Source organism: Panthera tigris, chromosome E2 (assembly GCF_018350195.1).
Source record: "Panthera tigris isolate Pti1 chromosome E2, P.tigris_Pti1_mat1.1, whole genome shotgun sequence".
NCBI lineage: Eukaryota > Metazoa > Chordata > Mammalia > Carnivora > Felidae > Panthera > Panthera tigris.
Window position 1 is genome coordinate 5,939,513 of NC_056674.1, and position 278,764 is coordinate 6,218,276.

A 278,764-nucleotide genomic window follows, 5' to 3' on the forward strand; every position below is an offset into this window, starting at 1 on the left:
TCAAATGACATTCTGAGACTAAAACGTCCTAAAGTTTATACTAAAAAGAATACTATAGAAAGATGTCATCTCTCCCTACAGATGGTACCATGGACAATAAACAGCCAAAACCCTGAAGAAAAATAAAGAATTATAATGAGCCAAGAAATTTGTGTCTCCCATTCATGAATGAGTCACTGTTAGGAAATTAATATACTTCATATTTTTGAAGAGAAATCAGAAATCTTACTCATAGTTACAAAAACATTATTTGGAAGAATACAACATCTAAGGATGTTAAGTCAAAACACTTGAAATTAGGAATTTCTTTCGGATCTTTCCCAACTTGGCAAAACAAAATCTTCTTGTTCATAGGGAAGTGCTAGAGATACTCCACTAAGGCCAGAAAACGACACTAAAAAAAGTACATGATCACCTGTTGTATTCATTTCTCACTGTGTTGGAGGTTAGCCAGGGCAATGTAAAATGGCATAGAAATTAGAAACAAAGACATAGAAGTATGTTTTTCAGATGATAAAAGTTTGTCTGGAAACACAAAGGAACTGTTAGAAAATCTACAACAAAAAATAATTCCATAAGCTAACAAGACAGGATACTGACATTCAAAAACAGTAACGTCTTTTTGCATAGGGTTTTTTTTTTTTAATTTTTAAATGTTTATTTATTTTTGAGAGAGAGACAGAGTGTGAGAGGGGGAGCGGCAGAAAGAGAGGGAGACAGAGAATCCAAAGCAGACTATAGGCTCCGAGCTGTCAGCACAGAGCCCAACATAGGCCTCGAACTGACCAACCGCGAGAGCACGACCTGAGCCAAAGTTGGACGCCCACCCGACTGAGCCACCCAGGTGCCCCAATAGGGTAGTATTTTTAAGATTTCATTTTCAGAAATCTCTACACCTAACATGGGGCTCAGGTCATGATCTTGAGGTCAAGAGTGGTAGGCTCCACCAACTGAGTCACCCAGGTACCCCTGTACATAGGATATGTTTGTACAGTAGCCTATGTACAACAAATAATCGTTTATGACTTACAGTAGGAGGGTCATGCAGTTACAAAATTGTAACATAAAATGAAATAGGGGCACATGTGGTGCTCAGTCGGTTAAGCATCCAACTCTTGATTTCAGCTCAGGTTGTGATCCCAGGGTCAAGGGATTTAGCCTTGTGCCTTGTTCTGTGCTGAGCCTGGAGCCTGATGGGATTCTCTCTCTCCCTCCCTCTGCCCTTCTCCCTCACTCTTTGTGTAAAACTAACAAACAAATAACTTTAAAATCATAAAATGATATACTCTAACCAGGAATGAATCTAACAAAAATTTGTAAAGCCTATAGGGAAAAAAAAAACATTCCTGAAATATATGAAGGTAGAAATGAATGTAAATTACATCACGTTCCTGGGTAGAAAAACTCAATATTATAAAAAGGTCAATTCTCCTTTAGCTAATTTATTAATTTAATTTGATCCTGATAAGAGATACCATCAGTTTTTCAAACTAGCAATGTTGCCGCAAAAATCTCAGAGAATAGTAAGAATAGCCACAAAAAGCTCTAAAAAAAAAAAAAAAAAAAAAAAAAAGGAAAACCCAACCCAAAATGACTACAGTTATCCTTCTGAGATGTTTATTTTTGAACAAACTATTAGATCAGTGAAGGTAAAAAGTCAAAAGTATGCCAAAGTGCATAAGAAAAGTTAATAACCAGCAAAAACTAAAGTGGGGATAACATCATAAACACTTGGTATTTGGGGAATGGGAATTCCTTTCAATAAATGGACTTATTCTTCACATCCTACAGCGAGACAAAGGTCAAACAAAGAGAAGTCTATATGGTAAATAATAATTAAAATGGTTAAATTCCTTCCTAAGACCTGCTTCTCAAGCACCTGACTGTAGCCAACCTCTGGCTCATCATCTTTAAAGAAGTCATTCAGCGATAGCTTTGTGTGTGAAACGTCCTCATTGAGTTTTTATGCTAACTTGTTTTTTTAATGCTTTTATTCATTTTGGAGAGAGATGCGAATGGGGGAAGGGCAGAGAAAGAGGAGGAGACACAAATTCGAAAGCAGGGTTCAGGCTCTGAGCTGTCAGCACAGTGCCTGACATGGGGCTGGAACTCACAAACTTCGAGATCGTGACCGGGAGAGAAGTCAGATGCTCAACCCATGGAGCCACCCTGGTGCCCCATATGCAAACTTGTTTTGTATGTTCACAGTGGCCAGTGATGTATCCATTGGCATCACCTGCTTCTTGAGTGTCTTCAGGACATCAAGATTGGCCCCAGGAACTCCAAGATGATAGAACTTAAAATAAAAGCTCTGCATGCATCTCTAACAACCAGCTGCTTGATCCTAAGTGTGATGGTAAATACCACTTTGTCTCTTCCTGGGACTGACTAGGAACAGTGAAAACATCACAAAGAACTTTGACTGGAGGGGCGCCTGGGTGGCTCAGTCAGTTAAGCCTCCGACTTCAGCCCAGGTCATGATCTCAGTTCATGAGTTCGAGCCCCGCGTCAGGCTCTGTGCTGACAGCTTCAGATTCTGTCACTCCCTCTCTCTCTCTCTCTCTGCCCCTCCCCAGCTCATGCTCGCACCCTGTGTCTGTCAAAAATAAATAAACTTAAAAAAAATAATTAAAAAAAGTTTTTAAAGAAGTTTGGGGATTCTGAATAACAGTATCTCACAATCACCACTTGCCCTACTTTTAGCCTTCCCTCCTGTCGATATTGGGATTCATGATCTGAACCAGGAACTGCATAATTTTCAAGCTCTTAAGATATAAGCAGTGGGTCCAGCACATTCAGAGGAACAACATATCCAGATTTTTTCCGGAGGTGAGGTCTACCCAAGGCATCCTTGTCTTGGTGAACACCTTTGTATCGTGTTAGGCTCTCTCTTCCACCTTTTCATGTCATTTGGCTCTTTCTAAAAACCTCAGTTGGTGGGTGCTGAATCCCTGTGCTCTAATCACTCCATTTTTTTTTTTAATAATCAGCCCTTTTGTTCTCTGGAGCCCTGACCTTATTGTGTCCAGGGTCGTCTCTGCATGCTACAGAAGGAATACTCAACCCTCTAAAATGACAAGATACCTATAAATTATTGTAAACTGCTGAACAATGTGTAGTCATGTGTTCATTCACTCCTTGCAGAGATTTAAGCACTGGAGGGGGCAGTCACATAATAGGATGCGAAAAGCAAATCCAGCCATCACCTCCTTCAGAATTTCCACAGGAAACAGAAGAGGAGCTACTAACTTGCATATTTCCTGTTAAAAATTATTAAGAGTGGATATGATGCTACTGAAAATGTGAAAAACTAGTTTTACAATTTGCTTGTATTATTCACATAAAGAACAGACATCCTTATCACATGTCTCTGGAAATATTTCAAAACCAGTATTTCATCAGTACTAGGAAAAGTTAAATATCTCTGAAAGAGTACACTTTTAGGAAGCTTCATTATCTGCACTGGGCACCAAGCATTCAGAAACAGAAAACGAAAAGATCAGTTGAAATATCTAATATTCGGGGTGCCTGGGTGACTCAGCTGGCTAAGCCTCAGACTCTTGGTTGTGGCTCAGGATCTCAGGTTTTGTGATATCCAGCCCAGAGTTGGGGGGGGGGGGGGCGGCGACAGAGGGCTCCGCTCAGAGCCTCCTTGGGATTGTAGATCTAGCTCTCTGCTTCTCCCCGCTTGCACTCCCTCCTGTGCTTTCTCTCAAGATAAATACATTTTTAAGAATCTAATTTTCAAGGAAAAAATAGCCTTCCAAATAACTGAGAAGAAAGATTATTAAAAATGCAATTGCAATGATATTTAGCAATAAGGGCTTAAGCAAATACATGTGCCATCTGGTAGGTCTCAAAGGCGTTTGGATTTATACTTCCTCTCGAGAGGTGTGGATTCGAATATCAAATTTAAAAACAGAGATTAAATTAATGAACTCCCATAGAGGCAGAAATGTTTGTTCCTTTAAAGGAACATGCCAGCCTTCATCCCCCACCGCCCAGGGCCCAGAGGGGAAGGTCAGGGAACACAGTCCAGCTAATTAGAAGTGACAATTCAGGGAAAAGCTTTGATGGGAGCTAATACCAAACTGCACATTCCCCAGAGAAGAGTTTTCGCATTTAGCGTCCATCACCGACACTGACCACCCCGGCTTTTGCTTCATTAAAGAAGGAGCTGCCACGTCCGGGTCTCAATCGTCCCATGAGGACCCCCGACCCCAGGTTCCCGCACTGCTCCGCCTGCCGCTGGACGCGCGTCTCCACTGCTCGCTACAGAAGTTTCCCCGAGCACCGGGCTCAGCTTGTCAAATACCGCCGCTCCCAACACAAGCGGCCTACCGTTCCCTGAGGTTGTACCCAGCCTGGCTCCAAAGTACACCAGCGGGTCTGGAAGGGATCCAAAAGCAGAACCAGAAAACGCCAGACAGGAAGGACAAACAGACTGGCCGACGTTACGAGATTGGCAAACGGGGTAGCACCCTGCGCGCCCAGGCCCCGCCCCCAACCAACACGTCCTTTACCTGCCTTGGCACCGCCTCGCCACGAACGCGCCTGCGCGATTTTCTGCAGCCCCGGAAGCTGATCCCGCAGAGCAACGTGCGCTCTCGGGTGAGTGAGTCTCCGTTTTTCTGGTTCACACCAGCGGTCGCGCTCTTTAGTGCCCGCCTCCACCCCAGGTTTCGGGGTCGGCTGGTAAGGTAAAGTTCTTGAACCGTCTCCTCCCTCTCCCCTCTTGCGGCGTGGCTGTAAGAAGTTCCGAGTTCTTTCGCTCGGGGCGGGTCCCGGGGGTCTGCCGTCGTTTCCGGCGTAAATCGCTCCGAGGCGGATTCGGGCCCAGCGTTTCTGCCCGTGGTCCTGCAGATCCCGATATCCCTGCCGGTTACGTTCCTGCTCAGAACCTTTCTGTGATTCCCGAGTCTCCCCCCGACCCCATCCCCCAACTGTGTCGGGCCCAGTCGTCACTAGTGAGGTGGATGCAGGCCGTTCGCCCCGCCACAGGGAGGGCAAAGAGGGGACACACACGGCGGGGAAAGACGCAGAAATCTGCGGAGTTAGAGGGTCATCAGAAGGTGTGGGGAGAAAGAACGGCGGGGATTGAAACAGAGGCTGCAGCACAGTGGGGTCACACGGTTGGAGGAGGAATAGCGAGGGAGGGAAACGGAAATGGACCAAAGGACAGAAGAAAAACAAGGACACAGAGAGACTTACACAGAGAACAAAGCACATGGTGGTCTCAGACAAAGCACGGGACCCAAGCCCTGGTGAGTACTGAATTGATTGGGTATGGGATGTTACGTCGTGACGTACTGATTTGTGGCCCTATGACCTCATTCATCTAAAATTTGGTGAATTGCTCCAGTTATGCAGGAGAGATTGCGAGTTGGGACACCTGGTGTTTGAGGCATCTGCCCTTTCTAAGTATTGCATCGGAAGATAATGCCATTTGCAACCCCTCCTCATCTAGAGGGCAGAGGCCTAGCTCAGTCAGTCAATGAGGGAAGACTTTCTGTAACCACATGGTGCTTTTTACAGTGGCCATTATTAACAGTACTGTTTCTCTCCCCCTTTTTTATGGCTCATGGCATTCTTTTGTAAATTTGATGTATCCTCTTTATCTTTAATATCATAATCCATTGGATAGCTTTTTAATTTCCAGATTATTTTACCTCTTAATTTTATCGTTCAGATTATGAGTTTTACATGCTTTCTACTCTATCATATATTCGAAGTATTCTTGGATGTCTGGCAAATAACTTTATAGTATTTCATTACACATCCGTTAAGGATGTTGATAATCTTTTAACACTACCTTAAACCTACTTTAGTGTGCTAATTTAATATTCAACAGCTCTCTTCTTCCCTTAAGTCAGTTTTTAAATTACCGAGCAGTGAGCTGATATCTCCAAATAAGTAGATGATACCCCCAAGGCCCCTTTATCTTTTCTGTAAAGAAGTTGATGGGTGGGCTGGATTGATGTGGAACTTTGTTCCAACACTGCCCATCCTTTCATGATTGCTCAGAGCTCAACCCTACAGGTGACCGTTTTTCATGTTTTCCAGGACTAGTAACTATTTGTAATGTCATACAGTTTTTCTGGGAAAGAGGAATTAAATGCTTGACTTTGATTAAACCCATAAAAGAGAAGCTTCTCTTGTTTATGAGTATGAAAGGTAATCTGGAATTAGGACAAGCCCTTTCTACTTCAACCTGTCCAGGCCACCATTTCAGAATTTACTTACATCCAGTTCTGCTCACTCAACTCAGACTTCTTTCTTTTTTCACAAACAAGTTGGATTTATTTTAGGAATAAAAGAATGGTTTAACATTTCAAAGGCAATAATGGAATCCATTACATTAACAGAAAAGAAGACTATATGATCATCAGAATAGAGGCAGAAAAACATCTTTGATAAAATTCAACACTTATTCATGTGTGAAAAAATCTTGGAAAACTAGGAATTGAAGGAAAGTTTCTTAATTAGATAAAGGGTTTTAAAACATTCCCAACACAAGGCATGTTAATAGTGAAATATTGGAACCTTTCCCTCTGAGATGACAAATGAGACCTGGTTGTCTGTGTTACCGTTTCTAATCACACTTGAACTGGGTGTTTTAGAAGATAAACTAAGAAAGAAAAACAGATCAGGGTGCCTGGGTGTCTCTGTCAGTTAAGTGTCAGACTCTTCAGTTTGGGCTCAGGTTGTGATCCCACAGTTTTCTGAGTTGGAGCCCCACATCAGGCTCTGTGACAACAGTGCTGGACCTGCTTGGGATTCTCTCTCTCTCCCCCTCTCTCTCTGCCCCTCCCTCGCTCGTGCCATCTCCATCTCTCTCAAAATAAATAAACTTAAAAACAATTAAGAAAGAGAACCGGATCTTACAAAGATTGAAAAGGAAGAAATAAGTGTTTCATTACTTACAGATGACATGGCTGTGTGTGTGGAAATTCTAAAAGTATTTGCAGAAAAAACTTACGAGAATTAATAAATAAGTTTAGCAAGTTTAACAGATAGAAGGTCACCAATAGGATATATTTAGGAAAGGAGGTATTATGAGCAATTGCTTTACACAATTAGGGAGGTTGTGAAGTTCCTCAATTTGCCATCTGCAGGCTGGAGATCCAGGAGAGCCAGTGGTCAGTCAGTCTGAAGGCCTGCGAATGAGGATCCAGGCCAGCAGGAGAAGATTGATACCCCAGCTCAAGCAGTTAGGTAAGAAGGGCTCAATTCTTCTTTGCCTTTTTTTTTTTAATTTCATTTTTTTAAATTTACATCCAAATTAGTTAGCATATAGTGGCAACAATGATTTCAGGAGTACATTCCTTAGTGCCCCTTACCCTTTTAGCCCATCCCCCCTCCCACAATGCCTCCAGTAACCTCAGTTTGTTCTCCATACTTATGAGTCTCTTATGTTTTGTCCCCCTCCCTGTTTTTATATTATTTTTGTTTGCCTTCCCTTATGTTCATCTGTTCTGTCTCTTAAAGTCCTCATATGAGTGAAGTCATATGATTTTTGTCTTTTTCTGACTAATTTCACTTAGCATAATACCCTCCACTTCCATCCACATAGTTGCAGATGGCAAGATTTCATTCTTTTTGATTGCCGAGTGATACTCCATTGTATATATATATATGTATACCACATCTTCTTTATCTATTCATCCATCAATGGACATTTGGGCTCTTTCCATACTTGGCTATTGTTGATAGTGCTGCTGTAAACATGGGGGTGCATGTGTCCCTTTGAAACAGCACACCTGTATCCCGTGCATAAATGCCTAGTAATGCAATTGTTGGGTCATAGGGTAGTTCTATTTTTAATTTTTTGAAGAACCTCCATACTGTTTTCCAGAATGGCTGCACCAGCTTGCATTGCCACCAACAATGCAAAAGAGATCCTCTTTGTCCGCATCCTCACCAATATCTGTTGTTGCCTGAGTTGTTAATGTTAGCCATTCTGACAGGTGTAAGGTGGTATCTCATGGTGGGTTTGATTTGTATTTCCCTGATGATGAGCATTTTTTCATGTGTCGGTTGGCCATCTGGATGTCTTCCTTGGAGAAGTGTCTATTCATGTCTTTTGCCCATTTCTTCACTGGATTATTTGTTTTTTGAGTGTGGAGTTTAATAAGTTCTTTATAGATTTTGGATACTAACCCTTTATCTGATATGTCGTTTGCAAATATCTTCTCCCATTCTGTCAGTTGCCTTTTAGTTTTGCTGATTGTTACCTTCGCTGTGCAGAAGCTTTTAATTTTGATGAGGTCCCAACAGTTCATTTATGTTTTTGTTTCTCTTGCCTCCAGAGACGGGTTGAGTAAGAAGTTGCTGTGGCCAAGATCAAAGTGGTTTTTGCCTGCTTTCTTCCCAAGGATTTTGATGGCTTCCTGTCTTACATTGAGGTCTTTCGTCCATTTTGAGTTTCTTTTTGTGTATGGTGTAAGAAAGTGGTCCAGGTTCATTCTTCTGCATGTCGTTGTCCAGTTTTCCCAGCACCATTTGCTGAAGAGACTGTCTTTATTCCATTGGATATTCTTTCCTGCTTTTGTCAAAGATTAGTTCGTCATACATTTGTGGGTCCATTTCTGGGTTCTCTGTTCTGTTCCATTGATCTGAGTGTCTGTTCTTGTGCCAGTATCATACTGTCGTGATGATTACAGCTTTGTAGTATAGCTTGAAGTCTGGGATTGTGATGCCTCCTACTTTGGTTTTCTTTTTCAAGATTGCTTTGGTTATTCGGGGTCTTTTCTGGTTCCATTCAAATTTTAGGATTATTTGTTCTACCTCTGCGAAGAATGCTGGTGTTATTTTGGTAGGGATTGTATTGAATATGTAGATTCCTTTGGTTAGTATCAACATTTTAACAATATTTGTTTTTCCTGTCCAGGAGCATGGAATCTTTTTCCATTTTTTTGTGTCTTCTTCAATTCTTTCATCAGCTTTCTGTAGTTTTCAGTGTATACGTTTTTCATCTCTTTGGTTGGATTTATTCCTAGGTATTTTATGGGTTTTGGTGCAATTGTAAATGGGATTGATTCCTTGATTTCTTTCTGTTGCTTCATTGTTGGTGAATAGGAATGCAACCGATTTCTGTGCATTGATTTTATATCCTGCAACTTTGCTGAATTCATGAATCAGTTCTAGCAGTTTTTTAGTGGAATCTTTAGGGTTTTCCATATAGAGTGTCATGTCATCTGCAAAGAGTGAAAGTTTGACCTCCTCCTGGCTGATTTGGATGCCTTTTATTTCTTTGTGTTGTCTGATTGCAGAGGCTAAGACTTCCAGTACTATGTTGAATAACAGTGGCGAGAGTGGACATCCCTGTCTTGTTCCTGACCTTTGGGGGAAAGCTCTCAGTTTTTCCCCATTGAGGATGATATTAGCGTTGGGTCATTCATATATGGCTTTTATGATCTTGAGGTATGATCCTTCTATCCCTACTTTCTTGAGGGTTTTTATCAAGAAAGGATGCTGTATTTTGTTGAATGCTTTCTCTGCACCTGTTGAGAGAATCATATGGTTCTTGTCCTTTCTTTTATTGATGTGATGAATCACGTTAATTGTTTTGCAGATATTGAACCAGCCCTGCCTCCCAGGTATAAATCCCACTTGGTCGTGGTGAATAATTTTTTTAATGTATTGTTGGATCCGGTTGGCTACTATCTTGTTGAGAATTTCTGCATCCATGTTCATCAGGGAAATTGGTCTGTAGTTCTCCTTTTTAGTGGGGTCTCCGTCTGGTTTTGGAATCAAGGTAATGGTGGCTTCGTAGAATGAGTTCGAAAGTTTTCCTTCCACTTCTATTTTTGGAACAGCTTCAAGAGAATAGGTGTTAACTCTTCCTTAAATGTTTGGTAGAATTCCCCTGGAAAGCCATCTGGCCCTGGACTCTTGTTTTTTGGGAGATTTTTGATGACTAATTCAATTTGCTTACTGGTTATGGGTCTGTTCAAATTTTCTATTTCTTCCTGTTTCAGGTTTGGTAGTGTATATGTTTCTAGGAATGTGTCCATTTCTTCCACATTGCCCATTTTATGGCATATGGCATATGGCTTCTGATTTCATTGATCTGTTCTACTGGTTTTTTTGGTTTTGATAGCATTAATTTCTGCTCCAGTCTTTATTATTTCCTGTCTTATGCTGGTTTTGGGTTTTATTTGCTGATCTTTTTCTAGCTCTTTAAGGCATAAGGTTAGGTTGTGTATCTGAGATCTTTTTTCCTTCTTCAGGAAGGCCTGGATTGCTATATACTTTCCTCTTATGACCTCCTTTGCTGCGTCCCAGAGGGTTTGGGTTGTGGTGTTATCATTTTCATTGGCTTCCATATACTTTGTAATTTCCTCTTTAACTTCTTGGTTAGCCCTTTCATTCTTTAGTAGGATGTTCTTCAGTCTTCAGGTATTTGTTACGTTTCCAAATTTTTTCTTGTGGTTGATTTTGAGTTTCATAGCGTTGTGGTCTGAAAATATGCACAGTATGATCTCAATCTTTTTGTACTTGCTGAAGGCTGATTTGTGTCCCATTATGTGGTCTATTCTGGAGAACGTTCCATGTGCACTGGAGAAGAATGTATATTCTGCTGCTTTAGGATGAAATGTTCTGAATATATCTGTTCAGTCCATCTGGTCCAGTGTGTCATTCAAAGCCATTGTTTCCTTGTTGACTTTTAGATCAGATAATCTGTCCAGTGCTGTGACTCGGGGGCCTTTTTGATTTGTTCAGGCTCTCCACAGATTGGATGATACCAATTCACCCTGTGGGTGTGTTTGTTTTTGGCAGCTTTCTGGGAGAGGGTGTGCAGTTATAATTGGAGTTCACAATGTGACCAGTTCCAAAAATATTGAAAACCACTAAGAGGCAGGAGCATAGCCTCAGAGACAGGGACATGCCTCTGTCAGCTCCACCCTCTCTGTTTATCCTGGCTAAATCTTAAACATTTGATTGTGTCAGCCTTTGACATTAAACCCTCTTACAGGCTTCCCATCACTATCAGGACAAAGATCTAAACTTCTCAGTATTGCTACCAGGGAACTCTGGAGCTGGGATGGCCCTTAAGGGCTGGTCCATATTGATGGAATGTACTGGCTTCTGTGTACTGCATCAACCATTCCTTGGATGCTGGCTGCCTAGGGAGGAGCCAAGATCTTGAAAGAGGCTATTCCGTTTGGCCAAGTGCCAGGCAGACAAGATAATGCAGTTGCAGTGGAGTGTAAATTTGAGCAGTAGGGGAGGCCTTCGTGAAGAAGTGGGTAAAAAATGCACTTGTTGGCCACCACATAGGACATTATTGTCCCTGCATCCTCCTGTTGCAGTGGGCAGGAAAGGACTTTTTCCAACAGTAAGTTTCTCTCCTTATGTATATTGTGGCAGAGGAAGGGGTTATGTTGATTCTAAACGTTAAACAACATACCTTTTGTCACACAGTATAACCTTACCTGAGAAAGAAGACTAGAAGAAGAGGGAAAAAAGAAGGAATGGCTCTTTTCCAGGTAAAATTCTTTTTTTCGTTGATTGTTCCTTTTCCTAATGTGTCACACTTTGGACTTGTTAATCTTCTCTGTCTCCAAGATGTCCTGCCTAAATTGTTTACTCACACCCAGAGCCTTCTCCCAGTCTCCTCTCCTCTCCGTGCAGATTCCATCTCACTGTGACCCAGTGACGTGGAACTTGGGAAGATGCTCCTTTTAGGTGGTCATCCTGTGAAGGATTTTCTTCACAGTCAAGAACTAGAGATGGGAAGTAGGCTCTGTGGTGTCTGTGAGGTTGGGCAGTAAGAATTCTTCAGAGGTCCCTTCTGAGTGCCCTTTCAGGTCATATAAACCAGGATTAAAGAGATTACCTATGTAAGTAATGTATTAATGTACACAAGTACATGATAAACCCTGGAAAATACGTTTGACGGAAGTTTGTTTCGTCTGTTTTTACAAACACCTTTTGATGGTAAAGATGGGTCATTGTGCTTCTGACTGCGCAATATTAATACTTTGGAATAGAATGGGAAGTTCAAAGTAGAAATAAGAAATATAGAGGGTGTTTTATTAACATAATTAGTTTTCAACTGTAGAATCAACCTGCTGCTCTAACAGTGTCACAGCGTATGAGTCTGGAGTTCTGTCTTGTCCAACGAGAGACAGACGCAGAATGGAACATGAGAGAGGCTAATGTCCAGGAGGAGACAAGATCCCCGAACAGGGGATCTCTGTATTTATTGAGCTCACAAGATATTACACACATGGTAAATGTGATGGAAACAAGATCTTACAGACGTGAATGTGTAGAAAACAATCAGTAATCATTGTGTGTGTAAGAAGCAAAGGGTTTGGGTCAGGAGGTGGAGTTTGTCATCAAAGTACATTAGTATATTGACGTCAGATGGAATGTAATTTCCTGCAGGTGATGTAGTAAGTTACTCCTGATCCCATTACAGTATTTCCCTAGCTAACCTCAGGAAGTGTTCTTTAAATTATTTATAGCACATCCATCACATAAAGACCATGGTGTTCTTTTAGGAACTCTTACATGCTGCACATCTTTTAGATAAAACTGTTTATAATTTAGCCAGACATAGGAGCAGAACTTTGTATCATCGGAGAGGCTGGTGCTTAATTGTCATTTTGCAAATTATTGTTAAATCTTATTATTATTTTTGTACTAACCCACTCTAGTATATATTTTTCTGGTTCAGTTCCACGCAGTGATGCAATTTAGAAACTAAGAAGTAAAATGTCGCCTTCCGTGTCATATCTTTCAGCATCACTGATTGTCTTCATCAGGAACCTGTTTTTTTAGTGCAAATCTTCTAAAAAATCATTTAAATATTGTAATGTGATATTAGAATATATTCTTCAATAAATGTTTAATCATATTTTATTCTGCAAATTGAAATATTTACATACCATATAAATGGAAGTTGTTTTCATCTTAGTAAACATGGAGATAACTGCTATTTTAGATCCTCATTGGCGCATTCTCTAAATGAAGATACTTGGGTCCTTTAAGGAATGTTTTAAAGAATGCCATGATGGCTCTTTCTGAGTAGGCTGACCTCACTACAGACATCTAAGGATATCTTAAGATTGTACATCTGTTAAGGAAGATTAGCAGGTTAATGATGGTCTTTCTGAGGAGGCAGAGACATTCCACTTATTAAATAAAGATTTTAAATCAACTGTCTTGAACATCCTCAGCTAAAGGAAAACATGGAAGAGAACTGAGAAGTAGGAGAACAATGTTTCAACAGATAGAAAATGTCATTAAAGACAAAGAAATAACAGTACAGGGATGGAATAGAAATTCTGGAGTTAAGGGGCGCCTGGGTGGCTCGTCGGTTGAGCGTCCAGCTTCGGCTCAGGTCATGATCTCACAGTCTGGTCCATGGGTTTGAGCCCAGCATCGGGCTCTGTGCTGACCAGTCAGAGCCTGGAGCCTCTTTCGGATTCTGTGTCTCCCTCTCTCTCTGACCCTCCCCCGTTCATGCTCTGTCTCTGTCTCAAAAATAAATAAATGTTAAAAAAAAAAAAAAATTCTGGAGTTAAGAAAGTATGAACACCCAAATTGAAAACCACTAGAGGGTTCATCAGCAGATGGTCAAAAAGAATAAGAATCCGTAAACCTAAACATAGATTAATTGAAATTATCAAATGTGAGGAGAAGAAAGGGGAAAAAAGCTGAATAAAAGGGAAGAAAGGAAGAAGAATGGCCAGAGACCAAGAAACCTTTGGGACATTATAACGAATACTGATACAAACGTCATAGGGGTTCTAGAAGGAAAGGCAGAAAGAATATTTGAAGAAAGAAGAGCTGAAAACCTCCCATGTTTATCAAATACAACCTACACATCCAAAAAAAAACGCAGTGAACTTGAACTAGGTCAAATGCGTGGAGATCTCTGGCAGTCACATAATCATTCAACTTTTATAAGACAAAAAGAGAATGTGGAACGTAGCAAGATGGAAACTTCTCAGGTACCGGGATTCTGAATAAGTTTAACAGCGTGTTTCTCATTAGAAACTGTGGAGGCCAGGAAGCATTCTCATGACATAAAGTTTGAAAGATTAAAACAAAATCTACCAGAAATTCATTATCAGGCAAACTGTACTTCAAAATTGATAGTGAAATTAAGAGACTCCTAAGTGAACAAAGGCTGAGGGAGTTCACACTTACAGACTTAACTTACATCAAATGCCAAATGGGTTCTTCAGGCTGAAATGGGTGGAAATTAGTGGTACCTCGAAGCCATAGGAACAAATAAAGAACACTAGTAAAGATAACTACATAAGTGAATATAAAAGCCAGTATTAATTTATTTTTGTTTTCTAACTCAGTTTTTCCTGTGTGTCTTAAAAGACAAATGTGTAGGGGTGCCTGGGTGGCTCTGTCGGTTAAGCATCCGACTTCGGCTCAGGTCATAATCTCGCAGTTTGTGTGTTCGACCCCTGTGTTGGGCTCTGTGCTGACAGCTCAGAGCCTGGAGCCTGCTTCGGATTCTGCGTCTCCCTCTCCGCCCCTCCCCTGCTCATGCTCTGTCTCTCTCTGTCTCAAAAATAAATAAAAACATTAAAAAATTTTAGAAAAAAGACAAATGTGTAAAACAATAATAAAAATCTGCTCTTGAGTGTATGAAACATCTGTTCATATCTTTTATGAAGAAGTAGTTTTTGACAAGAAGATAAAGGTTGTATAACAGGCTTGTTAGTATGCTATTAAAGCTAAGTTAGTATCAACTGAAATTCAAATATTAGTAACCTAATATGTAAAAACTGCAATCCCCAGGATAACCGCTCAGAAAATTACTGGGAAATATACAGAAAAATCAATACAAAGGCAGTCAAAATAGTATGCACACACAAATACAGACATCCAATGAAGGGAGGAATTACGAAAGAAAATAGTAGACATACAAGCAGCAGATGTTAGAAGTAATTCTTAACCAGTAGTAACTTGAAATGTGCATAAATTCAACTCTTCAATAAAACACAAAGGAATTGTATAAAATGATTCCACTCTGTGTTTACAATGGCTCACATTTTTTTTTAAGTTTTTATTTATTTATTTTGAGAGAGAGAGTGAGTGAGGGAGGGAGGGGCAGAGAGAGAGAGAGAGAGAGAGAGAGAGAGAGGGAGAGAGAGAATCTCAACCAGGCTCCACACTATCACCGCAGAGCCTGATGCAGGGTTCAAACTCATAAACTGTGACATCATGACCTTAGCTGAAATCCAGAGTCAGACACTGCATCCAACAAAAACTCAAACATTAGGAGTGGAAAGGAACTTGCTCAGTGTGAAAAAGGTCATTATGAAAATTCCGTGGCTAACAACACACTCAGTGGTGAACAACTGGAAACTTCCCCCTCTTACCAACAACAAAACAGGTGTGCCCCATTTTGCCACCACAAATCAACACTCTACTGGAGGTTCTAACCAGAGAAAATACAGAGGAAAAATAAAATGTGTCAAAATTGGGAAAGAAAGCAAACTAGCTTTATTCATAGCATACATGATCTTATATTTAGAAATAAAGAATCCTCAAACTTAGAGACAGTGTATTGATGGAAGTTACAAAATACAATGCCAACACTCAAAATTCAGTTGCATTTCCATGCAGTTACAACCAATGGAAAGTAAGTAAACAGTTTCATTTACAAGAGCAAGAAAACAAATGGAGATAGATTTAACCATTAGAATGGAAGATTTATACACAGTGAAAACCAAAAAGTTACTGAGGAAGATTAAAGAAAACCTAAATAAATGTCAAGATATCCTGTGTTTGTGGATTGGAAGACCATAAAGTGGGAGTCCTCTCCAGAGTGATACAAAGAGTAATGCAGTCCTCAGCAAAATCACAACAGCGTGTTTTACACAAATGGGAATCCTGATTCTAAAACTCATATTGAATTGGTAAGGATGCCAAATAACCAAAATAAATGTGAGAAAGTACAAAATTGGAGTGCCTACAATTCCCAACATAAATCTCACTACAGTCACTTGGAGTAATCAAAACTGTAATTTCATCAGAGGCTAGAAATGTAGATCAAAGTGATAGAACTGAGCATCCACAAATAAACCCATACATCTGCAATCCATTCCTTTTTCACAAGTGTGCCAAAAACAGACAGTAGGAAAACAATAGTCTCTTAAATGGTACTGGCACAACTAGATATCTGTGTGAGAATGAAATTGAAACTACCTTGTACCATATAAGGAAATCAATTCAGAATTAATCAAAGACTAAATGTAAGAGCTAAAACTATAAAAGTCTTAAGTGAAAAGATAGGGTTGAGTCTTTATGACCTTAGGGTTGGCACTGGATTTTTATCCATGACCCCAAAAGCAAAAGAGGAAAAGACAAAGAAAATAAATTGGTCATCATCAGAATTAATCATGTCTGTGCACTGAAGGACATTATCACATAAGTGAAACAATCTACCAAATTGGAGGAAATAATCTGCCAATCACATATCTATGAAGGGTCTAGTAACATAAAGGAAGAACTTGTACAACTCAACAACCAAAATACAAAGAACCCAACTTAAAAAATGGTCAAAAGATTTTAATAGACATTTCTCCATAGAAGGTACACAAATGAAACCAGCACATGAAGAGATGTTCCATGAAAGTAGTCAATTAGTAAGATGCAAAATTAAAACCACAATGAGGTATCCTTTCACACCCACTAGGATGACTATTGTAAAACAACAACAACTACAAAAATAAAGATGTAGAGAAATTCGAATCATGACACGTTGCTGTGAAAACATAGCTGCTGTGAAAGAGCTTGTGGAAGATTCTGAAAAAAATTAAACCATGTGACCTCGTAATTCCACAGCTAGGTACAAACGAAAAGAATTGAAAACAGGTATCCAAACACTTAACTTGTACTAGAAAGTTCATAGCAACTTATTAACATCAGCAAAGGTAATAACAAAATACCCATCAGTAGTTGAGTGAAAATGGTCTAGTCCTGCAATGGAATACTCTGCAAACAGAAGAAAGGAAATGGACCACTGATGCTATTATATCATGGATGAACCCCAAACGATTCTATGTAAGAGCAGGCAGATGCCAAAGGTCACTTTTTTGATACCTTTCCTTTACATGAAAAGATCCAAAATTGGCAAATCCATAGAGACAAAGCACTAGTGGTTGCCAGGGACTGGGGACTAGGAAGTACCTGCTTAATGGGTAAAGGATTTCCTTTGGGGATGAGACGTGATGTTTGTGCAACATTGTGAATGCACTAAATGTCACTGAATGGTACTTTAAAATGGCTAATTTTATGTTATCTGCCCTTCAAATTATCTTACATGGGTAAAAGAACACTCACTCCAGCCAAGTATAATTTTGCTTCTCTCATTTGTGTCAAAATAAGAACAGTTTCCGTGTTCACTTGGTGAAGTGTGTTTTCATTTCAGGGACGGCTGACATTCGGGGATGTGGCCATAGAATTCTCTCAGGAGGAGTGGGAGTGCCTGGACCCCGCTCAGAGGGCCTTGTACAGGGACGTGATGTTGGAGAACTACAGGAACCTGGTCTCCCTGGGTGAGGATAACTTCCCTCCAGAAGTCGGTAGTCAATTTTACGTGACTTTGAAGTTTCTTGAGAGGCCCTGACTTGATCATAGGAGTTTCACATCCCTATTCTTGAAAGGACTGATTGCAGCCGTTTTGATTGAGAGTGGAAAGGCTTCATAATGTGGCAAATGGACTCTAACTTCCCTTTGCTTCAGAAGTTCTGCATTCCTGCTTGTTTAGGTGGTTGCAGAACTTAGCAGTCAGAGAAGCTAAAGGGAGGGAACTGGTGATGAGTGTTCTATGTAAGTGAAGAATCACTGAATTCTCTCCTGAAACCAGTACTACACTCTGCTAACTAACTAGAATCTAAGTAAAAATCTCAGAGTCTGGGGAATAGGACCTAAAACCCTTAAATTCTTAGCAAAGTCCAGTTTCTCTGACCTCTTTAAAGACAAGGCGTAGAGAGAATAACGTTATTTAAAATTGGGGGGGAAAGGAAACATTATGGTGAATTTATTTAAATCTCTGATTCTGTGGTCTTACCCTTGTGCTTTTTATTCAGTGGTTCTTAGAAAAGAACCAGATCTCTGCATACTTAAAATACTCCTTAAGCATTCAAGTAGTCAGTTGATTTTCACCCACATATAATGAATGTCCTTTTTTCTTTTCTTTGCTGAACAAAGTGCTGGGCATGTGTTCTGGAAGAGTAAAGCAGATCATGTTCCGTTTTTCTTTTAACTGGAAATCTCTTCCTGAGCTGAATATCATCCCCATCACCTGTTTCCAGAGAAAAGAGCCCTGGACTGTGGAAAGTGAAGTGAATATAGGGGAACATTCAGGGAATGTATGGGGATGTGAGCACAAGTCAGAGCTCAGATGAGCAGAGAGTAAGCCGCTCCAGTAAATATTGTTTGGGAACAATTTGTGGGAAAATACAAGTTTATTCTTAGGAACTGTCAGAGGAAATCCTTCCCCACCCATACACACTTCTCATTCTGGTATTCAAATGAGTAAGTCACATGTGTAGAAGTTTAAACTCCCACTGATAGGACCTACAACTGATAGCACCTGGCCCCTCTGACCATACTGGTGCCTTGGTTTGAGGAGGACTGAGCTGAGGCCTCTGTAGTGCAGACCCCAGGACCTATTCACTTTCCGTTTCCATTTTGTATCCCTGGGAGAACTTCTCAGGAGACAAACAAAACCTAGTATCTGTCTAATAAAGTAGAGCTAAAGTTTATCCCTTTCTTTCCTGGGCCATCCTGGCTTCTTGAGGTTGGATGCTTGTGCATTAATTAGGAAGAAGTCATGATTTGGATAATTCCAAAAAGTGAAAATCCAAAATTAGATATAGTGTAAGTACAGCACAGCTTACTGATATCTCTAGCGAGCTTCTCTGTGGGAAGAACTTGTATCTTTCCATAGATGTGTATTGTATTCCTGGTATACAGAAAGTACCATATTGATATTTTGGGGGGCTTGGTTTTGTTTTGTTTTCTTTTTACTGTTTTAGGAACTCAAGCGGCAGCAGCAATTTTTGTTTTGTTTTTAAGTAAACTCTGCACCCATCGTGGAGTTTGAACTCACAACCCCAGGATCAAGGGTTGCATGCTCTACTCACTGAGCCAGCCAGGCATCCCTCATTTTTTTTTTAAACATTTTAATCACCTTCACCCTTTTCTGCCACCGTCCCCTCAATACCTGCCTCTAATAACCACCACTATGTTCTCTGTATCTAAGAGGGGTTGTTTTGTTTTTTTAAGATTCCACACATAAGAGAAATCATAATGTATTGGTCTTTGACTCATTCCTCTTAACATAATGTCCTCAAGGGTCCATCCATGTTGTCACAAATGGCAAGATTCTGTTCTTTTTTATGGCTGGATCATACTGTGTTATATATACACAACTTTACCCATTCACCCATCAGTGGACACTTAGATTGTGTCTGTATCTCAGCTACTGTAAATGATGCTGCAGTGAACATCAGAACGCTTCTATCTTTTCAAGTTAGTAGTTTTGTTTTCTTCAGATACATACTCAGAGGTAAAATTGGTGGATCACACGGTAGTTCTCTTGGCTACACCAATTTTGGCTCCACTAACAGTGCACAAATTCTCCACCCCATCAGCAATACTTGTTATTTCTGGTCTTTTTGAGAACTGCCATTCCAATAGGTGTCAGGTGATATTGTGGTTTTGGTTTGCATTTTGCTGATGATGAATGGACGTTAAGTCTCTTTTCACGGTCCTTTAGGCCATCTCTACGTCTTCGAAAATATCTATTCAGATCTTCTGCCCATTTCTCTAGTTGGATTATTTGAGCGATTTTTGTCTATGTTTTGGATTATTAGGCCCTTATCAGATACTTAATTTGCTAATATTTTCTCCTATTTACTAAGGATGCCTTTTCATTTTGTTGAAAAAGTGTTTCCTTTGCTGTGCAGACACTTTTTAGTTTGATGTAGTCCCACTTACTTCTGCATTTGTTGTTTTTTATTTTGCTGTCAGCAGTCAAAAACAACAACAAGAAAAAAAAAAGCACATCATTCCCTAGACCTCTATCAAGGAACTCATTACCCCCTATCTTATAGTAATTTTTTGGTTTCAGGTCTTAGATTTAAGTCTTTAATCCATTGTGAGTTACTTTTTGTGTATGGCGTTAGACACTGGTCGGGTTTCAGTCTTTTGCCTGTGGCTGTCCAGTTTTCCCAAACCGTCTACTAAAGAGATTGTTCTTTCTGCATTGTATAGTCATGTCTCCTTTGTTGTAAATTAATTGACTGTGTGTGGGTTTATTTCTGAGCTCTTTTCTGGTGATCTGTGTGTCGATTTTTATGCTAATACCCTGCTGATTTAAAAAATTTTTTTTAATGTTTATTTATTTTTGAGACAAAGAGAGACAGAGCATTAATGGGGGAGGGTCAGAGAGAGGGAGACACAGAATCTGCAGCAAGCTCCAGGCTCCGAGCTGTCAGCACAGAGCCCAACGTGGGGCTTGAACTCAGACTGTGAGATCATGATCTGAGCCGAAGTTGTATGCTTAACCGACTGAGCCACCCAGGCGCCCCTAATACCCTGCTGATTTAATTACCACAGCTTTGTAATTAAGGAGTTTGAAATCAGGGCATGTGATGCCTCCAGGTTTGTTTTTTTTCTCAAGATGCTCTGGGCTTTCACAGTCTTTTGTGGTTCCATACACATTTTAGGATTCCTCTATTTCGTGTATAGGTTTTTATGGGGACATAAATTTTTAACTCATTTGTGTGAATACCAAGGAGTGTGATTGCTAGATCATATTTAAGAGTACACTTAGTTTTCTAAGAAAGGGCAAACTGTCTTCCAAAGTGGCATACCATTTTGCATTCCCATCAGCGATGAATGAGAGTTCTTACTGTTCCACATTCACACTAGTGTTTGGTGTTAGCATTCTGTATTTTCACCATTCTCACGTGTAGTGATATCTCATTGTTATAATACATATTTACCTCAATTAAATTTATCTCTTTTTTATTAATGTTTATTTATTTTTGAGAGAGAGTGAGCATGAACAGGGTACGGGTGAGAGAGGGAGAGAGAGAGAGAGACAGTGTCTGAAGCAGGATCCAGGCTCCAAGCTGTCAGCACAGAGCCTGAAGCAGGGTTTGAACCTATAAACGGTACGATCATGACCATAGTCAAAGTCGGGCACTCAACAGACTGAGCCTCCCAGACGCCCCTGTGGCATTCTTTAACCTTAGTATTTTTTATATTTTGAAAGCGTACTTTTTTTTTTTAAGTTACTGCTGTAGTCACAGACATATCATTAACTTGATTTGCCATAGCTTTTGTATATAATGATACATTATTTTGGTGAACTTGGGTGGCTCAGACTGTTAAGTGTCTAACTCTGGATTTTGGCTGAGGTCATGATCTCATAGTTCCTGAGTTTGAGCCCCGCATTGTACGTTGCGCTTACAGTGTGAGGACTTCTTGGGATTCTCTTTCTCTCCCTGTCCGTCCCCCATTCACAAGCTCAGTCTTTAAATAAACTTCAAAAAAAAATTCTTGTATGTGTCTCCTGGAACATGTATATATTAATTCCTTGGAGTATATACCTAAAAATGGACATGGGATACTTAGTTTGATAATTTTTAGAGCAAATACTGAAATAGATGTAAGCCTACAATCTTCCTATAACACTATACCGTCTCCCCATTGAATGTTTTCCACTTGTCCTTCATATCCATAGTAAAAGTTCTTACAGGATGAGTCAGTATTATGTCTATTGCTACATCAGGTGCTGTTTGTAAGGTCAGGCTTTTAACTTAATAACACAATCATATTCCTATAGATGTGTAAGTATAAGCACTATCCCCACATTTATAAAAAGAAACTTAAAAACATTGTATTTAGCAATAGTGTTTGAAGACCATGTTTGAGAAACTTCCTGTGTTCAGTGTAAAGTATTTTGGTGTGTAATCATGTAATTTGCTATAAAATATTTACTTTCCAACTCTTTGATAGGAAGTACTTCTGCTGGATATGCAATCAAGGAATTATCACCAACAGAGGACATTAATAAAGGCGAATTTTATCACTTAGTGTTATTGGAGAGAAATGAAAGTCATGGCATCAAGGATTTTGATCTCCAGGAAGTCTGGGAAGATATGCATGAGTTTGAGAGTCAGTGGCAATGTGATGCAAGAAATTACAAAGAAGTGCCTTTGACCCATGACAAATATCTCACTTGGAGAAAAGATCAGCAAGTTAATCAGTCCTCAGTTACTCTTCCTGAAAAGCAGGGTGTTTCTGTAAGAAACAGTACATACCAGCATTTCATGCATGATGAACCATTTATAAGGAATTTATTAAAAATGGACAATAACAGAAGTGGTGCTGGAAACCAGTACATAAACTGCTTGGAAAATAGAATTGGATTAATTTCTCAGGCACATCTGCCCAAACTGCAGACATTTCATAGTGAGGAGAAAATGTATGAATGTCATCCAACTGAGAAGTCTGTCAGCAATGGTTCCTCAGTCTCACCACTTGAAAGAATTCCTCCCAGTACCAGAAACATTTGGAATAAATCTAAGAAGATTTCTAAATATCCTTTGTTACCTGCACAAGCCAGGAGAGCATACCCTAGAGGAAAATCTTACAAATGTAATGAATGTGGGAAGGTTTTTAGCAAAAGCTCAAACCTCATGAGTCATGAGATAATTCATTCTGGACAGAGACCTTATAAATGTAATGACTGTGGCAAAGCCTTTTCTGAGCGCTCACGTCTTATTCGACATATGAAAATCCATTCTGGAGAGAAACCTTACAAATGTAATGAATGTGTCAAATCCTTTAACAGGGTTTCGAGCCTCACCAGACATCAGAGAGTCCATACAGGAGAGAAACCATATAAATGTAACGTATGTGGCAAGGTCTGTAGTCAAAATTCAAACCTTGCAAATCATCAGAAAGTGCATACTGGAGAGAAACCTTACAAATGTAATGAATGTGGAAAGGCATTTATCCATCGTTCACAACTTTGGAGTCATGAGAGAGTGCATACTGGTGAGAAACCTTACAAATGTAATGAATGCAGCAAAGCCTTTTCTGAGCGTTCAAATCTTACTCAACACAAGAAAATCCATACTGGAGAGAAACCTTACAAATGTAATGAGTGTGGCAAAGCTTTTAAACAGTGCTCACATCTCATTAGACATCAGAATACACATCGTGGAGAGAAACCACACAAATGTGATGTATGTGGCAAGGCTTTTATCCAAAGTTCTAGCCTTATAGAACATCAGAGGATTCATACAGGAGAAAAACCGTATAAATGTAGTGAATGTGATAAGGCTTTTATCAGACGTTCACACCTCTTGGGTCATGAGAGAACTCATACTGGAGAGAAACCTTACAAATGTAGTGAGTGTGGCAAAGCCTTTGCTGAGCGCTCAAATCTTACTCAACATAAAAAAATCCATACTGGTGAGAAACCTTACAAATGTAATGAGTGTGGCAAAGCATTTACCCAATTTGCAAAGCTTAGTAGGCATCGGAAAATGCACACTGGAGAGAAGCCACACAAATGTAATGTGTGTGACAAGGCTTTTACCCGAAATTCAAGCCTTGTGGAACATCAGCGAATTCATACAGGAGAAAAACCTTGTAAACGTAATAAATATGCTAAGGTTTTCACCAAACGTTCAGACCTTTAGAGTCATGAGAGAAGTTATATTGGAGAGAAACCATACAAATGTATTGAGTGGCAAAGCCTTTAGGGAGCATTCACATCTTATTCAGCATAAGAAAATCCATATTGGAGAGAAACCTTGTAAATGTAATGAGTGTGGCAAAGCTTTTACTCGATTTGCAAAACTTACTAGGCATCAGAAAATACACTGTGAAAATAAAGTATAAACCTAATATGTGTGGCAGTGCTTTTATTCAAAGCTCAAGCTTTGCAGATCATCAAAGAACTCATAATAGAAAGAAACCTTACAAATAAAATGAGCAAGTGTTCAAGCCTTACTCAACATCAGAGATTCCATCAGGGAGAGGAACCATGTGGAACTAACGTATGAGGGAAAGCTGATAACCAGGGTTCACACCTCACCTGATACCAGAAACAAATCTCTGAAAAAAACACACAGAATGGATGTATGGCAAGGCTTATCCAAAGCTTATTATCCCTTATGGAACATAATTATTATTAGAGGGAAGCCTTACAGATGTAATGAGTGTGATCAGGTTTATTAAAAATGTAGAAATTGGGGAGGGGGATAAACAAGGTTAATGGGATTAAGAGGTACAGACTTTGAGTGATTCAAAAGACAGTAAACAGTGATTTAAAAACACTGATTAAAAAAATGTACAACGTTGTGCTTTGTGGCCTTGAAGAAATTCACATAACATGGAAACCATACATATGTGTCAAGTTCTGTACCTCAGGAAACACCAAAGACTTCATACTGGACAGAAACATTACACCTTTGTAATGAAGGTCATTTTTTTTTTAATATTTTTGAATGATTATTTTTGAAAGAGAAACACAGTGTGAGTGGGGGAGGGGCAGAGAGAGAGAGAGAGAGAGAGAGGGAGACACAGAATCTGAAGTAGGCTCCAGGCTCTGAGCTGTCAGCACAGAGTCTGACATGGGGCTCGAACCCACCAATTGTGAGATCATGACCTGAGCTGAAGTTGGACGCTTAACTAACTGCCTGAACCACCCAGGTGAAGGTCATCATTTCTTTAGACAATTCTGTCAATATAAAAATTCATACTAGGGGGAAATAGGTCTGTGTTGTGAATTAACCAATCATAGGTGTTAAATTCCACAGAAAATTAAAATTATTTAAAACTCATGAGATGAAGTGTGTCAATGGAACAAGTGTATCTGTGGAAAGACCTACTAATCATCTTCTGTTTAAATCTTCTTTAAAAATTTTATTTTTCTCTCTACATGTAACCATGGGGCTCAAATTCACAACCCTGAGATCATGAGTCACATGCTATTCTGGATGAGCCAGCCAGGCACCCCTATAACTTTTTTTACTCAATTATTTGAGGTTTCCTTTTTCTTTTTTATTAATTTTTTTTTACTATTATTTGTTTTTTAAATTTACATCCAAGTTAGCATGTGGTGCAACAATGATTTCAGGAATAGATTCCTTAATGCCCCTTACCCATTTAGCCCATCCTCCCTCCCACAACCTCTCCAGCAACCCTCTGTTTGTTTTATATTTAAGAGTTGATTATTTGAGGATTTGTGAGGCTACATTGTTATTGATGACTTACAACTTCAAGTTTGCAATCCACTGATGTTATACTTTACACGCGTTTTATTTATCAGCCATGGTTTTCACAGAGAAAGGATCGGTTATGTGAAAGGAACATGGGGCTTAGTCATACCTGTATATCCTGGAAAGGCTAGGATGCTAATTTTAAGATACAGTGTAGTATAAATTTGAGATCATGAGTAGTGACAGGGAATAGATGTAAAAGTATTATCTAAATTGCCATGTTTTCTGTGGTCACAGCCTCTCTAGATTGGTTAGTATGATTGAGAGTCTTTGTTGATTAGTACAGGAAACGATTCCTCTATCAGATGATCATGAAACACTATAGGTGGGGACATTGAGAGAATGTGATTTTCATGTGAGTGATGGGTTACTAGGGGTGGCATATGTGGTAGAGAAAATGGAGGGGGAATGATGGTCTCTCCCTCTTTTGAAAGGTAATGTATAAAATTACTCTTATTTTTGAAAACTCAAGGTTATAGAGGACATTTTAATCAGAACCAAGGTAGGGGTTCTTGGGTGGCTCAGTATGTTGAGTGTCTGACTTGATACCAGTTCAGGGTTGTGTCGTTGGGCTCTCTGCTGAGCGTGGAGCCTGCGTAGGATTCTCTCTGCCCCTCTCACCTACTTGTGCTGTCTGAAAAAACAAACAAAATGCAAAACTAGTACGCTTGTGAGGATTGAAACTTGGATTTTGATACATTTTGATTTATTGTACCCAATTTCTCAGATAATATCTAAGTACGTAAAATATAGGCTTTTGTGTAACCCTAAATGAATGATGTTTTATTAGCCCATGTGCATCCCACCTCATTGGGCCATTTCATAACGAACACTAATGATACATCCTTGTCCTCTCTAGGTTGAGTGTCATCCATAACATTTTTTTTTCCGTGTTAGATTCAAACCTGCAGTTGTAGAAATATATATTCATAAATTCAATTTGGGAGTTACACACTCCATAGTATATCCCAGATTATTTTTGTGGCTATAATGAAAATAACATAGCAATGCAATTTCAACTCTCACCCTTTACAACCTGCCTTCCCATTCAGAAATATACACCATATGATTATATTTCAGCATGTCTTTTGTACTGAAATAAGACATATGTGTTGCACGTTACATTAAGAGAATAGAAAAGTAGTGGGTATATGAAAACTATTAGGAACTAAAAGAATATTTCAGAGGTAAGGATAAAGGTAACAATGTATACTTTGTGCTGGAGTGCTCAGGGAATAATTTGAAAAGAAATCTTCATGAGTTTACTCTCAAGAATGAACATACTCAATGGGAATCTTTTTTGATAACTAGAAATCTCATTTACCTTCTAAAACATTTTTTGCTCGTTTGCACTTGTGCTTACTCCACTGGAACAGATGGCAGATGTCAAGAATGATGACTCCATTGTCTGAAGTGTAAGGAGAATGTTTATTACATAATGATGCTTTCTCGGGAGGGCAGGATAGGGTTCTCAAGTTCTGAAGATGGGTAGAGAAAGCAGGAAATGGTGACTACATTGTTATGATGCATCCTGTGTGGGGCTGGGGAGAAGGTACTCATTGACACTGTGAACTTACAACTACTGCCAAGGGTATGGCCTCTTGGGCGTCATTATTAGCTTGCCCTGCCCAGATTGGCAGAATAGTAAGAGGTTGTAATGACCCTTCACAGGCATCATTAGTTGGGCATCAAAAGTGGAGTCAGACTGTTTAATACAAACCTGAATGTTTACTCTTGACTGACTTGGTTGGGAAAGACCATAATCTTCCTCATGCTGACTACTACCTTCTTTTTTCTGATGCACAAATAGCCCCTACTGCATAGTATGATTTTGGAAAATGGTCATGAAATACTGTTTAGATCAATTACCGAAGATATTTTTAGACTGGTTATGATATGGATATGATAACTATTAAGTTATAGTCTAATTTTAAAATATATTCAAAAGTAGTAGAATATTTCTCAACTCCAATCCTTTTGTAGATCCTTTTGTAGAATGGAATGAATGGAATCTCAAAATGAGTTCTCCCATTTTTCTACCAAGATGCTAGAATCAGGGAATGCCTGGGTGACTCACTGGGTTAAGCTCCCAACTCTTAATTTTGGCTTCAGTCATGATCTCACGGTTCAAGGGATCAAGCCCTGTGTTGGGCTCCACACTGAGTGTTGAAAAATAAACTTTAATAAACTTTTTTAAAAGGTGCTAGAATCAGTATATCTGTATTGCATATTGGCAAATTAGTGTCAGATTCAGGTAAGTAAAGTTAATAAATTTCAAAGGAAATAAATGTGTAAGTCAAAACATTAAGGACTAATTATTTTTGACTTATTTGTTACACCTATCAGACTGGTCATGGGTTACATGCAATGTTATACTCTCCGGAGAAATTACAGAGTCTGCTGATAAAATCTGTCTCAGCCTACAGTTATCCTGACAACCTTGTCATTTAATTTTAATAAGGGGTAATTTTACATTTGATTTGCAAAATGTTTTCTTCCCCATCTTTTTCTTTTACCTTCCTTATTTAGGCGTGAGCATGAAATTTGAAAATTCCTCAGTATCCTTATTTTAATTTGTTTGTTTTTGAGAGAGAGAGAGAGTATGCAAGTGGGGGACAGGGGCAGAGGAAGAGGGAGAGATCTCAAGCAGGCCCCACGCTCGGTACACAGTTGACACAGGGCTCAATCCCATGACCCTGGGATGTTGGCTTGAGCCAAAATCAAGAGTCTTGACACTTACCTGACTGAGCCACTCAGCCGCCCCGAATATCCTTATCAAAATGGCATTATTAAAATATGTATCTAATTGGAAAAACCTCATAGGATTATTTCCATGTAAATAAGACAAAACCTAATAAAGAAAAGGCCTTTGCCCCTCCCCATTCATCCTTCTTGGTCCTACAGCGGCCATCCTGCTGTAAGGAGAGACAGTGCTGAGTGCTAAGGGAGGTGAGCAGGCAGAGGACTGCCCAGGGGACCCGTCCCATCCCAACCTGCATCTCTGGGCTTCCTGTTATGTGAGAATGGTAGACCACCTAGTTGTTTCAGCCACTGATTTCCAGGAGGTCTGTCCCTCACAAATGAACACTGTCTGACCTGACCAATAACATTAATGTTTACACTGAGAGTAGAATGGAGCATTTGAGAGGGAATATTGAATTTAACATTTTGTAGCTTAGAAAAAGCTTTATTAAAACATTACTTCCCTGATGAGTTAGAGCTGTTCAGCATATGTTACCTAAAACTCACAATGCGAATGAAAAAAAAATACAGCTTGAGAACTTATGACAAATGTTCAGAATGTTATGTTAGAAAGTTACAGGAGTTAGGGGCACCTGGGTGGCCCAGTTGGTTGGGCGGCCAACTTTGGCTCAGGTCATGATCTTGTAGTCAGTGAGTTCGAGCCCCGCATCAGGCTCTGAGCTATCGGCCTGCTGAGCAGAGCCTGCTTCAGATTCTGTGTCCCCCCTCTCTCTGTGCCCCTCCCCCACTCATGCTCTGTCTCACTGTCTCTCAAAAATAAAATGTTAAAAAAAAATTTTTTTTAAGTTACAGGAGTAAGGAATTTGGTGGCACAAATAGAATTACATGTTTACTTGACCATTTCAACTATTAATCTCTGAGATAATGCGCTGCAGTAACTTTCTACTTTGCATGGATAAATGCATTCACTTCCATCAGGAACTATTCTAATCACTGACATTAGCAGGAAACAAATTTTCTGCCTTTAAGTAGCTTATATTCTATACGGGTAAGTCTATAAGGATAAAATATGATACTGGTAAGTACCATAAATGTGTTCGTGTGCAATAATAGAGTGACAGGGTTTCCTAATTTAAACATTGTTTTCAGGCAATACCCACATGAGGTCATCTTTGACCAGAACCACTGAAAGTGTATCATGCAAATACCAATGAGGAAGGACAAGTGGGTGGAGGAAAGCAGCAGAAAATTGCCCGAATGGGAACATATTTACAGTGGATCCGGAATATCCACAATTGGTGTGTGGCTTGGTGAAATGTGATATTAAGTTTCTACTGGAGACATTTAAATTTTGGGACTCCTTGTACTTAGAGTTTTTAAAATTTTAACAATAGAACTCCCCAGAGGGCTTAAGAGCATATGTGATAGATCCAAAACCATGACCTGTTTGGAGAATGCGCAGACCTATTTCTTTATGGCAGCCTTACCACTATTGAGAGAACACAGCAGTGAGGTGGGGTAATGAATTAGTGGAAAGATGGTAAATACCATTTGTGAAAACTGTCTAGGGAGTTGATCCCAGGACTTATTAAGATACATACTTTTCCTGTTGTCTACCCTTATACCCAGCCAAGGGTTTATTGCTTCTTCCACTTACGAATGTGTACCAAGTAGTGCCTGGTGGGTCTTTTACACCTCAGTTATATCTTCAATGTCAATATCATCAAAAAGTTTTTAACCTATAATAAGATACTGTACTTGCAAATTGAAAAGTAACAATTGCATATTCCATGTTCTCTTCATGAGTACAAGACCTACTCCCAATTATTCTTAGTTTTCCAATTGAGACCAATCTTGTGTCACCATTGCCATTTCATTATGTTTCATATCCCAAATTTTATACTAATTCAGATGTGATGAGAATGTGACTCTGTGTGCTAAGTTGGCAAACTTTTATGTAAGGAACATACAGTAAATATTTTATTCTTTGTAGGCCATACTGTTTCTGTTACCATTCTTCCAGTATGTCCTTATTGGGTCAAAAGTACCTAAATATGAGTGTGGCTGCATTCCAGTTACACTTCACGTAAAAACAGACGGTAGGCTGTACTTGGCTCATGTTCTGTAGGTGGCAGACTCCTGATCTACACAAAGGAATTATGAGCACTAGAGTAGTGGGGTGCCTGGGTGGCTCAGTCGGTTAAGCATCCAACTTCGGCTCAGGTCATGATCTCACAGTTTGTGAGTTCAAGCCCCGCATTTGGCTTTGTGCTGACAGCTTAGAGCCTGGAGCCTGCTTCCAATTCTGTGTCTCCCTCTCTGCTCCTCCCCCACTCATGCTCTGTCTCTCTCTCCTTCAAAAATAAGTAAAAACATTTTTAAAAAAATTAAAAAAAAGAGCACTAGAAGTAGTAGCTATATGGGTAAATAAAAACTGTCTTTCCTATTTTTAAGCCTCTTTGTAGTGGACGGTTTAAGAAACTAACAGTCTAGGGGCACCTGGGTGGCTCAGTTGGTTGAGCTTCCGACTTAGATGCAGGTCATGATTTCAAAGCTTGTGAGTTTGAGCCCTGCATCGGGCTCTGTGCTGACAGCTCGGAGCCTGGAGCCTGCTTCAGATTCTGTCTCCCTCTCTCTCTGCCCTTCCTCTGCTCACTCTCTATCTCTCAAAAATAAATAAATGTTAAAAAAGAAAAAAGAAAGGAAACTAACAGTCTAGTATATATGTGTATAGTATATGTAAAAGTAATCTATACTAATGGTAGCACGGGGCAGGAGTGGAAAAATGGAAGTCCTTGTGGAAAGGAAAGGTCGGGTGCTCCATATGAAGAAGTATAAACTCACATGAAGGTATAATGTGGTCAGCTGTATAGGATAACTCCTAAAGCAAACACATAAAAAATAGTTATCGCTAACACCAGTAAACAAAGAAACAAACAAAAAGTATTTAAAGCAAAATTATCTATAAAAATTCAGTTATTTCATGGGCACCCGGGTGGCTCAGCCCATTAAGGGTCTGACTTCGTTCAGGTGATGATGTCACGGCTAATGAGTTTTAGGCCCTGCATCTAGCTCTGTGCTGACAGCTCAGAGCCTGGAGCTTGCTTCAGATTCTGTCTCCGTCTCTCTGCCCTTCCCTCACTCAAGCACAGTATTTCTCTCTCTCTCTCTCCCTCCCTCTCTCTCTCTCTCTCTCTCTCTCTCTCAAAAAGAAACATTAACAAAAATTCAAAAATAATATTCATATATTTCAAAGAAGACAGAAAAAGAACAAAGGAGACATTACAAAAGCAATAGCAAGATAATTTATATATTAATATCTGTAAAACAGACTTAAGGCCCTGTTGTAAAGCAAACATTGCCACTGATTTTTTTTAGTTTTATTTATTTTAAGAGAGGGAGAGAGGGAATCTGAAGCAGGCTGTATGCAGTCAGTGTAGGCCCAACATGGGGCTGAATCTCAAGAGCCATGAGATCATCACCTGAGCTGAAATCAAGAGTCTTGCACCTAACCATGTGAGCCAACCAGTTGACCCCATGAATTGAATTTTTAACAGACAGGCAGCAAAATATTTCTTACAAGAAATTCACTTCAAAAATTAAGGACACAAAGTAAATCATGGAAAAAAGATAAACATAAATGGTATTAACAATAGAGTAGCTATATCAGATTAAAGTTAATTAAAGAGCAAATTCTATGACCAGGGATAATGAAATCTATTTCACAGTCATAAAGGGATACATTCCCCAGAATGACATGAGAATCCTAAACCATACACGTGGCAACAGAACTTCAAAACCCCTGAGAAAACGGACAGGAACGCAATGACAGACCAATCAACAATGACAGTCAGAGATCTCCATGTCCCTTCTCTCCATAATAGAACAAGTAGACAAAATCAGTACCTCGGCGACTGTAACATGACTATCAAGGAAACTGCCCCAATTGACATTTACAGAGCTGTGAGATAAAAGAAAAAGTATGTATTGTTCTCTGCCCCTGGCTCCTGCACAGAACTCCTAACGTCCTTGTATTTCCTAAGTGATGAGGGTAACAGCAGCATCTTTTGTTCTAATGAGGCCTCTCCTGTGTGGGCTCTTTGGGTGGGGCTGCTCACCGGAAGGATGGTGATTTTGAGCCGTATCCCCTCATCCTCCAGAGAGAGGACAGGGGCTGGAAATGGAGTTAATGACTGGTCATGCGTATATGAGGAAGTCTCCTCAAAAGCCCAATGGCTGGAGGTTCAGAGAGATTTCAGGCTGGCGAACACCGCCCCTCCAGGAGGTGACACACCCCAACTCCATGGGGACAGAAGCTTCTGCACTGAGGACCTTCCCAGACCTCATCCCGTGTGTCTCTTCATCTGACTGTCCATCCGTATCCTGTATCATAGCCTGTAATAAACTGGTAAATGTGTTTCGCCCAGTTCTGTGAGGGGCTCTAGCAGGCTAGTCACAGACAATGGGGGGGTTGTTGGCACCTCTGATCTAGACCAGTTTGCAGAAGCACGTGAGTCAGCCTGGACTTGCGGGGCGGCTGGAGTGTGTGGAGGGGCATCCAGGGAGAGGGTGTCACAGTTGAGGTGAATGGTAGGAAGCCAGCTGGTGTCGGAGACTGCTTATGGGTGGGGGAAACCCTCCATGTATTTGTGACCAGAAGTGTCAGAAGTGAAGTCTTCTGTGTGAGTAGTGAGGGAGACAGAATAGAAGCACACAGTAGGGGAAAAAACAGACTTTTCTCCCTACACAGGAGAAATACTGATTTTTTTCATTCATAAGAACGCTCCACCTAACCAGGGAATTAAACACAATCTTTAAAAGTGCACACAGTACTTTCCCAAGAGAAACCATATTCTGGGCCATCAAACTAGTCTCGCTAAATTTTAAAAGAATTCACACCACACAAAATATGTGTATGACCACCATGGAATTATGATAGAAATCACTAATAGAAAAGCCTCTGGAAAATCCACAAATACTTGGAAAACAATGACCTCCTTGTGACTAACCCTGGGACAAAGAAGACGTAGAGAAAGAAATGAGAATGTAGCCTGAAGTGAATGAAAATGAAAGCAGAACATTCATAATTTGCCACCACAGCGGGAGAAACTGAAGACCACGTCCTTGGAAAAGGGCTAGCCACAGAACACCTAAGCCAAGGACTCTTCCTTTTTGTTTGCGTGTTTCCTTTGGGTGTTTGCCAAGGAGTGTGAACCTCCTCCTAAGTGAGCTCATGCAGTTCTGAGGCTTACTTAGGTGAAGCAGGACAGTGAAGACGGCAAGGTTCTTGAGGTTATTTATAAATATTTGATTGTGATAAACCGTTGAAAATGTTGTAACTGAGAACCCATAGTCCACTGAGGGTAGTTGGATTGTAAAGGGCAATATATTTCTAGATGCATTAAAATAAATGGGGGCACCTGGGTGGCAGAGTCGGTTGAACGGAGCGTGGAGCTCCCTTAAATTTCTCTCTCCCTCTCTCTGTCTCTGCCCCTACCCCACGTGTGCATGAGCTCTCTCATGAAATACGTTACAAAATTAAAACAATAAAATTAAAAATAAATGGATATTTTAATGGAAGTAGAGAATATAACATGGCAGATATGAGGGTAGTAATATAGGGAGGGAGTAAGTGAAAACATGATTTCAAAGGTGGTACAATTACTGGAGACAATGACTTTGGGTAGTTAAGATGGGTAAGGAGAAAAGAAAAGGTCACAAAGTACCAGTCAGCTTTCTAGAAGGGTTTTCTGTGGTAACAAATATCCCTGAATTCTCTTGGGTTCATCAGAACAAACATTTCTTTCTTCCTCATATCACTTCTATCATTAGTCACCTCTTGCTTGGTTCTGTCATTTGAGTCTGGGATTCAGGATAGAACTTCAGTCTATGTGGTTATAAGTATTCTTGCACCAGAGAGAAGAGAAGGAGCAAACAAAGCTTTGAAAGCTTCTGTTTACACTTAAAATATGCCATTCTACTCACACTGCATTAGTCAAGGTGGCTATAAATTGGGAAGGACGTGTAGTCCCCTCAAAAAGAAGAAGGGTTGTGTAAGTCAAGTGGCCAAGCTTGATATCAAAGAGCAGAGACATATAATCTCACAAGAGGGTGATAATTAATTGGAAATATTACAATGTACGATAGTACAACTTCTATCAGAAATCATTTATCCCTTCTTTGTATTTCACACAAAATACACTTAGGTTTGTCCCGAAAGAAAAAATTTCTACCCAAACATGACTACAGTCACATGGGAGGGTCTTGCAACAGTCTCGTGAGATTCCTCTTGGTTGAGAGCCTGACGTGGAGTCCTCACTCCTAACACATTATGGTGGAACAGAAAAAAACTCAATAAACCCTCCCATTCGGAAAAGAAAAGGAAAGGAGGGACCCAGCAGTCTCTGGTCCACAGCAAACAGGGAGGGGCAGGAATGAGGAAGGATCGTTTCTTAGGCTCCTACTTTTCCCCTGAGAATAGCTTTCCAGTCCTTTGTGTTTCACCGTTCTTGACTTCATGTAGTTACATCTGCTAAAGTGTCAGAAACCCTGTCTTCCTTGCACAACCAGCCGTTTTCCCCAGTGACCTCCTTGCCATCATAATGTACATCACCAAACATTACTGCATGATCACAGTTTCCTTCTGGTGCAAACTTGGCGCATCGTGGACAGCACAGTATTTTTAAATAGCACTTTATGTGATACCAAACAGCTACATCTGTTAGCTACGCCCACCATATTTAGCTAGACATGCCATGCTCTTCGTATTTATTTCAGGGTCATTGAGCCTCTCGGGCCCCTCTAATAGAGCCACGCCTGTGCTTTCCGTTCACTAAGCCATGCTGTCCAAGAGAAGCAATCCCACAGGACCTACTGCAGTCAACGGCAGGTAACTTCATAGGGCATTAATTAGGGCCATGTCTTTCATGTGGACTTTGCCATGATTTTGAATTTTAACTTGTGCTTGACCTCAAAGGATTTATTAATGGTAAGTTTTACCCGCTAGAGATGAGACACAGTTACGTCCTTAAATCCTACTTGCAAATCAGGTCATTCACTTCTGACATCAGGTCTTTCTTGGAATACTGTGTTAAATGCAGCTGCGAACAAAGTGGCATGGTAGTATCTTTTGCTTACCTGATCTCTATATTGGTGGAATTGATATACAGGGGGGAAAACCATCCCCCACCTCGGGAGCATTTGCAAAGTTCTGGGGACATTTTTAATGTCATCATTGCGGTGGTTCCACTGGTATCTAGTGGGTACAGGCCGGCGATGCTGCTAAATATCCCACAATGCACAGTACAGCTTCACACATGAAAGAGTTATCTGAGCCCCAGTGTCTACAGAATAGTATAACTTATACCATGTAAACCTCAATCAAAAGAAAGCAGGAATGTCTATATTAATATCAGATAGAACAAATTTCAGAGAAAACAAAATTACTGAGGATAGAGGGGGAAATAACATGATTGACGGGTCAAACAAGGTGACTTTGCAATGCTGAGTGTATATCCACCAAAGAATGGCTGCAAAATATGTTAACCATCAAATGATAGAACTGAAAGGAGAAACAGACAAATTGACAATTACAGCTCGAGACTTGTCTCAATAATTGATAGAATAATGACAGAAAGTCAGCAGGACACTGGTGAACACTACGACACCATCAAGTCACATGATCTCATCAACATTTTTCTAACACCACCCAAACACAGGAGATTACACATTTTTTTCCCCCTCAAGAACATATATCAAGACAGTTCTTCTGCTGGGTCCTAAGGCACCCTTCAGCAAATTCAAAAGAACAGAATCATAGAGTGTGTCACTGCCCACAATGGAATCCAAATCCAAAAAGAAAACAAAACAAAAAAATTAACTGGAAAATCTCCAAACATTTGGAAACTAAACAAAATACTTTCAAATACCCACAGTTCAAAGTGGAAGACTCAAGCGAAATATACAGGCTGAAAGAAAATGAAAATACAACCTGCCATTTCTGTGAGGTTCAACTAAAGCAGTACTGAGAAGGAAACTGATAGGACTCAATGTACTAGAAAAGAGGGAAAATATCCAAGAATAATCTAAGTTGCAGTAAGAAATCAGAAGGAAAAAAAAGAAACACAACTGAAGCAGAAAGAAGGAAATAATAAAGGCAAGAGCAAAAATAAGTAAAATTGAACACAGGAAAACAGTAGAGATAATAAAGCAAAGAGATCGTTCACTGAAAAAAATAATGTTCATGATTCACTAGCAAAACTACCAAATAATATAAGAGAAAACACAAATTCCTCCTAACAAATTAAAAAGGGAATATTACTCCAGAACCTGGAGACATCAAAAGGGTAGTAAGGGATTAATACAAAGCTCTACACAGATATACTTGAAAATTTAGGTGAAATAGATCAATTCCTCTAAAGGCACACCTTACCACAAGTCACCCATGTGAAAGAAATGATAGGAATGCTTTGAATTGCAGAATAAGGTTGTAATCTTGAAATTCCCTCCCAAAAAAGAAACCTGCAGGTACATAGAGTGAGTGTTGAGAGTTTAGCTAATACTGGTGCCTCAGGATCCATTCTGTGTGGCCAGGTGGTCTGTAGGGACCTTGAACTGATACTAGCCTTTCCCTTGAGCACATACCCTAATAAGAGCCCACGAAGTCAGAAGCAAACTGTACCTTTTCTTTCAATGGTGTCCATATTGCCTTGGTGGTGATTTCAAAAGAGATACTACTCCTTTTGAAACAAACTACATCGTGTACTCCAGCTTCAAATTGCTACTCATCTCCTGCACCAAGCTTGATGAAAGGGCCCTCCATAACCTCTTGTATCCTCAAGTTTGAAAAGCAGAAGTCCATCTTGAAATCTCTTTCTCCCCAACCATGCCAGCTACCATGAAGATTTAATACAGAACAGTCTGCCTTCTAAACATCTCAAAAGTACGTTCAGTCTTTTCCCACATACCCGATGTTTACTGACTGCCTCTCACCTGCACCCTTTCTAAAATTCACCTGACACCTCTTCCTATGTTCCTCTTTGTCCCCCACAGTTTACTCTTCAAATGTTGAGCAGAAAACATTTTCATGCACTCATCTTGCTCCATAAGCATTACCATATTTCAAATGTCCCCAGTTTCTCTTAGGATATAAAGCACAATATTCACGACATAGCCTCCAAAGCCAGCAGTAAGTAAACCTGGTTTTCCCTCCGCCTTCACACCAGGCCGTTTGTATCACAAATCAGGATTCACAATTGCAATCTCAGGTACATCTTGGGAAATTTTAATATCTCAGTTTGAAAGTTACACATTCAAAGATCTATCCAGTATGTTCACATTATTTCAGGACTGTTTTGTAGAATCTTAACTTCTCCACTGTTACCATTAATAAAAATAGAAACTATATAACTACACACATATTAATTACAGATGATTTCATGTACCATGCTCTTTACTATTTCCTATTAGGCTGGTGTCCGTGTGTCTAGTTCACCCCTCTCCCTGCAGTGAAACTGGTTCATTATTGTTCTTCACATTCTTTGAGGTTTCAGTGCATCCCTGACTGAACAGGTGGAAGACAATTCATATATCCCTGATGAGATGAGGGAATTATGTATTTCTTCCACAGGAGACACAAAGAGCCTGAATATGCTGGGGTCATGGTTCATGAGAACAAAAGAGCTAATACTTGGAAAACATGCAATGATTAGTACAGCGACATTCACCAGCCACCAACTAGAATTATCAAAGAGAGGCAAGTAAACATAAATAATGGAAGAAATGGCATTAAACAATTCAATGGTGGTCACCAAAACAAGGATGCTTTGGGTGGCTCTGGTCTCAGGGGAGGTCTGGGGGAGAGATTGTTCCTATGGATGCATTGGACCCTCTGCGTGTGACTGTGAAAGAGAAAAACCATGGAGCTGCTGGCCAACGTCATGTGTCCCAAACACAAAATGTCAAGGAAAGATGTCATTGCTGCCTGTAATGAGCCTGTGATCTTGTCTCTACACTGTGAAGCACAACAATATCCCAAACACTTTTTTGGTAATAGTTTTGTTGTTCCATTTACAGTCATATAAATGGGAAAAAACTTATTTGCTAGCATGTGGAACACCCTGCACAGGATACTTGAGGGGCCAATGTACTTTGGAGCTTTCACTTTAAGCTCTGCCCAACTGGAGTTCCCAGGGCTGATCGTGATGGCCTGGAAGACACTCAAGGGCAGGTGGAACAAAGGGACATACCTCTGGCCACTCCGTGAACATATAAAAGAACATAGCATCCATAATAAATGGTGAAATGTTTCAGCCCTAGCGCTGCCATCGTCTCTGGGATTCCTCTAGAGAGAATGGGCAAGGAGTTGGCTACACTCAGGTGCCTGAGAACCAACTTTGTGGATCTCGGCTTGCATGCCCTGAAGCAAAGGGACATCTAATGATAGAAGAGTGAGAAACTGCCCAGGATTCCAATGACTATGTGGAATAGGAAGATCACTACTACATTCAAATCCACCGAGGCCATTCTGTCATTGTCCAGAACTCACACGTAGAGGATTCTGCATGAAAATAATGAGTTTTGGGCTACACTTTCATGGAAAATAAAATCTTCACTTACCTCTCCCTTTCCCTGAGAGTGAACATCTAAACTCTATTGTCTTTTGTTAAGAGATGTCCAAAGTTACATGTGTGTCTTTTTATAGCACTTACAATGTGTGGGTCACTGTTATTACTGCTTTCCCTATTGCAACTTATATAATATTGACAACCCTATGAGTTAGGAACTATCATTACTCTCATTCTATAGACGAGGAGAATTTAACCATGGGAAGTTAAGTGACTCATGTAAATAGCAGAGGAATCACGATTTGAACCTTGGTTGCCTAGTGGCAGTGACATGAATGTTTGCTACGGTACTATACTATGCCAGGAACCTCATTATGGATACACGCACACACATACACACATACACAAACACCTTGTCATATTTTAAATTTATTTTACTTACTAAATCTGGTTTGATCATTTTCCACTTTTGTTTAAGTATTCATAACTAATATAACTATGGAGTGAAGATTCAAAGGTCTTAATAAATTATACATGCACTAAGTAATTTTATTGAGCCAGTCTGATTTATTTAATGCAGACAACTGTTAAGATGGCAGCTGAACTCATTTCATTTTTTGCCTGGACCAAAAGGACAATGGCATCCGTAACAGAAATTATTGGGCAGAACTGCACTGTGTGCTAACATATGGGACATGAAACATCACATAGTGATAAAGCATATTAGGGCAGAAAATAAATTAATCCTATTTAAAGATCTATCACTGTATGTTTGCTATTTTAGAACAAACTGAATCTGGAGCCAATATTTGATTTGGAAAAGCTATTAAAATACAATGCAAACATGCAAAATGGAATTTGAAGACTTCAACTCTTGGGATCTTGAAAAGCAAGAGAGGTGAGTTAGTGGTTGGAAATACTGTTGAAATGATTTTAAACCAGAAGAAATATAGCTTAAAATTGTCTTTTTTTCTTGATGAGATATTTTTAAATAAATTTATTATTTAAATATTAAAATATAAAACAAAGTCCTTAATTTTTTGCTCTTTAAATCCCTCTGTGGTGACATTAGCTTTTTCTTAAAGTATCTTTCCTAATTTCAGGAAAGAAAATTGTCTTGCAGATCAATAGTCCACAGAGATTTTCAGGAGAGGCACACTTACTGTCTCCATTAAGCACACAAAACTCAAGTTATAGAAGAATAATTTTCAGCACTTCCCATTCAGTCACACTGTTTCTGCTGAGAATCAGGTATTTCAATTGGTTCCATCATATTCATTATCACATGCACATGCCTTCACAGGGCTCACAATATTGCTCCTGAAAATATCTCTGACTCTTGCTCATGGGATTGAATAGCAGATAAGTTCCTAAAGTATAATCTTTTTTTTTTTTTTTTTTAAGTAGACTGTTCATGCCCAGTGCAGGGCTTGAACTCATGACCCTGAGATCAAGACCTGAGCTGGGATCGAGAGTTGGAAGCTTGACTGAGCCACCCAGGCGCCCCCTGAAATTATAATCTTGAAGTATCTTAAAATTCAGACTCTGAGCGCACTTGGATCAAACACGAAGAACCCCGTCAATGAGGATTTTGTTAAATTACGTTAGCAGCAGTCATGCACTGATTGAGCAGTCTCTCTCACAAGCTCAGCCTGTGCCGGAAGATTCTTTTCCCAGATATGCTCACCTATGCTCAGCAGATTCCTGCTGCATCTCCCAACCGTAGAGACTGTGGTCTCACACTAAACTAGAAGATTCTCGCAGACTCCTTCCTGCTGCCAGGACTGGAGGCTGAGTATAAAGTAGCAGGCAAAGCATGTGTGGGAGGGAGGAAGCCAAACCCTGAGATAGAGGTTAGTGATTCTGAGACCTCACCTCCCCAAAGAATTGCTGTCATCATGTCAGCTGTAGTGACAATGATAATTTAACACTTGGGGAACTGAGAACAGTTCTGAAAAAGTCTTTAATTACCAGGATCTATTAGAAGTTTCTAGTGAGCATAGCCAAAGAGATCGTTGGAGTGTTTGAGAGTGACTCTTCCTTTTCCATTATTCCTGCAAGCAGACAGGGTGTCCCATGGAAGGAGGAAATGCTGAGGTCTGAGCCATGAAAGACCAGCCGAGTAGCACACGTGCCTCATTGGATTTTGTGCTTCCCTGAGAATTTCTTTTACCCCAGTCTAATTCTTTGTTACTCCTCACACCCAAGTACCACCACCATTTAAAACTTATGGGCAGAGAGAAAGAATCCTACAAATGACTCAAGAAGGATTTTTCTATTTAAATTTTTTTTTCAACGTTTTTTATTTATTTTTGGGACAGAGAGAGACAGAGCATGAACGGGGGAGGGGCAGAGAGAGAGGGAGACACAGAATCGGAAACAGGCTCCAGGCTCCGAGCCATCAGCCCAGAGCCTGACGCGGGGCTCGAACTCACGGACCGCGAGATCGTGACCTGGCTGAAGTCGGACGCTTAACCGACTGCGCCACCCAGGCGCCCCGGATTTTTCTATTTAAAAATTCTTCAATATCTGCAGTACATTTTAAATCTTCAATAAATGCAAATAAAGAACATGATGTCAATACATGAGATTTAAAAATATTTGTCCCACTTCCCCAACTCAAAACAAATTAACTAGAAAGCCTATATAAAAATGGACATTTTTTAGGACTATACATTTAAAAAAATTTTTTTTAATGCTTATTTATTTTTGAGAGAGAAACAGAGTGTGTGTGAGCAGGGAGCAGGCAGAGAGAGAGAGAGAGAGGGAGACACAGAGTCCAAAGTAGGCTCCAGGCTCTGAGTTGTCAACACAGAGCCTGACATGGGGCTCGAGCCCACAAATCATGAGATCATGACCTGATCTCATGAAGTGGGTCGCTAAATGGACTCAGCCACCCAGGTGCCCCTCTAGGACAATACATTTTATCAAAATTGATTTCAGTAAGATAAGGAGTCCAAACAGACTAATATTCATAGAGAAAAGGAAGACATTTATCAGAGTCCCTCACAAATAAAAGCACCCAGATTCTTCCATTCTTTTAAATAGCAGATAAGCTAATGCTACTTACTCAATTCAAGAGCATCAGAGAAGAAATAAAATTTCCAAATTATCTTTTTATGTCAAATAAAATTCTGATACTAAAACATCCTAAAGTTGGTACCAAAAAGACTGCCACAGAAAGATCTCACATCTGCTTAGATATGGTACCATGTAAAATAAATATAGGCAAAACCCCTGAAAATAATCTAAAAATATGATGACCAAGTGAAATTTATGTCTGGAATTCAAGAATGACTCACTATTAGGAAATTCATTAATATAAGTTCATCATATTTGTGAAGATAAATCAAGAAACTTACTCATAGTTACAAAAATATTATTTGGAAGAATTCAACATGGAAGAATGTGGAATCAAAATACTCAAAATTAGGAATTTCTTTAGGATCTTTCCAACTTGATAAAACGAAGTCCTGTTCTTGCTCTTAGGGAAGCCCTAAAGATAGTCCACTAAGGCCAGAAAAACCACAGTAAAAAAAGTACATGATCACCCATTGTATTCATTTATCATTATATTAGAGGTTTAGCTAGGGCAATTGATGTGTGTATCTATATTTTTATTATTTATTATTATTATTTTTAAATATAGTTTATTGTCAAATTTGGCTAACATACAGTGTGTAAAGTGTGCTCTTGAGTTTTGGGGTAGATTCCCCTGGTTCATTGCTTACATATAACACCCAGTGCTCATCCCAGCAAATGCCCTTCTCAATGCCCATCACCCATTTTCCCCTCCCCCCATCCCCTCAGTTTGTTCTCTGTATTTAAGAGTCTTTTATGGTTTGCTTCCCTCCCCCTCTGTTTGTATCTATTATTTTTCCCCTTCTCTTCCCCCATGGTCTTCTGTTACGTCTCTCAAGATCCACACATGAGTGAAAACATACAATATCTGTCTTTCTCTGACTTATTTCACTCAACATAATACCTTCCAGTTCCATCCACGTTGCTCCAAATGACAGGATTTCATTCTTTCTCATTGCCAAGTAGTATTCCATTTATATATAAACCACATCTTCCATATCCATTCATCAGTTGATGGACATTTAGGCTCTTTCCATAATTTTAGCCAGGGCAATTTAAAATGGCAGAGGAATTAGAAACAAAGATGTAGAACTATGTTTGCAGATGATACAAGCATACCTCTAGAAACACAATAGAAAATTCACTATGAGAAATAATTCAGTAAGATAATAGGATATAATACCGATATGCAAAAACAATAGCCTTTTTGTACATAGGCTATTTTTTTGAAGATTTTATTTTTAAGTAATCTCTACACCCAACATGGGGCTTAATCTCACGATTCTGTGATCAAGGGTTGCAAGCTCCACCGCCTGAGCCACCCAGGCGCCCCTGTACATAGGATATTTTTATACAATGGCCTATGTATGACAAATAATCATTTACCAGTTATAGTAGCAGGGCCTGCAATTACAAAAGTGTAATGTAAAATGGGGTCGCATGGGTAGCTCAGTTGGTTGAGCATCCGACTTCAGCTCAGGTCGTGGTCTCAAGATTCCTGGGTTCAAGCCCCGAGGGGGGGCTCTGTGCTGACAGCTCAGAGCCCGGAGCCTGCTTTGGATTCTGTGTCTCCCCCTCTCTCTCTGCTCCTCCCCCACTTGTGTGCACACTCTCAAAAATAAATAAATAAATAAACGTTTAATGAAAAAATGCAACATAAAATGAAATAGGGACACGTGGGCGGCTCAGTCAGTTGAGCGCCTGACTCTTGATTTCAGCTCAGGTAGTTATCCCAGCGTTGTGGGATCCCGCCTTGCTGAACATGGAGCCTGCTTGGAATTCTCTCTCTTTCTCTGTCTGCCCCTCTCCCCTGCCTTTGCACTCTCTCTAAATAAATAAATAGCTTTAAAATATGAAATTAACTAGGAATGAATCTAACAAAAATGTGTAAAACCTATATGGGGGAACCAATAAAACATTCCTGTAATATATGAAAGTAGAAATAAATGAATGTAAATTTACATCATGTTCTTGGGTAGAAAAACTCAATATTATAAAAAGATGAGTTCTTCTTCATCTAATTTATGAGTTTAATTCGGTCCTGACCTAGATACCCTCAGTTAGTTTTTTGAACTAGCAATGTTACTGCAAAGATCTTACAGAATAAAGAACAAATAAGAATAGCCACAAAAACTGTAAAGAAAAGAACACCAAAATGAGTATTGTTATTTTTATGATATGTTTATTTATGAACAGACTATTACATCAGTGACATTAAAAATTCAGAAGTATGCCAAAGTGCATAAGAAAACTTAATAACCAGCAAAAACTGTAGTAGGGATAACATCATTAATGCTTAGTATTTGGGAAATGAGAATTCCAATCAAAATGATAATAAATGGTCTTATTCTTCACATCCTACAGCGGGGTAAAGGTCAAAAGAGAAGTCTATATGGTAAAAAATAATTAAAAATGGTCAAATTCCTTCCTAAGACCTGCTTTTCAAGCACCTGACTGTGCCCAACCTCTGGTTAATTGTCTTTTTAAAAAAATTTTTTTAAATGTTTTTATTTTTTTTTTTTTGAGACAGAGAGGGACAGAGCATGAGCAGGGGAGGGGCAGAAAGAGAGGGAGACACAGAATCCAAAGAAGGCTCCAGGCTCTGAGCTGTCAGCAGAGCCTGATTCGGGGCTCGAACTCATGGAGTGGGAGATCATGACCTGAGGTGAAGTCGGACGCCCAACCGAGCCACCCAGGCGCTCCTGGTTTATCGTCTTTAAAGAAGTCCCTCAGCAACAGATTTGGGTTGAAAAACGTCCTCAATGAGTTTTGATGCATATTGTTTTGTATGTTCAGAGTTGCCAGTGGTGTATCTATTGGTTCCACCTGCTTCTTGAGTGTCTTCCAGAACATCACGATGGTCCCAGAAACTCCAAGATGTTAGAACTTAAAATAAAAGGTCTGCGTGCCTCTCTAACAATCAGCGGCTGGATCCTAACCGTGGGGGTAAATACCACTTTCTCTCTTCTTGTGACTGAGAATGAACAGTGGAAACATCACAAAGAAGTTTGACTGGGGGTGCTGAATAACAAGATCACACAATCACCGTTTGCCTTACTTTTAACTTCCTTCCTGTCGGCCATTTAGGATTCATGATCTGGGCCAGCATCTCCATAGTGTTCAAGCTCTTAAGATATAAGCAGTGGTCCAGCACATTCACAGGAACAACATCTTCAGAATTTCCCTGGAGGTGAGGGTTACCCAAGGCATGCTTGTCTTGATAAGCACCTTTGTATCGTTTTAAGCTCTCTCTTCCACCTTTTCATTTCATTTGGCTCTTTCTGAAAATCCCTGTTGGTGGGTGCTGAACCCCTCTGTCCTAATCACCCCATGTTTTTTTTTTAACAATCAGCCCTTTTGTTCTCTGGAGCCCTGACCTTATTGTGTCCAGGGTCATCTCTGCACACTGCAGAAGGAATACACAACCCTCTAAAATGACAAGATACCTATAAACTATTGTAAACTGTTAAACAATATGTAGTCATTTGTTCATTCACTCCTTGCAGAGATTTAAGCACTGGAGGGGGCAGTCACATAATAGGATGTGAAAAGCAAATGCAGCCATCACCTCCTTCAGAATTTCCACAGGAAACAGAAGAGGAGCTATTAACTTGCATATTTCCTATTAGACATTATTAAGAGTGGATATGATACTACTGAAAATGTGAAAACCTAGTTTTACAATTTGCTTGTATTATTCACATATAGAATAGATATCCTTATCACATGTCTCTGGAATTATTTCAAAACCAGTATTTCGTCACTACTAGGAAAAGTTAAATATCTCTGAAAGAGTACACCTTTTAGAAGCTACGTTATCTGCCCTTGGTACCAAGCATTCAGAAACAGAAAACAAAAAGATCAGTTAAAATATTGAATTTTGGGGGCACCTGTGTGGCTCAGTTGGTTAAACCTCAGACTCTGGGTTGTGGCTCATGTCAGGATCTCAGAGTTTGTGAGATCCAGCCCCAGTAGGGGCAGGGGCTCTGCCCAGAGCCTGGTTGGGATCCTCTCTCTGTCTGCCTCTCCGTTGCTTGCGTTCTCTCCCTTGCTCTCAATATAAATAAACGTTTTTTAAAATTTTAATTTTCAAGTGAAAAATAGTTGTCCAAAATAACTGAGAACAAGGATCCTTAAAATTGGAATTGCAGTGATATTTAGTAATTAATGGCTTAAGCAAAATATAGGTGTCATATGGTAGCTCTCAAAGGCGTTTGGATTTATAATTCATCTCGAGAGGCGTGGATTCGAATATCAAATTTAAAGAGAGAGAGAAATTAATGCACACCCATAGAGGCAGAAATGTTTGTTCTTTTAAAGCACCGTGCCAGCCCTCCGCCCCCACAGCCCAGGGCCTGGAGGGGAACGCCAGGGAACGCAGTTCAGTGAATGGAGAGCAGAAGTGACAATTCAGTGAAAAGCTCAGTTAATACCAAGCTGCACATTCCCCACAGAACAGTTGTGGTGTGTTTTTTTTTTTTAATGTTTATTTTATTTTTGAGAGAGAGTGAGACACAGTGCGAGCAGGGTAGGGGCAGAGAGAGAGAGGGAGATACAGATCCGAGGTAGGCTCCAGACCCTGAGATGTCAGCACAGAGTCCAATGGTGGGCTTGACCCCACAACCCGGGGATCATGACCTGAGCTAAGTAGAGGCTTAACCTACTGAGCCACTGAGGCTCACCCTCACAGAAGAGTTTTGCATGTCTCATTCTAGCGTCCAACACCCACACTGACCACCCCGGATTTTGGTACATTAAACAACGAGTTGTCAGGTGGGTCTCATTCGCCCCACGAGGATCCCCGATCCTAGGTCCCCGCGCTGTTCCGCCTCCCTCGCTGGCGTGCGTCTCCACCACTCGTTACAAATGTTTCCCTGCGCACCGGGCTCAACTTGTCAAACACAGTCGCTCCCAACAGAAGCGGCCCACCCTTCCCCTAAGGTTGTACCCAGCCTGGCTCCAAACGACACCAGGGGGATTGGAAGGAATCCAAAAGCACGACGCGAACCCGCCGGGCAGGAAGGACGCACCGGCAGAAACCCGGAGGAGGATGGCCTGCGGGGCGGGATCCAGCGCGCCTCGGCCCCGCCCCACATGCCACGCCCTCGACCCGCCTCGGCCCCGCCCCGCCGCGCACGCGCCAGAGCGCTTTCCCGCAAACCCGGAAGCGGATCGAGCAGAGAAGGGCCGCGCTCGGGTGAGTGAGTCTCCCGTTTTGCTGGTTGGTTCCAGGGCTCGCGCTCCTCAGGCCCCTCCTCACAGCCAGGTTTCGGGGGTCGCCTGGCAAGGTAGAATCCTTGAACCCACTCGTCGTTCTCGCTGGGAGTTCGTCCCTTTCGCCTCTCGCGGCGTGGCCATAAGACGTTCCGAGCCCAGTCAGTCGGTGCGGGTCACGGGCGTCTGCGTTCGTTTCCGGTTAAAATCTCTCTGAGGCAGGTTCGGGCCCAGCCTTTCTGCTTTTGGCCCTTACAGACCCCATTTACCTTGCCGGTCATTTTCATGCTCAGAACCTTTCTCTGACTCCCGAGTCTCCCCCCGGCCCCCACCCCCCACCCCCCACCCCCAACCGCGTCAGGCACAGTCGTCACTGAGGAGGTGGATGCAGGCCCTTCGCGCCGCCGCAGGGAGGGCAGAGTGGGGGCAGAGACGGCGGGGAAAGACGCAGAAGAAATCTGCGGAGTCGGAAAGTGTGGGAGGAACGGCGGGGATTGAAACAGAGGCTGCAGCAGAGTGGGGTCACACGGTTGAAGGAGGAATAGCGAGGGAGGGAAACGGAAATGGACAAAAAGACTGAGGAGAAACAAGGACACAGAGAGACTTACACAGAGAACAAAGCACATGGTGGTCTCAGACAAAGCACGGGACCCAAGCCCTGGTGAGTACTGAATTGATTGGGTATGGGATGTTACGTCGTGACGTACTGATTTGTGGCCCTATGACCTCATTCATCTAAAACTTGGTGAATTGCTCCAGTTATGCAGGAGAGATTGCGAGTTGTGACACCTGGTGTTTGAGGCAACTGCACTTTCTAAGTATTGCATCGGAAGATAATGCCATTTGCAACCCCTACTCATCTAGAGGGCAGAGGCCTAGCTCAGGCAGTCAATGAGGGAAGACTTTCTGTAACCACATGGTGCTTTTTACAGGGGCCATTATTAACGGTACTGTTTCTGTCCCCCCTTTTTTCTGTGGCTCATGGCATTCTTTTCTAAACTTGATGTTATCCCCACACTTGTTTTGCCTTTAATCTCAGAATCCATTGGATAGCTTTTTAATTTCGAAATTATTCTACCTCAATTTTATTTGTTCATGAGTTTTACATGCTTTCTACTCTGTCGTATATTGGAAGTATTCTTGGATGTCTGGCAAATAACTTTATAGGATTTAATCACACATCCGTTAAGGATGTTGATAATCTTAACACTCAAAGCTAGTTCAGCCAGTTAATTTAATATTCAGCAGTTCTCATCTTCCCTTAAGTGATCTTTTAAATTTCCTAGTTCTGAGCTGAAGTCTCCAACTAGGTAGATGTTCCCCTCAAGCCCCCTTTGTCTTTTCTTTTTCTTTAAAAAAACATTTTTTAAATGTTTATTTATTTTTGCGAGAGAATGAGAGAGACACACACACAGAGTGTGGGTGGGGGAGGTGCAGAGAGAGAGGGAGGACAGAATGCAAGGCAGGTTCCAGGCTCTAAGCTGTCAGCACCGAGCCCAACGCGAGTCTCGAAGTCATGATCCACGAGACAGTGACCCGAGCCAAAGTTGGTCGCTTAATTGACCGAGCCACGCAGGCGTCCCCCCTTTGTCTTTTCTGTACACATGTTGAAAGGTGGTCTGGATTAATGTGCAACTTTGTTCCAGCAGAGCCCATCTCTTCATAATACAGAGATTGCTCAGACCTCATCCCCACAGGTGACCCTTTTTCGTGTTTTCCAGGACTTGTAACTATTTGTAATTTCATATAGTTTTTCTGGAAAAGAGGAATTAAATGCTTGGGTTTGATTACACCCATGAAAGAGAAGCTTTTCTTGTTCAGGAATATGAAAGGTCATGATCTGGAATTAGGACAGGCCCTTTCCACTTAAACATGTCAAGGCCACCATTTCAGAATTTACTTATACCCAGTTCTGCTCACCCAACTCAGACTTGTTAAGGGTAACTTCATAAAGTATTTCCCCCTCTGACCCCCATTTTACTCACCTTTAACATGACACAATAGACCAAGAATTCTGAACCTGAGCTAATAAGATGCTTGGAATGATTTTCAAAATTGGGTGTGTGTTTGTCTGGCAGTTTTTTGGGAGAGTGTGTGCAGTTATCATTAGAGTTTCAATGTGACCCAGTTCCAAAAATAATGAAAACCACTAAGAAAGAGGCAGGAGCATAGTCTCAGAGACAGAGGCTTGCTTCTGTCAGCCCCACCCTCTCTGTGTATCCTAGCTAAAGCTTAAAAATTTGATTGTGTCATCTCTTGACATTAAACCCTCTTACAGCTTCCCATCACCATCAGGACAAAGATCTAAACTCAGTGTAGTTACCAGGGCATTCTGGAGCTGGGGTGGCCCTTAAGTGTTGTTCCAAATTAATGGAATGGACAGGCTTTTATGCCCTGTGTCAACCAGTCATTGTATGCTGGGAGGAGCCCAGAACTTGAGTGAGGCAATTCCTTTTGGTCAAGTGCCAGACGGACAGAGGACAATGTAGTTGCAGTGGAGTGTATTTGAGCAGGGGAGGGCTTCCTGAAGAAATGGGTGAAAAATACACTTGTTGGAATTTATATAGGACTTTATTATCCCTGCATGCCTCCTGTTGCAATGGGCAGCAAAGGACTGTCTTTCTCCTACATTACAACTCTCACCAAATGTATATTGTGGTAGAGGAAGGGGTTATGTTGATTCTAAACATTAAACAACATACTTTTTGTCACACAGTATAAACTTACCTGAGAAAGAAGACCAGAAGAGGGAAAAAAGGAGGAATGGCTCTTTTCCAGGTAAAAGTCATAATTTTGTTGATTGTTCTTTTTCCTAAAATGTTACATTTTGGACTTGTTAATATTCTCTGTCTCAGAGGTATCCGGCCTACAATGTTACTCACACCCAGGGCCTTCTCTCATCTCCATTCGGATTCCATCTCACTGTGACCTAGTGACGTGGAACTTGGGAAGATGCCCCTTTTAGGTGGTCATGCTGTAAAGGACTTTCTATGCAGGCAAGGACTGGAGATGGGGAGTGGGCTCTGTGGTGTCCATGAGTTTGGGTAGTAAGGATTCTTCAGAGACTCCTTCTAGATGCCCTTTCAGGTCATATAAACCAGAATTAAAGAGATTATATACGTAAGTGATGTATTAATGTGCACAAGTACCTGAGAAACCCTGGAAAATAAGACTGATGGGGGAAATTTCCTTTGTTTCTACAAATGCCTTTTGATGTTAAACAAGGGAGTCAGTGTGCTTCTGACTCCAAAATATAAGTACTTTGGACTAGAATGGGAAGTTCAAAGTAGGAATAAGGAATAGAGAGGGTGTTTTGTTTTGTTAACATAGATTTAAACTGTAGACTCAACAAATTTGTTTAACAGTAAATGTTTTTTAAATTATTTATAGCACATCGATCTCATAAAGACCATGGTGTTCTTTTAGGAACCCTTATGCCACAGATCTTTTAGATAAAAATATTTATAATTTAGACAGACATAGGAGCAGAACTTTCTGCCATCAGAGAGGATGTTGCTCAATTTCATTTTGCAAATTATTTTTAAGTGTTTTTTTTTGTTGTTGGTATAAACCCCTCCAGTGTATATGTTTTTTTGGTTTCAATTCCATACAGTGATGCAGTTTAGAAACTCAGTAGTAAAATATCCCCTTCCCTGTCATATCTTCCACCATCACTGATTGTCTTCATTGGCAACGGATGTTCTCTTTATTGCAAATCTTGTAAAAGTGGATTTATATATTGTAATGTGATTTAGAAAATATTTTTCAGTAAATGTTTTATCCTGATATTTTATTCTGCAAATTGAAATATTTACATACTACATGTCTTCAAATTGTTTTCTTGTTAGTGAACATAGAGGTAACCGCTTTTTTAAAAAGACCCTCATTGGAACATTCTCTAAATGAAGATACATGGGTCCTTTACAATCTCTTACTGTTTTGAAGAATGCCATGGTCACCGTTTCTGAGCAGGCCAACTTCACTACAGATATATAAGGATATTTTAAGATTGTACATCTTAAGCATGATTACCAGGTTAACGATGGTCTTTCTGAGGAGTCACAGGCATTCCACTTAGTAAAGATTTTAAATCAACTGTCTTGAACATCCTCAGCTAAAGGGAAATGTGGAAGAGAACTAAGAGGTAGGAGAACAATGTTTCAACAAATAGAAAATATCAGTAAAGAGATATAAATTATAATAAAGGGATGGAATAGAAATTCCGGAGCTCTGGGCGCCTGGTGGCTCAGTTGGTTAAGTGTCCGAGTTCAGCTCAGGTCATGATCTCATGGTCTGTGAGTTCAAGCCCCGAAATGAAAACATAGAGGTAAATCTTCATGACCTTAGGGTTGGCAGTGGATTTTTATATATGATACCAAAAGCAAAAGAGAAAATGACTAAGTAGATAAATAGGTCATCATCACAATCATGTCTGTGCGCTGAAGGACATTATCACATAAGTGAAACAGTCTACCAAAAGGGAGGAAATAATTGCAAATCACAAATCTAGTAAGGGCGCAGAACCTAGAAATATATGAAGAACTTCTACAACTCAACAACCAAAATACAAAGAGCCAATTTGTGAAATAGTCAAAGTACTTTAATAGACGTTTCTCCATAGAAGATATACAAATGAAATAAGCACAAGAAGAGGTGTTCAATGAAAGTAGTCATTAGTAAGATGCAAAGTCAAAACCAAATGAGTTATCATTTCACACCCATTAGGATGCCTGTTGTAAAACAACAACAACAAAAAATAAGTGTTGGTAAAGATGTGGAGAAATTAGAATCACAGCACATTGCTGTTAAACTATTGCAGCTGCTGTGGAAAAGAGTGTGGTCAATTCTCAAAGTATTAAACCATGTGACCCAGTAATTCCACTCCTAGGTGTATATCCCAAAGAATTGAAAACAGATATCCAAACTTACTGCACTTGAAAGTTCATAGCAACTTATTAACATCAGCCAAATGTGGTAACAACCAAATGCCCATCAGTAGTTGAGTGAATATGGTCAGTCCTATGGAATACTCTACAGACAGAGGAAAGGAAATGTACCACTGATACATACTATATTATGGATGAACCCTAAACATTATTCTACATGAAAGAAGGCAGATGCAAACAGTCACATTTTTGATATCATTCCACTTACATGAAAAGACCCAAAATCGGTAAATCCATAGAGACAAAAGCATCAGTGGTTGCCAGGGACTGGGGAATAGGAAGCGCCTGTTAATGGGTAAAGGATTTTGTTTGGGGATGATAAAAATGTTTTTGATCTAGACAGGTGATGTTTGTGCAACACTGTGAATTCACTAAATGCCACAAAGTGGTACTTTAAAATGGCAAAATAGTTCTTTAAAATGGCTGATTTTATGTTAATTGTAGCTCTTCAAAATTATCTTGCACGGATCAAAGGGCACTCACTCCAGCCAAGTCGGTCTTTACACGTCTCTGCTTCTCTAATTTTGTGTCTACTTGGTGAAATGTGTTTTTATTTCAGGGACGGTTAACATTCAGGGATGTGGCCATAGAGTTCTCTCAGGAGGAGTGGGAGTGCCTGGACCCCGCTCAGAGGGCCTTGTACCGGGACGTGATGCTGGAGAACTACAGGACCCTGGTCTCCCTGGGTGAGGATAACTTCTCTCCAGAAGTTGGTAATTAACTTTTTATGTCTTTGCATTTTCTATTGAGAGCCCCTGATGTGATCATAGGAGTTTCAAATCCCTATTCTTAAGAGAATGATTGCAGCTGTTTTTATTGAGAATGGAAAGGTTCATAATGTAGCAAATGGACTCTAACTTCCCTTTTCTTCAGAAGTTCTGCATTCCTGCTTATTTAGGTAGTTGCAGAACATTAGCAGTCAGAAAACCTTAAGGTTTTCTGCTCCCTTAAGGTTTAAGGGAACTGGTGATAAGGAACATTGGGTGTTATACGTAAGTGATGAATTACGAAATTCTGCTCCTGAAACCAATATTACACATGTTAACTAACTAGAATTTAAATAAAAATCTGGGAGTCGGGAATAGGATTTAAAACCCTTAAATTCTTGGAGCACCTGGATGGCTCACTCAGTTAAGTGTCTGACTTCAGCTCAGGTCATGAGCTCACTGTTCCCAGGTTTGAGCCCTGCATCGAGTTCTGTGCTGCCAGCTCAGAGCCTAGAGCCTGTTTCAGATTCTGTGTCTCCCTCTCTCTCTTTCTGCCCCTCCCCTGCCCATGCCTTCTCTCTCTCTCTCTGTCTCTCTAAAAAATAAAAAACATTAAAAAAAATTTTAAACCTTGAAAATTCTTAGTAAAGTCAAATTTCACGGACATCTTTAAAGATACGGCTCAGAGACAATGAAGTTGGGGAAAAAAAGGAAACCTTATGGCGAATTTTTTAAAATATCTGATTCTGTGGTCTTACCCTTGTGCTTTTGGTTTAGTAGTTCTTGCAAGAGAACCAGATCTCTGCATACCTAAAATACCCATTAAGCATTTAGGTAGGTAGTTGACTAAGTTTTGAAATATGTTTCTACACCCACATATACTGAATGTCCTTTCTTGTTTGCTGAACAAAGAGCTGGAAATGTGTTCTGGAAGAACAAAGCAGATCATGTTCTGTTTTTCATTATAAACGGAAATCTCTTCTTGAGCTGAATATCATCTCCATTTTGGAAGAAGGGAAAGAGCGCTGGACTGTGGAAAGTGAAGTGAAGATAGGGGAACATCCAGACAGGTGGGAATGTATTGGGGTATGAGCACAAGTCAGAGCTCAGGTGCACAGAGAGTAAGCTGCTCCAGTAAATACTGTTTGGGAACGATTTGTGGAAAAATACAAGTTTATTTCTTGTAAGCTTTCAAAGGAAATCCTTCCTCACCCACACACACTTCTCTTTCTGTTATTCAAATGTATATATCAAATGTGTACATGTCTAAACTCCCACTGTTATGACCTACAACACTGTTACCTGGCCCCTCTGACCATACTGGTGCCGTGGTTTGAGAGGAACTGGGATGGCTGTCCCTAAGGAGTCTTTTCCCTGATCCCTCTTGCTTCTCATTCCATACAGGTCAGAGGTGAGGCCTCTGTAGTGCAGACCCCAGGACCTGTTCACTTTCCATTTCCATTTTGTTTCCCTGGGAGAACTTCGCAGGAGATAAACAAAGTGTAGTATCTGTCTAATAAAGTAGAGCTAAAGTTTATCTCTTTCCTGGGCCATCCTGGCTTCTTAGGGTCGGGCCATTGTGCATTAATTAGGAGGAAGTCATGATGTGGATAATTCCAAAAAGTGAAAATCCAAAATTAGATGTAGTTGAAATATAGCACAGCTTACTGACATCTCTAGTTAGCTTTTCTGTAGGAAAAACATGTATCATTCCACAGATGTTTATTGCATTCCTGGTATATGCAAAGTCATCATATTGATAAATTTTGGATTGTGGTTTTTGTTTTGTTGGTTTTGGTTTTGGTTGCTTTAAGCACTCAAGAGGCAGCAGCAAGTTTTGATTTTAAGTAATTTCTGCATCCAGCATGGGGTTTGAACTCACAGCCCCCAGGTCAAGGGTTGCATGCTCTACAGACAGAGCCAGCCAGGCATCCCTCTTTTGGTTTTTTTTTTTTTTTTTTTTTAACATTTTAATTACTTTCACCCATTTCTGCCACTGTCCTCAACTTCCTGTCTTTAGCAATCACAAATATGTTCTCTGTATCTAAAAGGGGTTGTTTTGATTTTTTTAGACTCCACATACAAGAGAAATCATACTGTATTGGTCTTTGACTTCTTCCTTATAGCGTAAAGTCCTCGGGATCCATCCATGTTGTCACAAATGGCAAAATTCTGTTCTTTTTTATGGCTGTATAATATTTTGTTGTATATATGCATCTTTATTCTTTCACCCGTCAATGGACATTTGGACTGTTTCTGTATCTCAGCTATTGTAAATAGTGCTACAGTGAATATCAGAACACATCTGTCTTTTTAAGTTAGTAATTTTGTCTTCTTCAGATAAATACTCAGAAGTAGAATTGGTGGATCACACAGTAGTTCTCCTGGCTGCACCAATTTTGGCTCACACCAACAGTGCACAAATTGTCCACCTTGTCACCAACACTGGTTATTTCTTGTCTTTGATAACTGCCATTCTAATAGGTGTGAAGTGATAGCTCACTGTGGTTTTGACTTGCATTTCCCTGATGATGACTGATGTTGAGTATCTTTTTATGGTCCTGTTAGTCATCTCTAGGTCTTTGGGAAGTATTTATTCAGATATTCTGCCCATTTCTTAAATTGGATCATTTGAGCTTTTTTTTGGCTATGTTTGGACCATTAGCCCCTTATCAGATACATGATTTGCTAATATTTCTCTCATTCAGTAGGTTGTCTTTTTGTTGAAAAAGTGTTTCCTTTGCTGTGCAGACACTTTTTAGTTTGATGTAGTCCCACTTATTTTTGCTTTTGTTCATTTTTCTTTTGGTGTCGAGAATAAAAAAAAAAAAATCATTGCACACCTGTGTCAAAGACCTCATTAGACCCTTTCTTTTCTTTTAGAAGTTTTATAGTTTCAGGTCTTAGATTTAAGTCTTCAATCCATTCTGAATTAAGTTTTGTGTATGGTATCAGACAGTGGTCCAGTTTTATGCTTTTGCCTGTAGCTGTCCAGTTATCACAAACAATCTATTGAAGAGATTGTACTTTACCCATTGTATAGTTATGTCTCCTATGTTGTAAATTAATTGACCATGTCTGTGAATTTATTTCTGCGCTCTATTCAGTTCTGTCCATCTATGTGTCTATTTTTATGCTAATACCATACCGTTTTAATTACCACAGATTTGTAATCAGGGAGTTTGAAATTGGGAATGTGATGCTTTGTTCTTCTTTCTCAGGCTGCTTTGGCCATTCGGGGTCTTTTGTGGTTGCATAAAATTTTAGATTTTTCTATTTTGTGTGTAGGTTTTTATGTCGACAAATTTTCAACTTATTTGTGTAAATACCAAGGAGTATGATTGCTAGATCATATTTAAGAGTATGTTTAATTCTCTAAGAAGCTGCAAACAGTCTTCCAAAGTGGCGTACCATTTTGCATTCCCATCAGCAGTGAATGAGAGTTCTTACTGCTCCATATCCCCACTAGTATTCAGTGTTAGTGTTCTGGATTTTGGCCATTCCCATACATGTGGAGTGACAGATCATTGTTATAACACACATTGTCCTCAACTAAATCTATGGCATTCTTTAAACTGAGAATTTATGATATCTTGAGAACATACTTTTTTTGTGGTTTTTTAAAGTTACTGCCTTAGTCACAGAAATATCATGAAATTGATTTGCCATAGCTTTTTATACAATAATACATTATTTTGGGGCACCTGGATGGATCAATCAGTTTAGCATCTGACTCTGGATTTGGGCTCAGGTCATGATCTCACAGTTCAAGAGTTTGAGCTCTGCACTGGGCTCTGTGCTGACAGTGTGGAGCCTGTTTGGGATTCTCTCTCTCTGCTCCTCCCCCACTCTCCCTGTTACTCTAAGTAAATAAACTTCAAAAAAAAATTATTGTATGTGTCTCCTGGAACATGTATATATTAAATAGTTCTGTTGAGTACCTAGAAATGGAATTCATGGGCTATTCAGTTTGATACTTTTCAAAACAAATACTGAAACAGATGTCAGTCTACACTCTTCCTATAACACCATACTGTCTCCTTTTTGATATTTTCCACTTTCACCTCATACCAATACTATACATTCTTACAGGATGAGTCCGTATTATGCCTGTTGCTAAATCAGTTCCTTTCACCAAGGTCAGGCATTTAACTTACAACACAACCATGTTCCCATAAATGTGCAAGCACAAGCACGGTCGCCACATGGCCTGAAACTCCTTGGGCTTCACTCTTGCTTTTCTGAATCCAAGTCCTGGCCTTTCCTCAGATTTTTTATTGAGCTAAGAAACTATACTGGTAACTCCAGGTATATTAGTTTTGAGCACCAAAGCACCTAAGTTTCCACGTGATATGCTCCTCCCCACAGTGCAGAAGGACCCCTCTTCATACACAGTACAAGTTGCTGAAGACTGCAACTTGAACTGGTGTTTAATAATAATGTGTGTTTAATAATGTATGAGAATATGATGAAAGAAAGAAGATATTTTAAGAAACCTGTATATTACAATCTAAAAATTGGTAGCTCTAGCAGGTAAAGTTAGTGAGTAATCACAGTTACACAAAATAATAGTCTCTGGAATTCTAAAGAATTCTTCCTTGAGAACTAAAGACAATTTGCATTCCATAAGGAACACACAGTAAGAGAAATGAAACATGTTGAGATTCACTAAATTATGAAATATCAGGTTCAGGTGAACACACATTTTTTAAAGATTAAGAATTACGGAAGATAGAAATCTCTATGACTGTATGCACAGTTGTAAAATAGCCAGTTTATAGATGAGCTCTTTAATCATGAAGTATTTCATTATACAGTTACATGGCCAAAAAATATGGATAGTGTATACTGTATGCTTGGAAAAATGACATTAAGATCAGAGAAACTATTAATATGGAAAAACTTATAAAAAGAAAACTTAAAAATGTTGTATACTACAGTAGTGTTTGATGGCCATGCTTTAGAAACTTCCTATGGTCACTATAAAGTGCTATTTTGGTGTGTAATTATGTAATTTAGTAGAAAATATTTACCTTCCAATTCTATTTGATAGGAAGCCCTTCTGCTGGATTTACAGTCAAGGAATTATCACCAGTAGAGGACATTAATAAAGGAGAATTTTACCACTTAATAATACTGGAGAGAAATGAAAGTCATGGCATCAAGGATTTTGATCTCAAGGAAGTCTGGGAAAATATGCACAAGTTAGAGAGTCAGTGGGAGTATGATGCAAGAAATTACAAAGTAGTGCCTTTGACCCAGGACAAAAATCTCACTTGTAGAAAAGACCAGCAACTTAATCAGTCCTCAGTTACTCTTCCTGAAAAGCAGAGTGTTTCTGTAAGAAATAATACATACCAGTATTTCATGGATGATGAGCCACTTACAAGGACTTTGTTAAAACGGGATGGTAACAGAAGTGGTTCTGGAAACCAGTACATAAACTGCGTGGAAAATAGAATTGGATTAAGTCTGCAGGCACATCTGGCTGAACTCCAGAGATTTCACAGTGAGGAGAAAATGTATGAATGTAATCCAACTGAGAAGTCTGTCAGCAATGGTTCCTCAGTCTCACCACTTCAAAGAGTTCCTCCCAGTTCCAAAAACATTTGGAATAAATCTAGGAAGATTTTTAAATATCCTTTGTTACCTGCACAATACAAGACAGCATACACTAGAGGAAAATACTACAAATGCAATGACTGTGGGAAGACTTTTAGCAAAAGCTCAAACCTCATAAGTCATGAGAGAATTCATTGTGGACAGAGACCTTACAAATGTAATGACTGTGATAAAGCCTTTACATACCGTTCAAATCTTACTCGACATAAGAAAATCCATACTGGAGAGAAACCTTACAAATGTAACGAGTGTGGCAAAACATTTACCCAATGTGCAAACCTTACTAGGCATCAGATAATACACACTGGAGAGAAACCACACGAATGTAACGTGTGTGGCAAGGCTTTTAACCAAAGTTCGAGCCTTATGGCACATCGGAGAATTCATACAGGGGAAAAGCCTTATAAATGTAGTAAGTGTGATAAGGCTTTTATCAAACGTTCAGACCTTTGGTGTCATGAGAGAACTCATACTGGGGAGAAACCTTACAAATGTAGTGAGTGTGGCAAAGCCTTTGCTGAGCGTTCGAATCTTACTCAACACAGAAGAATCCATACAGGACAAAAACCTTATAAATGTAATAAATGTGATAAGGCTTTTATCAAACGTTCAGACCTTTGGGGTCATGAGAGATCTCATGCTGGTGAGAAACCTTACAAATGTAATGAGTGTGCCAAAGCGTTTTCCCATTTTGCAACCCTTAGTACACATAAGAAAATACATACTGGAGAGAAACCACACAAATGTAATGTGTGTGACAAGGATTTTATCCGAAGTTCAAGCCTCAGGAGACATCAGAGAACTCATACAGGAGAAAAATCTTATAAATGTAATAAATATAATAAGGCTTATATCAAACATTCAGACCTTTAGAGTCACGAGAGAACTCCTACTGGAGAGAAACAGATGTAATGAGTGTGGCAAAGCCTTTACGGAGCATTCACATCTTGCTCAGCATAAGAAAATCCATATTGGAGAGAAACCTTATAAATGTAATGAGTGTGGCACAGCTTTTAGTCAATTTGCAAAAGTTACTAGGTTTCGGAAAATACATAGTGAAAAGAAACAGTGTAAATCTGATATGTGTGGCAGTGCTTTTATTCAAAACTCAAGCTTTGGGGATCATCAAAGAACTCATAGGAGAAAGAAACCTTGCAAATAAAATGAGCAAGTGTTCAGGCCTTACTCAACATCAGAGATTCCATCATGGAGAGGAACCATATGAAACTAACGTACGTGGCAAAGTTTGCAACCAGGGTTCACACCACACCTGGTATCAGAATATAAATGTCTGAAAGAAAGCACAGAAATGGAATGTATGGCAAGGCTTATCCAAAGCTCATAGCTTGCCGACCATAATTCTTGCTAGAGAAAAACCTTACAAATGTAATGAGTATGATCAACTTTATAAAATTGTACAACTTTGGGGAAGGGGATAAAAATAAGTGAATGGGATTAAGAGGTACAGTCTTTCAGTGATAAATGTACAACTTTGTGGTTGCAAGAATTCACATACAATGGAACCCATACCAGTGTGTCATGGTCTTTACCTCAGGAAACACCAAAGATTTCATACTGGAGAGAAACATTACAAATGTAATGAAGGTGATCATTTGTTTACCCAATCCTTTGAAAGGACTACAGTAAGAAAATTCATACTAGGGGGGGAACTAGGTTTATTTACAGCATTAACCAATCTTAGATGTTAAATTCCACAGAAAATTAGAATTATTTAAATTCATGAGATGAAGTGTTTCAGTGGAACAAGTGTATCTGTGGAAGGACCTAATCATCTTCTGTTTAAATCTTTTTTAAAGATTTTATTTTCCACTCTACACCCATCAAGGGGCTAAAACTCCCAACTCTGAGATCCAGAGTCACATGCTTTTCCGACTGAGCCAGCCAGGCACCCCTATAACTTTTTTTCTAAATCGTTTGATGTTCCTTGAGACTACATTATTATTGATGATTTATAACCTTAAGTTTGGAATCCTCTGATGTTATACTTTAATTACATGCATTTCATTTGTCCACTGTGGTGGTCTCAGAGAATCCTGGATCAGTCAGGTGAAAGGAGCCTGTTTGATTAGGTCGGGTTCAGTAATAGTATATACCCTGGAAGAACTAGGATGCTAATTTTAAGATAAGTTTTAGTATAAATTTGAGAGCATGAGGAGTGGCCGGAAATAGATGTAAAAAATTATTATCTGAATTGCCATGTTTTCTGTGGTCACAGCCCCTTTTCTAGATTCGTTGGTATGATTGAGAGGCTTTGTTGATTTTATTACAGGGAAGGATTCTCTGTCAGGTGATCATGAAACAGTAGGTTGGCACACTGAAAGAATGAGATTTTCACATGAGAATGATAGGTTACTAGGGATGGCATGTGTGGTAGAAAAATGGATGGAGAATGATGGTCTTCCCTCTTTTGAAAGGTGATAGCTATTGAGTATCATGGATGAGTAAAAATCAGTCTCATGTTTGGAAACTGAAGGGAAAGTTCTAGAGGAGATTTTAATCAAAAGAAACAAAGTAGGAGCGCCTGGGTGGGTCAGTATGTTGAGAGTCCGGCCTGATTTCGGCTCAGGGTTGTGGGATAAACCGCATTGTTAGGCTCTCTGCTGAATGTGGGACCTGCTTAAGATCGTCTCTCTCTGCCCTTCTCACCTACTCATGCTCTCTCTGAAAAAACAAAACAAAAACCTAAAAGTAGTTTATTCAAATTTGTGAGTGAAATTTGTTCAAATTAGTGAGTGAAAGCTTTTGTGTAATGCTGAATGAATCATGTGCCTTCTCTTAGCCCAAGTGCATCCCAACTCATTGGGGCATTTCATAATGAATACTAATAATACATCCTTGGGCTCTCTAGGTTGAATGCGATCCATAACAATTCTTTTCCATGTTAGATTCAAACCTACAGTTTTGGAAATAAATATTCATAAGTTGAATTTGAGAGTTATGCACTCAATAGTATATCCCAGATGATTTTTTTGGCTCTAATGAAAATACCATAGCAATGCAATTTCAAACTCACCCCCCTACAACCTGCCTTCCCATTCATGAATATACACTGTATGATTATATTTCTAACTGCCTTTTGTGCTGAAATGAGACCCGTGTGTTGTACCTTTACAATAAATGAAAATATAAAAGTCATAGGCATATGAAAAGTATTAGGAACTAAAAGAGTATTTCAGAGGTAAGGATAAAGGTAACACAGTCTATATTTTGTGCTGGAGTGCTCAGGGAAATAATTTGAAAATCTAAATCTTCATGAGTTTACTGTCAAGAATGGACATACACAATGGGAATCTTTTGATGACTAGAAATCTCACATATTTACCCTCTAAGACATTTTTTGCTAGTTGCACTTGTGCTTACTCCACTGGAACAGGATGTTTGGATGTAAAGAATGACGACTCCCTACAATTAAATGTTCACAGAATGTTTATTACATAAAGATGCTTTCTCAGGAGAGCAGAGTAGACTTCTCAAGTTCTGAAAATGGCTAGAGAAAAGCAGGAATGGTGGCTACTTTGTTATGATGCATACTGTGTGGGGCCAGGGTGATAGTAATTTACAGTGTGAACTTACAACTACTGCCTAGGGAGGGGCCTCTCAGGCTTCTCTCCATAATAGTACAAGTAGACAAAATCAATACCTAGTGACTGAAAGAACTAGTCAGTTTTGCAGAAGCTTTTCTGCAAGTATCCTTGAATTCTCATGGGTTTATGAGAACAAACATTTATTTCTTCCTTCTATCACATCTATCATTATTCACCTCTTCCTTCGTTCTGTCATTGAGTCTGGGATTCACAGTAGAACTTAAGTCTATGTGGGACATAACCATTCTTGCACCAGGGAGAAGAGAGGGTTAGAAGAACCAAACAAAGGTTTTAAAGTTTCCATTTGCAATTAAAATGTGTCAGTCTGCTCACATTGGTCTACTCACATTGGTCAAGCTGTCTATTAATTGGGAAGAAAGTATAATCCCCTCAACAAGAAGGAAGGGTTGCCTAAGTCAAGTGGCCAAGTTGATATCAAAGAGCAGAGACATATACTCTCACAAGAGGGTGATAATTAATTGGAAATATTAAAATGTATGATAGTACAACTTCTATCAGAAATCATTTGTCCCTTCTTTGTATTTCACACAAAATACTTTTGTCCCAAAAGAAAAACAAAATTCTACCCAAATGTGACTATGGTCACACATGAGGGTCTCGTAACAGTCTCATGAAATTCCTCTTGGTTGAGACCCTTATGTAGAGTCCTCATTCCTAACATATAGTGGAATAGAAAAAACTCAATAAACCTTCCCATTCAGAAAAGAAATGGAAAGGAGGGACCCCGAATTCTTCCCCATCTCCTAAAGTCTTCCCCTTGTGCCCTGTAGACAAGACCCTCCCCACCCACCTCCAAAAGCTTGCCAAAACCGTGCTCTGTTTGGTTTGAATTGACCAATGCGGCCTGAGCTCAGGACCCCAAAGCATTCCTTTGAGGGACCCTAATAAAGGCATGCGCCCTTGGTCCTGCCCTAGGGATCTCTGCCTGCACCCTGCCTTAATCTTCTCACACAGCCCCCATAGGTGTGCAGAAGAGCTCCCCCACGATCTGTGAGTAATAAACTTCTCTACTTTCCCTTATAATCTGTTGAACCATGGCTCACCATCTGACATCTAGGACTCTACCTAATAAATACTAGTACAACAAAGTCACAACAGCAACACTAGGCAATTCTGTCAAACCTACAAAGAATTAACAGAAATTCTCCACAATTTATTTCAAAAAATAGAAGAGTGGATGCTTTTCCCAACTAAATGTATGAGGCCGGTATTAGCATAATTCCAAAACCACACATAAACATTAAGGGTGGGGTGGGGGTGGGGAAGATAACTACCAACCAAATCCCAAATGAAGGTGCAAAAATTCTTAGCAAAATATTAACAGAAGTCAGCAATACACAGAAAGAATTGTACACTATGACTAGATAGATTTATTTGAGGGACAGAAGGCAGTTTCAAATTCCAGTCAATATAAGCCATCATGTTAATAGGCTGGACAAGAAAAACCACAGGATCCTGTCAATTGATACAGAAAAACATTTGATACAATTCAGTGCTATAAACTTTAAGAAAGCTAGGAAGAAAGGAAAATTTCCTCAACTCAGTAAAGAACACCTGTGAAAATCTTACAGCAAACTTCATACTTACTGGTGAAAGATGGGATGTTTTTCCCCAGAGACTGAGATCAAGATAAGGATGTCCACTATCACCACTGATATTTGACATGTTTTTATAAGTTCTAGTCAGTGAAGTAAGGGAAGAGATGCAAACAAAAGTAAAGAGAGAAAAGATAAAATAGTGTAGCTACTTGCAGAAGACATCATGGTTGTGGTAGGCTGGATAACACCCTCATTCCAAAGTATGGCCATGTCCTCGTGCCTATCACCTGGGAGTGTTACTGTAATGTTGTAAGGGAGTCTGCAGATGTGCTCTGGTGAAGATCATGAGGTGGGCGATTATGCTGGATGATCTGGTAAATGTGATACGGTCCCAAGGGTCTTTATAAGAATGCAGGTAGAGTTACTCATGTAAAGGTTGGTGAAGTGATGACAGAGGTAAACAAGATTGAAGATGCTGTTTTGCTGGCTTTGAAGAGGGAGGAAAGGGACCATGAGGCAGAGAATATAAGCGGACTCCGGACATGGGAGGGTGTCTTCTTTGGAAAACTATCTGTACATCTCTTCTGCCCATTTCTTCACTAGATTATTTGTTTTTCAGGTGTTTGGTAAGTTCTTTATAGATTTTTTATACTAACCCATTATCCAGTATGACATTTGCAAATTTCTCCCATTCTTTCGGTTGCCTTTTTGTTTTGTGGATTGTTTTCTTTTGCTTTGCAGACACTTTTTATCTTGTTGAGGTCCCAGTGGCTCATCTTTGTTTTTATTTCCCTTGTCTTAGGAGACATGTCAAGTAAGAAGTTGCTGCAGCTGAGGTCAAAGAGGTTGCCTGTTTTCTCCTGTAGGATGTTAATGGTTTCCTGTCTCACAGTTAGGTCTTTCATCCATTTTTAATTTATTTTTGTGTATGGTATAGGAAAGTGGTCCAGTTTCATTATTCTGCATGTTTCTGTCTAGTTCTCCCAGCACCATTTGCTACAGAGACTGTCTTTTTTCCATTGGATACTCTTTCCTGCTTTGTCGAAGATTGGTTGGCCATACTTTTGTGGGTCAATTTCTGGGTTCTCTCTTGTATTCCATTGGTCTGTGTGTCTGTTTTTGTGCCAATACCATACTGTCTTGATGATTACAGCTTTGTAAGCTAGACTAAACTCCAGGATTGTGATGCCTCTGGCTTTGATGTCTTTTTCAACATTACTTTGCTTACTTGGGGTCTTTTGTGGTTCTGTACAAATTTTAGGTCTTTTTTTTCTATCTCTGTGAAGAATGCTGGTCCTGTTTTGATAGGGTTTGCATTGAATGTGAAGCTTGCTTTAGGTAGTATAGACATTTTGACAATATTTGTTCTTTCTGATCCATGAGCCTGGAATGTTTTTCTGTTTCTTTGTGTCTTCTTCAGTTTCTTTCATGAGCTTTCTATGGTTTTCAGCATACAGATATTTTATCTCTGGTTAAGTTTATTCCTAGATACTTTATAGTTCTTGGTGCAATTATAAATGGAATCAATACCTTGATATCCCTTTCTGTTGCTTCATTATTGGTGTAGAGAAATGCAACCAATTTCTGTACATTGATTTATATCCTGGTACTTTGCTGATTTAAAGTATCAATTGTAGCAGTTTTTTGGTGGAGTGTTTGGGTTTTCCATGTAGAGTGTCATGTCATCCGTGAAGAGGGAAAGTTTGACTTCTTTGGTAATTTGGATGCCTTTCATTTCATTATGTTGTCTGATTGCTGATGCTGGGACTTCCAACACTGTGTTAAACAACAGTGGTGAGAGTGGACATCCCTGTTGTATTCCTGATCCCAGGGGGAAAGCTCTCAATTTTTCCTGAGATTGATACTAATTGTGGGCCTTTCATATATAGCTGTTATGATGTTAAGGTATGTTCCTTCTATCCCAAATTTATTGAGGCTTTTTATTAAGAAAGGATGCTGTATTTTGTCAAATGCTTTTTCTGCATCTATAGACTGGATCATAGGGTTCTTATCCTTTCTTCTATTAATATGATGTATCACACTGATTGATTTGTGAATATTGAACCAGGCTTGCAGCCCAGGAAGGAATCCCACTTGATCATGGTGAATAATTCTTTTAATGTACTGTTGAATTCAATTTCTAGTATCTTGTTGAGGATTTTTGCATCCATGTTGATCAGGGATATTGTCCTGTAATTCTCCTTTTTAGTGGGGTCTTTGGTTTGAGGATCAAGGTAATGTTGGCTTCATAGAGTGAGTCTGGAAGCTTTCCTTCCATTTTTATATTTTGGAACAGCTTGAGAAGCATAGGTATTAACTCTTTTTAAATGTCTGGTAGAATTCCTCCTGGGAAGCCTTCTGGCCCAGGACTCTGATTTGTTAGATTTTTGATAGCTGATTCATTGTCTTTGCCTGTTATGGATCTGTTCAAATTTTCTGTTTCTTCCCTTTTGTGTTTTGGTAGCTTGTGAGTGTCTAGGAATTTGTCCATTTCTTCCATATTGTCCAGTTTGGGGCATATAATTTTTTATCGTATTCTCTAGTAATTGTATTTCTGTGATGTTGGTTGTAATCTCTACTCTTTCATTTATGATTTTATGTATTGGGGTTCTCTCTCTTTTCTTTTTGAGAAGTCTGGCCAAGGGTTTATCAATTTTGTTTATTCTTTCAAAAAATCAGCTCTTAGGTTCATTGATCTGCTCTCCTAATTTTTTGGATTCTATATTATTTATTTCTGCCCTAATCTTTTTTATTTCATTTCTTCTGCTGGCTTTGGGCTTTTTTTTTTTTTTTTTTTTTTTTCTGCTGTCTTTCTAGTTCCTTTAGGTGTAAGGTTAGGTTCTGTATTTGTGACCTTTCTTGCTTCTTGAGATAGACCTGGATTGCAGTGTATTTTCCTTTAGGATGGCCTTTGCATCCCAAAGTGTTTGGACTGTCATGCATTCATTTTCTTTTACTTCTATATATATATATTTTTTGTTTCTATATTTAAAAAAATTTCTTCTTTAATTTCCTGGTTAACCTGTTCTTCTTTTATTAGGATGTTCTTTAACCTCCATGTATGTGGGGGCTTTTCAATTTTTTACTTGTCTTTGATTTCAAGTTTCATATGATCTGAAAAATATTTATGGTATGATCTCCGTCCTTTTATACTTGTTGAGGACTGTTCTGTACTTGATGAAGGCTTTTTTTCACCCAATATGTGATCTATTTTAGAGAATGTTCCATGTACCCTTGAGAAGAGTATGTATTCTGCTGCTTTTGGATGAAAAGTTCTGAATATATATGTTAAGTCCATCTGGTCCAGTGTGTCATTCAGAGCCATTGTTTCCTTATTGATTTTCTGCCTAGGTGATCTGTCCATTGCAGCACAGTGGAGTATTAAAGTCCCCTACAATCACAGTTTTAGTATTTATACATTTATTTATGTTTGTGTTTAATTGATTTATGTATTTGAGGGCCCTCAGGTTGGGGGCATAAATAATTACAATTGTTAGCTCTTCTTGATGGATAGATCACTCAGTGATGATATATTGCCTTTTTCATCTCTTGTTACAGTCTTTGTTTTAAAATCTAGTTTATCTGTTATAAGTATGGCAACTCTGGCTTTCTTTTGACATCCATTAGCATGATAGATGGTTCTCCATCCCCTCACTTTCAATCTGCAGGTATCCTCAGGTCTAAAATGAGTCTCTTGTAGGCAGCATATAGGTGGATCTTGTTTTGTTTTGTTTTTTATCCATTCTGATACCCTGTGTCTTTTGATTGGGGTATTTAGTGCATTTATATTTAGAGTGATTATTGAAATATATGGATTTAGTTTCATTGTGTTATCTATATGTTTCGTGCTTGTGATGATGGCTCTGGTCTTTGTAGTCTCTGCTGCTTTTCACTCACAGAGTCTCCTTTAGGATCTCCTGTAGGGCTGGTTTAGTGGTCATGAACTCCTTTAGTTTTTGTTTGTCTGGGAAAGCCTTTATCTCTTCTCTTCTGAATGACAGCCTAGTAAAGTAAAGGATTCTTGGCTGCATGTTTTTCCTATTCAGCACATTGAATATTTCCTGCCACTCCCTTCTGGCCTGCCAAGTCCCAGTGGACAGGTCTACTACTACCCTTCTGTGTCTACCCTTGTAGGTTAAGGCCCATTTGTCCCTAGCTGCTTTCAGAACTTTCTCTTTGTATTTGCCGGTTTCACTATGATATGTTGTGTTGTTGGCTTGCTTTTGTTGATTTTCAGTGGAGTTCTCTGTGCCTCCTGGACTTGGATGTCCCATTTCCTTCCAAAGATTAGGGAAGGTCTCAGCTATAATTTGTTCAAATAAACTTTCTGCCCCCCACTCTCTCTCTCTTCATTCTGGAACTCCTATGATACAGATATTATTTTGTTTCATTGAATCACTTAGGTCTCTAATTCTCCCCTTGTGGTCTAGTAATTTCTTTTCCCTCTTTTTCTCAGCTTCATCATTTTCCATAATTTTATCTTCTATCTCACCTATTCTCTCCTCTGCTTCTTCCATCCTTGCTGTCACTGTATCTTCTTTTGCATCTCATTTAAAGCATTTCTTGGGGCGCCTGGGTGGCGCAGTCGTTAAGCGTCCGACTTCAGCCAGGTCACAATCTCGCGGTCCGTGAGTTCGAGCCCCGCGTCGGGCTCTGGGCTGATGGCTTGGAGCCTGGAGCCTGTTTCCGATTCTGTGTCTCCCTCTCTCTCTGCCCCTCCCCCATTCATGCTCTGTCTCTCTCTGTCCCAAAAATAAATTAAAAACGTTGAAAAAAAAAAATTAAAAAAAAAAAAATAAATAAAGCATTTCTTAATTCATCATGACTATTTCTTAAGTCTTTGATCTCTGCTGGCTTCTATGCTCTTTTCAAGCCCAGCTATTAGTCTTATGACTATTCTAAATTCTTGTTCAGATAAGTTGTTAAATCTGTTTTGAGCAATTCTTTTGCTGTCACTTCTTCCTGGAATTTGTTTTGAGGAGAATTCTTCCATTTCATCATTTTGGCTAGGGTTTTGTCTTTTATGTGTTTTAATAGCTTGTTATGTGTCCTGCACCTGCAAGTACTACTATATTAAAAAGGGGTCATGGGGCGCCTGGGTGGCTCAGTTGGTTAAGCGACTTTGGCTCAGGTCATGATCTCATGGTTTGTGGGTTTGAGCCCTGCGTCGGGCTCTGTGCTCACAGCTCAAAGCCTGGAGCCTGCTTTGGAGTCTGTGTCTCCCTCTCTCTCTCTGTCCCTCCTCTGCTCATGCTCTGTCCCTCCCTCTCAAAGTAAATAAACATTTAAAAACTTTTTTTAATTTAAAAATAAATATAAAAAGGGGTCATACACTGTCCAGAATCTGGCACTTCAGGAAGTGTTTTTAGAGTGTGTTGTGTGCACTCTGTTGTTGCAGCTTTGGCTGTTCAATCCCACCGCTCATAGTGGTGGATTGTTTGGACCTTCCGCTAGGTGTGCTTTGATTTGGAAAAAAAAGGGGGGGGGGGAACCTTATCCTGTACAGAGAGAGAAATCAAAGGGGCGAGAAAAAAAAGACCAGGCAGAGAATCAAAGAAAATATAAGACTTAATCCAGAGAGAGAGAGAAGAAAGTAAAGAAGGAGATATAGAAAAGGTGAAAGAGAATAGAATAAAAATACCTCATCAAACAACCAGAACAGAGAAAGAAAGGGAACAAAAGACTATGTATGTATGTATGTGTGTATGTGTATGTGTGTGTGTTTGTGTGTGTATATATATATATAAGCAGATCAGAAACTGTGAACCTGAATCCAAAGGGAGAAAAAAAGAGGACAGTAGAAAGAAAAAGAAGAGAGAAGGGAAGGGAAAAAAAGAAAAAATAATTAAAAACTCAAAAAATAAACAGACTAATACACAAAACCACAGGCCAGTTGTCTGTCAGTGCCTGGGACTGATGGCTTTGCTGGTCTGGAGGAGAGTCCATCTTGCTTGTTCAATGTCAGTCTCATTCCAGTAGAGAAGCAGTTACCAGCCACAGAGGGGCAGGGTTTGGTGTAAGCAGGTCCTGCCTCCACTAGGGGCTCTGTCTTGTTCCCTGAAGCCTCACCATGTTAGTGATAGGGGGATAAATGATAACACCCCAGTCTCTCCTCCCTGGACCAGGTGTCTCAAACCACATTGTTCAGTGGTTTTGTTTGTTTTTCATCAATTTGATGTAATGGGGCACAAAAATAACATTACTTTCTATACAAGTTAATATGTTATATTTATTCCAATGGGAAATTAATGAAATGTGAACACTAAAATATTCCATGCTAGGAAGAATGCATCCCCCCCCCCCCGCCATGCGCATTATTACTGTCTTATGTTTATATCCATGGAGGACCTACTACCTGCCAGGTGCCAGTAATATGGAAATGGGTAAAACACAGTTGAAAATCCCAAAAGAGCCCTCACAGAGTAAAGTAGATGGTCTGCCTGTCCTGCTTCACAGTTTCCTGTGCCTCCTGGGTGCTGTGCTGGGATTGAAAACCCAACGTCTTAAAGAATCCAGCACCCCACAGATCTGGTTTTGAGGCAGAGCCACTCTGCGCAGCCGACAAAGGGCCGGTGGCTGACACTGGCAGGGTCTTTTGTCCTTGGGGGCAATAAACCCTCTTCCCACAGTACTCAAGGGAAGGGACTGCTCTCTCCCAGTGTTCTCCCAAAATCCCTGCTGCACCTTGGGCCGGCTGCCCTTCATCCCAGGCGCTCACAGGAGCAGCTCTGGTCCAGAGAAAGTCGTGCATGCCTGAAAACTCTCATCTTTAGCTTTAAGGCTGTTTGCAAAATAGAAACTGGTTTCTCCCAACTTTTGGTTCTCCTGCCCCTCGTGCGGGGAGGTTTTTCTCTTGTCCAAGTACAGTCTCACACTTCCACAGTCTCTCTTTCTCTTCTTTTTGTCTCTCTACAGAAGGCGTCCCCTCCCCTCCTGTGCCTATGCTGCCCACAGCTTTATCTATCCCGATTCGCAAACACACACCTCTGTCCTGCTGAGCTGTCTCAGTCCACCTGTGGAGATTATTCTGTCACTCCACCGACTGATTTCCTGGGTGTTCTAAGTGTTCTGACTTCAATACAACTGTGTTTGAGGGAGGAGGGAAATCCCGGTCCCCCTACTTCTCCGCCATCTTGACTACTCCCTCTGGGAATTTTACAGTTTTATGACTCATGAGTTTAGGTGTCTGATCCATTTTGAGCTAATTTCTGTGTATGATGTAAAATAATGAACCAACTACATTTTTTTTTTTCATGTGGATATCCAGTTTTTTCAGATCTTTCATTGAACAGACTGCCTTTCCTCCACTGAGTGCTCTTAATACCCTGGTGGAACATCATTTACTATATACAGAAAAATTTCTGACATCTGTATTCCATTTCGCTGGTCTCTGTCTTTCTTTATGCCAGTACTACACTGTTTTGATTACTTTAGCTTTTAATAAATTTGGAATAAGGAAGTGTGAGACCTTCAACGTGGTTCTTGTTAAGTTGTTGCTATGCAGTAGTCCTTGAGATTCCATATGAATCTTAGGATAGGATCATGTACTTCATCAAAAGATTTTATTAGGGATTGTATTGAATCTGTTGATTGCTTTGAAGAGTATTGACATCTTGGCAATACTAAGTCTTCCAATACATGAACTTGGAATATCTTTGCATTTATTTGTGTCTTCTCCCCAAATTTCTTCAGCAGTGTTTTTAGTAAGAGTGTACAAATCTTTCCTCCTAGGCTAAATTTAAGCTTAATTATTTTATCCCTTTTGATGCTATTGTAAATGGAAATGTTGTCTCAATTGCCTTTTTGGATTGTTCATGGATAATGTGTAGCAACACAATTGATTTTTGCATGTTGGTTTTCTCTCTTGCAATTTTTCTAGATTCATTCTTCAGTTCTAGCAGTTACATGTTTTGTGTCTGTGTATGTGTGTGTAATACACAGGATTTTCTACATATAATATCATGCTGGCTGTGAACAGAGGTAATTTTGCTTATGCTTTTTTTTATTTGAATACCTTTTATCTCTCTTCCTCTTTTTGCAGGGGCGGCTATCTGTTACGGCTAGGACTTCTAGTAGTACGTTTTATAGAAATAGAGCAGGCATCCTTGTATATATAAACTCTGTGAGTCTACTCACAGGGTTGGAAAAATGCTGCTAATTTAGCTGAATTATTTAAAAGCAAATTAGTGCTGTTAGATGCACTGAATATTGTATGTTTTATAGTAGACTCAGAAGTTACTTTTGTAAGATGAGAGGTCTTAACAAATGTAATGAGTGTGGCAAGACTTTTAGCAGGGATTTGCACCTTTGACTTCATGAGAAAATTCATACTGGAGAAAAGCCATACAAATGTATTGAATGTGGCAAGGCTTTTAGACAATGGTCTGACCTCAGGATTCACCAAAGAATTCGTCCTGGAGAGAAACCTTACAAATGCCATGAGTGTGGCAAAGCCTTTACTCGAGGCTCACCCCTCACCAGGCATCAGATAATCCATACTGGAGAGAGCCTTATAAATGTACTGAATGTGGCAAGGCTTTTAGGTATTGCCTTAAACTCAGGGCTCACCAAATCGTTCATATTTACAAATCCAACAAATGTAGCAAAGTTTTAAATTAGTACTCTTCACTAGATATGAGTAAATCTGGAGAGAAACCACACACGTGTAATGTGTGTGGCAAGGATTTTACCCAAAGATCAAAATTGCAGGAACATACTAGAGCATTTACCTTATAAATGCAATGAGTGTGGCAAAGCTCTTAGCTTGAGTTCCAAGTATTTTGCAACAAGAGTCCATGTTGAAGGGAAACCATGTAAATGTTTGTGGCATAGCCATTTTCCATGCCTTACAATGAGATTAAAATATATACCTTTGAGACAAACCACACAAAACTAATGTGCATGCTAAGTCTTTTGCCTCAAGGTCAAAACTGTGGAATGTCAGAGGATTTATATTGGAGAGCCACCTTATAAATGTAAAGAATATCATAAAATTTCAATAAATTGTCATGCCTTTAGAGTAATGAGAGAATTTATTTAGGGGAAACTATACCAAATATGCTGAATGTGGAAATACCTTTAAAAAACCGTGTGTCGTCAGGATTTGACAACAAATTTGTACTGGTGAGAATCCTTGCAAATCCTTACAACTTTGGTAAATATTTTTACCAATTCACAGAACAGACCACACATTAGAAAATCCAGGAATAACTGGATCCAGCTGGAATAACTAAGTCTGTAGGTCTCAGTGATTAATGTGAAATGTTACACACTGCAGAATAATTATGTCACAAAATGTTAAAACATCTATATCACGGGAACAAGGACGTGTGGAAGTAGCTCATGATTTTCTGTGTATAAGATATTTGAGTTCTCTTGAAAAGGCTACATTACTATTTATGAGTTTCAACCCTCAAGTTTGAAATCTGTTGATCTTAAGCCTTCCTTACAGGCCTTTCCTGACGGTCTCTGAGGAGCAGTCATAAGATGAAGGGGCCTACTTCCTTGGGTGTGACCCATTCATATCCATGTTCCCTAAACTACAAGGACATGGAGTTGTCAGATTCAATTTTGTGTGAATTTGCTTTGGGGAGGGGCAGAGAATAATGCAAAACCACCATAGAAGTCATCCTGCTTGTTATGTTCAAGGCATTCTTCTCTAGATAGACACTTCTTTAGATGAGTTACAGGGACTGACCTTTTCATGAGATGATGGTGATAGTTTGTTTGCTAGGGACGGATCATGTGGTAGAAACAATGCAGGGGAAGATAGGAATAGCTGTGCTCTACTGTCAATGACAAACTGATGGATCATTAATGCCATTTCCCTTTTCTTGGAAAATGAAGAGAGCAGTTATCTGAGAGGGCAGTTGAATCAAAAGAACCAGAACAGTTTGTGCATGATTCATACTTAACCCCTGCCATTACATTTTGCTACTGTTTACTTTGGAATGTATCACAAGTCTCATGTTTTCATTAATGAAGTTTAACTAATTTTTCTCCATAACCCTGAAGGAGTCATGTTCTTTTTCCAACATAGTTATATCCCATCTCTATAGGTAACACATAGTAATAAGGTGCCATTAGGCTCTCAAGGTTGAAAGAATCTATAATAATTTCCTTCCATGATGGAATAAAAGAATGGACAGTTTGAAGATTATATACTTAACACTTTGCATTTGAGTTGTTCTCTCCACACTTTGCCCCAGGATATTTATGTGGCTATAATAAAAAATGCCACAGCAGTGCAAGTTCAAGACTCTGATTCCCTAAAACCTGCCCCCCATTCAAGAATCTACACCATATGATTCTCTTTCTTCATGTGTTTTGTGCCCAAATAAAACCCATGGTTTCTAACATGGTTTAAATAAAGTGAAAATAGGAACATAGTACACATGAAAAATTCAGAAATAAAATTTCAGAAATAAGGCTAAAAATAATCATTTTTAGCTTGGAGCACTAAAGAAGTAATTTAGAATGAACAGCATACAATGGGAGCATTTGTTTCATAGTTAAACTAGAAATTTCACATATTCATTGCCTAACACATTTTTTGTTAACTTCTACTTGTGGCCATCCACTGGAACAGATGGAACCCTAACCAAAGTTGGGTTTGGATATCGAGACTGGTGGTGCCATGCCCTAAAAGTGTGATGAGAACACATGTAATTAAGATTTCTAGGGAGAGCACAGACTTCCAAGCTGGTCAAAAAAAAAAAAAAAAAAAAATGGCTTGAGGGAACAGGAAATGGTGAGTGGTTTGGTGTGTTTTGGGTGGTGAGTGGGTGGAGCTGGGGGGAGGATGCCTTCTGTGGTTTCAACTTCCGGCTGATACCAAAGGAAGGAGCACCAGGCTTTTCTCTCAGCTTGGGCAGGTGGGCAGAACAGATGTGGTGGTGAGGCTTAAAAGGTGTCAGTCATCAGCCACCAAAAAATGGATACTCTTTAGTAATACACTGAATATGTAGTCTTGAAACTCCTATTTCTTGGTTGGGAAAGACAAACTTTTCTTCATGCTAATTTGTTACATTCCTTTTCCTTCTGTACACCTAGATTCCATTGTATGATGTGCTTGTTGATATGCTTATAGAATACTATTGAGATAAATTGCCTTAAGATATTTTTATCCTAGCTTAATGCAGATGTTTGGAAATGTTTATTAGATCATAAATGTTACTAAACAATTTTATTAGAACAATTTTCCGGAGGATTTTAAAATGTGAATTTCAAAGTATGGTCTTGAACAATTCGTTCCATGGTTCATTTTCAACTGTAGTAAAACTTCTTCTTTTTATACAATTTTCCCTTGTCATTATCTTTTCTTTCCACACATTGTGACCCAGATTATATGTTTCATTTACATTTTTTTTCCCAGTTTACACCAAGGGATACATAAATCAGTGGGTTGTTGGGAGACTCTTGTGACGTGAAAAATGCATATGAGATGGGGACAGGTACAAAGTAGGTGCTAAATCTGAAGAGTTCCTTCAGGTCTTGAGTGAAGTAACTTGAAACGTCTTAACTGTAGTAGTTGGCTGTGGTCTGGTGCTTGGAAACCAAGTGTGTGGAGGTTAACAAGCACACAGTGAAGTAAATGAAAAAGTAAATAAAAAATGAAAAATGATGAATAAGATAGAGTCCCTGCGATTCCAACCCCGGTGTCTGACAAGGAGATGATGGCCTCAGTTGCCTGGAGGCCATTCTGCCGTTTCCCAGTGACTGATTCTTGTCTTCAGAGCCACAGGTCCCTGCACTGGAATGTGGGCTCATATTTCTTTTACTTTTTATTTTCTAAGCAATCATACATGGATTGTTTTTAAGTAGGTTTCATGCCCAGCTCAGAGCCCAATGGACGGCTTGAACTCCTGACCCTGAAATCAAGACCTGAGCTGAGGTCAAAAGTCAGACACCTAACCAACTGAGCCACCCAGGCACCCCGGTATTGTACTTTTTTGAGACAGGGAGAGACACAGCATGAACAGGGGAGGGTCAGAGAGAGGGAGACACAGAATCTGAAACAGGCTCCAGGCTCCGAGCTGTCAGCACAGAGCCCGACGCGGGGCTCGAACTCACGGACCGCGAGATCATGACCTGAGCTGAAGTCGGCCGCTTAACTGACTGAGCCACCCAGGCGCCCCTGTACTTTTAATTTCAGGTTCAAGGTGTAAATCGCTAGTATATAGAAATGCAATGGATTTTTGCATGCTTCTGTGTTCTGACACTTTGTAAATTTTCGTTCTTCTAGAAATTTCTGTACGTTCCTTTGTATTTTCTATACATACCACTTCAAAAATATTCCTGTTGATGCTGTGACAAATCACCACAGCCTGAATGACTTTAACAAATTTATTCTCTTACAGTTCTGGAGGCGAAATGTGTAAAATGGATCCATAGCGCCGTGCTCCGTCTGGATATGCCAGGTCAGATTTTGTTTCCTTACCTTCCCATGTCTGGAGGCCACTTATATCCTCTGCCTCATGGTGGTCCCCTTCCTCCCTCTTTGAAGCCAGCAGGATAGCATCTTCAAACTTGTTTACCTCTGTCATCACTTCAGCAACCTTTACATAAGTAACTCTACCTGCATCGTTCTTATAAGTCCCTCGGGACCGTATCGCATTTACCAGATCATCCAGGATAATCGCCCGCCTCATGATCTTCACCAGAGCACATCTGTAGACTCCCTTACGACATTTACAGTAACACTCCCGTGTGATAGGCACGAGGACATGGCCATCCTTTGGGATGGGCGTGTTATCCAGCCTACCACAACCATGATGGCTTCTGCAAGTAGCTACGCTATTTTATCTTGCTTTTCTCTCGTTATCACTTTTGTTTACTCCTCATGTCACTGACTAGAACTTCTACTAACATGTCAAATGTCAGTGGTGAGAGTGGACTGGATGTGCTTGCCTTGTTTCCAGTCTCTGAAGAAGAGCATCCATCTTTCACCATTAGGGATGAAGTTTGCTGTAAGTTTTTTGCAGGTGTTCTTTACCGAGTGTAGGAAATTTCCCTCTGTTCCTAGTTTTCTGAAAGTTTAGATCATAAATAGGTGTTGAATTTTGTCAAATGCTCCTCTGTATCAGTTGAAAGGATCCTGTGATTTTTCCTGTCCAGCCTGTTAACATGATGGCTCATACTGCTGGAATTTGAAACTGCTTTCTGTCCCCCAAATAAACCCATTTGGTCATGGTGTACAATTCTTTCTGTGTATTGCTGACTTCCAGTGTTAATGGTTAGCTAAGAATTTTTGCACCTTCATTTGGGAATTCTTTGGTAGTTATCTCCCCCTGCCTCCTTAATGTTTTTGTGTAGTTTTGGTATTACGCTAATACCGGCCTCATACGCTTAGTTGGGTAAAGTATTCACTCTTCTATTTTCTGAGAGACATTGTGTAGAATTCCTGTTAATTCTTTGTAGGTTTGATAGAATTGTCTAGTGTTGGTGTTGTGACTTTGTTGTACTAATATTTGTTAAGTAGAGTCCTAGATGTCAGATGGTGAGCCACGGTTCAACAAGAGATTGTAAGGGAAAGTGAAGTAGAGAAGTTAATTACTCACAGATCGTGGGGGAGCTATTCTGCACACCCATGGGAGTCATGTGAGGAGATTAAGACAGGGTGCAGGCAGAGATCTTAGGGCAGGGTCCCTCAATGGAATGCCTTGGGGTTCTGGGCTAAGGCCACAATGGTCAATTCAAACCAAACAGAGTAGGGTTTTGGTAAGCTTTTGGAGGTGTGGGGGGTATTATCAAAAGGGGACAAGGGGAAGACCCTGGGAGATGGGGAAGAATGCTTATCATAGGGAAGATTGGGAAAGTCCTATCAGGAAATCACGTTTGCTTCTGTCTCTGTGGGCTCTTATCTAGGGTATGTGTTCAAGGGAAGGGCTGGTTATCATTTCGAGGTCCCTACAGTCCAGTCCACCTGGCTACACAGAATGGATGCTGAGGAACACTCAACACTCACTGTGTGCCTGCAGGTTTCTTTTTCGGGAGGGAATTTTCAGATTGCAGACTTACTCTGCAGTTCAAAGGATTCCTATCATTCCTTTCACATGGGTGATTTGTGGTAAGGCGTACGTTTAGAGGAATTGGTCCATTTCCCCTAAGTTTTCAAGTATATGTGTGTTTTGTATTAGTTCCTTACTATCTTTTTGATGTCTGCAGGTTCTGGAGTTATATTCCCTGTTTAATTTATTATGAGTCATTTATGTTTTATATTTTTTGGTAGTTTTGCTAGTGAATCATGAACTTGATTTTTTTCAGTGAGCCAGCTCTTTGTTTTATTTTCTCTATTGTTTCCTATGTTCAGTTTTACTTATTTTTGTTTTGCCTTTATTTCCTTCTTTCTGCTTCATTTGTGTTTCTTTTTTTCCCTTCTGATTTCTTGCTGCAATTTAGATTGTTCCTGGATATTGTCCCTCTTTTCTAGTATAAGCATTGAGCATCAATGTCCCTCTTAGTACTGCTTCAGTTGAATCTCACAGATAATAACATGTTGTATTTTCATTTTCATGCAGCCGTATATTTCCCTCAAGTCTTCCTCTTCTTCCTGTGGATTATTTGGAAGGTGTGTTGTTTAATTTCCAAGTGTTTGGAGATTTTCCTGTTAACTTTATGTTTTTGTAGTTGGATTCCATTGAGGGCAGTGAACACCCTCTAGGATTCTATTCTTTTGAATTTGCTGAAGGGTGCCTTAGGACCCAGCAGAAGAACTGTCTTGATATATGTTCTTGAGGGGGAAAAATGTGTAATCTCCTGTGTTTGGGTGGTGTTATAAAAATGTTGATGAGATCATGTGACTTGATGGTGTTGTAGTGTTCACCAGTGTCCTGCTGACTTTCTGTCATTATTCTATCAATTATTGAGACAAGTCTCGAGCTGTAATTGTCAATTTGTCTGTTTCTCCTTTCAGTTCTATCATTTGATGGTTAACATATTTTGCAGCTATTCTTTGGTGGATATACACTCAGCATTGCAAAGTCACCTTGTTTGACCCGTCAATCATGTAATTTCCCCCTCTATCCTCAGTAATTTTGTTTTCTCTGAAATTTGTTCTATCTGGTATTAATATAGACATTCCTGCTTTCTTTTGATTGAGGTTTACATGGTATAAGTTATACTATTCTGTAGACATTGGGGCTCAGATAACTCTTTCATGTGTGAAGCTGTACTGTGCATTGTGGGATATTTAGCAGCATCGCCGGCCTGTACCCACTAGATACCAGTGGAACCACCGCAATGATGACATTAAAAATGTCCCCAGAACTTTGCAAATGCTCCCGAGGTGGGGGATGGTTATCCCCCCTGTATATCAATTCCACCAATATAGAGATCAGGAAAGCAAAAGATACTACCATGCCACTTTGTTCTCAGCTGCATTTAACACAGTATTCCAAGAAAGACCTGATGTCAGAAGTGAATGACCTGATTTGCAAGTAGGATTTAAGGACGTAACTGTGCCTCATCTCTAGCGGGTAAAACTTACCATTAATAAATCCTTTGAGGTCAAGCACAAGTTAAAATTCAAAATCATGGCAAAGTCTACATGAAAGACATGGCCCTAATTAATGCCCTATGAAGTTACCTGCCGTTGACTGCAGTAGGTCCTGTGGGATTGCTTCTCTTGGACAGCATGGCTTAGTGAACGGAAAGCACAGGCGTGGCTCTATTAGAGGGGCCCGAGAGGCTCAATGACCCTGAAATAAATACGAAGAGCATGGCATGTCTAGCTAAATATGGTGGGTGTAGCTAATAGATGTAGCTGTTTGGTATCACATAAAGTGCTATTTAAAAATACTGTGCTGTCCACGATGCGCCAAGTTTGCACCAGAAGGAAACTGTGATCATGCAGTAATGTTTGGTGATGTACATTATGATGGCAAGGAGGTCACTGGGGAAAACGGCTGGTTGTGCAAGGAAGACAGGGTTTCTGACACTTTAGCAGATGTAACTACATGAAGTCAAGAACGGTGAAACACAAAGGACTGGAAAGCTATTCTCAGGGGAAAAGTAAGAACCTAAGAAAAGATCCTTCCTCGTTCCTGCCCCTCCCTGTTTGCTGTGGACCAGAGACTGCTGGGTCCCTCCTTTCCTTTTCTTTTCCGAATGGGAGGGTTTATTGAGTTTTTTTCTGTTCCACCATAATGTGTTAGGAGTGAGGACTCCACGTCAGGCTCTCAACCAAGAGGAATCTCACGAGACTGTTGCAAGACCCTCCCATGTGACTGTAGTCATGTTTGGGTAGAAATTTTTTCTTTCGGAACAAACCTAAGTGTATTTTGTGTGAAATACAAAGAAGGGATAAATGATTTCTGATAGAAGTTGTACTATCGTACATTGTAATATTTCCAATTAATTATCACCCTCTTGTGAGATTATATGTCTCTGCTCTTTGATATCAAGCTTGGCCACTTGACTTACACAACCCTTCTTCTTTTTGAGGGGACTACATGTCCTTCCCAATTTATAGCCACTTTGACTAATGCATTGTGAGTAGAATGGCATATTTTAAGTGTAAACAGAAGCTTTCAAAGCTTTGTTTGCTCCTTCTCTTCTCTCTGGTGCAAGAATAGTTATAACCACATAGACTGAAGTTCTGTCCTGAATCCCAGACTCAAATGACAGAACCAAGCAAGAGGTGACTAATGATAGAAGTGATATGAGGAAGAAATAAATGTTTGTTTTTGTAAGCCCAGGAGAATTCAGGGATATTTGTTACCATACAAAACCCTTCTAGAAAGCTGACTGGTACTTTGTGACCTTTTCTTTTCTCCTTACCCATCTCAACTACCCAAAGTCATTGTCTCCAGTAATTGTACCACCTTTGAAATCATGTTTTCACTTACTCCCTCCCTATATTACTACCCTCATATCTGCCATGTTATATTCTCTACTTCCATTAAAATATCCATTTATTTTTAATTTTATTGTTTTAATTTTGTAACGTATTTCATGAGAGAGCTCACGCACACGTGGGGTAGGGGCAGAGACAGAGAGAGGGAGAGAGACATTTAAGGGAGCTCCACGCTCCATTCAACCGACTCTGCCACCCAGGTACCCCCATTTATTTTAATGCATCTAGAAATATATTGCCCTTTACAATCCAACTACCCTCAGTGGACTATGGGTTCTCAGTTACAACATTTTCAACGGTTTATCACAATCAAATATTTATAAATAACCTCAAGAACCTTGCCGTCTTCACTGTCCTGCTTCACCTAAGTAAGCCTCAGAACTGCATGAGCTCACTTAGGAGGAGGTTCACACCCCTTGGTTAAACACCCAAAGCAAACAAACAAACAAAAAGGAAGAGTCCTTGGCTTAGGTGTTCTGTGGCTAGCCCTTTTCCAAGGACGTGGTCTTCAGTTTCTCCCGCTGTGGTGGCAAATTATGAATGTTCTGCTTTCATTTTCATTCACTTCAGGCTACATTCTCATTTCTTTCTCTACGTCTTCTTTGTCCCAGGGTTAGTCACAAGGAGGTCATTGTTTTCCAAGTATTTGTGGATTTTCCAGAGGCTTTTCTATTAGTGATTTCTATCATAATTCCATGGTGGTCATACACATATTTTGTGTGATGTGAATTCTTTTAAAATTTAGCGAGACTAGTTTGATGGCCCAGAATATGGTTTCTCTTGGGAAAGTACTGTGTGCACTTTTAAAGATTGTGTTTAATTCCCTGGTTAGGTGGAGCGTTCTTATGAATGAAAAAAATCAGTATTTCTCCTGTGTAGGGAGAAAAGTCTGTTTTTTCCCCTACTGTGTGCTTCTATTCTGTCTCCCTCACTACTCACACAGAAGACTTCACTTCTGACACTTCTGGTCACAAATACATGGAGGGTTTCCCCCACCCATAAGCAGTCTCCGACACCAGCTGGCTTCCTACCATTCACCTCAACTGTGACACCCTCTCCCTGGATGCCCCTCCACACACTCCAGCCGCCCCGCAAGTCCAGGCTGACTCACGTGCTTCTGCAAACTGGTCTAGATCAGAGGTGCCAACAACCCCCTCATTGTCTGTGACTAGCCTGCTAGAGCCCCTCACAGAACTGGGCGAAACACATTTACCAGTTTATTACAGGCTATGATACAGGATACGGATGGACAGTCAGATGAAGAGACACACGGGATGAGGTCTGGGAAGGTCCTCCGTGCAGAAGCTTCTGTCCCCATGGAGTTGGGGTGTGTCACCTCCTGGAGGGGCGGTGTTCGCCAGCCTGAAATCTCTCTGAACCTCCAGCCATTGGGCTTTTGAGGAGACTTCCTCATATACGCATGACCAGTCATTAACTCCATTTCCAGCCCCTGTCCTCTCTCTGGAGGATGAGGGGATACGGCTCAAAATCACCATCCTTCCGGTGAGCAGCCCCACCCAAAGAGCCCACACAGGAGAGGCCTCATTAGAACAAAAGATGCTGCTGTTACCCTCGTCACTTAGGAAATACAAGGACGTTAGGGGTTCCGTGTAGGAGCCAGGAGCAGAGAACAATACATACTTTTTCTTTTATCTCACAGCTCTGTAAATGTCAATTGGGGCAGTTTCCTTGATAGTCATGTTACAGTCGCCGAGGTACTGATTTTGTCTACTTGTTCTATTATGGAGAGAAGGGACATGGAGATCTCTGACTGTCATTGTTGATTGGTCTGTCATTGCGTTCCTGTCCGTTTTCTCAGGGGTTGTGAAGTTCTGTTGCCATGTGTATGGTTTAGGATTCTCATGTCATTCTGGGGAATGTATCCCTTTATGATTATGAAATAGATTTCATTATCCCTGGTCATAGAATTTGCTCTTTCATGAACTTTGATCTGATATAGCTACTCTATTTTAATAACATTAATAGCATTTATGTTTATCTTTTTTCCATGACTTTACATTGTGTCTTTAATTTGTGAAGTGATTCTCCTAGGGAATACATTGTTTTCTGTTTTTTAAAAATCCAGTTGACAGGAGCGCCTGGTTGGTTCACATGGTTAGGTGTAAGACTCTTGATTTCAGCTCAGGTGCTCTCACGGTTCCTGAGATCAAGCCCCTTGCTGGGCTCTGTACTGACAGTACAGAGCCTGCTTGAGATTCTTTCTCTCCTTCTCTTCTCTCTCTCGAAATAAATAAAACTAAAAAAAAAAAAAAAAAAAAAAAAATCAGTGACAATTTTTCCTTTTCAGTGGGGTTTTTAGACTGTTTCCTTTTACAGATATTACTGTATAGATTTAAATCATCTTGCTATTGCTTTTAGATCTCCTTTGCTCTCTTTCCTCTTTTTCTGCCTTTGAAGTAACTCAGTTTTTACAGAAGATTTTGTTTTAAATCATTTTTATTCTTTTTCGGATTACTGGTATTACCTATAACTATTTTTTATGTGTTTGTTTCAGGGGTTATCCTATACAGCTTACCACAGTCTACCTTCACGTGAGTTTATACTTCTTCATGTAGAGTACCCGACACTTCCTTTCCACATGGACTTCCATTTCTCTGTTTCTGCCGTGTGCTACCATTAGTATGGGTTTCTTTTATATATGCTGTACACACATATACTAGAGTGTTAGTTTATTAAACAGTCCACCATATTTTAAGGAGGCTAAAAAATAGGAAAGGTATTGTTTATTTATCCATAGAGTTTCTACTTCTAGTGCTCTTAATTCCTTTGTGTAGATCAGGAGTCTGCCACCTACAGAACATGAGCCAAATACAGCCTAACATCTATTTTTAAGTACAGTGTAACTGGAATGCAGCCACGTTCATATTTAGGTACTTTTGACCCAGTAAGGACATACTGGAAGAGTGGTAACAGAATCAGTATGGCCTACAAAGAATAAAATATTTACTGTATGTTCCTTGCATAAAAGTTTGCCGACCTCACACATAGAGTCACGTTATCATCACATCTGAGTTAGTATAAAATTTGGGATATGAAACATATGAAAAGTCAACTTTGTATAAATACTAGGCACAAGATGGAAGCACAAGTCTCACATGGAAGCATAAGACTAGGAATAATTGGGGGTTAGTAGATCTTGTACTAATGAGGAAACATGAAATACGTGATTTTGTTACTATTCAATTTTTAAGTACAATATCTTATATGTTAAAAATTTGTTTGTTGACGTTGACATTGAAGATATAACTGAGGCGTAAAAGACCCAGCAAATTTTACTTGATAGACATTCTTAAGTAGCAGTATACCCCTGGCTGGCTACAGGGGTAGACAAGACGAAAAGTATGTATCTTAACAAGTCCTGGGATCAAATCCCTCAGACAGTTTTGACAAATGGTATTTACTATCTTTCCTTTAAGTCCTTGTCCACCCCACCACTATGTTCTCTCAGTAGGGGTAAGGTTGCCATAAAGAAATAGGTCCATGCATTCTCCAAATAGGTCATGGTTTTGGATCTGTTACATATAATCTTAAACACTCTGGGCAGTTTTCTTATTAAAATTTTAAAAATTCTAACTGCAACGATTCCCAAAATTTAAATGTCTCCAGTGGAAACTTAGTATCCCATTTCTTTAAGCCACACAACAATTGTGGATATTCCCAATCCACTGTAAATATGTTCCCATTCTGGCAATTTTCTGCTTGTTTCCTCCACCCACTTGCCCTTCCTCATTGGTATTTGCATGATACGCTTTCATTGGTTCTGCTCAAAGATGACCTCATCATGTGGGCATTGCCTGAAAACATTGTTTAATTTAGGAAACCCTGTGATCTATCATTGTATATGAACATGTTTATGGTACTTACCAGTATCGTATTTTATCCTTACAGACTTAACCTTATAGAATATAAGCTACTTGAAGGCAGGGAATTTTGTGTCCTGCTAATATCAGTGATTAGAATAGTTCCTGACTGGTAGAATGATCGAATGCCTTTTATCTGTACGAAGCAGAAAGTTACTGCAGTGCATAAAAGCTACGAGACTAATAGGTCACATGCTCAAGTAAACATGTAATTCCATTTGTGACACCAAATTCTTTACTCCTGTAACTTTGTACCCTAGTGTTCTGAACATTCCTCATAAATTCTCAAGCTGTATTTTGTTCGGTTCATCTTGTGAGTTTTAGGCAGCACGTGCCAAACAGCTCTAACCCATCTGTGAAGGATGATGCCTTTTGTAGATCTTCTCAGCTACAAAATGTTAAATTCAAGATTCCCTCTCACTTGCTCCATTCTGCTCTCAATACAGATATTAATCTTACTGGTCAGGTCGGACAGTTCTTATTTGTGAGTGACAGTCCTCCTGGAAATCAGTGGCTGAAACAACTAGGTGGTCTGTCATTCTCACATAACAGGAAGCCGACATGCAGGTTGGGATGGGACGGGTCCCCTGGGCAGTCCTCTGCCTGCTCACCTCCCTTAGTACTCAGCACTGTCTCTCCTTACAGCAGGATGGCCGCTGTAGGACCAAGAAGGATGAATGGGGAGGGGCAAAGGCCTTTTCGTTATTAGGTTTTGTCTTATTTACATGGAAGTAATCCAAGAGGGTTCTTCCTAATTAGCTATACATTTTAAAAGTGCAATTTTGATAAAGATATTGGGGGTGGCGGTTTGGTCGCTCAGTCAGTTGACTGTCACGACTCTTGATTTTGGCTCAGGCCATGATCCCTGGGTTTTGGGATTGAGCCCCAGGTCAGTTCTACACTGAACATGGAGCCTACTTAAGATTCTATCCCTCTCCCTCTGCCCCTGTCCCCTACTTGTATGCACCCTTTCTAAAATTAATTAATTAAAAGAAAATAAATATATTGAGGAATTTTCAAATTTCATATTACCACCCACCTCAACAACAGAAGGTAAAAGGAAACAATGCTGAAGAAAACATTTCATAGACCAAATTTAAAAATACCCTTTATTAATATTAACTGACAAGGTAGTCAAGGATAACTTTGGGGTGAGACAGATTTTTTGGTGGACTTTGTTCTTTATCCTGAATGTATAATATTGCATGCAACCCATGACCAGTCTGATATGTGTTCAAAATGAGTGTTCAAAAATTATTAATCTTTAGTGTTTTCTAACTTAGAGATTTATTTCCTATGAAATTTATTGCTTTCATTTTAAGTTAATTTTATTTATCTGAATCAACACATAATTTGCCATGTTTCAATACAGATGTTCTGATTCTAATACCTTTTTTTAAAGTTTTTAAGAGTTTGTTCCTTTCTTTTTTCACACTCAGTGTGGACCCCAGCGGGAGGCTTGATCCCATGAACCATGAGATCATGACCTCAGCAAAATGAAGAGTTGGATGCTTAACTGACTGAGCCACCCAGGCACTCTCTGATTCTAGTATCTAGTAGAAAAATGGAATGAGTGATTTTGAGATTCCATTCATTCAATTCTCCCTTAAAGTGAAAGCTCTATAAAAGGCTTGTCGTTGGGAAATATTCTATCACTTCTGAATGTGTTTTAGTAATAGACTAGAACTTAATAGGAAAAGAATTGGGACATCGTCTAAAAATATCTTAGGTAGTTGATCTAAACAGTAATTCACAACCAGTTTCCACAATCATACTGTGCAGTGGGGGGCTATTTGTGCATCAGGAACAAAAGGAAGCATGAGGAAGATTGTGGTCTTTCCCAACCAAGTCAGTCAGGAGTAAATTATATTAAAGAATCTGACTCTACTTTTGATGCCTGACTAATGATACTTGTGAAGCATCATTACAACCTCTTACCATTCTGCCCATCTGGGCAGGAAAAGCTAATAATGACGCCCGCGAGGCCCTTCCCTTGGCAGGAGTCATAAGTTTGCAGTGTCCGTGAGTACCATCACCCCCGCCCCACACAGGATGCGTCATAACAAAAGTAGTCACCATTCCCTGCTTTCTCTACCCATTTTCAGAACTTGAGAAGCCTACCCTGCTCTCCTGAGAAAGCATCATTATGTAATAAACATTCTCCTTACACTTCAGTGCATGCAGTCATCATTCTTGACATCTGACATCCTGTTCCAGTGGACTAAGCACAATGCAAGTGAGCATGAATGTTTTAGAGGGTAAATAAGAGATTTCTAGTTATCAAAATTGCCATCGTGTATGTTCATTCTTCTTTTTTAAATTAATTAATTTATTTTTGAGACAGAGAGAGACAGAGCATAAGCAGGGAAGGAGCAGAGAGAGAGGGAGACATGGAATCTGAAGCAAGCCCCAGGCTCTCAGCTGTCAGCACGGGGCCCGATGTGGGGCTCGAACTCACAGACTGTGAGATCTTGACCTGAGCTGAAGTCAGACGCTCAGCCGATTGAACCACCCAGGCGCCCCGTGTATGTTCATTCTTGAGAGTAAACTCATGAAGCCTTACCTTTTCAAATTATTCCCTGAGCGCTCCAGCAAAAATGTAGTTTGTGTTATCTTTATGCTTCTGAAATTTTCTTTTAGTTCCTAATTCTTTTCATATGCCTACTACTTTTCTGTTTTCATTTAATATAACAGTGCAACACATGGGTCTCATTGCCGCACAAAAGGCATGCCAAAATATAATCATATGGTGTATATTTACAAATGGCGAGGCAGGTTGTAGAGGGTGAGTTTGAAATTGTGTTATTATGGTATTTTCATTATAGCCAGAAAAATAATCTGGGATATACTGTGGAGTGCATAACTCTCAAACACATTCAGGTTATGAATATGTATTTCCAAAATTGTAGGTTTGAATCTAACATGGAAGAAAATTGTAATGGATGATATTCAACCTGGAGAGTCCAAGAACATGAAATGCCCCAGTGAGCCAGGATGCACCTGGGCTAGTAAAAGGCAGATGGGGGAGCCTGGGTGGCTCAGTAGTTTAAGTGTCCAACTTCGGCTCAGATCATGATCTCATGGTTCGTGGGTTTGAGCCTTGCGTTGGGCTTTGTGCTGACAGCTAGAGCCTGGAGCCTATTTCAGATTCTGTGTCTCCCTCTCTCTCTGCCCCTTCCCCACTCACACTCCCTCTCTCCCTCTCAAAAAATAAACATTAAAAAAAAAAAGGCACATGATTCATTTAGGGTTACACAAAAGCTTACATTTCACTTACTTAGATAAGAGAAACAGGGTATCCTAAATAAAATGATATAAATATGCAATTTCTGTGACCAAATTTGAAAACTTCACAAGTATAATACTGTTGGGTTTATTTTTGTTTTGCTTTTGTTTTTGAGAGCAAAAGGAGGTGAGAGGGGTGGAGAGAGACAGAATCTTAAACAGGCTCCACACTCTGTGGAGGACCTAACACAAAGATTGATCCCACGACCCTGAGCCAAAATTGAGTTGGAATCTCAACATACTGAGCCACCCAGGCACCCCTACTTTGGTTCTTTGTTTTGTTTTGTTGTTTTTTAATATGTAATTTACTGTCAAATTGGTTTCTATACAATACCCAGTGCTCATCCCAACAGGTGCCCTCCTCCTCAATGCCCATCACGTACCCTCCCGTCCCTCCCACTCCCCATCAACCCTCAGTTTATTCTCAGTATTGAAGAGTCTCTTATAGTTTGTTTCTTCCCTCTCTGTGACTTTTTTTCACCCTTCCCCTCCCCCCTGGTCTTCTGGTAAGTTTCTCAGGCTCCATATATTAGTGAAAACATATGTTATCTATCTTTCTCTGCCTGACTTATTTCACTTAACATAATACTCTCCAGTTCCGTCCACGTTGCTACAAATGGCCAGATTTCATCCTTTCTCTTTGCCAGGTAGGATCCATTGTATATGTAAACCACATCTTCTTTATCCATTCATCAGTTGATGGACATTTAGGCTCTTTCCATAATTTGGCTATTGTTGAAAGTGCTGCTATAAACATTGGGGTACAAGTGCATCTATGCATCAGCACTCCTGTATCCCTTGGGTAAATTCCTAGCAGTGCTATTGCTGGGTCATAGGGTAGATCTATTTGTAATTTTTTGAGGAACTTCCACACTGTTTTCCAGAGTGGCTGCACCAGTTTGCATTTCCACCAACAGCGCAAGAGGGTTCCCATTTCTCCACATCCTCTCCAGCATCCATAGTCTCCTGATTTGTTCATTTTAGCAACTCTTACTGGTGTGAGGTCGTATCTCATTGTGGTTTTGATTTGTATTTCCCTGATGAGGAGTGACGTTGAGCATCTTTTCATGTGCCTCTTGGCCATCTGGATGTCTCCTTTAGAGAAGTGTCTATTCATGTCTTCTGCCCATTTCTTCACTGGATTATTTGTTTTTCGGGTGTGGAGTTTGGTGAGTTCTTTATAGGTTTTGGATACTAGCCCTTTGTGCGATATGTCATTTGCAAATATCTTTTCCCATTCCATTGGTTGCCTTTTAGTTTTGTGATTGTTTCCTTTGCAGTGCAGAAGCTTTTTATCTTGATGAGGTCCCAGTACTTCATTTTTGCTTTTAATTCCCTTGCCTTTGGAAATGTGTCAAGTAAGAAATTGCTGCGGGTGAGGTCAGAGAGGTTTTTTTCCTGCTTTCTCCTCTAGGGTTTTGGTGGTTTCCTATCTCACATTCGGGTCCTTTTTCCATTCTGAGTTTATTTTTGTGTATGGTGTAAGAAAGTGGTCTAGTTTCATTCTGCATGTTGGTGTCCAGTTCTCCCAGCACCATTTGTTAAAGAGACTGTCTTTTTTCCATTGGATATTGTTTCCTGCTTTGTCAAAGATGAGTTGGCCATACGTTTGTGGGCCTAATTCTGGGGTTTCTATTCTATCCCATTGGTCTATGTGTCTGTTTTTGTGTCAATACCATGCTGTCTTGATGATTATAGCTTTGTAGTAGAGGCTAAAGTCTGGGATTGTGATGCCTCCCGCTTTGGTCTTCTTCTTCAATATTACTTTGGCTATTTGGGGTCTTTTGTGGTTCCATTCAAATTTTAGGATAGCTTGTTCTAGCTTCAAGAAGAATCCTGGTGCAATTTTGATTGGGATTGTGTTGAATGTGTAGATTGCTTTGGGTAGTATTGACATTTTAACAATATTTATTCTTCCAATCCATGAGCACAGAATGTTTTTCCATTTCTTTATACCTTCTTCAATTTCCTTCATCAGCTTTCTATAGTTTTCAGCATACAGATATTTTCCATCTTTGATTAGGTTTATTCCTAGGTATTTATGATTCTTGGTGCAGTTGTGAATGAGATACATTTCTTTATTTGTCTTTCAGTTGCTTCATTATTAGTGTATAAAAATGCAAGTGATTTCTGTACATTAATTTTGTATCCTGAGACTGCTGAATTCATGTATCAGTTCTAGCAGACTTTTGGTGGAGTCTATCGGGTTTTCCATGTGTAGTATCATGTCATCTGCAAAAAGTGTAAGCTTGACTTCATCTCTGCCAATTTTGATTTCATTTGATTTCATTTCTGCCTTTTATTTCATTATGTTGTCTGATTGCTGATGCTAGAACTTCCAACAGTATGTTAAACAATAGTGGTGAGAGTGGACATCCCTATCATGTTCCTGATCTCAAGGGGAACGCTCTCAGTTTTTCCCTGTTGAAGATGATATTAGCTGTGGGCTTTTCATAGATGGCTTTTATGATGTTTAAGTATGTTCCTTCTATCCTGACTTTCTCGAGGGTTTTTATTAAGAAAGGATGCTGAATTTTGTCAAATGCTTTTTCTGCATTGATTGACAGGATCATATGGTTCTTATCTTTTATTAATGTGATGTATCACATGGACTGAGGTGCGAATATTGAACCAGCCCTGCAGCATAGGAATGAATCCCACTTGGTCATGGTGAATAATTCTTTTTATATGCTGTTGAATTTGATTTGCTAGTATCTTATTGAGAATTTTTGCATCCATATTCATCAGGGATATTGGACTGTAGTTCTCTTTTTTTGCTAGGTCTCTGTCTGGTTTGGGAATCAAAGTAATACTGGCTTCATAGAGTGAGTCTGGAAGGTTTCCTTCACTTTATATTTTTTGGAACAGCTTGAGAAGGATAGGTATTATCTCTGCTTTAAATTTCTGGGAGAATGCCCCAGGGAAGCCATCTGGTCCTGGACTCTTATTTGTTGGGAGATTTTTGATAACTGATTCAATTTCTTAACTGGTTATGGCTCTGCTCAAATTTTGTATTTCTTCCTGTTTGAGTTTTTGAAGTGTGTGGCTGCTTAGGAATCTGTCCATTTCTTCCAGGTTGTCCAGTTTGTTGGCATATAATTTTTCATAGTATTCCCTGATAATTGCTTGTATTTCTGAGGGATTGGTTGTAATACTTCCATTTTCATTCATGATTTTATCTATTTGGGTCCTCTCTCTTTTCTTTTTGAGAAGCCTGGCTAGAGGTTTATCAATTTTGTTTATTTTTTCAAAGCACCAACTCTTGGTTTCATTGATCTGCTCTACTGGTTTTTTTAGATTCTATATTGTTTATTTCTGCTCTGATCTTTATTATTTCTCTTCTTCTGCTGGGTTTGGGGTGTCTTTGCTGTTCTGCTTCTATTTCCTTTAGGTGTGCTGTTAGGTTTTGTATTTGGGATTTTTCTTGTTTCTTGAGATAGGCCTGGATTGCAATGTATTTTCCCCTCAGGACTGCCTTCGCTGCATCCCAAAGCGTTTGGATTGTTGTATTTTCATTTTCATTTGTTTCCATATGTTTTCAAATTTCTTCTCTAATTGCCTGGTTGACCCATTCATTCTTTAGTAGGGTGTTCTTTAATCTCCATGTTTTTGGAGGTTTTCCAGACTTTTTCCTGTGGTTGATTTAAAGTTTCATAGCATTGTGGTCTGAAAGTATGCATGGTATGATCTCAATTCTTTTATACTTATTAAAGGCTGTTTTGTGACCCAGTATGTGATCTATCTTGGAGAATGTTCCATGTGCACTCAGGAAGAAAGTATATTCTGTTGCTTTGGGATGGAGAGTTCTAAATATATCTGTCAAGTCCATCTGGTCCAATATATCATTCAGGGCACTTGTTTATTTATTGATTCTCTGTCTAGATGATCTATCCATTACTGTAAGTGGAGTATTAAAGTCTCCTGCAGTTACCACATTCTTATCAATAAGGTTGCTTATGTTTGTGATTGTTTTGTATATTTGGGGGCTCCTGAATTCGGCGCATAGACATTTATAATTGTTAGCTCATCCTGATGGATAGACCCTGTAGTTATATAATGCCCTTCTCCATCTCTTGTTACAGCCTTTAAAGTCTAGTTTGTCTGATATAAGTATGGCTACTCCAGCTTTCTTTTGACTTCCAGTAGCATGACAGATAGTTCTCCATCCCCTCCCTTTCATTCTGTAGGTGTCCTCAGATCTAAAATGAGTCTCTTGTAGACAGCAAATAGATGGGTCTTGTTTTTTTTATCCATTCTGATATCCTACGTCTTTTGATTGGAGCATTTAGTCCATTTACATTCAATGTTATTATTGAAAGATACGGGCTTAGTCATTGTGATGTCTGTAGGTTTCATGCTTGTAGTGCTGTCTCTGGTACTTTGTGGTCCTTGCAACATTTCACTCACAGAATCCCCCTTAGGATCTCTTGTAGGGCTGGTTTATTGGTGATGAATTCCTTCAGTTTTTGTTTGTTTGAGAAAACCTTTATCTCTCCTTCTATTCTAAATGACATACTTACTGAGTAAAGGATTCTTGGCTGGAAATATTTCCTGTTCATCACATTGAAGATTTCCTGCCATTCCTTTCTGGCCTGCCAAGTTTCAGTAGATAGGTCTGCTACTACCCTTATGTGTCTGCCTTTGTATGTTAAGGCCCATTTATCCCTAGCTGCTTTCAGAATTCTGTTTTTCCTTGTATTTTGCCAGTTTCACTATGATATGTCATGCAGAAGATCGATTCAAGTTACATCTGAAGGGAGTTCTCTGTGCCTCTTGGATTTCAATGCCTGTTTCCTTCCCCAAATCGGGGAAGTTCTCAGCTATGATTTGTTCAAGTACACCTTCAGCCCCTTTTTCTTCTTCTTCCGGAATTCCTATGATAGAGTTATTGTTCTGTTTGATTGCATCACTTAGTTCTCTAATTGTCCCCTCATAGTCCTGGATTTTTTCTCTCTCCTTTTCTCAGCTTCCTCTTTTTCCATAATTTTATCTTCTAATTCACCTATTCTCCCCCCCTTCCCTTCAATCTGCACTGTGGCCACCTCCATTTTATTTTGCACCTCATTTATAGCATTTTTTTATTCGTCATGACCATTTTTTAGTCCCTTGATCTCTGTAGCAATAGATTCTCTGCTGTCCTCTATTATTTTTTTCAAGCCCAGCAGTTAATTTTATCACTATTATTCTAAATTCTTGTTCAGTTATATTTCTTAAATCATTTTTGATCATTAGCTGGCACTACTTCCTGGAATATCTTTTTAGAATTCTCCCGTTTTGTCATTTTGGCTAGTTTTCTGCCCCTTACACATCTTAAAAGCTTGGTGTGTGCTCTGCACTTATGAGCACTGCTGTATTAAAGTAGGGTCCTACAGTGCCCAGGGCCTGGCCCTTCAGGCGGTATTTTTTCAGAGGTTGTTACTTGCTGTCTGTTGTGACTTTGGTTATTTTATTGCCCTACTCATAGAGATATTTTGGACCCTCCAGCAGGTGTGCTTTGATTTGTTCCTGGGAGTAGCCCTGTAAAGGAAAACAGATAGACAAACAGGAGACAAAAACACAGAAACACACAAACAAAAAGCGCAAACAAAAAACTAAAGACTAAAAACAAAAAACCCCAAAACACCGACTACAAGTAAAGAAGACAGTGGAGGCGGTGCCGATGGAAGAGCACATACAAAGAGAGAAATGACGGGGGGAAGGGGGAGAAAAAATAAACATTGACTAGGCAGAGACACTAAAAGGCTTCATCATGAGAGAAAGGAAAATAAAGGAGGGGTGGCAGACGAAACGAAGATAAAGTTACTCAGAGAAACTATTTGGCTTGATTATTCCAGAGAAGGAGAAAGGAGTGTAAAGAAGGAGGTGTAGAACATGTATCAAGACAATGGACTAAATATGTCTGTTTAGACAAACCAATAACCAGAGTAACCAGCCTAGGGGAGGGAGGAGATAAGGAGGAGAAGTGGTGGGGGCGGGGAGGGGAGAATATTTCTATATATCCGGAATTGACCTAGAGTGAATACAGGCAATGCTACAGCGCTTGTCAGGAGGAGCTGTCCACAGGGCCTGTGCCGCCCTGGTGGATACGCAGTTACCCAGTGAGAAGGGGCGTGGTTTGGTGTAGTCTGGACCCACCTCCCCTAGGGGCGGGGGAGTGATCCCTGAGGCCCCTCTTGGTGGTGGTGGTGGTGGTGGTGGCGGCAGTGGGGAGGAATGGTGATCCCCCAGTCTCTTCCTCAGGGAGCCAGACCCAGTGGACTCTGTTTGAGTCGTCCTCACTGTGCCCCGGGCGCAGATGGGGCGGTCCTTCTCACTCCGCCAACTCCCCTGACCCCGCGCTTGGCTAGGATTCAAAGTCCTGCTGTGTGCGCTCTGGCACTGGGGAAGCGCCTCTCAGTGCGCCGGGTATGTGGTTCCGTCTGGCTTGGTCTGTGACGCTGCACTTCCGGGAGGACCACCTTCTCCCACTGCGGACTGAACCGCTGCCCTCGCCACCCCCGCTGTGGCAGACACCGGCAGACTTTGTCTTTCCTCACAGCACTCCAGGGAGATGGCTGCCTTTTCCTACTGCGGACTGTACCCTCGGCCCAGCCACTGAGCCCCAGGGGTGGCAGACGCAGGCTTTGTACTGTCGCGCAGCCCTCCAGGGAGGGAACCACTTTCTCCAACTGGGGACTGAGCCCATGACCTACCACCGCACCCAGGCCTGGCTCCCCTCCTCCTCAGGTGCACGAGTAGGGAGCCGGCCCTAGGCAGTAGAAAGCCCCACAGTTAGAGATCGGATCCCAATTAATCTCAGTCCAAGGTCTTTCTCCTGTCCAGATATGGACCTACACTTCCTTAGCCGCTCTTTCTCTTCCCTTTGTCTCTCCGCAGAAGGGGGTCCTTCCCCTCCATGCGCACGTGGCCTTTTTTTTATCTCCCCCAGTTCACAGTCATTCACTTATCTTTTTTCCAGTTTTCCCATTTTCTTCCTAGTAAATTCAGTCTCTTCTCCTCCCAGGCTCTAGTGTTCAAAGTCCTTTGACTTCTGCCCTTCTTTGTTTGAGAGATGCAGGAAGTATGGATCCCCCTACTTCTCCTCCATGTTGGCCCCTCCTCTCTCCCCTACTTTGGTTCTTTTGATTAAAAGGTCCTCTAGACTTTTCAGTTTCCAAAAATAAGACTAATTTTTTACTCATCGATGATATACAACAGCAGTTACCTTTCCCAAGAGGGAAAGACCATCATTCCTCTTCCATTTTCTCTACCACATACACCATCTTTATCAACCCATCACTCTCACTTGAAAATCTCATTCAGTGTCCCGACCTACTGTTTCATGACCATCTATCTGATAGAGTAATCCTTGCGTGTAATAAAATGAACAAAGGCTCTTAATGATACCACTGAATCCAGAGAAGTGCCTATGACCACAGAAAACATGGCAATTTAGATAATAGCTTTATATCTATTCCCTGCCACTCCCCATGCTCTCAGATTTATACTGTATCTTAAAATTAGCATCCTAGTTTTTCCAGGTTATAGAGTATGAGTAAGCACCACCTACCTAATCAATTAGGTTCCTTTCACCTTACCATTTCTTTCTGAGACCACTGTGGTTGACAAGTGAAACACATGTAATGAAAATATAACATCCATGGACTCCAAACTTGAGGCTTTAAGTCCTCAATAATACTGTAGCCTCAAGGAATATCAAATTGAGAGAGAGAGAAAGAGAGCGTGAGTGGGGGAGGGGCACAGAGGGAGAACCAGAATCCAAAGCAGGTTCCAGGCTCTGAGCTGTCAGCACATAGCCTGACGTGGGGCTCAAACCCATGAACTGTGAGATCATGACCTGAGCTGAAGTCAGACACTTAACTGACAAAACCACCCAGGTGCCCCAAGAATAGCAAATGTAGTAAAAAAAATTATAGGGGTGCCTAGCTGGCTCAGTCGGAAAAGCATGTGACTCTTCATTGTGTGGTTGTGAGTTTGAGTCCCATGATGCATGTAGAGAAGAAAATAAAATCTTTCAAAGAGATTTAAACAGAAGATGATTAGGTCTTTCCAGATATACTTGTTGGATTGACACACTTCATCTCATGAATTTAAATAATTTTAATTTTCTGTGGAATTTAACACCTAAGGTTGATTAATGCTCAAAATAAACCTAGTTCCCCCTAGTATGAATTTTCTTATGGTAGTCCACTGAGAGAATTGGCTGAATAAATTATCACTTTCATTACGTTTGTAATGTTTCTGTCCAGTATGAATTCTTTGTTGTAAATTCTTTCAGGACCAAAAGTTGTACATTTTTTTTTTTATTATTATTCTTGGAAGTCTCTACCTCTTAATCCCATTCACTTATTTTTACCCTCCATCCCAAAGTTGTACACTTTTATAAAGCTGATCACACTCATTACATTTGTAAGGTTTCTCTCTAGAAAAAATTATGTTCCCCAAGGTATAACCTTGTATAAGCCTTGCCATACATTCCATTTGTATGGTTTGGAGATTTACATTCTGATACCAGGTGAGGTGTGAGCCATGGTTACAAGTTTTGCCACGTACATTAGTTTCATATGTTAACTCTCCTTGATGGAATCTGTGATGCTGAGTACAGCTTGAACACTTGCTCACTTTATTTGCAAGTTTTCTTTCTACCGGGAGTTCTTTGATGACCCCAAAGCTGAAGCTTTGAATAAATGCACCACCACACATATTAGGTTTACTGTGTTTCTTTTCATGATATGTTTTCTGATGCCTCATAAGTTTTGCAATTGGGCAAAAGCTTTGCCACACTCATTACATTTATAAGGTTTCTCTCCAGTATGGATTTTCTTATGCTGAGTAAGATGTGATCATTCCACTAGAGGCTTTGCTACACTCATGACATTTCTTTCTCTCCAATATGCATTCTCTCATGACAGCAAAGGTCTGAATGTTTGATATAAGCCTTATCACATTTATTACATTTATAAGGTTTTTCTCTCGTATGAATTCTTCGATGTCTTGTAAGGCTTGAACTTCGGATAAAATCCTTGTCACACACATTACATTTGTGTGGTTTCTCTCCAGTGTGTATTTTCCGGTGTGTATTAAGGGTTGCAAAATGGGTAAATGCTTTGCCACACTCATTACATTTGTAAGGTTTCTCTCCAGTATGAGTTCTCTCATGACCCCAAAGGTCTGAACGTTTGATAAAAGCCTTATCACACTTACTACATTTATAAGGTTTCTCTCCTGTATGAATTCTCTGATGTGCCATAAGGTTTGAACTTTGGATAAAATCCTTGTCACACACATTACATTTGTGTGGTTTCTCTCCAGTGTGTATTTTCTGATGCCTAGTAATGGATGCAAATTGGGTAAATGCTTTGCCACACTCATTACATGTGTAAGGTTTCTCTCCAGTATGGATTTTTCTATGTTGAGTAAGATTTGAACGCTCAGCAAAGGCTTTGCCACACTCGTTACATTTGTAAGGTTTCTCTCCAGTATGAGTTCTCTCATGACCCCAAAGGTCTGAACGTTTGATAAAAGCCTTATCACACTTACTACATTTATAAGGTTTTTCTCCCGTATGAATTCTCCCATGTGCCATAAGGCTTGAACTTTGGTTAAAAGCCTTGTCACACACGTTACATTTGTGTGGTTTCTCTCCAGTGTGTATTTTCTGATGCCTAGTAAGGTTTGCACATTGGGTAAACGCTTTGCCACACTCGTTACATTTGTAAGGTTTCTCTCCAGTATGGATTTTCTTATGTCGAGTAAGATTTGAACGGTCTGTAAAGGCTTTGCCACAGTCATTACATTTGTAAGGTCTCTGTCCACAATGAATTCTCTCATGACTCATGAGATTTGAGCTTTTGCTAAAAGCCTTCCCACAGTCATTACATTTATAAGATTTTCCTCTAGCATAACCTCTCCTGTATTGTGCAGGTAATAAAGGGTATTTTGAAATCTTCCTAGATTTATTCCAAAAGTTTTTGGTACTGGGAGGAATTCCTTGAGGAACCATTGAGACTGAGGAACCATTGCTGACAGACTTCTCAGTTGGATTACATTCATACATTTTCTCCTCACTGTGAAATCTCTGCAGTTCAGCCGGATGTGCCTGCAAACTTAATCCAATTCTATTTTCTAAGCAGTTTACGTACTGGTTTCCAGCACCAATTCTGTTATTGTCTAGTTTTAACAAAGTCCTTATAAATGGCTCACCACCCATGAGATACTGGTATGTATTATTTCTTACAGAAACACTCTGCTTTTCAGGAAGAGTAACTGAGGACTGATTAAGTTGCTGGTCTTTTCTACAAATGAGAGTTTTGTTATGGGTCAAAGGCACTTTATAATTTCTTGTATCATATCCCCACTGACTTTCAAACTCATGCATATCTTCCCAGACTTCCTGGAGATCAAAATCCTTGATTCCATGACTTCCATTTCTCTCCAATATCACCAAGTGGTAAAATTCTCCTTTATTAATATCCTCTGTTGGTGATAATTCCTTGATTGCAAATCCATCGGAAGGGATTCCTATTAAAGAGAGTTGGAAGGTAAATATTTTATACTGAATTACATAATTACACAACCAAATACTTTATACTGAACACAGTAAGTTTTTCAAGGATGGTCTTCAAACACTATTGTAATAATCAATGTTTTTAAGTTTGCTTTTTATAAATTTTTCCATATTAATAATTTCTCTGATTTTAAGGTAATTTTTCCAAACACACATTATACACTATCCATATTTTTTGGCCATATAACTGGATAATGAAATGATACTTCATGATTACAGAGCTCATCTATACACTGGCTATTATATAACTGTGCATGAAATCATAGAGATGTTTATCTTCCTTAATTCCTAATCTTTATAAAAATGTATTTATCTCAACCTGTTATTTCATAATTCATTGATTCTCAACATATCTTTGATTTCTCCTACTGTGTGTTCCTTATGGAATGTAAATTCTGTCTTTAGTTTTCAAGGAAGAATTCTTTAGAATTCCAGAGACTATTATTTTGTGTAACTGTGATTACTAACAACCTGCTAGATCTATCGATTTTTAGATTGTAATACACAGGTTTCTTATAATAGTGTCGTGTTCTTTTCATCATATCCTCATACATTATTAAACACACATCATTATTAAACACCAGATCAAGTTGCAGTCATCAGCAATTTGTACTGTGTATGAATAGGGGTTTTTCTACAGTGTGGGGAGGGGCAGGACATGTGGAAACTTAGGTGCTTTGGTGCTCAAAATTAATATACCTGGAGATACCAGTATAGTTTCTTAGCTCAATCAAAAATCTGAGGAAAGGCCAGGACTTGGATTCAGAAAAGCAAGAGTGAAGCCCAAGGAGTTTCAGGCCATGTGGCGACCGTGCTTGTGCTTGCACATTTATGGGAACATGGTTGTGTTGTAAGTTAAATGCCTGACCTTGGTGAAAGGAACTGATTTAGCAACAGGCATAATACGGACTCATCCTGTAAGAATGTATAATATTGGTATGATGTGAAAGTGGAAAATATCAAAAAGGAGACAGTATGGTGTTACAGGAAGAGTGTAGACTGACATCTGTTTCAGTATTTGTTTTGAAAAGTATCAAACTGAATAGCCCATGAATTCCATTTCTAGGTACTCAACAGAACTATTTAATATATACATGTTCCAGGAGACACATACAAGAATTATTTTTTAAAGTTTATTTACTTAGAGTAAGAGGGAGAGTGGGGGAGGGGCAGAGAGAGAGAATCCCAAACAGGCTCCACACTGTCAGCACAGAGCCCAGTGCAGAGCTCAAACCCTTGAACTGTGAGATCATGACCTGAGCCCAAATCCAGAGTCAGATGCTAAACTGACTGATCCATCCAGGTGCCCCAAAATAATGTATTATTATAGAAAAAGCTATGGCAAATCAATTTCATGATATTTCTGTGACTAAGGCAGTAACTTTAAAAAACCACAAAAAAAGTATGTTCTCAAGGTATCATAAAATCTCGGCTTAAAGAATGCCATAGATTTAGTTGAAGACAATGTGTGTTATAACAACTGTCACTCCACATGTATGGGAATGGCCAAAATCCAGAACACTAACACTGAATACTAGTGGGGATATATAGCAGTAAGAACTCTCATTCACTGCTGGTGGGAATGCAAAATGGTATGCCACTTTGGAAGACTGCAGGTTTCTTACAGAATTAAACATACTACTAAATGTTGTCTAGCAGTCATACTCTTTGGTATTTACAAAAATAAGTTGAAAATTTACATCCACTTAAAAACCTACACACAAAATAGAAAAATCCTGTATTTGTATGGAACCACAAAAGAACCCAAATGCTAAATCATCTTGAGAGAGAAGAACGAAGCTACAGGAATCACATTCCCAATTTCAAACTCCCTGATTACAAAGCTGTGGTAATTAAAACAGTATGGTATTAGCATAAAAATAGATACACAGATCAACAGAACAGAACAGAGCCTAGAAATAAACTCACACACATGGTCAATTAATTTACAACAAAGAAGACATGACTGTACAATGGGGGAAAGTACAATCTCTTCAATCGATGGTTTGGGAAAACTGGACAGCCAGAGGCAAAAGTGTGAAACTGGACCACTGACTGACACCATACACAAAAATTAACTCAGAATGGATTAAAGACTAAATCTAAGACCTGAAACCATAAAACTCCTAGAAGAAAAGATAGAGGGTAAGAAGCTCCTTGACACAGGTCTGGGCAATTTTTTTGTTTTTTTGACTCTTGACGCCAAAAGAAAAAACAAGAGCAAAAATAAGTGGGACTACATCAAACTAAAAAGTGTCTGCACAGCAAAGGAAACACTTTTTCAACAAAATGTAAAATTAGCAAATGATGTATCTGATAAGGGACTAATAATCCAACACAGCCCAAAAATGCTCAAATGATCCAATTTAAGAAATGGGCAGAAGAGCTGAATAGACATTTCACAAAGACCTAGAGGTGGCCAACAGGACCATGAAAAGATGCTCAATGTCATTCATCACCAGGGAAATGCAAATCAAAACTACAATGAGGTATCATTTCACACCTATTAGAATGGCAGTTATTAAAAAGACAAGAATAACAAGCATTGGTGACAGGGTGGGGAATTTGTGCAGTGTTGGTGGGAGATGAAATGGTATAGCCAAGAGAACTGTGTGATCCACCAATTCTACTTCTGAGTATTTATCTGAAGAAAACAAAAATACTAACTCAAAAAGAAGCCTTCTGATGTTCACTGCAGCACTATTTATAGTAGTTGAGATACAGATACAATCTAAGTGTCCATTGATGGGTGAATGGATAAAGTTGTGTATATATAACACAATATTATCCAGCCATAAAAAAGAAAGAATCTTGCCATTTGTGACAACATGGATGGACCTTGAGGACATTATGCTAAGAGGTATGAGTCAAAGACCAATACAGTATGATTTCTCTTATATGTGGAATCTTAACAAAACAACCTCTCTTAGTAGATACAGAGAACAGATTGGTGGTTACTACAGGCAGGAAGTTGAGGGGACAGTGGCAGAAATGGGTGAAGGGATCAAAAGGTTAAGGAAAAAAAAAAGAGGGATGGCTAGCTGGCTCATTTGGTAGAGCATGCAACCCTTGACCTTGTGGTGGTGAGTTCAAACCCCACAATGGGTGCAGAGATTACTTAACATCAAAACTTGCTGCTGCCTCTTTAGTTCTTAAAATAACCTAAACAAAACACCACCCAAATTTATTAATATGGTGCTTTCTGTATATCAGGAATGCAATAAACATCTGTGGAATGATACATGTTTTTCCGACAGAAAAGCTAACTAGAGATGTCAGTAAGCTGTGCTGTATTTTAACTACATCTAATTTTGGATTTTCACTTTTTGGAATTATCTACATCATGACTTCTTCCTAATTAATGCACAATGGCCCGACCCTAAGAAGCCAGGATGGCCCAGGAAAGAAAGAGATAAACTTTAGCTCTACTTTTATTAGACAGATACTACATTTTGTTTGTCTCCTGAGAAGTTCTCTCTAGGACACAAAATAGAAATGGAAAGTGAACAGGTCCTGGGGTCTGCACTATAGAGGCCTCAGCTCTGACCTGTATGGAATCAGAACCAAGAGAGATCAGGGAAAAGATTCCTTAGGGACAGCCATCCCAGTCCCTCTCAAACCATGGCACCAGTATGGTCAGAGGGGCCAGGTAACAGCGTTGTAGGTCCTAACAGTGGGAGTTTATATGTGTACACATTTGATTTACACATCTGAATAACAGAAGGAGAAGTGTGGGGGTGGGGAGTGAGGGAGGCTTTTCTTTGAAAGCTCATAAGGAATGAACTTGTATTTTCCCACAGACCCTTCCCAAACAGTATTTACTGGAACCGTTTACTCTGTGCCCATCTAAGCTCTGACTTGTGCTCACATCTCCAATACATTCCCACCTGTCTGGATTTCCCCAAATATTCAGGTCACATTCCACAGTCCAGGGCTCTTTCCCTGCTTCGAAAATGGAGATGATATTCAGCTCAAGAAGAGATTTCCATTTATAAAGAAAAACAGATCTGCTTTGCTCTTCCAGAATACATTCCCAGCTTGTTGTTCAACAAAGAAAGAACATTCAGTATATGTGGGTGTAGAAACATATTTCAAAAAGTAGTCAACTGAGTGCCTGAATGCTTAAGGATTATTTTAGGTATGCAGAGATCTGGTTCTTTCCAAGAAGTACTGAACCAAAAGCACAAGGGTAAAACCACAGAATCAGATATTTTAAAAAATTCACCATAAGGTTTCCTTTTCTTTCCCCAACTTTAAGTAACTTTATTGTCTCTGAGCCTTATCTTTAATGATGTCAGTGAAATTGGACTTATTAAGACTTTAAGGGTTTTTACATCCTATTCCCCAGACTTCTAGATGGTTATTTAAATTCTAGTTAGTTAATAAACAGTATAGTGTGGGTTTCAGTAGAATTTAGTGATTCATATAACATATAATACCCAGTGCTCGTCATCACCATTTCCCTCCCATAAGGTTTTCTGACTAATGTTCTGCAACCACCTAAACAAGCAGGAGTGCAGAACTTCTCAAGGAAAGGGAAGTTAAGAGTCCAATTGCCACATTATGATGCCTTTCCATTCTCCATCAAAACGGCTGCAATCACTCCCTAAAGAACAGGGATTTGAAACTCCTATGATCAAGTCAGGGACTCTCAAAAGGAAATGCAAACACAAAAAGTAATTACCGACTTCTGGAGGGAAGTTATCTTCACCCAGGGAGACCAGGTTCCTGTAGTTCTCCAACATCACGTCCCTGTACAAGGACCTCTGAGCGGGGTCCAGGCACTCCCACTCCTCCTGAGAGAACTCTATGGCTACGTCCCTGAATGTCAACCGTCCCTGAAAGGAAAACACATTTCACCAAGTGGACAGGGAAAGTGTTCTTATTTGACACAAAATTAGGGATGTGTAAAGATGGACTTGGCTAGAGTGAGTATTCTTTGATTTGTGTAAGATAATTTTGAAGAGATACAGTTAACATAAAATTAGCCATTTTAAAGTACCATTCAGAGGCGCCTGGGTGGCTCAGTCGGTTAAGCGGCCGACTTCGGCTCAGGTCATGATCTCACGGTCCATGGGTTCGAGCCCCGCGTCGGGCTCTGTGCTGACAGCTCAGAGCCTGGAGCCTGTTTCAGATTCTGTGTCTCCCTCTCTCTGACCCTCCCCCGTTCATGCTCTGTCTCTCTCTGTCTCAAAAATAAATAAATGTTAAAAAAAAAATTTTTTTTAAATAAATAAAAAAATAACCATTCAGTGACAGTGCATTCACAATGTTGCATAAACCTCACCTCTGTCTAGATAGAAAACATTTTTATCAGCCCCAAAGGAAATCCTTTACCCATTAAGCAGGTGCTTCCTATTGCCCAGTCCCTGGCAACCACTAATGCTTTGTCTCTGGATTTACTGATTTTGGATCTTTTCATGTGAATGGAATGGCATCAAAAATGTGACCGTTTGCATCTGCCTTCTTTCACTTAGAATAATGTTTGGGGTTCATCCATGATATAGTATGTTATCAGTGGTACATTTCCTTTCTTCTGCCTGCAGAGTATTCCATAGCAGGACTAGACCATATTCACTCAACTGCTGATGGGCATTTGCTTGTTACCACCTTTGCCTGATGTTAATAAGTTGCTATGAACTTTCAAGTACAAGTAAGTTTGAATATTTGTTTTCAGTTCTTTTGGTTATGTACCTAGGAGTGGAATTACTGGGTCACATGGTTTAATATTTTGAGAATTGGCCACACTGTTTTCTGCAGCAGCTACAACAGCTTAACAGCAGTGTGTCATGATTCTAATTAGAATCTTTACATCTTTACCAACACTTATTTTTTGTTGTTGTTGTTTTACAATAGTCATCCTAGTGGGTATGAAATGATAACTCATTTGGTTTTGACTTTGCATCTTACTAATGACTACTTTCATTGAACACCTCTTCTTGTGCTTGTTTCATTTGTATATCTTCTATGGAGAAATGTCTATTAAAATACTTTGACTATTTTGCAAATTGGGCTCTTTGTATTTTGGTTGTTGAATTGTAGAGAAGTTCTTCATATATTTCTAGGTTCTGCACCCTTACTAGATTTGTGATTTGCAAATTATTTCCTCCCATTTGGTAGACTGTTTCACTCACGTGATAATGTCTCAGTGCACAGACATCATTGTGACGAATACCAATTTATCTACTTAGTCATTTTCTCTTTTGCTATTGGTATCATATATAAAAATCCACTGCCAACCCTAAGGTCATGAAGAGTTACCTCTATGTTTTCATCTAAGACTTTTATAGTTTTAGCTCTTACCTGTAGTCTTTTGATTAATTCTGAATTTATTTACTTATATGGTAGGAGGTAGTTTCAGTTTCATTGACACAAGGATATCCAGTTGTTCCAGTACCATTAAAGAGACTATTCTTTTTTCCACTGTTTTTGGCAGACTTGTAAAAGGGAATGGATTGCAGACGTATGGGTTTACTTGTGGACGCTCAATTCTATCACTTTGATCTGTATTTCTAGCCTCTGCTAGAATTATAGTTTTGATTACTCAAAGTTATTGTAGTCAGGTTTGATGTCAAGAATTCTAAGTCCTCCAATATTGTTCTTTCTCATATTTATTTTCGTTATTTGGTGTCCTTACCAATTCTATGTGAGTTTTAGAACCAGGTTTCCCATTTGGGCAAAACATGCTGTTGGGGTGTTCTAAGGACTGCATTACCCTTTATATTGCTCTGGGGAGTACTGCCATTTTAAGGTCTTCTAAGCCACAAGCACAAGATATCTTGACATTTGTTTAGGTTTTCTTTAATTTTCCTCAACGACTTTGTATGAAATTTCAGTGTGTGTAAATCTTCCATTTCCTTGGTTAAATTTATTCCCATTTGTTTTCTTGCTCTTCTAAATGGAACTGTTTACTTACTGTCCATTTGTTGATTGCTCCCGTACAGAAACACAACCTGAATTTTCAGTGTTGATATTGTATTCTGTAACTTCAGTGAATTCATTCTAATAGTTTGAGGATTCTTATTTCTTTTTTTTTTTTTTTACATAAAATATAATTTATTGTCAGTTTGGTTTCCATACAACACCCAGTGCTCATCCCAAAAGGTGCCCTCCTCAATGCCCATCACCCACTTTCCCCTCTCCCCCACCCCCCACCAACCCTCAGTTTATTCTCAGTATTTAAGTCTCATGGTTTGCCTCCCTCCCTCTCTCAACTCCCCCCCCCCAATGGTTCTCTGTTAAGTTTCTCAGGATCCACATATGAGTGAAAACATATGGTAACTGTCTTTCTGAGGATTCTTATTTCTAAATATAAGATCATGTACACTATGAATGGAGATCATTTGATTTATTTTCCAATTCTGACACATTTTATTTATTCTCCGTATTTTCTCTAATTAAAGTTTCCCATACAGTGTTGATATGTGGTGGCACAATGGGGCATACTTGTTTTGTTCTTGATATTAGGGGGAAGTTTTCAGTTGTTCACCAATGAGTATGATGTTAGCTATGGAATTTTTATAATACCTTTTTCGGACTGATCAGGTTCCCTTCTATTCCTAATTTTGAGTGCAATGTTTTTGGTGGGTGGAGTGTTCTATATATGTCTGCTGAGTTTAGCTGGTTTAGTGTTGCACAGTCCTCTATTACTGATGTCTGGCGGTTCTGTCCATTATTAAAAAGGGAACACTGAGGTCTCCCTCTGTTATAGTAGAACTCTTTTTTTGCTTCAAAAAATTGCTGTTATATACATATCATTTATAGTTGTTTTATCTTCGTGATGGACTGACTCTTCTTTCAATATAGAATGTCCTTCAACATCTTTAGTAGCAATTTTGCAACTTAAAGTCTGTTTGGTCTGATATGTGTATAGCTACTCAGGTAGGTTTCATGACTATCTGCAAGGAATGTCTTTTTCCATCCTTCCACTTTCAACCTATTTGTGTATCTAAAGCGAGCCTTGGGGCGCCTGGGTGGCTCAGTTGGTTAAGCTTCCAACTTTGACTCAGGTCATGATCTCATGGTTTGTGGGTTCGAGCCCCACATCGGGCTCTGTGCTGACAGCTCAGAACCTGGAGTCTACTTTAGATTCTGTGTCTTCCTCTCTCTCTGCCCCTCCCCCACTCGTGCTCTGTCTCTCTCTCTCTCTCTCCCAAAAATAAAATAAACATTAAAATTTTTTTTAAAAAGCTGATTGAGGCGCCTGGGTGGCTCAGTCAGTTAAGCGGCCGACTTCGGCTCAGGTCATGATCTTGCGGTCCGTGAGTTCGAGCCCCGCGTCGGGCTCTGTGCTGACAGCTCAGAGCCTGGAGCCTGTTTCAGATTCTGTGTCTCCCTCTCTCTCTGACCCTCCCCTGTTCATGCTCTGTCTCTCTCTGTCTCAAAAATAAATAAACGTTAAAAAAAATTTTTTTTAATAAAAAAATAAAAAGCTGACTGATTATGTGCTTGCCAGGGATCTCCATGCATTTGTCATACTTGAAGTTAATTGAGTTTTTTGGATGTGTAGGTTGTTTTGACATATTGGGGAGGTTTTCAACTGGTTGAATTTCTTCAAATATTTCTTCAAATATTCTTTCTGCCCTTTCTTTGTCTTATCCTTCTAGGACTCCTATTACATGTATATCAGTATTCTTGATAGTGTTTGAAGATTTCTTAGTCTCCAGTCATTTTTCTTCTTTTTTTCCCTTTTATTCTTTTTCTCCCTTTCTTCTGCTTACACTTGATAATTTCAGTTAACTTATGTTTAGGTTCACTGATTCTTTATTCTTATTGTCCGTCTATTGTCCATTCACCCTCTAGTGAATTTTGAATTTTGGCTATTATACTTTTTTAACTCCAGAATAACTATTCCATCCCTTTCTATTTCATCTGTCTGTTTACTGATATTTTCTATTTGTTGAAACATTATTCTCCTACTTCTTAGATGTTTTCCATGTTTTCCTTTAGCTGAGGATGTTCAAGACAGTTGATTTAAAATCTTTATTTAGTAAGTGGAACGTCTGTGCCTCCTCAGAAAGACTATCATTAACCTGGTAATCATGCTTAAGCTGTACAATCTTTTTTTTTTTTTTCTTTTTTTTTTTAAATGTTTATTGGTTTTTGAGAGAAAGAATGTGAGCAGGGGAGGGGCAGAGAGAGGGAGACACAGAATCCGAAGTAGACTCTAGGCTCTGACCTGTCAGCACAGAGCCCCACGTGGACCTCTTATTCATTAACCATGAGATCATGACCTGAGCCCAAGTCGGACACCTTATCGACCTAGCCAACCAGGCACCCCATAACAATTTTAAGATACGCTTAGATGTCTGTAGTGAAGTCAGCCTGCTGAGAAGCCACCACCTGGCATTCTTTGAAACAGTAAGAAATTGTAAAGGACCCATGTTTCTTCATTTAGTGAATGCTCCAATGAGGATCTAAAAAAGCAGTTATCTCTACGTTTACTAACATGAGAACAACTTCAAGACATATGGTATGTAAATATTTCAATTTGCAGAGTAAAATATGATAAAACATTTAGTGAAGAATATTTTCTAAAATCACATTACAATATGTAAATACATTTTTAGAAGATTTGCACTAAAGAGAACATCAGTTCCTGATGAAGACAATCCGTGATGGTGAAAGATGTGAGAGGGAATGGTTATTTTACTTATTAGTTTCTAAGATGTACCACTGTGTGGAACTGAACCACAAAAATATACACTAGAAGGGTTTAATACAAAAAAAAATTTTAACAATTATTAGTAAAATGAAAATTGAGCACCAGCCTCTCTGATGACAGAAAGTTCTGGTCCTATGTCAGGCTAAGTTATAAACATTTTTATTTAAAAGATCTACAGCATAAGAGTTCCTGAAAGAACACCACACATGGTCTTTATGAGATGGATGTGCTATAAATAATTTAAAGAACACTTACTGTTAGAAAAGTAGGTTGATTCTACATTTTAAAACTAATTGTGTTAACAAAACAAAACTCTCTATTCCTTATCCATACTTTGAACTTCCCATTCTATTCCAAAGTATTAATATTTGGGAGTCAGAAGCACACTGATTCCCTCGTTTAACGTCAAAAGGCATTTGTAAAATCAAAGCAAATTTCCCCGTCAGTCTTATTTTCCAGGGTTTCTCAAGTACTTGTGAGCATTAATATATTACTTAGTATGTAATCTCTTTAATCCTGGTTTATTTATATGAGCTGAATGGGCATCTAGAAGGAGTCTCTGAAGAATCCAACTGCCCAACCTCAAGGACACGACAGCCCACTTCCCCCATCTCTAGTTCTTGCCTGCGAAGAAACTCCTTCACAGGATAACCACCTAAAAGGAGCCTCTTCCCAAGTTCCATGTCACTGGGTCACAGTGAGATGGAATCTGCATGGAGATGAGAGGAGACTGGGAGAAGGCCCTGGGTGTGAGTAAACACTGTAGGCAGGACAACTCTGAGACGGAGAAGATTAATGAGTCCAAAATGTGACATTTTAGGAAGAACAATCATCAAAAAATATGACTTTTACCTGGAAAAGAGCCATTCCTCCTTTTTTTTCTCCCTCTTCTTCTGGTCTTCCTTCTCAGGTAAGGTTATACTGTGTGACAAAAAGTATGTTGTTTAATGTTTAGAATCAAGATATCCTCTTCCTCTGCCATAGTATGCATATAGAGTATGCATACAGAGAGCACCTTACTATGGGAGAAACACAGACCTTTGCTGCCCACCGCAACAGAAGGGATTCAGGGAGAACAAACTCCTATATGGAGTCCAACAAGTGCATTTGTCAAGCATTTCTTCAGAAAGCCCTCCCCTCCTGCTGAAACGTACACACTCTACTGAAACTGCATTGTCTTGTCTACCTGGCACTCAGCCTAAGGGAACTCCCTCATTCAAGTTCTTGGCTCCTCCCTAGGAAGCCAGCATCCAATGAATGGTTGATGGAGGACACAGAAGCTTGTCCATGCCGTCAATTTGGAACAAGTCTTAAGAGCCACCTGAGCTCCAAAGCTCCCTGGTTACTACACTCTGAGTTTAGATCTTTGTCCTCATGGTGATGGGAAGCCATGAGGAGGTTTAATGTCAAAAGATGACACAAATTTTTAAGATATAGCTAAGACACACAGAGAGGGTGGAGCTGACAGAGGCATGTCTCTCTCTCTAAGACTATTCTGCCTCTTTCTAAGTGGTTTTTATTATTTTTGGAAATGGGTCACATTGTAAACTCTAATGATAACTGCATACCCTCATCCAGAAAACTGCCAACACAAAAACACACCCAACTTTGAAAATCATTTCAGGGATCTTATTAGCTCAGGTTCAGAATTTTTGGTCTGTCGTCTCCATGTTACAGGTAGGTACACTGGGGCTCAGAAGGGGAGTAATTTTACCAAGTTACCCTTAAGAAGTTTGAGTTGAGTGAGCAGAACTGGGTGTAAGTAAATTCTGAAATGATGGCCTGGATAGCTTTAAGCAGAAAGGGCTTGTCCTGGCATCCTAATCAGCAAGGAGGAAGTCAAACTTTCACTCTTTGCAGATGACTTGTACTTTATATGGAAATCCCAAAGATTCCACCAAAAAACTGCTAGAACTGATCCATGAATTCAGCAAAGTCTCAGGATATAAAATTAATGCACAGAAATCAATTGCATTTCTTTTTTTTTTTTAATGTTTATTTTAGAGACAGAGAGAGAGGCAGAGCATGAGGAAGGGAGGGGCAGAGAGAGAGGGAGACATAGAATCCGAAGTAGGCTCCAAGCTCTGAGCTGTCAGCACAGAGCCCGACGCAGGGCTCAAACTCAAAAACAGTGAGATCATGACCTGAACTGAAGTCAGACACTTAACGGACTGAGCCACCCAGGTGCCCCTAATTGCATTTCTATACACCAATCATGAAGCAGCAGAAAGAGAAATCAAGGAATCGATCCCATTTACAACTGCCCCAAAACCCATAAAATACCTAGGAATAAACCTAACCCAAGAGGTGAAAAATCAATACCCTGAAAACTATAGAAAGCTTACGAAAGAAATTGAAGACACCAAAAAAAAAAAAGGAAAAATATTCCACACTCATGGATTGGAAGAACAAATATTGTTAAAATGTAAATACTACCCAAGGCAATCTACATATTCAATGCAATCCCTATCAAAATAATACCAGCATTCTTCACAGAGCTAGAAAAAACAATCCTACAATTTGTATGAAACCACAAAAGACCCCAAATAACCAAAGCAATCCTGAAAAAGAAAACCAAAGCTGCAAATATCACATTTCCGGACTGTAAGCTGTAACACTGTAAGCTGTGTTACAAAGCTGTAATCAGCAAGACAGTATGGAACTAGCACAAAAACAGACCCACAGATCAATGGAACAGAATAGAGAACCCAGAAATGGACCCACAAACATATGGCCAACTAATCTTTGTGACAAAGCAGGAAAGAATATCCAATGGAATAAAGACAATCTCTTCAGCAAGTGGAGCTGGGAAAACTGGACAGTGACATGCAGAAGAAATCTGGACCACTTTCTTACACCATACACAAAAATAAATTCAAAATGGATGAAAGACCTAAATGTAAGACAGGAAGCCATCAACATCCTCGAGGAGAAAGCAGGCCAAAACCTCTTTGACCTGGCCGCAGCAACTTCTTACTCAACATGTCTCCAGAGGCAAGAAAAACAAAAACAAAAATGAACTATTGGGACCTCATCAAAATAAAAAGCTTCTGCACAGCGAAGGAAACAATCAGCAAAACTAAAAGGCAAACAGCGGAATGAGGGAAGATATTTGCAAATGGCATATCAGATAAAGGATTAGTATCCAAAATCTATAGAGAACTTCTCAAACTCAGCACCCAAAAAACAATCCAGTGAAGAAATGAAGACATGAATAGACACTTTTCCAAAGAAGACATCCAGATGGCCAACCGACACATGAAAAAATGCTCAACTTCACTCACCATCAGGGAGATACAAATCAAAACCACAATGAGATACCACCTCACACCTATCAGAATGGCTAACAGTAACAACTCAGGCAACGACAGATGTTGGCGAGGACGCGGAGAAAGAGGATCTCTTTTGCACTGCTGGTGGGAATGCAAATGGGTGCAGCCACTCTGGAAAAAGTATGGAGGTTCCTTAAAAAATTAAAAATAGAACTACCCAATGACCCAGCACTTGCAGTGCTACGTATTTATCCAAGGGATACAGATGTGCTGCTTCGAAGGGGGACATGCACCCCAATGTTTAAAGCAGCACTATTGACAATAGCCAAAGAATGAAAACAGCCCAAATGTCCATCGACTGAATAATGGATAAAGAAGATGTGGTATATACATATATATGTGTATATATACATACATACATATATATACACACACACACACACACAAGTATATATGTATATAAGTATATACAAGTATTATATGTATATATATAAGTGGAGTATTAACTTGGCAATCGAAAAGAATGCAATCCTGCCATTTGCAACAATATGGATGGACTAGAGTGTATCATGCTAAGTGAAATTAGCAGTGAGAGTAACACATACAACATACGACTTCACTCATATGTGGAATTTATGACACAAAACAGATGAACATAAGGGAAGGGAAGCAAAAATAATGTACAAACAGGGAGGGAGACAAAACATAAAGACTCTTAAATACAGAGAACAAACTGAGGGTTGCTGGAAGGGTGCTGGGTGGGAGGATGAGCTAAATGGATAAGGGGCGTTAAGAAGACACTTCTTGGGATGTTCACTGGGTTTTATATGTAGGGGATGAGTCGCTGGATTTTGCTCCTGAAATCATTATTGCACTACATGCTAACTGGGATGTAAATTAAAAAAAAAAAAAAAAAAAAGTGTTGGTCCTAATTCCAGATTACCTTTCATATTCCCGAACAAGAGAGGCTTCTCTTTCATGGGTTTGATCAAACCCAAACATTTAATTCCTCTTTTCCAGAAAAGCTGTATGAAATTACAAATAGTTACAAGTCCTGGAAAACATGAAAAAGGGTCATCTGTGGGTATGAGCTCTGAGCAATCTGTATTATGAACAGATGGGCTCTGCTGGAACAAAGTTCCACATCAATCCAGACCACCTTTCAACATGTGTGCAGAAAACACAAAGGGGACTTGAGGGGATCGTCTAATTAGTTGGAGACTTCAGCTTGGAACTCAGTAATGTAAAAGATCACTTAAGGGAAAAAGAGAACTGTTGAATATTAAATTAACTGCCTGAACACGTTTTGGGTGTTAAAGATTATCAACATCCTTAACAGATGTGTAAGGAAATATTATAAAGAAATCAAAGAATGGTTCCAACATATGATAGAGTAGAAAGTATATAAAATTCATAATCTGAACAATAAAATTCAGAGGGAAAATAATTTGGAAATTAAAAAGATATCCAATGGATTCTGAGATTAAAGCCAAAACAAGTGTGAGGATACACCAAAGAATACCATGAGCCACAGAAAAAAGGGAGAGAGACAAACAGTACTGTTAATGATGGCCATTGTAAAAAGCACCATGTGGTTATAGAAAGTCTTCCCTGGTTAACTCACTGAGCTAGTCCTCTGCCCTCTAGATGAATAGGGGTTGCAAATGGAATTGATCTTCTGATGCAATGCTTAGAAAGAGCAGATGCCTCAAACATCAGGGTTCACAACTCTCAATCTCTTCTGTATAACTGGAACAATTCACCAAATTTTAGATTAATGAGGTCATAAAGCCACAAATCAGTACTTCACAACTTAATATCCCCATATCCAATCAATTCAGTACTCACCTGGGTTTGGGTCCTGTGCTTTGTCTGAGACCACTACGTGTTTTCTTCTCTGTATAAGTCTCTGTGTCCTTGTTTCTCTTCTGTCCTTTCGTCCATTGCTGTGTCCCTGCCTCACTATTCCTCCTCCAACAGTCTGACCCCACTCTATTACGGCCTCTGTTTCAATCCCCGCCGTTCTTCCCACACTCTCCGACTCCGCAGATTTCTGCGTCTTTCCCCGCCATCTCTGTCCCCACTCTGCCCTCCCTGCGGCGGGGCGAAGGGCCTGCATCCACCTGCCTAGTGACGACTGTGCCCGACGCGGTTGGGGGTGGACGGCAGGGGGGAGACTCGGGAGTCAGAGAAAGGTTCTGAGCAGGAAAGCGACTGTCAGGGCGATCGGGGTCTGCAAGGGCCAGAGACAGAAAGGCTGGGCCCGTACCTGCCTCAGAGCGATTTTAAACGGAAACGATGCAGACGCCCGGGACCCGCCCCGAGCGACTGGGACCTGAACGTCTTGTAGCCACGCCGCGAGAGGTGAACGGGACGAGTGAGTGCAAGGATTTTACCTTCCAGGCGACCCCGAAACCTGGATGTGGAGGCGGGGCTTTAGGAGCACGGCCCCTGGTGTAAACCTGGAAAATGGAGACTCACTCACCCGAGCGCGCTGGTTGCTCCGGGCGATCCAGTTCCGGGTCTGCAGGAAAGTGCGCAAGCGCGAGCCACTGGGCGGGGCCGAGGCGCGTCTATGACGCGGCGGGTTTAGGCGGGGCCTGGGCGTACAGTGTCCTCCCCTGCGCAGGGTCTGCTTCCTGGTGTCTGTCAGTCCTGTTTGTCTTTCCTGCCCCGCGGTTTCAGGTTCTGCTTTTGGATTCCTCCCAATCCCGCTGGTGTCGTTTGGAGCCAGGCTGGGCACAAGGTTAGGGAAGGGTGGGCCGCTTCTGTTGGGAGCGGCGGTATTTGACAAATTCAACACGATGCCGGGGGAAACATTTGTAGCAAGCAGTGTAGACGCGCCTCCAGCTGGGGAGGCGGAGCAGCGCGGGGACCTGGGGCTGGGGGTCCTAGTGGGTCGACTGAGATGCGGACAGTTACAGCTCTTTGTTTAATGCAGCAAAAGCCGGGGTGGTCAGTGTCGGTGATGGACGCTACATTGCGAAATGCAAAACCGTTTTGTGGAGAATGTGCAGTTTGGTATTAACTCCCCATCAGAGCTTTTCACTGAATTATCACTTCTCTCTACTCGCTGGACTGCTTTCCGCCCTGGGCTGTGGGAGCGAAAAGCTGGCAAGTTGCTTTAAAGGAACATTTTTGCCTCTATAAGTGTTCATTAATGTCTTTTTCTTTAGATTTGATATTCGAATCCACACCTCTCGAGATGAATTACAAATCCAAACGTCTTTGAAACCTACCACATGGCACCTGTATTTGCTTAAGCCCTTAATTGCCAAATTTCATTGCAATTTTAATTTTTTTAAATCTTTGTTCTCGGTTATTTTGGAAGGATTTTTTTTCCTTGAAAATTAGATTTTTAAAAATGTATTTATTTTGAGAGAGAGCACGGGAGGGAGAGCAAGCGGGGAGGGGCAGTGAGCTAGATCTACAATCCCAAGCCGGCTCTGAGCAGAGCCCTCTGTCCCCTCCCCCGCCCCCCCAACTCGGCTGGATCTCACAAACCCTGAGATCCTGACCTCAGCCAAAAGCAAGAGTCTGAGGGTCAGCCACTGAGTCATCCAGGTACCCGGAAAATTAGATCTTTTTGTTTTCTGTTTCTGAATGCTTGGTAACAAGTGCAGATGAGGAGGCTTGTAAAAGGTGTACTCTTTCAGAGATACTTAACTTTTCCTAGTACTGATGAAATGGTGGTTTTGAAATATTTCCAGAGACATGTCTGTTCTTTATGTGAATAATACAAGCAAATTGTAAAACTAGGTTTTCACATTTTCAGCAGCATCATATATACTGTTAATAATCTTCAATAGGAAATATGCAAGTTAATAGCTCCTCTTCTGTTTTCCTGTGGAAATCCTGAAGGTGGTGCTGGCTGGATTTGTTTTTCACACCCTCTCTATTAAGTGACTGCCCCCTCCAGTGCTTAAATCTCTGCAAGGAGTGAATGAACACATGACTACACATTCTTTAACAGTTTACAATAGTTTATAGGTATCTTGTCATTTTAGAGAGTTGTGTATGCCCTCTGTAGCATGCAGAGACGACCCTGGACACAATAAGGTCAGGGCTCCAGAGAACAGAAGGGCTGATTGTTAAAAAAAACATGGAGTGATTAGGGTAGAGGGGTTCTGCACCCACCAACTGGGATTTTCAGAAAGAGCCAAATGAAATGAAAAGGTGGAAGAGAGAGCTTAAAACGATACAAAGGTGCTTATCAAGACAAGGATGCCTTGGGTAGCCCTCACCTCTGGGGAAATTCTGGAGATGTTCCTGTGAATGTGCTGGACCCACTGCTTGTATCTTAAGACGTGGAAAACTATGGAGATGCTGGTCCAGGTCATGAATCCCAAATGGCCCACAGGAAGGAAGGTTAAAAGTAGGGCAAATGGTGATTGTGTGATCTTGTTATTCAGCACCCCCTGGTCAAATTTCTTTGTGATGTTTCCACTGTTCATTGTCAGTCACAAGAAGAGAGAAAGTGGTATTTACCCCCACAGTGAGGATCCAGCAGCTGATTGTTAGAGAGGTGCACAGAGCTTTTATTTTAAGTTCTATCATCTTGGAGTTCCTGGGGCCAATCGTGGTGTCCCGGAAGACACTCAAGAAGCAGGTGATGCCAATGGATACACCAGTGGCCACTCAGAACATACAAAACAAATATGCATCAAAACTCAACGAAGATATTTTTCAAGCCAGAAGTGTTGCTGAGCAACGTCTTTAATGATGATGAGCCAGAGGTTGGCTACAGTCAGGTGCTTGAGAAGCAGGTCTTAGGAAGGTATTTAATCATTTTTAATTATTTTTTACCATATAGACTTCTCTTTTGTTTGACCTTTATCCCGCTGTAGGATGTGAAGAATAAAAACATTTATTGTCAGGACACCTGGGTGGCTCAGTTGGTTAAGCGTCCAACATTGGCTTAGGTCATGATCTCATGGTTTCTGGGTTTGAGCCCTGCGTTGGGATCTGTGCTGACAGCCTGGATCCTGCTTTGGATTCTGTGTCTCCCTCTCTCTCTGACCCTCCCCTGCTCACACACTGCCTCTGCCTCTCCCTCAAAAATAAATGAACTTAAGAAAAAATTTTAAAAAACAAAAAAGAACATTTATTGTCATTTTGATAGGAATTCCCATTTCCCAAATACCAAGCATTAATGATGTTATCCCCACTTTAGTTTATGCTGGTTATTAACTTTTCTTATGCACTTTGGCATACTTCTGAATTTTTAGCTTCACTGATCTCATAATCTGTTTATAAATAAACATCTCATAAGGATATCCATACTGATTTTTTTAAGTTTTTGTGAATATTTTTATTTGTTCATTATTCTGTAAGATTTTTGCAGTAACATTGCTAGTTCGAAAACCTATGTCAATATATTTAAAAAACTATATCAGGATCAAATTAAATTCATAAATTAGGTTAAGGAGAATTGACCTTTTTATAACATTGACTTTTTCTACCCAAGAACATGACATGAATTTATATTCATTTATTTCTATTTTCATATATTTCAGGAATGTTTAATTTTTTCCCCCATATAGGCTTTACACATTTTTGTTAGTTTCATTACTGGCTAGTTTATTTCATTTATTTTTTAAAGCTATTTATTTATTTGTTTATTTTAGAGAGAGAGTGGGGGATAGAGGCAGGTGGAGAGAGAGAGAGAGGGAGAGAGAGAGAGAGAGAGAGAGAGAGAGAGAGAGAGAGAGAGAAAATCCCAAGCGAGCTCCACACTCAGTGCAGCACCAGACAGGAGGCTTGATCCCATGACCCTGGGATTACAACCTGAGATGAAATCAAGAGTCGGATGCTTAACCAATTGAGCCACCCATGTGCCCCTATTTCATCTTATGTTACACTTTCTTAATAACCTTCTTAATAACTCATAAATGTGTCTTTATTGCACCTAGGCTATTGTATAAACATATCCTGTGTACATGGGGGCCTGGTTGGCTCAGTCGGTTAAGCGTCCATCTTGGGCTCAGGTCATGATCTCACAGTGTGTAGGTTCAAGCCCCGCATTGGGCTCTGTGTTGAAAACTTGGAGCCTGGAGCCTGCTTCAGATTCTGTGTCTCCCTCTCAATCTGCCCCCCCCCCAAAAATAAATAAACATTAAAAAGTGTTTTTAATAAAAAAATAAAAAATACTAGCCTATGTACAAAAAGGCTATTGTTTTTGTATGTCAGTATTATGTCCTATTAGCTTACTGAATTATTTTTAATACTGGATTTTCTATCAGTTCCTTTGTGTTTTGGGACATATACTTGAATCATATACAAACATAGTTCTGCATCTTTGTTTCTAATTCTTAGGGCATTTTAAATGGCCCTGGCTAACCCCCCAATACAATGACAAATTAATAGAACAGGTGACCATGTACGTTTTTTAGTGTGGTTTTCTGGCCTTAGTGGAATATCTCTAGTGTTCGTCTATGAGCAAAACAAAGAGTTTGTCTAGTTGGGAAAGGTCCAACTGTGTTCTGTCTCTAAAATAAATAAACATTAAAAAAATTTTTAAACAAAAAGATTATAATTTCAAAATTAATCTGCCATTCAATAACGTGAGCAAGAGTCACAGAGACATTTTCGGGAGCAATAATGTGATTTCTCTAAAGGCATGTGTGTGTGATAATGAGTGCGATGGAACTAATTAAAATACCTGGTTCACAGCACGAATAGCAGGACTGAATGGGAATTGCTGAAATGTGTTCTTCTGTAACTTGAGTGTGATGTGCTTAATGGAAACAGTAAATGTGTCTCTACTGCAAATCTCTGTAGTCTCTTGATCTGTGAGATAATCTTCATGAAATTAGGAAAGGTCCTTTATGAAAAAGTTAACATTGTAACCGATGGTTTCAAAGAGCAAAAAATTAAGGAATTTATTTTTGTATTTTAATTTAAATTAATAAATTAGTTTAAAAATAAAATCTCATCAGGAAAAAATTTTTAAGTTATATTTCCTCTGGTTTAAAATCATTTCAGTAGTATTCCCAGCTCATGATTCACCTTTCTTGCTTTTCAATTTATTTCAACGTTTTTTGTTTTTTGTTTTTTTGTTTGTTTTTTTTTTTTTTTTGGGACAGAGAGAGACAGAGCATGAACGGGGGAGGGGCAGAGAGAGAGAGAGACACAGAATCGGAAACAGGCTCCAGGCTCCGAGCCATCAGCCCAGAGCCTGACGCGGGGCTCGAACTCACGGACCGCGAGATCGTGACCTGGCTGAAGTCGGACGCTTAACCGACTGCGCCACCCAGGCGCCCCGCTTTTCAATTTATTAAATGCCCAAGATTCCAAGCCCTCAAATTCCATTTGGCAGGTTTGTGCTGTATTTAAATAGCTTTTTGAAATCAAATATCAATTCAAGTTTCAGGGTTTTTTTTATAAAATAACATACAGTGATGTGATCTTTAAAGAGGATTAATATTTTCTGCCCTAATATGCTTTATCACTATGTGATGTTTCATGTCCCATATGTTAGCACACAGTGCAGTTCTGCCCAATAATTTCTGTTACGGATGCCATTGTCCTTTTGGTCCAGGCAAAAAATGAAATGAGTTCAGCTGCCATCCTAACAGTTGTCTGCATTAAATAAATCAGACTGGCTCAATAAAATTACTCAGTGCATGTATAATTTATTAATACCTTTGAATCTTCACTCCATAGTTATATTGGTTATAAAGAATACTTAAACGAAAGTGGGAAATGATCAAACCAGATTTAGTAAGTAAAATAAATTTAAAATATGACAAGGTGTGTGTGTGTGTGTGTGTGTGTGTGTGTGTGTGTGTGTGTGTGCGTGTATCCATAATGAGGTACCTGGCATTGTATAGTACCGTAGCAAACATTCATGTCACTGCAACTAGGCAACCAAGGTTCAAATCGTGATTCCTCTGCTATTTACATGAGTCACTTAACTTCCCATGCTTAAATTCTCCTCGTCTATAGAATGAGAGTAATGTTAGTTCCTAACTCATAGGGTTGTGAATATTATATAAGTTGCAATAGGGAAAGCAGTAATAACAGTGACCCACACATTGTAAGTGCTATAAAAAGACACACATGTAACTTTGGACATCTCTTAACAAAAGACAATAGAGTTTAGATGTTCACTCTCAGGGAAAGGGAGAGGTAAGTGAAGATTTTATTTTCCATGAAAGTGTAGCCCAAAACTCATTTTCATGCAGAATCCTCTACGTGTGAGTTCTGGACAATGACAGAATGGCCTCAGTGGATTTGAATATAGTAGTGATCTTCCTATTCCACATAGTCATTGGAATCCTGGGCAGTTTCTCACTCTTCTATCATTAGATGTCCCTTTGCTTCAGGGGATGCAAGCCGAGATCCACAAAGTTGGTTCTCAGGCACCTGAGTGTAGCCAACTCCTTGCCCATTCTCTCTAGAGGAATCCCAGAGACGATGGCAGCGCTAGGGCTGAAACATTTCACCATTTATTATGGATGCTATGTTCTTTTATATGTTCACGGAGTGGCCAGAGGTATGTCCCTTTGTTCCACCTGCCCTTGAGTGTCTTCCAGGCCATCACGATCAGCCCTGGGAACTCCAGGTGGGCAGAGCTTAAAGTGAAAGCTCCAAAGTACATTGGCCCCTCAAGTATCCTGTTCAGGGTGTTCCACATGCTAGCAAATAAGTTTTTTCCCATTTATATGACTGTAAATGAAACAACAAAACGATTACCAAAAAAAGCGTTTGGGATATTGTTGTGCTTCACAGTGTAGAGACAAGATCACAGGCTCATTATAGGCAGCAATGACATCTTTCCTTGACATTTTGTGTTTGGGACACATGACGTTGGCCAGCAGCTCCATGGTTTTTCTCTTTCACAGTCACACGCAGAGGGTCCAAAGCATCCATAGGAACAATCTCTCCCCCACACCTCCCCTGAGACCAGAGCCACCCAAAGCATCCTTGTTTTGGTGACTACCTTTGTATCGTTTAATGCCGTTGTGTCCATCATTTATGTTTACGTGGCTCCCTTTGATAATTCTAGTTGGTGGCTGGTGAATGTCACTTTACTAATCATTGCATGTTTTCCAAGTATTAGCCCTTTTGTTCTCATGAATCATGACCCCAGCATATTCAGACTGTACTGTGTCTGCTGTGGAAGAAATACATAATTACCTCATCTCATCAGGGATATATGAATATTCTTCCACCTGTTCAGTCACTGATGCAGTGAGACCTCAAGGAATGTTAAGAACCATAATGAGCCAGTTTCATTGCAGAGAGATGGGTGAGTGAGACACTGACATCAGCTTAATATGAAATACTAAAGAGCATGGTACACGAAATCATCTGTAATTAATATGTGTATATTTATATAGTTGTTTTTTTATTTAAAATTTTTTTAATGTTTATTTTTGAGAGAGAGACAGAATGTGAGTGGGTTGGGGCAGAGAGAGAGGGAGGCACAGAATCTGAAGCAGGCTGCAGGCTCCAAGCTGTCAGCACAGAGCCTGATACGGGGCTCGAACTCACAAGCTGTGAGATCATGACCTGAGCTGAAATTGGTTGCTCAACTGACTGAGCCACCCAGGCGCCCCAATAGTTGTATTTTTTTTAATGGTAACAGTGGAGAAGTTAAGATTCCAGAAAACAGTCCTGAAATAAGGTGAACATACTGGCAATACCACTGAATGTGTAATTTTCAAATTGAGATATTAAATTTTCCCAAGATGTACCTGAGAGTGGAATTGTAAATCCTGATTTCTGATGCAAATGGCCTGGGGTGAGGGTGGAGGGAAAACTAGGTTTACTTACTGCTGGATCTGGAGGCTATGCTATGAATGTTATGCCTCATATCTAAGAGAAATGGTGGACGTTTGAAATATAATGCTTATGGGGCAAGATGAGTGCATGCAAATATTTTCTGGTCAATATTTGAAGAGTAAACTGTGGGGGACAAAGAGGAACATAGGAAGAATTTTAGAATTCTGAATTTTAGAAAGGGTGCAGGTGCAGCCAGTAAACAGATTGCGTATGTGGGAAAAGACTGAATGACTTTTGAGATGTTTACAAGGTAGACTGTTCTGTGTTAAATCTTGATGGCAGTTGGCTGTGTTGGTGAGAAAGAGATTTCAAGATGGACTTCTGCTTTTCCAGCTTGAGGTTATGGAGGACCATTTCTTCAAGCTTGGTGGCTTGGTGCAGGAGACGAGTAGCAGTTTGAAGCTGGAGTATATGAACAGATTTTGTTTAAAAAGGGATAGTATCGCTTTTGAATCACTACCAAGGCAATAGACACCATTGAAAGGAAAAAAAAAAGATATTAACTGAAACATAGAACTATTTTATGGGCACCTGGCTGGCTCAGTCAGTAGAGTATGCATCTCTTAATCTACGGATGGTGACTTTGAGCCCGTTATTGGGTGTAGAGATTACTTAAAAATAGAAAATTAAAAAAAAAAACAAACAAAGATTTTATGGGCGCCTAGGTGGCTCACGCAGTTGGGTGTCCATCTTTGGCTCAGGGTATGAACTCGCAGTTCATGAGTTCGAGCCCCGTGTCAGGCTCTGTGCTGACAGCTTACAGCCTGGAGACTGCTTCAGATTCTGTGTCCACCCTCACTGTGTTCCTCCCCTGCTCACACTATGTCTCTCTCACTCTCAAAAATAAAGATTTAAAACACTTAAAAAGAAGAGGTTAACATAATTCACTGTTATTAAATCATAAACATTTGCAAGTTTTTCAAAGTAAACATTTTAGTTTGGAATAACTTAGATTTGCAGAAAATTTGTAAATATAACACTGTGAGTTCCAAAATATCTCTCACCCAGAACCCCCAATGCTACCACCTTAACCTTACCATAGTTCATTTTCACAACTAGGGAACCTACATCGCTATGTCATAGTTAAATAACTCCAGACTTTATTTACATTTCAATGGTTTTAACACAGTCATTTTTCTGATCAGGATCCATCCAAGATTTTACATTATATGTAGCTGTCCTGTCTCCCCGGTCTCCTCTGCTCAGTGGAGCACGTTCTCACACTTTCCTTGTTTTTCATGACAGGTTTGAGGTATACGGGTCCCTCACATTTTAGAATGCCTCTAAAGTTGAATTTCTCAGAAGTTTTCTTTTTCTTTTCCTTAAGTTTTTTTATTTGATAGGGAGGACAGGGGGGCAGAAAGAGGGAAAGAAAGAATCCTGAGCAGGCTCCATGCGGTCAGCGCAGGGCCTGACCTGGGGCTTGATCCCACTAACTGTGAGATCATGACCTGAGCTGAAATCAAGAGTCAGTCGCTCGACCAGCTGAGCCACCCATGCGCCCCTGAAGTTGTTCTCCTGAATAGACTGGGTTTATGGATTCTTGAGAAGAATATCACATCTCATCACGGCATACAGTCTGAGAGGTTTCATGCAATTAACACGAGTTACCTTGGATGATGTTAAACATGATCAGTTAGTTAAGGTCATGTTCACCAGACTCCTCCACTGTAAAATTACCATGCATGCCTTTCCATACTCTATTCTTTGGGAAACTCTAAACACAGCCCACAGTCAAGTGAGGGGGCGGTGGGGGACGATGGTACTTGAGGGTAGGGGTGTGCTGTTGAACTAAGCTCCACATCCTAGAGGGCTAAGTAGCCCCATTTATTATCTGCCATTCTTCTGTGTGGAAGCTGTGTCACTTCTCCTTCATTTATGTGTTTATTCAATTGGTTCCTCATATCAGCATGAACTCATTTATACTTATTTTATACCTTGTGTTATACTTCAATGCTCTGCAAATTATTTAGTTGCTTAGATTGTTCAAGCTTTGGTCATTGGAAGCTGTGGTATAAAGTACACTCAGGGGGCGCCTGGGTGTCTCCATCAGTGAAGCATTCAATTTCAGCTCAGGTCATGGTCTCACAGCTTGTGGGTCCAAGCCCCCCATTGGGCTCTGTTTTTATAGATCAGAGCCTGGAGACTCCTTCGGATTCTGTGTCTCTCTCTCTCTCTGCCCCTCCCACTCTTGTGTGCGTGCATGCACTCTTTCTCCCAAAAATAAACATGAACACACACACACACTCACCTGGTCTTTGTCTCAGGTTCCTGGCTCAGAGCTTCAGAAACCTTTAAGATTTCCTAAGTGGTAGGCATGTCCTTATTACACTAAGGAGGCAACTCTGGGCAAGGGTTCCCCACAGAACTTCAAAATGGGGGACTGGACACCTCTGAAAGACCAACTGTGTGATTGAATGGAAATGCTTAGCAGCCCAACCCCTAGGGAGAGGATTGAGGCTGACTGGGGATTGAGTTCAGTCATGTGGCCAATGATTTAATCAACCAAGTCTGGGTAGTGAAGCCCTGATTAAACACCTGGAGTTGCTCCTGGGAGCTTCTTTGTGGGGGACAAAAGCTACTGTATGGGCAGTCCTCCCAAACCCTGCCCTATGGATGCCTTAATGTGGCTCTTTATTGCTATCCTTTACAATAACATGTGAAATGACAAAACTAAAACAATTTAGTAACGAGTTTGCTGTCTTTTATTCCAGGGAAGACAACCCTTGATTTGGGGAGGACAGAGCCTCCCATGCAGGGAGTGGAGTGCTCTTCCTGATGGATTTGGGGCAAGATTGAGTTTTAGAAGAGGCAGTGCAGAAACAGAACATGTTTGGCTAGGAGGTCGGGGATTTCCTTAGAAGAACAGAACTGCTATTTTTCAGTATAAGGTCGGCCAGCTGAAACTGAGTTAGAGGTCTGTGATTGGTATATATTAGGTTTCTTTGCTGATGTTTCACATAAGAGCAGGCTGGTTTAGATTTGTGATATGGGTCGGGCACCTGGGGTGGCCTCCATTTTTTGTGTCCCAATATACCAAATAACTTTATCAAGGATTATCATACATATAGCACTTTCCGAGTTCTGTGAGTCTTCCCTGCAAATATTGAACAAGAGGGGATCAGAGGAAGCCTTAAATTTGTAGTTGGCTGGAGATGCGTGGGAGGTTTGGGAATGCCTGACTCATGACTGGTGTCTGAAGTGGAGGCAGTCCCGGGAACAACTTTGCCCTTAACTTGTGGGGTCTGTACTAAGACCAAATAAAGTCAGAATTATACTGAATTGAAGGATACCCAGTTGGTATCAGAGATTTGGCGACAGGTGGCAGGATTTCTTTCAGGTTTGGCTATTATGGCCCTTTGATATGTCCCCATTTTTTTTTTTTTTTATTACTTCCTTACTCTTAACATTCTGCCACTACAAGATCCCCCAGGCACATCTTGTATTTTCCCTGCTCCTGCCATAGAATCAGCCACAACTCCAAGGAGCCTTTTATTAGAGAATAGTGTTAGAAACCAAGATGTGGGTGCTGAATGTTCTCCTTGATACTGGGATGTCTTTGCTCTTAGTCTGAGTAGACCGACCTGGAATTACCTGTCCTCACACAGATCTATAGTTTTCTCTTTGCTGTTTTATTTACTTATCTACAGCTACCTCCGTGTGCATACTGATGTCCCTGACTTTGATCCCATACTTCAGGGTTCATTTTAGCCTTTCCCCCCTTGCTTTTGTGTACATATCTGTATTTACCAAGTAGTGTGGCATCACATGCCTTTGAAGAGTTTTGCATCTGTTCCACTATGGTCCCATGCTCTCTGCACACTGCCTATGCCTACGCCTATGCACTGCACATGCCTGCAACCTTCCAACTCTGCTCCATTCGCCTGCCCCTGCAATGGCAATGCTCACAGCAGTTTAAGATACTGCACGTGGTATATATCATATGTGGGGGTTGTTGCGGGGATGGAAGAAGTAAGAAAGGTGGGAAGTGCCCCCCATTATCAGGCATCCAAGATCAGGAGATTCCTGTATTCTTCCAACATGTGAGCACATTGTGGAGACACACATGTGCATGCAGACTCTTTGAACATAATTACATACATGGGACTGGGAATGTGGGAATACAGGCGAGTGTGTGTAAATGTGAGTGTGTGCCTGTATTTGATGTGTGTGCATGAGTGAGTTTTCTATGGAGTGCATGTTTGTGAGGTTATGACTGTGCGTTTGAGTATATGTTACGCATATGCACACGTTTGCATCTGTGTGTAATGTTTCTGTATTTGTGTGTGTTTGTGAACCAAGGTTGTCCACCATCATGATTCTAGTGTCTGACTTGGATATGGGGAGTATTTGTGTATTTGTGTGTAGTGAAAATAAAGGATTAATTAGGATTCTCGTGTCATTCTGGTACACGTACCCCTTTATGATTATGAAATAGATTTCATTATTCCCGGCCATGTTGTTTGCTCTTTAAATATAGTTAATATAGCTACTTTATTTTTAGTAACGTTTATGTTATCTTTTGTCCAAGATTTTACTTTGTGTCCTTAATTTGTGAAGTGAATTTCCCGCAGGAAATATATTGTCTGTTTTTAAAAACTTTAATTGTCAGGGGCGCCTGGTTGGCTCATCTGTTTATAGGTTCTAAGACTCTTGGTTTCAGCTCAGGTCATGACCTCATGGCTCTTGAAATGGAGCCCCATGTTGGGCCTACACTGACAGCACAGAGTCTGCTTGAGTTTCTCTCCTTCTCTCTCTCTCAAAATAAATAAAACTAAAAAAAAAAAAATTAGTGACAATGTTTGCTTTTCAATGGAGCCTTTAGACTATTTCCTTTTACAGGTATTATTATATAGATTTACATTATCTTGCTGTTGCTTTTATAATGTCTCCTTTGCCCTATTCCCTCTCTTTCTGTCTTCTTTGATATAACTCAGTTTTTACAGATGATTTTGTTTTAAATCCTTTTCTTTGGTTCAGTGGTGTTACCTGTAATTATTTTTTGTGTATTTGCTTTAGGGGTTATCCTACACAGATGACCACAGTATACCTTCACATGCGTCTATACTTCTTCATACAGAGCATCTGACCTTTCCTTTCCACATGGACTTCCATTTCTCCACTCCTGCCCTGTGCTACCATTAATATAGGTTTCTTTTACACATACCATACACATATATACTACACTATTAGTTTCTTAAACAGTCCACTGTATTTTAAAGGGGTTTAAAAATAGGAAAGACAGTTTTTATTTACTCATATAGTTACTACTTCTAGTGCTCTTAATTCCTTTGTGTACATCAGGAGTCTGCCACCTACAGAACATGAGCCAAGTACAGCCTACCGTCTGTTTTTACGTGAAGTGTAACTGGAATGCAGCCACACTCATATTTAGGTACTTTTGACCCAATAAGGACATACTGGAAGAGCGGTAACAGAAACAGTATGGCCTACAAAGAATAAAATATTTATTTATTTTCCTTACATAAAAGTTTGCCGACCTCTCAGAGTCACATTATCATCACACCAGAGTTAGTATAAAATTGGTATATGAAACATACTGAAAAGTCAATATTGTAATTAAATATTAGGCAATGGTGACAATATTGGTCTCAACTGGAAGACTAGGAATAATTGGGAACTACTAGGTCTTGTACTAATGAGGAAAACATGAAATGTGTGATTTTGTTACAATTCAATTTTCAAGTATCTTATGTTAAAAATGTGATGATACTGACATTGAAGACATAACTGAGGTATAAAAGACCCACCAAATATTACTTGATACAGATTCGTAAATGGAAGAAGCAATACACTCCTGACTGGCTACAGGGGTAGACAACAGGAAAAGTATGTATCTTAATAAGTCCTGGGATCAGCTCCCTAGATAGTTTTAACAAATGATATTTACTATCTTTCCATGAATTCATTAGCACCTCCCATTGCTGTGTTCTCTTGGTAGTGGTAAATCTGCCATAAAGAAATAGGTCTGTGCCTTCTCCAAATAGGTCATGGTTTTGGGTCTATTCCATATAATTTTAGCTATTATTAAAATTTGAAAAATGTTCACTACAAGGAGTCCCAAATTTTATTTAGTTAAAATGTTTAACTAAATAAGGCATTTGTTATGTTAAATAGGCGTAAGACTAAAGGGAGACATAAAACAGGGAAGAGGGAGAGAGCAGGAGTAGATGAAATCAGAGATGCAAGGAGGGTTGGGGCCAGCAAACTTTACAGGGCCTGTTGGTCCATGAAGTGACTTTGATTTTCCTTTTGGAAATGAGAAGCCATGAGAGGATTTTGAACAGAAGTCCCCAAGTTTAAACGTCTCCAGTAGAATCTTAATATCACATTTCACCAAGCCACACACCAATTGTGAATATTCTGGATCCACTGTAAAATGTTCCCATTCGGGTAATTTTCTGCTTGTTTCCTCCACCTCCTTGTCCGTCCGCATTTGTATTTGCATGATACATTTTCAGTGGTTTCTACTTGTGGGCATTGCCTGAAAACATTGTTTAAATTAGGAAACCCTGTGGTGTATCATTGTACATGAACATATGTATGGTACTTTTACCACTATCATTTTTTATCCTCATAGACTTACCTTATAGATATATACTTGAAGGCCAGGAATTTTGTTTCCTGCTAATATCCGTGATTAGAATAGTTGCTGACTGATAGAATGAGTGAATGCATTTTTTCTGTGCAAGGTAGAAAGTTACTGCGGGGTATAAGCTCAGAGACTAATAGTTCAAATGCTCAAGGAAACATGTAATTCTGTTTGTGACACCAAATTCCTTACTCCTGTAACTTTCTATCCTAACATTCTGAACATCTGCCATAAACTCTCAAGCTGTATTTTGTTCATATTTTGAGTTGTAGGTATGTGCGAAACAGCTCTATCTCATCAGTGAAGGATTGTTTTAGTAAAGCTTTTCTAAGCTACAAAATGTTAAATTCAGGATTCCCTCTCAAATGTTCCACTCTACTCTCAATACAAATATTAATCTTATTGGTTAGGTAGGACAGTTTTATTTGTGAGTGACAGTCCTCCTGGAAATCAGTGGCTGAAACAACTAGGTGGTTTATCATTCTCACATAACAGGAGGCCCAGAGATGCAGGTTGGGATGGGACGGGTCTCCTGGGCAGTCCTCTGCCTGCTCCACCTCCCTTAGCACTCAGCACTCTCTCTCCTTACAGCAGGATGGCCACTGTAGGACCAAGAAGGATGAATGGGGAGGGGCAAAGGCCTTTTCTTTATTAGGTTTTGTCTAATTTACACAGAAATAATCCCAGGAGGTTTTTCCTAATCAGCTACATATTTTAATAATGCAATTTTTGGGGCGCCTGGGTGGTTCAGTTGGCTAAGCAGCTGACTTTGGCCTGGTCATGATCTCATGGTTCATGGGTTCAAGCCCCGCAGTGGGCTCTGTGTGACAGCTCAGAGCCGGGAGCCTGCTTTGGAGTCTGTGTCTCTGTTTCTGTCTGCCCCTCGCCCACTCCCTCACTCTCTCAAAAATAAACATTAAGAAAATGTTTTAATAATGCAATTTTGATAAAGATATGGGTGGGGGGTTGGGTGGCTCAGTCAGTTAGTTGAGTGTCAAGACTCTTGATTTGGGCCCAGGCCATGATCCCAGGGTAGTGGGATCGAACCCCGTGTCAGCTCTGCACCGAGCGTGGAGCCTGATTCTCTCCCTCTCCCTCTCCCTCTCCCACTGTTCCCTACTTGTGTGCACTCTGTCAAAAATAAATTACTTAATTAAATACAATAAGGATACTGGGGAATTTTCAAATGTCATATTCATGCCTCAACAACAGAAGATAACAAGATGGTAAAGAAAACATTTTGCAGACCAGGTTTAAATATACCCCTTATTAATATTAAATGACAAGGTAGTCAAGGATAACTGTAGAATGAAACATTTTGTCAGTGGACTTTGTTCTTTATCCAGAGTATAATGTTGTGTGCAACCCACCAGCAGTCTGAGAGGTGTTAAAAATGTGTCAAAAATTACTAATCCTTAGTGTCTTCTAACTTACAGAATTCCTTTGAAATTTATTAATTTTATTTACATGAATTTAAAACTAATTTGCCAAGTTTCAATACAGATATTCTAATTCTAGTACCTTTTTGAAAAGTTTTTTAAAGTTTGTTTATTTTTCCATGCTCAATGTGGAGCCCAACCTGAGGCTCAATCCCACGAACCATAAGATCATGACCTGAGACAAAATCAAGAGTTGGATGCATAATTGCCTGAGCCACCCAGGCATTCCCTGATTCTAGTATCTTGGTAGAAAACTGGAAGGACTGATTTTGAGATTCCGTTCATTCCATTCTCCTTTAAAGCGAGAGATCTACAAAAGGCTTATAGTGGGAAAATGTTCTATCACTTCTGAATGTATATTAATATTAGACTATAACTTACTAGAAAAAGAATCATGACATGGTCTAAAAATGTCTTTGGTAGTTTAGCTCAACTGTAGTTCACAACCAGTTTCCATAATCATATTGTGTGGTGGGGTCTATGTGTGCATCAGGAAAGAGAAGGCAGTAGTTAGCATGAGGAAGATTGTGATCTTTCCCAACGAAGTCAGTTAGGAGAAACATTCAGTTTTATATTAAAGAGTCTGACTCTACTTTTGATGCCCAACTAATGATATCTGTGAAGCGTCATTACAACCTCTTACTATTCTGCCCATCTGGACAGGAAAAGCTAATAATGACTCCTGAGAGGCCTTTCCCTTGGCCGTAGTTATAAATTCACAGTGTAAATGAGTACCATCACCCCGGCCCCGCACAGTATGCATTGTAACAAAGTAGCCACCATTCCCTGCTTTCTCTAGCCATTTTCAGAACTTGAGAAGTCTACCGTGCTCTCCCGAGAAAGCATCTTTATGTAATAAATACTCTCCGAACACTTGAGTGAATAGAGTCATCATTCTTGACATCCAAACATCCTGTTCCAGTGGAGTAAGCACAAGTGCAAATGAGCAAAAAATGTTTGAGGGTAAATATGTGAGACTTCTCATTATCAAAAAAGATTCCCATTGTGTGTGTTCATTCTTGAGTAAATTCATGAACGTTTACCTTTTCAAATTATTTCCCTGAGCACACCAGCACAAAATATAGATTGTGTTACCTTTATCCTTACTTCTTACAGTATCTTCTTAACTTCTTGTCTTCTTATAGTATCTTTATCCTTACTTCTGAAATTTTCTTTTACTTCCCAATACTTTTCATATGCCTACTTTTTGTTTTCATTTAATGTAACGGTGCAACACACTAGTCTCATTTTAGCATAAAAGGTATGTATAAATATCATCATATGGAGTATATTCATGAATGGGGAGGCAGGTTTTAGAGGGTGAGAGTTTGAAATTGCACCATGGTTATTTTCATTACAGCGACAAAAATAATCTGACATATACTATGAACTTTGAGATATACTGAGATATACTATGAATTTGAACTCTCAAATTCAACTTATGAATATATATTTCCTGAACTGCATATCTGAATCTAACATGGAAAAAAATTATGATATTCAACCTACAGAGCCAAAGGATGTATTATTAGTGTTCATTATGAAATGCCCCAAGGAGGTGGGATGCACATGGGCTAATAACAGTCACATGATTCATTTAGGGTTACACAAAAGCTTACGTTTTAGTTACTTAGATATGAGAAATAGGGTATCCTAAATCAAATAGTATCAAAATGCAATTTCAGTGGTCAAATTTGAATCCTTCACAAGCATACTACTTTTGGGTTTGTTTTTGTTTTGTTTTGTTTTGAGAGAGCACAAGTTGGCAAGAGGGGCAAAGAGAGAGAATCCTAAGGCTCCACGCTCAGCAGAGAGCCCAACAGAGAGGTTGATCACATGACCCTGAGCCAAAATCAAGCCAGACACTCAACACACTGAGCCACCCAGTCACCCATACCTTGGTTCTTCTGATTAAAATGTCCTCTGTAACTTTTCAGTTTCCAAAAATAAGAGTAATTTTTATTCATCCATGATATATAACTATTACCTTTCAAAGAGGGAGAGACCATCATTACCCTCCATTTTCTCTACCACGTATATCATCCCCAGTAACCCATCATTCTCACATAAAAATCTCATTCTCTCAATGTAACGACCTACTCTGTTTCATGATCATCTTTCTCATAGAGTATTTGTTTCCTGTATTAACCAACAAAGGCTCTCAATGATACCACCAAATCCAGAGAAGTGCCTATGACCACAGAAAACATGACAATTAGGGTAATAGTTTTAGATCTATTCCCTACCACTCCCCATGCTCTCAGATTTATACTATACTGTATCTTAAAATTAGCATCCTAGTTTTTCCAGGGTATACACATATGACTAAGCCCCACCTAATGAAATAAGTTCCTTTAACCTTATTGATGCTTTCTCTGAAACCACCATGGTTGACAAATGAAATGCACGTAATGAAAGTATAACATCATTGGGTTCCAAACTTGAGGTTATAAAGTCATCAATAATAATGAACCCTCAAGAAACCTCAAATAATTAAAAAAAAAAAAAGCTATAGGGGTGCGTTGCTGGCTCAGCTGGAAGAGCATGTGACTCTTGATCTTAGGGTTTTGAGTTTGAGCCCCATGATGAGTGTAGAGAGGAAAATAAAATCTTTAAAAAAGATTTAAACAGAAGATGTTTAGGTCTTTCCACAGATACACTTGTTCCATTGACTCACATCATCTCCTGAGTTTAAATTTCTATGGAATTTAACACCTAAGATTGGTTAATCCTCCAAATAGACCTACTTCCCCCTAATGTGAATTTTCTTATTGTAGTCCACTGGCTAAACAAACAATGACCTTCATTACACATGTAATGTTTCTGTCCAGTATGAATTCTTTGGTGTTTCCTAAGGTAAAGACTTTGACATATTTGTATGGTTTCCATGTTATGTGAATTCTTTCAAGACCACAAACCACAAAGTTGTACATTTTGGTTTTTTTTTTAATCACTGGAAGTCTGTACCTCTTAATCCCATCCACCTATTTTACCCTCCTTCCCAATCTGTACATTTTTTATAAACCTGATCATACTCATTACATTTGTAAGGTTTCCCTCTAGTAAAAATTACATTCACAAGATATAATAAGCTTTGGATAAGCCTTGCCATACATTCCATTTGTGTGCTTTCTTTTAGAGATTTATATTCTTTTTTCAGGGGAGGTGTGAGCCATGGTTACAAGCTTTGCCACATTAGTTTCATATGATTCCTCTCCATGATGGAATCTCTGGCGTTGAGTAAGCCTTGCTCATTTTATTTGCAAGGTTTCTTTCTCCTATGAGTTCTTTGATGATCCCCAAAGCTTGAGCTTTGAATAAAAGCACTGCCACACATATTAGGTTTATGCGGTTTCTTTTCACTATGTATTTTCTGATGCCTAGTAAGGTTTGCAAATTGGGTAAAAGCTTTGCCACACTCATTACATCTATAAGGTTTCTCTCCAGTATGGATTTTCTTATGCTGAGTAAGATGTGAACGTTCCGTAAAGGCTTTTCCACACTCAGTACATTTGAACGGTTTCTCTCCAGTATGAGTTCTCTCGTGACCCGAAAGATGTGAACGTTTGATAAAAGACTTATCACATTTATTACATTTATAAGGTTTTTCACCTGTATGAATTCTCTGATGGTCAGTAAGGTTTGAACTTTGGATAAAAGCCTTGTCACACACATTACATTTGTATGGTTTCTCTCCAGTGTGTATTTTCTGATGTGTAGTAAGATTTGAAAATTTGGTAAAAGCTTTGCCACATTCATTACATTTGTAAGGTTTCTCTCCAGTATGAGTTCTTTCATGACCCCAGAGGTTTGAACGTCTGCTAAAAGCCTTATGACATTTTCTACATTTATATGGTTTTTCTCCTGTATGGATCCTCTGATGTTCTATAAGGTTATAGCTTTGGATAAAAGCCTTGCCACATACATCACATTTGTATGGTTTCTCTCCAGGATGTGTATCCTGATGTCTAATGAGGTGGGAGCACTGCTTAAAAGTTTTGCCACACTCATTACATTTGTAAGGTTTCTCTCCAGTATGGATTTTCTCATGTTGAGTAAGGCCTGAACGCTCAGCAAAGGCTTTGCTACATTCATTACATTTGTAAGGTTTCTCTCCAGTATGGATTTTCTTATGTCGAGTAAGATGTGAGCGCTCCATAAAGGCTTTGCCACAGTCATTACATTTGTAAGGTCTCTGTCCAGAATGAATTCTCTCATGACTCATGAGATTTGAGCTTTTGCTAAAAGCCTTCCCACAGTCATTGCATTTGTAAGATTTTCCTCTAGTGTATGCTCTTCTGTCTTGTGCAGGTAACAAAGGATATTTAAAAATCTTCCTAGATTTATTCCAAATGTTTTTGGTACTGGGAGGAATTCCTTGAAGTGGTGAGACTGAGGAACCATTGCTGACAGACTTCTCAATTGGATTACTACATTCATACATTTTCTCCTCACTGTGAAATCTCTGCAGTTCAGCCAGATGTGCCTGCAAACTTAATCCAGTTCTATTTTCCACGCAGTTTATGTACTGGTTTCCAGAACCACTTCTGTTACCTCCCAGTTTTAACGAATTCCTCATAAATGGCTCCTCATGCATGAAATACTGGTATGTATTATTTCTTACAGAAACACTCTGCTTTTCAGGAAAAGTAACTGAGGACTGATTCAGTTGCCGATCTTTTCCACAAGTGAGATTTTTGTCATGGGTCAAAGGCACTTCTTTGTCATTTCTTGCATCATACTCCCACTGAGTCTCTAACTCATGCATATTTTCCCAGACTTCCTTGAGATCAAAATCCTGGATGCCATGACTTTCATTTCTCTCCAGTATTACCAGGTGGCACAATTCTCCTTTATTAATGTCCTCTATTGGTGATAATTCCTTGATTACAAATCCAGCTGAAGGGCTTCCTATCAAATAGAGTTGGAAGATAAATATTTTATACTAAATTGCATAATTACACACCCAAATAATACTTTATAATGAACAAAGGAAGCTTTTCAACCATGGTCTTCAAACACTATTGTTATATACAATGTTTTTAAATTTTGTTTTTATAAATGTGGGGATAATGCTTGTATTTGCACATCTATGGGAATATGATTGTGTTGTAAGTTAAAAGCCTGACCCTAGAGAAAGGAACTGATATAGCAACAGGCATAATATTGACTCATTCTGTAAGAATTTACACTATGGTATGAAGTAACAATGGAAAACATTCAACAGGGAGACAGTATGGTGTTATAGGACAGTATTTCCTCTAAAAATTATCAAACTAAATATCCCATGAATTCCATTTCTAGGTATATACTCAAAAGAATTATGTAATATATACATGTTCCATGAGACATGTACAAGAATGTTTTTTTATTTACTTAAGAGAGTGAGAGGGAGCTTGCAAATGGGGGAGGGGAAGGGAGAAAGAGAGAATCCCAGGCAGTCTTCACACTGTAAGCGCACTGCACGATGCTTGACTTGAACTCACAAACTGTGGGATCATGACTTCAGCGAAAATCCAGAGTCAGACACTTAACCGACTGAGCTACCCAAGCACCCCAAAATAAGGTATCATTATCTAAAAAGCTATGGCAAATCAAATTAATGACATTTGTGACTAAAGCAGTAACTTAAAAAAAAAAAGTACGTTCTAAAGATATCACAAATACTCCATTTAAAGACTGCCATGGGGCACCTGGGTGGCTCAGTTGGTTGAGTGTCCGACTTTGACTCAGGTCATGACCGCATGATTTAGAAGTTCAAACCCCACTTCGGGTTTTATGCTGACACCTTGGAGCCTGGAATCTGCTTCAGATTCTGACTCTCTCTCTCCCTCCCTCTCTCTCTCTCTCTCTCTCCCTCCCTCCCTCCCCAACTCATGCGCTCTATGTTTCTCCCTCTCTCTCAAAAATAAACTTTTAAAAAAAGACCTAAATTTAATTGAGGAAAATATATGTTACAACAATAAAATATCCCTACACATTTATGAAAATGGCCAAAATTTAGAACACTAATACCAAATACTAGTGAGAATGTGGACCAATAAGAACTCTCATTCATTACTGGTGGGAATGTTGTACACCACTTTGGAAAACAAGTTGCACTTTCTTACAAAACTAAACATACTCTTAAATATGATTTAGCAGTCTCATTCATTGGTATTTACACAAATAAGTTGAAAATTTATATCTATACAAAAACCTACACATGAAATAGAGAAATCCTAAAATTTGTATGGAACCACAAATGACCCTAAATGCCCAAAGCATCTTGAGAAAGATGAACAAAGATGGAGGCATCACACTTCCTGATTTCAAACTCCCTGACTACAAATCTGTGGTAATTAAAACAGTATGGTATTAGCATAAATCTAATAGACACACAGATCAACAGAACAGAATAGAGCCCAGAAATAAACCCACACACATGGTCAATTAATTTACAACAAAGGAGACATAACTATACAATGGGGAAAGCACAATGTCTTTAATAGATGGTTTGGGAAAACTGGACTCCAACAGGTCAAAGAATGAAACTGGACCACTGTCTGAAACCATACACAAAAATTAGCACAGAATGGATTACAGACTTAAACCTAAGACGTGAAACCATAACATTCCTATAAGATACGGGGTAATGAGCTCCTTGATTCAGGTCTGTGTAATGATTTTTTTTTTTTTTTTTTTTTTTTTTTTTTTTTTTTTTTTACTTTGACACCAAAAGAAAAATCAACAAAAGCAAAGGTAGGTGGGACTACATCAAACTAAAAAGTATCTGCATGGCAAAGGAAACACTTTTTTAACAACATGAAAAGGCATCCTACTGGACAGGAGAAAGTATTAGCAAAATATGTATCTGATAAGGGGCTAATAATCCAAAACATGGCAAAAAGAAGCTCAAATAATCCAATTTAAGAAATAGGCAGAAGATATGAATAGACATTTTCCAAAGATCTAGAGATGGCAAAAGGACCATGAAAAGATGGCCAACATCATTCATCATCAGGGAAATGCAAATCAAAATCACCATGAGATATCACTTCACACCTATTAGAATGGCAGTTATCAAAGTATGATTTCTCTTATATGTGGAATCTTAAAAAAACAAAATAACCCCTCTTAGATACAGAGAATATATGTGTGGTTGCTAGAGGCAGGTAGTTGAGGGGACGGTGGCAGAAATGGGTGAAGGTAACCAAAATATTAAAAAAAACAAAACAAAACAAAAAAGATGCCTGCCTGGCTCAGTCCACAGAGCATGCAACCCTCGACCTTGGGGTTCTGAGTTCAAGCCCCATGTTGGGTGTAGAGATTACTTAAAAACAAAACAAAAATTGCTGCCACCTCTTGAGTTCTTAAAACCAAAAAATAAAAACAAAACAACCAAAAAAATATCAATATAGTGCTTTCCATATACCGAGAATACAACAAACATCTGTGGAATGATACGTTTTTCCTACAGAAAAGCTAACTAGAGATATCAGTAAGTTGTGCTCTATTTAACCTACATCTAGTTTTGATTTTCACTTTTTAGAATTATCTACATCATGCCTTCCCCCTAATTACTGCACAAGTGCCCAACCTCAAGAAGCCAGGATAGCCCAGGAAAGAAAGAGGCCTTAGCTCTACTCTAATAGACAGTTATTACCTTTTGTTTGTCTCCTGAAAAGTTCTGTCAAGGATACAAAATGGAAATGGAAAGTGAATAGTTCCGGGGGTTTGTACTACAGAGACCTCAGCTCTGACCTGTATGTTATGAGAACCATGAGAGATGGAGGGAAAGACTCTCTTAGAGACAGCCATCTCAGTCCCTCTCAAATCACAGCACCAGTATGGTCAGAGGGCCCAAATAACAGTGTTGTAGGTCCTAACAGTGGGAGTTTAAACTTGTATGTAATTTGATTTACTCATATGAATAACAGAATGAGAAGTGTGTGTGGGATGGGGGAAGATTTCCTTTGAAAGCTCCTAAGGGGGACACCTGGGTGGCTCAGTCGGTTAAGCGTCCGACTTCGGCTCAGGTCATGATCTCGCGGTCCGTGAGTTCGAGCCCCGTGTCAGGCTCTGTGCTGACAGCTCAGAGCCTGGAGCCTGTTTCAGATTCTGTGTCTCCCTCTCTCTGACCCTCCCCTGTTCATGCTCTGTCTCTTTTTGTCTCAAAAAAATAAATAAACGTTTAAAAAAAAAATTGAAAAAAAAAAAAAGCAAGCTCCTAAGAAATAAACTTTTATTTTCCCACAGATCCTTCCCAAACAATACTTAATGGATCTGCTTACTCTGTGCCCATTTCAGTTTTGACTTATGCTCACATCCCAACACATTCCCACCTGTCTGGATGTTCTCCTATATTCACTTCACTTTCCACAGTCCAGGGATCTTTCCCCTGGAAAGAGATGATAGAGATGATATTCAGTTCAAGAAAAGATTTCTATTTATGAAGAAAAACAAAACATGTTCTGCTTCTCTTCCAGAACACATTCCCAGCTCATTTTTCAGCAAAGAAGAAAGGACATTCAGTATATGTGGGTGTAGAAACATACTTCAAAAATTAGTCAACTGAGTGCCTGAATGGTTAAGGATTATTTTAGGTATGCAGAGATCTGGTTCTTTCCAAGAAATACTGAACCAAAAGCACAAGGGTAAGACCACAGAATCAGATATTTTAAAAAATTCATAAGGTTTCCTTTTTCCCCCCCAACTTTAAGTAACTTTATTGTCTCTGAGCCTTATCTTTAATGATGTCAGTGAAACTGGACTTTACTAAGACTTTAAGGATTTTTATATCCTATTCCCCAGACTCCCAGATTGTTATTTAAATTCTAGTTAGTTAACATACAGTGTAGTATGGGTTTCAGTAGAATTTAGGGATTCATCACTTACAAATAACACCCAGTGCTCGTCCTCACCAGTCCCCTCCCTTAAGCTTTTCTGACTACTAATGTTCTGCAAGCACCTAAACAAGCAGGAATGCAGAACTTCTGAAGGAAAGGGAAGTTAGAGTCCATTTGCCACATTATGATGCCTTCCCATTCTCAATTAAAACAGCTGCAATCATTCCCTTAGAAACAGGGATTTGAAACTCCTATGATCAAGTCAAAAGAAAATGCAGACATAAAAAGTAATTACCGACTTCGGGAGGGAAGTTATCCTCACCCAGGGAGACCAGGTTCCTGTAGTTCTCCAACATCACGTCCCTGTACAAGGACCTCTGAGCAGGGTCCAGGCACTCCCACTCCTCCTGAGAGAACTCTATGGCTACGTCCCTGAATGTCAACCGCCCCTGAAAGGAAAACACATTTCACCAAGTGGACAGGGAAAGTGTTCTTATTTGACACAAAACAAGAGAAGCACAAATGTGTAAAGACTGACTTGGCTGGAGTGAGTGCTATTTGATCCGTGTAATATAATTTTGAGCAAGTTACACTTAACATAAAAACAAGCCATTTTAAAGTACCGTTTGGGGGCATTTAGTGCACTCACAATATTGCACAAACATCACCTCTGTCTAGATCCAAAACATTTTTATCATCCCCAGAGAAAATACTTATTAAATACTATTAAAGCAGGTGCTTCCTATTCCCCAGTCCCTGGCAACCACTAATGCTTTGTCTCTATGGATTTACCAATTTTGGATCTTTTCATGTAAGAAGGGATCAAAAATGTGACCTTTTGCATCTGCCTTCTTTCATGTAGAATAATGTTTGGGGTTCATCCATGATACAGTATGTATCAGTGGTACATTTCCTTTCTTCTGGAAAGGACTAGACTATAGACTAGTCATTGCAGGACTAGTCTATTGCAGACTATAGGACTAGACATTGCAGGACTAGACTATATTCATTCAACTACTGATGGGCATTTGGTTGTTATCAACTTTGGTTAATTTTAGTAATTTGCTACGAACTTTCAAGTACAAGTGTTTGGATATCTGTTTTCAATTCTTTTGTTATATACCTAGGAGTGGAATTACTGGGGCACATGGTTTAATTTTTTTAAGAATCTGCCATGTGCTTTTGCACAGCAGCTACACTTTAACAGCAATGTGTCATGATTCTAATTTCTTCACCTCTTTACCAACACTTTTTTTGCTGTTGTTCTTTTACAGTAGTCATCCTAGTGGGTGTGAAATGATCACTTGTGGTTTTGAGTTTGCAATTTACTAATGACTACTGTCGCTGAATATCTCTTCATGTGCTTGTTTCATTTGTGTATCTTCTATGGAGAAATGTCTGTTAAGATCCTTTGACCATTTTTTAAGTTGGGTTCTGTGTATTTTGGTTGTTGAGTTGTAGAAGTTCTTCATATATTCCAGGTTCTAGACCCTTTGTAGATATGGACTGGCAAATTATTTCCTCCCATTTATTAGATTGTTTCACTTGTGTGAGAATGTCCTTCATTGCACAGACATGATTAATTCTGATGATGACCAATTTATCTACTTTGTCTTTTTCTCTTTCGATTTGGGATCATGTATAAAAATCCACTGCCAACCCTCAGGTCATGAAGATTTACCCCTGTTTTCACCTAAGAGTTTTATAGTTTTAGCTCTAACATTCAGTCTTTGATTAATTCTGAATTGATTACCTTATATGGTACAAGGTAGTTTCAATTTCATTCTCCCATAGACTCTAGTTTTGCCAGTACCATTTAAGAGAGTATTGTTTTTCTGCTGTTTTTGGCACACTTGTAAAAAAGGAATGGATTATACATGCATGGTTTTATATGTGGAGGCTCAGTTCTATTACTTTGTTCTATATATCTAGTCTCTGCTGGAATTGTAGTTTTGATTACTCAAAATTTGTAGTAAGGTTTTATGTCAGGAATTCTAGGTCCTCCAATTTTGTTCTTTCTCACATTTATTTTGGTTATCTGTGGTGTCCTTACCAATTCAATATGAGTTTTAGAATCAGGATTCCCATTTGGGCAAAGATATTGGGATTTTGCTGAGGACTGCATTACTCTTTATATTGCTCTGGAAAGGATTCCCATTTTACAGTCTTGCAATCCACAAACACAGGACATTTTCACATTTATTTAGGTTTTCTTTAATTTTCCTCAGCAGCTTTCTGGTTTTCACTGTGTATAAATCTTCCATTTCCTTCATTAAATTTATTCCCATTTGTTTTCTTGCTCTTATAAATTGTTTACTTACTTTCCATTTGTTGACTGCTACTGTACAGAAATGTAACCTGAATTTTGAGTGTTAATATTGTATGCTGTAACTTCAATGAATTCATTCTAAGTCTGAGCTTTCTTTATTTCTAAATAGGAGATCATGTATACTATGAATAGAGAGATAGTTTGATTTCTTTTCCCATTTTGACACATTTTATTTATTTTTCCTCTGTGTTTTCTCTGTCTAGAACTTCCAGTACAGTGTTGATATGTGGTGTCAAAATGGGCCACACTTGTTTTGTTCTTGGTATTAGGAGGACGTTTTCAGTTGTTTACCATTGATGTTAGCCATGGAATTTTAATAATACCCTTTTTCAAACAGCAAGTCTACTCCTAATTTTTGGGTGTTTGTTGGATAAAGTGTCCTGTATATGTCTGCTGAATCTAGCTGGTTTACAGTGTTGCTCACTCCTTTATTATTGATATCTGGTTGTTCTACCCATTATTAAAAAGGGAGTATGAGGTCTCCAACTAGTAGAGAACTGTCTCCTCAATTTTTGCTTCAAAAAATTGGGGGCTTTGTTGTTATGTATTTATTATTTATACTCGGTTTATCTTCCTGATGAATTGGCCCTTTTTTCAATATATAATGTCATTCAACATCTTTGATAATAATTTTACTTAAAGTCTATTTTGTCTGATATTTGTATACCTATCCAGATAAGTTTCATTATTATCTGCGTGGAATATCTTTTTCCATCCTTCCACTTTCAACATATTTGTGTATCTAAAGTGAGCCTTGGGGCACCTGGGTAGGTCAGTCAGTTAAGCGCCTGACTGGATTTCAGCTCAAGTCATGATTTCACATTTCGTATGTTCGAGCCCCGCACGGGCTGCGTACTATCAGTGTGAAGCCTGCTTGAGACTCTCTCCCTCTCCCTCTCTCTTTCTGCCCCTCCCCCATGCACACTCTCTCAAAATAAATAAATAAAAACTTAAAAAAATAAAGTGAGCCTTTTGTAGACAGAGTGGAATCATTTTTAAACATTAATTCCTTTGTCTTTTATTAGAGAGTTTAATTTATGTACATTTCAAGTTACTACTGGTAAGAATTACTTTTGACATCTGCTGTATGTCTGATATTTTGTTTCATAATTCCTCCCTTCTTTGGGTGTCTGTGCCTCTGTGTACATGCCATTTTGATTGCCTCTGTATTTATTTTTCCATTTTCAAGTTATTTTCTGAGTGGTTATCCTGGGGATTGCAGTTTACACATTAATAATATTTGAATTTCAGTTGATACTAACTTAGCTTTAATAGCATACAAACAACTGTTGTTATACAGTCACCCTTTATGTTCTTATTGTCAAAAGTTATTCCTTTGTAAAAGATATGAACAGATGTTTTATACACTCAAGAACAGATTTTTATTATTGTTTTACACATCTGTCTTTTAAGACACATAGGAAAAACTGAGTTAGAAAACAAAAATATAATAATACTGGCTTTTATATTCACTTATGTAGTTTTACTAGTGTTCTTTATTTGTTTCTATGGCTTTGATGTACCGCTAGTTTCCATCCTTTTCAGCCTGAAGAACTCCATTTGGTATTTCACATAAGCTAAGTTTGTAAGTGTGAACTCCCTCAGCTTTTGTTCATCTAGGAGTCTCTTAATTTTACTATCAATTTTGAAGTATAGTTGCCTCATAAGGAATTCCTGACAGGTTTTTATTTTTGTTTTTTAATATTTCAAGCTTTTAATACCACAGGAGACTGCTTCCTGGCCTCCACAGTTTCTGAGGAGAAATAGGCTGTTAAGCTTATTGAGAAGCCCTGTACATGAGAAGTTGTTGCTGTCTTGCTACGTTCTGCATTTACTCCTTTGTCTTATAAAAGTTGACTGATTATGTGCTTGCCAGGGATCTCCATGCATCTGTCATAGCTGAAGTTCATTGAGTTTTTGGATGTGTAGGTTGTTTTTGATAAATTTGACAAGTTTTTAGCTCTTATTTCTTCAAATATTCTTTCTCCCCTTTCTTCTTTATCCTTTCCTTCTGGGACTCCTATTATATGCCTATCAGTATTCTTCATAGTGTCCCAGAGGTTTCTTTGTCTCTGTTCATTTTTCCTTTTTTCCCTTTTCTGCTTTTGTCCCCTTTCTTCTGCTCACACTTGATAATTTCAGTTAATGGATGTTTAGGTTCACTGATTCTTTCTTATTGCCCACCTGCTGATGAACTCTCTAGTGAATTTTGAGTTTTGGTGTCTATACTTGCCTAACTCCAGAATTTCTATTCCATCCCTTTACTATAATTTCTATCTCCTTAGTGACATTTTTTATGTGTTGAAACACTGTTCTACTTCTTAGTTCTCTTCCATGTTTTCCTTTAGCTGAAGATTTTCAAGACAGTTGATTTAAAATCTTTATTGAGTGAGTGCCTGGGTGGCTCGGTCGGTTAAGCGTCCGACTTTGGGTTGGGTCATGATCTTGCAGTTCGTGGGTTTGAGCCCAGGTCGAGCTCTGTGCTGATGGCTCAGAGCCTGGAGCCTGCTTCGGATTCTGTGTCCCTCTCTCCCTCTGCCCCTCCCCTCTCATGCTCTGTCCCTCTCTCAGAAATAAATATTAAAAAAAAAAAATTTAAATCTTTATTAAGTGGAATGTCTCTGCCTCCTCAGAAAGACCATCATTAACGTGCTTAAGATGTACAATCATAAGATATCCTTAGATATCTGTAGTGAAGTCAGTCTTCTCAGAAGCAGCCACGATGACATTCTTTGTAACAGTAAGAAATTGTAAAAGACCCATGTTTCTTCATTTAGAGAATGTTCCAATGAGGATCTAAAAAAGCAGTTATCTCTACGTTTACTAACATGAGAACAACTTCAAGACATATGGTATGTAAATATTTCAATCTGCAGAGTAAAATATGATGAGAAAACATTTACTGAAGAATATATTCTAAAATCACATTACAATATGTAAATGCATTTTTAGAAGATTTGCGCTAAAGAGAACATAGCTTCTGGGTGAAGACAATCTGTGATGGTAGGAGATGTGACAGGGAAGGGGATATTTTACTTCTTAGTTTCTAAAATGCATCCCTGTGTGAATCTGAACCACAAAAATATACACTAGGGGGGTTTAATACAAAAGAAAAATAATAACATTTAAGAATAATTCGTAAAATGAAAATTGAGCACCAGCCTTTCTGATGACAGAAAGTTCTGCTCCTATGTCTGGTTAAACTAGAAACATTTTTATCTAAAAGATGCACAGTGTAAGAGTTCCTAAAAGAACACCATGGTCTTTATGAGATGAATGCACTATAAATAATTCAAGAACATGTAGTGTTAGAGAAGTAGGTTGATTCTATACTTTAAAACCAATGTTAATAAAACAAAATACTCACTCTATTCTTTATTCCTACTTTGAACTTCCCATTCTATTCCAAAGTATTAATATTGTGGAGTCAGAAGCACAAGGACTCCCTCATTTAACATCAAAAGGCATTTGTAAAATCAGACAAAGCAAATTTCCCCCATCAGTCTTATTTTCCAGGGTTCCTCAGGTACTTGTGCACATTAATACATTACTTACATATGTAATCTCTTTAATACTCATTTATTTATATGAGCCGAAAGGGCATCCAGAAGGGGTCTCTGAAGAATCCTTACTGCCTAACCTCAGGGACACCACAATGCCCACTCCCCATCTCCAGTCCTTGCCTACATAGAAAATCCTTCACAGGATGACTATCGAAAAGGAGCCTCTTCCCAAGTTCCATGTCACTGGGTCAGAGTGAGTTGGACTCTGTATGGAGATGAGAGGAGACCGGGAGAAGGCCCTGGGTGTGAGTAAACAATTTAGGCAGGACATCTCGGAGACAGAGAAGATTAACAAGTCCAAAATATGACATTTTAAGAAGAAGAACAATTAATGAAAAATATGACTTTTACCTGGAGAAGAGCCATTCCTCCTTTTTCTCTCTCTTCTTCTAGCCTTCTTTCTTAGGTAAGGTTATACTGTGTGACAAAAGGAATGTTGTTTAATGTTTAGAATCAACATAACCCCTTCCTCTGCCACAATATACATACGGGGAGAAACTTACTATGGGAAAAAGTCCTTTGCTGCCCACTGCAACAGGAGGGATGCAGGGACAATAAAATCTAAAAGGGAGCCAACAAGTGCATTTTTTTCACCCACTTTTCCAGAAAGCCCTCCACTCCTGCTGAAACATACACACTCTATGCAACTGCATTGTCCGCTGTCTCCTTGAACTCAGCAAAAGGGAACTGGCTCTTTCAAGTCCTTGGCTCCTCCCTAGGCAGCCAGCATGCAATGAATGGTTGATGCAGGCCACAGAAGCCCGTCCATGCCATCAATTTGGAACAACTCTTAAGGGGCACCCGAGCTCCAGAACTCCCTGGTAACTATACTGAGAGTTTACATCTTTGTCCTGATAGTGATGGGAAGCCGTAAGTGGGTTTAATGTCAAAAGATGACACAATCAAGTTTTGAAAATTTAGTTATGATACAGAGAGATGGTGGAGCTGACAGAGGCATATCCCTGTCTCTAAGACTATACAGCTGCCTCTTTCTTACTGGTTTTCATTATTTTTGGAACTGGGTCACATTTTAAACTCCAACTGCACACCCTCTCCCAGAAAACTGCCAAAGACAAACACACACCCAACTTTGAAAATCCTTTCAGGGATCTTATTACCTCAGGTTCAGAATTCTTGGTCTATCGACGCATGTTACAGGTGAGTGCACTGGGGCTCAGAGGGGGAGTTACTTTACCAAGTTACCCTGAAGAAGTCTGAGTAGAATGAACAGAACTGGGTGGAAGTAAATTCTGAAATGGTGGCCTGGACAGGTTTAATGAGAAAGGGTTTTCCAGATTACCTTTCATATTCCTGAACAAGAGAAGCTTCCCTTTCATGGGTTTAATCAAACCCATTTAATTCCTCTTTTCCAGAAAAACTATATGAAATTACAAATAGTTACAGATAGTGGAAAACACAAACAAGGGTCACCTGGGGAGATGAGCTCTGGGCAATCTCTGCACCATAAACGGATGGGCTCTGCTGGAACAAAGTTCCACATCAATCCAGACCGTTCTTCAACATCTGTACAGAAAAGACAAAGGGAACTTGAGGGGAACATCTACTTAGTTGCAGACTTCAGCTCAGAACTCAGTAATGTAAAAGACCACTTAAGGGAAGAAGAGAACTGTTGAATATTAAATTAACTGCCTAAACTAGGTTTTGAGTGTTAAAAGATTACCGACATCCTTTATGGATATGTAACGAAATACCATGAAGTTATTTACCAGACATTAAAGAACAATTCCAACTTGTGAAAGAGTAGACAGCATGTAAAACTCATAATCTGAACAATAAAAATTAAGAGGGAAAATAACTTGGAAATTAAAAAGATATCCAATGGATTATGATATTAAAGATAAAGAGGATACATCAAATTTAGAAAAGAATGCGACGAGCCATCAAAAAAGGAGAGAGAAATAGTACTGTTAATAATGGCCATCGTAAAAAGCACCATGTGGTGCCCATTAAGTGACTGAGCTAAGCCTCTGCCCTCTAGATGAGTAAGGGTTCCAAATGCAATGATCTTCTGATGCAATACTTAGAAAGTACAGATGCCTCCAACACCTGGTTTCACACCTCTCATTCTCTTCTGCATAACTGAAACAATTCCCAAATTTTAATTAACGAGGTCACAGGGCCACAAATCAGCACTTCACAACTTAATATCCCATACCCAATCAATTCAGTACTCACCTGGGTTTGGGTCCTGTGCTTTGTCCCAGACCACTCACTACGTGTTTTGTTCTCTGTATAAGTCTCTCTGTGTCCTTGTTTCTCCTCAGTCTTTTTGTCCATTTCCGTTTCCCTCCCTCGCTATTCCTCCTTCAACCGTGTGACCCCACTCTGCTGCAGTCTGTTTCAATCCCCGCCGTTCCTCCCACACTTTCCGACTCCGCAGATTTCTGCGTCTTTCCCCGCCGTCTCTGCCCCCACTCTGCCCTCCCTGCGGCGGCGCGAAGGGCCTGCATCCACCTCCCTAGTGACGACTGTGCTCGACGCGGTTGGGGGTTGGGGGGTGGCGACCGGGGGGAGACTCGGGAGTCAGAGAAAGGTTCTGAGCAGGAAAACGACCGGCAAGGCGACTGGGGTCTGTAAGGGCCAAAGCAGAAAGGCTGGGCCCAACCTGCCTCACAGAGATTTTAACCGGAAACGAACGCTGACGCCCGTGACCCGCACCGACTGGGCTCCGAACGTCTTATGGCCACGCCGCGAGAGGCGACAGGGACGAACTCCCAGCGAGAGGGATGAGTGGTTTCAAAGATTTTACCTTACCAGGCGCCCCCGAAACCTGGGTGGGGAGGCGGGGCCCGAGGAGCCGCTCCAGGGCAAGAACCAGAAAAATGGAGACTCACTCATCCGAGCGCAACCGTTGCTCCGGGAACTCGGCTTCCGGGTCTGCAGGAAAGCGCGCATGCGCATGGGTCTCGTCGGTCAGCCGGGGCGCTCTCAGGGCGGAGCCGGGGCGGTTGCGGAAGCGGCGGGTGTGGGCGGGACCCCGGCGCGCTGGGTCGCCTGCCTTGCACCACACGGGGGCCTGCCGTTTGGTCTTCTGTTTGTCCTTCCTGCCCCGCGGTTTCGGGTTCTGCTTTTGGATTCCTTCCAGTCCCGCTGGTGTCGTTTGGAGCCAGGCTGGGCACAAGGTTAGGGAAGGGTGGGCCGCTTCTGTTGGGAGTGGTGGTATTTGACAAGTTGATCACGGTGCCCATGGGAACATTTTTAGCGAGCGGTGCAGATTGGCCTCCAGCGGGAGAGGCGGAGCAGCGATGCTACCTGGGGCCGGGGCGTCCTCGTGGGGCGACTGAGACCCGGACAGTGACAGCTCCTTGTTTAATGAAGTTAAAGCCGGGTGGTCAGTATCGGTGATGGACGATAGAATGCGACATGCAAAACTCTTCTGTGGGGAATGTGCAGTTTGGTACTAGTTGTAATTTTCACTGAACTGTCACTTCTTCTCCCCATTGGCCCTTCTGCTCTCCTGGGGGTTCCAGGCCAGGCTCTGGGCTGTGGGGGGGTGAGGGTTGGCACATTGCTTTAAAGAAGCAAACATTTCTGCCTCTATGGGTTATCAATTTTTCTCTCTTTATTTGATATTGGAATCCACACCTTCGAGGTGAATTATAAATCCAAACGCCTTTGAGACCTACCAGATGGCACCTGTATTTTGCTTAACCTTTAATTACTAAATATCATTGCAATTTTAGTTTAAAATTTTTTTCACTTCTTTTGGAAGACTAGTTTTTACTTGAAAATTAGATTTTTAAATATGTATTTATTTTGTGGGAGAGTACAGGGGCAAGTGCAAGCAAGGGAGGGGCAGAGAGCTAGATCTAGAAACCCAAGCAGTCTCTGAGCAGAGCCCTCTGCCCAACCCCCCCCCAAACCCCATTCTGGGCTGGATCTCACAAATCCTGAGATCATGACCTGAACCAAAACCAAGAGTCTGAGGCTTAATTAACCGACTGAGCCAGCCAGGTGCCTAGAAAATTAGATTATTTTAACTGATCGCTTCGTTTTCTGTTTCTGAATGCTTCGTGCGAAGTGCAGTTAACGTAGCTTCTAAAATGTGTACTCTTTCAGAGATACTTAACTTTTCCTAGTACTGATGAAATACTGGTTTTGAGATATTTCCAGAGACATGTGGTAAGGATGTCTGTTCTTTACGTGAATAATACAAGCAAATAGTAAAACTAGTTTTTCACATCTTCAGTAGCATCATATACACTCTTAATAATTTTTAATACGAAATATGCAAGTTAATAGCTCCTCTTCTGTTTCCTGTGGAAATTCTGAAGGTGGTGCTGGCTGCATTTGCTTTTCACACCCTCTCTGTTATGTGACTGCCCCCTCCAGTGCTTAAATCTCTGCAAGGAGTGAATGAACAAATGACTACACATTGTTTAACAGTTTACAATAATTTATAGGTATCTTGTCATTTTAGAGGGCTGTATATTCTTTCTGCAGCATGCAGAGATGACCTGGGACACAATGAGGTCAGGACTCCAGAGAACAAAAGGGCTGATTGTTAAAACAAAACAAAACAAAAAACAAACATGGAGTGATTAGATCAGAGGGGTTCATGACCCACCAACTGGGGTTTTCAGAGAGAGCCAAATAAAAAGGTTGAAGAGAGAGCATAAAACGATACAAAGGTGCTTATCAAGACAAGGATGCCTTGGGTAGCCCTCACTTCTGGGGAAATTCTGGAGATGTTGTCCTGTGAATGTGCTGGACCCACTGCTTGTATCTTAAGAGCTTGAAAACTGTGGAGTTGCTGGCCCAGATCGTGAATCCCAAACGTCTGACAGTAGAGAACGTTAAAAGTAGGACAAGTGCTGATTGTGTGATCTTCTTATTCAGCACCCCCAGTCATATTTCTATATAATGTTTCCACTGTTCATTGTCAGTCACAAGAAGAAAGTGGTATTTGCCAGCACAGTTAGGATCCAGCCGCTGATTGTTAGGCACACAGAGCTTTTATTTTAAGTTCTATCATCTTGGAGTTCCTGGGGCCATCGTGATGTCCTGGAAGACACTCAAGAAGCAGGTGGTGCCAATGGATACACCAGTGGCCACTCTGAACATACAAAACAAGTTGCATCAAAACTCAACGAAGATATTTTTCAAGCCAAAAGTGTTGCTGAGCAACGTCTTTAATGATGATGAGCCAGAGGTTGCCTACAGTCAGGTGCTTGAGAAGCAGGTCTTAGGAAGGTATTTAATCATTTTTAATTATTTTTTACTGTATAGACTTCTCTTTTGTTTGACCTTTATCCCGCTGTAGGATGTGAAGAATAAGAACACTTATTGTCATTTTGGTAGGAATCCCCATTTACCAAATGCCAAGCATTAATAATGTTATACCTACTGTAGTTTTTGCTGGGTATTAACTTTTCTTATGCACTTTGGCATACTTCTGAATTTTTAACTTCACTGATCTAATATTCTGTTCGTAAATAAACATCTCATAAGGATAACCATACTCATTTTGGGTTTTTAAAAGAGTTTTTGTGTGTATTGTTTTTTGTTCAATATTCTATAAGATTTTTGCAGTAACATTGTTAGTTCAAAAAACTGGCTGATGGTATGTATGTCAGGATCCAATTAAATTTATAAGTTACTTTAAGAAGAATTGACCTTTTTATAATATTGAGTTTTTCTACCCAGGAACATGATGTAAATTTACTTTCATTTATTTCTACTTTCATGTATTTCAGGAATGTTTTATTTTTTCACCATATAGGCTTTACATATTTTGCTAGATTCATTCCTAGTTAGTATATTTCATTTTTTAAAGTTACTTTTTTTTTATTTAGAGTGCAAGAGAAAGAGAGAGGGTAGGAAGAGGGAAGGGGGGTGGAATTCCAATCAGTCTCCATGCTCAGCATGGAGGTGGATATATCACTCCCTGGGCTGAAACCAGGAGTTGGCCACTCAACTGACTGAGACACACACCCACGTGCTCGTATTTCATTTTAGGATACACTATTTTTTGTTTTCTTTTGTTATTTATTTGTTTATTTTTATTTTTTTCATTTACATCTAAGTTAGTTAGCATATAGTGCAACAGTGATTTCAGGAATAGATTCCTTTATGCCCCTTACCCATTTAGCCCATCCCCCCTCCCACAACCCCTCCTGTAACCCTCTGTTTCTTCTCCATATTTAAGAGTCTCTTATGTTTTGTCCCCCTGTTTTATATTATTTTTGCTTCCCTTCCCTGTGTTCATCTGTTCTGTGTCCTAAAGTCCTCATATGAGTGAAGTCATGATATTTGTCTTTCTGACTAATTTCACTTAGCATAATACCATCTAGTTCCATCCACGAAGTTGCAAATGGCAAGATTTCATTCTTTTTGATTGCCAGTAATACTCCATCGTGTGTGTGTGTGTGTGTGTGTGTGTGTGTGTGTGTATGGCACATCTTTATCCATTCATCTATCGATGGACATTTGGGCTCTTTCCATACTTTGACTATTTTTGATAGTGCTGCTATAAACATTGGGGTGCATGTGCCCCTTCGAAACAGCATACCTGTATCCCTTGGATAAATACCTAGTAGTGCAATTGCCTGGTCATAGGGTAGTTCTATTTTTAGTTTTTTGAGGAGCCTCCATACTATTTTCCAGAGTGGCTGCACCAGCTTGCATTCCCACCAGCAGTGCACAAGAGATCCTCTTTCTCCACATCCTCACCAGCATCCATTGTTGCCTGAGTTGTTAATGTTAGCCATTCTGGCAGGTGTGAGGTGGTATCTCATTGTGGTTTTGATTTATAGTTCCCTGATGGTGAGTGATGTTGAGCATTTTTTCATGTATCAGTTGGCCATCTGGATGTCTTCTTTGGAAAAGTGTCTATTCATGTCTTTATTTCTTCACTGGATTATTTGTTTTTTGGGTGTTGAATTTGATAAGTTCTTTATAAATTTTGGATATTAACCCTCTGATATGTCATTTGCAAATATCTTCTCCCATTCCATCAGTTGCCTTTTAGTTTTGCTGATTGTTTCCTTCTCTGTGCAGAAGGTTGTTATTTTGGTGAGGTCCCAGTAGTTCATTTTTGCTTTTGTTTCCCTTGCCTCCAGAGACATGTTGAGTAAGAAGTTGCTGCGGCCAAGATCAAGGAGGTTTTTGCCTGGTCTCTCATCGAGGATTTTGATGGCTTCCTGTCTTACATTGAGGTCTTTCATCCATTTTGAGTTTATTTTTGTGTACAGTATAGGAAAGTGGTCCAGGTTAATTCTTCTGCATGTTGCTATCCAGTTTTCCCAGAACCACTTGCTGAAGAGACTGTCTTTATTCCGTTGGATATTCTTTCCTGTTTTGTCAAAGATTAGTTGGCCATATGTTTGTGGGTCCATTTCTGTGTTCTCTATTCTGTTCCATTGATCTGAGTGTCTGTTTTTATGCCAGTAACATACTGTCTTGATGATTACAGCTTTGTAATACAGCTTGAAGTCTGTAGGTTACACTATTTTTTTAAAAAATGTTTATTATTTTTGAGAGAGCACAAGTCCGAGAGGGGCAGATGGAGAGAGGGAGACACAGAATCTGAAGCAGGCTCCAGGTTCTGAGCTGTCAGCACAGAACCCGACTCATGGCTCAAACCAAGGAACCAAGAGATCGTGGCCTGAGCCCAAGTCAGACACTGAACTCACTGAGCTACCCAGGCACCCCTATTTTATGTTATACCCTTGTAATTGCTGGCCCTGCTACTATAACTTGTAAATGATTGTTTGTTGTACATCAGCTATTGTACAAAAATATTCTATTCTATGTATAGGGTTGCCTGTGGGGCTCAGTTGGTGGAATGTGCAACTCTTGAACTTGGGATCATGAGTTTGAGCCCCATGTTGGGTGTAGAGATTACTTAAAAACAAAATCTTTAAAACAAATAGTCTATGTGCAAAAAGGCTATTGTTTTTCTGTATCAGTACTATAGCCTATTAGCTTACTGAATTATTTTTCAAAGTGGATTTTTCTAGGAGTTCCTTTGTGTTTCCAGAGGCATACTTGTATCATTTGCAAACATAGTTCTACATCCTTCTTTCTCATTCCTATGCCATTTTAAGTTGCCCTGGCTAAACCTCCAACAAAATGACAAATGTATACAACCGGTGACCATGTACTTTTTTAGTGTGGTTTTCTGGCCTTAGTGGATATATCTAGCACTTCCCTATGAGCAAGACGAAGACTTTGTTTTGTCAAGTTGGGAAAGATCCTAAAGAATTTCCTAATTTCACGTGTTTTGATTTAACATTTTTACATGATGAATTCCTCCAAATAATGTTTTTGTAACTATGAGTAAGATTTCTTGATTTCTCTTCATAAATGTGATACAGTATATTAATGAGTTTCCTAATAGTGAATCATCCTTGAATTTTAGGCACAAATTCTTTGCTATCATATTTTTATATGATTTTTCAGGGGTTTGGCTATATTTATTTTACATGGTACCATCTGTCAGAAGAGGTAACATCTTTCTGTGGTATTCTTTTTGGTACAAACTTTAGGATGTTTCAGTATCAGAATTTTATGTGATGTATAAAGATAATTTGGAAATTTTACTTCCTCTCTGATGCTCTTGAGTAAGTAGCATTAGCTTATCTGCTATATAAAAGAGTGGAAGAATCTGGCTGCTAATGTGATCCGGGTGCTTTCATTTATGAGGGACTCTGATAAATGTCTTCCTCTTCTCTATGGATATTGGTGTGTTTGGACTCCTTATCTTACTGAAGTCAATTTTGATAAAATGTATTTTCTTAGAAAATGTCCATTTTATATAGGCTTTCTAGTTAATTTGTTTTGAGTTGGGGAAGCAGGACAAATATTTAATTTCATTTCTTGGCATCATGTTCTTTATTTGCATTTATTGAAAATTTTGAATGTATTGCACTTATTGAAAATTTTAAAAATAGAAAGTCCTTCTTGGGTCATTTGGAGAATTCTTTCTTTCTGCCCATAAGTTAAATGGTGGTGGTAGTTGGGTCTGAGGATTAACAAAGAATTAGACTGGGGTAAGAGAAATTCTCAGGGAAGCACAGAATCCAGTGAGGCACATATGCTTCTCCACTGGTCTTTCATGGCTCAGACCTCAGCATTTCCTCCTTCCATGGGACACCCTGTCTGCTTCCAAGAATAATGGAAAAGGAAGAGTCACTCTCAAACACTCCAACTCTTTGGATACGCTCACTAGAAACTTCTAATAGATCCTGGTAATTAAAGAATTTTCAGAACCATTCTCAGCTCCCCAAGTGTTGAACCAACATTGTCACTAAAGCTGACATGTTGATGGCAATTCTTTGGGGAGGTGAGGTCACAGAATCACTAACCTGTATCTCAGGGTTTGGCTTCCTCCCTCCCACACATGCTCTGCCTGCTACTTTACACCCAGCTCCCAGTTCTTGTGGCAGGAAGGAGTCTATGAGTATCTTCTAGTTTAGTCTCTAAGGTTAGGAGATGCAGTAGGAATCTGGGTAGGTGAGCATGTCTGGGAAAAGAATCTTCCGGCACAGGCTGAGCTTGTGAGAGAGACTGCTCAATCAGTGCATGACTGCTGCTAACGTAATTTAACAAAATCCTCATTGACGGGGTTCTTCGTGTTTGATCCAAGTGCGCTCAGAGTCTGAATTTTAAGATACTTCAAGATTATAATTTCAGGGGGCACCTGGGTGGCTCAGTCATTGAAGCATCCAACTGTTGATCTCAGCTCAGGTCTTGATCTTGGGGTCATAAGTTCAAGCCAGTGCTGGGAATTGACAGCCTACTTAAAAAAAAAAAAAAAAAGATTATACTTTCAGAATTGATCTGCCATACAGTGTGCAAGGGTCACAGAGACATTTTCAGGACCAATAATGTAATTTCTCTAAAGGCATGTGTGTGTGATAATGAGTATGATGGAACTAATTGAAATACAGCAGAAACAGTAGAAACACTTGTCTGAATGGGAATTGCTGAAATTTATTCTTCTGTAACTTGAGTATGATGCGCTAAATAGAGAGAGTAAATATGTCTCTACTGAAAATCTCTGTGGTCTCTTGATCAGTGAGACAATCTTCTTTCCTAAAATAAGGAAAGGTCCTTTAAGAAAAAGCTAACGTCACTATAGAGGGTTTTAAAGAGCAAAAGATTAAGGACTTTATTTTTATATATTAATTTAATTTTAATATGATGGATTAATTTAAAAATATAATCTCATCAAGAAAAAAAGCAATATTAAGCTATATTTCTTCTGGTTTAAAATCGTTTCAATACTATTCCCAACTCACTACTCGCTTCTCTTGATTTTCAATTTATTAAATCCCCAAGATTCCAAGTCTTCAAATTCCATTTTGCATGTTTGTATTATACTTTAATTGCATTTTCAAATCAAATATTAGTTCAAGTTTCAGTTTGTTTATTCTAAAATAACAAACATACACTGATTAATATGTATTTAAATAGGATTAATATTTTCTGCCCTAATACGCTTTATCGCTATGTGAGTTTTATGTCCCATATATTAGCACACAGTGCAGTTCTGCACAATAATTTCTCTTACGGATATCATTGTACCTTTGGTCCAGGCAAAAAATGAAATGAGTTTTCTGCTGCCATCCTGACATTTGTCTACATTACATAAATCAGATTGGCTCATATAAAATTGTTCAGTGCATCTATAATTTATTAAAGCCTTTGAAACTTTGCTCCTTAGCTATATTGGTCAAAAAGAACACTTTAAAAAAGTGGGCAATGATCAAACCAGGTTTATTAAGGAAAATAAATTTAAAATATGAGAAGGTGTCTATGTGTATGTGTATACCCATGACGAGTTTCCTGGCATAGTATAGTACAGTAGGAAACATTCATGTCATTGAAACTAGGCTACCCAGGTTCAAATCCTGATTCTACTTCTATTTAGATGAGTCATTTAACTTCCCGTGGTTAAATTCTCCTCATCCACAGAATGAGAGTAATGTTAGTTCCTAACTCATAGGGTTGTGAATATTATATAAGTTACAATAGGGAAAGCAGTAATAACAGTGACCCACACATTGTAAGTGCTATAAAAAGACACACATGTAACTTGGGAAATCTCTTAACGAAAGACAATATAGTTTAGATGTTCATTCTCAGGGAACAGGAGAGATAAGGTAAGATTTTATTTTCCATGAAAATGTAGCCTGAAATTCATACTTTAATGCAGAACTCTCTGCCTGTGAATTTGAATATTGAGTTCTGGACAATGACAGAATGGTTTCAGTGCATTTGAATATAGCAGTGATCTTCCTATCCCACATAGTCATTGGAATCCTGGGCAGTTTCTCACTCTTCTATCATTAGATGTCCCTTTGCTGCAGAGGATGCGAGCCAAGATCCACAAAGTTGGTTCTCAGGCACCTGAGTGTAGCCAACTCCTTGCCCATTCTCTCTAGAGGAATCCCAGAGACCATGGCAGCTCTAGGGCTGAAACATTTCACCATTTGTTATGGATGCTACGTTCTTTTATATGTTCATGGAGTGGCCAGAGGTATGTCCCTTTGTTCCACCTGCCCCTTGAGTGTCTTCCAGGCCATGACGATCAGCTCTGGGAACTCCAGGTGGGCAGAGCTTAAAGTGAAAGCTCCAAAGTACATTGGCCCCTGCAGTATCCTATGCGGGGGTGTTCTGCATGTTGGTAAACATGTTTTTTCCTATTTATGTGGCTGGTAAATGGAACAACAAAACTATTATCCAAAAAAAGTGATTTGGGATATTGTTGTGTTTCACAGTGTAGAGACAAGATCACAGGCTCATTAGATGCAGCAATGATATTTTCCATACATTTTGTTTTTGGGACACATGACCCTGCCCAGCAACTCCTTGGTTTTTCTTATTCACTGGCACAGAGGGTCCAATGCATCCATAAGAGCAGTCTGTCCCCCACCAAGCCCTCCAGTGAGACCGTGAGACCAGAGCCACCCAAAGCATCCTTGTTTTGGTGTCCACCTTTGTATCGTTTTATGCCATTTTGTCCATCATTTGTGTTTACTTGGCTCTCTTGAATAATTCTAGTTGGTGGCTGGTGAATATCACTGTACTAATCACTGCATGTTTTTCAACTATTAGTCCTTTTGTTCTCATGAACCATGACCCCAGCATATTCAGGCTGTGTGTACTGTGTCTGCTGTGGAAGAAATACATAATTCCCTCATCTCATCATGGAAATATAATAGTCTTCCACCAGTTCAGCCATGGATGCCCTGAGACCTCAAATAATGTTAAGAACAAATATGTTCCAGTTTCCATGCAGAGAGAGGGGTGAATGAGACCCACTGACACCAGCCTGATATGAAATAATAAAGATCATGGTCCAAGAAATCCTCTATAATTAATATGTGTGTGCTTATATAGTTGTATTTTTATTAATGGTAACAGTGGAGAAGTTAAGATTCCATAAAACAGTCATGAAATAATGTGAACATACTGGAAATATCTTTGAATGTGTAACTTTCATATTGAGATATTAAATTTTCCCAAGATGTACCTGAGAGTGGAATTGTAAATCCCGATTTCTGACGCAAATGGCCTGGGGTGAAGGTGGAGGGAAAACTAGGTTTTACTTATTGTTGGCTTTGGAGGCTATGTCGTGAATATTATGCCTCATATCTAAGAGATATTGGGAATGTTTGAAATATGATAACATTTATGGAGCAAGATGAGTGCTTTAATTAAAATATTTTCTGGTCAACATTTGAAGAGTAAACTGCGGGACACAAAGAGGAACATAGGAAGAGTTGTCAGCTGAATTTTAGAAAGGGTGCAGGTGCAGCCAGTAAACAGATTGCGTATGTGGGAAAAGACTGAATGACTTTTGAGATGTTTACAAGGTAGACTGTTCTGTGTTAAATCTTGATGGCAGTTGGCTGTGTTGGTGAGAAAGAGATTTCAAGATGGACTTCTGCTTTTCCAGCTTGAGGTTGTGGAGGACCATTTCATCAAGCTTGGTGGCTTGGTGCAGGAGACGAGTAGCAGTTTGAAGCTGGAGTATATGAACAGATTTTGTTTAAAAAGGGATAGTATCGCTTTTGAAATCACCACCAGGGCAATATAGACAGCACTGAAAGGAAACAAAGATATTAACTAAAACATAGAACTATTTTAGGGGGACCTGGCTGGCTCAGCCAGTAGAGTATGCGTCTTTTAGTCTCCAGATGGTGACTTTGAGCCCGTTATTGGGTGTAGAGATTAATTAAAAATAAAAAATTTAAAGAATAAAGATTTCAGGGGCACCTGGGTGGCTCAGTCAGTTGGGCATCTGACTTTGGCTCAGGTCACAACCTCGCAGTTTGTGAGTTTGAGCCCCACATCTGGCTCTGTGCTGACAGCTCTGTCTCTGTTCCACCCCTTCTCTCTCTCTCTCTCTCTCTCTCTCTCTCTCTCTCTCTCTAAACTAACGAAACTCTAAAAAATGTTTTTAAAGAAATATTTTAATCTAATTGTTAATAAATCATAAGCACTTGCAAGGTGTTTTTAGATAAATATTTTAGTTCGGAATAACTTGAGATTTTCAGAAAATTTGTAAAGATAACATTGAGAGTTCCAAAATGTTGCTCACCCAGTACCCTAAATACTACCATCTTAACTTTATCATTGTTCATTTGTCAAAACTAAGGAACCAACATCGGTATGTCACAGTCAGACTTTATTTACATTTCACCTGTTTTAACACGTTCATTTTTCCCTATCAACATCCAACCCAGGATATCACATACATGGAACTGTCCTGTCTCCCCCAGTCTCCTCTGCTCAGTGACATGTTCTCACACTTTCCTTGTTTTTCATCACACGTTTGAGGTGTACTGGTCCCTCACATTTTAGAATGCCTCTAAAGTTGAATTTCTCAGACGTTTTCTTTTTCTTTTCCTTAAGTTTATTTATTTGATAGGGAGGACAGAGGGGCAGAAAGAGGGAAAGAAAGAATCCTGAGCAGGCTCCATGTGGTCAGCGCAGGGCCTGACCTGGGGCTTGATCCCACTAACTGTGAGATCATGACCTGAGCTGAAATCAAGAGTCAGTCGCTCGACCAGCTGAGCCACCCAAGCGCCCCTGAAGTTGTTCTCCTGAATAGACTGGGTTTATGGATTCTTGAGAAGAATATCACATCTCATCATGGCATACAGTCTGAGAGGTTTCATGCAATTAACACGAGTTACCTTGGATGATGTTAAACATGATCAGTTAGTTAAGGTCATGTTCACCAGACTCCTCCACTGTAAAATTACCATGCATGCCTTTCCATACTCTATTCTTTGGGAAACTCTAAACACAGCCCACAGTCAAGTGAGGGGGCGGTGGGGGACGATGGTACTTGAGGGTAGGGGTGTGCTGTTGAACTAAGCTCCACATCCTGGAGGGCTAAGTAGCCCCATTTATTATCTGCCATTCTTCTGTGTGGAAGCTGTGTCACTTCTCCTTCATTTATGTGTTTATTCAATTGGTTCCTCATATCAGCATGAACTCATTTATACTTATTTTATACCTTGTGTTATACTTCAATGCTCTGCAAATTATTTAGTTGCTTAGATTGTTCAAGCTTTGGTCATTGGAAGCTGTGGTATAAAGTACACTCAGGGGGCGCCTGGGTGTCTCCATCAGTGAAGCATTCAATTTCAGCTCAGGTCATGGTCTCACAGCTTGTGGGTCCAAGCCCCCCATTGGGCTCTGTTTTGATAGATCAGAACCTGGAGACTCCTTCGGATTCTGTGTCTCCCTCTCTCTCTGCCCCTCCCACTCTTGTGTGCGTGCATGCACTCTTTCTCCCAAAAATAAACATGAACACACACACACACTCACCTGGTCTTTGTCTCAGGTTCCTGGCTCAGAGCTTCAGAAACCTTTAAGAATTCCTAAGTGGTAGGCATGTCCTTATTACACTAAGGAGGCAACTCTGGGCAAGGGTTCCCCACAGAACTTCAAAATGGGGGACTGGACACCTCTGAAAGACCAACTATGTGATTGGATGGAAACGCTTAGCAGCCCAACCCCTAGGGAGAGGAAGGAGGCTGACTGGGGATTGAGTTCAGTCATGTGGCCAATGATTTAATCAACCGAGTCTGGGTAGTGAAGCCCTGATTAAACACCTGGAGTTGCTCCTGGGAGCTTCTTTGTGGGGGACAAAAGCTACTGTATGGGCAGTCCTCCCAAACTTTGCCCTGTGGATGCCTTCATGTGGCTCTTTACTGCTATCCTTTACAATAACACGTGAAATGACAAAACTAAAACAATTTAGTAACGAGTTTGCTGTCTTTTATTCCAGGGAAGACAACCCTTGATTTGGGGAGGACAGAGCCTCCCATGCAGGGAATGGAGTGCTCTTTCTGATGGATTTGGGGCAAGATTGACTTTTAGAAGAGGCAGTGCAGAAACAGAGTATGTTTGGCTAGGAGGTCAGGGATTTCCTTAGAAGAACAGAACTGCTATTTTCCAGTATAAGGTCGGCCAGCTGAAACTGAGTTAGAGGTCTGTGATTGGTATATATTAGGTTTCTTTGCTGATGTTTCACATAAGAGCAGGCTGGTTTAGATTTGTGATGTGGGTCGGGCACCTGGGGTGGCCTCCATTTTTTGTGTCCCAATATACCAAATAACTTTATCAAGGATTATCATACATATAGCACTTTCCGAGTTCTGTGAGTCTTCCCTGCAAATATTGAACAAGAGGGGATCAGAGGAAGCCTTAAATTTGTAGTTGGCTGGAGATGCGTGGGAGATTTGGGAATGCCTGACTTGTGACTGGTGTCTGAAGTGGGGGCAGTCCCAGGCAGGACTTTGTCCTTAACTTGTGGGGTCTCTACTAACACCAGATAAATTCAGAATTATATTGAATTGAAGGACACCCAGTTGGTATCAGAGATTTGGTAACAGGAGGCAGGAGCTCTTTCAGGTTTGGCTATTACATCCCTTTGATATGTCCCCATTTTTTTTTTATTACTTCCTTACTCTTAACATTCTGCCATTACAAGATCCCCCAGGCTCATCTTGTATTTTCCCTGCTCCTGCCACAGAATCAGCCATAACTCCAAGGAGCTTTTTTTTTTTTTTTTTTAGAGAATAGCGTTAGAAACCAAGATGTGGGTGCTGAGTGTTCTCCTTGCTACTGGAATGTCAGTGCTCTTAGACTCTCTGAGTAGAACGACCTGGGAATTACCTGTCCTCACACAGATCTAGTTTTCTCTTTCCCATTGTATTTACTTACCTACAGCTAACTGCTCTCATACTGATGTCCCTGACTCTGTTCCCATACTTCAGGGTTCATTTTAGCCTTTCCCCCTTGCTTTTCTGTATCTGTCTATATTTACCAAGTACTATGGCATCATATGCCTTTGAAGAGTTTTCCATCTATTCCTCCGCGCTCCCGTGCTCTCTGCACACTGCCTATAACCCCCTCCCTCTGGCCTCATTTGGACCCTACTCTATCACACGCCTGTAACCTTCCAAATATGTCCTATTCACCTTCCCCTGCAGTGCTCACAGCAGTTTATTATTTTTTTTTTAATTTTTTTTTAACGTTTATTTATTTTTGAGACAGAGAGAGACACAGCATGAACGGGGGAGGGGCAGAGAGAGAGGGAGACACAGAATTGGAAGCAAGCTCCAGGCTCTGAGCCATCAGCCCAGAGCCCGACGCGGGGCTCGAACCCACATACCGTGAGATCGTGACCCGAGCCGAAGTCGGACGCTCAACCGACTGAGCCACCCAGGCGCCCTGCAGTGCTCACAGCAGTTTAAGATACTGCATGTGGTAAATGTCATCTTTCAGGGTTGTTGCAGGTATGGAAGAAGTAAAAAAAGGTGGAAAGTGCCCCCCATTTTCAGGCATCCAAGGTCAGGAGATGCCTGTATTCTTCCAACATGTGAGGACATTGTTGAGACACACATGTGCATGCAGACTCTTTGAATGTAATTCCATACACAGAACTGGCAATGCGGGAGTACAGGCGAGTGTGTGTAAATGTGAGTGTGTGCTTGTATTTGATGAGTGCACGCACAAATGTGAGTTTGCTACGGAGTCTATGAGTGTGAGTGTGTAAACGTAAATGGCTGTGGATTTGAATGTAGCGCATAGGCAAGTGTTTGGATCTGTGTGTAATGTTTCTGTATGTGTGTGTGTGTGTTCGTGAACTACGGGATGTCCATCATGATTCTAGTGTCTGACATGAATATGGGGAGTATTTGTGTATTTCTGTGTAGTGAAAACAAGGGCTTAATTAGGATTCTGATATCATTCTGGTAAATGTACCGCTTTGTGATTATGAAATAGATTTCATTCTCCCTGGTCATGTTATTTGGTCTTTAATTAACTTTGATCTTAATATAGCTACTCTATTTTTAATAGCATTTATGTTTATCTTTTGTCCAGGATTTTACTTTGTGTCCTTAATTTTTGAAGGGAATTTCCCCTAGGAAATATATTTTTGTCTGTCTTTAAAAAATCCAATTGTCAGGGGCGCCTGGTTGGCTCACATGGTTATAGGTTTAAGACTCTTGATTTCAGCTCAGATCATGATCTCGTGGCTCCTGAAATTGAGCCCAATGTTGGGGTCTAAACTGACAGCACAGAGCCTACTTGAGATTCTCTTTCAACCTCTCTCTCTCAAATAAATAAAACTAAAAAATAAAAAAAACAAAAAACAAAAAACAAAACAAAAAAACAACCAGTGACAATGTTTGCTTTTCAATGGGGCCTTTAGACTATGTCCTTTTACAGATATTGTTATATAGATTTACATTATCTTGCTATTGCTTTCATGATGTCTCCTTTGCTCTATTCCCTCTCTTTCTGTTTTCTTTGAAATAAGTCAATTTTTACAGATGATTTTGTTTTAAATCCTTTTCTTTGGTTCAATGGTGTTGCCTGTAATTATTTTTTGTGTGTTTGCTTTAGGGGTTATTCAGTACAGCTGACCACAGTATACCTTCACGTGAGTTTATATTTCTTCATATAGAGCATCTGACCCTTCCTTTCCACATGGACTTCCAGTTCTCCACTCCTGCCCTGTGCTACCATTAGTATAGGTTTCTTTTACATATACTATAAACATATATGCTAGACTGTTAGTTTCTTAAACAGTCCACTAGTTACTAATTCTAGTGCTCTTAATTCCTTTGTGTAGATCAGGAGTCTGCCACCTACAGAACATGAGCCAAAAACAGCCTAACGTCTGTTTTTTACGTGAAGTGTAACTGGAATGCAGCCACACTCATATTTAGGAACTTTTGACCCAATAAGGGCATACTGGAAGAGTGGTAACAGAATCAGTATGGCCTACAAAGAATAAAATATTTACTATATGTTCCTTACATAAAAGTTTGCCAACCTCACACATAGTCACATTATCTTGACATCTAAGTTAGTATAAAATTGGGATATGAAACATACTGAAAAGTCAATTTTGTAGTCAAATATTAGGCAACGGTGACACAATATTGGTCTCGACTGGAGGAGTAAGACTAGGAATAAATGGGAGTTAGTAGGTCTTGTACTCATGAGGAAAACATGAAATATGCGATTTTGTTAGTATTCAGTTTGCAAGTACAGTATCTCATTTGATGTTAAAAATTTGTTTGATGATATTGGCATTGAAGAAACAACTAAGGCGTAAAATACCCACCAAATATTACTTGATACACGTTCTTAAGTGAAGTAGCAATAAACCCCTGGCTGGCTTCAGGGATAGACAACAGGAAAAGTATATATCTTAATAAGTACTGGGATCAAATCCCTCAGACAGTTTTGACAAATGGAATTTACTATCTTTCCATTAATTCATTACCCCACCCCACTGCTGTATTCTCTCATTAGTGGTAAGGCTGCCATAAAGAAATAGGTCTGTGCATTCTCCAAACAGGTCATGGTTTTGGATCTATCACATACAATCTTAAGCCCTTTGGGGAATTTTGTTATTAAATTTGTTTTGTTTTAATTTTAGTTTTAATTTTTTAAAATTTACATCCAAATTGTTAGCATATAGTGCAACAATGAAATCAGGAATAGATTCCTTAATGCCCCTTACCCACTTAGCCCATCCCCCCTCCCACAACCCCTCCAGCAACCCTCAGTTTGATCTCCACATATGAGTCTCTTCTCTTTTGTCCCACTCTCTGTTTTTATATTATTCCTGTCTCCCTTCCCTATGTTCATCCATTTTGTCTCTTAATGTCCTCACATGAGTGAAGTCATATGATTTTTGTCTTTCTCTGACTAATTTCACTTAGCATAATACCCTCCAGTTCCATCCACGTAGTTGCAAATGGCAAGATTTCATTCTTTTTTATTGCTGAGTAATATTCCATTGTGTATATATACCACATCTTCTTTATCCATTCATCCATCGATGGACATTTGGGCTCTTTCCATACTTTGACTATTGTTGATAGTGCTGCTATAAACATGGGGGTGCATGTGTCCCTTCGAAACAGCACACCTCTATCCCGTGCATAAATGCCTCGTCGTGCAATTGCTGGGTCATAGGGTAGTTCTATTTTTAGTTTTTTGAGGAACCTCCATACTGTTTTCCAGAGTGGCTGCACCAGATTGCATTCCCACCAACAATGCAAAAGAGATCCTCTTTCTCTGCATCCTTGCCAACATCTGTTGTTGCCTGAGTTGTTCATGTTAGCCATTCTGACAGGTGTAAGGTGGTATCTCATGATGGTTTTGATTTGTATTTCCCTGATGATGAGTTATGTTGAGCATTTTTTCATGTGTCAGTTGGCCATCTGGATGTCTTCCTTGGAGAAGTGTCTATTCATGTCTTTTGCCCATTTATTCACTGGATTATTTGTTTTTTGGGTGTGGAGTTTGAGAAGTTCTTTTTAGATTTTGGATACTAACGCTTTATCTGATATGTCGTTTGCAAATATCATCTCCCATTCCATCAGTTGCCTTTTAGTTTTGCTGATTGTTACCTTCTTTGTGCAGAAGGTTTTTATTTTGATGAGGTCCCAGTAGTTCATTTTTGCTTTTGTTTCCCTTGCCTCTGAAGACGTGTTGAGTAAGAAGTTGCTGTGGCCAAGATCAGAGTGGTTTTTGCCTGCTTTCTCCTCGAGGATTTTGATGGCTTCCTGTCTTACATTGAGGTATTTCATCCATTTTGAGTTTATTTTTGTGTACAGTATAGGAAAGTGGTCCAGGTTAATTCTTCTGCATGTTGCTGTCCAGTTTTCCCAGCACCATTTGCTGAAGAGACTGTCTTTATTCCATTGGATATTCTTTCCTGCTTTGTCAAAATTTAGTTGGCCATACGTTTGTGGGTCCATTTCTGTGTTCTCTATTCTGTTCCATTGATCTGAGTGTCTGTTCTTGTGCCAGTACCATACTGTCTTGATGATTACAGCTTTGTAGTATAGCTTGAAGTCCAGGATTGTGATGCCTCCTTCTTTGGTTTTCTTTTTCAAGATTGCTTTGGCTATTTGGGGTCTTTTCTGGTTCCATACAAATTTTAGGGTTATTTGTTCTAGCTCTGTGAAGAATACTGGTGTTATTTTGATACAGATTGCATTGAATATGTAGATTGCTTTGGGTAGTATCAACATTTTAACAATATTTGTTCTTCCTATCCAGGAGCATGGAATCTTTTTCCATTTTTTTTGTGTCTTCTTCAATTTCCTTCATAAGCTTTCTATAGCTTTCAGAGTATAGAGTTTTCACCTCTTTGGTTACCTGTATTCCTAGGTATTTTATGTTTTTTGGTGCATTTGTAAAGGGGATCAATCATTGATTTCTCTTTCTCTTGCTTCATTGTTGGTGAATAGGAATGCAACCGATTTCTGTGCATTGGTTTTTTATCCTGCAACTTTCCTGAATTCATGAATCAGTTCTAGCAGTTTTTTGGTGGAATCTTTTGGGTTTTCCATATAGAGTAGCATGTCATCCGTGAAGAGTGAAAGTTTGGCCTCCTCCTGGCTGATTTGGTTGCCTTTTATTTCTTTGTGTTGTCTGATTGCAGAGGCTAAGGCTTCCAATACTATGTTGAATAAGAGTGCCAAGAGTGGACATCCCTGTCTTATTCCTGACCTTAGGGGGAAAGCTTTCAGTTTTTCCCCATTGATATTAGCGTTGGGTCATTCATATATGGCTTTTATGATCTCGAGGTATGATCCTTCTATCCCTACTTTCTTGAGAGTTTTTATCAATAAAGGATGCTGTATTTTGTCGAATGGTTTCTCTGCATCTATTGGGAGAATCATATGGTTCTTGTCCTTTCTTTTATTGATGTGATGAATCACGTTAATTGTTTTGCAGATATTGAACCAGCCCTCCCTCTCAGGTATAAATCCCACTTGGTCGTGGTGAATACTTTTTTTAATGTATTGTTGGAGCTGGTTGGGTAATATCTTGTTGAGGATTTTTGTATCCATGTTCATCAGGGAAACTGGTCTGTAGTTCTCCTTTTTAGTGGGGTCTCTGTCTGGTTTTGGAATCAAGGTAATACTGGCCTCATAGAAAGAGTTTGGAAGTTTTCCTTCCATTTCTATTTTTGGAACAGCTTCAAGAGAATAGGTGTTAACTCTACCTTAAATGTTTGGTAGAATTCCCCTGGAAAGCCATCTGGCCCTGGACCCTTGTTTTTTAGGAGATTTTCCATTACTAAATCGATTTCTTTACTGGTTATGGGTCTGTTCAAATTTCCTATTTCTTCCTGTTTCAGTTTGGTATATGTTTCTAGCAATTTGTCCATTTCTTTCAGATTGTCTATTTTATTGGCATATAATTGCTCATAATATTCTCTTATTATTGTTTTTATTTCTGCTGTGTTGGTTGTGATCTCTTCTCTTTCATTCTGGATTTTATTTATTTGGGTCCTTTTCCTTTTTCTTTTTGATCAAACTGGCTTAGGGTTTATCAATTTTGTTAGTTCTTTCAAAGAACCAGCTCCTGGTTTCATTGATCTGTTCTACTGTTTTTTTGTTGTTGTTTTTTCAATAGCATTAATTTCTGCTCTGATCTTTATTATTTCCTGTCGTCTGCTGGTTTTGGGTTTTATTTGCTGTTCTTTTTCCAGCTCTTTAAGGCGTAAGGCTAGGTTGTGTATTTGAGATCTTTCTTCCTTCTTTAGGAGGGCCTGGATTGCTATATATTTTCCTCTTATGACTGCCTTTGCTGTGTCCCAGAGGTTTGGGGTTGTGGTGTTATCATTTTCATTGGCTTCCATATACTTTTTAATTTCCTCCTTAGCTTCTTGGTTGGCCCATTCATTCTTTAGTAGGATGTTCTTTTGTCTCCAAGTATTTGTTACCTTTCCAAATTTTTTCTTGTGCTTGATTTCGAGTTTCATCATGTTGTGGTCTGAAAATATGCACAGTATGATCTCAATCTTTTTGTACTTGCTGAAGGCTGATTTGTGTCCCATTATGTGGTCTATTCTGGAGAACGTTCCATGTGCACTGGAGAAGAATGTATGTTCTGCTGCTTTAGGATGAAATGTTCTGAATATAAATATTAAGTCCATCTAGTCCAGTGTGTCATTCATAGCCATTGTTTCCTTGTTGATTTTGCAATTAGATCATCTGTCCATTGCTGTGAGTGGGGTGTTGAAGTCTCCTACTATTATGGTATTACTGTCAATGAGTTTCTTTATGTTTGTGTTAACATTGTGTTATGTTCTTTATGTATGTTATGTTTATGTTTGTGATTAATTGATTTATATATTTGGGTGCACTCACATTTGGTGCATAAATGTTTACAATTGTTAGGTCTTCTTGGTGGATAGACCCCTTAATTATGATATAATGCCCTTCTTCATCTCTTGATACAGTCTCTATTTTAAAGTCTAGATTGTCTGATATAAGAATGGCTACTCCGGCTTTCTTTTGTTGACTATTAGCATGAAAGTTGGTTCTCCATCCCCTTACTTTCAATCTGAAGGTGTATTTAGATGTAAAGTGGGTCTCTTGTAAACAGCATATAGATGGATCTTGTTTTCTTATCCATTCTGTTACCCTATGTCTTTTGATTGGAGCATTGAGTCCATTGACATTTAGAGTGAGTACTGAAAGATATGAATTTATTGCCACTATGTTGCTTGTAGAGTTGGAGTTTCTGGTGGTGTTCTCTGGTCCTTTCTAGTCTTTGTTGCTTTTGGTATGTATGTATGTATGTATGTATGTATGTATGTATGTATTCATCTTTTCTCCCCTCAGAGAGTCCCCCTTAAAATTTCTTGCAGGGCTGGTTTAGTGGTCACTAACTCCTTTCATTTTTGTTTGTCTGGGAAACTTATCTCTCCTGTCATTTTGAATGACAGCCTTGCTGGGTAGAGAGTTCTTGGCTGCATATTTTTCTGAATCAGCACATTGTATATATTCTGCCACTCCTTTCTGGCCTGCCACGTTTCTGTGGATAGGTCTTCTGCAAACTTGATCTGTCTTCCCTTGTAGGTTAAGGACTTTTTTCCCTTGCTGTTTTCATGATTCTCTCCTTGCCTGAGTATCTTTTGAATTTGACTATGATATGCCTTGTTGATGGTTGGTTGTTGTTCAATCCAATGGGAGTCTTCTGTGCTTCCTGGATTTTGATGTCTGTGTCTTTCCTCGGGTTAGGAAAGTTTTCCACTATGATTTGCTCACATAACTCTTCTACCCCTATTTCTCTCTCTTCCTCTTCTGATTCTGATGTTGTTCCTTTTTAATGAGTCACTGATTTCTCTAATTCTTAAATCCTGCTCTTTTGCCTTAATCTCTTTTTTTTCTGCTTCATTATTCTCCATCACTTTGTCCTCTGTATCATTGATTCTCTGTTCTGCCTCATCCATCCTTGCTGCCACGGCATCCATTTGAGATTGCAGCTCGGTTATAGCATTTATTATTTCATCCTGACTAGCTTTTACTTCTTTTATCTCCACTGAAAGGGATTCTAGTCTATTTTTGACTCCAACTAGTATTCTTATTATTGTGATTCTAAATTCTGGTTCAGACATCTTTATTGCGTCTGTGTTGGTTAAGTCCCTGGCTGGCGTTTCTTCCTGCTCTTTCTTTTGGGGTGAATTCCTTCATTTCCACATTTTGAAGGGAGAAAAGGAATTAATGAGGTAGAAAAAATTAAAATTAAAAAAATAAAATTTTAAAGTATTAAAATTTAAAAATTAAAAACAAACACACAGAAAAAAAATCAAATAAATGATGCCAGGTCCTAGCTGTGTTTTGGTCTGGGTGTTGAAAGTGGCTTGATAGATTAGAGTAAAAAGGGGAAAAATAGAAAGAAAAAAAAAAAGAAAGAAATCGTTTGAAAATTTGAAAAAAATGAATACACTGAAGTAGACTAAATGAAATGATGGAAGTAAAATAGAACTTTTAAAAATTTACAGAAAAGTAAAAAACATAGAAAAAATTAAGGAAAAATATTTTTAATAAAAATACAAAATAAAAATGAATTTTTTCTCTTTCTGTATTCAAGAAAAAGACAAGAAACGAAAAAGAGAAAAAAGAAAGAAAGAAAATTAAATAGTTGGACCAGCTAACAGACTGGAATATGAATTACTTTGTTTTCCCCTAGAAGTCAAACTATGAAGCGCTTTATAGTCCATAAACTAAACAGGTGGTGAGACTTATGTTCTTTTTTTTTTTTTTTTTTAGAAGTTGTTTTTTTTTTTTTTAATTTTTTTTTTCAACGTTTTTTTTTTTTATTTATTTTTGGGACAGAGAGAGACAGAGCATGAACGGGGGAGGGGCAGAGAGAGAGGGAGACACAGAATCGGAAACAGGCTCCAGGCTCAGAGCCATCAGCCCAGAGCCTGACGCGGGGCTCAAACTCGCGGACCGTGAGATCGTGACCTGGCTGAAGTCGGACGCTTAACCGACTGCGCCACCCAGGCGCCCCGAGACTTATGTTCTTGAAGAGTGAGATTGGCTCAGTTCGGCGGGGCTTAGAGTAACAGCTACCTTCTCCTCTAGATGGCGCTGCTAGCCTACTGGGGTGGATGGTTGTGGTGCTTGTAGGTGCATATGCGCATGCACAGGAGCGGTGAAAATGGCATCACACAGCTATCCAGTCTCTAGTATCGAACTCTGTTCTCCCCAGTCAGCAATCACCCACCTGTCCTTTGTCTTTGGCTTCTGTCCACTGCCTGTTTCCACACTGTCCATGACCAAGCCCCAGGCAGCACCTCCCTCCTGAGTTTTGTCTCAGATGTGGCTGCCTTCCCCAGCCTCCCACTTCTGAGGGACTGTGGCTTTGACCTGTTCCGCCCCTTTGTGGAGGGTCTCACCGAGCAATGGCCAGGTGCTGGCCACACCCAGAAACATTCACAGGACCATGCTGCTGCCCATGCCAAGAGACTGCAGCCAGGTGCCAGCCCGCCCCAGAAAAAGCTCACGAGACAGTGTAGCAGCAGCATTTCAGGGATAATGGAAAATCACAGCACACATCTGGCACCAGGCTTCACCCTTAATGACCTTGTCCAGCATCAGTGAATGAGGCCATTGTCTGGGGTCTGGTGGGCCCAGGTCGCCTCACAGCCTCTACCAAATGTCCTCCCGTCAGTGGAACCACTTCTCTTCATGTGGCCCGAACTCCTCCCAGACCCCACTCTGCTCCTGGAGATTCATCCTTCCCACCAGGGCACCACTAGGTATCGTGCTGCAGAGTTGCAGACTCTGCGCTCTGCCTGTTTACAGTCTTAATGGAATTTAAACCCTCTCCCTTCTCCTTTCTCCCTTTTTACTTCAGTTCCTGTGGCTGTTTCCAATTGTCCACTTTCTCTCCCTCTGCTTTTGGGGAGTGGTGCTTTTCCAGTATTCTCCCCTCCTGTCTCCATCCTCTCCACACGCAAAAGCGGCTCCCTGCCCTCCGCAGCTTCTCTCTCCCCAAGTTCACCTCTCCACACTGCGTACCTGCTGAATTCTGAGGTTCAGGTTGTACATTGTTGTGTTAATCCTCAGATCAGTTTTCTAGGTGTGCAGGATGGTTTAGTGTTGGTCTGGCTGTATTTCACGGAAGTGAGACACACAAAAAACTTCCATGCTGTTCTGCCATCTTGGCTCCTCCCCCTCAGTCTTTTGGTAGCAGCTACAAAATGTTAAATTCAAGATTCCCTCTCAAATGCTCCATTCTACTCTCAATACAAATATTAATCTCATTGGTCAGGTAGGACAGTTCTTATTTGTGACAGTCCTCCTGGAAATCAGTGGCTGAAACAACTAGGTGGTTTATCATTCTCACATAACAGGAAGCCCAGAGATGCAGGTTGGGATGGGACAGGTCTCCTGGGCAGTTCTCTGCCTGTTCCACCTCCCTTAGCACTCAGCACTCTCTCTCCTTACAGCAGGATGGCCGCTGTAGGACCAAGAAGGATGAATGGTGAGGGGCAAAGGCCTTTTTTTTATTAGGTTTTGTCTCATTTACATGGAAATAATCCCGGGAGGTTTTTCCCAATTAGCTACACATTTTAATAATGTAATTTTGATAAGGATATTAGAGGGGCAGTGAGGTGGCTCAGTCAAGCGTCAGACTCTTGATTTTGGTTCAGGGCAACATCCCAGGGTTGTGGGATTGAAACCTGTGTCAGCTCTGCAGTGAGCATGGAGCCTGCTTAAGATCCCTCTGCCCCAGTCCCCCACTTGCATGTACTCTTTTAAATAAATTAATTAACTAATTAATTAAAGATACTGGGGACTTTTCAAACTACATAGTCACACCTAAATAACAGAAGGTAAAAGAAAAAGATGGTAAACATTTCGCAGACCAAATTTAAATATACCTGTTATTAATATTAAATGACAAGGTAGTCAAGGATAACTGTGGGATGAGAGAGATTTTATCAGCAGACTTTGTTCTTTATCCGGAGAGTATAATATTGCATGCAACCCATGACCAGTATGATATGTGTTCCAAATAAGTCAAAAGTTATTAGTCCTCAGTGTTTTCTTATAGATTTCCTTTGAATTTAAGTTGATTTTATTTACCTGAATGTAAAACTAATTTGCCAAGTTTCATCACAGATATTCTGATTCTAGTACCTTTTTAAAAAGTTGTTTAAAGTTTGTTCATTTTTCCATGCTCAGTGTGGAGTAAGACCTGGGACTCCATCCCACAAACCATGAGATCATGTCCTGAGACAAAAATCAAGAGTTGGATGCTTAGCCAACTGAGCCACCCAGGCACTCCCTGTCTAGTATCTCGGTAGAAAAATGGAAGGACTGATTTTGAGATTCCATTCATTCCATTCTCCCTTAAAGTGAGAGATCTATAAAAGGCTTGTAGTTGGGAAATATTCTCTCACTTCTGAGTCTGTATTAATATTAGACTGTAACTTAATAGAAAATCATGACATCACAAGTCTAAAAATATCTTTGGTAATTTGTCTAAACAGTATTTCACAACCATTTTCCACAATCATATTGTGCAGTGGACAGTATGTGTGCATCAGGAAAAAGAAGTTGGTAGTTAGCATGAGGAAGATTGTGGTCTTTCCCAACCAAGACAGTCAGAAGTAAACATTCAGTTTTATACTGAAGAGTCTGACTCTACTCTTGATGCCCGACTAATGGTACCCGTGAAGCGTCATTACCTCTTACTAATTCCGCTCATCTGGGCAGGGCAAGCTAATAATAAAGCCCGAGAGGCCCTTCCCTTCGCAGCAGTTCTAAGTTCACAGTGTCAATGAGTACCATCACCCTGGCCCCACACAGGATGCATCGTAACAAAGTAGTCACCATTGCCTGCTTTCTCTAGCCATTTTCAGAACTTGAGAAGTCTGCCCTGCTCTCCCGAGAAAGCGTCATTATATAACCAACATTCTCCGAACACTTGAGTGAACGGAGTCATCATTCTTGACATCCGAACATCCTGTCCCAGTGGAGTAAGCACAAATGCAAACAAAAGCAAAAAAATGTTTTAGAGGGTAAATATGTGAGATTTCTAGTTATCAAACAAGATTCCCATTGTGTTGCTCATTCTTGAGAGTAAACTCATGAAGATTTATCTTTTCAAATTATGTCCCTGAGTACTCCAGCACAAAATATAGATTGTGCCTTTATCCTTACTTCTTATAGTATCTTCTTACTTCTTCTGACTTCTTACAGTATCTTTACCCTTACTTCTTAATTTTTCTATTTCCCAATACTTTTCATATGCCTGCTACTTTTCTACTTTCACTTAATGTTAATAGTACAACACATGGGCCTCATTTCAGCACAAAAGCGTGCAGAAATATAATCATATGGAGTATATTCATGAATAGGAGGCAGACTTTAGAGGGTGAGAGTTTGAGATTGCATTGCTATGGTATTTTCACTACAGCCACAAAAATAATATGAGATATACTATGGAGTATGTAACTCAAATTCAACTTATGAATATGTATTTCCAAAACTGTAGGTTTGAATCTAACATGAAAAAAAAAATGTTGTGGATGACATTCAACCTAGAGAGCACAAGGATGTATTATTAGTGTTCATTATGAAATGCCCCAGTGAAGTGTGATGCACCTGGGCTAATAAAAGGCACATGATTTACTTAGGGTTACACAAAAGCTCATACTCATATTTTAGTTACTTAGATATGAGAAATAGGATATCCTAAATCAAATGGTATCAAAATGCAATTTCAGTGGCCAAATTTGAGACCTTCACAAGCATACTACTTTTGCGTTTTTCTTTTTTTATTTTTTAGAGAGAGCATGAGTAGGCAAGAGGGGCTGAGAGAGAGAATCTTAAGCAGGATCTACATTCAGCAGAGAGCCCAATGTAGAGGTTGATCCCAAAACCTTGAGCTGAAATTGAGTCAGACACAACCTACTGAGCCACCTATGCACGCCTACTTTGGTTCTTTTGATTAAAATGTTCTCTACAACTTTCTCTTCAGTTTCCAAAAATAAGAGTAATTTTTATTCATCCATGAAATACAACTATTACCTTTCAAAAGAGGGAGAGACCATCATTCCCCCTCCATTTTCTCTATCCAAATGCCATCCCTAGTAACCTATCATTGCCACATGAAACTGTAATTCTTTCAATTTCCCAACCTACCGTTTCATGATGATCTGACAGAGTAATCCTTTCCTATAATAATCAACAAAGGCTCTCAATCATATCAACAAATCTAGAGAAATACTCATGACCATAGGAAACATGGAAAATTAGATAATAGTTTTAGATCTATTCCCTAACACTTCCCATTGTCTCAGATTTATACTATAATGTATCTTAAAATTAGCATCCTATTTTTCCAGGGTATATACCTATGACTAAGTGCCACCTAATGAAATAGGTTCCTTTAACCTTACCGATGCTTTCTCTGAGACCACCATGGTTGACAAGTGAAATGTATTTAGTAAGAGTATAACATCAGTGGATTCCAAACTTGAGGTTATGAGTCATCAATAATAACGTAGCCTCAAGAAACCTCAAATAATTGAGTAAAAAACAGCTATAGGGGTGTCTTTCTGGCTCAGTCAGAACAACATGGGACTTCATCTTGGGGTTGTGAGTTTGAGCTCCACATTGGGTGTAGACAGGAAAATAAAATCTTAAAAAAATTTAAACAGAAGATGATTAGGTCTTTCTATAGATATACTTATTCCATTGAAACACATTAAATAATTTTAATTTTCTGTGGAATTTAACACCTAAGATTGGCTAATCCTCCAAATAGACCTAGTTTCCCCTAGTGTGAATTTTCGTATTGTAGTCCACTGAGAATTGGCTAAACAATTATCACCTTCATTACACATGTAATGTTTCTGTCCAGTATAAATTCTGTGTTTCCTGAGGTAAATATCTTGACACATTTGTATGATTTTCATGTGAATTCTTTCAAGACCACACATTTTTTTAATTACTGGAAGTCTGTACCTCTTAATCCTATTTGCCTATTTTAATCCCCTCCCCAAAGTTGTACATTTTTAAAAGTCTGATCACACTCATTACATTTGTAAGATTTCTCTCCAGAAAGAATTATGTTCCACAAGGTATAAGCTTTGGATAAGCCTTGCCATACATTCCATTTGTGTGCTTTCAGAGATTTATATTCTGATATCAGGTGAGATGTGAGCCCTGGTTACAAGCATTGCCACATACATTAGTTTCACATGGTTCCTCTCCAGGATGGAATCTCTGATGTTGCGTAAGGCTTGATCACTTGCTTATTTTATCTGTAAGGTTTCCTTCCATTTTGAGTTCTTCCATGACACCCAAAGCTTAAACTTTGAATAAAAGCACCACCACACATGATATAGTTTATACTCTTTCTTTTCACATGTATTTTCTGATGCCTCGTAAAAGCTTTGCCACACTCATTACATTCATAAGGTTTCTCTCCAGTATGGATTTTCTTATGCTGAGCAAGATGCTCGTACAGGCTTTGCCACACTCGTTACATTTGTTTCTCTCCACTATGAGTCCTCTCATGACCCCAAAGGTCTGAACGTTTACTAAAAGTCTTATCACATTTATTACATTTATAAGGTTTTTCTCCTGTATGAATTCTCTGATGTCTCATAAGGCTTGTACTTTCGGTAAAAGCCTTGTCACACACATTACATTTGTATGGTTTCTCCCCAGTGTGTGTTTTCTGATGCCTAGTAAGATTTGCAAATTGGGTAAATGCTTTGCCACACTCCTTACATTTGTAAGGTTTCTCTCCAGTATGGATTTTTCTATGTTGAGTAAGATGTGAACGCTCAGCAAAGGCTTTGCCACACTCACTACATTTGTAAGGTTTCTCCCCAGTATGAGTTCTCTCATGACCCCAAAGGTGTGAATGTTTGATAAAAGCCTTATCACATTTATTACATTTATAAGGTTTTTCTCCTGTATGAATTCTCTGATGTGCCATAAGGCTTGAACTTCGAGTAAAAGCTTTGTCACACACATTACATTTGTGTGGTTTCTCTCCAGTGTGTGTTTTCTGATGCCTAGCAAGGTTTCCAAATTGGGTAAATGCTTTGCCACACTCGTTACATTTGTGAGGTTTCTCTCCAGTATGGATTTTTCTATGATGAATAAGATTTGAACGGTCCGTAAAAGCTTTGCCACAGTCATTACATTTGTAAGGTCTCTGTCCAGAATGAATTCTCTCATGACTCATGAGGTTGGCACTTTTGCTAAAATCCTTCCCACAGTCATTACATTTGTAAGAAATTCCTCTAGTGTATGCTTTCCTGTATTGTGCAGGTAACAAAGGATACTTAAAAACCTTCCTGTATTTGTTCCAAATGTTTTTGGTACTGGGAGGAATTCTTTGAAGTGGTGAGACTGAGGAACCACTGTTGACAGACTTCTCAGTCGGATTACAGTCACACATTTTCTCCTCATTGTGAAATCTCTGCAGTTCAGTCAGATGTGTCTGCAAACTTAATCCAATTCTATTTTCCATGCAGTTTATGTACTGGTTTCCAGCACCACTTCTGTTATTGTCCATTTTTAGCAAATTCCTCATAAATGGCTCATCATCCATGAAATACTGGTACGCATTATTTCTTACAGAAACACTCTGCTTTTCAGGAAGAGTAACTGAGGACTGATTAAGTTGCTGGTCTTTTCTACAAGTGAGGTTTTTGTTATGGGTCAAAGGCACTTCTTTGTAATTTCTTGCATCATATCCCCACTGACTCTCAAACTCATGCATATTTTCGCAGGATTCCTGGAGATCAAAATCCTTGATTCCATAACTTTCATTTCTCTCCAATATCACTAAGTGGTAAAATTCGCCTTTATTAATGTCCTCTGTTGGTGATAATTCCTTGATTGCAAATCCATCAGAAGGGATTCCTATCAAATAGAGATGGAAGATAAACCTTTTATACTAAATTACATAATTACACACCAAAATAATACTTTATACTGAACACAGGAAGTTTCTCAAGTATGGTATTCAAACAATATTGTAATATACAATGTTTGTAAGTTTTCTTTTTATAAATGTTTCCATATCAATAATTTCTCTAATTTTAAGGTAATTTTTCCAAACACACATTATACACTATACATATTTTTTGCCCATGTAACTGGATAATGAAATGAAACTTCATAATTAGCTCATCCATACACTGGCTATTATATAACTGTGCATGAAATCATACAGATGTCTATCTTCCTTAATTCTTAATCTTTATAAAAATGTGTTTACCTGAACACGGTATTTCATAATTCAGTGATTCTCAACATATCTTTCATTTTTCCTACTGTGTGTTCCTTATGGAATGTAAATTCTGTCTTTAGTTCTCAAGGAAGAATTGTTTAGAATTCCAGAGAATATTATTTTCTGTAAATGTGGTTACTTATTAACTTAACCTGCTAGATCAATTTTTAGATTGTAATATACGGATTTGTTAAAAGACCTTGTTTCCTTCATCATATCCTCATACACTATTAAACACACATTATTATTAAACACCAAATCAAGCTGCTCTCCTGAGCAATCTGTACTGTTTATGAATAGGGGTCTTTCTACAGTGTGGGGAGGGGCAGGACATGTGGACACTGAGGTGCTTTGGTGCTCAAAATTAATATACCAGGAGATACCAGTATAGTCTGTTTAGCTCAATGAAAAATCTGAGGAAAGGCCAGGACCTGGATTCAGAAAAGCAAGAGTGAAACACAAGGAGTAACGGGCAATGTGGGAATGCTGCTTGTGCTTGCACATCTAAGGGAATATGATTGTGCTGTAAGTTAAACGCCTGACCTTGGAAAAGGTCAAAACAAGTTAACTGACTGCCTGAATGCTTAAGGATTATTTTAGGTATGCAGAATACTGGTTCTCTTCCAAGAACTACTGAACCAAAAGCACAAGTGCAAAACCACAGAAACAGTTATTTATGAAAATTCACCATAAGGTTTCCTTCTTTTCCCCAACTTTCAATAACCTTATTGTCTCTGAGCCTTATCTTTAAAGATGTCAGTGAAATTTGACTTTGCTAAGAATTTAAGGGTTTTAAATCCTATTCTCCCAACTCCCAGATTTTTTAATTTAAATTCTACTTAGTTAATATATAGTGTAATATTGGTTTCAGGAGCAGAATTTAGTGATTCGTCACTTACATATAACGCCCAGTGCTCTTCATCACCAGTTCCCTACCTTAAGCTTTTCTGACTACTAATGTTCTGCAAATACCTAAACAAGCAGGAATGCAGAATTTCTGAAGAAAAGGGAAGTTAGAGTCCATCTGCCACATTATGATGCCTTTCCATTCTCAATCAAAACAGCTGCAATCATTCTCTTAAGAATAGGGATTTGAAACTCTTATGATCACGTCAGGGGCTCTCAATAGAAAATGCAAAGACATAAAAAGTTAATTACCAACTTCTGGAGAGAAGTTATCCTCACCCAGGGAGACCAGGTTCCTGTAGTTCTCCAACATCACGTCCCTGTACAAGGCCCTCTGAGCAGGGTCCAGGCACTCCCACTCCTCCTTAGAGAATTCTATGGCCACATCCCTGAATGTCAACCGCCCCTGAAAGGAAAACACATTTCACCAAGTGGACAGGGAAAGTGTTCTTATTTGACACAAAACAAGAGAAGCACAGATGTGTAAAGACTGACTTAGCTGGAGTGAGTGCTCTTTGATCCATGCAATATAATTTTGAGCAAGTTACACTTAACATAAAATTAGCATTTTTAAAAGTACCATTCGGGGGCATTTAGTGCACTCACAAACATCACCTCTGTCTAGATCCAAAACATTTTTATTAGCCCGAAATCCTTTACCCATTAAGCAGGTGCTTCCTATTCCCCAGTCCATGGCAACCACTAATGAATGGTTTGTCTCTATGGATTTACCAATTTTGGATCTTTTCATGTAAATGGAATGGCGTCAAAAATGTGACCTTTTGCATCTGCCTTCTTTCACTTAGAATAATGTTTGAGGTTCATCCATGATATAGTGTGTATCAGCGGTACATTTCCTTTCTTCTGGATACAGAGTATTCCACTGCAGGACTAGACCATATTCACTCAACTACTGATGGGCATTTGGTTGTTATCACCTTTGGCTAATATTAGTAACTTGCCATGAACTTTGTAGTACAAGTAAGTGTTTGCATACCTGTTTTCAATTCTTTTGGTTATTTCCTAGGAGTGGAATTACTGGGTCACATGGTTAATTTTTTAAGAATCTGCCACAGTCTTTTCCACAACACCTACACCCTTTTCACAGTAATGTGTCATGAGTCTACATTCTCCACATCTTTACCAACACTTTGTTGTTGTTGTTGTTCTTTTACAATAGTCATCCTATTGGGTGTGAAATGGTATCTCATTGTGGTTTTGATTTTGCATTTTATTAATGACTACTTTCATCAAACATCTCTTCATGTGCTTGTTTCATTTGTGTATCTTGTATGGAGAAATGTCTATTAAAATGCTTCGACCACTTATAAGTTGGGTTTTTGTGTTTTGGTTGTTGATTTGTATAAGTTCTTCATACATTCTAAGTTCTAGACCCTTAGTAGATATGTGATTAGCAAATTATTTCCTCCCATTTCCTCACCTATGTGATAATGTCCTTCAGTGCACAGACATGATTAATTCTGATGATGACCAATTTATCTACTTTGTCTTTTTCTCTTTTGATGTGGGATCATGTATAAAAATCCACTGCCAACCCTCAGGTCATGAAAATTTACCCCTATGTTTTCACCTAAGACTTTTATACTTGTAGCTGTTACACACAGTCTTTTGATTAATTCTGAATTGATTTCTTTATATAAGGCAGTTTCAATTTCATTCTCACACGGATATCTAGTTGTGCCAGCACCATTTAAGAGACTGTCCTTGTCCACTGTTTTTGGCACTACTGTAAAAAAGGAATGGGTTACAGATGTATGGGTTTATTTTGTGGAAGTTCAGTTCTATCACTGTGATCTGTATTTCTAGCCTCTGCTGGAATTACACTTTTGATTACTCAACGTTTGTAGTTAAGGTTTAATGTCAAGAATTCTAGGTCCTCCAATATTTTCTTTCTCACATTTATTTTGGTTATTTGGCATCCTTACCAATTCAGTATTAGTTTTAGAATCAGGAATCCCATTTAGGCCAAAAAGGCTGTTGGGATTTTGCTGAGGACTGCATTACTCTTTGTATCACTCTGGAGAGGACTCCCATTTTACAGTCTTCCAATCCACAAACACAGGATATCTTGACATTTATTTAGGTTTTCTTTAATATTCCCCAGCAACTTTGTAGTTTTCAGTGTGTATAAATCTTCCATTTACTTTCTTAAATTTATTCCCATTTGTTTCCTTGCTCATGTAAATGGAATTGTTTACTTAATTTCCAGTTGTTGATGGCTACTGTACAGAAATGCAACTGAATTTTGAGTGTTGATATTGTATTCTGTATTTCAATGAATTTATTATCACCGGTAGTTTGAGGCTTCTTTATTTCTAAATATGAAATCATGTCTTCTACAAATATAGTGTGATTTCTTTTCCAATTTTGACACATTTGATTTATTTTTCCTCTGTATTTTCTCTGATTAGAAGTTCCAGTACAGTGTTGATATGCGGTGGCAAAATGGGCACACTTGTTTTGTTCTTGGTATTAGGGGGAAGTTTTCAGTTGTTCACCAGTATGATGTTAACTATGGAATTTTAATAATACCGTTTTTTAGATTGAGGAAGTTCCCTTCTACTTCTAATTTTTGAGTTTTTGTTGGATGCAGTATTCTGTATATGTCCGCTGAATCTAGCTGGTTTACACACAGTCCTCTATCATTGATGTCTGGTTGTTCTATCCATTATTATTAACAGGGAGCACTGAGGTCTCCAGCTAGTATACTAGAACTATCTCCTCCATTTTGCTTCAAAAAACTGGGGGCTTTGTTGTTATGTACATATTGTTTATAGTTGTTTTATCTTCTTGATGGATTGGCTCTTTTTTCAATACATAATGTTCCTCAATATCTTTGGTAACAGTTTTACAACTTAAAAGCTATTTCGTCTGATATTTGTGTAGGTACCCAACTAAGTTTCATTACTATCTGCATGGAAAATCTTTTTCCACCTTCACTTTGAACCTATTTGTGTATCTCAATTGAGGCTTGGGGCACCTGGGTTGCTCAGTCAGTTAAACACATGATCTGGATTTTGGTCAGGTCATGATCTCACAGTTCATGAGTTCAAGCCCCGCATTAGACTCTGGCTGACAGTGGGAAGCCTGCTTGAGATTCTGTCTCCCTCCCTCTCCCCCACTCAAGCTCTCTAAATAAAGAGTTTTAAAAAACAGAGTGAGCCTTTTATAGACATAGAGTGGAATCATTTTTAAAAACTAATTCCTTGGGGCGCCTGGGTAAATCAGTTGGTTAAACATCTAACTTCGGTTCAGATCATGATCTCAGTTTGTGAGTTTGAGCCCTGCATCAGGTTCTGTGCTGACAGCTCAGAACCTGGAGCGTGCTTCGGATTTTGTGTCTCCCTCTCTCTCTGCCCCTCCCCCACTCATGCTATGTCTGTCTCTCAAAAATAAACAAACATTTTAAAACATTAAAAAAAATAATTCCTTTATCTTTTATTGAAGAGTTTAATCTGTATACATTTCAAGTTACTACTGATAAGAATTACTTCTAACATCTGTTGTTTGTATATCTAATATTTTCTTTCATAATTCCTCCTCTTGTAGGTGTCTATGTGGGTGCATACTATTTTGATTGCCTTTATGTTCATTTTTCTATTTTCAAGTTATTTTCGGCGTGGTTATCCTGGGGATTACAGTTTACATGTTAAACCAAAAATATTTGAATTTCAGTTGATACTAATTTAGCTTTAATAGCATACAAACAACTGTTGTTATACAGTCACCCTTCATGTTCTGTCAAAAATTATTTGTAAGAGATGTGAACAGATGTTTTATACACTCAAGAACAGATTTTTATTATTGTTTTACACATTTGTCTTTTAAGACACATAGGAAAAACTGAGTTAGAAAACAAAAATATAATAATACTGGCTTTTATATTTACTTATGTAGCTACCTTTACTAGGTTTCATCCATTTCAGCCTGAGGAACTCCATTTGGTATTTCATGTAGGCTAAGTCTGTAAGTGTGAACTCCCTCAGCTTTTGTTCCTCTAGGAGTCTCTTAATATCACTATCAATTTTGAAGTATAGTTAGCCTCGTAAGGAATTCATGACAGGTTTTTTTTTTAATCTTTCAAACTTAATACCACAGGAGACTGCTTCCTGGCCTCCACAGTTTCTGAAGAGAAATAGGCTGTTAAACTTATTGAGAAGCCCAGTACATGAGAAGTTGTTTCTGTCTTGCTACGTTCAGCATTCACTCCTTTGTCTTATAAAAGTTGACTGATTATGTGCTTGCCAGGGATCTCCATGCATCTGTCATAGCTGAAGTTCATTGAGTTTTTGGATGTGTAGGTTGTTTTTGATAAATTTGGCAAGTTTTCAGCTCTTATTTCTTCAAATATTCTTTCTGTCCTTTCTTCTTTATCCTTTCCTTCTGGGATTCCTATTACATGTATATCAGTATTCTTGATAGTGGTTTTTTAGTCTCTGTTCATTTTTCTTCTTTTTTTTTTTCCCTTTTATTCTGCTTTTGTCCCCTTTCTTCTGTTCACACTTGATAATTTCAGTTAACTTATGTTTAGGTTCACGGATTCTTTATTCTTATTGTCTATCTGTTGATGAACTCTCTAGTGGATTCTCAATTTTGGTGTTTATACTTTTTTAACTCCAGAATTTCTATTCCATCCCTTTACTATAATTTCTATCTCTTTATTGACATTTTCTATTTGTTGAAACACTGTTCTACTTCTTCCATGTTTTCCTTTACCTGAGGATGTTCAAGACAGTTGGTTTAAAATCTTTATTTACTAAGTGGAATGTCTGTGCTTCCTCAGAAAGACCATCATTAATCTGGCTAATCACAGTGAAGAAGTACAATCTTAAGATATCCTTAGATATCTGTAGTGACGTCAGCCTGGTAGAAGCAGCCACCATGGCATTCTTTGAAACAGTAAGAAATTGTAAAGGACTCATGTATCTTCATTTAGAGAATGTTCCAATGAGGATCTAAAAAAGCAGTTATCTCTATGTTTCCTAACATGAAAACAACTTCAAGACATATGGTATGTAAATATTTCAATTTGTAGAATAAAATATGATGATTAAACATTTGCTGGAGAATATATTCTAAAATCTCATTACAACATATAAATGCATTTTTAGAAGATTTGCACTAAAGAGAACATCAGTTCCCAATGAAGACAATCAGTGATGATGGAAGATATGACAGGCAAGGGGATATTTACTTCTTAGTTTCTAAACTGCATCACTCTGTGGAACTGAACCACAAAAATACATACTAGAAGGATTTAATACAAAAAAAAAATAAAAATAATATTTAACAATTAGTAAAATGAAAATTTAGCACCAGCCTCCCTGATGACAGAAAGTTCTGCAGCTATGTCTGGCTAAATTAAACATTTCTATCTAAAAAATGTGCAGTGTAACATTTCCTAAATGAACACCATGGTCTGTATGAGATGGATGTGCTATAAATAATATGTGGCGCCTGGGTGGCTCAGTTGGTTGAGCAGCTGACTTGGGCTCAGGTCATGATCTCACAGTTCATGAGTTCAAGCCCAACATCAGGGTTGCTGCTGTCAGCACAGAGCCCACTTCAGATCCCCCGTCCTCCTCTCTCTGCTCACCCCTGCTCTCTCGCCCTCAAAAATAAACATTAGAAAAATAAAAAATAAAAAAATACTAATTTAAACAACACTTACTGTTACACAAGTAGGTTGATTCTACACTTTAAAACCAATTATGTTAATAAAATAAAACACTCTCTGTATTCCTTATTCCTACATTGAACTTCCCACCCTATTCCAAAGAATTAATACTTTGGAGTCAGAAGCACCAAGGACTCCCTTCTTTAAGGTCAAAAGGCATTTATAAAATAAGACAAAGCAAATCTACCCTGTCAGTCTTACTTTCCAGGGTTTCTCAGGTACTTGTGCACATTAATACATTACTAACATATGTAATCTCTTTAATCCTGGTTTATATGAGCTGAAAACGATCCAGAAGGGGTCTCTGAAGAATCCTTACTGCCCAACTCCAAGGACACCACAAAGCCTACTCCCATTTTCCAGTCCTTGCCTATGTAGAAAATCTTTCACAGGATTACCACCTAAAATGAGCCTTTTCATTAAGTTCTATGTCACTGGGTTACAGTGAGATGGAATCTGCATGGAGATGACAGGAGAGTGGGAGAAGGCCCTGGGTGGGAGTAAACATTGTAGGCAGGATACCTTGGAGACGAAGATTAACAAGTCCAAAATGTGACATTTTAGGAAGAACAATCAATGAAAAATATGACTTTTACCTGGAAAAGAGCCATTCCTCCTTTTTTCCCTCTTCTGGTCTTCTTTCTCAGTCAGGTAAGGTTATACTACGTGACAAAAAGTTATGTTGCTTAATGTTTAGAATCATCATAACCCCTTCTTCTGCCATAATATACATATAGGGAGAACCTCACTATGGGAGAAAGATCGTCCTTTGCTGCCAACTGCAACAGGAGGGATACAGGGATAATAAACTCCTATATGGAGTTCTCCAAGTGCATTTTCATCCATTTCTTCAGAAAGCCCTCCCCTCCTGCTGAAACCTACATACTCTACTGCAACTGAATTGTCCTCTGTCTACCTGACACTGAGCCAAAGGGAGGTGCCTCATTCAAGTTCTTGGCTCCTCCTTAGGCAACCAACATGCAATGAATGGTTGATGCAGGACACAGAATCCTGTCCATTCCATCAATTTAGAACAATTCTTAAAGGCCACCCCAGGTCCAGAGCTCCCTGGTAGCCATACGGAGAGTTTAGATCTTTGTCCTGCTGGTGATGGCAAGCTGTAAGAAGGTTTAATGTCAAAAGATGAGATGATCAAATTTTTAAGATTTAGCTAGGATACACAGAAAGAGGGTGAAGCTGACAGAGGCGTGCCTCTAAGACTATGCTCCTGCCTCTTTCCTAGTGGTTTTCATTATTTTTGGAACTGGGTCACATTGTAAAGTCTAATGATAACTGCACACCCTCTCCCAGAAAACTGCCAAAGACAAACACACACCCAATCATTTCAGGGATCATTTCAGGGATCTTATTAGCTCATGTTCAGAATTCTTGGTCTATCGACTCATGTTAAAGGTGGGTGCCCTGGGGATCACAGGAAGAGTTACTTTACCAAGTTACCCTTAAGTCTGAGTGGAGTGAGCAGAACTGGGTATAAGTAAGTTCTGAAATGGTGGCCTTGACATGTTTCAGTGGAAAGGGCTTGTCCTAATTCCAGATCATAACCTTTCATATTCCTGAAACAAGAGAAGCTTCTCTTTCATGGGTGTAATCAAACCCAAGCATTTAATTCCTTTTTTCAGAACAACTATATTAAATTACAAATAGTAACTAGTCCTGGGAAACATGAAAAAGGGTCACCTGTGGAGATGAGGTCTGAGCAGTCTCTGCACCATAAACGGATGGGCTCTGCTGGAACAAAGTTCCACATCAATCCAGCCCATCCATCAACATCTGTACTGAAAAGACAAAGGGGACTTGAGGAGAACATCTACTTAGTTGGAGACTTCAGCTCAGAACTCGGTAATGTAAAAGATAACTTAAGAGAAGAAGAGAACTGTTGAGTATTAAATTAACTGACTAAACTAGCTTTTGAATGTTAAAAGATCATCAACATGCTTAACGCCTGTGTAATGAAATACTATGAAGTTATTTAACAGACATCAAAGAATAGTTCCAACATACGATAGACGGCCAAAGGCAGTGGGCCTGGGGCCCGTACTTGCCTCTGAGCGATTTTAACCGGAAAGGAACGCAGACACTCGGTACCCGAACCAAGCGACAGGGCTCGGAAAGTCTTATGGACACAACGCGAGAAGCAAAAGGGACGAACTTCCGGCGAGAGGGACGAGTGGGTTCCAGGATTTTACCTTACCAGGTGACCCCGAAACCTGGGTGTGGAGGAGGGGTTTGATGAGCGCGACCGCTGGTAAGAACCAGAAAAACGGAGACTCACTCACCCGAGCGTGCCCGTTGCTCCGCGCGATCCGCTTCCGGGTCTCTAGAAAAGCGCGCGTGCGCGTGCGTCGTGGGGCGGGGCGGAGGCGGGTCGAGGACGCGACGGTTGGGAGCCGGGGCTTGAGTCACTGGATCCCGGCCTGCGCACCGTCTCTTTCCCTGCGTCTGCCGGTCTGTTTGTCCTTTCTCCCCGGCGGTTTCGAGCTCTGCTTTTGGATTCCTTCCAATCCCGCTGGTGTCGTTTGGAGCCAGGCTGGGTACAACGTTAGGGAAGGGTGGGCCGCTTCTGTTGGGAGCAGTGGTATTTGACAGGTTGAGCACGGTGCCCAGGGAAACGTTTGTAGCGACAGGTGGAGACGTGCGGCCAGCGAGGGAGGCGTAGCAGCACGGGGACCTGGGGCCGGAGGTCCTCGTGGGTCGACTGAGACCTGGACATGACAGCTCCTTGTTTAATGAGGCAAAAAGCCGGGGTGGTCAGTGTCGGTGATGGACGCTAGAATGCGAAATGCAAAACTCTTCTGTGGCGAATGTGCAATTTGGTACTAACCCCCCATCAGAGCTTTTCACTGAATTGTCACTTCTGCTCCCCATTCGCTGGACTGCGTTCCCTGGCGTTCCCCTCCAGGCCCTGGGCTGTGGGGGCGGAGGGCTGGCACGTTGCTTTAAAGGAACAAACATTTCTGCCTCTATGAGTGTTCATCCATTTTTCTCTCTTTAAATTTGATATTCGAATCCACACCTCTCGAGATGAACTATAAATCCAAACGCCTTTGAGACCTACCAGATGGTACCTGCATTTTGCTTAAGTCCTTAATTGCCAAATATCATTGCAATTTCAATTTTTAAAAATCTTTGTTCTCAGTTATTTTGGAAGACTACTTTATACTTTAAAATTAGATTTTTAAAAACAGTTTATTGAGAGAGAGAGAAGCAAGTCTTGTGAGGAATTTAACCATGTTTTAATTATTTTTTACCCTATAGACTTCTTTGTTTGACCTTTATTTTTCTGTAGGATGTAGAGAAAAGACCATTTATGGACACTTTGATAGGAATTCCCATTTCCCAAATACCAAGCATTAATGATGTCATCCCCACTTTAGTTTTTACTGGTTATTAACTTTTCTTGTGCACTTTGACATACTTCTGAATTTTTAACTTCACTGATACAATACCCTGTTCATAAATAAACATCTCAGGAGGATAACCATACTCATTTTGGTGTTTTTTTTTTTTTTTGTCTTGTTTTGTTTAGAGTTTTTGTGGCTATTCTTATTCATTATTCTGTAAGGTTTTTGCAATAACACTGCTAGTTTGGAAAACTAACTGATGGTATCTATATCAGGATCCAATTAAATTTATAAATTGGCTTAAGGAGAATTGACCTTTTTATAATGAGTTTTTCTACCCAAGAACATTATATAAATTTACATTCATTTACTTCTACTTTCATATATTTCAGGAATGTTTTATTTTTTTCCTACATATTGGCTTTACACATTGTTGTTAGGTTCATTCCTGGTCAGTTTATTTCATTTTATTTTTTTAAAGCTATTTATTTCATGAGCCCTTTTTTTTTTTGTATATCAATATTATATCCTATTAGCTTACTGAATTATTTTTCATAGTGATTTTACTTGCGTATCTACAGCCAACTCTGTGCTCATACTGATGTCCCTGACTTTGACCCCATACTTCAGGGTGCATTTTAGCCTTTCCCCCTTGCTTTTCTGTCCCTATCTGTATTTACCAAGTACTATGGCATCATATGCCTTTGAAGAGTTTTCCATCTATTCCTCCGCGCTCCCATGCTCTCTGCACACTGCCTATAACCCCCGCCCTCTGGCCTCATTTGGACCCTGCTCTAACACACCTGCAACCTTCCAACTCGGCCCCATTCTCCTGGACCTGCAGTGGCAATGCTCACAGCAGTTTAAGACATTTCACGTGGTAAATAATCATCTTTGGGGTTGTTGTAGGGATGGAAGAAGTAAAAGAGGTGGAAAGTGCCTCTACTGTCTGGCATCCAAGGTCAGGAGATGCCTGTATTCTTCCAACATATGAGCACATTGTCGAGATACACATGTGCATGCAGACCCTTTGAATATAATCACACGGGACTGGGAATGTGGGAGTACAGGCGAGTGTGTAAATGTGTGTGCTTGTGTTTGATGAGCATGTGCATGAGTGAGTTTGCTATGGAGTGTATGAGGGTGTGATTGTGTGAGGGTATATGGCTGTGCATTTGAGTATTATGTTGTGCATATGCACATGTGTTTGCATCTATGTGTAATGTGTATGTATTTGTATTTGTGAACTAAGGATTGTCCACCATTATGGTTCTAATGTCTGACTTAGACATGGGGAGTATTTGTGTATTTATGGTAGGGAAAACAAAGGATTAGTTTGAACTCATGTTTCTTAATAATAAAGTCAATTAGGGGCGCCTGGGTGGTTCAGTCGGTTAAGCATCTGACTTCGGCTCAGGTCCTGATCTCACGGTTTGTGAGTTCAAGCCCCGCATCGGGCTCTGTGCTGACGATTCAGAGCCTGGAGCCTGCTTGGGATTCTGTGTCTCCTTCTCTCTCTGCACCTCCCCCAACTTGTGCTCTGTCTCTCAAAAATAAATAAATGTAAAAAAAAATTTTTTTAATAATAAAGGCAATTAGAGCTGATGACTGAAAACTCAGCAAAAATACAGGCGTGGAAAGATATAACCATCAAATGCTATTTAAATGAGTATTGGGGCCCCTGGGTGGCTCAGTTGGTTACACCTCCGACTCTGGATTTTGGCTCAGGACCTGATCTCACATTTGGTGATACTCAGCACTGTGTCAGGCTCTGCACTGACAGTCCGGACCTGCTTGGGATTCTCTCTCTCCCTTTCTCTCTGCCCCCCTCCCCCACTTGCATGCTTATACTCTATCGCTCTCTCTTTTTCTCTCAAAATAAATTTAAACATCTTAAAAATTAATTTAAATGAGTATTGTCTTATCTGAGCATTAAAGGAATTATTGAATCTGCCCATTTCATCATCTGATCCTGGTGCTTTTATTTGTGAGGGTCTCAAAAACTTCTCCCTTTTTGTAGATATTGTTCTGTTTAGACTTCCTGTTAACACTAGGGAGATCAATATTGGTAAAGCATATCTTCCTAACAAATTTCCACGTCATGTACACTTCCAAATATATTGGCACTGAGTTGTGCAAATAATCCAGTGATCCCTGATGTAAATCATTGTTGGCATGTTCTTTGATTGTAACTCTGAAAATCCTTTGCATATACTTTGATTTCATTTCTATGCTTATAACTTATATGATAGGTCACCTGAGTGGTCTGAATATTAGAAACAACTATATTTGGGGTAGAATTTCTCAAGAGAGCAGAGAATCCATTGAAATTCAAGTGTTTCCTCAACAGTCCCTCATCTATCAGACCTCAGCATTTCCTGCCCTCCTCTTGAACACTTGTCTACCTCCGGGGCTTGTGGAAAAGAGAGAGCTTCTCGCAAACACCTGAGAGATGCTAATTTGGAACTTATAATTGGTTTTTGGCAAGTAGCAACTGGGAGGAAGAAAAGCTTTTCAATATTCTCAGTTCCCCAAACCTGTGCTCTCACTGGAGTTCTGGATGAAATGATTATTTCTTCAGGAAGGGGAGGTTGCAGAATCATAAACCCAGACCTTAAGATCTGGCTGCCTCCCTCCTGCATGTACTGACTGCCATGACCTTCACACTGAGCCAACTGTTCTAACAGGAAGGAGTGAGTGTATTTTTGATTTCCATTTAATAGGCAGAGTCTGCAATGAAAATAAGCTTTTTGTTTTTTAACATGCAGTTGTACTTTTCATTGGACCTTTACCTTATTATAGGATGTGAAGAGTAAATCAATTTCTTACCTTTGTGATAGTAATATCAAGTAATATCAACTACCAAACCCCAAGTATTAATGATGTCATCCCGAATTTCTCATTGCTTATTAACCTCATATACTTTGGTCTATTTTTCAATTCTTATCTCTACTCATCTATCAGTCTTATTTAAGAAACATGTTTCATAGAGCTGCCTATCCATTTTTTCTTTTTTCTTTGTTTTTCAGAATACTTAAAAATGAGATCTACCCTATAATGGATTTTTAAAAATGTTTGTTTTTGAGAGAGAGGGACAGAGCATGAGCTGCGGAGGGGCAGAGAGAGAGGGGGACAGAAGATCTGAAGTGGGCTCCTTGCTGACAGCAAAGAGCCCAATGCAGACTCAAATTCATGAACTATGAGATCATGACCTGAGCCAAAGTCAGACGCTTAACTAAGTCACCAGACGCACCCCTCTTTATTTTTTAAATTTTAGTTAACATAAGTGTAGTCTTGGCTTCAAGAGTAGAACCCAGTGACTCATCTCTTACACATAGCACCCAGTGCTCATCCCAAAAAGTGCCCTCCTTCATGCCCATCACCCAAAACCTATTCCCCACACACCCCTTCTCCAGCAACCCTCAGTTTGTTCTCTGTACTTAAGAGTCCCTTATGGTTTGCCTCCCTCTTGGTTTTTATCTTAATTTCCCTTCCTTTCCCCTATGTTCATCTGTTGAGTTTCTCAAATTCCACATGAGTGAAATCATGTTTGTTTTTCTCTCATTTATGTTGCTTGGCATAATACACTCTAGTTCCATCCAAATTGTTTCAAACGGCAAGATTTCATTCTTCTTGATTGCTGAGTAGTACTCCATTGCATATATATATACCACTTCTTTATCCTTCATCAGTCAATGGACATTTGGGCTCTTTCCATAATTTGGCTATTGTCCATAGCGCTGCTCTAAACATTGGGGTGCATGTCCACTTGCCCCACTCTTAATGGATTTTTAAGTGTACAAATACATTGATGACTATATGTGCAATGTTGTACAGGAGATCTCTGGAGCTCTTGCTTAACTAAAAGTTTACCCTCATCTTTTTTTCTTTTTCAGAGTTTTCTTGAATATTTTTATTTGTATTTTCAGCTGTAGGGATTTTTTTTTTTTGTAATAACATGCTTGGATTCAATAAGGAACTGGTGGTATCTGTTTCAGAAACAAATTAAATTTATAAATTAGCTTAGGGACAATTGATGTTTGATAATATGGAGTTTTTCTACCTAAGAACAATGATGTGATTTTATATTTGTTTATGTCTACTTTCATATATTTCTGAAATCTTATATGGTTTCTCATATACACTTGATACATTTTTATTGGATTTATTCCCAGGTGTTCTGTTTTTTATTTTATTTTGTTGTATTATTTTATTATTTTAAAATTTTATTTTTCATCCTTTGGTAATAGCACCTCCAATCCCCAAATGTAACTTGCCAATTGTAATTTTTTGTACACATGCAGGCACTTGTTTTGTATAATTTGAAGCCAGGGCATGGGTTCAAACTGATTTATAATATGTTATAATTGAATTGCCCCATTCAGTGGGATAATTAACTGCTATCCCCGTCCTATAATAAGAGCTGCTAGGTGTAGGAAAGTCAAGGTGGAAATGCAGTAGAGGTGAAAAGAAAACAGCCTCCTTCCTAACCCTCACTTGCCATAAAACAAACTCCATCTAGATAAATATGAAATTATCTAAGACCTACAATCCATGAGCATTTTTATTTTATCGCTGTTATGTAGAAATTAGGAACCAAAGGACAAGACAATACGGAAAAAGGTTTATTTTTCTTACATAAAATTCTGCACATTTATAGATGAAAGACTACATCATCCCAGTGTAAAATACAAATTGGAAAGTACATAAAATATATACAAAATGACAGCATCTATCTTGGATTTAATATCCTCTCATAAATAGGATAACTTGAAATCTGCAAAATAGAAGAAAATTTAAAATTTGGCATATGAGCCAGCTGTGAGAATAAGCACATACGGTCAATAACACTAATGTATCTTGAACCAGGTTTCATATAGTAACTGAAAAGTAACTGAAAAGCGAAGGGCAAACCGACATGGTGACTTCACCAAACCGAACAGTACAACCATCCCGCCACATAGATGCTCCCCCAGGCCTGTGGCTTCAGTCCTCCAAGACTGGAGGCAGGGGACCCAAGACTTAGCGCCTTTTCGGATCAAAGGGGAGGAGAGAAGTATGTTTACTTGGCCAGACGTGGGCAACAACATAGGAATTACACCTCGATACCTGTTCTCATCATGAAATAATGCTCGGCCGTCCTAAGACCCTCAAAACACACCACAGTGCCTAACACGAAATCGGACGCGAGCTCGTCAGCTCCGCACTCGGTGTTGGCAGTGCCTTTGCTCCGAGCGCCCCAAGTCTGACACGCGCGGTACCCGCAGTGTGGGCGGTAGCAGGGCCTTGGTCTCGCCCCGGGGGCTGCGCGCGCAGCTCTGCGGCAGCGCGGGTGCCTGACGGAGCGCGGGCGGCTTCCCTCCCGACCCGCGGAGGGGAGGCCCCGTGTCCGTCGCGGGGGGAGCCCCGGGCTTCTCCTGTATCCCCAGCTGGAGCCCGGGGGCCCGGCGGCGGGGCTGGGACGAGCCAGCTCTCTGCAGGGAAGACGTAGGCCGCCTGGTTGGCCATGGTGTAGACGGTCTGCAAGGCCGCGCCCAGAGCCGCCCAGAGCCGCCCGAGCCCCGAGCGCTGCTCCCAGGTCAGCGGGGAACGCTCCCGCTGCTCCCACGCCCCGGCCACGTCCTGACGGACCGCCTCAGACAGGGCGCGCACGGCGGTCACCAGCCTCTTCCGAAGTGGGGGCGGCCGGTCTCCCGGGGACCTGCGCCTGCTCCGCCGGCCGCGCCCGGCGCCCCGCGCCCCGCGTCTCCTGCGCCGGGCACCCGCGGTCTCCTCGCTCTCGCTGCCCTGGCCCGAGTCCGGCGTCGTCCGTTTCCTCTTTCCCGGAGTCACACTGCGCTCCCCTGCTGGAGAGGCCCCTGCGGAGGCAGCACGTGGCCTAGCGCCCCGCCAGCTGGAGTCCCGGGGACCCCACCCCCTCGGGTGAACCCCGCCGGTCTCCCAAGCCTTCCTGCCCCGGCTCCGGGACGAGGCGAGGCCAGGCCCGGCACGGGTCCCCCAGAGCTCCCTGGCTTCCAGGGCCTCCTCACCCGATGCAGCCCCTCAACAACCCTCTGTGCCCACGCCCCGCGTGCCTGACCTGCCTTCCTCTCCGCGCACCTCCGCCCCAAAGCAAGATCCTACCTGCTGCCGGGGGGCAGGTGCTGTCGCTGGAAGTGACTTTCCTCTTGCCGGAGCCCTCCCAACTGGAGCAGCCTTCCGATTCTGCGGACAAAGCCAGAGGTTCTGTGACCGCCTCGGGCCGACCCCTCGCGGCCCTAATCCGTCCTGCACACGCGAGGACCGGGGCTGGCAACCAAGGCCAGGCTCCCAGCTCTTCCTAGAGCCCAGGATGTGCGAGGGTGCCACCGAGCTCCAGTTCCCTGACCGGGGAGACTGAGCCGCCCCACGTCCTGTGCCCCCTCCCCAGCAAAACCAGCTCTCACCTGATCCGGAAATGCAGCTGTCCCTTTTGGGCTCACTTTCCCTGGGATCCTCCTCCTCGGTCTTGGGCTCTGGCCCTGGGGGAAAAGAGGCCGTTTGCGCCAGTGGCCTCTCTCGAGGCCCGCAGAACCCTCTAGTCCATCCCAGACCCCGATTTGTGGACGGTTCTCTCAACACAGCCTGTTCAGCCAGGGTCCGAGGTGAACCTGAGCAAGTTGGGCCCGGGGGGTCAATGCCCCGTTTCTCAAAGCCTCCCTGGAGCTGGGTGATGCTCCCTGCCACCGATTTCCGAATACAACCCTGACCCCTACCCCTCCTTCCAGCCCCCCCACACAAACCACCCGACTCCTACCTCGCCTTTGGGTGCGGCTCTCTCTCAACGGCGACAGTAACGTCTCCTCTTTCCCTTCCAGTGCTTTCTCCTCCACATCTGGGCCGCTTTCTGTGAACGAGTTCTGGTGGCAGGGCGGCCGGTCAGTGGGGTGTCGCACGGATGAGCTGCGGGGCTCTGAGCCTTCAGTTCCAGAGTCCATCTGGAAGCCCCCGGGGACGGCCTTCTCCCTGCACCGCCAGGTCTCCCAAGTGCAGACTGGCCGCTGGCACCTGCCTTTTATAGGCGCCCACGCAGGGCGTGGCTCGCTCCTATTGGCTGGAAAAATTCCACCTTCCTGCCGCTCGGGAACCTGGGCTCTCGCGAGAGATGGAACGTGGCCGCTCGTGCTTCCTGTGGGGGGGCCCCACGCAGCCAAGGGGAGCCTTTTGCAGGGGCCTGTCGTGGTGACAAAAAGCGGGACAACAAAGCCAGAGGGGCAGAGGGACTGGAAGGCTGGGGACCCCTCCCTGTCTTACTTCTGGTCCAACTCCCACCCACAGCTAGTTAAGACCTTACTGGATTTGTGTTCCTTCTTCCCAAGAGTACAGGAATTAGGTAGGTTTATCAGAAAGATTTCTTCCATATCGTTGGAAAACATGTATTGTCAGTATTCTTCTCGCTGATAATTTCGTTCTGAGTAAGTCACAGGAAAGTCGGACTTAAAAAAAATGTCCACCAGACCCCTCTGTTGCAAAGGGCGTATTTCTCTCCTGTGTTTCCATTCTTGGCCAAAGAGAGCGGGAACTCTGCCTGGACCTTTAACGACTGGATGTCACTGTAGGAACATCAACAAGTCAATCTTACCTATGAGTACATCTGACAAATACCACATGTTTATATAAAAGTGAAACCAGCAATGAACTAAAAATAATTCACGGTGAAGATAGTTCGCCAATATTGATTTATTTTCATTAAAGGTTTTTAAGCCTTTTTAATAGTTTATTTATTTTGAGAGAGAGAATGCACGTGCAAGGGGGGGGAGGGGCAGAGAGAATCCCAAGCAGGCTCCTCACTCACAGTGCTCAGCGCCATGTGGGTCTTCAACCCACCAACCCTGAGATCAAGACCTGAGCTTCACTGACTGAGCCACTCAAGCGCCCTCATTAAAGGTTTTAATATGGAAATTTCAAGCATTCACACAATTAAAGAAAATAAAGTGAATCTGTTTTTTAAGGCCACCTCAAAATGTGTTAGTGTTTTGCCATTCTCGTATCATCCACTGAAAACTTCTCCTTTGGAATGGGGGTTCGGTGGGAAATGGAGCTGGAATCTTGAGTGCAAATCGTGGAATTCAGGATTTCTGTAATCAACCAGTGGCGAGCCATAAAATTCATCTCTAATAAATAACTACTCAAGGATATAAAAGATAATAAAAAGACTCCCAGTCTATTACAACACAAATTACTTTTTACTTTATTTTTTTGAAGATTTTATTTTTAAGCAATCTCTACACCCAACCTGGGACTCAAATTCACAACTCTGAATACAAAAGTCACATGCTTTACTGACTGAACCAGCCAGGCACCCCTATTGTTTAGTTTCTTAATGTCATCTAATACCCAGTTCATAGTCACATTCTCCCAAATTACTCAAACACATTTTTTAATTGTTTTTCTTTGTTTTGAACCAGGATCTAAATAAAGTTCCTACATTACTAATACTTACTACCTGGTACATTCTGTCTGAAAATATAATTTAAGGCCAGGTACAAAATGGAAGTGCATACTTGCAATTCCCATCACTTTGAGAGAAATATATCCAGAATATATAAAAATTAATGTCTACCCATTAAAAGGAAAGAAAAACAATCCGCAGTGAATTGAATAAGAAATTCAAAAGGACAATTCACGTGTTAGTAAGACTGTGATGAATATGATGTTGTGTTATGTACAGCATTGCTTACAATAAAACAAATGGAAATAAACAACATCATCAATTCACATGCATGTAATTAGTAAAAATTCAGACATTACCCTGTGTATCAAGGATGTGGGGAATTGAAGACTCTCCTCCAGGGTTAGTGTGGGTTGTGATTGGTTTAACCCCTTCAGGGGACAATATGGGCACTAAATATAAAGATGCCTGAAAACCATGATCCGGAAATTTGGTTCCTCACTTTCTGTTTATAGCAACAGGGAATTCATAGCAAACAAGAACGTGGGCCAAGTATGTTCGTGGCAGCATTGCCAGTGGAAGGAAAATATTAGGAACAACATAAGTCCCCTTGAATAGGATCAGAGATTAAAAGCAAAGGTCCAGTCCAAGTAAATGGCAAACAGTGCTGAAACGGGATGAACTACAGGTATATGTGTGAAAGGGAGAATCTTCAGAAACAATTGAGAGAAACGTCATGATACAGAATTGAACAGTATTTGGATGTGTATACATATCTTGCACTTGCAGAAAGCAATATATAATTTAAAAAATAGGTGCATATATGTTAAAATATCTTAAATGCTTGGAAATGACACTCATCAAATTATAGTTGATGATATCAGATGTGTGGCAAAATAAAAAACAAATAAGAATGAAATAAAAATGCAGAGGAAAATAAACAGGAAATAATCCCTTTATATCTTCAGAGTGATTAATCAAAGTGGATTGTCTCCAGCTGGTGCGGTGAGCTCCAAAGCTTGAGCGGGGCCTCCTCGGGCAGTAAAAAGGCCAGCTGGAGGGGGAGGCTTCTGGTCCGCCTCATCCTTTCTCAATTATCCTGGACATATTCAATATGTCCCATGGAGTTTGCTCGGCCTCCAAAATTTGAACTGCAAGGACAGCTGAGCCATTATCATCCTCCTCAGATCTTTTGATCTTTTGTCCTTGGTTCCCGATTTAAAATAGGTTGTGAATTGGAATTTCAATAAAAACTTAAATAAAAATTTTTTTAAATAAAATAAAATGAGTTGCGGTTATGACTATTGATTGCATCACGAAGTTCCAGACACTTAACAGGTTACATGTCTGTGTCCCCTCCAGAAAAAACAATTCCCAAAGCAAAACACTTGTCCTGATAGTAACCTTTGAAAACTGCCTGTGATTGTCTCACTGACCACTGTCCTCTTCGACCCACAGATAATGTGCAAGACCTGTTATCAGGCCTGTGGACACATGGCGAGGACCAGGAGATGTCCCCTGAAGGACTGGGCTGGGGCCCTTGTCTCCCAGCCCTCGGCCTCCAGGGAGGAGAAGAACCTGGAACCAAGGAAGCCTCAGCAATTCCAGACCCCGGGCCTCTTGGCAAGACTGACAGAAGCAAAAAAGGCAAAGGTGAGGAATCTGGGTGGTTGAAGCCATTCTTAGAACTGGAATCCGAGGATGCTGGAATCCGATGTCTTTTTCTTTGTTCTGCATGCACAGCCATCTCCAAGCTCACACAGAGATTCAATAGAAATATAGAAAGAGCTCAATAGTTTTCAGGGTTCCTCACTCAGGAACGCAAAATGATAAATAATAATAATATATGTATAGAGTATAATAATACATAAAAATTTACCCATTGTATATGTAAATATATATTTTATGTTATATAAATATATGAAATATATGTATATATAACATATTTTTAAGGATTTTACTTTCACGTAATCTCTGCACCCAATGTGGGGCTCAAACTCATAACCCTGAGATCAAGAGTTTTATGCTCCACTGACTAAGGCAGCCAGGTCCCCCTATAACACACATATTTTAAATTGTATAATATATGTAAATATATATGATATATATAACTTGTATGTTATATATAACAGATACATATTTAATATATAATGTTTAAATTTCTATATATTATTATATTACATATTATATTTTAAATTTTGTATTGTATATAAAATATATAAAAATATAAAATAAAATTATAAAATTTAAGGAATATGTATGCTGAAATTTCTAGTTTTGTAGTTTATTTTTATTTATTTTGAGAGAGAGATAGAGACTATGTGGGGGAGGGGCAGAGAGAGAGGGAGACAGAATCCCAAGCAGGACCTGTGCTGCCAGCGCAGAGCCTGATTTGGGGCTGGAACTCACCAACTGTGAGATCATGACCTGAGTCTAAATCATGAGTCGGATGCTCAACCAAGTGAGCGACCCAGGCGCCCCTTGAGGTTGGATACCTCTGTATATGTGAAATGACCATTTGCATTTTTTACTGTGAAATGTTTCCATAGGTTCTAGGTCTCTTTTTCCTTTTTTGAGATGTCTTTTTACTCTTCATTGAGGGTAAAACATATTTTATTTGACTGGTGTTTTTCTACAACATCCTACCAGGCTGACGCCTACCCACATATCCAGGAATAGATCTGACCTGTCAGGACACCTGAGATGACATCCGCCCATGTGGATCCATCCAGCCTTCCATCTAAAGACTTGATTTGAAGGGGCACCTGGGTGGCTCAGTCGGCTGAGCATCTGACTCTTGATTTCAGCTCAGGTCATGATCTCGTCGTTTTGTGAGTTCAAGCCCCATGTTGGGCTCTGTGCTGACAGTACAGAGCCTGCTTGGGATTCTCCCTCTCTTTCACCCCTCCCCCACTTGTGTTCTCTCTGTCTCTCTCAAACTTAAAAAAATAAAAAAAGACTTGAACTGAATTCTCTCTTAGCTCATGAACCAGCCTTAGGATGGGAGGTGGACTTATTGATGCACCCCATGCTGCACCCAAGCACTTTGGCCAGGACCCCAATTTCACTGCCATGCTGGCAGTCACAGTGTGCACAAGGTTTGCAGTGCCCAGCAGGAATGGTCCAAGTAAGAAAAATAGAGGGGCTCCTGGGTGGCTCAATCAGGTAAGCTTTGGACTCTTGATTTCAGCTCAGGTCATTATCCCGGGGTGATGAGATCAAGCCCCATACTGAGCTCCATGCTGAGCATGGAGCCTGCTTAAGATCCTCTTCTCCCTATCTCTCCTTCTGCCCCTACCCATTTGCATGTGCTCTCTCTCTCTCAAAAAAACAAAACAAAACAAAACAAAAAACCAAAAAAGAAGCAAAACTATTGGCATCCTCCCACAATATGGAAGGGATTCTAATATCTTAAGCAACCACCATGAAGACAATGAGCGTTTTTCCCTCCCAGTTTTATTGAGATACAATTGACATGTAACATTGTGCAAGTTTAAGATATACAACGTGACAATTTGATACACATATATATTGCAAAATGAATACCACAACAGGGGTAGTTAAGACCTTTATCTCATTACGTAATTCTTTTTTTGGTGTATTGGGAATGTTTAAAATCTATTCTCTTAGCAACTTCCAAGTATATAACACAGTATTGTTAGCTGTAGTCACCATGCTGTACATTAGAACCCCAGAAACTTATTCATCTTATAACTGGAAGCTTGTACCCTTTGACTACCGTCTCCCCATCTCCCCTGGCACCCATCCCTGTCAATGACCATTCTATTGTCTAGGAGTTTGGTTTTATTTATATTCCACATGCAAACAATATCATATATGTCATATATGCATCTTTGTCTATCTGACTTATCTTGCTTAGCAGAATGCCCTCGAGAGCCATCTGTGTTGTTGCAAATGGTAGGATTTCCTTCTTTTGTGTTGCTGGATAATGTTCCATTGTATATGGATACACCACATTTTCTTTATCCATTGAAGTGAATTTCAGTAAAGTGGAAGCCTCCCCTTACTTCCTCACCTTAGATATTTGAGGGTGCTCCTCCCAAATCTCCCTCATTCCAACATGGCCAACTGGCATCCTCACACTTTAAAGAAAAACCTACCTTCTACAAATTCATGCCAGTTTATCCCAGATGGCATTTTTTGCGTTTTTTTCCTTTTTTAAAACTTTAATTGAAGTAGAGTTGACACATAATATCATATTAGTTTCAGGTGTACAACGTAGTGATTTGACAACTATGTACATTCTGATATGCTCACCATGATAAGTATGGTCACCGTCTGTCGCCTCACACAGTTGTTACTGTATTATTGACTATATTCCCTATGCTGTAACTCTTCATCCTCATGGATTATTTATTTTATCACTGAAAGTGTGTGCCTCTTAGTCCCCTTCATTTCTTTCATCTATCCCTCTACACCCTCCCCACTGGCAACCACCAGTTCATTCTCTGTGTTTGTGAGTATGTGTCTCTTTTGTTGTTGTTGTTCATTCATTCATTTCTTTTGATTTTTAGATTCCACAAATAAGTGAAATCATATGGTATTTGTCCTTCTCTCTCTGACTTATTTCATGGAACATAATAAACTCTAGGTCTATTCATGTTGTCACAAATGACATGATTTCATTCTTGTTTATGGTTGAGTAATATTCCATCATGTATATATATCCCATTTTTATCTATTGATGGACACCCAGAATGCTTCCATACCTTAGCTATTGTAACTAATGCTGTAAACAGCGGCATTGTGTGTATCTTTTCAAATTAGTGTTTTAATTTTCCTCGGGCATATACTCAAAAGTAGAATTACTGGGTTGTATTATATTTCTGATGTTAATACTTTGTGGAAATCTCCATACTGTTTACTAGTGGCCACTAAAGTGGCTGCACTAACTGACATTTCTACCAATAATGCACAAGGGCTCCCTTTTCTCTGTATCCTTGCCAACACTTGTTATTTCTTATATCTTTGATACTAGCCACTCTAACTGGTGTGAGATGATATCTCATTGTGGTTTTGATTTGCATTTCCCTGACGATTAGTGATATGAAACATCTTTTCATGTGTCTGTTGGCCATGTGAGTGTCTTTTTTGGAAACATGTCGATTCAGGTCCTATGTCCATTTTTTTTTAACCTTTATTTTTTTGAGACAGAGAGAGAGAGAGCATGAACAGGGGAAGGAGACACAGAATCTGAAACAGGCTCCAGGCTCTGAGCTGTCAGCACAGAGCCCAACACGGGGCTTGAACTCACAGTCTGTGAGTTTGTTGACCTGAGCCGAAGTTGGACACTCAACCGACTGAGCCACCCAGGTGCCCCCCATGTCCATTTTTTTAAAAAGTTTTCTTATGTTTATTTATTTTTGAGAGAGAGAGACAGAGTGAGAGTAGGGGAGGGGGAGAGAGAGGGAGATACAGAATCTGAAGTAGGCTCCAGGCTCTGAGCTGTCAGCACAGAGCCTGATGTGGGGCTCGAGTTCACACACTCTGAGATCATGACCTGAGCTAAAGTCAGACACTTAACCAACTGAGCCACCCAGATGCACTCCTCTGCTCATTTTAAAATCAGATTATTATTATTTTTTGGTTGAGCTGTGTGAGCTCCTTATATATTTTGAACATTAACCCCTTACCCCTTATTAGATATATCATTTGCAAATATCTTCTCCCATTCAGTAGGTTGCCTGATGTGTTTTTTAAAATTGCCACCCACTCACTTTTTTCATCAGTGACAACAGGTTTTTGTGCTCTCCTTTGTCCCAACCCAGGTCCCTTTGTCCATTTCTATGTTAAATGCCTTAAATGTGCTAATATCCCTCCATGTCATCATATTTTAAAGATTACTGTCTCCCTAAGGTTTAAACTACAAGTTTTATAACTTAGTCCCAAATGTTCCTAACTGAACCTGAATTTGCACTCCACCATCACCCCATCCTACTTCATTATTACTTGAGAACATTCTTTTCTTCACTTTCTTGAATGGCCGTCTCACATGTTAACTTTTCTTGCAACTTTTCAGCAATTCCAAGCGTAGTTAATTTCTGGATATATTTAGTATGTCAAATTAAAAATCACAACACTCAAATACTCCCTCACAATCTCTAGATTGTTTCAGGAACATGTTTTAATTGCACAGATTCCAAACTATTTCACTGGAAGTGTGAACAAAATTTCAATTACATAAGTATTTTCATAATAATTGCATTAATATTTCATTCACATTTACTATTACCACTGATTGTTTTTTATTGGGACAGATGCTCATTCTGGCTTGCTGACCACTCTCCTGGGGTGTGATTGTTGCATCATTATGCTGGCAGCTCGGGGAATGAATGAAGTAACAACTGTACACTGCGCAAAAACGTACAATTTACGCGTTTGTTATCACTTTCGTGGATGTTGTGTACCTCAGCCAGGGAAGGTAGAACCTGGACACACAGGAGTTACAGTTCATGAGAACAAAGGGGCAGGCAGTTGGGAAACATCCACTGATGAAGGCAGAGACGCTCACCAGCAACCAGCTGGGATTATCGAAAACAGCAATAAAGACTTGGCAGATGGAGGAGAGGGAGTAGAAACACACAAAGGTGCTCACCAGGACGAGGATGCTCTGGGTGGCTCTGGACTCAGGAGAGGATCTGGGGGAGACATTAGTGCTGTGAATGTGCTGGACCCTCTGCCTGTGCCTGTGCAGGATGAAGACCATGTGGCCACTGGCCCAGACCATGAGCCCCAAACATAACACATCAGGGAATGATAACAACGCTGCATGTAGCAATTGTGTGATTTTGTTATTAGTTGTCCCAGAACAGTATTGCAAATCCTTTCTCATTGAGATGCTCATGTTGTTCTGTTTGCCAGTCACGTGGATAAGGAAAATGATATTTACCAGCATGCAGATAGTCCAGCACAGGAATATAGAGAAGTCAATGTACTTGAGAGCTTTCCTTTTAAGTTTTATCCCCCTGGCCTTCTGGGGGCTGATTGTGATGGCCTGGAAGGCACTCAAGAGGCAGGTGCTGCCTATGGACACTCCCCTGCCTATTCTGTGAAGATAGAAAAGAAGTTTGCATCCAATATCACCTGGAAAATTGTTCCACCTGAAAGCTGCCATCATCTGGGGGACTCCTTTACAGAGGAGGGATAAGGAGTTGGCTGCAACCAGGTGTTTGACAATCAAATCTGTGGGCCTCAACCTGCACCCAGTGAAGGAGAGGAAGAGATAATGGTAAAGAAGAGAGAAATTCCCCAAGATTCCGACCACGGTTTGGGTTAAGAAGATCACTCCTATGACCAAATCCCTGGAGGCCATTCTGCCGGTTTCCAGTCACTGAGATTTATCTTCAGAACCAGAGGATCCTGCATGGGAATATGAGGTGTGGGCATCATGCGTCTTGTCAACTAAAATCCAATATTCTCCACTTATCATTAGTTTCTCCTTCGAAATGGTGTTGAGAAAACCAGATATCCATATGTAAAAGGGTGAAATTGGACCCCTATCTTTGACCATACACAACAAATCAACTCAAAATGGATGAAAGACTTAAACATAAGATGTGAAACTGTAAAACCGCTTCAGGAAAACATAGGGGAAAATCTTCTTGGCATTGGTCTTGGCAATGATCCTGGATCTGATATCAACAGCAGAGGCAGCAAAACCAAAAAAACACAAGTGGGATTATATAAAACTAAAAAGCTTCTGCAGAGCAAAGGAAATAATCACGAAAGTGAAAAGGCAGTCTATGGAATGGGACAAAATACTTGCAAAGCATTCATCTGACAAGGGGTTAATATACCAAACATAAGAATCTCCAACAACTCAATAGAAGAAACCACCAAATAACCCAATTAAGAAATGGGCAACTTTAGGAATAGACATTTCTCCAAAGAACATATGAATGATCAAGGATATGAAAAGGTGCTTGACTCTACTAATCATCAGGGAAATGCAGATCAAATCCACAATGAGATGTTATCTCACATCTGTTAGAATGACTAGTATCTTCCAAGCCCCAAAGATAACAAGTGTTGGTAAGGATGTGGAAAAATTGGAGTCCTTATACACTACTGGTAGAAATGTAGAATATTGCAGCCACCATGGAAAAGTATAGAAGTTCCTCAAAAAAAAAAAATGTGATAGAACTATCTCATCATCCAGAAATCCCACTTCTTGGTATATATCCAAAAAAATTGAAACCAAGGTCTCAAAGAGGTGTCTGCATGCCCACATTCATTACAGCATTATTCACAATAGCCAAGTTATGGAAACAATTGAAATGCCCATTGACTATGAATGGATGAGGAAAGTGGAGTATATACATACAATGAGATATTATCTAAGCTTCAAAAAGAAGGAACTCCTACTTGGATGAACATAGAAGACGTTATGCTAAGTGAAATAAGCGAACCACAGAAGGAAAAATACGGTATGGTTTCACCTACATGCGGAATCTAAAATAGTCAAACCCATAGAAGCAGAGAATAGAACAGTGGTTGCCAGGGGCTGGAGGGAGGGCAAATGGGGAATTGTTCAATGTGTGTAAAGTTTCAGTTTTACAAGATGAGTGAGTTGTAGAGATCTGTTGCACAATATGGTGACTATAGTTAGTAGTACAGTATTGTGCACTTCCAATTATGAAAAGAGCCTATACTTTAAGTGAAGTGCTCTGACCAAACACACATACACACACACACAGGAACACAAGGAATGCTTTGGAAGTGCTGGATATTTTAGTACCTTGATTGTGGTGATGGCATCACATAGGTAAGCAGATTTCCAAACTCATCAAAATATATACATTAAATATGTGCGATTTTTGGCACGTCAATTGTATATCAATAAAGGTTAACAAGAGAAATATTAATTTTTAAAGAGATTTTCAAGAGTTGAGTATATAACCTTTTTTAAAAAATTGTTTATTCAGTTTTGAGAGAGAGTGAGCATTGGGATAGCCAAAGCAGGCTCCGTGCTGACAGCAGCAAACCCGATGTAGGGCTTACATTCAAGAACCATGAGATCGCAACCTGAGCTGAAGTCAGATGTGCAACTGACTCAGGCACCCAGGCGCCCCAAGCGTTTAAAGCAAATAACAATGTACGAGCCATTGCTATGCGGTTCATACATGTTGTAACTTACTTTTTAAACAAAACTCTGAGTCATCACTACTATCCCTTTCATTTTAAAGACAAGGAGAATGCAGACAGGATAGGTGATTTGCCTGAATTCATACCATACTTGGGGCAAAGTGTGGACTTGAATCTGGCTGAGTTGTTTGCAGACACAGTGCATCTAATGGCTATACTATGCTAAGTAAGCTAGACAGCTGTGTTCTTTGAAAAATCTATATATAGAGTTTTGGTTTTAGCTTTGCCTTTTTATTTTAGCTTGATAGTATGTTACTTTATAATTTTTGTTATAACTTTCACGATGTGTAAAGATTTGTTCTGTAGACCAATATCAAAATGAATAAAGCTTTAGAGATTTAATAAAATGTAGATGCACTGATTGCAGATTCATGTTATAGGAACCTGTCCCATGACAAATTGAATTGAATGAATGCAAGCAAGAACGACTCAAGAGTAGGATGGAAACAGAAAGAAAAAAACCTTTGGGGCATTTGCCTTTATGTCAAGAACAAAAGTATAAGGAAACCTATCATAATCTCATGTCTTGCCCTGAAGTATGGGATGTTGAATTCTAATATGGGATAAAATAGAGTAAGGTAAAAACTGAAGTATTAGTAATTTAGATCATATGCTTATTTATTAATACCAGGTTAGGAACTATTAACCATGTGGTAAGTTCTCTGAAACATATTAAAATATGACATATGCAAATTGTAAACTCTAATACAGGACCGTTGTGTGCTTTACAAATTGATGTTATAGAATTTACAACTGATACCAGATAAAACACCATAGGATACACGTAAGCCTAACAGCTACTCTTTGAAACACATTATTACAGAACTGTCTTTTCCTTAAATGCTAGTTTCAATAGCTTCCAGAAGAAAACAGTCTCACCGTAATCCACAGACCATGATATTTTCAGCAGAGATACTACTGTCTCCATTAAGCACATCATACTCAGAGTTAGAGAAAACATTTCTATTCTGGCAGTTGTCATTGGGATATCCTGTTTGTTCACAAGATTGCATGATTCGTACAGATTTATTTAAAAAAAAATTTTTTTTTAACGTTTATTTATTTTTGAGACAGAGAGAGACAGAGCATGAATGGGGGAGGGTCAGAGAGAGAGGGAGACACAGAATCTGAAACAGGCTCCAGGCTCTGAGCGGTCAGCACAGAGCCGGACGCGGGGCTTGAACTCACAGACTGCGAGATCATGACCTGAGCCGAAGTCGGCTGCTTAACCGATTGAGCCACCCAGGCGCCCCCCATACAGATTTATTTATCCTAGTCCTTATTATAAACATGTAGGGATTACAGGAACACCTCTAGTAATGCTACCAAGTTGGTCTTTGATTCCTGTAAGGTAGGCTGAAAGCAATTGCTTTCAGATGTACAGGCCAGGGAAAAAAATGGGGCGCCTGGGTGGCTCAGTTGGTTAAGCGTCCAACTTCTGCTCAGGTCATGATCTCACAGTTTGTGGGTTCGAGCCCCACGTCGAGCTCTGTGCTGACAGCTCAGGGTCTGGAGCCTGTTTCCGATTCTGTTTCTGCCCCTCCCGTGCTCACCCTCTGTCTCTCTCTGTCCCTCAAAAATAAATAAACGTTAAAAAAAAAATAACTCTGGCTCAAATTACCTGAAAAATCAGGATTCCTTTTCACTGGATTAAATACCCACAATCATTGTCATTGTGGATTACAATAAATCACACCAGGAGCCAGCAGGCATTGGGTAAAGTCTAGGACCCCATCTCTCTTTACTAAGCTCATGTTTCTGTGGCTATGACACTGGATCCGTTTCAAACCCAGAATAATCCCCGTTTCATATACAATCACTTACCCACATTTACTCCCCATAGACGTCTATACCTTATAGACTTGCTTCTCAGACTGAAATGGAAAATATTTTCCCAGAAACATCCCTCCGTGTGGATGGTGAACTCAGTGCAAGGTCATGAGGGCTCATGCATGTGGGAGGGAGGCAGACACGAGACCCTGTGTTATGGGGCAGTGATCGTGACCTCCCCTCCCTTCAGAATTGCAATTATCATTTCACCTTTAGTGGCCATGACAGCGCCGGCTGGGGATCTGAGAACATTTATAAAGAACTTGTTTTCTGAAGTTGGTAATTACCGCAACCAATTACCAATTTCCAGTTAATAACTACAAAGGGACCATTGAAATGACTGGTACAGGCTGTTTTCCATTCCTGAAGGCAGACAGGTCTCACGTGGAGGGGAGCAAAACGCAGAGGTCTGACAGGTGAGGGACTGGGAACGAGTAGGTGTCTCTCCCTGGATCTGCTTTGCTGACAAGTTCTTCCACCCAAGAGTGATTTCTTCCTAATCTTCAGACCACAGAGGTGAACTACCATTAAATTAGAAGCAAAAAGTTGGTACCAGAAAAAATACCTGAGGGTTTTCAAATGTTGAAAATCAAAGACAGGCACTCAATGCCAATTAATTTGGGAGTCTAAATTAAGCCTCAGATGGTTCCTTTTCTATGAGATAAATGCTACATATGCAACTCAAGAGCACTGGATGGTTACCACAGTTTTCCATACTTGTTTTTTGATGTATTTTCAGTAATGAGAACTGTTGCTTTTGTAACACATGAAGAAATATAAAATAGGAGTTCAGATTACCCCTTAGTTGTCTCCTACAAATAAATCTACATCTTATCCAGGCCCACTATCCAATGCCTCTCAATTTCCAAGCCTGGGATGAGAGCCATACGGTGGGCAGCCTCTACTGCACATGCATGTGAGCACACACGCATGCACACACATACAAACACATGCACACACCTCCATATAAATCACATACACAGTCACATATACTCACATACTTATAGACACACATATTCTCTCACCAACTCATGCCCATCCCTATGTACAAACTCTCAGCCAAAATCATACATGCCTCCTACGACTCACACTCACATGGACTCCCACAGTGCCACCATATCTCAAAAATTACACTCACACGCATGTATGTGTATCTAGCCATCATAGCCATGTATGCAAGAAGAGAGCAGTACCTGCCTCTTTATGAATCCATCTTTTATACTTCCCTCTTTGCAACCACCCACAAGGATATCATGATGTGCAATGTATAAAAAATGATGTGAGTATTGCTACTCTAGGTTAAGGCACAAAGTGGAAAAGCTGGAGTGTTGGGGGTCTGATATTGCACGTGTCCTGGATGCCCTCCTTTCTGGCATAGGCGGAGTCTATATGGTAAATAATATACCATGCTGTGGAATTATTTTCTTGGTTCAAGTGGAAATGTCAATATGTGGAATTATTTTCTTGGGTCAAGTGGAAATGTGCTGTGCGGATTTGCACTCATTACACTGCTGGGTGTGCCAGGGCTCCTCGCCCACCATCACGCTTTCAGAGTCTTGAATAAAGACCACATGGAGAACTAGCCCATTTTGTCTCCACGTGGATTCTTTCAGGTTGGTGATGTTGGGGGCTGAGTTCTAGGTCTGTGTGGATATGAGGCAAAGATGGGTTTTATGGGGGAAGGTTGAGGGGAGAACAGAGAAAATCATGAGAGTATTGATCCCTGAGAATTGGCAACAACTCTTGGGGAAGCTTCTGACCTTTAAATTTGTGGAAAGGATGGTATCATAACCAAGATTTCCAGAGAGTGAAGGTGGACCCCTGTGATGTAGGGATTGCATGAGGAATAAACAGAGTCAACAAAAATATATGCACGATATGACAAGAGGGGAGGTGGAGGGTCTGCAGGACTGGAGAAGGGTGGGCGAGGGGAGGGTCCACTTCCTTCTTTTGGCTCCAGCTTCCATACTTGGGTCTCCTTCATGACTGCTCCATTCCTCTGTGATGCAGACCTGGGACTTCTGTCTCCACCCACAGGTCCACCTGAAGGTATGTCTTCTGATGACAGAAGACTGCTAAGTGTCGTCTGAGGAGACTTGTGCCTGTGGTGACGTGAAGCTGGACTCGGTGCCTCACGGATCCCGTGTGGGGTGCAGCGCCTCTTTCTTTTTCCCGGCTGCCTACAGAAGAATTGTTTTTTGAAAAAAATCAGAATTTGCGTAAAACAGAATAATCGAGTAAGACAGTTCTCCTCTCAGCGGCCAGCATTTTCCTTTTCCCACTTAGAATCAATTATACTGCAGTGAGGAGACAACGGAAGAGAGGGAATCTCAGGAAAGATTAGAACATCGTCCTTCTAAGAAGCAGTGTGAGCGGGGCTGAAGTTTCCATGAGAACGGGGATACATAGGGCTTCTGTCCCAAACTCCTGATCTATCTCTGCATAGCCCAGCGCTCAAGGACAAAATCCAAGCAGTGTTTCCACTTCAGTTCAAGGTTAAAGAGCGTCCAGGCATTCCCACTGTCAATTTTACATGGACATAAAATTCTGAAGGGAAACATTTTCTGAAATGAAAACACATTTGGCAAGACTCGCGAGAAGACTTCTTAATTTACCCCAAGACAAAAGGAAAGGGTTGCAAGAACCGTTTCAGTTGATATGAGCGATCTGATGGATTCAATAAGTAACTTTTTGGGGAAATAATACTTATTTTAATTAAAAAAATTTAAATTCTTTTTGAGAAAGAGAGAGAGAACGTCGGTGCTCTCACAGAAGTGGGGGAGGGGCACTGAGGGAAGGAGAGAGAGAATCCCACGGAGCCCATCATGGGGCTCAGTCTCACCAACCATGAGATCATGATCTGAACTGTAATCAAGACTCAGATGCTTAACTGACTGAGCCACCCACGCTCCCTGGGAGAATAATATTCTTTAATTTAGTCTTAGATACTGATTGAAAGAAAGAGGGTAACGCGAGAGTTGTTAAACTATCATCAGTACAATATTTTTGAGGAACAAAAAAACATACAGGCATGGAAGCAACACAGATTGTCTGTCTGTCTATCCAGCACCTGTCCACCTATCTAATACGCACCTATATGCGTATCTAAGAGCTCTTAAAAAAATTTTTTTTAATGTTTTTACTTATTTTTGAGGGAGAGACAGAGCAAGTGAGAGAGGGGCAGATAGAGAGAGGGGGACACAGAATCCGAACCAGGCTCCAGGCTCTGAGCTGTCAGCACAGAGCCCGACATGGGGCTCACAGTTTGTGAGATCATGACCCGAGCCAAGTCGGACAATCAACTGACTGAGCCACCCAGGCGCCCCTAAGAGCTCTTTTTTAAATCATACATAGTGTTGTGTATTTTTCAGGAGGTGCAGGGTGACTTAGAAATGCACTTTACTCCTTATAAACATAAACACTTTTGTATGCAGATAGATTTTGAGATAAACTTACTGGGGCACCTGGGTGGCTCCGTCGGTTGGGCGTCCGACTTGAGCTCAGGTCATGATCTCACAGTCGTGAGTTCAAGCCCCGTGTCAGGCTCTGTGCTGACAGCTCAGAGCCTGGAGCCTGTTTCAGATTCTGTGTCTCCCTCTCTCTCTGACCCTCCCCCCGTTCATGCTCTGTCTCTCTCTGTCTCAAAAATAAATAAACGTTAAAAAAATTTTTTTTAATTTGAAATAAACTTACTGGTATATTTCTTACAAAAAAAAGTAATGCACTTTTCAAATTTTCATGTACTCAATGATTACCTGGAGACCATGTTAAATAGCAGAACTTTATAGAAAAATGCTGGGTGGGACCAAAGCTTCTCCATTTGTGGAAGATCTCTGATGCGAATACTGCCAATCTGTGGTTCACACTCTGAGTGACAGGGAATTAAGATACTGAGGAAAGGTGTAATGAAGCACTTTGTAATCAAGAAATTTTAGAGAAATAACAGGGTTTGAAGTAGTTTTGAGAAGAGCAAAAACAAAGAATTTTACCATTTTCCATTTACTGGAAACCGTTCTAAATGCTTTTCACATTAGAATACATAAAACCACAAAAATAATCTGTTTTTATTTTTCGAGTGAGCCAACCTTGACTTGAATGAGAATCGAGGGAACAAAGTGGTTTTAAAAACTCACTAGGCTGGAACATCAGAGGTAGAGAAATCAGTGTTTTCAAGGTCTAAGTATATGGTGTTTGTAGAGACAGGGAGAACACATTAATCCATCTAGGATGGGACATTTACCTGAAACCAGTCATTCCTTCCTCCTCCCCCTTCTCTTTCTCCTCCTAATTCTCTGAGCTTCGCCTTCAGATGAGATTATCTTGGACATCACCCCTGCGTTTTGAGAAATGGGTCATCAATATACCCACCCCCACATCGCCCCCGCATCCCCTGGCAGAAGGACTCTGAAATGCAGAAGAGCCTTCCCTTTCCCCAGTCCTAGGAGAGAGTCAGGAAGCATGTGGGTGGAGAAACCCACCTGAATGCCGACCCCACCCAGCGAAATGCCTCCCTGTGAATTCTGCTGAGCTCCGCCCATCTCCTTCTGCACCCCTCTGTCCTCATAAACAAATCTTCCCGAGATCCCTTTCCATGGCAGAGCATCTCCCTCCCAGCTCAGCCAGACCTGCTGGTTTGCAGGTCCCCTGGGGACCGGAGAGCAGCATCCTGCCTGCGCTATCTTGGAACCTGGCCCTGGCCATGGAGTCCGGGAATGCTGGCATTCCCTGCATCTGAGCGGGGCTCTGATTCCGTGCATAAAGAAAGCCATTCTTCCCCCTTGGTTTTTGAATCCCTGGATGCCAATGAGCTCCTTGCCTTGGGGAGACTAACCTTATCCCATCTGCAGCAAGATGCAGAAGGAATCAGCCAGTGCATTGGCATATGCGTAACTATTTTTTAAAAATGAGATTTTATTCTTTGGGGCAATCTTTGGCTCAAAGGATACTGAGCAGAGGGTTCAGAGATCTCCAATAGAGCCCCGCCCCCATGCAGGCACAACCCCTCCCATTGGCAACATGTGTGTAAACATTTTCAGCATTGTGTATAGTGTTAAAATTGCCTAGTTATAGGTTTATCTTTTAAAAATCCCTGGGAATGGCAAAGACCAAATTATAGTGTCTTGTATCAGACACAGACATAGGAGATACAATGAAAGTGCTGAGGGTGTAAACACTCAATAACTCAATAAACATTTCTTCCAATGAAACGTCCTTTCTCATCCTGGGTGAGCCGGCTAAAACCAGCTCACACACAAAGATGAGCTCACACTCAATTAGGATAAGCTGATTATCAGTGGAAGGGGATTTCCTGGGATTCCTGAGCTGTATAAAAGCCCAGCAGAGACCTGACCTTCTCAGTCATCCCGGAAACCCTTCTGGGTCCAGTAGTATTGGACCAACGTCTACGTTATCTGAGTGGCCACTGACAGGCACAAAATCCAGGTTAGTTTCCATGACTATTCGGGGCCTCCCTTTACCCCTCACAGAAATAGGAGGGAATAAGGGGAGAGGGCCATTTTACGTGTTGAAGTAAGGATTCCTTAACTAATTGAATTTTTTTATTTTTTAAAAACTTTTTGTAGTGTTTATTTATTTTTAAGACAGAGAGAGACAGAGCATGAGTGGGGGAGGGGCAGAGAGAGAGGGAGACACACAATCTGAAGCAGGCTCCAGGCTCTGAGCTGTCAGCACAGAGCTGGACACAGGGCTCGAACTCACGAGCTGTGAGATCATGACCTGAGCTGAAGTCAGACGCTCAACCAACTGAGCCACCCAGGCGCCCCTTAACTAATGGAATTTTTAGCACAGAGCCTGATTAAAAAACTATTTCAAAAATGTTAATTTTTAGACAAATGTTAACTTTTATTATTTTATTTTATTTAAGAGAGAGAGAAAGAGAGAGAGTGATTGGGGGGAGGGGCAGAGAGAGAGAGAGAGAAAATCTTAAGCAGGTTTCATGTTCAGCAAGGAGCCAGACATGGGGCTTTATCCCAGAACCCTGAGATCATGACCTGAGCACATAGTTGGTTGTTCAACTAACTGAGCCTCCCAGATGGCCCTTTTTTATTTTTAAAATTTATTTAAAGTTTTGAGAGAGAGAGAGAGGGAGCGAGCGAGAGGGAGAGAGAGCATGAGCAGGGGAGGGTCAGAGAGAGCATCCCAGGATTCGTGCTGCCAGTGAGGAGCCTGACTTGGGGCTTAATCTGAAGAATCGTGAGATCGTGACTTGAGCAGAAGTCTAGAGTCAGACCCTTAACCAGGAGCCCCAAGCAAATGTTAACTTTTAGATCATTGCAGAGACTGATCACCCAGACCCAGGGTTTTTAAAACTGTGGGTGATTTAGTAATTTATCTTTTATGCCAGTGTATTCATGAGAACTTGTTTGAAAGCTGGTTGAAATTCGGAACCCTGATCCTGAACCTGTAAATAAAACAGCAGTACCTGAGCTATGAAGCTCCCAGTCGAATGGAGAGGCAAGAATTACTCTACCTTCATTTGTACTTGGGAAAGGCTTCCTCCTTACTCAGTTTTGGCCATTTGAAATGTGAAAAGGATAGGGGTGGCTGGGTGGCTCAGTTGGCTGAGCGTCTGACTTTGGCTGAGGTCACGATCTCAGGGATCTCAGAGTTCATGAGTTTGTGCCCCGCATCAGGGTTGCTGCTGTCAACACAGAGTCTGCTTCAGATCCTCTGTCCCCCTCTCTCTGCCCCTCCCTCGCTGGTACTCTTTCTCTCAAAAATAAATAAACATTTTTTAAAAATGTGAAAAGGGGGTCAGGTGTTCCAGCCCCATGTTGGACACAGAGTTTACTTAAATAAAATAAAAATTGAAAAGGAACATATACTTTATTCTAGGTTTGCAAATATGTTTCCCTGAGATTAGATACAGATTCCCTGACCCCTTTCCTTCCTGTTTCTATGGGAAAATGGTCTTTTTTTTTTAAGTTTATGTATTTATTTTGAGAGAGAGAGAGAAAGAGAATCTCAACAGGCTCCACAGTCTCAGTGCAGAGCCCATTTCGGGGCTCAAACTCATCAACCGTGAGATCATGACCTTAGTCAAAATCAAGAGTCGGAAGTTTAATCGACTGAGCCACCCACATGCCCCTCGTCTTTTTTTTCCTCCTAATATAATCTATTACGATAAATTTTATTGTCTTTTTATTATGACAGTCTCGGATAATGTATTCTATTGCTGTTTTCGAAGATACAATATATTTTCCTATTATGCTTCATTTTCCCATTAGCTTTTATTTACTTGTTTGTTTGTTTATGGGAAACTCTATACCCAATGTGGGACTTAAATTCACCACCTCGATTTCAAGAATTGCATGCTCCACCATCTGAGCCAGCCAAGCACTCCTAATCCCATTTAGGTTTTGATTCATCAATTTCATTTCTTTCTTCCTTTTGTAATCTTTTATTTTCCTTGCTCCAATTTCTTAAGATGAAAACTTCCTATAAATTTTATGTTTGTATATAATATGCGTGTTTAGACTAAGGAATTTACCCCTAAACCACGTTTTGCCCTGCTCCTAAGTTTTGGCATAAACTGTTTTATCTTTTTTCTCTTTTTTATAATTTCCATTTGAATTTCATTTTTGATTTTAAGGAATCTGATTTCAGAAATTGCTGGAAATATATTGCATAGTTTGAAAATAGTTCATCTGATAAAGAAGTTAAATAATGTAGTTATATTTAATTTTGTTCATTTATGCCAGAGGGGAACTAGAGAATGTAAAATATCCACTTTTCTTACATTTTGAATTTTCTCTTTGAAACCAACTATGTGATCACTTTTTCCCAAGGGTTTTATGGTGTATTACATAAGGTCTCTAAATATGGATCTGCATTTCATGTATATATAAAACATGTTAAGTCTAGTGGAGAAATTTAGAAAAAATCTATCGTCTTATTCCTCATTCATTGGTACTATGTTACTAGTAGAAGGATATGCACATGTAGTTTGAACAGAAGGTGAAAGGGGAGATGGTGGGCAGAGAGGTAGAAGCTGGCTGCATTGAGCATGGGGGGGGGGGGGTCCAGGGGTGTGCAGCGTTCAGCGGTTTCATTTTCTATCCCGCACAGGGCAACAGAGTCCCTGGGACTGACCAACCCCGATGGACCCCAACAGGCTTTCCATGGAACAGGGGAAAGAGTTCTTAAAGCAGCTTGGAATTCCGCAGAGAGATGTAAGTGTGGGAGAGGTTGGGCAGGTGACATGTGGAGGAAGGAGGTGGCCTCCCAGTCTAGTGCTGAGGCAGCTTCCCCTCCCATGACGGTGACCATGGGTGAAAGCCCGTGATTAGCGATGTGGATATTTGCCGGCTGGCCAATTACAGGGATGTGCAGTGATCAGAGGGCAGGGTACAGGAATCTCAGTTCCCTCCTGGGACCGCCAGCATTCCCTGAGCACAGGGCTCCCCCGCGTGGAGGTCGTGGGCAAACTCACTGTTGAACCAGAGGAAAGAGCCTTTACTCTCTGATTAACACTGAGTGGAAGAACTCACAGAATTGGGAGCTGGTTTATTATCTTCTCATATCTCAAGGCTTCCTCGTCCGTGCAGAACTCTGATTGTATCTTGGTTCTCTTTACTCTCTGTCAGATTGACTCGATGACAGAGAAATGGGTCGTTGATGCCGCCGTGGAGGTTCTGCTACGGTTCCCACTGATGCCGGGAGAGGATCCAGGTGCCCGCTGTGTCTCCAATAAGAAATGTCAGCCTTCAGTGGACCGGCTCATGGCTTCACAAAGACACAAAGACCAAGAGGAGAGGTGGGGCAAACGTCAGGAGTGACGTGGGTAGAGCCTGGGGGAAAAAAAAAATCCCCTCCAGGTGCAGGTGTGGGCTGTAGACTTCTGCTCAGACCAAGGGGGGGGGGGTGGGGAAGGGGTTTCTGACTTGTGTGTCCCTCACCATCACACAGGCTTTTCTCTGTGAGCTTGCACGTGGATGTGAGCTGGCACGGGCATCCACATGTTGCGTGTCCCAGCGTGAGTTTGTGCATGCCTCTGTTGAGAACTGGCATGTGGTTACGGGGGTCACGTATGACATTTCACAGGTGTTCATTAGCGTCACATCAAATCTCTGCAAACCTTTGTCAGAGGAAATGGCAGGTTTTCTCAGGAAGATGTTCTATGAAAATTGCGAGTTTTCTGGAAATGCGTAGGGGGAAAAACTCAATAGTGTTGGCCTGCTCATTGGTTTTGATAAATATGGGTAGACGCTTTAAGCTTGGAGGAAGCAGTTGGACAAAAACCCAGCACACAGGCCTGAGCGACACTGAGGTTTTCGGGGAGGACCTGTACAGACATTCATGGCTGCCAATCTCATTTCACCATGTTTATTCCAAGTGGCCTTTTCTCAGGCAGTGTCCTATTCTGGGAGTACGCAATGATGGAAAACAGGTCACAAAATGGCACACAATGGGACCTCAGTTCATGAGAAGACCCCATCACTGGGGGGTCACTCAGTGATCAGCGAGTCTCCCATCCATTCCATGCATGTAAAAGGCTATGAGGGACTTCTGTCTCCGTGTCTACATCTTTTTCTTTTCTTTTTTTGTCCTTTGCTTGTGAATAGGAAATCCAACAATCAGGTCCTGAGGAAGAATGACCGGAGGCCCAAGGACATGGGGCAGATGGCACGTCATTACATACACCAGCGGCCCATAAGACTCCCCATGACTCAGAACCCGAAGAAGCTCCAGAAGGGACCGGTGGGGCAGAGGAATCCCCCACCAGAAGAGGAGAATACCAGGGTAAGCGGAGGCGTGGATGTTTCAAGAACCAGAGGATCGGCATGGACCCCAAAGAGCGGGTTTCAACAGAAACCTGTGTGTCTCTGTCCTCAGGGATTCTTGCTTATCCAAGGCTGGCCGGGTTTGTGAGGGCCTCAGCTGGCAGACGGGCCCATTCGGATCCTCTGAGGAGCAAACTGACTCCGTATTTAGCGTCACGTTCAGCTTGGTGCCACACTCAAATCCAGTTCATAGTCATCAACTTTAGCCACGAAGTTCCTTCCTCTCAGGTCACTTTCTGTGAAATGGGCCCTGGGCAGGACCATAGCCTCTCGGATTTCCTGGCCAGGGGCCCTGGGTCTATGTCCTCCCCCCACTCGACTCCAAATACCTGTCCTGTTAACCTTTCATTTCTGCCCTGATTTCCGCGGGCTCACGGAGGACCCTCTCCCTCCATCCACAGGTGAAGTGCGAGAACTGCGGAGCCTTTGGGCACCTGGCCAGCAGCAGAAGGTGCCCCATGAAGCGCTGGGGTGGGGCCCTTGCCCCCCAGCCCTTGGGCTCCAGGAAGAATGAAAACCTGGAACCCAGGAGGCCTCAGGACTGCCACACCCCAGGGTCCTTCCACACGACTGGCAGCGGGAAGGAACCAGGACAGAGGTGAGGACTCGCAGGGTCAGAATGATTGGGGCAACGGAGCCCCGAGGACGGGGAGCACCCCCCCTCCCCTGCTGTCCCCGTGCAGCTGTGTCAGGCACGGACCGGAGAGAAGTAGGCAAGCGGTGTCCGGGGTTGACCTCAGAGCTCCCTCGAGTCCTCGGGATTTCCAAGGAGTCGGGCCGGGAATATCTATCTTGGGGTGTTGCACGCGGCAGAGGCGCAGGGAGTCTAAGTGAGAGTATTTCATGCTGAAGCCACGGCGGGGAAGGGGATGCTTCCTGGAAGCGGGGGCTGCGCTGAGGTCCCGGAAGGAGCTGCCTTGGCAAAGTCCACAGGGGCTTCGGGGCCTCCGTCGCCCCTAAACCAGGCCGACGACTGGGCTCCGGGGTCTTCCTGGTTCCCAGTCAGTGGTGGCGACCGGGGTCGGGGGCATCCGACAGTTCCCGTGATTTGTTCCGCAGGCAAGAAGAGCGGAAAGAGAAAGAGCTGCCCCGGAAATTACCCGGGAGACCCCAGCGGAAGCCGCAGAGCGCCTGCAGGGAACCCGCGGACTCGGGCGCCCACCTGCGGGTGAGTCTTGCTCGCTCCTGCTTCTAGGAAGCTCTGCGTCTCCATCTGTGACTTGCTGGGGGGTGCAGGGCCATGTTCACTTCCGGGCTGGACTGTAGGAGCCGCACAGGCGTCCTGGGAGTTTTCAAATCCCAGCTTCTTTATTTTCAAAATGTATTTTTTCCCGATTTTGTGCAAGTCAGCCAGCAAACGCTGGTGGGGGCATTTCTGTGCACAGGTGAAGGGTTCTGTCGGATGCCTTTTGTGATCCTATGTCAAGACGAGGCCTCTTTTATTTATTTTTATCTTTTTCATAATTCAGACTTTTAAAAAAGTTATTTATTTATTTCCTTATTTATTTGTTTTGAGACAAAGAGAGAGAGCAAACATGAGTGGGAAGGGGCAAAGAGAGAGAGAGCGAGAGACAGAGAATCCCAAGCAGGTTCTGCACCACAAGTGCAGAGCCGAAGGCGGGGCTTGAACCCATGAACCGGGAGATCGTGACCTGAGCTGAAGTTGGATGCTTGACCGACTGAGCCACCCAGACGCCCAAGATGAGGCTTCTTTTAAACTTTTGTAAATACCCAAATCACCCTTGAAAAGGATGGTTGCCATTTATAGTCTGCACATTGTGTGTTCCCTGGATCTTAACAACAAAGACAAGGGAAGTTTCAATTGTCATATCTGAGAAGCAGCAAAAACCAGATGGGCCTTGTAATTGTTTCTCCCCACCACCTCTGAGGAGCGGATCTCTGCAAATGTGCAGTGACTACGAGCACGTCGTTTTCGGTGACACTTAGTATTGCATGAGCTGTCTGTTTAAATTGGGTTGCTCCTTTTTTCCTCCCTGACGTAGAGAGAATCCCAACTTGTCCTGACTCCTGAGGTGTCTAATATGAGGTTCCTTCTCCCACAGCGCCCCACCAGGCCGTTGCCCGTCCAAACCAATACGAAGCCATCTGTCCTGGGCCCTGTCCCCACGGGTCAGCCACCTGCTAGGACAGCTGACATGCGGTCGTCCTGCCCTACACGGCCCCTCTATAAGGCCCCTGAAGTGCGTGCTTGTGAACCAGCCCGAAGATGCGGGGCGGACTTGCCCTGCGAAGATCCAAAGAGCTCCCTCTGGGACCAGGCTGTCATTTCCAAGTCGACAGCCAGCTGGCCTGAGGTTTCCTCCCGTGATGTTCCCCCATCGGCCAGGAAGGCACTGGCCCTGGGTCCTGTGTGTCACCGCCAGGCACAAGCCAAGCATCCTCCTGTGGACTCAAAGCCCCACCCACAGCCTGCCACGGGAACACATGGCCAGAGCTCCAAAGTCAGCATCCAGGCACAGGGGAAGAGGTCTCCCCAGGTCCCCATGCAGCCTTCCCAGAACCCTCCAAAGAAAGCAAGATTCAACTTCTTCTAACCCCCCTCCCAGGTGGGTCTCAGTGACCTGGTCTGGGGGTTGTCCCGGTCTCAGCTTCCCCCCAGTATCCAAACAGATACCTCAAGTGACCGGGAAGATACCGGTCCTAATGCCCAGTCTTGAACGCCAGGCTCCACCTGACTCACCTGGTCTGAGCCCCGTTCAGACCTGTGCTGTCCCCTAACCCTGACCACCCAGGCATGTTCCAGGCCAGCAGGGGCGAGGATGGGACATGAGATGGGACAGGGAGTGGCAGGGCTCCAGGTTTTCCACTGTTCCTGTCTCCCTCTGGAGAAGTCTCCACCCGCTGGTCAGAGCCCTCCCATCTCAGAGGCCTCAGAGAGACAGGTTCCCTGTGTTCCACTGAGAGGACCTCCTGGTCTCTTCCCCTGCTGAGAATGACTGAGTGTGGCCAATGTCCCACCCTGGAAGTGGCTGAAAGGGGGGAAAAGAGGCAGGAACAGCTGTGTCCCGTGAGTCGGCATTTCTGCCGGTGGTGCCTGTGCACCTGCTGGGGCTCCAGGTGACACTGTGGGTCACCGGACAGACATCACCATTACATTTTGTGCATTTAAGTCACGGTGGGAATGGAGCGTATGAAATGGTCATGGGTAGTCCTTTGTAAATCAGACGTTATTTAAGAAACTAAGTCAACAAGGGGAAGCTATGTTGTACCCTAACATGAATGGAAAGCTATTAATTCATCTGTGTGGGTGGAGAAATGACTAGTATTTGGGTAACTGGGGAAAAGGCCTCTCTGTGATGGTGGAGAAGGCCTGAACCCTCCGGAAGAGTGCCCTCTCCTGGTTATCGAGATTTTGACTTTGGAGGAATTTCAGTGGAAATTCTCCTTGCCTTGGGGAAATGGGAATATTCTTTTAACCTTGCACATTTTGTTATTAAAAATGGTTGCAATGTTATGTTTGACTACTTTCTTTCAATATGAATAAAATTGTCTGAAATGGAACGTGTATTACAACTTTTGTCATTTTTCCTTACACCTCAGGTCAGTTTCTTTTTCTTCATCCAATTTCACCTGAGTAATGAGGACCTTGGTGTGAACCCCATAGTGTCTCACAAGAGAGAAGTCAGGGACTTTTAAAGACAAAAGGGAATGCACAGTCCAATCCAAGGACCTGTAACTTGTAGGAAATAGAAACTCTCAGGCACAAGCTAGCCCTACTGAACCAGGATCTGGGGTTTCTCAGTAACAATCCCAGGCATTCCAAATGCAGGTTGAAGAGTGAAAATGGAATGGTTCTTAATTGACACATCAGAATCACCTGGTAAGTTTTAACTACCATAATGTGGTTCACTCCTGGGGATATTCATTTGCTGGGTTGGATTTGAAATGTGGCATGAGATAATAGAAAAATATGTAGAGATGGCTCAGTGGTTAAGTGGCTGATTCTTGATTTCAGCTCAGGTCATGATCCCACGGTTGGGGGTTCGAGCCCCGCATTGGCCTGTGCAATGAGCCTAGAGCCTGTTTGGGATTCTCTCTCTCTCTCTCTCTCTCTCTCTCTCTCTCTTTCTGCCCCTTCCCCACTTGTGTGAGCATGATCTTTCAAGTAAATTAATAAACTTGAAAAATATGTGTATATATATATAGACTATACACATATATACATACATATATATATATGTATATATATATACATATATATATATATATATATATATATATATATATATGGATATGGAACCTGCCCCAGGTTCCTGACACAGGGCTCCTAAAGTCCCTGTAATATCCTTGTGAGTGATAAGAGCATTATCACTAATAGGCACTAATAGGTGACCCTGGGTGGGCTCCTGGATGGGGCTGGTCTCCAGCAAGAGCAAGCCACCACCTTCCTTCAGCCCCACCCCCACCTCCCTTCTCCCCATAGGGCGGAGCTAGAAATGGAGTTAATGATCCATTTTGCTCACGTGAGGAAGCCTCCATAAAATCCTAAAGGTGGAGCATTTGGAGAGCTTCCAGCCTGGCACACACACCCATACCAGGAGGGCGACGCATCCCAGCTCTTTAATAGAGTGATAAATGTAAGTGTTTCCCTAAGTTCTGTGAGCTGCTTTAGCAAATTAATCAAACTCAAGGAGGGGTTGTTGGAACCTCTGGTCTGTCGCCCATTGCTCTGAACCCCGGGTGATAACAGGCATTCGAAGTGTGTATGTGTGTGTGGGGTGGCCTTTGGGGCTTAGCCCTCACCCTGGAACCTGCTGCTTGCTCGGGTAGATGGTGGCAGAATTGAGCTGAATTCTTGGACACCCAGCTGGTGTCGGAGGCTTGCTTGTTGGTCTCGGAAAACTGCCCACCTGTGGGGCCCAGAAACGTCACAAGTGAAGTGCTCTGTGTGACCTTAGTGGAGATGCAGGAGATAGAAACTGTTTCCTTATCTGTGTGGATGTTGGGTGTTTGGGTGTTAAACCCACTGTGGTTATTTGTAACATGCAACCAAGGCCAGGAAGCTGGAGGGAGAGGGCAAAGATAACACATCATTAACCTCTCTTCTCTTTTAATTCTGGGGAAAGCTCTGTCTTGAATCAACAACAGCAAATGGCTCTCATCACCTAAAATTGCCAGGAGGCAATAATTAAGCAAAAGCATTAATCTAGGATCAAAGAATTGCAATGCAGGGGATACAGACTTGGGTGGCAACCCCGATAGTGTCTCACAAGGGAGAAGTCAGGGACTTTTAAAGACAAAAGGGGACGCACGAATACATTGTCTACAAAGAATTTTGATTGGTATTGGTGGCAAAAATGCAATCCTGGTTGAACACAACTGGTTGCTAAAGCTCTCGCTGAGCCAAAGTCAGTTACTGTAGGAACTCAAAGGCGTGTTCATCCACAGTCCTGGAGATATTTGAGGGTTGGCCTCATTCAAAGTTCCTGGTTCCACCTGGTGAGGACAGGCATAAGACCTGCCTCCTGAATGGCCTCCCAGCTCCACGTGAAAACCCCTGGACATAAGGGGCACCATGTCCATTCAACTTTCACATTTTCAGCAGAGTGGGATTTCAGTAGGGGAGCAAACCTGATGTCCCATTTTTCCCTGTGAGATTGTGTCTCAGGAGAGCTTCTCTGTCTTGCTAGGACTCTGTCCCTAACAGGCAATGTGATAGGACTGTCCAGGCAGCCCCCTGGTCGAGGGCCCCAAACCCATGAAAAGACAGGGGGAGATCAAAAGACTCAACATCAGCACCGGTTCTTCACCTTGGGGCTACCCAGGTTGCTGCAATGGGGTTTCTTGGAAACCGAAACCACACTCCCAGGATTCCCATCAGGGACTGCAGGATAACAACATGATACGGACATAAGCTTCCAAGTCTCAGTGAGTCCCCAGGCTCCTTTGTCCCCATGCCTGCTCAGCACGTTGGAGAAAGCTAAGAGCAGTTGGAAACGTGAGCCCTACTATCACCAGATGCTTTGATAAGTGGAAATTCAGGATCCTCAAAAGAAATTCTCACTATGTTGATTCAGGAACCTGTGATTCGTGTTAGTGTCCTGGGTGTGTTTGAGGCAGGTGATCTAGAGACAAGTACTAACAAACACTCACAGGGAAATCTCGACTCAAAGACTCACCTGCTTTGCATTTGGTGTTCATGGTGTAATCTCCGGCATTAGATACTCTTTCCCTCTATTACCCAGCTGGTCGATTGGACCAACCCGGGACTGAATACCTTTGAAAGGAGATATTTGTCCCCCATTTTTTTATTTAAAAGAATTTATTTGTACATGTAACTATCTTTTCCGTTTTATGAATTTATTCTTTATCTTTTCTGACAAAAACTTGTGGATCTTCCTAGATCCACACATGCTTAAACTTAAAAAAAAAATTTAGTGAAAATAAGTGGTTTCATTTTCCTTATTTTCTTTATTTATATTCAAGTCAGTTAACATACACCGTAGTCTTAACTTCAGGAGTAGAACCCAGTGATTCACCTTTAACATATGACGCCCATGGACCAACAGGAAATGTGTCTTCCTTATTGCCTATTATCTATTTAACCCATTCCTCCACCCATCCCCCATGCAGCAACCCTGAGTTTGTTCTCTGTATTTAAGAGTCTCTTATGGTTTTGTCTCCCTCTCTGTTTTTGTCTTATTTTTCCTTCCTGTCCCCTTTGTTCATCTGTTGAGTTTCTCAATTTCCACATAGGGCGTGAAATCACATGATACCTGTCTTTCTCTGACTTTTTTTGCTTACCATAATATATTCTAGTTCATCCAGGTTGTTGCAAATGGCAAGTTTTCATTCTTTTTCATCACCAATTAGTATTCCAGTGTGTGTGTGTGTGTGTGTGTGTGTGTGTGTGTGTGTGTGTACACATACATACATACATACATACCACATCTTCTTTATCCATTCATCAGTTGATGGACGTTTGAGCTCTTTCCATACTTTGGCTAATGTTGATAGTGCTGCTATAAACATTGGAGTACATGTGCCCCTTTGAATCAGCATTTTTGTAGCCCTTTGGATGAATTCCTTGTGGTGCAATTTCTGGGTCGTAGGGTAGTTCTCTTTTTAATTTTTTGAGGAACTTCCATACTGCTTTCCAGACTGGCTGAACCAGTTTGCATTTCCACCAACAGTACCAAAGGGTTCCCCTTTTGTCACATCCTTGCTAACATGTTGTTTGCTGAGTTACTAATTTTGGCCATTGTGACATGGATGAGGTGGTATTTCATTGTGGTTTTGATTTGTATTTCCCTGATAATGATGGTGAGCATCTTTTCATGTGTCTGTTAGCCATCTGGATGTCTTTTTTGGAAAAGTGTCTATTCACGTGTTCTGCCCATTTCTTCACTGGATCATTTGTTTTTTGGGTGTTGACTTTGGTAAGTTCTTCATACATGTAACTATTTAAAACATATACATTTGTGGGGCATCTGGGTGGCTCAGTAGGTTGAGCGTCCAACCTCAGCTCAGGTCATGATCTCGTAGTTCGTGGGTTCAAGCCCCGTGTCAGGCTTTGTGTTGACATCCCAGAACCCAGATCTTGCTTCAGATTCTATATCTCCATCTCTTTCTGTTCCTTCCCTGCTTGCACACATGTGCTCTTTCTCTCTATATAAATAAATAGGTAAATAAATAATAAAAATTTAAATATACATTTGATATTGGATTTCTTTTCCATAGTATGCCTAAACACTGTATGAAGGACAGTAGCAAATCTAATTGTAATATGATGACAACATCCTTCTTGCTGCTAGCATTTGGTCCATGTCGGGAGCCGAACTAAGTGGATTTTTACCACTTTAGGTCATTCTGTCTTCCTGACAGCCCTGATTCCTAGTGTAGACGTCCAGGTGCCAATGGAAAGAGAGAGGATACACCAAGTGTTGGTTTGCCAACTTGAGAGCTTCCCAGCTAAGATCTGAAACCAGCCCCCTGCACAGAGGGCCAGGAGGGACCAAAGAAAGGCAGGTCGCCCTAGATGGGTAGGTGGCCAGTGTAAGAGGCAACACACACATATGTACCTACTGTACTGAGTGTTCTTGGTATCATACAGACAACATGCCCTACTTTTCACATATGGGAGAAGTCGGGTTAGTGGAAAATGTACATTTCAAATTTTGATGTTCATAAGATTGTATTGGGATCTTGTTACAATGCTGACTCTGTTTCAGGAAGTCTGGGGTGGGCCCTGAGATTTCCACATTTTAACAAGTGACAAGGTCCAGTGATGTCAAATTTTGGGGTGTATGGATCACCCCTTGAATGGCAAGGAGCTAGAACGTTAAGAAAATATTCCTTGGATAACTTTTAACATCAAGAAATTGATGGTTTGTTCCTGGGTTTCATGCTACAAAAAAAAATACACAAATAAAAAGGTCTCAAGTAATAATTTAACACTTACACATTAGATGTCATTTAACTGTTTATATTATGAACATTTTTTATATTATAAATTGTGTTGTCATTACACTAATGTATAAAACCACACATTCATGAGACAACTTAATTCCCATTTGATGAGAATATTGTATAAAATACCTAGTGAACTTTTGGGACTGAGTTTGAACCTAGTTTATTGAGCCTAGAATTTACTGGGAGAGGTTTAACAACTGAGAGAAACAGTAAAAATGAGATAAGGTAGCAACAGATAATAGTTTTAAAGTGTTTGGTATAAATTTGGTAACCATATACTATTGAAAAATTGATAGAATGGAAAACATTCATCACAGGAAATGTTCAACTTCCTATGTTCAATATATATTTCCAATTCTGAATATTTTTAAAACTCCTTGTAGAGCTGTTATTAATTCTTGGTTTTTGAAAATATCTCAGTAAAGCTATTGTTTTTTGGTTATCTAGATTTTAGCATTTGGGGACAATCAAGATGCCAGTATTCTGATTCTTACTGAAATGAATGAAGTAGTGATTCCTGCAGATGAGACAAAATGCTTTTAGGCAGAGAAAATAGAAAATTTCTGGGGTGGGAATATATTTACCATGATGGTGTAAAATGATGAGGATATATTTATGAGGCGTGTAAGTTTCTATTGCACATATTTAAAATCTGGGATTTCAGGAGCACCTGGGTGGCTTGGTAGGTCAAGTATCCGACTTTGACTTGGGTCATGATCTCGCAGTTTGTGAGTTCGAGCCGCATGTTAGGCTCTGTGCTGACAGCTCAGAGCCTGGAGCCTGTTTTGTATTCTGTGTCTCCTTCTCTCTCTGCCCCTCTCCTGCTCACACTGTCTCTCTCCCTCAAAAATAAATATTAAAAAAATTAAAAATACAATTTGGGATTTCAGATTTTTTTCAAATCTCCAAGACTTAAAACTCCAGACCTATGCAGGTGCCTGGATGGCTCAGTTGGTTAAGCAACTGACTTCTGCCCGGGTTATGACCTCCCGGTCTGTGAATTTGAGCCCCGAGTCGGGCTCTGTGTTGATAGCTCAGAGCCTGGAGCTGCTTAGGATTCTGTGTCTCCCTCTCTCTCTGCCTCTCCTCTGCTTGCTCGTGATCGCTTGCTCTCTCTCTCTCTCTCCCTCCATCTTAAAAATAAACATTCAAGTCCAGACCTATGTAAACTTATTTTGTATACTTTTGATGACTGATACTTCTTTTTAGGACCAACCTAAAGAAAAAATTCCCTAGGGATCTTCATATATGAATAGCGGATCCATAATCTGGATGACCTTTTTGGGGAACTCCTGGGCCATTTCCTTTAGGACAACCTCAGTAATTCCTAGGGTGGGGTGAAATAATGAAGTCATGGGAAGACCGTTGACGTCGCTTGCCAGAACTGCCTGAGGTCTGTGATCGTAGCACTGCTCGTACTTTTTAGGACACAGCCTTCTCCTGGAGCCTAACACGGCAGCCACCCAGGGGGTGGTGCTCCCTTCACTTATGAGCACACAGCAAGTGAAATTAGTGGGTTTCTTAAAAAAAACCATTTTAACCTGCAGTGTCCCCACCCTGTAACTTCAATGTTAAAGTCATCAAGGAAAATATTTTAACAAGAGAGATTGTAATCTCAACCGCATTACAATATAAGCCCTCATCTCTCTATTCACCCTGTTTTCAATCCAACACCTGGTGGCTGGAAATGATTGCTGGTTTCCTTTCAGCTGAGCCCAATCTTGTGTCCCCCTTGCATAAAGCTTACTCTAAAATGGACTTTGCTGTGTCCTTTTATTTCTGAAGTTTTGTAGTTTTATACATACGTGACAAATGTGAATCCGCATCAGAAATGGCCGTTTACTTTTCTTCTTTAAATGGCCAGATAGTAACCGTTTTAGTCTTTGTAAGCCGCGCCGTCTCTGTGCAACCACTCCATCCTGACCCGGTTGGATCAGTTGCGTGTAATCAAATGGCATCACTGATTTCCATGAAACCAGCCGTTGTGGTCCTGGACAAGAACCGGAACCAGGCCCTCTCGAACCTGCGTGACCTGGGTTGTCCTCGCACAGGCCCCCCATCTCTGTGATGCCCTGAGGATCCATTTCCTAGATCGGGAGGGGAAACTTCAAGATGTTTGACCGCCTGACTAACCTCCGTGGGCTCGCTGGCCCCCAGGCTGGGCTGCGCAAGAATCACTTGGAAAGGCTCATGGTCAGGCACGACTTGGAGCCTCTGGAGCCCACAGACCTTCAGGGGCCCCTCTGGCATCCCCCAGGTGCCAGGACTCGTGACTGAGCCTGAGCCTGCAGCCACGAGGCAGCTTTTTAGCCCGCCTGGAGCCTTCGCCCAAGCTGCGGACCAGATGGAAACAGTAAGGCTTTTTGAGGCAAACAAACACAAACAAAAAACAGATGGTGGAGCGATTGAATGAAACTCCAGGCCCATCTGTCCACAAAAGCAGCTGAAGGGCCGGCAAGCATTGTCAGAGGCAACTTTTGCAGAATCTGCCTCAAATAAAAAATTACAACCGGGGGAAGACTTCCTGTAGGAAGAAGACGCCGCTTTGCCATAGAGAGAGAGAGAGAGAGAGAGAGAGAGTGTGTGTGTGTGTGTGTGTGTGTGTGTGTGTGTGTGTGTGCTGTGGGGCATGAAATTGCTTGCTGCTGTCCCCACAGCCCACTAGCGTCGTGGCCCAGGGCTGCCAGCCCGCACCCCTGTTCCTACTGCTGATGCCAGGACGAGTGATTAGAACGTCCTCTCGAGGAACTGTGCATGATCTTTTGGGCCCATGTGCCTCAAGGGGCAGGGGAAGGGCTCGCCTTTGTTTGATGGGGATCCTGATGGGATGTGGGCAGCTTCCCCGGCTGGAGAGGGCATGCCCCCACCGTGCCCTGTGCCCCCACCGTGCCCTGTGCCCCCACCTGGCCTTGTGCCCCCACCTGGCCCTGTGCATCTCTTTTGTCTGACTATTCCTAAGTTCTCTACTCTAACAATGAACACCTAATCTAGTGTGTGAGCTATTTTCCTGAGCTCTGTCTGCATTTCTAGCAAGTTCATCAAACCCAGGGGGTGGGGGGATGGCATTTGGAACCTCGGATCCATGACCCGTTGGTCAGAAGCACAGGCAGTTAGGATTGTGGAGGAAGGAGCAGCTGGAACATGGTGACCGGATCAGTAGGAGGTTTACCATCTCCTGTAATAGGATGTCCAGGGGCTGCAGTTCAGATGTGATAGGTGTTCTAGGAAGTCGCCCGGGACCCAGCCGCCTCCTCTCTGCACACTCTGCCCCATCACCACGCAGCTCTCTGAGCGGCAGGACGGCTGTGGCGTTCAGTGCTGTGATGGGCAGTTTTATGTGTCAGCCTGCCCGGTCCATGGGGTGTCCCCATATTGAGTTAAACATCATTCTGTGTGTCTGTGAGGGTGTGTGAGGAGATTGACATTTGAATCCATAGATTAAAGCCGATTCCCCTCTCCAATTCCTCCAGGGCCTGAACAGAACAAATATGTTGAGTAAAGGAAACCTGTTCTCTGTGCCTTTGAGCCAGGACACAGGTTTTCTCTTGCATTTGGACTTGGAGAGGTAGCGTCTCCAGATTACCAATGACAAATTTGGGGATCTTTATTAAAAAATTTTTTAATGTTGGGGCACCTGGGTGGTTCAGTCAGTTAAGCGTCCAACTTCAGCTCAGGTCATGGTCTCACGGTTCGTGGGTTCAAGCCCCGTGTCGGGCTTTGTGCTGACAGCTCGGAGCCTGGAGCCTGTTTCAGATTCTGTGTCTCCCTCTCTCTCTGCCCTTCCCCTGTTCATGCTCTGTCTCTCTCTGTCTCAAAAATAAAATTTTTAAATTTTTTTAAAGTTTTCATTTATTTTTGAGAGACTGCACAAGTGGGGGAGGTACAGAGAGAGAGGGACAGAGGATCTGAAGCAAGCTCTGTGCTGACAGCAGTGAGAAAGATGTGGGGCTCGAACTCACGAACTGCGGGATTATAACCTGACCTGAAGTCAGACGCTCAACCGACTGAGCCACCCAGTCCCCCAGGTTTTGGGATTTCTCAGCCTCCATTAATCCCGTGGGCCAATCCTTTACAATATATCTCCCCTTCCCGATTAGAACCATATCATCAAGATACACAATTGATGGCATATATGTGGTTTTATTAATGTGAATGGGAATGTGTGAGTATGGTCCGCGTGAGTTACAGAGGAAGATGTGAGGGTATATGCCTGTATCCGAATATGTTTTTTGCATATACATGTGTTGTCATTTATGTAGAAATGTGTTTGTATTCGGGCGTGTGTGTGCGGTAAGGGTAGTCCACAGTTATGCCTCTAATCCCTGACTTGAATATGGGGAGTACTAGATAGTGGACATCAAATTGTATGTTTATTTTTTAGGAAAAAAACCCCCAAAGAATTAATTTGAGCTCCTTTTATGTTTCTTAATTTAAAAAAGCGATCACAGGTAACTACTGCACATTCAGTAAAAAATAGGTGCAGAAAAATGTAACCACCCAATGCCATTAAAATGAGTAAGCAGCACGGGCTTATCCCAGACTTCTAGAATCTGCCCATTGACTCATCTGATCCATGTGCTTTTATTTGTAGGAGATTGTTTTATATTTTTCTGATGGATATTGTTCGTCCCTTGTATCCCTACTAGAGGTTGGGGGGAGAGATCAATGTTATAAACTATGCTAAAGAATTTCCAACTCCCCTACACTTCAAATTAATAGTGAACAACTACCAAAAAAGCCAAAAATGTCCAGTGGTTTCTAATGCAAATTATTGTCATGGTGTTCTTCCTTTTACTTGTATCTCTTTGAAAATCCTTCCCAGGAACTTTGGCTAAATATGTCTACTCATAATTTAATGATGCTGCAGGCCAGGTGTCTGAAAATGGGGAACCCTTCTGTTTGGGGTAGAAAAATTTCTTGGGGGATCAGAAAATCAATGAGATAGCAGAGTTTTATTCCCAGTCCCACAGATACTTCCTGCTCCCTCCATGGGACATCCTGTCTGCCTCCAGGGAGAAAGGACGAGTTTTTCCTAAACACTGCAACAGTCTTTGGAAATAATTACAAACTTGTAATTGTTTCTCAGTAATTAACAACTGGGGGTGGGGGGAGTTTTCAAAAATATTCTCTGACCCTGATACCTGGACACAGAAAAAGTGAAGCAAAGGGCTTAACATTTGCTGAAAGGATTCTGTCTTTCAGGATAGAATCTGTGGTACGCGAATCCCTTTCAGTATTTGGTTGTCCATTCCTGGAGGCTCTTTATGAGCTCCACATTCATTAGCTAAAAGCCACCCAACTACAGGAGCACAAGTGGACAGATGATCAAAGATCCTTCAGAACCACTGGTCTGCATCCCCTTCCTACTCCCCTCTCTTCCATTAGGTTTACCCACCATGGTCCACACTCAGGAAGGTGACTCCTTATTTATATTCGCCAATATCCAATCATTTATGTGAGTGAGTCCTGGGTTTTGCACACACGTGTGGGATTCCAGTCACAGAGCCCTGTTCACAGTGCCCCTTGACTAACACACGTGTGAGCCCAGAGGAGATGCTCAGTAAGAACCACTCTGGTGAATAAATGCATGTTGTTCCCCCAATAAAGTGAGACTCCAAGTGCTGCTTCCTGCAAGTCACTGGTGGGGTTTGAAGTGTTGGGGTTTGGAGCCACCAGCCCAGAAAGAATTCTTGAGATGTCTTTGGTACAAAAAGGTGGTTTTATTAAAGCACAGGGACAGGACCTGCAGCAGGAATTGCTGCACTGGGGCTGTGAAGAGTGACTGGCGATATGCCTTCGGGTTGGGAGGGGGTTGGGGATAGAGTAAGTCTCTAAGGAATTTTGGAAACGAGGTTTCCAGGACCTTGAGGGGCTAGCTACTGTTAGGAAAAGGTCATTTATTACTGTGTAGTAAAACCTGAGTCATGAGACCCCTCAAATGTGTAACACAGGGCCAGAAGCTTGGAGTATGATTGCCAGCCTATATCTTCGGGGGTAGAGCTAAGGGAAGTTTCCAAAGGAATTTTGATACATTAAAGGAGACCTCTGGGATCCTGGGGGACCAGGCTAAGATTGCCTTTGCCCTTAGCAAAGTGTCCTCATGGAGGAGTTGAGTTCCCAGCGGAAGGCCACTCTGCCTGTCTCAAGGACTTGTTCACAGGTTGTAAGTTGTAAGGAAACTTTTCATTTGCCTTTGTTTCCCACATCATTAACTTCTCATCTTCCAAAAGGGCAGCCAAGAAAGTGCTCTTTCGAGGAAGTGACTTCGAGGTGGGCTTCATGGAGAACCATCCATGAGTTTCTGTTTTGAGATATGATGGTTGGATGTAAACGGCTCTCAGTTTGAAACTTTCTCGGGATCTTCCCTGGTGAAATCTGAAACAAGCCCCTGTACAGAGGGCAGGGAGAGTTGAAGAAAGGGGCAGACCACTCCAGGGTGGTAGGTGACAGTTTTAAGAAGCAAAGGGTGCTTTTATGCCAGAGTTGTCTTGAACAGCAACAAGACGAATGGATCCCCTCACCCCTGAAATGCAAGTCACTGTGTGTTCAGGAGGGAAGGTTGTTGTAATGGCAAGTTTCCATAAGACTCTCCTTCCTGTGCCTGAAGGGGGCATATCATTTACACCAAAGAGAGCGCTCTCTCAGTCGTTTCCAATATTATTGAGACGTTCCTGGGGGAGTCTGGTTTTGTTCTTGAATATTACACTTCTATTTGTCAAGGATTTGGGCACCCTTCAAACTTGTTAGTGATGTAGTTCAAGTTGACCTACTTTAAAGTGGGAATTTCAGGTTGGGGAGCCAAAAAGCCTCTCTAGTTCAGCATCCGTTTTGGTAAAAGCTAAGTAGCAAGATAATAATTGACTTCCGAAGGCAGTGTAGCTAGTAGTATTGAGAGGGAGCCCATAAAGTCAAAGCCCTGAGGGGGGCCCTCAGGTGGAGGAACACTCCTTTTGCCAGAGGCTCTGGGTTATAAAAGAAATCAGTCCAGAAATTGCACTACTAGGTATTTATCCAAAGGATCTAAAACTACAGATTCTAAGGGGCACGTGCAACCCAATGTTTATAGCAGCTCTATCAATAATAGCCAAATTATGGAAAGAGCCCAAATGTCCAATCGACTGATGACTGTTGCAGGCTTTGAGTCTGGAGTCCCCTCTTGTCCAGCCAGAAAGCAGGTGCAGAATTGAATATGAGAGAGGCTAATGTCTGGGAGGAGACCGGATCCCTGAGTGTCTTTGCTCCATATTTATTAGGATCAGAAGGTTTACATACATGATGGACGTGCAGAAAGAGACAATAAAACAGTGATCATTAAGTTGTGTGTGTGAGAGAAAAGGGGTTTTGAAGGTATGTGGTGTTAGGGTCAAAACAAATCAAAATCTCGGCGCTGAGCAGACAGCCGTTTACTGCAGACACCAGGCACTGTGTCTGTTTCTCTTAACTTTTTTAGGGGCTGAGACAAATAGAGCATGCTACCTCAGGGTTAACAAGGCATTTTTTTCTTGCTAATTAGCTCTGGGTGTCTTCGCCCTGTAGTGGCTTTCTGCTGTATGCTTTGTTTTACTTAATGATTACTCCTTGGTGTTTTCATCCTGCTGCAGTGGCTTTCCGCCTCTACATGTGCTTCGGCACTTTGATCTTGTGGATGCGGCTTTCTTCCCTAAGACTTATTAACCCACTGGTGCAAGCTCAGGGAATTCTTAAGTGTATTCCCCACATATGACAAGAGTTTATTAATACTGTACTTAGTGAACATCCGTGCAAGTGTATACAATGGCCCCCATGCAGAAAAAGATTCCATTGAGTCAATAGATAGCATTGATCCCGTTAGTGATAGTGAAAATCATCCTACACAGTAACCCTTCTCTTTCTTGTCTCCTTTGTACCAGTCACAAAGGTTTTCAAAGGTAAGGGCAGGTTAATTTGTTTATTTTTCTTTATATTTTGTATTTTCTTTATTATTTTGTATTCTATGACAGTATTCATTTTTATATGAATATTTTGGGGTTGTGGAGCCAATCATCTATATTTCCATTGTTTCTTATGGAGAAATTTACTTTGATATCCGAGTGCTTTGGATTATAAGCATGTTTCCAGAATGAATTATGCTCGCAAACCAAGTTTTTACTGTATTTTGATTCACTCCAAGTTTTACCTCAAGTTTGGGGGCTTTGCCTTCCCTCCTGCCAGGTGGTAAATAAACAAAGCTCCTACAGGCTGCTTGGTTCAGTCCTGCCGCTCACCCGCCAGCCTCCTCACCATAGAGGATGTGGAGGCTCTTCTGCAACTTTACCCACGTCAATGAAGAGCACTTGCTGCCTGTTTCAGGAGACTTTCTCCCATCCCCTAACCAGCCCCACGAAGGGCCTTGTCATTTTCTCTTCCAGAAAATCTCTCTCCCTCCTCTATCATTCCCATTACCAAAACTGTCAAGAAGCATGGAGAGTTTTCCATTTTATACTATTTGCAAACCAACAAGTTGCCTGTCAGTTTCATGGATGCTGGCAGAAGGCATGAATCTCTGGGTGGGAGATACAAGGCTTATCATTGCAAAGAAATGTTCAAAAGCTGGGAAGATGCAAATATGTTAGTTTTGAAATGTCTTTGTATTTTCCAGGTAGAGTTTAAGGATATTAAATAACTTTACACTGTGGTTAGTTTTTAAAAGAATGCTGTGGGGGCGCCTGGGTGGCTCAGTCGGTTAAATGTCTGACTCTTTGTTTTGGCTCAGGTCATGATCTTCCGGTTCATGGGTTTGAGCCCCAAGTTGGGCTCTGTGCTGACAGTGCAGAGCCTGCTTGGGATTCCCTCTTTTTCCCTCTCTTTCTGCCTCTCCCCCATCTCTCTCTCTCAAAATAAATAAATAAACTTCAAATAAATAAACCTAAAAGTCTGTTGTAATGTCTGGGTTAAAGACAAAGAGATAGGGAATATTATAACCTCTAAAGAAAAAGGTAAGTTGTACAATAACTTAAAAATTAACACAAGAGGGGTGTCTGGGTGGCTCAGTCAGTTAATATCTGGCATTTGATTTTGGCTCGGGTCAGGATCTCATGGTTCATGAAATTGAGCCCCATATTGGGCTCTGTGCTGACAGCAGTGAACCTGCTTGGGATTCTCTCTCTCTCTCTCTCTCTCTCTCTCTCTCTCTGCCACTCTCCAACTCTCTCTCTCTCATAAATATTAAAAAAAAAACACAAGAAAAGTGAAGCTAGAATAAGAAAGTAAAACATGTCATTGGGAGCCCACAACATATATGTAAGGCAAATCCTAAAAATATGCATCATTATATCAAATGTAAAAAGGTGAATTGTTCTTGGAAAAATCAAACGTTGTTCTATATACATTTGTACATGTTTTAAGAGCTAGAACTAAAACATAAGGATTATAGCAGAAAAAAGAAAAATACATTGCATACAACTTTAACCAATTAATCAATCAGCGTGGTAAAACAAATATCAGATAAAAAAGAATTTAAAGGGGCGCCTGGGTGGCTCAGTTGGTTGAGCATCCAACTTCAGCTCAGCTCAGGTCATGATCTCACAGTCCGTGAGTTTGAGCCCCGCGTCGGGCTCTGTGCTGACAGCTCGGAGTCTGGAGCCTACTTCGGATTCTGTGTCTCCCTCTCTGCCCCTCCCCTGCTCTCACTCTGTCTCTCTCACTCTCCAAAATGAATAAATGTTTAAAAAAAACATTTTTTTTAAAGAATTTAAAGAAAAAGCTGTTTGCAGCTATTGGAGTAAGAATTATTTCCGTGTTCCTGAATGTGCAATTATCCAATATTATTTGATGGAAAAAATAGTTATCTGGCAATATATACAAAGAAATATATCACAGTCTTCCCTTATCCACTCGGGACATGTTCCAGACCCAGTGGATGCTTGAAACTATACATATGATGATTTTTCTACACCTATCTATGGTATAGTTTAACTTAGGAGTTAGGCATGATAAGAGATTAACAACAATAAGTAATAAAAAATTATAACAATATACTGTAATAATACTGTCAATATGGTCTCTCCCTCTCTCTCCCCCTCTCTCAAAATACTGTGCTGTCCTCACACTTCTTATGATGATGTGAGACAATAAAATGTCTACATGATGAGATGAAGTGAGGGGAATGAGGTAGGCTTGTGATTTAGCGTTAGGCTGCTATGGGGCTTCTGACCATAAATCAGAAGGAGGATTGACTGCTCGTGGGCTGCCGTTGACCACATGGAACTCAAACTGCAGAGTGAGACTTTGGATAAGGACGCGCTACTGTATGTTGATAACTATACCACATTTCATTTATAATTGCTCTGGATGTTGTTTATTTAGGAGAAGCTCAGTTTGTCTTGTTTACCCCTCTCTCGTAATGTGAATATTTCATAAATGTGCTTGTACATTGAAAGGAGTTAATAAATAACCACTGTGAATAAGCATATAACTTACATATTTATGGTAAGTTTAGGGGTTTTGTTTCCTTATCCAGGCAAAGTAGAGGGTGGACACTCTGGGGTCATAGCTCATGAAAATGTAGGGGCTGAGAGTAGGAAAACACATAGTGAGTAGTGTAGAAGTGTTCCTCAGCCACAGACTGGGGTTGTTAAAAACTGACACACAAAAAAAACAGACTGACAAACAAATGTGGAAGATAGAGGACAGCATCCATAAAGAAAGGAAGAAGCACACCAGCACAAGGATCCTTCGGGTGGCTCTGCTCTCAGGGGAGGATCTGGGGGAGAGATTGTTCCTACGAATGTATTGGACCCGCTGCTTGTGGCTGTGCAGGATGAAAACCATGGAGCCACTGGCCCAGATCATGAGCCCCAAACAGAAACCATCATGGGATAATAGCAACGGCACATAGAATGACTCTGCATTTTTGTCACAAGATACCGTGTAACGGTAATCCTGATATCCACAAAGTATTTTCTTTGTGATGTTTGTTATTCCTTTTGTCAGTAATATGAAAAGGAACAATATTTCGCATTATATTCAAGGGGACAATAAATCCTCTTCCTACAGTACTGGAGGGAAGGGACTGTTGTCTCCCAGTGCGCGCCTGAGATCACTACCCCTTCCCTGGGGCTGGCTCCCCTCCCCACTAGCCCATGCACACAGCAACCGCTCTGGTCCAGAGAAAGTCATGCACCCCTGAAACTCCGATCTTTAGCTCCTAAGGCTGTTTGCAAAGTAGAAACTGGCTCTCTCCGTATTTTTTGTTCCTGTCTGTGTTCCGGAAAGGTTTTTCTCTTCTCCAAGTACAATGCCACACTTACACAGAATCTCTTTCTCTTCCTTTTGCCTTTCCACAGAAGGAGTCCCCTCCCTTTTTGTGCCTATGCTGTCCGCTACTTATCTATCGCAATTCAAAAACACACACCTCTGCCCTGCCAAGCTGTCTCTTTCCACCTATGGAGATTTTTCTGTCACTCTGCAGACTGATTTCCTGGGTGTGCTAAGTGTTCTGACCTCAGTACAGCTGTGTTTGAGGGACAAGGGAAATCCCAGACCTGTCCCTCTAGAAATTTTAGTTTTATGTCTGAATAGTTTAGGTCTCTGATCCACTTTGAGCTAATTTTTGTATATGGTATAAAATAACGGACCAACTACATTTTTTTTCTTTTGCACGTGGAGATCCAGTTTTCTTCAACATCTTTTGTTGAACAGACTACCTTTCCTCCATTGAGTGGTCTTGATACTCTTGTGGAACATCATTTACTATATACACAAAAATGTATTTCTTTTTTTTTTAATTTTTTTTTAACGTTTATTTTTGGGACAGAGAGAGACAGAGCATGAACGGGGGAGGGGCAGAGAGAGAGGGAGACACAGAATCAGAAGCAGGCTCCAGGCTCCGAGCCATCAGCCCAGAGCCTGACGCGGGGCTCGAACTCACGGACCGCGAGATCGTGACCTGAGCCAAAGTCGGACGCTTAGCTGACTGAGCCACCCAGGCGCCCCTCAAAAATGTATTTCTGATGTCTGTATCCTATTTCACTCGTCTCTGTGTCTTTATGCCAGTACCACACTGTTTTGATTAGGTTTAATTTTGAAATGAGGAAGTGTGAGACCTTCAACGTGGTTCTTTTTAAGTTTGTTTTTCCTATGCAGGGTTCCTTGAGATGCCCTATGAATCTTAGGGTGGGATTATGTATTTCATTAAAAGATTTTACTAGGGATTGCACTGCATCTGTTGATTGCTTTGGATAGTATTGACATCTTGACAATATTAAGTCTTCCAATGCATGAACTTGGAGTATCTTTGCATTTATTGGTGTCTTCTCTCACTTTTTCTGCAGTGTTTTTAGTTAAGAGTATACAAATATACCCTTCCTAGGCTAAAATTAAGCTTATTTTATCCTTTTTGATGCTATTATAAATGAAATTGTTTTCTCAATGGACTTTTGGATTGCTCATGGATAACTTATAGCAACACAATTGACTTTTGCATGTTGGTTTTATATCTTGCAACTTTTCTGGATTCATTCATCAGTTCTTGCAATTTTAAGTTTTGGTTTTGTGGTGTCTGTGTTGTGTGTGTGTGTGTGTGTGTGTGTGTGTGTGTGTGTGTGTAATCTACAGGATTTTCTACATATAAGATCATGCTTGCTGTGGACAGAGATAATTATGCTTCTCCTTTTTCTATTTGAGTACCTTTCATCTCTCTTCTTTTTGGGTGTGTGTGTGTGGTATGTGTTATGGCTAGGACTTCTAGTACTAGGTTTTATAGAGACAGAGCAGGCATCTTTGTACATATCAACCTTGTGAGTTACTGCCATTATTTGAAAAATGCTGCTAATCTAGCTCAAGTTTTTAAAAACAAATTAGTGCTGTTTGATGCACTGAATTTTGTATGTTCTATAGTAGACTGAAAATTACTTTTGTTTAATAAGAGATTTCAACTTTCATGTTTATCCTGAGATATCCTTTTGCATTATATCTGTATATTTTCATTTTGCAATTCATTTTCAACCTTTCGTCTGTGACCTTAGTTAATAACTTTTCAGAGCATAAATCTGAATTAAATATACTTGGGGCTAATGAACTGGAAAACTAAAGGGCACTGCATAGATAGGGAATTGCTCTATCCATTAGTTATTATATAAATGCAGGCATGAAATAACAATTGTGACTTCAGACTTCTTTCTCCAGTTCCCTTATAATGTATTTTCCTGACCTGTTATTTCAGAAGTCCGTGACCTCAACATATTTTCCAGTTTTCATATTGTGTGGTCTTTGTAAAATAGAGATCTTTCATTTTTAAGGGGGAATGTTTAGAACTCCACAGAGTATAATTTTGTAGAATATGGCTACTTATTTACCACTGATTTTATCAAGGGTTACTAGAATATTTTTTTAAAGGTTTATTTTGGAGAGAGAGTGTGCTGTGTGAGCTGGGTGGTGGGGGCAGAGAGAGAGGGGGACAGAGATCTGAAGTGGGCTCTGTGCTGACAGCAGAGAGCCTCATCTGGGGCTCAAACTGACAAACCGTGAAATCGTGACCTGAGCTGAAGTTGGATGTTGAACCAACTGAGCCATGCAGGTACCCCTAGAATACTTTATTATGATTTACAGATGATGGTCTTTCATCATGTTTTATGCAATATAACTGGCATGTGCCACTTGTTAATATTGTAAAATACCTATAATTCATGGATATAGATTATAACAGATATTTATAAAATTTCATTTGGTAAACATTGTTTTATTAAATTCTTCATTTTCTCAATGCTATATTTGTTTTGCAATTCTGGACTCTCATTTATTTAGATTATTCATCAGATAAGCTTGTTTTGGATTACTTACCATTGTAATATACTATCTGTCCTCCAGCACTTACTTATATAGAAGTACATAGAAAATTATGTATAATATTTTTTTCTCATCAGCTATGAGACATGTATTTACTGCCAACTGATATGTGCTTTGGGGTCATGATGGAAAAATACTGTATCTTAGAACAAGTGTGGGCAAGGATGCAGAAAAAAAGGAACCCTCTTGCACTGTTGGTGGGAATGCAAACTGGTACAGCCACCGTGGAAAAGAGTATAAAAATTCCTCAGAAAGTTAAAAATAGAGCTACCCTACAATCCTGTAATCATACTACTCGGTATTTACCCAAACATTACAAAAAGACTAATTCAAAAGGATACATGCACCCCTATGTTGATAGCATTATTTACAATAGCCAAATTATGGCAGCAGCCCAGGTGTCCATCGATAGATGAATGCATAAGGAAGATACTGTATGTGTGTGTACATGTGTGTATATATATACACACACACATACAATGGTATATTATTCAGCCATAAAAAAAAGTCTTGCCATTTACAACCCCATGGATGGAGCTAGAGAATATAATGTTAAGAGAAATAGGTCTGTCAGAGAAAGACAAATACCATATGATTTCACCCTGTGTGGAATTTAAGAAACAAAGCAAACAAGCAAAGGGGGAAAAAAAGAGACAAATCAAGAAACACTTTTTAAAAAGTTTGTTTGTTTTGAGGCAGAGAGAGAGAGAGAGAAAGAGAGAGAGAGAGAGAGAAGAGCTGTAGGTTTGGCTTTCGGCTCTGTCCAGCAAAGCCAAGGGCGGCAGAAAGGGTTACTCAAGATTCCATGCAAGTCACCAGGGTAGAGGGAGGCTAAGGGAAGTCTCCCATAGCTACTCTCAAGCTCCTGTATTTATTAGGCATTATATATTATATTCTTACATTATAGGGAAACATCAACCAGTATGGTGGTAGGCTGTAAGAACATATTTAAAGCATGCAGAAAAACAAGGTGTTCCCACAACTACAAAAGAGCAGATGCAGAAAGCAGGATGGAGAACAAGACAAGATATTCCATAGCTAACATGCTCTAAGGAATTCAAAAGCACAGGCAGGACCCAACCCCTAGATATGCATTAACTAGCTATTGACCAGCTGTTATCAGCAAGACCAGAAAGCAGTGTTCTCCTGTGCAATGCATTCCCTATAATCTCCTAACCCAGGACATAGCTATTTGATTTCCCACATATCCCCTCTTTTGTGTGAAGAATCTTTTCGTTCGTGGGAGTTGAGGAGGGCAGTCAGTCGTCGTTCATGATGTCTTGAGGCCACTATGGTGCAGATCATGCACAGGGCTACAAGAAATGCAAAAAAGATTGACCAGCAAAGAGCTCCAACAATCCAAATATGTAAATTGAGGCCATGGAACCAGTTGGTTGGATTCAACCATTTCATATTGTCAGGTAACTCGTGTTCAACTTGTATCTCTTTCCTTTTGGATATCTAACAGTTGTTGATGCAGCTGGGAAGACAGAGTATTAATCTCAGATCGTAAATTGGTGGAAAAAGCTCCTTGTAGGTGTTTTTGTTTTCTTTCTTTCTTTTTTTTTAACTAAATCCCAGGGGTGTAGAGACATATTGTAAGGGAATGACACAAATTTTGTCAGGTTGCCAGTCACATTGTGTTGTAGACTCTAAGTCTAAAGTTCTCTCTTGACCAGCAAGACAGCAGATGCAAGGGAGCCTGGGTGGCTCAGTTGAACGTCTGACTTTGGCTCAGGTCATGATCTCATTGTTTGTGAGTTCGATCCCCTCACTGGGCTCTGTGGTGACAGCTCAGAGCCTGGAGCCTGCTTTGGATTCTGTGTCTCCCTCTCTCTCTCTATCCCTCCCTGACTAGTGTTCTGTCTCTCTCAAAATAATAAATGTAAAAAAAAAAAAAATTAAAAAAACGGATGCAGGATTAAAAGCAAGAGGTGGCTAACGTCTTGGAAAAGACAAGAGCCCGGAATAAGGGTCCTTGCTCCGTTTTTATTAGGATCAGAAGGCTTACACACATGGTAATGGATGTGTGCAAAGACATGAACATTAACTCATGGACCTGAGGAAAAGGGGGTCTTGAAGATATATGGGGCTAGGGGTTTGGGTTAATACAAAACAAAATCCTGGTTGCGTTTGTAGCAAACAGGAGGCAGGACCTCTGTTTATCATAGCTAGCCTAAGGGATAAGACAGAGCAAGTAACCTCAAGGTTAACAAATCACCTTTTCTTTTGTTAATCAGCTCTGCTCTGGGCACCTTCACCCCCTGCTCATTGGTCTACAGCCCTATTTACCTGTTTACTTAAATTGGTCCTTCCTTCCTGTGAAAGCAGCTTTCTGCTATAGTACTAGATTGGAGGGCACTTTTGCCCTGAATACCTAATCTTGCTTACCTCATATACCTTTATATTGGGGGTCTTTTCCCCCTCCACCCCCAGTCTATCCTTATTTGCCTAATCTTGTTTACCCAAACTTGGGTGTGAACATCCTATGGCTTTGTAATTCTTTTTGCCTTGTTAACCCTTTGGTACAAGCCCAGGAAAGTGCTAAGCTTATTCCCCACAGCTTCCCCTTTTTTGTTTTTCTTGGTTCTTCTAGTTTTGTGTTTGAGGACCGTCATGACAAACTCCTGGTCCTTCTTTTGCTTTTGGATGGCCTGCAAAGTGATTCTGCAAAGACATAAAAAGAGGCATAGTAAAAGCAGTCCGCTTTCCGGAGTTGTCCAGAATTTGAGATGGGTGCTAGCCTTAAGTGAGAAAGGATTTAAATCAGGCCACATTGCCCAGGAATCAGCCCATTCGTTTTTAAGCTGATCTTCTGCATATTGTAGCTGTTGGCACAATGTCATATCTAAATTTTCTTCGGTGTCAGAGAGGTAGGAAGAAAAGACACTGCGAAGGTGCGTCTGGACAGCATCCCAAGCTTGGGAGTGATTATAAGGAATGCAGTCATGCAGATATGCTGGTAGTTAGGGTCACAGGGCAGTTTAGAGTGGAGGAACAAGGCCTCCTGTCTTTTTCCAATAAATTCCACTGCAGTCCCCAGAGTTTTGAGGTGGGCCAAAACTTGTCTGTCAATAGAAGTTTGGCTTACAAATTCTTTGGTAGTATTGACCATAAATTTATTAAGGACATGGGCTGTCTGGACAGTGTGATGCAGGCTGATTCCAGCTACAGTGGCAGAGGCATAACGCCTACTGCTGCTAGGATACCCATGATTAACAGGCCAACAAATCTTTTTTGCCTTGCAGTAGAGTCCCAGTGTTGAACCTGGAAAGCACACTTAGTCCTGACAGATTTGCATATAGGGCTCAGAGCTATTAACAGGAACCCAGGCTGAGACATGCTAAGTACTAATAAGGAGGAGATATTTAATTGGGTGATGTTATCATTCTTATGCAGGATACAATCCAGCCCTGGGAGGTAGAGCTGTCATTATTATTTCCTAGTTGTCAGATCTGGGAGGTAGAGGTAGCAAAGAGAACATAGGGAGAAGGGACACAAATAGTGGTCCATGCAAATTGACCGTTGTGCAAGGAGGCCCAAGTTACGTTAGTATGCTGATATACATAAATTTTTCCATGGCTAATAGTACGAGTGAAGAAGGGAAGACCTAGCTTCCAAAGATTAACAAGCTAAGGTCCTTTTCATTTCACTTTATGTGCGGAAATTATAGGGCCAGTCAAGCTTCCTTCTTTTCAAAAAATATTCTCCCTGCTAAGATATGGTCTCATTAGTCTATTTTGTTTCAAGATATCCTCTAGGACCCCTGTCAATAGTCCAATTTTTCCAGTAAAGATTATGCTCCGACTCTCCATAACAAGTTGTCCAAGGAATATCATTCCAGTGGTGGTTTGAATATTTGAGACTAGAGCAAGCTATAACATTAGGAGTGTGAGAGATGCTGGGGTTTTTTTTTTTTGTTTGTTTGTTTTTGTTTTGTTTTGTTTGAGGTATATCAGAACTTGTGGCTGAGAAAAAGATAAAACTGTGTGGCCTTGTAGAGGGTTTGGGCTGTACATGCAAAAGCCAGTTGATTTTTTAAGACAAGCAGATAAGTTGCTAAGTTTAGTAACACACATAGGAGGTGCTGAAGTAAGCCACCACTGAGGTCTTGGCATATAAAGCCAATGCCCTTGTTTCGTTTGGAAGGGCAGATTAAGATTGGCTCCTCCCATGAACTCAATGTCATTATTGCTAATAGAAATATACCGGTCTAGGAGTGTTAAGTTATCAAATATAGGCGGGTTAAGGAGATGAGCCCAATATGAATATTGAGCTTGGCCTGAACAAATGAGGGCAAGGAGTAGAGTCAGGGTTACACAAATCGAATTTTGGTTAATGACAGAAATCATGGCCATCAGCTGTGAATTAGAAGTATATGCAATAGCATTGTGTCGTAAGAGGATGCCGGCCTGGTTAGACAGGCGTTTAAGGCTTCCTCATGTTATATCAGGGGCAAGGACTTGGTGTTTGTAGAGTGGCTTCTGGATGAGGAGTCCATGAAGAGGCTTCTTCCATCTTGAAAAAGTTCAGAATCTGAAAGAACACAAGCATATTCTCTACCCCAGGTGAGAAATTTAGTGGGCCAGGACCATATGGGCCCCCCTTTGGGGGTTTTGTACAGCACCAGAGGGTGAAAGGGCTTATCTGGTTTTGACGAATGCTGTTCAGCTGCAGTAAGTCCTTGAGGGTCAAGATTTAAAAAATCAAGAGTAGGGGCGCCTGGGTGGCTCAGTCGGTTGAGCATCCGACTTCGGTTTGGGTCATGATCGCGCAGTCTGAATTCAAGCCCCGCGTTGGTCTCTGTGCTGAAAGCTCAGAGACTGCAGCCTTCTTCGGATTCTGTGTCTCCCTTTCTCTAACACTCCCATGTTCATGCTCTGTCTCTCTCTGTCTTAAAAATAAATAAACATTAAAAAAATTTTATAAAAAATCAAGACTAATCATAACGTGGTCAAGAAATTGAGATTGTAATGTAGACAGCCACGGGTATGTTTCCCTTTTTTGTTTCTATTTTTTTTAACATGTTTTTTAGTGTGCTATGTGCTTGTTCTGTAAATAGCTTGGTCTTGTGGGTTATAAGGAATGCCCGTAATATGTCGGATATTCCATAAGGCACAGAAGTCACAAATCAGGAGGAGATGTAGGCTGGGCCATTATCTGTCTTAATTGTGCGGCAGAAGCCCCAGGCTGCAATAGCATGCAGATATTGAATACCGCTTTGGTGTTTTCTTTTGTATGAGCTGAGACAAAAATAAAACCCAAGTAAGTATCTATAAATGCATGGATATACTTAGGTTTACCAAATGCAGGGTAAACTGTAACATCAGTCTGCCAAATCTCATTAGGCTTGCGGCTGCGGAGGCGGGGGTGTGGGGGGTGTTCCTGCTGGGAAGGAAACGGCATAGTAATTGACAGCCTGAGCAGGAGTGAATGATTTGTTTGGGCTCATTCACAGTAAGGTTCAATTGTTCGCTTAGAGCTAGCCAGTTTTGATGGTAAAGCTTATGGGAGGCTCTCATAAAGAGGATAAGATTCTTGAGAAACGATGTTGTCAACTAAGGCATTGCCTTCAACAATGGGCTCAGGAAGAGATATGGGAATGAATGTGAATGAAAAAAAGCGGGGAGGTGTGGGGTATTAGGGCTAATTGAATACTTTGGAGAAGTATAGCAAAGGCAGGGTCTGAGGGGAGGTGAAGAATATGAAAAGGAAAATTTTCCATTAAATGCACTGTATATTGAGAGTCAGAAACAATGTTTAAAGGCTGGGGGAAAGTTTCTATTGCTAATAACATGGCTCGTAATTCTAAATGCTGGGGAAAGCTGGGTCCAGTATAAGAAATATGTTCCCAGTTTTCCCCAACTCTCCAAAGGCAAGAAGCCTTGTGAGTTTTCCCTGAGACATCTGTAACACCATGAGGGCATTCTTAATAGGTTGTTTTAGCACGACTCCCTCAGGAACAGTGTTACTCTCTTGGTGAATCTTAAAACAAGGGTCAGAGAGGAGCCCATAAAATATATTGCCCACATAGTAGGCGAGAGCCAGGTGCAGCTCTAGCAAATAAGAGATGGCCTTGTCGAAGAAAGTGCTGCGAGGTAGCAAGTGATGTTTGCAGGGTCCTGACCTAACAATTCCCAGAATCTCTGACGTCCCTTTTGGATTAATTGTGCTATGTTGAATACGAGGGGGGTGAGAGTATGTCTAAGACTAATGGGGGTGAAGAGCCATTCAATTTTTAGAACTTTAATTGCAGCTTGCCTAATTAGTGTGGTAGAAAAATCCTTCGTATTAAGACTATTATAGCTGCAGAGGAAGGTTGGGATCTTGCCTATCATAACTACGAGAGGTGAGAATGGACTGAATATCATCCAGCTCCTTCTTTGCTGCTGGGGTGAGCTGGCGTGGTGATGTTAAGTTAGGATCACCAGAAAGCAGTATTAGGTCAGATGGGCATTAGTAATGCCCAGGAGGACGAACTCAAGTAACGGTGCCCCCAAATTTTTGTACATCATTAAGAGTACGAATCATTAGGAATGATCTGAATGAGGGGACGAATTTGAGTATTAAACATTTGCAGCCCCAAGCAAGAAAAAGGAGCCGACCTTTGTACTTTTTCAGGGGCTATTTTTAAACCCTGTTGTTGTTGTAGGTTGGGGAGAATGGCAGAGAGCTCATCTAAAGGTTGTTGATGCTGGGCACAAAAAAAGGATATCCTTCGTATACTGATAAATGATCAAAGAAGGAAACCACGTTTAATTGGCTCTAATGCTTCATTGATGTAAAACTGGCACATAGTTGGGCTATTAATTAAGCATCCCTTGGGGAAGGACTTTCCAATGGTAACAGGGTGTTGGCCTGCAGTGATTAAGAACAGGAATGGTAAAGGCAAATTTCTATCTTGTTTAGCTGAGGGGATTGTGAAAAAGCAATGTTTGAAATCAATAATAAGAATCAGCCAATTTTGAGACAATGTTGAGGGAGAGGGGTTCCTAGCTACAAGGGGCCAAAAGGCTCAATTACTGCATTAATAGCTCTGAGATCATGAAGAAGTCGCCATTTGCCATTTTTTTTAGGAACACAAAAGACAGGAGTATTCCAAGGGCTACTCCTAGGCTCTATATCCCCATTATTTAACTGTTCATCTACTAATTGTTGGAGATGAATCAATCGGTCCCCTTTTATTGGCCACTGCTCAACCCATACGGGTTAGTTTCCCATTTTAATGGAAGGGGCTAAATTTGAGCAGTGGCTAGGAAGAAACTTGTTTTAAGCTGAATATTCCATTGACTCAATAAGTCTCTTCCCCGTAAATTGATAGGGATATTCATCACATAGGGCTGTATGTAGGATATTTGATCATCAGGCCCTAAACATTTGTATAAGGTGAGACTGTCGGGAAGCCTGGGTGCCTCCAAATCCAACTAGGGTGGCTGTAGGGGCAGTAGCCCAGTGAGAAGGCCATAACATCAGCCCCTGTATCGATCAACGCTGAGAAAAGTTTCTCTCTGACCTTTATTTGCAAGAGAGGTTTGTCTTGAGAAATGTTGGCGAGTCAGTATTATTCTAAAGGTGAGTTTGTGCTCCAATGTTATGCCCAGAATTCACGATCCCCAAAGACCACCAGGGAGCCGAGTCCAATGCAAAAGCAAGGACTTTATTCAAGCTAGCTCGAGCTCAATCTCCTACTTGCACCGACGCAGCGGTGAGATACCGGGGAGAGAGAGAGAGCGAGTTTCAAAAGCACAAATGTTTTATAGGGGTCTAGGGGCAGCTGGTGGGGTGATGGTCGTGGCCTTAGCCGATTGGCTGGGCAAGGATCATGTTGCATCCACATGACTCCTGAAACAGAATGCTATGGGCACCAGTGACAGTCACAACAAAGTTTATTACAATGAGAGGCAAGGCCGACCCATCGGGACCAACACTCTTGATAAGAGTGCGGCCCCTAACAGCCGGGGTACAGAATAGCCGGGGGCTATAAAATATATACAGAATAGCCGGGGGCTATAAAAATATAGCCGATCACATTGTTTTATCATCACCTGGGAACAGAACAAAGAAACAGTCTCCAGATGAGTCAGAAACAATTGCCAGATGAGTTAGAAACAGTTGCCTAATGAGGTGTTTATTTTAGACTTTCTGCCTCTAAGTTGCAACCAGTGGATCTCCTTGACCCTGCCTCTGATGCTCTTATCTTTGAACTTTTGTTTGCTTAATTGGTGAAGCCTAATTTACAAGAGTATGAGGCGTAGTTTACAAGAGCAAAGCAAGGCTGTTATCTCTTAACCTTCAGTGTCAACACAAAGCTGTTATTTTTCAAGCTAAGCGTTAGCCCTACACTGCAATTTAACCCTTACAATCAGAGTCCCATTGCGCAGGTTGCCGGGTGTGGTTTGAACGGGAAGTTTGAACGGGTGAACAGGAAGTTACTCAAGGGGAGGGGATCTTAGCGGGTGAGCGGGAATTTCATTCTGCGGTTTTCCCTGAAAAGGGGGCCATGTCAGGGACATAGTCACTCAAGATGGAGGACACAGAGCAAAATGGAGTCGGCCGGCCTAGGTCCGCTCTTTCATTCCCCCCTTGTCATGTAGCTTACGGACCCAATCATGGGACCGGCTGCATTTCTATTTTGTCGTCTTCTGTTACTAGGGGCTTGTACTGAGCACGGAGGACCATTAGTTGGACGGCCCCCATGCGGTCCCTGACAAACTGGACCAGCCTGTTGATGCTACAGGGTCCGAGGGTTACTAGTAGGAGCAGGATGGCAAGGGGTCCGGCAAGGGCCGAGATGAGGGTAATTAACCAGGGAGACCAGTTGAACAAAGACTCATACCAGGACTGAGATTGTTCTCTAACTTTCGTTTTTGCAGCCCTTCCCTTATGAGGGCCATAGATTCTTTTACGACCCCCGAGTGGTCAACATAGAAGCAACATTCTTCCCCTAGGGCTGCACATAGTCCTCCTTGCTGCATGAATAATAGGTCTAATCCCCTTCTGTTTTGGAGTACTACTTCTGATAAGGAAGTAAGGGATTCCTGTAAATGAGAAATTGATTTCTCAATTCTATGTCTAAGTCAATGGCTGCCCTTAGGGTTCCGTAGTTTTTGTCCTGGATGATGAGTGAGGATATTTCGGTCCCTGCCCCCGCTAATCCCAGTCCCAATAGCGCAGCCAGAGTTAGGGTTGTAATAGGCTCTCTTTTACTTCGGGAGTTACTAGAGCCTAACCTATTAAGTATTTTTTTCCCCCCGAAAGGTACACTAGCCTGGGGATCAACTGCACGAGTATGCAGAAGCCTTCCTTTGAGGAGTTAAGGACTTAGGAGTGGACACAGGGAGCGAGGCCGCTGGAACAGGCCCACCATGAATTTTTGGGGGGAAGTAGATACACTGTCTCCCTGGGGACTGTTAGGGTTTCACTACAGAGATGTGACTGCCCCGGGGGGCACGTGGCCTATGCAAGTGCCCTGTCCTGTTATTGCCTGGAGGGTTAGTCTTGCAGTAGTCTGCTGCCATCTGCTGGAGTTAGAGTTGGAGGCTGTTGTATAATTGCCTTTAATGGCAATACCTTCGTAATATGGGGGCCAGACTAGACAGAGCCAACAGGACTTGGTCAGGTCGGGTCCAGAAGTGTTTAGTACCTGGTATGCTCCGACAACCGTGCTCCATAGGAGCTCTGTATCAGATAGTAAGTTGTGAGCCGGGGCAGAAGATGCGGGTGACGCTCCGGTAGGGACAGGGGATGTGGAGGGCCGTGTAGCGGGAGCCTGGGTGTTTCTGGGTGTGGCCGTCTGGGCGGGGGCAGGTCGGGGAACTAGTACTTGGTTGGGTCCTACCCCTGTGGGGGACTGCTGGGCAAGGGGGGTTCCTTGCATTCGGAGGGTAAATAACATTCCTTTATCTCGAGGCCCAAGTCTGACCTTGTCATAAAGCCTGACCCCCAGGTTTTTCCAGCTTCCCTCCCTGTTGCCTTTTTTCCTTGTTCTGTGAAAGATATTGACACAGGATTACCATGGCCCGAGACATACGGTGGTCGGGGGCCACCAGGCCGCATTACCACAATGATCTCCGGTGCGTGGTGGGGTCCACCAGATGTGTCCAGTGGTGACACATGACCAAGAGGCGCAGAAGTAGTCTGCCGCATCCCCGCAAGTGTCCCCACCGTCTTTTCCACCAGGACAGACATAGAAGTGAAAGTCTTATCGCCTGAACCCTGTGGTATCAACCCTGGGGTGGCCGGTATAACGGGGAAACAGGCTTTCTAAGTCTACTCGTAATTCCGGGAACCATGTGTCTCTAGAGTGGGTCTGGGATGTCTGATTAAGTATTGTCCCTGAGCTGGTGTCTATGATCTGCTAGGTAATGTTTTGGGGGGTGTGGGGACTCCCGGCAGCATGAGCAATGACAAGCAGAGTTAACAGAGTTACCAATATCAGGTGGGTTGAATGGGCTGTAGCTTGAGCGGGTTGTGTTGGTCCTGATTGATGGCCCATTGTGTGATGAAGTCCTTCCAGATCGAGGAGGGGTCCACTGGCTGAACGTGGGTGTGATGGACCCCAGTCGCGATGCCGTCTACTTTGAGAGTGGTGGGGGTTGTCAGCACCACGTTGTAGGGTCCCTTCCAGCATGACTCGAGGGTCTCTCGGCAGTGCCTCTTGACGTAGACCCAGTCTCCCGGCCTGTACTGGTGATGTGTCGGGGTTGGGCCGGCCTCATAGATGGCACAGAGGTGCGGCCAAATGTCCTCATGCACCTTCTGGAGCCCTCTCAAGGAAAGAAAAAGTTCTTGATCTTTAAACTCAGCAAGAAGTTCAGCTCAAAGGTTGGGAATAATAGGGGGTGGCCTGCCAAACATGATCTCATAGGGAGCAAAACCCAGGGTGTAAGGAGTGTTCCTAACCCGGTAAAGGGCATACAGTAGGAGAGTCACCCAGTCCCCACCAGTCTCCATGGTTAATTTGGTAAGGGTCTCTTTTAGGGTTCTATTCATTCTTTCTACCTGTCCTGAGCTCTGGGGCCTATAAGCACAATGTAATTTCCAGTTTGCCCCCATAGCCTTGGCTACTGCCTGCGTTACCTGTGAGATAAAAGCTGGTTCATTGTCTGATCCTATTGTGGCAGGAAAACCATACCTGGGTAAGATGTCTTCTAGTAGCTTCTTAGCCACCGTCTGAGCCGTTTCATGTTTGGTTGGGTACGCCTCCACCCAGCCAGAGAAGGTGTCTGTAAATACTAAAAGATATTTATAACCATACTTTCCTGGTTTAACTTCAGTGAAGTCAACCTCCCATTGGGCTCCCGGTCTGGTGCCTCTGAGCCTGGTTCCTTTTTTATTTGGTGTGGCTCTCGCGTTGGTGAGTTGGCAGGTCTTGCAGGCAGATACAACTTGCTCTATTTTGGTGTCCTGTTGGTGAATCTTGATTCTGGCATGTCGGATTAAGTCTTTTAATTTTTGGGCCCCCATGTGAGTAGATTGATGCATGTGCTCTAATACTCAGACTCCAAGCCCGTCTGGCAGCACGAGCTTCTTGTTAGGTGTATACCACCATCCCTTTATTTTATGGGCCATGGGGAGTTTCTTGATCCACTGAAAATCCTCCTGGGAGTATTTGGGCTGGTCTGGTAAAACTGGGTCTCCTGGGTCCGGTAGTTGTATGGTCATGGTGGGAACTGATGTAAGGGGTACTGCCTTGACTTCCTGGTCAGCCTTTCGATTAGCTCTAGCTACCACGTTATCAGTTTTCTGGTGCCCTTGGCAGTGGATAATGGCCAGCTTGGCAGGAAGCCATAAGGCCATAAGCAGGTCAAATATCTCCTGCTTATTTTTTATAGTCTGTCCTTCTGCCATCATTAACCCCCTCTCCTGATAAGTTGCCCCATGAATATGAGCCATGGCAAACGCATAACGGCTGTGTAGATGTTAAGCCGTTTTCCAGCTCCCAGCTTCAGTGCCTTGGTGAGGGCGATGAGCTCTGCTCGCTGGGCTGACGTTCCGGAGGGTAGAGCCTCCGCCTATACGGTGTCTGTTTTGGTGACCACCGCTGCACCCACATACCTGTGTCTGTCCCACATGAAGCTGCTGCCATCAGTGAACTAAGTAGCCTTGGCATCGGGGAGGGGCCGGTCGGTCAGGTCCGTCTGGAATCCATGTACTTGTTCCAGGATCCCCACACAGTCATGTAGTGGAGCACCTAGGTCAGGGTCGGGCAGCAGGGTTGCAGGATTGAGGGCTGCACTGGGGTGGAACCGCACTCGTGGAGGGTTGAGTAGGAGGCTCTGGTAATGGTGTGTTGCTCATCCATCTATCAGGAGGCTGTTTCAGGACCCCTTCAATGGCGTGTGGGGTCGTGATCCAGATCTCCTGTCCTAGGGTCAGTTTGTGTCCTTGACTAGGAGTGCTGTCACCACAATAATTCTTAGGCATGGCAGCCAGCCGGCAGCCACTGGGTCTAGCTTCTTGGACAGGTAAGCCACCGGGCGGTTCCAGGGGCCTAAGGCTTGAGTTAGAACCCCTTTTGCTATTCCCTTGTGTTCACCTACAAAGAGGTGGAAGGGTTTCGTAATGTCTGGTAGGCCCAGGGCTGGGGCACCTAGGGAGGGCCTTTTTTAACTGATTAAAGGCAGTTTCCTCTTTTTCAGTTCATTCAAATGTTTTCCCCTCTTGGGTAGCTTCATATAGGAGCCTGGTGATCTCAGCAAAACCCGGAATCCAGAGGCAGCAGTAGCCGGCCGATCCTAGGAATTCCCTTACTTCCCTTTGGGAGGTGGGAGTAGGGATCTTCAGGACAGTTTCTTTTCTGGCATCTGAAAACCGCCGCTGTCCGCCCTCCAGGATGTATCCCAGGTAACTTACCCTCTCCCTGCATATCTGAGCCTTTTTCGCGGATGCCCGGTACCCTAAGGCCCCCAGTGTAGCCAGCAGGTCCTGGGTCCCTCGCTCGCAGTCCTTGGCCGTGTCGGCAGCAATCAGGATGTCATCTATGTACTGTAGGAGGGTGAGGCCAGGGTGCTCCGTTCTGTACTCACCCAGGTCCTCGTGTAGTGCCTTGTAGAAGATGGTGGGCGAATTTTTGAACCCCTGAGGCAGCCGTGTCCAGGTGAGTTGCCCGCTGTAGCCCTCCTCTGGATCATGCCACTCAAAGGCGAACAAGGGTTGGCTTTAGGGTGCCAGCGGCAGACTGAAGAAGGCGTCCTTTAAATCTAGCACAGTATACCAGACCCTGGAGGGCACCAAGGAGTTCAAGAGAGTATATGGGTTGGGATCAGTTGGGTTTATGTCCGTGACCCTCTTCTTTACTTCCCAGAGGTCTTGTACTGGTCGATAGTCATTTGTGTGAGGCTTTTTGACTGGCAGTAGGGGGGTGTTCCAAGCAGATTGGCAAGGAACTAGTACCCCTAGGCTTCATAGTCTCCGGATGTGTGGCTGGATCCCATTCCAGGCCTCCTGAGACATGGGGTATTGTTTGATCCTTACCGGACCTTCTCCTGGTTTGAGCTCTACCAGGACCAGGGTCCTGTGAGCGACTAGTCCTACGCCCCCCATCTCTGCCCAAACCGAGGGGAATTCTTGTAGCCACCTGTCTATATTATCCTCTCTCGGGAGCGCCTCCTGGTGGAGGTGGTATTCATCCTCTAGTTTCATGGTCAGGACCTGATGGGGTGGCCCTTGCCATCAGTGACCTGAGGCCCCCCTTGTCTGAAAGTTATCTGAGCTCCAATCTTGGTCAGTAAGTCTTGTCCTAATAGCGGGTAGGGGCATTCCGGTATTACCATAAAGGAGTGGGATACCCTACCTGTCCCCAAATCTACCGTTCTTCAGGTAGTCCATGAATACTGGCTCATACCAGTTGCCCCTTGTACCCAGGACTTCTTGCTGGCTAGTTTTCCTTGTGGGGTGCGGAGGACCGAATGTTGTGCTCCGGTGTCGACAAGGAAGTCAACAGGGGTCCCCTCCACTTTGAGTTACCCTGGGTTTGGGGAGAGGGTCCAAATCCCAACTCCCCTAATCACTCAGTTCATCTGGCTCTAAGACTTTTACTCGGTCAGTCTTGCTTCCCTTCCCACCGGCCCTTTTCGGACAATCTCGGGCCCAATGCCCTATCTCCTTGCAGTATGCGCACTGATCTTTCTGCAGCCTCTGCTTCCCCCCCTTGGTGGTTCCTTTACCTCTTCTTGCATCGTCCACCAGCTGCCGGAGACGGCGGTCTCATTCCTTGGGGGAGTCAGCAGTAGTAGCTAGTAGTATTCTGGCCAGGTCTCGAGTCTGCTTACTGCTGGCAGCCACCATGGCGCGAGCCTGCTTATCCTCAGGAGGCTCCCGGTTATTATACACCTTTTCAGCTACTACTAGTAAGTCCTGCAGAGTTTTTTCTCCTAGTCTTTTTTCTCTAATTTTTTCTAATGTCTATGGCCGATTGGTTTACAAAGGCCATGATAACAGCTGCCTTGCTTTCTGGAGCCTCTGGATCCATGGGGGTATAAGTACGGAATGCCTCCATGATCCGTTCTAAAAAGGCAGCCGGAGATTCATTTTTTTCCTGTTGCACATTTCCTACCTTGGCCAAATTGGTTGGCTTTCTAGCAGCCATTCGGAGACCCCCCATTAGAGTCTGGCGGTAGACCCGGAGCCTCTCCTTACCTTCTGCCGTGTTGAAATCCCACTTGGGCTGAGTTAAGGGGAAGGAGGCATCTATCTGAGCCTGGTTGGTGGTGGGATTCCCGTCTGCACCCAGAACTAGTTTTCAGTCCTCATTGAGGATTCTTTCTCTTTACTCAGTCATGAACAGGACCTGCCAAAGCTGCTGGCAATCGTCCCACGTGGGCTGATGGGTAAAAAGAACAGAGTCTAATAAATCAATAAGCCCTGCCAGTTTCTCGGAAAACTTAGGATTCTGAGCTTTCCAATTGTAGAGGTCACTAGTGGCGAAAGGCCAATAGTGATGGGGCTGATACCCCTCCGCATCTGGGGGTCTGGTGTCTCGCAGGGGCAGAATAGTGGAGTCGGTGGTGGAGGCGGATTGCTCCCTCTGAGCCCCTTGTCTGGTAAAGGGTGGGCTTCCCACTGGAGCGTTTCCGCCTCCTGCTCTCGGAACAGTTTCTGCCTCCCCCAGAGGGGGAGGATGGTGTTCTTCCGGCATCCTAGGGGGGTTATACCTGGGGGAGGGGGGTTATACCTGGGGGGGGGTTATACGGGGGAGGAAAAATTAATTCTTCTTCAGTCCCCCCTTGTAGGACAGGGTAGAAGGATGCTGAAGGGTGGGTAAGACTTTTCTTTTTCTCCTTCTCTGTCCCCTGCAAAGCAAGAATGGGTTTTGGCTCCAGAGGGTGTGGGGCTAGGAAGGGCTTAAGCCAAGAGGATGGGTCTTCTACAAGGTCCTGCCAAGTGATAATGTAAGGAAGCTGATCAGGATGGCCTGTCTTAGGCTGAGAGATGATACCCCTGACTCAGTGGATGGTAGGGAGGTTGAAGGTCCCCTCTGGTGGCCATCCGACATTGAAAGCTGGCCACTCGCTAGAACAAAAAACCTGCCACCAACCCTTTCGGACTTCCACACTGAGGTTGTTAGCTCTTCCCTTGACATCCTTCAAGTGATCAATCATAATACTTAGAGGAGTAGTCTGAGTCTGTCCCATAACGTCCGTCCAGTAAGTCCACAGAACAATACAGAGAAACACAGAAACAAACAGAGGGCCCCTAGAAACAGTCTTCCAACTCCATGGAAGCAAAACTGAAAGCTAGATGACAGCCTCATGCCAACCGGCGGGAGTGACCCGCCTCATCTCAGACCTTTGAGGGGAATCCACGTCCCTCCAGAAGGGAGGATCGGAACGTCTTCGGAAACTCCGGGCCCATGGGCCTCCAGTGCATCCACTTAGACTGCACCGGGCACTACCAGAATTTCAGAAATGAGCTCACGCAGAAGAGACAGGGAACAGACAGACACTAACCATGGCCAATCAGGCTCTCTGGGTTGGGGGTTCCTCGGGGGTCTTGGGGATCCTGGACGAGCCCCCAAATGTTATGCCCAGAATTCGCGATCCCCAAAGACCACCAGGGAGCCAAGACCGATGCAGAAGCAAGGTGCCTTTATTCGAGCTAGCTCGAGCTCAATCTCCTACCTGCACCGACGCAGTGGTGAGATGCCAGAGAGAGAGCGAGCGAGTTTCAAAAGCACAAAGGTTTTAGAGGGGTCCAGGGGTGATGGTTGTGGCCTTAGCCAATTGGCTGGGGAAGGATCAGAGTCTTGTTGCACAGGTTGCCGGGCGTGGTTTGAACAGGAAGTTTGAATGGGTGAGTGGGAAGTTACTCAAGGGGAGGGGTTTTAGCGGGTGAGTGGGAATTTCTTTCTGCGGTTTTCCCGGAAAAGGGGGCCGTGTCAGGGACCTAGTCACTCAAGATGGAGGGCACAGAACAAAATGGAGTCGGCCAGCCTAGGTCCGCTCTTTCAAGTTTGTGCTCCCAAACCTGCCCTCTTTTCTAGGTTTGTTCACAGCTCTGGGGACCCAATAAGGAAGGATAAGGAGTTGAGCCAATTGCTGTCCTTTGTTGATGGTTATTAACTTAGAGGCCTGTGCCATAATTTTAATTTCCCCTGTGAAATCACTATCACCCCTGGAAGGACTAGAAGTCCTAGCCCTAGCACTACTCTATCTAGCACTAGCTGAATATTCCATTGAGTCAATGAGTCTGGATTGTGCTAGATCTTTCAAGAAGGAGACCAACATAGCCTTTGGGAAGTGGGCCAAATATACCAGAACGAATGAGGTATACATGTCCAGGCTGATTAAGTGTGATGATCTCCTGGGATTCTAAATCTAACCCTGCGCTTCTGCGGGTGGTGGCACATAGGGATCCCACGGATTTTGAGTAGCCTGGGCCTTGGGTTGGGGAGGGTGACTTTCCTTGTGGACAGAAAGGAGCCGTCCCCTCCCTTTGTTGTCCTGGATATGGAGGGGGGCACTCATTTGGGAGTTTCCCAAACTGAGGGGATGGCCGTCTTTATCAAATTTACACCTACAGTTATTTACCCAATGATTCCCTTTCTTGCATGGAGGTACAATCCTGGCAAGCCTGGCAAGCGGGAGTTTGGGGGAGTGTTTGTAAAGGGACAATCCTTTTTTAAGTGTCCTGCTTTTCCACAGCCAAAACGGGTTGGGTCAGATTGTTTAAAGGCCAAGGCAAGTAGCTTTGTTTTGTGGGGTTCTGTTCCCACGTTTTGACAGGTCTTAACGTATTCACTGATAGTGGCTCGGGGTTATTTGCATTGGGTTTGATATGCTTAAGAACTCTTTTGCAATCCTCATTAACATTTTCAACAGCCAGGGAAAGAAGTATTGTTTTGGCTGCTTCCATATTATCAGGCTGTCTTTGAATAGCCTTTTGGAGGCGCTTGATAAAATCCATATAGTTTTCAGTGGCCTCTTGTCAGAAATTAGTAAAGGACCCTGATGATTTTCCTGAAACGGGGATTTTATGAAAAACATGTCGCACTTTGAGTTTGCTGCCTTGGTTGTGTAAAGGGCAAACATAGCTAGCCTCCTGTAGCCTGGGAGTAAACTATGACCTATGTAAGCTTAGAAGGACCCCAGAATATAAGATGCTGAAACTGGGTTTCTTTTGGGCTTTCCTAGTGTTGCATCCACACAACTCCTGAAACAGAATGCTACGGGCACCAGTGACAGTCACAACAAAGTTTATTACAATGAGAGGCAAGGCCGACCGATCGGGACCAACACTCTTGATAAGAGTGTGGCCCCGAACAGCCGGGGTACAGAGTTTTTATAACCGATCACATCGTTTTATCATCACCTGGGAACAGAACAAAGAAACAGTTTCCAGATGAGTTAGAAACAGTTGCCTAATGAGGTGTTTACTTTAGACTTTCTGCCTCTAAGTTGCAACCAGTGGATCTCCTTGACCCTGCTTCTGATGCTCTTTTCTTTGAACTTTTGTTTCCTTAATTGGTGAAGCCTAATTTACAAGAGCATGTGGGGTAGTTTACCAGAGCAAAGCAAGGCTGTTATCTCTTAACCTTCAGTGTCAACACAAAGCTGTTATTTTTCAAGCTAAGCATTAGCCCTACACTACAATTTAACCCTTACATTTCCCCCTTTTCTTGTCAGTGAATCAATCCCTTGATTCATCATTAGGAACTAAGGGGATATAATTGGACCTGATCATCATAATTTTTATTTCTCTAACTCGCTTCTTGACATATTGTACTAACCAATTGATAATGCACGGGCCAATAGTTAACCCGAGAAGTAACAATAGCAGTGGCCCAGCTACGGCCATAAGCAGTGATGTGAGCCAGGGGGACCAAGAGAATAAACTCTGATACCAATTATTGCTGGCTTCCCTGACACGTTCCCTGGCCCTAAGATTATCCCTGACCAAACTGAGAGTGTCTCGGATTACTCCGGAATTGTTCGCATAAAAACAGCACGTTTCTCCAAGGGCCACGCAGAGGCCCCCTTCCTTCATGAAGAGTAAATCAAGCCCTCTTCTGTTTTGTAATACAACCTCAGCTAAAGAGTCTACTTGGTGTTCTAGCCGAGAAATTGAAGTTTCCGAGTAGCCTAGGTCTCGGTCCACTTGCTTGCTTACCGTTTTGAAAGTGTGGTCCCCCACAATGAGTCCAGCAGTTCCAATAGCTGTGGATCCCGCAATTGCCAGTCCCACTAGGAGTGGAATGAGGACTGGTGCTGCCCTTTTTACCCTGGAATGTCCTTCAAATAGACGTAAGTGTTCTCTCCCTGCTTCTCCGCTATATAGGTATATTTGTGGGAGAATATGAACTAGGATACAAATCTCTTGGGTGCCGACCCCGAGGTATGCGGCTGCAATGCAGGGGGTACTTCCTGATGAGCAAGCAAACCAGGCTCCAGGAAGGGCTCGGCTATATCTTGGGCGCTATCAGTATCTGAACTACTTGGAATATACACTTCTGCACAAGAGTTTTTCTAAGGCGAGTTCTGCCAATTAAATTCTTGGGACGCTATACACCAACCCTGCCCTTGGAGGTCTCCTAGGGTTAAAATTGGTCGTGAACCCCAAGGGCACACTGTCGTGCTTGGATTTAGCAATTTCACGACATGCTTTTCTATGTCTTGTTCAATGCTAGCATTTGTAGCCACTCCCACATAATATGGGGGTTTAGGGTTTAAACACAACCAACAATCTTGTACAATCTCAGTGTGAGATGAATTTAGCCAAGCATATGTAGAATCTACTACATCTAGCCAATGCGTCTCAGGGGAGAACAGGTTCTGGATATGACCTGTAGTTGGTAATTCCAACTTTGTGGGGGCACCCGATTGCGGGGTAGGTTGGGAAGGGACAGTCGGAAAGAGTGGGGGGTTTACAATCCTATCCTTGTTTGGCCCTACCGGATTGGGTGGAGTTTTTCTTTTAACCCGTTGTATAGTAAAGGAAATGCCCTTGTCAACTCCTGGAGCATACATCCTGAGACCCCAAGTGTGTCCAGTGTCCCAGGAAGAGGAAAAGGTACTGGAACTAGAAACCTTTTTTAAACATATTTTTGTTGGGTTACATTTTCCTTGAGTCTTACATTTGGGATCTGGAGTTCTAAGGAGGGTGATTAAGGGATCATGGCCCTGTCCTGCCAGCCAGGGGGCCAGCGTTTCACAACCCCATTTTGCACAATGGTATTGGCCTTTTCCTTCACATTCAACCTTTCTATTTGCAGGGCAACTGTATAACCCTGGTATGTTAGCCAATTTTTGTTCTTGATCCCTGTGTCCACATCCATAGGTAACCATATAGGGGTTTTCGGGGACCGGAGGAGCGAAGCCCGTTGACTGCTTATAATTAGTAACTCAAGTCCCCCATGAGTCCCCCACCAAGTCGCATAAATCAAACAAAAAACAAGGCACAGTGGAAGAGGTATTAGATGCTATCACCTTTCCCGTGACAGTGTCCCTGTGTTCCCATTGGTATGGCCAAAAAGATAGGGGATGCAATTCCATACAGTCCCCCACACTTATCACCATACAAACCCAGAAAATTATTATTCCTGCATCAGTCTTAGCTTTAAAGGATCTTCTGGATGCCTTTGAACCTTCCATTGCTGTTTGTTATCTGGTTCTGTATCAGTCTGGGTTGTTCCCGCCTTCACGCAGTTTTTCTTAACCTGAGAGTGATGAATCCAGGTTCGGACACCATCTACCTTCACGGCCGTGGGCGTAGTCAGAATCACGGTGTGTGGTCCTTTCCAGCGCGGCTCCAGGGTTTTAGGCTCATGCCTTTTGACCCAGACTAAGTCTCCTGGTTGAAAGGGGTGGGGAAGAACAGGAGGATGAGCGAAGGCTTCTCTCAAGGCCCTGGTTATTTCCTTCTGTACATGTTGCAGGGCCATGAGCGAAGCCAGCAAGTGGTCCTGTTCCAATGTTCCATTACATCGTCTCCTAGCCTCGGCAGGATAGGTGGAGGTCTGCCAAATAAAATTTCATAAGGGGAAAATCCCTTGACAAATGGAGTACAACGCGCACGCAAAAGGGCAAAAGGCAGGACATCAACCCGATTTTCGCCTGTCTCAAGGGACAATTTGGTTAAGGTCTCTTTTAGGGTCCGATTCATCCTTTCTACTTGACCCGAGCTCCGGGGTCTATATGCACAATATAATTTCCAATCTATTCCCAATGCCCGGGCTAGACCCTGGGACACCTGCGCCGTGAAGGCCGGGCCATTGTCTGATCCTAAGCTCAGAGGCAGCCTGAATCTAGGGATTATTTCCTTTAATGATTTCTTAACTGTCGCCTGAACCATTTCTGATTCAGTGGGGAACGCCTCGACCCACCCAGAGATGGTGTCTACAAAACCAAGCAAGCATTTATATCCATATTTCCCTGGTTTAATCTCAGTAAAATCTACTTCCCAAAAGCGGCCTGGCTCAATTCCTCTATCTCTTTTAGCTTCTGAAACCTTCCTATTTGCACCCTGATTTACTTGGGCGCAGCTTACACATCTTTCAACCACCTCTTCAATCTCTTTTCCCAGCCCTGTGCCCTGAACTTCTTCCGCACTAATTCCGCCATCTTCGTTCTTCCCAGATGAGTCCCTTGATGGAGCTGACCCAGCATGCGCCGCCCGAGTGCCGCGGGTAAGAGGATCTTACCTTCAGGATCCTGAAACCACTTTTGTCCCGGCATCTTACTTCCCCCTTTTCTGGAAATCCACTCCAAATCTTTAGGAGTGTAACGGGGCTCCAGTGGAAGCAGGGGCTCTGTCAAGATCGGTAGCTCCAAGGCACTTTCACTTTTAGTTAGGGCAGCTTCTCGGGCTGCTGCATCAGCCAGGCGGTTTCCAATTGCCTCTAGGGAGTTGCCTTTTTGATGTCCCGGGCAGTGAATGATTGCCAGCCTCGCAGGTTCCCAGATGGCTGCTAGAAGATCTAAAATTTCAGCTTTATTTTTGATGGCCTTGCCTTCTGTGAGGAGACCACGCTCTTGATAAATGGATCCGTGTACATGGGCAGTTGCAAAAGCATAGCAGTTGTCCATATAAATGTTAACTGACTTGTTTCTTCCAAGTTTTAGGGCTTTTGTTAGTGCGATGAGCTCTGCGCGTTGGGCTGAAGTTCCTGGGGGAAGGGTCTGTTGCCATAAAACTTCACGGTCTGTTGTCACCGCAGCACCGGCATACCTTTGCCCTTGAAACACAAAACTACTGACGTCTGAAAACATGCTGATATCAGGGTCATGTAAAGGAATGTCCGTAAGATCAGAGCGGAGGGACGAGATCATTGCCAAGGTTTCTGGGCAAGAGTGTAGAGGGGGATTCTGTCCTTCAGGCAGCAAAGTGGCTGGGTTTAAGGTTGTGGGAGCACAAAAACGTATTCGGGGCTGGTCGAGTAGCAATGCTTGATATTGGGTACCGAGCATTTGACAGCCATCGCTCTGGGGGAGCCCGCAGTAAAGTTTCCACTTCATGGGGCCCCGTGACAGACAATGCTTGCCCTAAGGTTAGTTTGTCTGCATCTTTAACTAGAAGCGCAGTGGCGGCAATTGTGGAATGCATGGGGGCCACCCGGAAGCTACTGGATCCAGCCGTTTTGATAAATAAGCCACTGGTCGGCGCCAAGGTCCTAGGCACTGTGTCAGAACTCCCTTGGCTACCCCCCCTTTTTCGGCTACAAACAAATGGAATGGCTTGGTGGGATCTGGCAGGGCCAAGGCTGGTGGGGTCATGAGAGCATCTCATAAGTCTTGGAAGGCTTTAGTTTGAGTCTCTCCCCACATGAAGGATTCTGGAGACCCTTTGAGGGTGGCATACAAAGGGGCTGCCAGTTCGGCAAAGCCAGGTATCCATAGTCTGCAGTAGCCTGCCGCCCCAAGGAACTCGCGGACTTGTTTGCGAGTTTTAGGCTGAGGAATATCGAGTATAGCCCAAATTATTTGTTCACCAAGATAGCGCTTACCTTTTTTAAGGTTGTAACCTAGATAGGTCACTGCAGTACGACAGACCTGTGCTTTTCTGGCTGACACTCGGTACCCCAGTTTTTGTAGAAGACTCAACAGTCCTTTGGTGGCATTCAGGCATTCTATATGAGAAGGGGCCGCCAACAAGATATCATCAACATATTGCAATAGAGTTACCTGTGGGTTGGAGATCCGAAATGGCTCTAAATCTTGGTGCAGGGCTTCATTAAAAAGAGTAGGAGAATTTTTAAATCCCTGGGGGAGTCGCGTCCAGGTGAGCTCTCTGGCTTTTCCCTCTTCAGGATCAGTCCATTCAAATGCAAATAGTGGCTGGCAAAGAAGGCATCTTTTAAGTCCAGAACTGTATAATACACCTGAGAAGGGGGAAGCAGACTAAGGAGAGTATAAGAGTTGGGTACAGTGGGATGAATGTCCATTACCCTGGCGTTTACTGCTCTTAGGTCTTGAACTGGCCGGAAATCGGATGAATTAGGCTTCCGGACAGGAAGAAGCGGAGTATTCCATGGCGACTTGCATGGGATCAAAATGCCAGAGTCGCGCAAACGCTTGATGTGAATAGCGATTCCCCGCCTAGCCTCCCGGGACATGGGATATTGTTTTAGTCTTACCAGAAGTGCGGATGCCTTAAGTTCCACTATTATGGGAGCTTGATGAATTGCCAGCCCAGGTGGATTGGTTTCAGCCCATACCTGGGGAAAATCCGCCTGGAGGCTTTTAAGGAGGGGATCGACTGCATGGACATTTTCATTAGGGACTGGAGTGAGCAGGCCCTCCTCCCCAAGTGGCACAGTCACCATTACTGTTGTTGGGCCATCCTGGCCGACTTTAATATGCATACCCCCTTCAGTGAATTTCAAAGAAGCCGTTAGTTTATGCAGTAGGTCTCTACCTAGTAATCCAGGGTAGGGGCATTCAGGCATGATTAGGAAAGAATGTGTAACAGTTTTACGGCCTAAATCTACTTGTCGTTCAGTGGTCCATTTACAAGTCTGGGACCCAGTTGCTCCTTGCACCAGGGTTGCCCCTTGCCTGGTGGGGCCAGGATCTTGTTTTAAAACTGAAAAGGTTGCCCCAGTGTCCACCAAGAAGGTCTTAGGTTGGCCCCCTATATTAACAGTAACCAATGGCTCAGAAGGGGCCACCGAGCTGCAGCCCCGTCAGTCGAAATCGACTCCCATCACAGATACCTGGGGTGGCCGAGTTTTGCGTTGGGCTAAGTTGGGGCAATCCTTTTTCCAGTGTCCCTCTTGTTTGCAATATGCACACTGATTTTTTCCTAGTGACACTTTAACCCTTTGTTTATCTTTTTTCTTTTGTTCAGACCAGAATTCTTTGGGCGTTCCGGGTTCTCTTCCCTCACGGGCATCCAGGACGGCTGCCACCACCCTGCTTAATTTTTTTGTCTGTCTTTCTTCCTGAGAATCCCTATTGTTGAAAACCTTTTGGGCTATTTCAACTAACTCAGATAAATTTTTTCCTTCAAACCCATCTAATTTTTGTAACTTTATCCGAATGTCTGGGGCTGCCTGTGAGACAAAAGCCAGATTTAATGCCCTTCTATTTTCAGGTGCCTCAGGATCAATAGGGGTAAAAGTGCGGTATGCCTCCGTGAGCCTTTCTAAGAAGGCTGAGGGGCTTTCCTCAGCTCCCTGAATTACTTCTGTTACCTTAGACATGTTTGTGGGCCGGCGGCCGGCCGCTCGGAGACCTCCCAGTAGAGTCTGGCGAAATAGGGTTAATGATCGCCTACCGTGAGGAGTGTTTGGGTCCCAATTCTCAGGATGCGAGGAAGGAAAAACTTCCTCCAGCACAGCAGGATCCTCGGTGGGTTGCCCATTTGGCCCCATCACTAATTTCTGGGCCTCACGACGGATCTTATCTCGCTCCTCAGTGGTGGAGAGAACCTGCAAGAGCTGCTGGCAGTCATCCCAGGTTGGCTGATGGGTCACAAATATGGTTTCAAGAAGAGAAATTAAGGTTTGGGGTTTCTCTGAGAATGAGGGGTTTTGAAGCTTCCAATTATAAAGGTCACTAGTGGAGAAGGGTACATAAGTCATAAAGGGTCAGACTTCACCCTGCAGGGGTGGCCCTGGACGAAGGGGTAAGGCAGTGGGAGGGGGGTGAAAGGGAGTCCCTGACCGGGTATGAGATGGGCTCAGGGGAGTGTCCTGACTCGGGCTTGCCTCCTGATCTGAAGCATCCTGACTTGTATTTTTTGAGCGAGAACTATAGGGCAGTGGGCGGTAAGTTTCTTCTTCTTCCTCTGGTGCAGGTGATAGAGGGGGCAGCTGCTTAGTCCCATCAAGATTCTTATTTTGAGCTCCAGATGGGCTGCCTTTGAGTGGTAAAGCCTGTACTTTAGGGAGGCAAGGGGAAAGGGGAAGGAGAAGTTTTAACCAATCTGGAGGGTTTTCGATGAGGGTCCTCCATGCCCCAATATATGGGATTTGGTCTTCGTGCCTAGAAAAGACAATATCATGAACCTTATATATCAATGTAAGGTCAAAGGTCCCCTGTGGAGGCCATTCCACCTGAAAGCTGGTCCATTCCACCTCGCAGAGTTCGAAGGACTGGCTTCTTAAAGGGGCAGGCCGAAAACTGAGGCAGCTCTCCTATAGTCCTGGAAATGGGTTAGTATGAGACTCAGAGGGGTGGGGGTACTCTGATTTTGACCCATGACAAAGATAGGCCGAACTGACAAGGACGCACAGACAGTCAACAGGAAGAAGACAATTAAGACACGAAGAAAACACAAGTTTGAGATCTCTAGGCCAGTAGGCCATGGCAGCCACCTGAAAATAGGATCCTTCTTGACAAAAACCAAACCAAATGGGGTCCACCAGCGTCCCGGTAGGATCCCTGACTCTGGGTCTATAGCCGCGTCCAGCAGACCCTCCTGAGTCATCCAAATGGCGCATCCCAAGAATTCCTTACCTCTCCCAATCCCGAGCTTCTTCCCAGGGGTCGGCTGAGCAATCCGCAGAAAGGGCCCTGTTTCAGACCTTTAACTTTCCCGTGGAACAATCCAAGGAAAGGGCCCTGTTTCAGACCTTTAACTTTCCCGGCCAACGCACCAAATGTTGCATCCACACGACTCCTGAAACAGAATGCTACGGGCACCAGTGACAGTCACAACAAAGTTTATTACAATGAGAGGCAAGGCCGACCGATCGGGACCAACACTCTTGATAAGAGTGCGGCCTTGAACAGCCGGGGTACAGAGTTTTTATAACCGATCACATCGTTTTATCATCACCTGGGAACAGAACAAAGAAACAGTTTCCAGATGAGTTAGAAACAGTTGCCTAATGAGGTGTTTACTTTAGACTTTCTGCCTCTAAGTTGCAACCAGTGGATCTCCTTGACCCTGCCTCTGATGCTCTTTTCTTTGAACTTTTGTTTCCTTAATTGGTGAAGCCTAATTTACAAGAGCATGTGGGGTAGTTTACCAGAGCAAAGCAAGGCTGTTATCTCTTAACCTTCAGTGTCAACACAAAGCTGTTATTTTTCAAGCTAAGCATTAGCCCTACACTACAATTTAACTCTTACACTAGAAGTGCTGTTTCTGTTCCCGAGATACTAGTTCTGCTTAAAACCACATTTGCCGAGTTACTGAGAAATAGAACTTCTTCTTAACTGCTTGTTTGAGCTTCTGTAAACCTGCTTGGCTAACTTCCCCATTCTCGGGCACTGCATCCTGTTCAAACTAGATAGAAGACTAATATTGTAAAAACATGACTCAGCATTCAACTGGCTAGAGTCAACAAGTTATATTTTAAAATTCTTCAGGACTGTGTGATTGGTGCCCTGCCTTATATTTTAAAAACCTACAACATTGTGTAATTGGCACCTGCCATTTCCAATTGCCACCCTTCGCAACCCGATTGGTCAATACAGCCTTTTTAAGACATCCCCAAAGCTTGTTCGGGGCCAGACGTTCGGGACCTGTTGTGTTTCCCTGTCTGGCCCGGCAGTAATAAACTTGTTTTGATCCTGTTTTTGCTGTCCAGAGTTCATAAGCGATCACGACCTACAACATTTGGAGGTCCCACCGAGATCTCCTTTTTTTTGGAACTCAGATATTTTGTTTCTTCGACATCTGGATGGAATTGCCAGGGGCGAGCTCCCGAGAGATGTTCCTCGCCCCAGCTTTCCAGGTAGGTTAGGAAATGCACTCGATTCCCCTTTTTGGTTTCTGGCCAGATCTGTTGCTAGAAGGGAAGGCTGGACGCAGCTTAACTTCCCCTAGCTGGTACTTGGAGGAGACGTTCCTAAAGTTGCCACCTGGATCTGGTATCTTCTTCTGGTTTATATTCATTTTGACGATTCTTGGGTCACCTGCTGGTTCTGGTTTTTTCGGTGGGGCTGATCACCCCAACATCACTTTTTTCTCATTTCCTTTTTCTCGTTTCTAGCGCTGTCTGTATTATTTATTTGTTGTGACCCACCGTTTAACCTCGTAGTGGGTCAATCTCCTTCTTCTGAGCCTTGCACCCCACTCCAATGTATGCTCAACAATTTTTCTGGTTTCAGAAAAAGAGGGAAGAACTATGGCTTCGACCTGAAGCCAGCCTGGCTGCGAACATACTGCCAACTGGACTGGCCGACATTCTCTGGGGTTGACTGGCCCCTGGAGGGCTCCTATAACCTTAACCTTGATTATGCTGTCAGCAGGATCTGTCAGGATGTTCACCCTGACCAGGAGCCATATGCCCTCACCTGGGAGATCTCCTAGAAGACCCCCCCCCCCACACCCATCCTGGTTAAAAGATTGTAAAGACCAAAAGGAACTCCCTGCTAGTCCCCCTTCTGCCCCTACATCCCCGACCCCCTCTAAAGCCCTTCTGCCTGTTGCACGACCGTCGAAGAGGCTCTACCCTGTATTGCAGGAAAACCCAGAAGGTAGGGGCTTCATTCCCAGGGAGCAACGGCCATCCTCCCACTGCTACCAGTGCCCAAGAGGAAATGGCTAGCCCTCCACAAACCAGAGAAGGGACATCATACGGGACTGGACCCCAATCACCCGAACTCCCAGCCCCCATTCTCCCCCTCAGGCAGACTGCTCCAATTCCTGTCCCAGATGGGCATCAACCTAGGTCTACTCTAGTATATACCCCTTTTTCTACCACTGATCTTTATAATTGGAAGACCCCAAATCCCCCTTTCTCTGAAAACCCCCAGGGCCTGATTGACCTCTTGAGCTCCATTTTCACCACTCACTTACCTACTTGGGAAGACTGTCACCAACTCTTGCAGGTCTTACTGACTTCCAAGGAAAGGGCCCAAGTGCTCCAGGAAGCAACGAGAGCAGTCCTTGGCCCAGATGGAATGCCTACCACACACCTTCACAGAATTGAGCACGTTTTCCCTTCCGCGCCACCCCAGTGGGACCCTAACGTGGATAAGGGTAGGGAGCATCTACTCCAGTATCTGTTACAAAGGCTTCGTGCAGCGGCACGAAAACCCACCAATCTGACAAAGATTCATGACATGGTCCAAGGACCGACTGAGTCATCTGCAGCCTTCCTAGAAAGGCTTTACCAGGCTTACCGCTTATATTCTCCTATTGACCCTGAAGCAATAGAGAACCGAAAACCATTAATAGGACTTTCGTTTCTCAGTTGGCCCCAGACATCCATAAAAAGCTTCAGAAATTAGAGAGATTTGAAGGAAAGGTAATCTCTGAACTGGTAGAAATAGCTCAGCGAGTTTTCCAGAGTAGAGACAGCCCAGCTATTATGCAGGGGAAGGAAATAGGGAAGGTACTCATGGCAGCATGGGGGGGGGGGAAGCCCCCCAACCACTCTAAAGGATTGGGGAAGCCTCAAACCCACCAAAAGAGACCCAGCTCAACTTTAGGAAAAAATCAATGTGCTTATTGCAAGGAAGAGGGACACTGAAAGAACGAATGCCCCAAGAAAAAGCCAAAACCTCATAACCACCCATCCTGGTCGCCCAGGAACAATGACGTCACCACAGCTCCCCTCTTTCCCTGGACCCCCAGGAGCCTGTGGTTACCCTCAACATAGAATGGAAAGAAACCAGATTCCTGGTTGACACTGGGGCTATGTATTCCATTCTTTTTTTTCCACTTTTTTTTTTTTTAATTTTTATTTTTGGGACAGAGAGAGACAGAGCATGAACGGGGGAGGGGCAGAGAGAGAGGGAGACACAGAATCGGAAACAGGCTCCAGGCTCCGAGCCATCAGCCCAGAGCCCAACGCGGGGCTCGAACTCACGGACCGCGAGATCGTGACCTGGCTGAAGTCGGACGCTTAACCGACTGCGCCACCCAGGCGCCCCTATGTATTCCATTCTTAAAGAACCCTTAGGACCTGTGATTAAAGAAAAAGTATACATACAGGGAGTCACAGGACAGACACAAGGCTACCCACAGACCCGTGCCCGAATCACTGACCTAGCTCAAGAACTATTATTCTTTTTGTGCTTATACCTGATTGCCCATTTTCCCTTCTGGGGAGAGATCTATTGCACAAGCTTAAGGCCCAAATTTCCTTTACCGGGGATACTATAGATTTAAACCTACTGCCACCCGCCATTTTAGTTACCTGTCTGATATCAGAGGAATATCTACTCCTAGAAAAACCAAAGGGGAAAGCCTCTCCATTAATAGAAAAATGGAAAGAGACAATTCCTACAGTTTGGGCTAAAACTAACCCCCCCTGGGCTAGCCATTCAACAAGTGCCACTAGTGATCCAGCTAGCTGCCACAGCCACCCCAATCCGGGTGAGGCAATATCCCATCAGGCAGCAGGCGAGGGAGGGAATTGCCAAACACATGAGGGAGGGAATTGCCAAACACATCAACCGCTTGTGAGAAGCTGGGATCCTAGTGCCATGCCAGTCCCTCTGGAATACTCCCCTTGCTTCCTGTCCCAAAATCTGGGACTTCAGAGTATAGGCCGGTACAAGACCTCAGAGAAGTTAACAAAAAGGGTTGAGACAATTCATCCTACAGTCCCCAACCTCTATACTCTCCTGAGTGAACTCTCACCAAATTACCTCCTTTACTCCATCCTGGACTTAAAGGATGCATTCTTTGCTTTGCCGATTGCAAAGCTCAGTCAGCCTGTTTCTGCCTTTGAATGGACAGACCCAGATGGGACCCACAACGGACAGTTAACCTGGACTCACTGCCCCAAGGGTTTAAAAACTCCCCTACTCTTTTTGATGAGGCTCTTTGAAGGGATTTGATCCCCTACCAGGAGAGCCACCCAGATGTTATGCTGTTACAATATGTAGATGACTTGCTCCTAGCCGCTGACTCCTTAGAGAGCTGCACAAAGTCTACAGAGGACCTGCTAAGAGAATTAGACATCCTGGGATATAAAGTCTCTGTAAAGAAGGTGCAAATTTGCTTGGGCTCTGTAATATACTTGGGCTACCAACTGCGTGAAGGTAAGTGATCGCTGGGGCTGGAAAGAATCCAAGCTATGCTAAACATCCCTAAACCTAAAACTAAAAGGCAGATCAGGGGTTTCCTAGGGGCCACTGTGTATTGCCGCCTCTGGATACCTGGTTTCGCTGAAATGGCAAAACCCCTGTATTCTGCTACTGGCGGGGGGGGGGGGGTGGCGGGAAGGAACTGAGCTGGTCTGGGGAGAACAAGAAAATAAAGCTTTTGAACAACTCAAGACTGCACTTACCCAGGCCCCAGTCCTAGCCTTACCAGACATTACCAAGCCTTTCCAATTGTTTGTACATGAGGTACGGGGAATTGCAAAGGGAGTCCTCACTCAAACTTTGGGCCCTTGGAAGTGACCCGTGGCCTATTTATCCAATGACAAGATTCAGTCGCTAAGGGATGGCCCAGCTGCCTTAGGGCAGTTGCTGCGACAGCTGTGCTTGTTAAGGAGGCCTCCAAGTTGACACTTGGGCAAGACCTCCAAATTATAGGGCCTCACGCAGTGGCTTCCTTGATGCACTCCCGGCTGGACGGGTGGATTTCCAAGGTGCAAATCATCCAATACCAGGTGTCACTGCTAGACCCTCCACGAATCACCTTCTTAAAGACAGAAGCCTTAAACCCAGCCACGTTGTTACCTGATAGTGAGTTTGGGACTCGCTCCATGACTGCTTGGAAACCATAAGTACCCTTTGGGGGCTAAGGGAAGACTTAAGGGATCAGCCCCTGCCTAAGGTGGACTTTGGGCTGTTCACTGATGGCAGCAGTTTTGTCAAAAATGGAGTCAGATATGCAGGTGCAGCTGTAGTGACTCAGGACCAGGTTATCTGGGCCCGAGCCCTTGAGCATGACACTCCTGCCCAAAAAACAGAGCTGATAACTCTAGCCCAGGCCCTCAGATGGGCAAAGGGAAAAATGGTGAACTTTTTCACTGATAGCAGGTATGCCTTCGCCACCACCCATGTTCATGGAGCTCTATATAAAGGAAGGGGACTATTAACATCTGGGGGAAAAGAAATCAAAAATAAAAAAGAAACTTTGGCCCCGCTAGAAGCCTTATGGCTCCCAAAGAAAGTGGCCATTATACATTGCAAAGGTCACCAAAAAGTAGACTCACCCCAAGCCAAGGGAAACGCCTTCGCCGATCTGATGGCAAAGGCTGCAGCTGAAGGTGGTGTACTCCCAATTAAGATTTTGCCTCTGCTGCCTCCATGCTTTCTCCCCACGGAACCGTTTTATACCAAAGAAGATCTACGCCTGATAAAAACCTCGAGGGCAAAAAGAGATGACCAGCATCGGTATCACCTCGAGGATGGACGCATCTTCATACCAGAAGCTATAGGACGGACCTGGCTCCAGCAAGGCCACAGCTCCGCACATCTAGGGGCAACCGAGTTGTCTGAACTAGCCCCAAGGGACTATTTTATTCCAAACCTTAATAAAATCGTAAAAAGCCTAGTAGACCGATGCAAAGCCTGTGATCAGATTAACCCATCTCCCAAGTTTAATTTTTCAGGACAGAGATTATGCGGGAAGATGCCTGGAGAAATATGGGAACTGGACTTCACTGAGATAAAACATGGACTCTATGGCTATCATTACCTCCTTGTACTAGTGGACACCTTCTCCGGAAGGGTAGAGGCTTTCCCCACTAGAACAGAGTCAGCTCAGATAATGGCTAAAAATTACTCAATGAATTGGTTCCCTGATTTGGCATCCCTATTGGTCTGGGATCAGATAATAGCCTGGCTTTCATATCCAGATCTCTAAAATGTTAGCCAAATGCTTACAAATAAATTGGAAATTATTGTGCCTACCACACCCAAAGCTCAGGGCAGGTAGAAAGAATGAATAGAACTCCAAAAGAAACCCTGACTAAATTAATTACAGAAACTGGCAAAAACTGGGTAGGCCTCCTTCCCTTTGCCCTTCTTAGAGTGCGATGTACACCCCATGTACAGGGTATTATCCCTTTTGAGATCTTGTTTGGGAGGCCACCCCCACTACTCCCCAAATGGGGAGACGAACATTGGGCCAAGATTTCCAAAAACATCTTAAGTCCCTGCAGGATCTGCAACATATGCTGCCAGCTATCCATGACGTGATAAAAGAAAGCCATAAAGACCGCCCCCCCCCCCCCCCCCCCCCGCGAGACTAAATCATCACATCAAGAGCTCAGACCTGGAGATTGGGTCTGGACACAGCGCCACACCTCGCCTAACCTAGAAGCTCATTGGACCGGGCCTTATCCCATCATCTTATCTACTTCATCAGCAGTGAAAGTGGCTGGACAAAGTTATTGGATCCATCGCTCACAGACCAAGGCTGCCCATCCTGATCACATTCCACAAGAATGGACACTTCAGCAAACAGGAAATCCTCTTAGGGTTCGACTAGTTAAAATCTCCTGACCTTCTATTTGATAAATGCCTTGCCTGCTTCCGCCTTTACTGCTCCTAGCCATCTCTATACTAATTCTAACCACTGGATTAGTTGCAGTTGTGCCTGCAGATTGGACAGCCATCGAAAAAGGGCTATTCATTTTCACCTTCCTGTTATGGATGGGATGTTTTATAAGTATTGGATGTTTTTTATAATTTCTATAACTAGACAGGCTCTCTCTGATCATGCCCAATCCAATATAGATGGATTATTAGTATAACTACCACCCGACAGGTTCTGGCCAACTCCACCTCTTACGCCTCCCCCTCTCTTATTTTTTATCTTTGTAGCCAATTCCTAAGCTGGACCAACCCTGTACTTTTCAAACAAGGGGGAAAACCCATACTCTCACCCACTGGAGCCAAAATGGGCTTCCCTGGAGCCAGGCCCCATCCAAAGGGACCAGAATGCCAACACCTTAAAAAGGTACAGCTTTATGCTTGCCCCTCGGATGGACCCCCAGATTGTCAAGGCCATGGACAATTCCATTGTGCCTCTTGGGGCTGTGAAACAATCGCAGACTAGACTCACAAAGATCCATTCATATCCTCTATAACTACAGTCTCTAATTCTAGAACCCAACATTTAATATCCCTAAAAATTAAAGATGGATTAGACTCCTGATGGAACTCAGGAAAGACATGGGGTCTCAGACTGTATGTAACTGGTAGTGACCCTGGTGTTGAAATCACTATACAGAGATTTAAAATCCAGGTCACCCTAAGAGCCCCTATTGGACCCAAATCCTATTATTAACCCTCTTCCTGATCCTGGAAGATCACTAACTTTAACTACTAAGGCAACCCCACTAACAGACACTCCTCCAACAATCAAAGAGACCCACAATCCTAAAGAGACCCACAATGAGGATACGGATACCTTTAAGGCCCTATACTATACCTTTAAGTTTCTAAATTCTACTAACCCAAACATCACCCAAGACTGTTGGCTATGCCTGATCCTAGACCCCCCCCCCCATTATATTGGGATAGGAGCATCCGTACTCCTAGGAGAAAGAGATAAGCAGATTCATAATTTAAGCCACAATCAATTACAAAATAAATGTCTGTGGGGACAACACCCCAGTCTTACCTTAGGGGATTTAGAAGGTCAGGGAACTTGTTCCTAAGCAGGAAATTATCGAGTTAACCAATCTCAGTACCTAAGTTATTGTAATAACACTATTCCCATCCCCAAGAGTCCCCATCTTGGAGACGCTCTCTATTTTCTGGTACCTCCCTCTGGGACATGGTTTGCCTGCTCTTCAGGGTTAACTCCATGTCTAAATTTATACCATGTGGGAAAAAGCTCTGATTTTTGTACCTTAGTCCACCTACTCCCCCAGGTTTTTTACTTTTTGGGAGAACGTGGCCGAGAACATTTAGGTTTCCTTCCACAATCTAGATTTACAAGAGAACTCATCTCCACCATCCTGGTACCCTTATTTGTAGGGCTAGGAGTTGTGGGACCCCTAGGGGTCAGTACTGCTGCCTTTATTACAGGGGACCAAAATTTCAAGCTCCTTGTAAACAGATTGATCAGGATATTTCAGAATTAGAAAAAATACAGATAAATTAACAGAATCTATGGACTCGCTGGCAGAAGTGGTACTTCAAAACCACAGAGGCTTAGACCTCCTATTCTGGCATTGGGAGAACAATGTTGTTTTTATGTCAATAACAAAGCTTAGCACAGATTAGACAAAGATTAGAAGAAAGAGAAAAACAAAGACAAGCCAATCTAAATTGGTATGAGTCTCTCTTTTCATGGTCACCATGGTTGACCACCCTACTTAGTGCCCTAGTTGGACTGTTAATCTTAGTCCTCCTTGTCCTCCTTATCGGACCCTGCTTGGTAAAATTACTCCTACAGTTTATCAACCAAAGATCAGCTCTATAAACTCACGGTACTCCAAAGACAATATATACCCTTAACGACCCAAGATAATAATTAAGTACCGAGGAATTGGGTATAAACCAGAAGAAGTGGGGAATGTAAAGGGCAAACATAGCTAGCCTCCTGTAGCCTGGGAGTAAACTATGACCTATGTAAGCTTAGAAGGACCCCAGAATATGAGATGCTGAAACAGGGTTTCTTTTGGGCTTTTCTAGAAGTGCTGTTTCTGTTCCCGAGATATTAGTTCTGCTTAAAACCACATTTGCCAAGTTACTGAGAAATAGAACTTCCTCTTAACTGCTTGTTTGAGCTTCTGTAAACCTGCTTGGTGTAATCACCCTTCCCCATTCTCGGGCACCGCATCCTGTTCCAACTAGATAGAAGACTAATATTATAAACAACATGACTCAGCATTCAACTGGCTAGAGTCAACAAGTTATATTTTAAAATTCTTCAGGACTGTGTGATTGGTGCCTGCCTTATATTTTAAAAACCTACAACATTGTGTGATTGGTGCCCACCCTCTCAAACTGCCACCCTTTTGCAACCCGATTGGTCGATATAACCTTTATAAGACATCCCTAAAGCATGTTCGGGGCCAGACTTTCGGGACCTGTTGTATTTCCCTGTCTGGACCGGCCGTAATAAACTTGTTTTGATCCTGTTTTTGCTGTCCAGAGTTCATAAGCGATCGCGACCTACAACAGGTTGGATATACTGTCCTGTGCCAGACAATTGTTCAAAAGTCACTGGAGTAGCAGTGTCAAAGTTCTGCAGAGCACGAGTGACACAAGCATGAACGTCCTGAGCAACAACAGCATATTGGGCCGGGGTCAGGATGATTTTCATGAGAGAGCCCCAGTCCCAGGCACATATGGGATAAGTGCCACAGTTTCCAAAATACTGATCATAAAAGGGCGGTGAAGGCCGTATAGTTGAACTGCTTTCTGTAATTTTTACTATTTGGAACGGCAGGCTTTCATGGACATATTGTCCATTTTGCCTAAAAACGGGAAACAGGTGGAATTCATGGCCTTCTGGGCTTCTTCAAGACACTTCTGCATTAGGGTAAGGAGTTTATCAGAGGTTCTTATGAGACCTCTGATATCATGTTGATGAGATTTTTTTAGGCTCGATACTGTCTCACCCTTTTGGGAAAGGGGGAGTAAATTTTGGCTGTAAAGGCGCCAGAGGCACAGCCTGATTATAGGGGGACTGAGGTTTTTCCTCCTTTTTAGATAACTCTACCTCTTCATATACACCATCCAAGCTCAAGGGGAGAAGGGCAGTGCGGACGATGGACCAGGTGAAGATTACCTCAGGGGGGACATTAGCCCCTTCAGAATGCCTGGCCTTTAATGTTTTCCCTACTCGTTCCCACACGTCAAGATCATAAGTTCCTTGTTCTGGGAACCAAGGGCAATTTTGTTGGGCAGTCAGCAATGACTTAAGGAGAGCCTTATAGTTTAGAGTCATCCCTGCTGTCTCTCCTAGTGACAGAAGAATTCAAATACAGCGCTTTTGTAGGGAGTCAGGAGCTGGGAGGGAGCTAGGGAGTTCCCCATGGGAGATCTCTCAAAAAGTTCCATGGCAGCAAATCCTAATATAGTTTTGCTTTATCCCTTACCTCGTCAGGGAGACTGTACCCAGTGCATTTTTTTTCTTGGAACTCCTTGATCATTCCGCAGCATCCTGCAGTCCTTGTGTTGCACCACTTCCTGGCCACGTCGACTCCTTGGCCACGTCGACTCCTTGTCCACGTCAGCCCGGAGTCCCCTTTTCTTCCATCACGTTGGGGTCACCATCTGTTGTAGACTCTAAGTCTAAAGTTCTCACCTGGCCAGCAAGACAGTGGATGCAGGATTAAAAGCAAGAGGTGGCTAACATCCTAGAAAAGACAAGAGCCCTGAATAAGGGTCCTTGCTCCATTTTTATTAGGATCAGAAGGCTACACACACATGGTAATGGATGTGCACAAAGACACGAACATTAACTCACGGGCATGAGGGAAAGGGGGTCTTGAAGATATGTGGGGTTAGGGGTTTGGGTTAATACAAAACAAAATCCTGGTTGCGTTTGTAGCAAACAGGAGGCAGGACCTCTGTTTATCATAGCTAGCCTAAGGGATAAGACAAAGCAAGTAACCTCAGGGTTAACAAAGCACCTTTTCTTTTGTTAATCAGCTCCTCTCCGGGCAGCTTCACCTCAGCTCATTGGTCTACAGCCCTATTTACCTGTTTACTTAATTTGGTCCTTCCTTCCTGTGAAAGCAGCTTTCTGCTATGGTACAAGATTGGGGGGCACTTCTGCCCTGAATACCTAATCTTGTTTACTTCATATACCTTTGTATTGGGGGCCTTTGCCCCCCACCCCAGTCTATCCTTATTTGCCTAATCTTGTTTACCCAAACTTGGGTGTGAGCATCCTATGGCTTTGTAATTCTTTATGCCTTGTTAACCCACTGGTGCAAGCCCAGGAGATTTCTAAGCTTATTCAACAACAATATACAACATTGTATATTTTGACAATTGACAAGTGCCTGTTGGTGGTCCCCTGTCCATTCAAGTGCTGCATCTGTGAAGTGCAGTCTCTGCATGATACTGTTATCAATCTGTGTTTGAGTAATCATTGCTTTGGTGATACTAGTATTTATGTGATTGACTACTCTAGCAGTATGGACAGACTCTGTCAGGGAGACTGCTGCCACAGAGGCTGTGGTAAGATGACACCCGATGACATAAGGATGGCAGTGAACCATCCAACAAATCTTGTAGGTCTCCAGTTAGAAATGGCTTGGGCTAATTCAGCGAGACCACTGGACCCTTGCCAGGGCCTTGTTATATTTACTGGAAGCCAAGTTTGAGGCTGTCTTTTTAAGATAAACATATGTGAGACAGAAAGTTTGGTAAGATGATAATGGCTGAGACAGGCTGGGTACCAAGCCAAAAACATAGTATGTATGGGTTGTCAAATGTTCTATTAACCAGCTTAAAGAAAGGGGGGCTGTGATAGGAGCCTAATACTGTGATGGCACAAAGAGTCAGTGGGGCAGAGAGAGAGGGAGGGAGAATCCCAGGAAGGCTCCACACTGTCAGTGCAGAGCCCGATGCAGGGCTCAAACTCACAAACCATGAGATCATGACCTGAGCTGAAGCCAGGCACTTAACCCACCGAGCCACCCAGGCACCCCAAGAAACAGACTCTTAACTATAGAGAACAAACCGATGGCACCAGAGGGGAGGTGGGTGGGCCATGGTTCAAGAGGTGATGAAGACGAAGGAGCACACGTGTCCTGATGAGCCCTGGGCGATGAGTTCAAGTGCCGAGTCACTTTATTGTACCCCTGAAACTAACAGAACACTGTATGTTAACTATACTTGTATTTAAAAGGAAAGAAAAATACCCTTTCTTTGAGAGCTAACATAATTTTGTACAGCGTGAGTGTTTTTGTCATTGGCTGTTTGAAACCAGGCTATCCTGAGATTAATTTGTATTACAGATGAGCACTCTTTAGTAAAGAATCCTGTTCCTTTAGGTATTCCTAAAATTTTGAAGATCATGGAAAAGCTTTATAATTGTGCTCAGTACAAGTATTACTTTTATTGTTATATGTTGAAAACATTACATTTGTTTGCTAACTGTAATTAACAGGATACCTCTGGCTCTTTATATTTGTAGATGTTTCTCCTACACACGTGATCAAGAAATTACAACCAAAGGAGTATAGTAATACAGGAGAAGTATTCCAGGCAATGATGTTGGAAGGGCACAAAGGCCACGAAATCAAAGATTTTTGCTTCAGGGAAATCCAGAAAAATGTGCATGACTTTGAGTGGCAGTGGAGAGACGATGAAATAAATTACAAAGACATGCCTGTAACCCGTAAATACAGTCTCACTGATAGAAGAGGTCAATCTGGTACGAGAGATGCAGGCAACAAGCCTGTTGTAAATAGGCCTGGATTAAGTTTTCAGGATAAACTTCACGTTTCATTGAAATTTTTTTGTTTTATTTATTTTGAGACAGAGAAGGAGAGAGAGAATCCCAAGCAGGCTCTGTGCTGTAGGTGCAGATCCCAACACGGGGTTCGATCTCAAGAACCATGAGATCATGACCTGAGCCCAAGTCAAGAGCCTGACACCTAAGCATGTGAGCCAACCCGGTGCCCTTGTCAAGTGGATTTTGAATATATTTCCTACAAGAAATTCACTTCAAAAATTAAAGGACACAAGGTAAAATCATGGACAAAAGATAAACATAAATGCTATTAAAAATAGGGTACCTATATCAGATCAAAGTTAATTAAAGAGCAAATACTATGACCAGGGATAAGGAAATCTATTTCATAATCATAAAGGGATACATTCACCAGAATAACATGAGAATCCTAAACTACGCACCTGGCAGCAGAACGGCTGAGAAAACAGAGAGGACCGTAATGACAGAACAATCCACAATCACAGAGATCTCCACGCTCCTTCTCTCCATAATAGAACAAGTAGACAAAATCAGTACCTTGGTGACTGTAACATGACTATCAAGGAAACTGCCCCAATTGACATTTACAGAAAACTGTGAGATAAAAGAAAAATTATGTATTGTTCTCTGTCCCTGGCTCCTGCACAGAACTCCTAACGTCCTTGTATTTCCTAAATGACGAGGGTAACAGCAGCATCTTTTGTTATAATGAGGCCCAACTCCTGTTGGGTGGGGCTGCTCACAAGAAAGCCCAAGCCACGATTATAAATGGGATTTTGAGCCCTATCCCCTCATCCTCCAGAGAGAGGACTTGGGCTGGAAATGGAGTTAATGACTGGTCATGTGTATATGAGGAAGTCTCCTCAAAAGCCCAATGGCTGGAGGTTCAGAGAGATTTCAGGCTGGCGAACACCGTCCCTCCAGGAGGTGACACACCCCAACTCCATAGGGACAGAAGCTTCTGCACTGAGGACCTTCCCAGACCTCATCCCGTGTGTCTCTTCATCGGACTGTCCATCTGTATCCTGTATCATAGCTTGTAATAAACTGGTAAATGTGTTTTCCTGAGTTCTGTGAGGGGCTCTAGCAGGTTGGTCAAAGACAATGAGGGGGTTGTTGGCACCTCTGATCTAGACCAGTTTGCAGAAGCACGTGCATCAGCCTGGACTTGCACCTGGCGGCTGGAGTGTGTGGAGGGGCATCCAGGGAGAGGGTGTCACAGTTGAGGTGAATGGTAGGAAGCCAGCTGGTGTCGGAGACTGCTTATGGGTGGGGGAAACCCTCCACGTTTTTGTGACCAGAAGTGTCAGAAGTGAAGTCTTCTGTGTGAGTAGTGAGAGAGACAGGATAGAAGCACACAGTAGGGAAAAAAACAGATTTTTTCCCTACACAGGAGAAATACTGATTTTTTTCATTCATAAGAATCCTCCACCTAACCAGGGAATTAAACACAATCTTTAAAAGTGCACACAGTACTTTCCCAACAGAAACCATATTCTGGGCCATCAAACTAGTCTCGCTAAATTTTAAAAGAATTCACATCACACAAAATATGTGTATGACCATCATGGAATTATGATAGAAATCACTAATAGAAAAGCCTCTGGAAAATCCACAAATACTTGGAAAACAATGACCTCCTTGTGACTAACCCTGGGACAAAGAAGACGTAGAGAAAGAAATGAGAATGTAGCCTGAAGTGAATGAAAATGAAAGCAGAACATTCATAATTTGCCACCACAGCGGGAGAAACTGAAGACCACGTCCTTGGAAAAGGGCTAGCCACAGAACACCTAAGCCAAAGACTCTTCCTTTTTGTTTGTTTGCTTTGGGTGTTTAACCAAGGGGTGTGAACCTCCTCCTAAGTGAGCTCATGTAGTTCTGAGGCTTACTTAGGTGAAGGCAGGATAGTGAAAGAAGGCAAGGTTCTTGAGGTTATTTATAAATATTTGATTATGATAAACCAGTTGAAAATGTTGTAACACATAGTCCACTGAGGGTAGTTAGATAAGAGACGATATATTTCTAGATGAATTCAAAATAAGTGGGCCTGTCTGGGTGGATCAGTCAGTTAAGTGTCCGACTCTAGGTTTTGGCTCAGCTCATGATCTCACAGTTTGTAAGTCAAGCCCTGCATGGGGCTCCACACTCCCAGCGGAGAGCCTGCTTAGGATTCTCTCTTTCTCCCCCTCCCCTGCTTATGCACATAATCTCTCTCAAAATAAACTTTTAAAAAATAAAAAGAAATGGATATTCTAATGGAAGTAGAGAATATAAAATGGCAGATATGAGGGTAGTAACATAGGAAGGGAATAACCAAAAATGATTTCAAAGGTGGTACAATTACTGGAGACAATGACTTTGGGTAGTTAAGATGGGTAAGGAGAAAAGAAAAGGCCACAAAGTACTAGTCAGCTTTCTAGAAGGGTTTTGTATGGTAACAAATATCCCTGAATTCTCCTGGGCTTACAAAAACAAACATTTATTTCTTCCTCATATCACTTCTATCATTATTCACCTCTTGCTTGGTTCTGTCATTTGAGTCTGGGATTCAGGGTAGAACTTCAGTATGTGGGACATAACCATTCTTGTCCCAGAGAGAAGAGAGAGTTAGAAGGAACAAACAAAGCTTTTAAAGCTTCTGTTACACTTAAAATATGCCATTCTACTCATACCACATTAGTCAAGGTGACTATAAACTGAGAAGGAAGTATAGTCCCCTCAACAAGAAGGAAGGGTTGCATAGGTCAAATGACCAAGCTTGATATCAAAGAGCAGAGACATACAATCTCACAAGAGGGTGGTAATTAATTGGAAATATTACAATGTATGACAGTGCAACTTCTATCAGAAATCATTTATCCCTTCTTTGTATTTGACACAAAATACACTTATGTTTGTCCCAAAAGAAGAAAAAAATTCTACCCAAACATGACTACAGTCACACGGGAAGGTCTTACAACAGTCTCGTGAGATTCCTCTTGGTTGAGAGCCTTATGTGGAGTCCTCACTCCTAACACATTATGGTTGAACAGAAAAAACCTGAATAAACTCTCCCACTCAGAAAAGAAAAGGAAAGGAGGGACCCAGCAGTCTCTGGTCCACAGCAAACAGAGAGGGGCAGGAATAAGGAACAACCCTTTCCTAGGTTCCTGCTTTTCCCCTGAGAATAGCCATCTAGTCCTTTGTGTTTCACTGTTCTTGACTTCATATAGTTACCTCTGCTGAAGTGTCAGAAACCCTGACTTCCTTGTACAACCAGCCATTTTCCCCAGTGACTTCCTTTCCATCATAATGTACATTACCAAACATTATTGCATGATCCCAATTTCCTTATGTTGCAAACTTGGCCCAAGGTTGACAGCACAGTATTTTTTAAATAGCACTTTATGTGTCACCAAACAGCTACATTTTTTATTAGCTACACCCACCATATTTAGCTAGACATGCCATGCTCCTCATATTTATTTCAGGGTCATTGAGCCTCTCGGCGCCTCTAGTAGAGCCACACTTATGCTTTCTGTTCACTAAGTCATCCTGTCCAAGAGAAGCAATCCCACCGGACCTACTTTAGTCAACTGCAGGTTACATCAAAAGGCATTGATTAGGGCCATGTCTTTCATGTAGACTTTGCCATGATTTTGAATTTTAACTTGCCCTTGACCTCAAAGGA

At 41.4% G+C, this 278,764-nt stretch overlaps 7 protein-coding genes and 3 pseudogenes across 10 annotated transcripts; 3 read left to right on the plus strand and 7 right to left on the minus strand.

The window, feature by feature from the left end:
- The first annotated feature begins 7,140 nt into the window (after nucleotides 1-7,140).
- On the plus strand, nucleotides 7,141-23,907 carry LOC102968225 (zinc finger protein 677-like). Its single transcript, XM_042970228.1, has 4 exons — nucleotides 7,141-7,215; nucleotides 11,428-11,492; nucleotides 17,414-17,540; nucleotides 22,018-23,907. The coding sequence occupies exons 2-4, from the start codon at nucleotides 11,478-11,480 to the stop codon at nucleotides 23,709-23,711; spliced, it is 1,836 nt and encodes a 611-aa protein (XP_042826162.1). The 5' UTR covers nucleotides 7,141-7,215; nucleotides 11,428-11,477; the 3' UTR covers nucleotides 23,712-23,907.
- A 13,621-nt stretch (nucleotides 23,908-37,528) lies between these two features.
- On the minus strand, nucleotides 37,529-38,720 carry LOC102967934 (annotated as a pseudogene).
- An 8,470-nt stretch (nucleotides 38,721-47,190) lies between these two features.
- On the plus strand, nucleotides 47,191-86,202 carry LOC102965153 (zinc finger protein 677-like). Of its 4 annotated transcripts, none has more exons than XM_042970231.1 (6): nucleotides 47,191-47,519; nucleotides 49,575-49,636; nucleotides 52,364-52,517; nucleotides 75,657-75,716; nucleotides 82,668-82,704; nucleotides 85,473-86,202. In XM_042970231.1, the coding sequence occupies exons 2-6, from the start codon at nucleotides 49,622-49,624 to the stop codon at nucleotides 85,531-85,533; spliced, it is 327 nt and encodes a 108-aa protein (XP_042826165.1). In that variant the 5' UTR covers nucleotides 47,191-47,519; nucleotides 49,575-49,621; the 3' UTR covers nucleotides 85,534-86,202. The 4 variants fall into 4 exon arrangements, with proteins under 4 accessions (XP_042826165.1, XP_042826167.1, XP_042826166.1 ...); XM_042970233.1 differs by having other exon boundaries at nucleotides 86,139-86,202; XM_042970232.1 differs by lacking the exons at nucleotides 82,668-82,704; nucleotides 85,473-86,202 and adding an exon at nucleotides 75,803-76,498.
- A 9,201-nt stretch (nucleotides 86,203-95,403) lies between these two features.
- Nucleotides 95,404-113,300, minus strand: LOC102965645 (zinc finger protein 677-like). Its single transcript, XM_042970223.1, is given in 8 exon segments — nucleotides 95,404-96,155; nucleotides 96,157-96,199; nucleotides 96,201-97,839; nucleotides 102,570-102,723; nucleotides 108,402-108,470; nucleotides 111,765-111,875; nucleotides 112,446-112,570; nucleotides 112,670-113,300. Coding segments are annotated over 5 exon segments (1,941 nt in total). The 5' UTR covers nucleotides 108,417-108,470; nucleotides 111,765-111,875; nucleotides 112,446-112,570; nucleotides 112,670-113,300; the 3' UTR covers nucleotides 95,404-96,065.
- A 5,741-nt stretch (nucleotides 113,301-119,041) lies between these two features.
- LOC102967643 lies at nucleotides 119,042-120,115 on the plus strand (annotated as a pseudogene).
- Nucleotides 120,116-131,250: 11,135 nt separating this feature from the next.
- Nucleotides 131,251-184,675, minus strand: LOC102967360 (zinc finger protein 850-like). The gene is given in 10 exon segments (XM_042970026.1): nucleotides 131,251-133,573; nucleotides 137,786-137,939; nucleotides 143,734-143,776; nucleotides 146,238-146,514; nucleotides 173,487-173,696; nucleotides 173,699-173,718; nucleotides 173,720-175,106; nucleotides 176,635-176,788; nucleotides 182,677-182,742; nucleotides 184,378-184,675. Coding segments are annotated over 9 exon segments (3,915 nt in total). The 5' UTR covers nucleotides 182,692-182,742; nucleotides 184,378-184,675; the 3' UTR covers nucleotides 131,251-131,918.
- Nucleotides 184,676-190,093: 5,418 nt separating this feature from the next.
- Nucleotides 190,094-192,433, minus strand: LOC122234312 (protein FRG2-like-1). The gene is made up of 4 exons (XM_042970241.1): nucleotides 192,218-192,433; nucleotides 191,868-191,942; nucleotides 191,566-191,646; nucleotides 190,094-191,300 (listed from the first exon to the last, which is right to left on the minus strand). The coding sequence occupies exons 1-4, from the start codon at nucleotides 192,396-192,398 to the stop codon at nucleotides 190,612-190,614; spliced, it is 1,026 nt and encodes a 341-aa protein (XP_042826175.1). The 5' UTR covers nucleotides 192,399-192,433; the 3' UTR covers nucleotides 190,094-190,611.
- A 7,810-nt stretch (nucleotides 192,434-200,243) lies between these two features.
- Nucleotides 200,244-201,285, minus strand: LOC107178983 (vomeronasal type-1 receptor 4-like). Its single transcript, XM_015534648.2, has one exon. It carries the CDS (start codon nucleotides 201,183-201,185, stop codon nucleotides 200,244-200,246), a length of 942 nt encoding a protein of 313 aa, XP_015390134.2. The 5' UTR covers nucleotides 201,186-201,285.
- Nucleotides 201,286-242,694: 41,409 nt separating this feature from the next.
- LOC122234252 lies at nucleotides 242,695-252,025 on the minus strand (annotated as a pseudogene).
- A 4,772-nt stretch (nucleotides 252,026-256,797) lies between these two features.
- On the minus strand, nucleotides 256,798-259,488 carry LOC122234311. Its single transcript, XM_042970240.1, has 2 exons — nucleotides 258,026-259,488; nucleotides 256,798-257,175 (listed from the first exon to the last, which is right to left on the minus strand). Exons 1-2 carry the CDS (start codon nucleotides 258,837-258,839, stop codon nucleotides 256,919-256,921), a joined length of 1,071 nt encoding a protein of 356 aa, XP_042826174.1. The 5' UTR covers nucleotides 258,840-259,488; the 3' UTR covers nucleotides 256,798-256,918.
- Nucleotides 259,489-278,764: the final 19,276 nt, after the last annotated feature.

Excerpts from the sequence above, each read along its gene's own strand:
- LOC107178983 (XM_015534648.2), bottom strand. The coding sequence starts at position 201,185 with ATGGCCTCCAGGGATTTGGTCATAGGAGTGATCTTCTTAACCCAAACC.
- LOC102968225 (XM_042970228.1), top strand. Across the intron at positions 17,541-22,017 it reads CAGGAACCTGGTCTCCCTGG|GAAGTACTTCTGCTGGATAT; the intron begins GTGAGGATAACT and ends ACTCTTTGATAG.
- LOC122234312 (XM_042970241.1), bottom strand. The coding sequence starts at position 192,398 with ATGGACTCTGGAACTGAAGGCTCAGAGCCCCGCAGCTCATCCGTGCGA. Across the intron at positions 191,647-191,867 it reads CAGCTGCATTTCCGGATCAG|AATCGGAAGGCTGCTCCAGT; the intron begins GTGAGAGCTGGT and ends CTTTGTCCGCAG. Across the intron at positions 191,301-191,565 it reads CACCTGCCCCCCGGCAGCAG|GGGCCTCTCCAGCAGGGGAG; the intron begins GTAGGATCTTGC and ends CTGCCTCCGCAG.
- LOC102965153 (XM_042970230.1), top strand. Across the intron at positions 52,518-57,564 it reads TAACTTCTCTCCAGAAGTTG|GAAGCCCTTCTGCTGGATTT; the intron begins GTAATTAACTTT and ends TCTATTTGATAG.
- LOC122234311 (XM_042970240.1), bottom strand. The coding sequence starts at position 258,839 with ATGAAGTGGAAACTTTACTGCGGGCTCCCCCAGAGCGATGGCTGTCAA. Across the intron at positions 257,176-258,025 it reads GTGGTTTCAGGATCCTGAAG|GAGACTTAGTCTGGGTCAAA; the intron begins GTAAGATCCTCT and ends CCTTTCAACCAG.